Raw genomic sequence first — 288358 nt, 5'->3', positions numbered from 1 at the left:
TATTAGAGGTACTGATGTGTACAGAAATGTGGACCACCACCTCTGAAGGTCTCGTTGTATGGTGGCACAACATGCAATGTGTGGTTTTCATGAACAATGACAAAGGCGGAAATGCTGTTTATGTTGAAGTCTATTCCATTTTTCTGTACAGCTTCCGGAACTCTCGGAACCGACGTGATGCAAAACTTTTTTTGATGTGTGTATGTACTACTCTTTGGAAAGGTGAAACACTCAGAAGCAATGGTCCGCAACACGCCACCATAAGAGGGCGCGTAGAACAGCACAACCACAACAAATGATTTAAACGGCAGAGAGGTGGCGTGCACTTAGGACCAATAGCCCCCTTTTTTGTGTGGCCAGAGAGGTCACTGTTGTGCATCGCTTAGTCGGTGCGGAGCGTGGAAACGTGTAAGCAAGTGCCACGATACCTCGCTGACATCATAGGCTGGAATATCGGCCTGCATGTGCGTTCAAATGGGACAGAATGATTGGTCTCTGTGAGGTGAGCCTGTCGTTCCGTGACATTGCAGCTTGTACAGGGCATGCTGCTTCAACAGTGTGGCGTATGTAGAGCCAGCGCCGAGTGGTCGATACAATGTGACCACAGTGTGACATGAGTGTATTGTTGGGGAGCGTAGCGGACAAATGGCAAGTGTGATGGTTTGCTGCACTATTGCCTGTAACACGCGATCTTGCCTCCTATGTCTTGAGGGATATCCGAACAGCTACCGCTATTTCAGGAAGGTTTTACAGCCTGAGACACTGCCCCTTCTGCAGTCCATTCCAGATGCCATGTTTCAGCAGAACGACGTCCAGTAACATGTGGAGAGAAATGTGCAAGCCTTCTTCAAAGGACGATGGGTACCACTGCTTCCCTGGCCGCCCGTTTGCCTGACATGTCGCATATCAAGCACGTCTGGGATGTGGTCTGTCAGCAATTTGTTTGTTGAGGTCCCCTTGAAGCCTCAGTTCATACTTCGTCTACGCGCCTAAAAACTGCATGGCAGATAATTCCCCAGCAGTATATATGGGTGCCCTTTGATTCCATGCCTCGACATCTAGGGGCTCTGATTGCAGCACTTGGTGGCCCTACTCTGTACTGAATTTGCACAGTCACAAAGGATGTGCAGGTCTGTAATGCTAATCATTTGTGTAGTTTTATGTCTCTAATGGGTGGAATAAATTTCGTTGTGATCACATCTCTCGGACTTGTTGTTTCACTTTTTCTCTATAGTAGTGTATATAGAAGGAACAATGTTATATACAGTACATGTGCAGGTAGGAGACTGGTCTTTGTCATAATAGGTGTTTCATTCACAGCCTGGGCATCGTCACAGTGGATTTCACAGCTAGCGGACTGGACTTGATCATATCCATCCCCATAAGCCGAGTTGGTTCAGAAATCTTAGAAAAGATAAAGCAAAAATGTCACATAATCTATGTATCGAGTGTAGATACATACACACAAACATATATAGAGACATGTTACTTACAGATTTGATCATATGCAGCTGGAAGGCTGGAATCATTATGGCTAAAAGTATGCACAACCCGCATATGCATTTTTGCCTGCCCAATGTTATTCAACATTCCTGCAAAAAGAAAAAGCATAACAATCACTGTAAAAAATTGTTCACATGTACAAAAACGTTTGCGTATGATCACAGTCCTCATTGCTTAGGGAGGCTGGTTCAGTCATCCCAAACCAGCCACTTTCAGAGCACCAATAATTCCTCTTAGGATGTCGAAGGACTTATTTCCTGTTTGTTGCGATGGCATACTGCCGCCTGTAAGAATAAAAAACTTCTTTAGATCATCTATGAAAAAACACATGCATACGTATGTAATGTTTTAGACGTGTACTTACAATGTCTTTAACTAGATAAGGGTGTTTCCTCCCATCATCACTGAACTGATGGAAGGAGCACTTCATAGTGCTGCTGGTGGTCAGTCTAAAATTGGAATTCATTCAAATGGCACAGTCGTGCCTTAAATATACTGAGCTAGGGGTGAGGGGACAGGGACTACAGGACGCACACACAATTAGTGGGGTGACTTCCCATAACTTTTCAGCTGGTGGGAGGAGAGAAGTTTGAGATCCGGGCCAATCAAAAAAAAGACCACCAAAATTACAGGGAATTTCTTGGTAACAAGATTCATATGACAGCCAGACCCTCTGGCAATTTATAGTTGGGTGATAAATTATAGTGATATGGTACATAGTTTTGGTAGCCACAAATCATAACAAGCATCTGCCAAGCCTCAGAGTGAAAAATTGTAACAACATTCTTGGAACGACATGTGCGAGTCACGACTCTGGTAGTCAAAACTGGGTAATAAATCAAAGTGACAGGATATATGGTTCTGATGATTAATTATAACAAACATCTACCAACTGTCAGAGTAAAAAGTGGAAAAGCATCTGGTATGTATTTCAAAGCTACACTAGATGATATATCAAATGTGCTTGGCGTGACATATCTCGGGTGGAGACAGATCACAATGGTACAGAACAATGAGCTGCATGGGCGCTAGAATGGGCAATTGTATAGGTGGAGTGGTGTGTTGAATGGGAGGGCAGAGTGCTGGGGAGTGAGACATCACGGACAATGGCAACCTGCATGTGGGGGCTATCTCTCTCTCTCTCTCTCTCTCTCTCTCTCTCTCTCTCTCTCTCTCTCTCTGTAGCGATGGGTGTGTGAGGTCTGTGGAATGTGGGAGTGTTTTTTTTTTTTTTTTTGTACAAGTATGTTGCACACACACACACACACACACACACACACATATGTATGATACAGACCCAAGCTCGTACGGTTTTTTTTAAAAGTTACAGTGCAGTAATACACCAAACTGCCTTGCATTTCCAGTCATATAAAAGGAGTGAGTGAAAGCCATTCAGTATAAAATGTTGATAGACACACGTCAGGTGTGAATATAGGACATTAATGAAAAAAAGTGCAGTTGACAGATAGGGAATGTTCACACACTAATTGACTGGAAATTTTCGTATCATGCGGTACACATCAGGGCATGAAAACATGAGTGTATTCTGCAGGATGCTGGTGTTTTCAAGAAATCTACTAAGTACAATCGTCGTAGATATTCTGGACAAATTATTCCTAAATATCATCAAATTACCTTCCATTAGGAAAATCGAATGGACCTCACGACTGTGATATAACTTTCAAAACGGTAAAGAGCTGCACTCAGTCGTTTTTTCCATCCTAGATTTATTGCAGCAGATCCAGATTTCGGCTAGTAAGTATCCATTATCAATGCAGTATTTTGGGGTTGTTAAACATCCTCTAGTATATTATTAATCGCAATCATTAAAGAATACAAACATTCTTTACTTCTACATCAAATTTGCTGCAGTATTTCTGAAATAATTTTTTTCTTATGTGGCTTAAATTCACCTTGTATTGCATCCAAAGCTATAGGAATAGTAATATCTATATATATATATCCCATCTGTAAACTCTACTCCTATGGATTTAATCTTATGGGGGTGATATTAGCAGGCTTTGGTGCAGCATGAATTCGTGAATTATGCACCGTTCTAACACACTCTCATTCACTCTGCTCTCACACAAATAGCTTACAAAGTCATTGAACAGTTCTGTGGCATATGTAGCCTGCAATACAGACAGTCTGTCACAATCCGCAATGCATTGTATAAACCACACAAATTCATAGCACTCGAATGCTGTAAATAAATGCATGAGTCTCCAGATGTCACGCAGAGTGTTGCGTCCCCATACACACCAATGACAGACACCACAACGGCAAAAAAATCAGATAATAGAGGGAGACAAGATGGGAAATACTCCGTTGTCATCTGATCTTCAATTTACTCGATTTTGCCACACAGCTCATCCCACTCCATCTCCACAAACTGCACTTTCGACCATCTTAAACATTATTGATTTCTATAATAACATGTCATTAGCTACTTCTATATCTATATATGCATGTTTTTATCTGTTGGCATTCAAAATATGAGTAATGACAAATAGGTAATACACTGGAACCACATAACTGCTACAGCTCAATGGTTGTGGTGGTGGTGGTGGTGGTGGTTGTGGTGGTAGCGGTGCAGAATTGGAAAAATCGGACAGTTGTGTGTCCTGCTATGAAATTTCAAGCGTTGACCTCTGCTCGACAGCGGTGCAGATAATAGTGCTTGGACATTTGCACCTCCCTACCTGATACATTGGATGGCACTGATTTCTGCTCCAATGCTGTGGGAAAAGAAAAACACTATAAGTATTTGCGCAAAACACATTGACAACGAATGATAACGAACAATGAGGAAATGGTTAATATTTATTAGTCATCTGCATGAGTCAGTTTCTTTTTTTCTTTCTGGAGGTGGCAGTGATGGCAGATCTCTGCTGCTGACACTTTATGATGATGATACTTTTACTACAGTATACAGAACACAGGTGGGGAGTCCATGTGATGGTTAGCATTCTGGGATAAATAGTGGGGGTAAGGGACTACAGTGCTACAACTATTTTGGACAAGTGGTGGTGAAAAAACATACATTTTTGTGTTATAAATCATGGCAGGGGCATGGTTGAAAGTGACATATAATAAATGGTAAGTGAATCATTGATGGCGTGTGGCAGGTCATCAATTACGTTAATAAATTGCGTCCACCATCTTGAATAAATCTGTTTCAGCTTTCCACACCAATAGGAACAGCCAGTTTTCAATTTCTCACTGTTTTTATCTCACCCATCTGGTGTACAACAGAGGGAGGTTTGGAGGATGGGGAGGGTCAGATGACAATATTGAAGTTAGGGGTGATCTGGCAACAATGCAGACAGTCTCAGCTCATGCACAGTCCTCCTGCTGTCTCATCATAGCTTCAGAAGGTGAAAGCAGTGAGGACTATATGAACGAGGTAATACAGCTTGGCTGTTACTGGAGTGCCATGTGACAGGAAACTGTACATTTATGTGAAAGCAATGAAGATGTTAAATTGGTCTCTGGGGTTAAAAATTCTGATATATCAAGAAAAGTGTTTTCATAGTACGGTTTTTAGTCAAACCAGCTAGTGCAAAACGCATTAACTACGTCTCAGAAGGTATGATGAGCATTTTTAATTGTATGGCAATCATATCTCTCTTAGTGCAACTCAGGAGGTAACTGAGGACTACGAAACTATTATCTAACCAAGAACGATAAGAAGATTGTCTCTTTCAGTCACTGTCATATATTCAAGGAGAAAAGCCTTCAATCATCTCGGCTCTGCAATTTTGTGGGAAAATTGTTGTAAAAGTAACAGAAAAAATAGGTGAAAACAATCGCATGATTAGGAACTCATTATACTGTCTTGGTTGACTATATAGATTATGACTCTGTCTGCCTACAGGAATGACGTTAGATCCTACACGGAAGTTCAACATGTCTCATAACTTTCGTAAGTGTGAAAGTAAAATCCTATCGCATTCTAGACTCGGAAGTACCACAGGGTACATTCCGTCACAATGGAAGCTATTATAGGAAGGAACACAGTAACCAGTCTCTGTCGACTGTTGCTGTATGGATTCAAATAATTTAATCCATAGCCAGGGAGCCTACCACCTTTATCAGGACTAAAATAACTGGAAAAATTTCCTTTCTGCATACAAGTAGCCTCTTTTTCTTGAGTGATGTGTGACTGCTGTGTCGTATGTGCTACTGACTCATGTAGGTGACTTGTGATGAGTTAGTATCGCATTTAAGGGGACCACACCCTGCCTATCTAACCCATGTTAATTTAGGCAAGTATTTGACCCATTTCTGAAAAAAACTATTTGATGCAGGACCTTAATATTTTTACTGTATGCTACATGATGCTAGTAGAGTCAACTGTAGTAAAATCTACTTTATCCATCTTATAGTTTTTAAGAAATACTTTTTTATATTTATTAAGAAAAAATATTAAGTTTTTTCTGCAGAAAATATTTTTTTGTGAGCTTCCTACTGGGTGAATATTAATGAATGTAGTACCAGAGGTGGCTTTTTATGTTATACAGAGTCTCTGAAAATTTCATTCATTTATCTATGATAGTTTCTGATATAATGGGGCATGTGTACTGAAAATTTTCGTTTGCGGGAAATTGACTTTAAAGAAAAAACTTTTGAAATTTGTTACTTACAGTTAATTAAAACTGTCCTGCTGCATATGAAGGCCCTTCTTTGGCCTCTAGCAGGTCTTCCAGCTTCTTTTTCACCTTCCTGGATGTTTGTCTTGCTTTCTTGGCCATATTAGATGCAGACCTGTCTGCATCGGCTATCCTCATTTTATCGCAATGTTGCAGCCCAGTGATCATATTTTCACCAGGATTAATTCCCAGCTTTTTCAGTAACCAACACGTTCCAATATTACCACAGCTGAATGTAATAACAGCATCATGAACTGTTAGTTTGACTGTATGCATGCCTACAAATACAGTTTTAGGAAGGCGGTTCCAAATTATGCTGTTGAAACATTCATTTGGGTCCTATGTCTGCCCATGCAGACATTTCCTTAGAAGGTCAGGATGAGCCAAGTCTCTGAAAATAGGTTTAATTGCTGTAATAACAGCAGCAGGAAGAGATTGCTGGTGAGAATAAGATTCTCCAGTTGCCTGAGCCCTATTGTATTTGCACTACGAATTTTCTCTTGATGGACACAATCCATGACATGGCTTATCATCAGTAGAGGACTTATGGAAGAATGTGACCCAAACATCTTCTTCATTGCCTCCATATTTTCTTTATTTCTCCTAATTGGCTGCCCATAGTATACCTGCAAGTTTTCTATTTCAGTTTTAGTTAACCGACCCTGTCTGGTCAACAATTTTCCATCTTCTAATTTTTTTCCTCTCATATCAACAGTTAGTTTTCTCAGCCTTGTTCCCAAATGTTTTTGAACATAGCCTACACATTCTATTTTTATAATAATGACATCTCCATATGGCTTAGAGTTGACAGTGGGTGGGTTGACAGTTGGTGACAGAAAAGTGGGCGTGGAACATAAACACACGTGGTAGGAAAATGCTCTTTAAATGCTCGTAAAAAAATTTTTTCAGCAAAATCCTTTTCAGAGTACTTAAATAAAACCTTAATCTATCTAAATATGGTGAAAACCAAAAATCGATTTTTTTCGACCTGAACCACGGTGTGGTCCCCTTGAAGTGTGGATCACTATCGGAGAGAGAATCCAGGCTCAAGCAAATGGCACACCCGTGCCTGACATCACCAAGGACGCTGCCGAGCTTACGGCCTTCATCCTCAGCAGTGCCATAGGCTCTTAGTCTATGCGGAGCCACTGCGAAGAAATCTGAGATTGCACAGGAAACACTGGAACGAGATCCGGTGTTCAAGATCTTTAGTCCGTCACCTCTGCTCCAATTGCTGGCCTAGTCCTGTAGATGAAATTTTGTGTTCCACTATTATGCGCAGCAAGGAAAGTCAGATCGCGTTCGGAGTAAAGACACTTCGACTGTCAAAATTTTATCAGTAAATTGTCGAATTGTTCATAATAAAGCTCCCGAGTTTACTGCCCTCTGGGAAAGTTCTCATTCTCAAATTGTTCTTGGAACCGAGAGCTGGGAGATATCCAAAGTGGAGAGCTCAGAGATATTTAGCGAGTCATGGAACGTAAATCGAAAAGACAGATTAGAAGCCATATGAGTGAGACTGCTCATTGCAGTTGACAAAACTATTGTCTCTATTGAGGTCGGAGTTGAATGTGACAGTGAAGTTCCCTAGTCAAGCATAACACGTGTGGATGAAACCAAGTTAATTGTTTTGTTTTTACCGACCACCCGACTCCGCTGTGACGGTTCTAGTCATTCAAAGAAAAGTCTACGGCCACTAGTCCGTAAATACCCAGATCATGCGATACTGGTTGGAGTCGACTTTAACCTACCTAATATGGATTGAGATGCATATGGATTCATTGCGGGGGTACATACAGAGAGTCGTGCGAAATACTTTTGAGCACGTTTTCTGAAAACTGTCTGCAGCAGCTAGTTTGGAAGCCCACACGCAATGGAAGTATCTTACACCTTTTAGCTATAAATAGCCCGGATCTTATCGCTAGCGTCAGTACAGAGCCGGGTTGGTTCAAATGGCTCTGAGCACTATGGGACTTAACATCTTGGGGGACTGCTGACCTTCGCTGTTTAGTCCCCCTTAAACATCCTAACAACCACCACCACCACCACCACCACTTAACATCTGAGGTCATCAGTCCCCTAGAACTAAGAACTACTTAAACCTAACTAATCTAAGGACATCACACACATCCATGCCCGAGGCAGGATTCGAACCTGCCACCGTAGCGGTCGCGCGATTCCAGACTGAAGCGCCTAGAACCGTTCGGCCACTCCGGCCGGCTACAGAGCCGGGATTAGTGATCATGATTTCATCATAACGACTATGGTTAACAAAGTTAATAAATCAGTCAAGAAGGCTAGGACAGTCTAGCAAAATCAGATAAGCAGTTATTAGCATCTAACTTAGTGAACCGATATCACTTAGTTCCAGTAAGATGGACGTAGATGAATTATGGGAAAAGCTTAAGCAGATTGTAAATCGTAGTCTGGAGAGTTATCAGCCTAGTAAGTGGATTAAGGATGGAAAAGACCCACCATGGTGTAATAACGAAATTCGGAGAATATTGAAGACGTAGAGGCTGTTGCACTCTCAGTTCAAAAGAGAACGCACAAACGCCGACAAGCAAAGATTAGTAGAGATTCGTCCGTCAGTGGAAAGATCTGTACATAAAGCATATAAAAACTACTACCGCAATACCTCAGCAGAAGGTCTGACAGAGAACCCGAGAAAACTCTGATCCTACGTAAAATCTCTAAGCGGGTGTAAGGCTTCCATCCAGTCACTTGTCGACCAGTTTCGTGTGGCAGTTGAAGAAGCCGAAGTTTTAAATTTCGCGTTTAAGAAATCGTCCACGCAGAAGAACCGTACAAACTTACTGTACATCCATAGTACTATAAATTTTAACTACTGCATCTTTCCTGGTTTTATGCAGGAGCATTCTCTTAATCATAGACTCCCGTATGGACGACATACTAATAAGCATCTCTGGCATAGAGAAACAGCTGAAAGATTTGAAAGCAAATAAATCACCAGGTACGGATGGAATCCCAATTCAGTTTTACAAAGAGTACACTACGGAACTAATCCCTTACCTAGCTTCCATTTATCGCTAATCTCTCGCCTAACGCAAAGTCCCAAGCGACTGAAAAAAAGCGCAAGTGACTCCTGTATAGAAGACGGGTAAACGAACGGATCCGCATAACTATAGATTAATATCTTTTAACATCAGCTTGCTGCAAAATCCTTGTACATATTCTCACTTCTAACACAACAAATTTTATTGAGCCCGAGATGTTTATGTCCACGAATCAGCATTGTTTTAAAAATCAACACTTGTGCGAAACTCAGCTTGCCCTTTTATCACATTATATACCGCGAACTATGGGCGAAGGGTAACATACAGATTCCGTATTTCTAAATTTCAGGAAAGCATTTGACACGGTGCCCCACTGCATGTTGTTAACGCAGGTACGAGCATATGTGATAGGTTCGCAGATACGTGAGTGGCTCGAAGACTTCTGAAGTAATAGAACCCAATAAGTTCTCCTCGACGGCGAGTTTTCTTCAGAGACTAGAATATCGTCAGAGTGCCCCAGGCAAGTATGATGGGGCCGCTGTTGCTCTCTATATGCTTAAATAATTTGGCGGACAGGGTGGGCAGCAGTCTGATGATACTGTGGTCTACGCTAAGGTGTCCAAGCTGAGTGAGTGTAGAAGGGTACAAGATGTCTTAGACAAAATTTCTAGTGGATGTGATGAATGGCAACTAGACTGAAGAGCCAAAGAAACTGGTACACCTGCCTAATATCGTGCAGGGCCCCGCCAGAACGCCCAAGTGCCGCAACACGATGTGGCTTGGATTCGACAAATGTCTGAAGTAGTGCTGGAGGGAACTGACACCATGAATCCTGCAGGGTTGTCCAGATATCCGTAAGAGTACAAGGGTGGAGATCTGTTCTAAACAGCACGTTGCAAGACATCCCAGATGTGCTTAATAATGTTCATGTCTGCTGAGTTTGGCGGCCAGCGGAAGTGTTTAAACTCATAAGAGTGTTCCTGGAGCCACTCTGTAGTTTCGGGACGTGTGGCTCAAAATGGCTCTGAGCACTATGGGACTTAACATCTATGGTCATCAGTCCCCTAGAACTTAGAACTACTTGAACCTAACTAACCTAAGGACAGCACACAACACCCAGCCATCACGAGGCAGAGAAAATCCCTGACCCCGCCGGGAATCGAACCCGGGAACCCGGGCGTGGGAAGCGAGAACGCTACCGCACGACCACGAGATGCGGGCTCGGGACGTGTGGTTTGTCGCATTGTCCTGAAGGAACTGCCCAAGGCTGTTGAAGTACACAATAGACATGAATGAATGCAGGTGATCAGGCAGGATGCTTATGTACGTGTCACCTGTCAGAGTCGTATCTAGACGTACCAGGGGTCCCATATCACTCCAACTGCACGCACCCCACACCAGCAGCTTAACATTCCCCTGCTGACATATAGCGTCAATGGATTCATAACGTTGTCTCCATACCCGTACACGTCCATCCACTCGATACAATTTGGAAAAGACTCGTCCGACCAGGCAACATGTATCCAGTCATCAACAGCACAATGTCGGTGTTGATGGGCCCTGGCGAGGCGTAAAGATTTGTGTCGTGCAGTCATCACGTGTCACGAGTGGGCCTTCGGCTCACAAAGCCCATAACGATGATGTTTCGTTGAATGGTTCGCACGCTGACACTCGTTGATTGCCTGGCACTGAAACCTGCAGCAATTAGCGGAAGGGTTGCACGTCTGTCACGTTCTACGATTCTCTTCAGTCGTCGTTGGCCCCTTTCTTGCAGGATCTTTTTCCGGTCGCAGCGATGCCGGAGATTTGATGTTTTACCGGATTCCTGATATTCACGTTGCACTCGTGAAATGGTCGTACGGGAAAATCCCCACTCCGTCGCTACCCCGCGGATGCTGTGTCCCACCACTCGTGCGCCGACTATAACACCACGTTCAGGCTCACTTAAATCTTCATAATCTGCCATTGTAGCAGCAGTAACCGATCTAACAACTACGCTAGACACTTGTTGTCTTATATAGGTGTTGCCAACTGCGGCAACGTATTCTGCCCGTTTACATTTATCTGTATTTGAATACGCATGCCAATACCAGTTTCTTTGGCGTTTCATTGAAGCTCTAAATGTAGAAAAATACAAGTTAATTCGGATGAGATGAAAAAAGAAACTGGTGATTTTCGGATACAGTATTAGTATTTTCCTGATTGACAGAACCACGTCTTTTAAATATCAGGACGTAACGCTCCAAAGCGATATGAATTAAAACGGTCATGTGAGGACTGTGGTAGGGAAGGCGAATTGTCGACTTCGATTTATTGGGGGAATTTTAGGAAAGTGTGGATCATTTGTAAAGTATGCCGCATATGGGTCGCTGGTGTGACCGATTCTTGAGTACTGCTCTAGTGTTTGGGATCCAGCCAGGTTGGATTAAGGAAGGCATCGACGGAATTCAGAAGCGACTTGCTAGATTTGTACCGGTACGTCCGAACAACACACAAGTGTTCCAGAGACGCTTCGGGAGCTCAAAGGGGGATCCCTGGATGGAATACAACATCCTCTTCGAGGAACGCTGTTGAGAGAATTTAGAGAACCAGCATTTGAAGCTGACTGCAGAAAGATCCTACTGCCACGAACATACATTTCACGTAACGACCACAAAGATAAGATACGAGACATTAGGGCTCATACGGATGCATATAGACAGTAGTTTTTCCCTTACTGTATTTCCTAGTGGAGCAGGAAAGGAAATGTCTAGTAGTGGTAAAGGGTACCCTCCGCCACGCACCTTACGGTAACTTGCGAAGTATATATGTAGAAGCATTCGAATCGTCTGCTCCTTTGTCGAGGACACTGCGCTAGGCGGCATTAATGACCCCTGATACGGATATAAGTTTTATATATGTTGATTTACAGGCTTTGTTTGTTGTTGTGGTATTCAGTCCTGAGACTGGTTTGGTGCAGCTCTCCATGCTACTCTATCCTGTGCAAGCTTCTTCATCTCCCAGTACCTACTGTAACCTACATCCTTCTGAATCTGCTTAGTGTATTCATCTCTTGGTCTCCGTCTACGATTTTTACCCTCCACGCTGCCCTTCAATACTAAATTGGTGATCCCTTGATGCTTCAGAACATGTCCTACCAACCGATCCCTTCTGCTAGTCAAGTTGTGCCACAAACTTCTCTTCTCCCCAATCCTATTCAATACTTCCTCATAAGTTATGTGATCTACCTATCTAATCTTCAGCATTCTTCTGTAGCACTACATTTCGAAAGCTTCTGTTCTCTTCTTTTGAAAACTATTTATCGTCCATGTTTCACTTCCATACATGGCTACACTCCATAAAATACTTTCAGAAACGACTTCCTGTCACTTAAATATATACTCGATGTTAAAAAATTTCCCTTCTTCAGAAACGCTTTCCTTGCCATTGCTAGTCTACATTTTGTATCCTCTCTATTTCGACCATCGTCAGTTATCAATTATTTTGCTCCCCAAATAGCAAAACTCCTTTACTACTTTAAGTGTCTCGTTTCCTAATCTAATTCCCTCAGCATCACCCGACGTAATTCGATTACATTCCATTATCCTCGTTTCGCTTTTGTTGCTGTTCATCTTATACCATCCTTTGAAGACGCTATCCATTCCGTTCAACTGCTGTTCCAAGTCCTTTGCTGTCTCTGACAGAATTACAATGTCATCGGCGAACCTCAAAGTTTTTATTTCTTCTCCATGGATTTTAATACCTACTCCGAATTTTTCTTTTGTTTCCTTCACTGCTTGCTCAATATACAGATTGAATAACATCGGGGAGAGGCTACAGCCCTGTCTCACTCCCTTCCCAACCACTGCTTCCCTTTCATGCCCCTCGACTCTTATAACTGCCATCTGGTTTCTGTACAAATTGTAAATAGCCTTTCGCTCCCTGTATTTTACCCCTGCCACCTTCAGAATCTGAAAGAGAGTATTCCAGTCAACATTGTCAAAAGCTTTCTCTAAGTGTACAAATGCTAGAAACGTAGGTTTGCCTTTCCTTAATCTCGCTTCTAAGATATGCCGTACGGTCAGTATTGCCTCACGTGTTCCGATATTTCTACGGAATCCAAACTGATCTTCCCCGAGGTCGGCTTCTACTAGTTTTTCCATTCGTCTGTAAAGAGTTCGCATTAGTATTTTGCATCCGTGACTTATTAAACTGATAGTTCGGTAATTTTCACATCTGTCAACACCTCCTTTCTTTGGGATTGGAATTATTATATTCTTCTTGAAGTCTGAGGGTATTTCGCCTGTCTCATACATCTTGCTCACCAGATGGTAGAGTTTTGTCAGGACTGGCTCTCCCAAGGCTGTCAGTAGTTCTAATGGAATGTTGTCTACTCCCTTGGCCTTGTTTCGACTCAGGTCTTTCAGTGCTCTGTCAAACTCTTCACGCAGTATCATATCTCCGTTTTCATCTTCATCTACATCCTCTTCCATTTCCATAATATCGTCCTCAAGTACATCGCCCTTGTATAGACCCTCTACATAGTCCATCCACCTTTCTGCTTTCCCCTCTTTGCTTAGAACTAGGTTTCCATCTGAGCACTTGATATTCATACAAGTGGTTATCTTTTCTCCTAAGGTCTCTTTAATTTTCCTGTAGACAGTATCTATCTTACCCCTAGTAAGATAAGCCTCTATATCCTTACATTTGTCCTCTAGCCATCTCTGCTTAGCCATTTTGTACTTCCTGTCGATCTCATTTTTGAGACGTTTGTATTCCTTTTTGCCTGCTTCATTTACTGCATTTTTATATTTTCTCCTTTCATCAATTAAATTCAATATTTCTTCTGTTACCCAAGGAGTTCTACTAGCCCTCGTCTTTTTACCTACTTGATCCTCTGCTGCCTTCACTACTTCGTCCCTCAAAGTTACCCATTCTTCTTCTACTCTATTTCTTTCCCCCATTCCTGTCAATTGTTCCCTTATGCTCTCCCTGAAACTCTGTACAACCTCTGGTTCTTTCAGTTTATCCAGGTCCCATCTCCTTAAATTCCCACCTTTTTGCAGTTTCTTCAGTTTTAATCTACAGGTCATAACCAATAGATTGTGGTCAGAGTCCGCATCTGCCAATGGAAATGTCTTACAATTTAAAATCTGGTTCCTAAATCTCTGTCTTACCATTATATAATCTATCTGAAACCCGTCAGTATCTCCAGGCTTCTTCCATGTGTACAACCTTCTTTCATGATTCTTAAACCAAGTGTTAGCTATGATTAAGTTGTGCTCTGTGCAAAATTCTACCAGGCGAATTCCTCTTTCATTTCTTATTCCCAATCCATATTCACCTACTACGTTTCCTTCTCTCCCTTTTCCTACTGCCGAATTCCAGTCACCCATGACTATTAAATTTTTGTCTCCCTTCACTATCTGAATAATTTCTTTTATTTCATCATACATTTCTTCAATTTCTTCGTCATCTGCACAGCTAGTAGACACATACACTTGTACTACTGTAGTAGGCGTGGGCTTCGTGTCTATCTTGGCCACCATAATGCGTTCAGTATGCCGTTTGTAGTAGCTTACCCGCACTCCTGTTTCTTTATTCATTATTAAACCGACTCCTGTATTACCCCTACTTGGTTTTGTGTTTATAACCCTGTATATGCCTGACCAAAAGTCTAATTCCTCCTGCCACCGAACTTCACTAATTCCCACTATATCTAACTTTCACCTATCCATTTCCCTTTTTAAATTTTCTAACCTACCTGCCCGATTAAGGGACCTGACATTCCACTCTCCGACCCGTAGAATGCCAGTTTTCTTTCTCCTGATAACGACATGCTCTTGAGTAGTCCCCGCCCGGAGATGCGAATGGGGGACTATTTTACCTTCGGAATATTGTACTCAAGAGGACGCCATCATCATTTAAGCATACAGTAAAGCTGTATGCCCTCGGGAAAAATTACGGTTGTAGTTTCGCCTTGCTTTCAGCCGTTCGCAGTACCAGCACAGCAAGGCCGTTTTGGTTAGTGTTACAAGGCCAGATCAGTCAATCATCCAGACTGTTGCCCCTGTAACTACTGAAAAGGCTGCTGTCCCTCTTCAGGAACCACATGTTTGTCTGGCCTCTCAACAGATACCCCTCCGTTGTGGTTGCACCTACGGTACGGCTATCTGTATCGCTGAGACACGCAAGCCTCCCCACCAACGGCAAGGTCTATCAAGGTCTATGGTTCATGGGGGGTAGGGGGGGAGGGGGGGACAGGCTTGTATCCAAATTTTTAAAGATGAGCTATCAGTGAACCAAAACTTGGAATCAGCCGTGAAAGACAACAAGTATGCAGGTATGCCACTACTGAATTGCACTAGAATTAAAAACTTGACACTTCGGAAAGCAAGAAGACGACTTTAAATGTAATTAAAGGTAACGTTTTTCAGCAACGCGTGATCCATGAAATAATTCTTCGGCGAAACTCTCTTTGTCTGAAAATTCAAGAATCGCTTATCTGCTTTATGCTGGTTAGAAATTTTAAAAGATCAGCACACTGCTACGGAAACATGGCATCCAACGTATTTCACTCCCGCCAAAAGTGATAAAATGTCGTCTTTGTGATGTCAAAGACAATCCAGGCCTCTGAAAGCCGCAAATGTGGCATGTCTTAAGTGGGGCAGACTATGAGAACAGTCGAGGAGACGTGCATGCAACATCAGCGACACAGCCGACTAAAACAATAAAGTCAATCGGATGCCTACCTCCTCGATTATAATCATAAAATGAAATACGACGCGACAGTTATCGTGATGCAAACCCAACTTTCTGAGACAATGTAATTAAGCAGTCTATCGGAACAAAGAAGTCGGAATATCGGTGGTTAACTGATCCATCAGAGCCATAAAAAAGCTGAGGGAATATGCGTTTCATGGAATAACAGCGTGGGCTCCAAAAAACAAATTAGCTACAAACAAGCATCAAATGACATAGCATGTACTGGAAATCGAACTCGACTATAAATAGTGGCGCGACGTCAACAGTCTGTTTGGAGTCCAAGGAGAATACGTGCAGTGACACAACTCCTAGCGACTCGGTCGTTGAAATATGTTTAGATAAAAGGAACACCCGAAAGCACAACATTTATCAATCACTCCGAGAGAATGTAACTATCCGTGTATTTTTTTGATGCAGCCGCCTCGGAATTCGCCTTAATCTACTGGGAGTAAATACGGCAAAGGCGAGTGTGACAGTGTAGGCAGTGTGTTAGCGCTGAGCCTCCCACGCGGCGACACTAGAGACTGCTTGGAATGCATCTCGCGGCACGTGTACGACCTTTGTTGTCAGCATTCGTGCCCACATCACAAAGAACTGATGCTTCTTTTGTTTTCATTCAATCCGTAGCAGTGCACTAGAATTCCTACCTTTTTCTCGCCCAGTGCATCTTCTGCACAGCTACAGGCTCAGGCCAACTCAACGCAGCTAGCGAAGTGGGTCAGTGGTCATTAAATTGATTCGCATTCGGGAGAACACAGGATCAAATTCCTGTCTGGTCACCCAGATTTCGGTTTTTCGTGGTTTTACTGCTTCGCTTAATGCAATTGCTGGGATGATTCCTTCGAAAACAGGCACGGCCGACTTCGATCCTGATCCCCAATCTGTCTCTAATGAACTCGTAGGCGACAGGACTTTAGGTCCTTGTCTTCCTTTTTTTTCCAACTCAACACACTGAAAACATAACTTTCTTGATACACTCTATCAATGCCACAAGCGCCCTGGAACGTAAAATGACGAAAAGGACAACGTTTCAAGCACCTCTGCCATAATTATGGGACACATGACACACTGGTTCCTCTCAAACAATCTCAGCCTTGTGGTAATCACTCTCAGGCTACGCTCAAGATTTCCAGTCAACGCAAAATTTCGACGAACGCTGTATAGCGTATATCCTGCTACACATCGCAGCTCTCTAGAGCAATCCTGTATTTGAGATCACGGGAATGAGCTTATCGGCCGTCCAACGCAGAGGTTATAACTTCAGATAAACTGCAAATGGTGGAGGGCTCTATAATGAAGTATCATCTGATAAAGGCTGATTAAATTTCCAGCCGAATCTTGGTAAAATTTCAAAGTAATTCGAAGATTGCTAACTTGCTTTAAATGTTCATAAATGTAAAATAGTGCGTTTCACAAAATGCAAAAATGTAGTATCGTATGTTACAGTATCACTGGGTCACGATTGGAGTAAGTCAACTCTCAGAAGTATTCAAGTGTAAAAATTTTCGAGGATATGAAATGGAATGGTAAAGTAGTTTCTTTGGAAGGATTCTGGGAAACTGCAGTTAGTCTACAAAGGAGATTGCTTACCAAGCACTGGCGCATCCTAACCTAGAACATTGCTCGAGTGTGTGGTACACATACCAGATAGGACTAACAAAGGATACCGATCGTATACGTTTACAACTGCACTTATCTTCACATGACACATTGCAGTGTGTGTCGGAACGCATTTTGTGTACCACTGTAGCTTCCCCCTTTTCTATTGCAGTCGTCGATTGTATGCGGGGAAAATGATGGTTGGTATGTGCCCGGTTAGCTCGAATCTCTCTGATTTTACCTTCATTTTCTCGAGATTTACGTAGCAGGAAACATTAAGTGTATTCCTTGAACATTCTAAGAACGTATTCTCTCGGAACACAACGCTTTCCTCACAGTGTCTGCAACTGGAATCTACACTACTGGCCATTAAAATTTCTGCACCACTAAGATGAGGTGCTACAGACGCGCAATTTAACTGACAGGAAGAAGATGGCTCTGAGCACTATGGGACTCAACTGCTGTGGTCATTAGTCCCCTAGAACTTAGAACTACTTAAACCTAACTAACCTAAGGACAGCACACAACACCCAGCCATCACGAGGCAGAGAAAATCCCTGACCCCGCCGGGAATCGAACCCGGGAACTCGGGCGTGGGAAGCGAGAACGCTACCGCACGACCACGAGATGCGGGCAGGAAGAAGATGCTGTGATATGAAAATGATTAGCTTTTCGGAGCATTTACACAAGGTTGGCGCCGGTGACGACACCTACAACGTGTTGACATGAGGAAAGTTTCCAACCGATTTCTCATACACAAACAGCAGTTGACCGGCGTCGCCTGGTGAAACGTTGTTGTGATGCCTCGTAAGGAGGAGAAATGCGTACCATCACGTTTCCGACTTTGATAAAGGTCTGATCGTAGCCTATTGCGATTACAGTTTATCGTATCGCGACATTGCTGCTCGCGTTGGTCGAGAGCCAATGATTGTTAGCATAATATGGATTCGGTGGGTTCAGCAGGGTAATACGGAACGCCGTGCTGGATCCCAACGGCCTCGTATCACTAGCAGTCGAGATGACAGGCATCTTATCCGCATGGCTGTAACGGATTAACGGATCGTGCAGCCACGTCCCGATCCCTGAGTCAACAGATGGGGACGTTTGCAAGACGACAACTATCTGCACGAGCAGTTCGACGACGTTTGCAGCAGCATGGACTATAAGCTCGGAGACCATGGCTGCGGTTACCCTTGACGCTGCATCACAGACAGGAGCGCGTGCGATGGTGTGCTCAACGACGAACCTGGGTCCACCAATGGCAAAACGTCATTTTTTCGGATGAATCCAGGTTCTGTTTACAGCATCATGATGGTCGCATTCGTGTTTGGTGACATCGCGGTGAACGCACATTGGAAGCGTGTATTCGTCATCGCCATACTGGCGTACCACCCGGCGTGATGGTATGGGGTGTCATTGGTTACACGTCTCGGCCACCTCTTGTTCGCATTGATGGCACTTTGAACAGTGGACGTTATATTTCAGATGTGTTACGACCCGTGGCTCTACCCTTCATTCGATCCCTACGAAACCCCACATTTCAGCAGGATAATGCGCGACCGCATGTTGCAGGTCCTGTACGGGCCTTGCTGGATACAGAAAATGTTCGACGGCTGACCTGGCCACCACATTCTCCAGATTTATCACCAATTGAAAACGTCTGGTCAATGGTGGCCGAGCAACTGGCTCGTTACAATACGCCAGTCACTACTCTTGATGAACTGTGGTATCGTGTTGAAGCTGCATGGGCAGCTGTACCTGTACACGCCATCCAAGCTCTGTTTGACTCAATGCCCAGGCCTATCAAGGCCATTATTACGGCCAGAGGTGGTTGTTCTGGATATTGATTTCTAAGGATCTATGCACCCAAATTGCGTGAAAATGAAATCACATGTCAGTTCTAGTATAATATATTTGTCCCGTTTATCGTCTGAATTTCTTCTTGGTGTATCAATTTTAATGGCCAGTAGTGTATTTCCACCACCAACCCTATCTGGCAACAGTCCTAGTCTGACCAACAGTACTCAGGTATCTGTCGAAAGAAAGTTTTGTAAGCCACCTTCTTCGTGGAAGGTATAAACACCCTGAGAATTCTACTAATAAATCTGTGTCTGGGATTTGCCTTTCCTACGATTAGTTTATGTTGTCGTTCCACCTTAAATGGATCCGCACGCGTATTCTCAGATATTTAATTGCCTTCGAGTAAATAAAAAATAATGTAGAAAACGCGATTTCGTCTATTCAAGTGTGAATACTAGTTGCTGAACTGACCGGTCAAAATTCGTTTACTACGTAAGACTGAAGACACAAAACCAGTAGTGGTGCCTGGGTACAAAATCGTACAGGTCTTCAAAAGGTATAAATAAAGAATATAGAACTATAAAAACTGAAAACATGCAACACTATCGGATTTACTTACTTTGGAATACTTGGTTGGTGAAAATGCATCCCTGTGAATGGCGGCAATCCATTACGACGAAGGTTTTCGTCGTTAGGAAACGAAAACACATGGGCCTTAGGTCCATTTGGATAATTCCCGCTACAGCGAGGAACGCAGCACTGTGTCTAGAGGCAGCAGCAGTCTCATTCGACTCGAGGCAGCCGCACGCTACGCATCGCCATGCCGAATCGCCGTAGAAGATACATGAGGAGGAGCAGACTTCCAGTGTACAAGACAGTGGATACATTTTCAATTACACCAAATGAGACTGGTCAACAGGAGTTACTACAAGGTCGTATTACTTTTGTTGGTTGCAAGATTCAATTTTCTTGTACTACAACAGAAGTAGTTAGTGGCAATTCATGGTTAACAATTGCTCTTGTGAGAGGTACTGACAAACCACTTTTGTGCTACTTATTGTGTTATCTTCCTCTATAGCAGTTCTAGTGAGAATTTTCACCATGGTGTACAAGTGCTTCCAGTGGTTCTTCAACAATGGTATAATCACACAATAAAGGGTCTTTCAGCATATTGATGAGCAACACCTTTCATTTGTTTATGTTGAGGGTCAAATGCAAATCACTGTTCTCAGTATCGATCCTCTGCAGGCCTTTCTGCATTTCGCCCAATTTTCTACTGTTGTATACAACATTGTGACACATGAAGGGTCCGGGGACCTTCTGACGTCATCCACTAGATCATTTATATGTACTGTGAATACTCTCTTAAGACACGCCCGAAGTTATTTTTACGCCTTTAATTTTCTCTCCGTTAAGAAGCACACGCTATGTTCAGTTTACTACGAACTCTTCAATTCACCGCAAATGCTGGCCTGATGATCCTTACATTCATATTTTGTTCATCAGGCGAAAGTGCGGAACTGTATCGAACGTTTTGCGGAACTGAAGGAACACTGAAGCAACCTATGCACAGGTATCTATTGGGGTTTGTGGACGAACAGAGCGAGCTGGGTTTCACCAACACCGACTCGAAGGAAGGCCCTGGCGCTACGTCATCAGTCGTTAGTGACGTCACAACGGCTAGGCATTCCACGTGGCGTACGATCGTGAGTGTTGGTTGTGCAGTGCCGTTCCTTTTGTGCTACTTATTGTGTTTTCTTCCACTACAGCAGTTATAGTGAGAATTTTCACCATGGTGTAAAAGTGCTGCGTTCCTCGCTGTAGCGGGAATTATCCAAATGGACCTAAGGCCCATGTGTTTTCGTTTCCTAACGACGAAAACCTTCGTCGTAATGGATTGCCGCCATTCACAGGGATGCATTTTCACCAACCAAGTATTCCAAAGTAAGTAAATCCGATTGTGTTGCATGTTTTCAGTTTTTATAGTTCTATATTCTTTATTTATACCTTTTGAAGACCTGTACGAGTTTGTACCCAGGCACCACTACTGGTTTTGTGTCTTCAGTCTTACGTAGTAAACGAATTTTGACCGGTCAGTTCAGCAACTAGTATTCACACTTGAATAGACGAAATCGCGTTTTCTACATTATTTTTTATTTACTCGAAGGCACGATTTATTTGACCTGCATGGAGGCAAAGACTGCTTTTCAGAGTAAAGATCATACAGTTAGCTGTGTTGTGACAAGTCAGGTTTTAGCAAAGATTTCCATTGAAAATATAGTACGATGTGTAGATTCGAAGTTACGAGCTCTAACACAATCGAATTAGTCTTCAACTTCAGTCATTATTTTCGAAATTATTTTCAGGTATGTGAACTACATTTTCTAAAAGAGGATGCTCTGAAACATACAGAGTACTTTGATGAGAAAACTGGACGGAAAATAGTAGCTCCACTCTACACACCGCGACTTAGAGCTCAATCTGTGCCATCAATTTCTCTCAACTGTCCTCAATACCTGACAGTGATACAGAATAAACGAGAAGACCCAGAGGCAAGAAGAATAACATTGGACAACCGTACTGTGTCTGCTGCAATATCTGAATCCTTGTGTACATATAAAATGTTTGAAGAAAGGAGAAGATTCACAACATTTAGCGAATTTATGGACTGTTTGGAACGGGAAACATTTAGTGAATGTTGGACTGTGGTGAAGAAAAAGGAATGTGTATTATGTGTTTTTATTGACACTTCAAATTTTGTGCCATTTTTACCAGTGTCCGCTACTATAACTTGTGATTTAGAGATAAATGTTTTTAAAGAACAAACTGCCTTAAAAACTGCAGGGAGTCACATTTTCCCGAAAAAGATTCAGGATATTAGTCAAGTGAATGATATTTTGGAACTACTTCTGTCCATAAGTGCCAATGTTCAAAGTACACAGGACAACATTAATATAATCTGTGATGTGTTGCAAAACATTAGTAAAGTTACAGAAGGAAAAGAAAGAAATATAGAATATCCAATGGAACAAGTTAAGCTGTTGACTGTAGGCCAAGACCGGTTGAGGTATTCTCCTGAATTTGTTGTTTTCTGTGCCATATTATTTTCAATTTCCCCGCATGCTTATAGGTTTATGAGAAAGTATCATTACATGTTTGTGCCACATCCTCGTACACTTCAGATGCTCCGGCAGTGAGCAGTGATGTCGTGGGCACGCCCGGAGTTTAGAGGTTCGCTCAGCAGAGCAATGGGTGTGGCGGATCGCCGTTCGGCCGAGCCTGCTCGATCGACGGCCCCATCTGGCCCCCCAACTAAGACGACTGGAGATGTTGGTGTGGCAGACCGTCGTCCGGAGGAGCGTGCTCCCCCGGCGGCCCCGTCTGACCCGCCGCCAAGAACGACCCGGCCACCGTCCTCGGACTACGACATGGACGACGTATCTGGAGAGGACGACATCATAGTGCACGACGCACTCCCGGCCGATGAGAGGGCGCGTAGAATTAAGGCCAGCGCGCAGCAACGCCCAGCGGGCGAGCGGCGCAAGAGGTCTTATACCACTGCAGCAACCGGCGCCAAAAAGACGCCGAAGAAGAGGAGGCAGTTCGCTGTCTCTACAAACGGGGGCAGAAGACGCGCCCTACCTGATGACAGCGGTGCAGGATCGACCTGGACGACCGTCACGTCGAGACGTGCGGCCAGACCAAGGATGACACCTTCACCGCTGCCCACATCGACCGCAAACCCTTTTGGGCACTTGCGGTCGAGGAGAAGACTGAACAGCCTACTTCCGAGCAGTCGGCGCCCACGGCCGCTGCCCAAGCAGGCCGCTCGATCGATGAAGACGACGAAGAAGCCGTCCCCACCACCGGACGGTCACACCGGAGGCCGCAGCCCATAGTCTTCGAGGAGGCAGAAGACTATAAAGGGTTCCTGCAGCTCGTGAGGCAGTGGACGACTGCCGACTTCACCTTGCGAGCTGCGACAGGGAACCTTGTGCGGCTACGAGTCGCCAACACCGAAGACTACATCCGGGTGACGAGCGAGGCGTCAAACCAGGGCCTCCACTGGTACACACACGCCGCCGTCCCCGAGCGACTACTGAAGATAGTCTTCAAAGGACTACCCATGGCAGCTCAGCCAGAGCTGCTACAAGAAGAACTGACGGAGCTCGACTTCAGCGTGCGCAACGTGACGCGCGTGAAGTCTCACGTCAGTCACAAGGAGTCTCCGTCACTGCTGGTGATCGCCACCGATACACCGGAAAACAGGCGGCTCTACCAGGTTACGAGGGTGGCCAACACAAAGGTCACCGTCGAAAACCTGAAGCAGAAGAGGGACCTGGTACAATGCTTCCGCTGCCAGGGGATGGGGCACGTGGCTCGCCACTGCTCCTTCCCCGAGAAGTGCGTGAAGTGTGTCGGGGACCATGCCAGCAGACTGTGTCCGCCACCGAGGTCGCACGCACCCAAGTGTGCGAACTGCAATGGCCCACACGTGGCGAGCTACCGCGGCTGCGAAGTTTTCAAAGCCGCAATAGCTCGCCAAAACGGGCAGCAGGCCACGACGACTGCCGACCGCTCCCTCCGCCGTCCGCGCCCAGGCGCAAAACCGGCGCGGCGGCCGGCACACGCAAGACAGACGCCGGCAGCCAATGCTGCCAACTCCGGCCCCACCGAAGGGGGCAACAGCAGCTGGCGCACTCGCGTCAGAAATCGTGCGCGCGAGCGCACACCCGAAGACCAGCGCGCCTACCACGTCCAAGGGAAGGCGCGCAAAGAAGACCACGCATCGACGGGAGGCGAAAGGCGTGGTAACGCGCCAGCCGCCTCACGTCACCCTGCAGCAACCAGCCAAGGCGCCACAACAGCAGCCCTTGAAGGAGGGCTGGCTGCAGCAATTTCAGCACTCTCTGCGGCAATCGACAAGGTAACACACCTTGCCGACACGCTGCAGAGAGTTGCTGAAGTAATGATGACCGCCGCACCGGCGGCTGATCAACAGCCGCCGAAATAAGGCGCTCCCTACGCCGTCCGGGCACGGGAGCAGCGAAGACGGCCTGTCATGGGCCCACCCAGTGTCTGCAGTGCAGACGCCAAGAAGTTTTACAAACCTGAGAAGGGCCAAAAGAAGACACAAATCAAAAGAGAAGAATAAACCACACCAAATAAGAGAAGACTTGGAGGCAAAGTAGGGCAAGCCTACTAGGACTCCGCCATCCAGGGGTCGGGGAGCCCCTGCAGAAGCCCGGTTCGTTCGTTCGTAAGATATGTTTAAAGTTTGGTGCAAGCCCTCGTCGGCCTGTGTGGCCGAGCGGTTCTAGGCGCTTCAGCCTGGAACCGCGCGACCGCTACGGTCGCAGGTTCGAATCCTGCCTCGGGCTTGGATGTGTGTGATCTCCTTAGGTTAGTTAGGTTTAAGTAGTTCTAAGTTCTAGGGGACTGATGACCTCAACTGTTAAGTCTAATAGTGGTCCCATAGTGCTCAGAGCCATTTTTGCAAGCCCTCATAAGGAACAGGTGGAAGATAACTTTCTTGCCTGTGTTAAACAGAGGTTTAGTTATTTAAAGACAGAGGACCATGTTGTCTCATTAATGATGGATGAGATGGACATCAAACCATACTTGGACTATAAGGGAGGCAATATTTTAGGGACTGCATTCAATGGTGCCACTGCAGCTAGCTCTGTATATGTTTTTATGATCCAGAGCCTTTTGTCTTCATTTAAAGAAGTTGTACATATTATTCCTGTAAACACTCTTCAGGCATGTGATCTTTTTACATATATTAAAAACGTTATAACAGGCTTGCACAGTATTGGTTTTAAAGTGATTTGTGTTGTGACTGCTAATAATTCTATAAACAGAAAATGTATGGCATATTTCTCAACACCACCAAAAAAGAGTGTGGTTTATCCCCATCCTTCAGGCCCCCGTTCACCATTATATTTTATCATTGATAGTGTGCAGGTGTTGAAATGCATTCGGAATAATTGTATCAACCAGAAAGATGCCCAGCAGGTCCTCACATATCCAAATTTTGAAAACATGGACAAAACTTTGACATTAAAAGTTGCTTCATTTTCTACTCTGAAGAAACTCCATGCCTTGGAAAGTAAAACAATCATTAAGTACTCCTATGGTTTGTGTATGAAATCTCTCTGTCCATCAAATTTTGAAAGGCAGAATGTAAAATATGCTTTAAACTTTTTCAATCCATATGTTGTACAGGGGCTTCTCACTTTAGGTGAGGAACACAACCTTTATGAATATCAGAGTACTGCAGATTTCATTACTTCAATTGAAAATGGGTGGTCAGTGGTCAATGTACAAACAAAATACAAAGGTGAATGTTTGAAAAATTCACTTAAGCATCCACTGACTGTGACAGAAAAATTAGGATAATTTCTTGTTTCTGAATAAGTTTTTGAACTGGCTAGATGTTTGGGACCAGATGGGGTTAAAGTACAACTGCCTTACACGAGACACCCACTGGGCACTATCAAACACCACTCATGGTATAATTGAAATGGCCAAGTACTGTATTAATGAATTTGGCTTCAAGAACTTTTTGGCAGGTAAAATACAGACATGCTCTTGAGGCAAGGTTTGGCAATCACAGAACATATGCAGGTTCACAATACTTAGTATTGTTGAGACAAGTCTTTGAAACTGAATGTAAGGTAAGACTTAAACACCTTCTTCCATTGCAATCCAGTTTCTTTGGGAATGTAACTGTTTCTCTTACAGATACTGATGAAAAAAATCTCCCTACATTTCCAGTTAATCTAGAAACCACTACTGGATCATCTATATCTACTGTTAGTGACACAATTCACATTGAATATTCACCTACATATGTAAAGGAGGTGGAGAAACTGCTTCCTCTTCTTACATATTTATCTGGATACTGTACTCTGATAGCTCTAAAGAGACTTTAGTGTGAATTTTGTGCTTCAGACATGGTTTTGGACAGGGGAGCATTGCCTGAAGGCAGTGCTTGTAATAATACTTTAATAGCAGCCATGGACAGGGGAGGCCTGCTGTACCCACACTTGGATATGCTGTCGTGTACAACTACATAACAGTACAGAAGCTAATTGAAAGTAGCAGGGAGTCTGCATTCCTGAGACACAGCAGTCAGAGAGAGCTTGTAATTAATTTGACAACTAACAGGGTAAACACATTAGGTTTCTTCCTACCACACTTCACTTGTAGAAAAGGACATTCTAAAGATAGAGTACTAAGTGAGCTGTTACTTGTTTCTACAAATATTCTCCTCAATGATTATGTGAAGAAATTTAGTGATTGTTGTAATGCTAAAAAGAAGAGGAAAGTACAGACTTTAAGTTAAGAAATATATGAATGTAACTGTAATTGTGTTATTATTATTAAAACAAAAAGAAATTGCTTTTAGTTTTTTTCTAAACTCTTACCACTCAGGACACTGAAAATGTCATACATGGATGGAAGATTATGTTAAATATTGGTAAAATATTGGTAGGTCAAAAGTTGAAATTTATTTGAAGTACTAGGACAAACAAATTTCAGCTTCAGTTTTACAGTAATGATTATGGTCCTCCCTGACAAGAAAATGAAATTTATGCTGTACTACTCTATAAGTTTTCAACATATACTGTTCAAGTGAGTTACACAAGCGGTACAGTATGCAATTCATTATAACCTTGTCAAAGGATATATTGCCATGCTTAAATTTCATAGTCCAACACCAACAGAGCTGTTGCTGTTTATACATTATTAATACATTAATTTATAAGGACGTCAGTGTACACTGTGTTGCTTGTGCAACACACTATGGCCACAATTGGGCTCTTCTGAAGGTTTTGTGGTTGATCTATGGTATTTGGAGCTTTGGAAGTTAACGAAATAAAATTTCTTGTCTCTGTACACATTGCAGCAGAAGGAAGAAATAAAGAAACAGAGATATGTATTTTATTTCTTAAAGTTGTGTTGGCTTATAAAGTTTCTTCATTACACTGTAAGATGTGAAAATTTAATTTTTATTGTGTAATTCTGAAGTGTTATCACGTAAGATTGTTTTCTTTTCCATTACATTCATAATTGTAGTGTGTTTCTCCTCTTAAAAAGAAAACATTACACTTGAGTTGGTAAGCGAGCAACACATTTTGTATTGAGTGACTTGTGCAACCAGTGAAATCCATAATTCATCACACTTCTTAGCAAAGCATATACTGCTGTACTTGAATCTCAGTCAACTTTTAGTTTGTTGCACAGTCAGTGAATATTCTACAGTCCTTTTATCACTGAGGGATCTGAAAATGTGTTACATGCATAGCGGGTTTCATAGCTAGTCTTTCTTATTAGTGAAAGAGTTGTATGTCAAAAATTTAAATGTGGATGAAGTGTTAGCACCTGGGACTATTTTTATTATACTTATAATGGTGGTGTCTCCCTGACGCAGGAAAATGCGAAACTACTGGCGGTAGTTGACCAACACACATTGTTCTGAGAGATTTCTGCAATCAATTAATTGTGCAATTCACAATACTTCTTAGCAAACAGTGTACTCCTGAACTTAAATTTCCACTTGTTTTAAGGACTGACATACAAAAGCAACTTCATGGTCAAGCACCAACAGAATTCGTGCTTCTTTACCTTATTTGTAAATCTGAGGAAGTTACGTTTGTACTGGGTTGCTTTTACAAGAAACTGTGAACATATTGGTGCTCTTCCTTTGGTATCTTGGTTGACTATGGGGTGAGGAGCACTGAATGTTAATGAAATATCTTGTGATTGTACACGTTGAGGGAGGGGGTGGGGGACAGCAGAAGAGGCAAGAGAGAGATACTTGTTTTATCAAATAAAATTGTTTTATCCTATAAACTTTCTCCTTTCAGTTGCAAGAGGGGAATATTTATCTTTTCTAATGTGTGTGTTTAAAAATGTTTAAGCTCAGTAGTATTTTCGATGTATGAAGCTGTTTTGGTTCCTGTTTAGAATTCCTTTCGTTGAAAACGATTGTAATCTAAAGACTGGCAACAGTTGGACACTTACACATGTAAATTAGTTCACATATCCAGTGACGATGTCAAACGAAAATAAATAAATAAATAAAAGAAACGAATTCATTGTAAGGGGGTTGGGTTAAGTTTTGAAAACAAAACTGATTAAGTAAATATAGTTACTTGAATGTAAAACTTCCGAAGCTTGCACCCGGGGCAAAGCATCTTCTCATATTGATCGACGTTTGTTTCGACAGGATTCAGTAATACAGAACTATAATCTTCATTTGTAGCTTTACGATAGTAAGAAAATCTTTCATATAAGTAAAACTGCAGAATCCAAAAGAATACCAAACATTTTGTTCAAAAATAAGAGATTTATAGTGATAAGCACGCCCAGGCGTTTCTGCCTGCAACAGACCTGGCGTTTGCCGTGCCTAGCTGACGTGACGTCACCAACAAGCGCCGAGGCCTTCCTTTGAATCGGTGTTGGTTTCACACCCTCGTTGTTTGCAGGATCGAAAATTCAACAGCTTACGTCAGCGATATAGGCCTGTTCGACGACACTTCTTGAAAACCGGAATGGCTTGCACCTTTTTTTTTTTTTTTCAGTCTCAAAGAATTGCAACACGAACTGTTCGCCGGATCCGTCGCGACAGTTTCGGTGTCGCTCGTGACACAGGCCCTGAGCCGCAACAGGTGTGGCGCAGTGCATGTGCCAGTGAAGTGGTGTGCTTGATGAATTTGGTACTGTTGCGTAACTATCAGTTCCAGTCATTATTATTATCCCGGGACCCCGCAACCGTATACGGGCGATTTACATTCGCAGACAGCACGCACTACGTCACACAGCTGGCGAGGTGATCAGCCGCGATAATCCTTGTGCCCGTTATTCATCACACAGCTTGTGCCAAACGCGATACTGTTGTGTCATTGTAATCACCAATTACGCCGTCTCACTGAACTGAACTCGACACCTTGTTTGAACGTGACTTACCTAGGCTAACCATTTCGAAAATCGAGAAAATAAACAGCATTAATTTCAAACTGCCTGGCAGATTAAAACTGTGTGCCGACCTGGGACTCAAACCTAGGACCTTTGACTTTCTCGAGCGAATGCTCCGCCCACTGAGCTATCCGAGCACGACTCACGACGCACCCTCGCAACCTCACTTCCACCAGTACCTCATCTTCTACCTTTCAGACTTCAGGTATTGGCGCAAGTAAAATGTGAGGGCGGTTCTTGAATCATGCTGGGATGGCTCAGACGGGGGAGCATTTACCGAGAAAGGAAAACGTCCCAGGCTTGAGTCCCGGTCCGACACACAGTTTTAATCTGCCATGAAGCATCAAACCAGCACACACTTCGCTGCACAGTAAAAAATCATTCTGGAAAGCATTGCTTTCAGTCTGAAGACGGAGAGTAATGCTATCATATTAATAGTACAGGATAATTCCAAATATTACCTAAAAAATATAAAACGTTATGTGTGAATATTGAGTATCAATTGAAGTGGGATCAGACATATGCGGTCACAGAGATAAACGTGTGCGGCTGTAGATGTATACAACAGTCTAATTGCTGCTTGTGTGTTGGTTGACAATAAGTTGCGTTGAAGGATGAATATATCTTGTTACTGACTTCTTTGAAAGTATTTTAGTGACAGAGTTTCTTGAAAATTCAGGAAGTAAAAGTTCTGTGTTGATTCAGTTTGTCTTCAAAGCTTTGTCAGCCGAGTGTAACACAGAAAAGTTGATATCACTAATAGAGTGTTCATGATGGGTAATGTCTGCCACAAAGTTGGGCTTGTTTAAGTTTTTCAATAGGAGGGCATCCATGTGTTCTTTGTACTGGGTTGCAAAGTTTCTCCCACTTTGTACTATATAGAAGCAAGAATAAGAGCATGTAAGATCCATACAGGGTGTAAAAATTTAAAACAGGACATAGAGGATGCTCCACTGAATAATTTGAGGTAGAGCACCCGGGTCGGAGAAGCCAGCTTAAGGAGATAATATGAATAAAATCACATTACAGTGTACTTTTTTACCTGGTTTACTGGTATTAAATGAGCGTTAAGATACAAATGAGTCGACAGGGAACATTTGTTGTGAACGAGCCTTAATTTTTTTTGTTTGGTTGGTATGACATCTGTCAAAGATATTTAGTATACATCAAGTCATGGAACAAACAACATCATATGTTTTCATCGTGTTAACAATGCCGAATTTTGTACCAGAAAGTGATGATTTGCGGAAAGCATTAATTTTTTGTTTTCATTTGAAAAAAAAAAGTGCTGCAGAGTCGCATGGAATGCTTGTCGAGGCATATGGTGATCATGCTGTATCAGAGGCGACATGCAAAAGATGGTTTCAACGGTTCAGAAATAATGATTTTTATGTAAGAAATGAAGAACGTGGAAGACCACCAAAAAAGTTCGAAGACGCCGAATTGCAAGCAATATTGGATGAAGATGATACTTTGAATCAGAAGCAAATAGCAGCAATGCTAAATGTTGCACAACAAACAATTTCTGACGGTTTGAAAGCTGTGGGAAAGATCCAAAAGTGTGGAAAATGGGTGCCACATGAATTGAATGAAAGACAGATGGAAAACCGAAAAACCATTTGTCAAATTTTGCTTCAAAGACATGAAAGAAAATCAATTTGAATCGAATTATTACTGGTGATCCAAAATGGATTTTCTTTTAAGAATCCTAAACGGGAAAAATCATGGGGTAATCCGGGACAACCATCAACATCGACTGCAAAACCTGATCGATTCGGCAAGAAGACAATGCTCTGTGTTTGGTGGGATCAGAAAGGTGTGGTGTATCATGAGCTTCTAGACCCCGGTGAAACTTTGAATACTAATCGCTACAGACAACAGATGATGAATTTGAACTATGAATTGATCGAAAAAAGACCAGAATGGGCCAGAAGACACGGCAAAGTAATTTTTTTACACGACTATGCACCTGCACACAAAGCAAAACTGGTTCAGGATACAATCAAAACACTTGGCTGGGAGCTGCTACCCCACACGCAGTATTCACCAGACTTGGCCCCTTCCAGTTACCATTTGTTTTCATCAATGGGACACGCATTGGCTGAGGAACACTTCGATTCCTACGAAGAAGTCGAAAATTGGGTGTCTGATTGGTTTGCTTCAAAAGACGAACATTTCTATTGGCTTGGTGTCCACAAATTGCCAGAAAGGTGGTCAAAATGTATAGACAGCAATATTCAGTACTTTGAATAAAATGTTTTTACTTTTCAGTTCAAAATTAGAGTTTCATTTTCACAAAAAAACGCTCACTTCTTACCGGTACACCCGGTATTTACATCATTTACAGTACTGAAAATACCATCATCGACACAATCAACGCACCATTTGTACTGAAGCTTACGGAATATGCTGAAACTGACGACCATCAACGTCAATGCAAGCATGACGTCGGCGAACAAGATTGTGACGCACCCTCACAAATATTCCTGGTGTGTTTCAAATCATGGCACAGCCAGCTATGATTCTGGCAACTAATTCCACTTCCGTATGCACTGTAGTCTCATACACAAGTGACTTTAGATACCCCGTAGGAAATAATCAATGGGATTCAGGTCAGGTGACCTCGCAGGCTATGTAAGAGAACGTCCCCTTCCAATCTAGCGACCATAAAATACAGCACTGAGAATGTTGCGGACATCTGCACTGAAGTGAGACGGTGCAGCGTATGTTTGTATCCATATCCTCTCACTAACAGCCAAGGGTACGTTCTCCAACAACTCAGGTAGAGATCTTTGCATGAACCTCAAGTACAGGTAGACATCCAGACGATCAGGTAGAGAATATGGCCCAATGAGATTGTCGCCTACAACGCTGGCCCAGATATTCACAGAAAAACGTACTTGATGGTGCGACTCTACAACAGCGTGACGGTTTTCCTCATCCTACAGATGGCTATTCCTGCTGTTCGAGATAACATCGTGATCAAATGAGGCCTCGTTAGTAATCAGCACGAGGATCGTCGACCAGTGTGTTGCTTGTGGTTAGGTAATGCCTGAAATTTGGTATTTTCAGCACGCTCTTCACACTATGAATCCCGGAATATTAAATTCCCTAACTATTTCAGAAATGGAATGTCCTGTGTGTCTAGCTCCAACAACCATTTCGCGTTCAAAGTCTGTTAATTCCCGTCGTGGAGCCATAATCACATCGGAGTCATTTTCACATGAATCACCTGAGTACAAATTGCAGATCCAGTAATGCACAGTGTATCGCGTACACAAGGCATTTATGCCTTGCGCACGCGACACTAACGCCATCTGTATAAGTGCATATCGCTATGCCATAACTTTTGTCACTTAAGTGTATAATTTTATTTTCAAATTTTTGATGGGATGAGAAGAATGCACCTTCTAGTTTTTATATAAAGCAGGTGGGCAAATCGTATAAAATGAGACACAGAATGAAAAACAATTATTGAGACGGTTAACTAAAATAATATGATGAGTTCACATATTTCTGCTTTGCACAGTTAGTTAAGTTCTTCAGAGAATGTATCTTTCCAGTGGGCTTTTGTGTTGAGTTTACTATGTCAGATGAGGCAAGTTTTGCTTTGTCTGCCACTATTAGATCCTTAATGTATTGCTAAACTCACAACTATTGTTAACTGAAAATCTATTTTCGCGACTGCAATTTTTCTTCAGCAAGTCATGAAGTTTCCTAGTTATTTTGGATCCTGGACTGCTTATGGAATTGACATTGGGATGTATAGGAGAATAATTTTAGTGAATTTTAGGGCGATTCCTTAGCCAAGGACCCCGTGGTTTCGTTATTACGCAATACTTGGCTCCGTTAATGGTCACTAAGAAATAATTGCTTTCAAGTAGTTTTTTAAAATTTATCTTGATAGTTTTTAGATTAGTTAATTGCAACCTTTAGGAAATTCATGTATTTTGTTATTGTAATGTCTTTGATACATGATCACAATTATGTTACTTTCATCAGCCGTTATTATAAGGGCATCATGATTGGAAAGGTTCTTATTGAGTTTTGTAAGAATTATCTGTTCACTGTAAGTTGACTTTGAGAATTTATGTTCTTGAAGAGCTTTTATTAGTAATTTCAGTGGCTGTATGCATTATGTCATTCTATGTAGTGTGGTTCAGTTTGGCAATGGCAAAGGCCATTTTTGTGCTAATAATTTAATTCTGATATTATTCTTATCAAGCCATAAGGTTATTTTGTGTTTTTGGGTCCTTTGTTCAATAAACTGAGCTCATTACTGTTAAACGTGGTATTATTGTTCTTCACAACCTTATAGAATTTATGTGGTATAGAGGCATGATCAATGGATTTGCTCCTATTTTTAGAGATAAGGTCTGAAACTTTTTTTCTTATGCATAACCCATAATGACAGATATAGCCCCTCCCTCATAAACACTCTAGGCTAACAAATATTAAGTAAACTGAAGTAACCATCATCAATAGTGCATTCTAAAAAACAAATATCCAGTCTTTCATTCCTCAGTAAAGTGTCACACAAACATGCATATCTTTTTAGATAATATAATATAAAAAATATCCCTCCACACACACACACCAAAGTCCAAAATAAAATTATTCACAGTAATAACTCCACTGGACAGTTGCATTAGAAGTCTGGCATGTATAGACTCACCTGCTTTTGTTCTCACTTCTATATAAGATAAAACTTTCAGCAAAGAAGCTGAATTAACGTAGAACTTTTTCTTTCCGAATCTTCAAGACATTCTGGCATCTAAACACCTTGAAAAAAGACACTAACAAGATAAATTAATTTACTCATATGACTTGCTATTCTACCAACACACTACCACACACACTGACAGTTTCCAATGTTCATTTGTGTCTGCCATGTATGTTGGTAACACTTTCTTTCTTTTATTCATGTAACAATTATTTCGCTCTCTCTGTTTTCTTGTAACTGCTTTGTTCTTTAATATTTTGTATTGCCATGCTTGTAAATATTTATTCTGTAACTTAATGCATCTCAATTCAGTGGTTGCTGTGTGGCAAAGAGGGATCTCTAGTACACAGAAATCCTTTTTACTTACTTTCAGTCCTTGTTTATTGCGAAATCAAATGCAGCTAAATACTGTGTGTGTGTATGTGTGTGTGTAAGATGTCTGGAATGCAAATTATGGGAATTAATTTGTCATGGATACCACGAAGTAGTGCAATATAAGTATCATAAAACATAAAGATCTTCTCGTTTTATAAACTTTTCGATAACTTATGCCATGATTTTCGTTATGCAATGTCCCAAGAAATAGTTAATGGTACGACAAACCGTATCAAATTTAAAAAGTGGCTGGTTACCTACATACTGCCACAAAGGTACTAGCAAAGATAAAGAAGAATTCATGTTTATGTTGTTATAGCCCAAACATCAGTGAGTAGCAGCAAGTACCTCGATGTTACGTACTGTTTGTATGTAAATTCAGTCCTTACCTACAGTAGCATTATTTGGACATCAAGTACACAAAATAGTGCCACAATATTGAAACTATAGAAGAAGGTCCTTAAAAATTAAAAATAATAATCAGATCATTGCACAACTCTCTTTAATGAGAGTTGATTTCCTAATGCAGTTAAAACATGCCTCTTGAGTAATATATGTTTCACAGTAAAGGATTACTTACATTACACAATTTGACATTGGTAAAAATCTTAAGGATAATATAATTTTAAAAGTGAAGCATCTCCAGTTTACAACAATATGTTATTAGAGTATAACGCATGTTGCTGGATGGCGATATACCCAAGATCTGCAGTGGAAAACCATGACATTATTTCATCTTACTCAGCCTAACATCTCATTATCAGGGGATAATGTCTCATTTTTAGAAAGGTCATTGAGAACACGTAAACAATGTTATGTAGATTGGGAGTATCATCATGATCTTGATGCCAGGCAAAAGACCGTAAGCAGTGAGTGCATTTTGTAAAGATACTTGTGACGGATATGATTAAACAGAGTAACATTAGTTTCAGAATTAACATGACATGTAAGTGATAATACAGTTTTTGTTTGTTTACTTTTAATTATATTTTGTTGTTGCACTAGCCTTTTCCCGCAGCTTTGCTCACGTATGTGATTGACACATAAATTGAACACACCTCCTTCTCCTCCTCTCTGTGTCCACCTCTTCCTCCCTCCATCTGTTCGCCTCATTCTCTCACATCTATATATCTTCACCTCCTCACTCTCTCTCTTCATCTCTTCTTCCCATTCTCTTCGCCCATTCCTCCACTCCGTCTCTCTGACCATATCTTCCTCCCCCCGTCTGACCATATCTTCCAACCCACTAACTTTCCATTTACACCACCCCTTCTTCTTTTCACACCTGCCATTACCCCTCTACACATTCCACCTACCACATGCACTCCCCCTATTCCTCTCTCTCTATCAATTTCCCCCTCCCCTTGCTCTCTCTGTCACCTCCTCTATCTGTCTCAACCTGTACATAAGACGCCTATCATGCAGGGCAGGCTACACAGCAGCGGCTTCAAAACCATTTATTTGTCCATAATTTTTTATACTACTCCAAAATAGCATGCCTGTACATCTTGGGGACCTGGATAAACCGTTTCTTGCCCCTGACATGGAGACTGCCCTGCAAATCAGATTGACCTGGCTCACCAGAACTGTTCCCACACAACATTCCTGTTGCGCAGGGTAGCACCTGGGGCTTGAAAAAACACGTTTTTGTCCCTGCCTCTGTTCCTATTGGAGCTAGGTGGTTACAAAACACACAGTGTTGACACTTGTGAGAACTGCTGTTCCGGTCCCAAATTTGGTTGAAATCGATGGAAGGGCTCGGGAGATGATCCCAGACAAACATGCATAGACATATAAACTCTGCTATCATAACTGTAAAATGATCTATAGATAAATAAAGAACTTACTGCCAAGGAAACATTACCAACTTGACCTCGTATTTTAAAGAGAGGAAAAAGCACACTTGCAAGATATCAACCCCAAAAATCTACCTTCCGATAAAATTTGGGCCACAATTCCGACAGAATGCAGTTACGACCTTCTGAATGTAAGGCTTTTGAAATTCACGTGAGCCAATTGCCTGTCACTTGCTGCACCCGACTGCAGCCGCCAAATGGAAAAATTGTAAATCTGTGGTAAGGTCTTATGGGACCAAACTGCAGAGGTCATTGGTCCCTAAGCTTACGCACTACTTAAACTAACTTACGCTAAGGACAACACACACACCCATGCCCGAGGGAGAACTCGAACTTCCGACGGGGGAGCCTCCGCCTGATGCCTGAGCGCCAAGTACTGAAGGGAAGTAGTGGCAACCAGCAACCCCCTTTTCGTGGGATGTTGAAAGCGAGGAAATATTAGGGGGGGGGGGCAGGGAGTGAATATGTTTGCTGCACGTGTCTAGAAACCGTGTTCGAGAACACGTTGTTTTACACGAGAATAGTACTTAATATGTCAACCCCATGCACATTATACAGGGTGTTACAAAAAGGTACGGTCAAACTTTCAGGAAACATTCCTCACACACAAAGAAAGAAAATATGTTATGTGGACATGTGTCCGGAAACGCTTACTTTCCATGTTAGAGCTCATTTTATTACTTCTCTTCAAATCACAGTAATCATGGAATGGAAACACACAACAACAGAACGTACCAGCGTGACTTCAAACACTTTGTTACAGGAAATGTTCAAAATGTCCTCCGTTAGCGAGGATACATGCATCCACCCTCCGTCGCATGGAATCCCTGATGCGCTGATGCAGCCCTGGAGAATGGCGTATTGTATCACAATACGAGCACGAAGAGTCTCTACATTTGGTTCCGGGGTTGCGTAGACAAGAGCTTTCAAATGCCCCCATAAATGAAAGTCAAGAGGATTGAGGTCAGGAGAGTGTGGAGGCCATGGGATTGGTCCGCCTCTACCAATCTATCGGTCACCGAATCTGTTGTTGAGAAACGTACGAACACTTCGACTTAAATGTGCAGGAGCTCCATCGTGCATGAACCACATGTTGTGTCGTACTTGTAAAGGCACATGTTCTAGCAGCACAGGTAGAGTATCCTGTATGAAATCATGATAACGTGCTCTATTGAGCGTGGGTGGAAGAACATGGGGCCCAATCAAGACATCACCAACAATGCCTGCCCAAACGGTCACAGAAAATCTGTGTTGATGACGTGATTGCACAATTGCGTGCGGATTCTCATCAGCCCACACATGTTGATTGTGAAAATTTACAATTTGATCACGTTGTAATGAAGCCTCATCCGTAAAGAGAACTTTTGCACTGAAATGAGGATTGACACATTGTTGGATGAACCATTCGCAGAAGTGTAGCCGTGGAGGCCAATCAGCTGCTGATAGTGCCTGCACACGCTGTACATGGTACGGAAACAACTGGTTCTCCCGTAGCACTCTCCATACATTGACGTGGTCAACGTTACCTTGTACAGCAGCAACTTCTCTGACGCTGACATTAGGGTTATCGTCAATTGCACGAAAAATTGCCTCGTCCATTGCAGGTGTTCTCGTCGTTCTAGGTCTTCCCCAGTCGCGAGTCATAGGCTGGAATGTTCCGTGCTCCCTAAGACGCCGATCAATTGCTTTGGGACACCTTCGTTCTGGAAATCTGTCTCGATACAAACGTACCGCGCCACGGCTATTGCCCCGTGCTAATCCATACATCAAATGGGCATCTGCCAACTCCGCATTTGTAAACATTGCACTGACTGCAAAACCACGTTCGTGATGAACACTAACCTGTTGATGCTACGTACTGATGTGCTTGATGCTAGTACTGTAGAGTAATGAGTCGCATGTCAACACAAGCACGGAAGTCAACATTACCTTCCTTCAATTGGGCCAACTGGCGGTGAATCGAGGAAGTACAGCACATACTGACGAAACTAAAATGAGCTCTAACATGGAAATTGACCGTTTCCGGACACATGTCCACATAACATCTTTTCTTTATTTGTGTGTGAGGAATTTTTCCTGAAAGTTTGGCCGTACATTTTTGTAACACCCTCTATTCAATGTTATGACTTAAAAAGAAAATGAATAAATCTATGTAACTGAAGAATTATTATAATGTACGGAAAGTCCTGGTTGACAATAATGAATTACTTAGAAATGAAGGAGACGACTCACCGAAAGACAGAAGCGTTGCGTCGTCGACGAGTACGCAAACAAAAGGTACAGCGATTTGCTTTGCTAGCTTTCAGAATGAAATTGCTTTCTCACGCTGTAGGAGAAACACACACACACACACACACAATCACATGCACGTGCATGTCCCCCTACATTGTGTGCATGTGTGTGTGTGTGTGTGTGTGTGTGTGTGTGTGTACGTTTCTTCTAGTGCATGAGAGACTAATTTCTTTCCGAAAGCTAGCAAAGCACTATACCTTTCGTCTGTGTACTTGTCGACGACGCAGCATTTCTGCCTTTCGGTGAGTCGTCTCCTTCATTCTCGAAGAATTATTATGAAATTTTAGACTTACAGTTTAATCATACCAATCACATTCAAAATTAATGTGATTCTTTCAGTTGAAAAGCGTCAGCTTTTCAATCCAAAGTAAATAGTGCACCGCAGCGATGTTAATAACTAAGTTGCGCTAAACTAGTTCTTCAGTGACACACACATTTATTTCATTCACTTACACTACATTTGGGAATCACGACATAAAAGTGTTCAAAACAACCAGCTACAGGTTAAAAACCACACACTTTCATGCAATGAACAATCCACTATTGCTTGCTGGTTCACCGAGGTTGTGAAAACGACTCTTACTCACCCAAATGTATGGTACTTCACGCTCGGGTGTTAAGCCGCTGCAGTGGGGAAGAGCGAGTGACAAAGAACGGCGGGCGTGAGGTTTAAAAACTGTACATTCAGACGGTCATAACTGCGTACCATCAGAATTACGGCCCGAATTTTCGCCGGGGATCGATTGCTGTGGCTATCTTCACAGTGTGCTTCTTCTACCTTGAAATATTAGATCAGGTTGATGAAGTTTCCTTGTAACATAAATAAAGGACACTGCATAGCTAGAACGCACCATTAGACCCAGAAGAAGGCCGCTGCAATCGTGGCCGAAACGTTGGCTTTTCTGTAGCAGCAGTAGTTTTTACATTATGACGCGGTACCAAACCCAGAAAGTTTTTATGTCGACTGACTCTGGCCGCGGAACCCTACGCAATTATATAAATTTTCATGTCTGAACCTAATTTTGTTCAATACATTGCAAAGTACATGTTGCACGTATCCCAAAATGAAGGTGAAATTGTACTTTGTCCTCCGTTGCCAACGCAACGCTAATGGGTCACTGGATTTTTCACATATTTCAAAATAGTTAAATCACAGTTATTTGCCCTGCTAAGGGGTAACTTACTGCCAAACCCAGGAAAGTTAACTAATAAGTCAACTGCATTAGATTAAAATTTCTTACCTGGCTAGTAAATTCCTAGCAAATGTCATGATGGGCTATTATAGCTTGTAGTCCAAAGCTAAGTGTTCCACTGCCATGAAATAGTAAATCGTTATCTGATTTAACACGTTACATAAAATATAAGAGAGTTCCCACATCTTAAATTCCACAGAAAATTCAGAACTAAATAATAATTAATGAGACTACACACAACCTGAATACTCTTTCACTGGCTATAAGTGTTCTGTGGATATCGATTTCATCTAATATTTCAAAAGACAACAGCTTGTCGAAACCTGAGAACCATGCTCCACTTAACTGATTCACACATGATTTGTTTTGGTCAAGTGTTTGAGAGGAGGGAAAACGAGACTTCCTAGAATTTATAATATGGATTTTCGTTTGACATTTCATAGTCAAAACGAGAGTGGCAAATAAAAAAATAGGGTATCAGGTCGACCAGTGTGAGGTCTAGTTTTGGAAAAAAAGTTGAATTGCTTGAAGTTAATCAGATGATCAAGAAAAACTTAATAAGTGATTTGAGAGAAATTTCCTTTTTGGATTCTTGTCTGAATTTTCGTAGCCAAAAAAACAGTGATAAATGGTCAAATGAGATATCAAATTGACCAGAATGAGGTCTAGTTTTGGAAAAAACAGTTGCGTGATAGTAGTCAGGTTAATTAAGGAAAAACGTAATTAGTGAATTCATGGGAAATTACACAATGTATTTTTGTCAGAATTTTCGTAGCCAAACGAAGATTAGGAAATGAACAAATGGGGTATCAAATTGACCGGCGTGAGGTTTTTTACCAAAAAATGTTTAATAGCTTCAAAATAATCAGTCTACTTAAGAAAAAGTTAATTAGTGATTTGAGGGAACAATTTTGTCCGAATTTTCATAGCAAAACGAAGAGTGTGAAATGGAAAATTGGGATATGAAATTCATTAGCACGACGACTAGTTTTGAGAAACGGAACATCACTGCATGTGGATTTATCAAGGACACTCCTTACAGGACAAAGGTTTGAGATCTGGTAGATTCGAGACAACAGATCTACGCCGCGGTAAAGGCTTAATAGCTTAACGGCGTCCACATTGATCTGTTACCAACATGCATAAAAATGATGGAGCTCCTGTGTACAGTCTTGGATAAGTAAAGACATAAATCTTAATAGGTACTGAAATGTAAACCAATGTTTTTGTATACCTATAGCCTGGACATCAGGTATTTTGCGAACAGCTGCTGCTAGCTGTGTAAATAAAGTGTCAAAAAGTTAACGTCTTCGAGGCCTAGCTAGATTTCACACAGAAAGTTACGCTGGTGTAAAAATTGTGAAATTTCTTTCTTTCATGCTGAAAAAAATAAAATAAATGTCGAATTACAGCTTGAACTGCAATTACTCCGCCTTCTCTTGATCTATATACTCTTAATAATAACAGATTACCTATCGCTGTTTAAACATATAATATTTTATGCTTTCTGGACATAACTTGAAAATAAAAATTAATTTTGAAAATAAAAAGGATCAAGTTTTTTGCGAAATGATTTGCGTAGAAGTAAGAAATAAAACGGATTAGAGAAACATCTGACAAGCTAGATTTTCTGTACATGATTTATAGCGTCATTCAAAGGAGCGTCAAATGTTTCCCTCATCTATTTTATTTCTTGTTTTCAGACAAATCATTTCACTGAACATTTGATATTTTTATCAAAATTATTTTTTATTAGAGTGGGTGATCCTCCTCGAAATCAGTTGATAGAAAATCTCTCAGCTGCTCTTTCGTCCTCACTAACTACGACGTTTGTCACTGCTTTGTGACCTAGAATACAAACTGTGTGGTGGGAGACATTTGCTGCCCTCATTGCAATGAACATTAGAAACTTTGACAGTGGTATGTAGACGCTTGCGTAATTCTCAAAATCAGCGATCACGTACATGTCTGTAATCCCAATCATTTTCGTATTGCCATGAGCTTGTTCCCGATCTATAACACAAGTCAATTTCAACTACTTGTATCGTTGTTGGTGCTGGAGTTTTCACAAAAATAATGTTGATCAAAGTTGGAAACTGAGTAAAGTCTAAAAGGAAGTCCCTGATTTTACCTTGGCGTCAGTCTCAATTGTTTAGTTTAATTAGACGCGAATGTAACAAACTGATCTTCCAACCATGACCCCTTTACACAGCAGACAATAAAGAAATGGAAAGTTTTATTTTTTCGGATTCGAAGTGTAGATTAAATGTTTTGTCGAAAACAGAAATAATATAGGTCTCATGCCACAGGTGTATTCAAAGAAAGACAAGCCAACAATATCAGATAAGAACATTGACTGGTGCTTCCTGCAGAACACACAACATTGACAAGAAGAAGTTTATCTCATGAGGCGCTTAATTGTGATACTTTTCTACAGTTTTTAAATGAGAGTGTCTCTATGCAAACGAAACTGTCGTAAAGAAAGAGAAGATAGGATGAAGAAAAATGGAACATAATATTCACAAAATATGTTCGCCCTGATTATAAATTGCTACTATACATTAAAAGCAAGGCAAGAAATTAACCTAAATAATGGGCAACTGGTGCAGTCAGTCAGGGAAACAAGATTCAGATTCTCTTGACACCTTTATAGAATGGATGATAAGCAATGAACCAAACCTTTTTTAACTTGTGTACAACAGACCTGAAGTTTCAGAATATATACTCTGCTAACTTAGAAATAATCCACATTTACATGGTCAACCATATTCTGCAAACCACTATGAAGTGTGCTGCGGATATTAGTTCCTGTTGTACCATATACTAGGGATGCTTCCCATTACATTCACGTATGGAACGCATGAAGAATGACTGTTTAAATGCCTCTATATGCGCTGTAATTAATCTAACCGTGTCCTCACGACCCCTTCGGGAGCGATACATAGGTGTTGTAGTATATCGAGTCATCATTTCTGATTGGTTTTTTAATCTTTGTTTTCGGTATAGTTTGCGTCTGCTTTTCAGTATCTGCCAATTCGCCAATTCACTTTCTTCAGCATCTCTGTGACACTCTCGCTAGAATCAAATAAACCTGTGACCATTCGTGTTGCCCTTCTCCCACATACATTCAATATACCTTGTTAGATCTACTTGATATGTGTCCCACACACTTGACCAGTGCTCTAGGATGGGCCATACGAGTGATTAGTAAGCAATTTCTCTTGTAGATTAATTGCATTTCCCTAGTACAATAGCAGTGAACCGAAGTCTGACACATGCTTTCCTACGATAGGGCCTATGTGATCGTTCCATTTCATATCCCTACAAAGTGTCACACTCAGGTATTTGTATATGTTGACCGATTCCCGTTGTGTCTCGTTGATGCTATAGTCATAGGATAATAGGTCCCTTCGTTGTGTGAAGTGCACAGTTTTACATTTCTGAAGATTCAAAGTAAGTTACCAGTCTTTGCACCACTTTGAAATATTATCAAGATCCGACTGAATATTTGTGCTGCTGTTTTCGCACAGTATTTCATTATAAATGACTGTATCTCCTGCAAAATGTCCGAGGTTTCTGTTAATATTTTCTGCCAGATCATTAATATACAACACGAGCAGCAATGGCCCCAAAACCACTTCTGTGGGATACACCCGAAGTTACTTTCACATCTGTCGATGAATCTCCATCCATGATCACATTCGAGTCCGCAGCTCGTGGTCGTGCGGTAGCGTTCTCGCTTCCCACGCCCGGCTTCCCGGGTTCGATTCCCGCCGGGGTCAGGGATTTTCTCTGCCTCGTGATGACTAGGTGTTGTATGACGTCCTTAGGTTTAAGTAGTTCTAAGTTCTAGGGGACTGATGACCATAGATGCTAAGTCCCACAGTGCTCAGAGCCATTTTTGAACCATGATCACATTCTGCGTCCTCCCTACGAAGAAATCCTCAATACATTCACAAATTTCGTTTGACACCCCAAATGTGGTGCTACAGAAGAATGCAGAAGATTAGATGGGTAGATCACATAACTAATGAGGAAGTATTGAATAGGATTGGGGAGAAGAGAAGTTTGTGGCACAACTTGACCAGAAGAAGGGATCGGTTGGTAGGACATGTTCTGAGGCATCAAGGGATCACCAATTTAGTATTGGAGGGCAGCGTGGAGGGTAAAAATCGTAGAGGGAGACCAAGAGATGAATACACTAAGCAGATTCAGAAGGATGTAGGTTGCAGTAGGTTCTGGGAGATGAAAAAGCTTGCACAGGATAGAGTAGCATGGAGAGCTGCATCAAACCAGTCTCAGGACTGAAGACCACAACAACAACAACCCCATACAATTGTACTTTTGATAATAAGCGTGGGCGTAGTACTGAGTCAAATGTTTTTCGTAAAACAAGAAATACTACAACTACCTAACTGCCTTGATCCATGGCTTTCAGAATTTCACGTGAGAATTGTAAGAGTTGGGTTTCACGTGATCGATGTTTAAGGAATTGGTGATAGCTAACAGATTATGTTCTAAGATTCTACAACAAATACATTTCAAGGTACTTTTGTGGATCACTTCTGCTACACGTTGTTGTTGATTGGTGTGATCTACCCTTTATTACAAATATTGTGCGCCAAAATTTTTACGGTGGATCTTCGGAAGATTTTGATTAAAAGAGGTGCTAACTCAGCCGCAGATTCAGTATAGATAATAAAGGGGATTCCATCAGCCCTGGAGCTTTGTTCAGTTTTAGCTATTTCAACCGTTTCACAATGTTGCTGACACTAATATCTATATCATTCATCTTTGCAGTTCAAAACGGAGTTCAGCGTTTCTGCTTTTGCTTTGCTACTCTCAATTTCAGAAGTCGTTGCAGGTTTCACGCATTGTCTTCTTAACTTTCATTTAGCTCCTCGCTGTATATAGCCTTATGGTTTGATCACTCCTATTATGTAGCAGTCTCTGTTTCTTCAGAATTTTCTTCGCATTGAGTATTAACTATGTAGGGTCCCTTCCATCATGAACTGTTCTCCAAGGTGGATCTCTATCAAGTGCATTGCCACAGACTTCCAACAATAAGAGAGCTATTGACAGAGCGTCGCTGAATGAAATGCGTTTGTCTGTCAAAAGGGAAGTGCGAGAAGATTTCAGCGACTACCGTTCAGCTTATCGAGAGACTGCTTACAAATGCAAAGGAATTCTGGTCATATGTAAAGGCTGTCAGTGACATCAAAGTTATTGCCACGACCTTACAGAGCCTTTGGCCAAGACACTCACTGATAGCACAGGAACTCACGGATGTTATAGCCACTGAAATTGACGATAGCCCCAGTTAAATTTTGCACCACTACCGACATTAGTGATACAGTCAGCTGCATTTAGAAACACCTGAACACTAAAACTGAAAGAAGCCCCAGAACCTTAAGAAATCCTTTCTTTTATACAGAATTTCTATTAACTATAATATGTCGTAGATCCCCAAAACTGATCCAAAAGCTGAAAGAAAGCACAGGTCACATCCGTTTACAGGAGTGGTGGCAGATGTGACTGGCGCAGCCGGCCTGAGTGGCCGAGCGGTTCTAGGCGCTACAGTCTGGAGCCGCGCGACCGCTACGGTCGCAGGTTCGAATCCTGCCTCGGGCATGGATGTGTGTGATGTCCTTAGGTTAGTTAGGTTTAAGTAGTTCTAAGTTCTAGGGGACTAATGACCTCAGAAGTTAAGTGCCGTAGTGCTCAGAGCCATTTGAACCATTTTTTGAGTGGCGCATGGAGAACTAACTTTAAACGCGCACCAGGGAAGTGTGAAGAGACCTCGCAAATAATATTAACAGTTACCTCACACTTTTTACAGATGTCGCAGATATTTATAATGAGGTAGTATCTAATAAAAGCTGCAGAAAGATAAAGTCACACCTCGATAAGATTTCAACGTTGTGCGAAGATTGGCAACCTGCTTTAAATGTTCAGATATTTAAAGTTGTGCACTTTTCAAAAGGAAAAAAAAGTAGTATCCTATGACAACAATATCAGTGATTCACGACTGGATATAGTCAGAATATACCTGAGTGTAACAATTTTTGAAGACAGGAAATGGAATGATCAGTCACAGCAAAACAAGAGGTATATTTCGGTGGTAAGAGACTGGTAAACTGCAGTTGGTTTACAAGAGGACTACTTTCAGAACTCTCCTGCGTCCCAGCCCAGAATATTGTCCAAGTGAGTAGGACCCATTCCATATCCGACTAGTAGGGGATATTGAACGCATACAAGGAAGGGCAGCACGAATGCTCACAGGTTTGTCTGCTCCACGCGAGAACGTTAAGGAAACGTCGAAAAATCTGAAGTGACTGACGCCAACCATCCTGCGAAACGTGCTCCTCGCCCGATGCGGAAGATCCAAGGGATGTCGACCGGCCGCAGTCTCTTCCATACGACGTCATGCGGATGCGGTATGGAAGGGAATGTGGTCCATACCCCGCTCTCCCGCCCGTTATGCCTACTTTCCAGACGTTGGAGCCGCAACTTTTCGAACAAATAGCTCCTCAGTTCGCATCACCAGGTCGAGTACACTCCGCACCAGTCCTCCCACCAGGGAAAAGTCCTTGGCCGTACTGAGGTTCGAACCCGGGTCCTCTATATGGCAGCCATCTCCATTGACCACTCACCCTTTTTACAATGTTTCAAGAGCCAATAATAAGTGAAGAATCAAGGAATATTCAAAGCCTCCATTGTATCGAACCAATAGGGACCAGGAAGACAAGATTAGACCAAATGCAGCGTGCAAAGGGGCCATTAAGCATTCATTCCCCCCGCGCTCCAAACACGAATAGAACGAGAAGAAATCTTAATCCGTGATAAAGTGGGAAGTACCCTCTGTCATGCATTTCACAGTAGTTTGCACAGGATAGGTACAGATTTAGAAGAAGAATCCAGGGAGCTAGGAAAAGCGTGTTCAGTTCTGAGGCATCAAAGAAGACATCATATATATATATATATATATATATATATATGTATATATATATATATATATATATATATATATATATATATATATATATATATTACTTAACGTGCATTCTAATAGCCCTACGCTACAAAAACCACGGAATGGTTGTCAGGTTCACAGAAAAAGTCCCCAAAATCGATTTTTAGAGTAATACAATGAAGACTAAATTAATGCAATGGAAGACTATACAATCGCACCAAAAAATATTGGCACATTTACATTTTAGTTGTTGTTGATTAAACGAAACATATATTTCAGAACAGAACCCAGACACGTGCCACCTTACATTACATAGGTTACAAATATGTACAAATCACCTGTCCGCAAAGTAACATACAGTGTTATGAAACTAAACATCGCTTTTCTGCATCCAAAAAAGTATTGGCACACGCCCATGAATCGGACAGTGTGTTGGTTTTCTTCATTGATGTTCACCTTCTAATAGCTAGTGTGCATCCCTTTAGCATCTCTAACAGCATGTAAATGCCTAGGAATGCTTTGTATTAAATTCCGGGTGATATCAGGGGTAATTTTCGACCATTCCTCAGGGAGCACTTTCTCCAGGTCGTTTTTACCGGACGGACGCCTTTTTCTGACTTGTGTGTGAAGATGAGCCCACAGATTCTCAATCGGGTTCAAATCAGGGCTGTGACGTGGTGTTAGAACCCTTCTGGGGGCATTGTACAGTAACCGCTTCCGGGTTTTCATGGTGGTATGTTTTGGGTCGTTGTGTTGTTGTAAATGAAACACCCCAGTAAGGCCCAATGTCTGTGTACTAGCGTGTAAATTACCTCACAACACCTCGATGTATCTCATTCTACCGTCGTTTACAGCTAGATTTCCAACGCCGGACTCCGCCATACAGCCGCAGACCATGATACCGTCCCGTGTTTGACCGTGGGATGCATGTGTTTGATGTCGCGGTGCGTATTCGGTTTGCTCCAAACTTTCTTTCTTGCATCAAATCCGAGCACATTGAACTTCGATTCGCCGCTAAATATCACAGTGTTCCAAACCTCCATCGGCCTTCTGATGTGGTCCTTGGCAAACTGCAGGCGTTTCTGCCGGTTAATTTCCGATATGTATGGCTTTTTCCTTGGAGAACATCCGTGCATGTCAGCCTCATTCAACATATTTCGTATAGTTTGAACAGTAACCGCCTTGTCGGACGTTGCCTGAACAACCTCAGCAATATTTGCTGCACTTGTAGCAGGTTCCTTCCGAGCAAGTGCGATGATACGGCGACGCTCTCGGGTTGTAAGCACTTTTGTACGGCTAGGACGACTCTTATTCACTGTTGTTCCAGTCTCTTTATATTTATGAATGATGGCTCGTACTGTGGTGTAGCTAACAAACACCTCTGCTCCGATTTGTCGATAGCTTCTCCCTTGTGAATGGAGCAATACCACTCTCTCACGCAAAGCCACTGAATGTTCATCTTCGGCCCCATGCTGAGCACCATAACGCAATACAGCGACTGGGCCGTCAACGACACGCAATGTCTATTGCGTCAGCTGATGGCGTTCCGGTACCTGAAAACCCAACAATATACCGAGAAGCCATGCTCTGTGCCAATACTTTTTGTGTGCAGAGGAGATACATGTTTGCTCTTAACACTGCATTTCTTTCTTAATGGTAGGCACTGTGGGCATAATTGTAATGTCTGGTATGTGAGGTAGCACGTACATGTGCTGTGTACCGGAAGATGCGGCGTTTTTAACCAGCAACGATAAATACGTATGTCAATACTTTTTGGTGCGATTGTATTTGGTCTTGATGACTGAACAGATTCTACATCTAATCTTTGGGAGAACCACGGACCTTCTGCATACAACCAGCGACCTGGTTTTCGAGAACAGAAAACACAGGTGACTACTAAGCTACAAGGGTCGTTGGAAAGTTACACTTATCTGATTCTATTTCAGTCAAATGTAGCTTTCTCTTTCACTTTTGCACTTTCACGTCTCAAAGGTCATTTAGCGAATCAACATACCTATATGCTAACACTATATTGCTATGTGAGCGCTGCTGCGAGGCTGGGATTTGAACCCCTCTCCTCCCGAATGTGAGTCCTTCCCCTTAACCACTGTGCCACCTCGCTAGGAGGTTTTATGTGGCAAAAGGTGTGCTATATAACTGTTCCCAGAGATCTCGATTTTCGGTGGTGATAGTATGAGCAAAGTCTTTTGCGAGTTTGTTTTGCCGTTAAAATATTTTTCTGACGAGAAAACCACTGCAGCAGCTACAGGCTGAGAAACCCTGCTCGCGATCCCATTAGACTGGCGGGAGCGAGGATGCTAAAAGTGTGTGTGTGTGCGTGCGAGAGTCGTAGTCTGCTGCGGCCTTCCCCCTCCCAACCTCTTCGTCGGCAGTCACGTGACAGCGCCTAGCGTAACAGGCAGCGAAGCGGATCAGAGGTGCTGAGAAGTTGGCGTCATGCAGCTGCAGGCGCTGCTCGCTACGCTACTGGTCTGCGGTGAGGCAGGGAGGGTCAAACGTCCCGCCAAGCAGCTGGAAGGTAAATCGATTATGTTGCAACTCGTCAGATGTCAAGTCCCGTAAACACACATTTCCCGGCCCAGAAAATCCACAGTCTGGAACAAAATAAACGTTTGTTGCGTTGCATAAACGTACCTTGTTTCACAATGTGTTATTATGTGACTCAGTAGCTGTCAGTTTATACTTATTTAATCTGGCAGCTTGTTCCATTAGACAACTTTGGCCATGTTTCGCTGACATGGATGAAGTATATTCTACATAGCATTCAATTACGTCAAGACTTCCATCAGTACCATACTATTGGTGCATGGTTTTCGATCCGGTATTTGTCGATTGGTAATAAAGGGCTTAGGTTAACAGCTTGGTATAATATCTCGTCCTCGTTTTCACCATGTGAGTAACGTACAGAAACAAAAGTAATAATTTACACGTAAGCATGAATCTGTGTAATGGAAGGTATCTCGAACCCAGTTATCGGGTACCTAAGTATCTTTATGGAAGCCTCCGCAAACAACGTTACCTCTTAACTGCTCTTTGCAACCAGCATTCTTACTGATCTATTCAGTGACAAGGTACAAACACCGCCAATTTCATCTGAAGTCAATGGATCTGTGTGACTATCGAAGTATGAGAGCTACATGAAAACTTCATCAGTTATTAAAAACCATTCAACAGCCAAGATCGCATGAAATATTTAATTGTTTATGACAACATGTTTCAACAGACTTTGCTGTTATCTTCAGGTCTTAAAAATCTTTATTGTAAAACGTTTTCATTTTACGCCGAAACCTTGACATCTTGGGCGTGAAGTTCGGCGTAAAATGAACACGCTTCACAACAAAAAGATTTTTAAGCCCTGAAGATGACAGCAAAATCTGTTGAAACCGGTTGTCTTAAATAAAGAAATATTTTATGCGATCTTGGTTGTTGAATGATTTTCTACAATTAAAACAGATCGCCCTTCAGTACTCTCAAAGTCAGAAAATTCAACAGATCATCAATTTACTACGTCAGTCACTTTTATTTTAAGTTCGAGTTTGCGTTTCACCGGCCATTTCATCATCATCCGATAGGTTAACATATTTTTTCATCGAGGGATATACTTAATACTTAAACATGTGTCGTCTGTTTAGCAGACTGCAATGTGGCAAGAAGGTTATTTGATGTCTTCTTCTGGTGAAGAAATATCAGCGTTAATTTACAGCACTGAAAGGTCTGATACACATTTCTTCGTGTATGTAGAAGCAGTGCTTTTTTGAAAATATGGAATAATGTACTTATTATACAATAGTGAATCAAATGTGTTTCTCATTGCACATTTCAGTATAAAAAGCGTATAAAAACCGTATCACAACATTTTGAAAGTCGTAAAATGCAAATATTCTGGACACAGGCACTTGTTATTTGAAAGGTATTGTGAAATATTACATTCACAGAATCTTTCGCTATACCTAATGCATAGTATCATGTAATTAATTATTTAATTTTAAAACTCAATGGAAATGTAATGATCATTAATATTACGGATTTGCAGATGTTGGCAGGTTTAAATTGTTTCACAAGTTACTGTATCCAGTTACAAATATTATTTCTGTGAAAATTTGAACCAGAAGTGGACTACACAAAATACGGTTTACAATTTGCTGGTATCACATTAACATATTGGATGGACTTTCAAAGGAACTGCTTCTGTTGGGTTCAATTTTATCATTTAGGAGGTTTTGTCCTGTCCGTTTATTGTGTACGAAACTCTCAAGTTCTTCATAGAGGTCCGTCTTATGGCCTGTCTTTCAATTATTCAGTATTTTCAAGTCCTTGCTTATGTTCAAGGCCTTGTTTATGTTGTCAAATATATGTTCTGTGTCTTTGATGTATGTTGCTATTGCCGATCTATCAGATAAGCTGTATCAGAAGGCGTTGATGAATTCTTTAAACTTGACGTTGAAGTTACGACTAATTTGGCCTGTATAATGAACGCGACATTCAGTATAAATTTTTTATACATTCCAGAGTTTGAGTAATTTTAGGGTTTGTCTCGATATTGCGGGGTAAAAAGCTAAATTAATCTCCGTCCGAACACGCCTCGGAGGGCCCAAAGACACCTACCGACCACAGTGTCATCCTCGGCCGATTAACGTCACTAGTTGTGGATATGGAGGAACATGTTGTCAGCACGCTGCTGTTCCTGCCGTCGTAACTTTTTGTGACCTCTAAATCAAGAAGCTCCTAGGTTGGCCTCCCAAGGGCTGAGTGCACCCCGCTTGCCAACAGCGCTCAGCAGACTAGGACGGTAACCCATCCAAGTGGTAGCCACGTCCGACACCACTTCACCTTGGTGACCTATGGGAACCAGTACTGCCATTGCAGTAACGCCTTTTGCTGTAATAGGTTAACGTTTAGCATAACTTATTGTTAGTAGAAAGTCTAGTTCTAAATTTATGATATCCAAAACTATTGGAAAATGTTTCCTAAATATAAGGTACGTGCTGTGGGTAAGTCATTTTATTAATTATCATTTTTCTTTGGAATTTTTTCCTACTTTCTTTTTTATTTTGTTAGATAGATTGTCTAAGTGAATGCTCATATTCAATAGCTGCAGCTATTTGGCTAGTAATTCCAATTTTATTTGGTGGTCTTCATCATTCAGTGGGATCTTGTATGTCCAGTGTATCATTCATTGGTATGCTGCTAACTTACGTGAATTGAGGTTACCTGAGCAGTTGTGTATATTAGCGTCTGTAGTACTTGGTTATTTGTAAATTTTGAAGGCCGCTCTATCATTATGTCTGAAGAGAGCTAGATCAAGAAAACTGTGTTGTCCTTTTCACACTCATATGTGAGTACGACGTTCGTATGCTTACTGGTGAACAAGTAAAGGATGGGCTGGACATTATTAAATTTATAGGTCTTCTGTAACTGACTCTAAAATATAAATATTTCTCTTTCAATAATAAAATGTACCGCCAGGTCAGTGGGCTAGCGGCGTGTGTTCACACATCTGGAACAATATCTGAACTCTTTCTTAACCACCTCCAGGAAAATTTATTCAGAAAAAAATCACCAATATACACAAGAGATTAAATTTTACTAAGCGTAGGCCTATATGGATGAAGCATTCTTCATCATAAATGGCCACAATAAAAATCGTATACACGTTTCTATAATGTTTATTTCGGAATTATATTTTTCCAAAAGTTGTAGTTTAGAAACGTCTCCTTATCATTTAGATCTTTTTTGAATATACTATCTTTTACATAGGAAATTGTCTGCTAAATCACATGAATTTTGAAGAATATGTTTCCTCCTTGTGAATGTTGTAAAACTGATAGTCTTGAACTACAGTTAATAAAGGTTACTAAATTGAGTATGATAGAGTAAAGAGATACTGGTATGAAATGAATACTTGTTTGTAGCGGTATTTATTTAATATCCTGTATAATCCAAATTGATGTTGCGTGCATCTATTATAAATGGCCTTCTGGCATCTTTCCCTTCATAGATATTCAATGGGCTTGTTAGTTACTTTTCTCTTGCCTCCCGATGTCCCAGTTTTCCGTTTTGTTCATGGAAGCTTGTTTTCATTTAAGTACCGAAATGGCCTTGAATTAACATTGCAGAAGCTAACGTTTAGCTGTTGTTATGCTATCCACAGCCTCATTGCGTTCCGCATATTTCCGTTTTTGAATAATGTTATCTGTTTTTGAGCGGTCTTGCCTGTATTAACAACATACAGGGCACAGTGATGAAGACAATGAACTCATATCTGAATCTAACACCCAGCCTCATCTAGGATTACCGTGTTACCCGAAACCATTTCTGGCAAATTCTGAGGTGGGCCGATCTACTTATCTGAGCTTGCAATAGACATCGACGAGGCTTTGTCGGTCAACCTGGCACTCTTTGGCAACAGAAAAGTGGCTATTACGTTTTAGTTAGGACGTTTTCGTTCCAACTCGAAGGAATGAAATAAGTGTTTGTGGTTGCAGACATCTTTCTACCTAACAAGATATGGAGTAGTAAAATTTGCGGTGGCTTAGTAACAATATAACATTTTCCCCGCTTTATTGTTCTAGGGTTAATTTCTATTTATTCATACACATCACTCGTCGATGATAATGAATTAGTTGCTAACTTGATAATCAGATTGATTCAAGATTTCCTAATATTTAAGTGCGATTTAAAGTGGGTAAGATAAAAAATGGGACTATCCACACCGTTAGGAACTGAAAAATTTTCGGATAACTTTCCACGTCGATATCGCAATATTTAATATGCCTTCGCTGCTATGGGCAGCTTTCTGAAGTATAGAAAAGGCAGCTGCTACTGACACCACACCAAATATCGCGATTTCGATAAATCTGCTGTTGTCCACCACAACTTGATAAGGAAATGCACGATTATCTTTGATGAAACGAAAATTTTAACGCATTCATCTACCTACTGGGATTTCATCATCGAAGAAGCCGCTGAGATCAGAATGTGGATCAGCCCCTGTAATCGGGACAGCTACTGCGCCCATAAGGTTGCGCAGAAATGGCCGCTCGATGCTGAAATGCTAGAGATAAATAAGCAGAGTCATTTATCGTCTAAACTCTAAAGGGATTAGCATCGCTACCAAAGTTCCTCCGTCGTAGACACCGACATTATCTCTGATAGCTCACAGAGTATGTACACCGATGGAGTGAACACAGCCTACTGCGCATGTTGCCATCAAACCCTGCCAGTCGCGTGATTTTGGGACTATTTGCCGTAGTAGCGAAGCTTGAATATTACACGTATTCGCCTTGTTTTATATGTTTCTGCACGTTACAGTTTCAGTAATAGCTATGCTGTAGTGCTGTCGTTGCTGTGGAAGGAGGACCAGTTACTTTTCATATGTACTACAAATGTTTAATGGTGAATGTCATATTGATATGAAGCATTTTATACGTTGAAAAATATCGAGACACAGTGTTATGAAGTCCTGTATTGTTGAGATATTTTCTGCGATTTTATCGCCATCTGTTTACGAGACAAGTCCTAGATAAATTTGAAAGTGTGTTTGAGTAAACTGCCAGTCAGTGTATACATGTATGTGCTATGTTCATACGCAGAGAAAATTTGTACATGAAAAGTCTGATTAATTTCCTCAAATTTCTGCCGGTTCTCAAACCCTTGTGTGTGTGTGTGTGTGTGTGTGTGTGTGTGCATATGTTACTGTAAAAGTGAGATAATTGGTAAATCCTATAATTAACCTGTGTAACCTAAGATTTACCATCGTGGTGTGGTAAAAGTCCGAAATGTCTCATTATATGCATAGATTTCGAACTTTTCCTCACAGGCATTGGTAAATCTTAGGATTTACCAATACAAACTAGTGAAAGCTGGATTGAAGACTCCTGCCTCCATCGTGCAGGTTCAGACAAGTTTCATTGTAGCCAGTTTTGTGTTCAGATAAGTTTCTTCGTTGGCAGTTATGAGTTCTCAGTCCGCTCCCCGCTGCGTAGTTTGTCAGTGTCGAGCATCGTGTGTACGGTCATTTTTGCGACTTGTTTTAGTGGTGTTTCTTCTGCAGCTTTGCATCAGAATGAGTGATGTTATGCGTAACAGTTTTTACGAACTTTTACGTGAATCAGTGAATAAGAAGAAGGACAACAATTTTTATGTAACTGCTGAGCAATATAATATTCTGTTAAGTGACGTGAAAAATGCAAAAATCATTTTCAAAAATAAATCTGTTCGCTACAGACGTTTGAAGCGATATGATGTTCTCAACATCGGAAGTCAAGAGAAACTCATAGCACCGGTGTCTCCTGGAAAAGAAGAAATTCGTTAGTACGTTCATTTTGATGAAATGTTTAACGTATTACATGAGACCCACATTGCTATAGGCCATGGCGGCCGAACACGGATGATTGTGGAACTGAATCGTAAGTACAAGAATATGACTGTTGACTCAATCGTTTCTTATTTGAGATTATGTGAATCATGTCAGAAAAAGCAAAAAACATTGAAAAGGGGTGTTGTAGTGAAACCTATCATACACAGTGAAATGAATTCATGGTGCCAAATTGACTTAATCGACATCCAGGCAAACCCAGACCATAAGTCGGAGTTTATGCTTGTATACCATTGTCATTTGACAAAATTTGTTATCCTCCGTGCACAAACCTCGAAAAGGGCTGATGAAGCAGCATATCATCTTTTGGACATTTTTACCACCTTTGGTGCCCCAAGTATCCTTCATTCTGAAAATGGTAGAGAGTTTTGTAACCAAGTCATTCAAAGTTTATGTGGGTTGTCGAGTGATATAAATAAAGATAGTCCACGGGAAGCCGAGACACAGTCAGTCTCAGGGATCAGTCGAAAGGGCAAATCAAGATATAGAAAATATATCATCAACTGAGATGGAAACAAATGAAACTTCAAAATAGTCTGAAGACCTGAGGTTTGTGCAAGCAATGAATTGGGCTTATCATGAATGGATCAGATGTTCACCATATGAAGCCATGTTTGGTTTTCCAATGAAAATGGGCATTGCGACCTCTGTCGTTTCACGTAATTTAATAAAAAAATATAAACAGTGAAGAAGACTTGGAAACAATGCTAAACACCAGTTACACTGACTCACAGGAAACTGAAAATGACGGCCAAGGAATTGATGCCAGTGTGTCAAGTACTGGAACAGAAGGAACGGAGGCAGAAAGTGCGGTTTCAGCAGGTGAGAAAGCACCACAGACACAGGATTTGACGACAGTTAACAACGAGACACTGACACCAGCTGATGGTTGTGACGAGACGCGGACAACTTTCAACAGTGTTAATAAAGTAAAACGGATCCGAGAAGCTGCCAAAGAAGGTCTTCAATTGCATGCAAAAAATGAAAGCAGCCTCATGTAACAAAATTCCAAAACCTTCAGTTGGACAGAATGTGAGAATTCAAATACTAGATGTAGACAGGGCAAAAATTGATGCAAAATCTATAATAGCAGTAGTGATAAATATTCAAGATGACGAATTTTATCAACTTGGTACCAAAGCTGGTAAACTGAAGTGATTCTGCACTACGAATCAATTTACATTGTGCAGGAAAAATTTTATCAACGTCGAAGAAGTAGTAAGAGAAGGAATTAGTCTACGGGAAGTGGTTGCCAGACAATCTTTTGTTGGAGGACAAAGGTTCAAAAACTGCAATTGCTTTAAAAAGTGTTCAATTAAAAAATGCTTGTGTAAATCGTCTTCCATGTTAGGTAATTCGAAATGCCACATTAGTCAGCCTTGTTGTAACAAAATTTAACGTTCTCAAGGTAACATTTTTTTACAACTTTTCACTGATGTGGAATATTGCTCATTATAATCACATTGGAATGCAAGTATGTTTGAAGTACATAAATTTACAATAAAGACAAACTATTTCAATAAATTACTGAGCTGATTTTTTTAATGAATAAGGTTTGACCAGTTGATACGGGTACATCCTAAGCGCCGGCCGGTGTGGCCGTGCGGTTCTAGGCGCTTCAGTCTGGAACCGCGTGACCGCTACGGTCGCAGGTTCGAATCCTGCCTCGGGCATGGGTGTGTGTGATGTCCTTAGGTTAGTTAGGTTTAATTAGTTCTAAGTTCTAGGGGACTGATGACCACAGATGTTAAGTCCCATAGTGCTCAGAGCCATTTGAACCATTTTACATCCTAAGATTTACCAACGTCTCTAGGTAAAAGTTCGAAATCTATGCATATTATAAAAAATTTCGAACTTTTACCACGCCGTGATGGCAAGTCTTAGGTATCACAAGTTAATTCTAACATTTACCAATCATCTTACTTTTACAGTAACATGTATAAGTACTTCTGCACGAGACAGTTTCCTACATAGTGTCATTGTAACGTAATTAATTAGAACTGATTCGACAATATTAATGAGTGCAATAGAAAACCTAAAAAGAAAATAATGTTCCTGTCATTTATTTTATTACCCCTAAATTAGAACATTGATCTTGTAATTTTTTAAAATTGTGCATCGTATATTAGTGTACTTTTCTGATGAGATGGCGAAAGAAAGCTAGATATTTTACTTGTCTATACGAAGCAGGAAGGTAAATAAAGAAAAATTGAAAACAATAATGGACAAGCAGGTCGTGACACTTCGCCGCTGTCTGCAGTGTAACGTAATTAATTAGAGCAGAGATTCGACAATATGCATAAGTGGAATAGAAAACGTAAAATAAAAATATTGGCGGCCGTTACATCTTACCCCATTACCGCAAAAACGTAAGTAAAGTAGAATTTGAGCTGTGATACTGTGGCGAAAAAGCACAATATCATTGCTGTTCCCATCTATACGGTACTTCTGAAGGTAATCTATCTGTCACAGCGAAGTGTCTGCCCCCAATAGCTGAATGGTCAGTGCGACAGAATGTCAATCATAAGGGCCCGGGTGCGATTCCCGGCTGGGTCGGAGATTTTCTCCGCTCAGGGACTGGGTGTTGTGTTGTCCTAATCATCATCATTTCATCCCCATCGACGCGCAAATCGCCGAAGTGGCGTCAAATCGAAAGACTTGCACCCAGCGAACGGTCTGTCCGACTGGAGGTCCTAGTCACACGACATTTATCTAAAAGCGAAGTAATAACACTCAACATAAGCTAAGCGCTATACAGACTAAAATGATCCGTTCAAAAGTCACGTGACTTGAGCTTGAGGGGATGTTGCGGCCAGAATTCTCGTTCTGCACATCTGAATGCCGACTCCATAACTATTTACACTCTATGATTCTTGACCACTCCTAGATATAATTCAACGAACTAAATACGAAATGGCCACTCGTCCGTTTAGTACGAGATAACTCCTGACGATGTCGACAGAGGCATTCGCTGGAAGTTTGAGTTGACAAACGAATCTGATGTGGAAAGAAATCCGGGAGAAATTCATCGAAGACGGTCGACGCGAAACATTAAGTTCATATCACTTGATCCTTTTCGTCTTGATCACAACACATGTCTCTTCCTTGACGACTCGTCGCTCGTATGGAATACTGAGCGTCAAGACAAAGAATAATGTAACCGGGTTAACTGGAATTGAAGTTTACAGGCTCTTTTGTGGTCATAAAAAGCACATCAATTATCTATTGGAAAACGTCGAAAGCTCCAGGAGGCTTTTCACAGACGACGGTGTTGTCTATAAGAGTGTTACAATGCTGCAACGCCAGAAGACTGTAGGAGAAATGTAGGAACATGTACAAAGAATCGCCTGTTGATGCGGGAACAGCTAGTTGATCCTGAACGTAAATAATTAAGCAGTCCAGTAACATTGATGTGACGGCCACCTATGTTCGACGTCAACGTGCAATAACCACTAACAGGCAGCAGGTGGCAATACTAGCAGTGGAGGGTATATAAAGCGTGCTGGGGCGGGGGAGAGACACGGAAATCAGTGCAGTCTAATGCGGTAATGCGGAAACGGCGCGATGTATCTCACGTCCAAAAGGGCATGATCATTGGCTTTCGGGCCATGGGTGGAAGCATTTCCGTCGTGGTTAAAGTGTGCCGTGCATGCAAAATGAAGCTGTCCAAAACCGACGCCGAGGCAACAGTGGTGCACCACGGGCTACAGGTAACGGGGGTGAGCGACTGCTGCGGAGATGTGAAGGGGCGAAGCTGTTGAACAACACACCGCCCAGCTGAACCAAGGAGCTACCAACAGTGTCTCCTTAACGACTGTTCAGCAAAAGTTGCTGCGTGTGGGCGTCCACACCAGGCGCCTGGTTCATGAACCCATGCTAATTGCTGTCCATCGGCGACGAAGACTGGAATTTGCACTCCAGTACCGTAATTGGATGTTCACTGAGTGGCGACAGGTTGCCTTTTCAGATAAATCACATTTTATGCTCCATCGGCGTGAAAAGTCTGAAAGCAAACATCCTCCGAAAATCGTCGGAAGGTTCCAGACCGAAGGAGGGAACCTTATGGTCTGGAAAATGTTTTCTTGGGATTCGCCGGGTGATCTCGTCTTTGTGAAAGGCGCAATGGATCAACCAAGTAAACATCGATTTTGAGGACCATGTCCACCCCTACATGCAATTTGCTTTTCCTCGGCACGATAGCATCTGCCGACAGGACAATGCCACGTGTCACACAGTTCGCAATGTACATTCACCATTCGAAGAACACTAGGATTAGTCTACCGTATTTGCCTGGCCACCAAACTCCCAGGATTTAAGCCCAACGGAGAACCTGTGGGGCCATCTCGATCGGGCTGTTTGTGCCATGGATCCTCAACCGAGAAACCTGGCACAGCTGACCACCGCACTGGAGTCTGCATGGCTTCACGTCCCTGTCGGTACCTTCCAGAATCTCATTGGCTCTCTTCTTGTTCGTCTCGCAGCGGTACATGATGTGAAAAGGTTGTTAGTCAGGGTTTTGTCAGGTGGCCACATTAATGTGACTGGACAGTGTGTAACGTATTGTATGTAATTAGGTTCAAAATGGTTCAAATGGCCCTGAGCACTAAGCGACTTAACTTCTGAGGTCATCAGTCGCCTAGAACTTAGAACTAATTAAACCTAACTAACCTAAAGACATCACACACATCCGTGCCCGAGGCAGGATTCGAACCTGCGACCGCAGCGTTCGCTCGGTTACAGACTGTAGCGCCTAGATCCGCACGGCCACTCCGGCCAGCTGTAATTAGGTAAAGCGATTCATTATTGGTCGATTACGCCATTGGCGAAATATAACTGGAAAGAATACCTGGGAGTAAATGATCAGAGTGACCTAATTGTAGGTGAATATGTTGGCAGAGAGGAGATTCGTTGGAAAAATGTGTTAAGGAAATGTAATTCACCCACGAAAGCAGCAGCTTGCAAAACACTTGAAAGATCGATTCCTGAGTACTGATAATCAGTCTGGGACCCTTACTGGTTAGATTAATGGAAAAGACTGACAAGATCCAACGACAAGCGGCGGGTTTCGTCACATGATCGTTTCGGAAGTGCGGGAGCCTTAAGACGAGTGTCCTTTAGCAAGTAACTTCCGCGAATCGCTTGCAGAAGCTATTTCAGCAAGTTCTTTGAAGTTGAAACTTCTCTAGCAAGTCGACTTAGGCAGGTTTCTTCAGTTTGCAGAAGTAGCTTCCCCAAGTTAGTGGAAACAGTTTATTAAATCTTGCTGCAAGTACTTGCCGACGTTGCCGAAAGCTTTTCTCAAACCTGCAGATCTTTTGTGTGTTCAATAGCATTACGAATATGTCAGTTTCTAAAAGGATAGTGGCGGAAAGACAGACAGAGTGAAACACATGTACCATTGAAACCACTAAACATATGTATCTGGCCACGGCAGCCAAGGAAGTGCAAAACAAATTTGACGATTACTTTTTTCACTAGAAGAGGAAGCAGAAGGGCAGTAGAGACATCTTTAAATTTTAGCTGATTATTTTTAATGTTGACATAAACAGAAATTCATTACATTTGTAATAAATAATGTTTGCAAAAATGGAAGGATGATTAAAAGACCATCTCTTGGTGATGTAATTTCCTGTGTTTTTGTATCCCGTTTTCGAATATCTGCTGTACAATAGACAATAAATGTTCAGAACTAGCACATGACATTCTCAGAAAGTATTTAGTCTGAGCGATATCCTTTCATTTTATTTCATTCGGTAGTCTTTCTTGATACCTCAAGCATGTAGGTCTCTGCGGCCATTTCTTGAACCAAATATTTCTATTTTCTTAAATTTGTTTCTTCATAACGATTTTTCTTCATTAATAATAATGCAACAACTTTATTTTTGACCACGACACTGTAAACTTCCGCTTGCCTATCTCACAATGCAGCTCTAGTGGAAACATTTCTGCAAGTATTTGCAGCAAACTTATGAAATTAGCTTGCCGAACCGTCTTGCAGAAGTAAACTTGCACAAGTTTTTGTTCTAATGTAAACACCTCAGGAAGTGTTTGCAAACGTTACTTGTGGAAGTTAGTCGTTAGTGGACACACACCTTTACGGAGGTAATTAAAAAAAGTCAGTGGCGGACGGTAGAAGAGCAGTGTGTTTCACGGAGAGGTTTAGCGTTGAAATTTCGAGAGCGTACATTCAAGAGGAGTCGGGTAACGTATTATTTCCTCCCACTTACGTCCTGCGAAATGAACAGAACGAGAAAACCAGTGAAATCGGAATCACACGGAGGTTTATTGACAGCCATTCTTTCCACGCACCATATGAGAACGGAACAGGGAAGAGGGAAACTAATACTGCCACCCGATGTATCCTCCGCCACACGCCGTGCCATGGCTTGCGGGGAGTAGATGTAGATGTTATGTGGATGTGTATTTACTCAGCGCATTAGATGCGTGCGTATCGAATACCCGTGTCTGATTAATGGTGGTGGTGGTGGTGGTTGTTGGGATGTTTAAGGAGGACTAAACATCTGATTAATGGCCGTTCGTTTTGTACAGCCGCAAGCTGCAAGTGGTTTGTAGGCGATTTCTCACACCCTTCCAGAAAAATTCCACGATTTCCAGTCTTCTCCATAAAAACCGAAAACACTGATAGTTAACATACCAAACACGGAAAATAAACTTCCAGAAGTTGGGGATACTTGGCGCATACTTGTTGGTGGGGGCCCTACGCGAGTTTCTTTGGCCCTTGAGCGTATAAATAGCTCTAAAAATATATATCATTTTGCATCATAAAATGCTCTCACTGAAAAATTAACAATATGCTCAAATAGCTATACTACACTCATGCTCATAAATTAAGGATGATTGCAGAATGTGGAGTCACACAACGTGGCACTACACAAAACTGGCGCTAATTGCATAGGCACATATGGAACACACACGACACAGATATGTAAGTCTACGGTATTGGTGAAAAGTTGAGAAAACCGTCCCGAAACACATGTGCTACAATACGCCACTGTTTCCTGCGCATGTACCCCGACATCAATATGGGATATGATCACCATGCATACGTACACAGGCCGCACAACGGGTTGGCATACTATGGATCAGGTGGTCGAGCAGCTATGGGGGTATAGCCTCCCATTCTTGCACCAGTGCCTGTCGGAGCCCCTGAAGTGTCGTAGGGGTTTTGAAGACCTGCAGCGATACGTCGACCGAGAGCATCCCAGACGTGCTCGATGGGGTTTAGGTCAGGAGAACAGGCCTGCCACTCCATTCGCTTGATATCTTCTGTTTCAAGGTACTCCTCCATAATGGCAGCTCGGTGGGGTCATGCGTTATCATCCATCAGGAGGAAGGTAGGACCCACTGCACCCCTGAAAAGTTGAACGTACTGGTGCAGGATGATGTCCCGATACACCTGACCTGCTACAGTTCTTCTGTCAAAGACATGCAGGGGTGTACGTGCACCAATCATAATCCCACCCGACACCATCAAACCACGACCTCCATACAGGTCGCTTTCAAGGACATTAAGGGGTTGGTATCTAGTTCCTGGTTGACGCCAGATGAAAATCCGGTGAGAATCGCTGTTCAGACTATACCTGGAATCGTTCGTGAACATAACCTGGGACCACTTTTCCAATGACCATGTACTGTGTTCTTGACACCAGGCTTTACATGCTCTCCTGTGACCAGGGGTCAGTGGAATGCACCTTGCAGATCTCCGGGCGAATAAACCATGCCTGTTCAGTCGTCTGTAGACTGTATGTCTGGAGACAACTGTTCCAGCGGCTGCGGTATGGTCCCGAGCAAGGCTACCTGCAGTACTCCGTAGCCGTCTGCGGGCACTGATGGTGAGATATTGACCTTCTTGTGGTGTTGTACACTGTGGACGTCCCGTACTGTAGCGCCTGGACATGTTTACTGTCTGCTGGAATTGTTGCCATAATCGTGAGATCACACTTTGTGGCATACGGAGGGCCCGTGCTACGATCTGCTGTGTTTGACCAGCCTCCTGTCGCCTTAGTATTCTACCCCTCATAACGTCATCAATATGTGTTCTTTGAGCCATTTTCAACGCACAGTCACCATTAGCACGTCTGGAAGCGTGTGCACACTTACTCGCTGCACCGTACACTGACATGCACCAACATACCTCTGCGTTTGTGGGCTGCTGTCAGCGCCACCGTGCGTCGAGTGCATGTCAAATGCACTGCATGGTCATACCCCGAGGTGATTTAAACCCGCAAACCGCCCACCAGAGCGTTGTTTCACCATGTATCAGCATTATCCTTAATTTATGAGCATGAGTGTATATTATACAGTATTTAAATGTGCAAAACGCGAAATGTTTACTTATGCTGCACAAAACATAACTCCATTTCTAACAACAACATAACTGTTAAAAATAGAGGAAACTGCTTGTGGCCGTCTCTAGTGTGTATTTCATCATGTTATTCTAAAAGCAGTCAGTAGACGGAAGTACCGAACAAAATTCATCACGTGTTCCAAGGTGCGTTGTCTTCTGAGAGGTACAATATTCTCTCCTAATGAGAAACAGATTTCCCATCAAAACACCACAAACTATGCAAGGCACGAGGACGGTGTGAAACCTTTTTAGATTGGGTTATAAAGCGTTGATGACACAGATGTCCTCAAACGCCTAGAGGTAGCGGCGAAACATAGCGGGCGCACAAATTTTATGCCAGCGTGGGCACTGATCCTGAGAGCACTCCATCACTGAATCCTCGTATCCGAACGGAAGGGATACTAGCGTTTAACGTCCCGTAATCAAGGAATCATTAGAGATGGGACACAAGCTGAGATTGCGAAAGGAAATCCTTTTCAGTGGAAGTATCCCGGAATGTGAACTGGGACGGTTTACCCATATGGCACATGCTTCCGGCCCAATGCTGACAGGGGCTCCACAGCCACAACGGCCGGGTTCGTCCGGGGGAAATTAATAGTTAGCAGTTTCGAATTGAAAGTAAAAATTATGTTTAGACTTTCGTAGGCATTATTGCTTCTTAATTTTGAAGTACTGTATACAATAAACCCTCATGAAAAATTGCGTATATTTTGGAATGTTTGAAGAATACATTCGTCGTAACTTTACTTTGTCAAATTGTAGTTTCATTTTATCCGTTAGAAATAATTTGTGAAAGTCTGTGTCTGTAAAACCAATCAGTTTAAAAATAAATTTTGCTGCTCCCAATCACGATTTTCTTTTGTTTATTTCTCGCACGACGCTTTTCGGGAAATGATTCCTATTTTCAAGTGCCTCTTTTCTTGTGTTGTGCTGCTTCTGCATGATACTTTCGATATGTGCGGTGCTATATTATTCTGTTACCTTTATTATAACGTATATACACATCCAATTTTGTAATTACTGATGAATATTTATACATAATTGATGGCGAATTCCGAAAAAACAAATTTCTTACGGTTTCCTTGTGGTCAACTTACGCGTGAACTCGTACAGATTAAAACATTATTTAAAAAATTTACAATGCACAGTGCAAATAGAAAGCAGCAAATGCACAATAAAAGCAGTCACAAAGATGTTTAGAATATAATCAACAGAGATAACTGCTTTTTATTCTACTTTTGCGGTTTCCAACATGTTCTGTGCATTGTAAATTGTGTAGGTGATGATTAATATGTGCGAGTTTCTGCGTAAGTGGATTACAAGGAAGCCGTAAGCAAAGGTTTTTTCCGCATTCGGGAGGACGACGGTTCAAACCCGCTTCCGGCCGTTCTGATTTAGGTTTTTCGTGATTTCCCTAAATCGCTTCAGGCAAATGCCGCGATGGTGCCTTTGAAAGGGCAGGGCCGATTTCCTCCCCCATCCTTCCCTAATCCGATGGGACCTCGCTGTTTGGTCCCCTCCCCCAAATCAGCCAGATTTTTTTCCAAATTGGCCATTAACTACGCAGGATGAGCCGCTAGTAACTGCGGGACCCCTGTACCAGAATACTGAGAAGGTATGCCTGAACAACCTCTGAAAGTTTGCCGGTGGAGTTCTAGTTCACCCTGTATATAAAAATCCATCATTAATTACAAAATTACGAAACAACAGAACCATGCAGCAAGTCACAGATCGAAAAAATTACGCACAAATTTCACAATGCAAGAAAAACGCAATTGAAAATTGGAATCATTTCACGAAAAGCGTCGTGCGAGAAATAAATAAGGAAAATCGTGACTGACAACTTCCAACGTTATTTTATAAACAAATCCACCACATTTTAGTTATTACTAATTGGATAAAGAGTTTTATTTCCATGTTCTATCCCACCCTGCTACGTAGGTGATTACTAAGAAGTGGCGTAACAATATTGTCGACCGAGATTGCTTGCTCTATATAATAAATAACGCACATATAAAAAGGTTGTGTTGCTGTAATCTAGCACCACACGGGATAGGCCGTTAAGCAAAACACAAACTCGAGTCCTTCCGAAGTCAGACACTATTCGTTCAAGTTAAGATCACTAGTATCCTGGCTCACCTATGCTCCTGTTTCACGTTCCTTCTAGTGACTTTATGTTCACCCACGGCTTGCCTTTACAGTGGCTTTGTCTGTCATATTTCAATGCTTTCCCATAAAATTTTCACACATCGTGTAATGTTTCATCCGATCAGACACGCCAGTGTTTTCATTCTCCCCCGTCTAATGTCGCTGTGTTAGGTTAAAAAAATGGTTCAAATGGCTCTGAGCACTATGGGACTTAACTTCTGAGGTCATCAGTCCCTTAGAACTTAGAACTACTTAAACCTAACTAACCTAAGGACATCACACACATCCATGCCCAAGGCAGGATTCGAACCTGAGAACGTAGCGGTCGCGCGGTTCCAGACTGTAGCGCCTAGAACCGCGTGGCCACCCCGGCCGGCTAGGTTTACAACTTGCATCGCTTAACACAGTGTAGATAAGGTATTCTGAGCGATGTGACGAGATGTTTTATTGTGTGACATATGCTAATAAGTCATAATACTATGACGACCTCCCGCAGCGAGACTGACTGCCCCAAGCGGCGTTGTAGACGCATGGCGCGGTGAGAAATGTATATAAAACGGAGAAGAGACGAATGGCAAAACATTCCTGTGACGATACAGGCCGACAATGGAGATATAACTGACATCAGTCACTTTGGCGAAGGTCAGGTTCTTATTGCCCGGCACCTGGGGAGCGCCTCGGAAACGGCGCTGGTAGGCTGTCGCATGCTACTGTGATGAGGATCTATGGAAAGTGGTTGAAGAACTTTGAAACCACGAGTAGGGGACAAGGTGTCTGGACGTCCACGGCCCATCAGCAACTTGGAGGTCTGAGGCTTTGTCGTTCTGTAAAGCAATATAGGCGGCGAACTGGGCTGGTCTCACGGCAGTAAAATGCTATTGGAGGCATAAATGTTTCGTAGCACACTGTTCCTCGCACATTGCTGAACACCACTGCAGATGGCCCCTACCAGCCCCCATGTTGATCCGGCGATATCGTCATTTACGACAGTAGTGGATACGGGATCATAGAGAATGGACGGTGGATCAATGGATACGTGTCATCTGATCGGCTGATCACTTTTCTTGTTACACAAGTTCGATGGTCGCGTGCGGATAAGTCGCCACCCAGGGGAACGGCTCATGGGAACACGCACGCCGCTGAGGGCGTTGCACGCTCTAGGGGATATTCGCGTGGGCTTCCGTCGGACCTGTAGCGCTAATCGAAGGCACTATGACAGCTGTGGAGTATGTGAACATTATTGCGGGCCACCTGCATCCCTTCATGCTCTTACGTCTTCCCCAACGGCGGTGGCATCTTCCATTAGCATATCCGTCCGTGCCACAAGGGCAGAATCGTGCGATAGACGGTTGAGGACTGTGATATTGAACTTACGCTGATGTCTTTGTCACGAAATTTGCAATATCTAAATCCGATGGAACACAACTGCGACCCAATCGGGCGCCAACCTCACGTCTGCAAAGCAGTACCCCGTAATTTACTGGAATTGCTTGACGTATGCGTAGACATCGGATGCCGCATACTTCCGGGAACCGATCAAGGACACGAATCCACGCCACGGAGAATCGCGGTTGTAGTGCGTTCCAAAGGTGGACCAACAGGCTAATTGGTGTCACAATGTTTTGACTCATCAGTCTATCTGTGTATGTTATAATGCTGAAGCGTATTTCCTTGCTCTTGGCCGGCCGGGGTGGCCGAGCGGTTCTAGGCGCTACAGTCTGGAACCGCGCGACCGCTACGGTCGCAGGTTCGAATCCTGCCTAGGACATGGATGTCTGTGATGTCCTTAGGTTAGTTGTGTTTAAGTAGTTCTAAGTTCTAGGGGACTGATGACCTTAGAAGTTAAGTCCCATAGTGCTCAGAGCCATTTTTGAACCTTGTTCTTGTTCTTCATTAATACGTAACTGAGGCGGAAACGCTTATCCAACCCATGCGAGTGCGGATAACCGCATGAAAACCACATTGTGGTTAACAAGTAGAACCGACCGGAACGACCTGCAGTCGAATCGAGGCTGAACTCGTCTTCATGATTTCGCGGGCATTCGACGTTACTGCATAGTCACTTCAACGTGTTAACAATATTCTTGTTGGGAAGGGACGCAAAACTCAGGGTAACATATGACTATTTACATGTCTGAACACTAGTTTCTCCTTGTTATGTGGATGGAGCTACTGAAAAGTCAAATATGACGGGTAATTTTAGTGTCTTGGTGAGTGATTGTTGTGTTGGTCAGATTATGATCCAAACTCAAAGTATATTGCGTCTGTTAACACTTCTGCTAATACTTACATTAGTGAAATAACTTTTTAATAACCTTTACCTTCACATATTGTATGTAAGACAATATTTTTTCTTAATATGAGTATGAATTGCTAAGTAGAGACTCCGTAAGTGACCAGTGCTACGGGCACCACGTGATCTTAAACAGGTCCGGAATCTGAACCACTGACCTTCCCATTTTGAGTCCAGTGTGTTAGCCACGTCGCCGCCTTCATCGTAAATGTGATCGCGCTGTTAAGATTCACAAAATTCTTCGACAGCATCCTGCACTATGTTCCAACCGCAAGCACAGTTCGCTCTAGTAGCCTTTTGTGGGCTGAGAAAGTTATCTGGTTAACAGAGTTTTCCTAGCACATGGTACCATGGGACGTAATGGGATGAAATAAACAAGCTTTCGCATTTTTCTTTCAGAGTAAGTGTCGGAAACAGCAGTACTCATAAAAAAAAAAAAAACAACTTGGATAACCAAGCAATCTCACTTTAAACAGTAGCATCTCGAGTTCACCATACCTGGGTGGCCGAGTTGAATCCCCGAGCAAGGGAAGGTAAGGGGGCTTGCCCTGGTAGTAGAAGCATACACGTATGTTATGGCATTGTTGCAGACTTGTAGGCTTCATCTCTCATTTACCAAATATTTAAAACTTTCGGTAAAACAACTGCAGACTGCCGCTTCCGGGATTCGGGGTTCGAATCCTATTCGGGCTTTAACGACGAGGGCTGGTGTCCCTGCATGCCAGAATGTTGTTTTTAGGCGGTTTCCCAATCCACCTAGGTAGATATTGCCCAGGTACTGACGTACTGTCTCAGGCACACGCTATGCGAACATTTCGAAAACGTTCTTACACTTGAACATAGATTTACTCTAGACGCACCCAGCTGCAGTACACAGATGCCATTCCGGGGTAAGCGCCGGTGACAGGAAGGACATCTGCCCCTACCTGCCGGCCGGTGTGGCCGAGCGGTTCTAGGCGCTTCAGTCCGGAACCGCGCTGCTGCTACGGTCGCAGGTTCGAATCCTGCCTCGGGCATGTATGTGTGTGATGTCCTTAGGTTAGTTAGGTTTAAGTAGTTCTAAGTTCTAGGGGACTGATGACCTCAGATGTTAAGTCCCTTAGTGCTCAGAGCCACTTAAACCATGCCCCTACCTATCACTGACATTGCCTCAACGCATTTAAAAACGCCGATGCTGTGGTAGAAACAGGAAAAAGCAAAGAAGAAGAAGAACAAGAAGATTATGATGATGGTGATGATGCTGATGATGATGATGATGAAACATCAAAGAAAGCTTTACTTCTGTCTTTAGTCCTAAAAGATTAAAAATGAACACATGTTCCGTGTTAGAAACTGTATCTAGTGTGTTTCGTTGGAGTTAAGCGGCCATCCGAACTGTTGCTGATAGTCATGTGCTCTTTTGTTGTCTGCTCACTGTTAATCCTCAGCTTAGCTCCTTGCCAGTCCGCGGCTTAGTTTATTCCCACGCTGCATACAGGTACGTGCCTGCTGCTTTATTTAGCTTCCCTCCCTGCTCTGATCTTCTTGTTACGCGAATATCTCTCGCGGCCCATATGTATCGAAATCGAAAGTTGAGGCACACCTTATCAAATTGTCGCCCGTCGAAAATGAGCCATTTCGACATCTGTCAGTGTTTCGTGTGCTTCAGCAGATTGTGTCTGAGATTAGTACTCCAAGACACGGCATTCGAACTCCAATTTGTTCTAGTATTGCAATTCTGGCAATTATATTTTTTATTTACTTGGAAATGCTTTGTATATGAAAAAATACTAAATATCAGTTGCAATCTCACTTTAAACAGTAGCATCTCGAATTCACCATACCTGGGTGGCCGAGTTGAATCCCCGAGCAAGGGAAGGTAAGGGGGCTTGCCCTGGTAGTAGAAGCATACACGTATGTTATGGCATTGTTGCAGACTTGTAGGCTTCATCTCTCATTTACCAAATATTTAAAACTTTCGGTAAAACAACTTCAGACTGCCGCTTCGTTCGGACGTAAGTACGTTGGCCCTTCAATGAAGATATTCTCGCAAACTTCTAACTTCACTTATTCTGTTATTTTTCAGTTGGTCATTTTAAAATTTGACGAGCTGTTTTAATTTGGCTGCATGAATCTGTCGATATCAGATCTATTTCAATATGCTAGTTGGCACTGATCCCCTTGTATTACATTATAACAACAAATGTAATAATTCCAATCCCAAAGAAAGCAGGTGTTGACAGGTGTGAAAATTATCGAACTATCAGTCTAATAAGCCACGGCTGCAAATTACTAACACGAATTCTTTACAGACGAATGGAAAAACTGGTAGAAGCCGACATCGGGGAAGATCAGTTTGGATTCCGTAGAAATGTTGGAACACGTGAGGCAATACTGACCCTACGACTTATCTTAGAAAATTGATTAAGGAAAGGCAAACCTACGTTTTTAGCATTTGTAGACTTAGAGAAAGCTTTTGACAATGTTGACTGGAATACTCTCTTTCAAATTCTGACGGTGGCAGGGGTAAAATACAGGGAGCGAAAGGCTATTTACAATTTGTACAGAAACCAGATGGCAGTTGTAAGAGTCGAGGGACATGAAAGGGAAACAGTGGTTGGGAGGCGAGTGAGACAGGGTTGTAGCCTATCTCCGATGTTATTCAATCTGTATATTGGCAAGCAGTAAAGGAGATAAAAGACAAATTTGGAGTAGGAATTAAAATCCACGGAGAAGAAATAAAAACTTCGAGGTTCGCCGATGACATTGTAATTCTGTCAGAGACAGCTAAAGACCTGAAAGAGCAGCAGAACGGAATGGACAGCGTCTTGAAAGGAGGATATAAGATGAACATTAACAGAAGCAAAACGGCGATAATGGAATGTAGTCGAATTAAATCGGGTGATGCTGCGGGCATTAGATTAGGAAATGAGACACTTAAAGTAGTAAATGAGTTTTGCTATTTGGGGAGCAAAATAACTGATGATGGTCGAAGTAGAGAGGATATAAAATGTAGACTGGCAATGGCAAGGAAAGCGTTTCTGAAGAAGAGAAATTTATTAACATCGAGTATGGATTTAAGTGTCAGGAAGTCGTTTCTGAAAGTATTTGTATGGAGTGTAGCCATGTATGGAAGTGAAACGTGGACGATAAATAGTTTGCACAAGAAGAGAATAGAAGCTTTCGAAATGTGGCGCTACAGAAGATTGCTGAAGATTAGATGGGTAGATCACATAACTAATGAGGAGGTATTGAATAGAATTGGAGAGAAGTGAAATTTGTGGCACAACTTGACTAGAAGAAGGGATCGGTTGGTAGGGAATATTCTGAGGCATCAAGGGATCACCAGTTTAGTATTGGAGGGCAGCGTGGAGGGTAAAAATCGTAGAGGGAGACCGAGAGATGAATACACTAAACAGATTCAGAAGGATGTAGGTTGCAGTAGGTACTGAGAGATGAAGAATCTTGCACAGGATAGAGTAGCATGGAGAGCTGTATCAAACCAATCTCTGGACTGAAGACCACAACATAAACAACAAACTAATGTTGAAGGGGTTCGACAAAAACGTGGAAGCACCGCGATAAACGCATGCTTGAACATAAATGCAGAATCTAGCCAAACCTGCAGGTTGAGATGTTGTATTTGTTCCAGGAACGGACCTGTGCAAAGTCCGCCATACGTTGCAAGTGTCAGTCGTGGTCAGAGCAGTGAGTGAGTTATACCGGAGCTAAGTGATTTTGAACATGGGCAAGTCGTTGGTGCGTATTTGGTGGCTGCTTCCGTACCCAAGGCAGCCAAAGTTTTTGGTGGTTCAAGAGACACCGTATCGAAATTTTTAGCGCATAAAGGGAAAGCGGAAAAACATCATGCGCTAAGTCACAAAGCGGACGAAAGTGTGTGCCGAGTGAGCGTGGCAGACGGTCACTGAAGAGGATTGTGCCGAAAAGTAAGATGACAAAAGCTACAAAACTCACTTCAGAACTTAATGTCGGACTCGTGAATCATGTCGGCACCAAAACAAAACAAAGCGTGTTCCATTAGCAGGAAGTTACAGGGTGAGGTGAAATCCCAAAACCACTCGTCAGTGATGCCAACGCCCGTAACGGGACAACGCGATTCGGAATGCAGACGACGGGGAATTTTGTATCATAATATCTTAATAAGTTTATGGTAAAAGGAAAGCTAATTAGAGCGCAAATGAAAATAGTTAATAACGTAAAGTATGAATAAAGTATCAGAATGTTAAATATTTATTTCGGGAAAAAGTACAATTCGAAAGTGTGTTATTTGCTGATTGGTTAGTCATGAAAAGCGCGGACTAGCGCGGTAGAATAATGTTTTTCTATTGGTCGTAAAGAAAACTGACGAATCAGAGCGGAGTATTCTTCGCGCGTCTTTTTTCTTGGAGATAGAGAATGATTACAGCAGTCTAAAGTAGTGGGAACCCAGCCTTCCTATGGTACTGTCGTATGTAGTATGAGCTCCGAAGGAAGTTATAGTTCGCCGATATTGGTTGTGCTACATGTCTCAAAAGTGCTTTAAAGGAAAGGCATATTTATTCCGGTGTGTTTTTTTAGAAAGTACGGATTTTGTAAGTAATTTTGTGTATGAGAAAAGACAGCAATTCCGCGTCGCACATTGAGCAGATCAGTGATCAAAAACTTGAGTGCATTAGACACAGATAAACTTAATAGTGTGGCGAGCATTTTCATTTAAGAATAATCCGTGTTTAGTAGCTGTTCAGAATTCGGGAAATACGTTACCATAAACTTACTAACGTGAATGAAAGGGTTTGTGCTTGACTGTGTTAGGATTATCACGGGATTGACTGTGAGCTTGTATTTCTAAACTTCAGAATGTACCGAAGTTTTGCCAGTATTTCCATCTTTCATTCAAAATTAAGACCTTTTCCCGATTTTTAGAATAGTTAGGTTGTATGCAGCCTGGTGCGAGTCGCAGTACGGTAGGTTTCTGCTCGGCTTTGCTACCGGCGATCTGCTGTGACGAGTTCACAGGTAGGTGCTGGTAACAACCCAGAAAGAAACCGCGCTTCACAGGCACCAAATTTTACACTTATCTGTCACGTCATTTTTAGACATTTAACTTCTTCGGGTAAAAATATTGCTCATCAGAAATTTTCAGGAGTACAATAATGTTATAAGTTGTAAAATAATTCAAACTTCTGCTGAATAAAGTAGATTTGGTATAACGCTCTCCTTTACACAACACTATGTACTCCTGAGCTGCCATTGTACGAGAAGTTTGAACGTGATCGTGTTACTAGTGGTTAATTTAAGGACTCGGACTGATGAAAAGTCATTATTCTTCTCCAAAACATACCATAGTCAGTGTACAAAACAATGCGGAGTGCAAATGTTTTCTGTAAGTTACACAAATTTGTAACTGAATGTTGTAGCAAGGTCAAATGACGGTCGACAGTCTCATTTTGACAAATTTTTAATGAGTAAAGTAATTCATAATAATTAGACGAAAAATTTCAATTACTAATTAGCTGTCTGCGTTAACTATTTCATGAGAAAGCTACTGAACCAACGTTTACGTGTCGTATTGATAGTGTACTTTACTGTGAGACACTAGTTAATCACCGATGCTTAGCACACTGGACTCGCATTCGGGAGGACGTCAGCACAGATCACCGTCCGGTCATCCAGATTTACGGTTTTCCTTGATTTCCCTAAATCGCCCCAGGCAAATTCCAGGATGGTTCCTTAGAAAAGGGCACGGCGGATTTGTTTCTCCATCCTTTCGTAGTCCGAGCTTGTGCTCCGTCTTAAATGGCTTCGCTGTCGACAGAACATTAAACTCTTAATCTTCTTTTCTTTCACTGAATAATCAGTTTTAACCACAAGTAGGCCTAGACTAAATGAGTACTTACTTGCCACATAATGCAAACAATGGAACATGAAATATAAGGATGTAATATTTTATCTTGAATTTTTGTTGAATAATACTGTCAGAATTAATTTACTTTTAGGTTACTGATTTACTTCTCGTGGACATATGATTCTATTACAACATTAGGCAGAGGACAAATATTCATGTAGTTTTCAACGTAACACTAATTTCTGACTTCCTATGTTCAGAAAGTAGGAGAGTTTTCTCTTTAAAATTACAAGCTAAGGTAACTATTACAGGTAGCATGACTTGGGTCAATACAGTCTGCATGCACACATAAATTAAACTATACTGATTAAAGAATATACAATGAATACAGGCCACCGTGAATACAATACTAAAGAAAACTGTACAGTACATGGAGGCGTCAGTGCAAAGCAATTCGCCGTCGTCAGCGAATATTGTGCAGCTTATTCATCAGCATTTACGAGACTCATACATGGCTATCTTCTAATCAGCAGTTGGCTTGGAGCACTGATTAAACATTTCACATCTTTACTGTCGGAGCCAACGACCATCCGAGGTAACATTTCCATGGAGTTGTATAGATTGTAGCCTCGAATACGACCCCATGTGTGCTCACTGTGATGGCTGATTAATGACTGGTGCGTCTTCCACATTTTCCATTGATGCACTTTAGCTTCTTACCTCCAGATTTTCTTATCGTTTCAATTCTTTCCACCCTATGCATGGACCAGTAACCACACAATATTTCCACAGATTACACTACACGCATAGAAATAGTTCATATTTAGGACAAAAATCACAAATAAAGATAAACAGTAACAAAATATAAACGAATATAGGTAAGAGATTATCTACAACTGATTGAAAATTATGAACGACATGAAGTGTTGGTGTTACTTAAGCACAGATATACACTTATTTTAAATAACTGGTGCACGAATACCTGTGTGTTTGTCACATTTGTGTCCCATAGAGATTTGTATGTAAAAACACGTTTGCCACCTGATAATGGAGCTAAGACTCCTAAAGGCATTGGCCGGCCGAAGTGGCCGTGCGGTTAAAGGCGCTGCAGTCTGGATCCGCAAGACCGCTACGGTCGCAGGTTCGAATCCTGCCTCGGGCATGGATGTTTGTGATGTCCTTAGGTTAGTTAGGTTTAACTAGTTCTAAGTTCTAGGGAACTAATGACCTCAGAAGTTGAGTCCCATAGTGCTCAGAGCCATTTGAACCATTTTCCTAAAGGCATTGTGATATATAAATATGCTGGCCGCGGTGGTCGTGCGGTTCTAGGCGCTCCAGTCCGGAGCCGCGCTGCTGCTACGGTCGCAGGTTCGAATCCTGCCTCGGGCATGGATGTGTGTGATGTCCTTAGGCTAGTTAGGTTTAATTAGTTCTAAGTTCTAGGGGACTGATGACCCCAGCAGTTGAGTCCCATAGTGCTCAGAGTCATTTTTTTGATATATAAATATAGTTTTCATTAACAGTTTAGTTTACGACGCAGTTTGTACAAGTATGAACTGTCTATCTAAAGGTGATAAGCTAGACTTTTTTCAGTATTTATTTACATCACTGAATAATATACTGGGTAATTCAGCTGCCCCTAACGATGTCGTTTTATGCAGCTCACAATAGTATACCTGACCATGCGCGGGAGTTTCATATTCTCTCGCTCACTACACGTGAGCTATTAGACCTACAGAAAAAAATGTACACGACCTTTTTGTAGGAAATTTAATCTACTTAAATTTTGTACTGGGATACGTTTACGCTACAAGCCGTAGTTTTCGAGTTATGCAATAAAACCGTACAGAGTGGCCTTTAAACGGACCTCCACTCCCACACTCAGCCCCACCGATAAGGATTCCTAGTGTGTTGTTTATGGCACTCCCTCCTACCACTGTACAAAACTTTCCGACTGCACTAATTATTTCCCACTTTCGACATTTTTGGATCTTCATTGATTCGCCTTATTACGCCAGCGGCTTAGTCGAGCGCTTGGAAGTTGTAAAATCGACGTTTGTGTAAACTTTATCTAAGAATTTTGTGAATGTTAACAGCATAAAATAAACAATTGCAGTATTCTATTTGACAGGCCTTCTGACTAAGAAACTACTGTGCTTATGACAGTTAAGTTTGGATCGCAATGTCAACGTAATCAGTTTTAGCGTAACGTTTACAAAAATCGTTTTTCTTTTATTATCTTCGCGACACATTTGAAGAAATATTCTTAACGAAATAGCCAACTATGCTGGTGGCGTAATAGCCCAGTCAATAGAGGCCGAAAAAGGTTGAGTGCCGGGAATAGTTCGTGTGGCCGGAAATTTTTGTCCAGGGGTAGGAGGGATTGTCACCCACAAAATACGAGACATCCTGACTCTTGAGCGATGAGTGCGGGAGTGGAGAAGCGTTCGAAGGTCACGTTTTTCTTGACTGACTCGAAAACCGTGGCCTCCAACGAAAACGTATCCCAGTACAAAATCCAATTACATCAAATATACTACAGGAAGGTCCTGTTCAATTTTTCCGTATGACTAATAGTTTGCGCTTATCGAGAGATAGAATATGAAAATCTTGCACGTGATTCTGAAGGCTAGGCATATCACTATGAGTTACATAAAAGGACGTCTGTAGGGACAGCTGAATCACCCAGTATGTACACTACTGGCCATTAAAATTGCTACACCAAGGAGAAATGCAGATGATAAAGGGGTATTCATTGGACAAATATATTATACCACAACTGACATGTGATTACATTTTCACGCACTTTGGGTGCATAGATCCTGAGAAATCAGTACCCAGAACAACCACCTCTGGCCTTAATAACGGCCTTGATACTCCTGGGCATTGAGTCAAGCAGAGCTTGGATGGCGTGTACAGGTAAGCTGCCCATGCAGCTTCAACACGATACCACAGATCATCAAGAGTAGTGACTTGCCTATTGTGACGAGCCAGTTGCTCGGCCACCATTGACCAGACGTTTTAAATTGGGGAGAGTTCTCGAGAATGTGCTGGCCAGGGCAGCACTCGAACATTTTCTGTATCCAGAAAGGCCCGTAAAGGACCTGCAACATGCGGTCGTGCATTATCCTTCTGAAATGTAGGGTTTCGCAGGGATCGAATGAAGGGTAGAGCCACGGGTCGTAACGCATCTGAAATGGAACGTCCACTGTTCAAAGTGCCGTCAATGCGAACAAGACGTGTAACCAATAGCACCCCATACCATCACGCCGGGTGATACGCCAGTATGGCGATGATGAATACACGCTTCCAATGTGCGTTCACCGCGATGTCGCCAAACACGGATGCGACCATCATGATGCTGTAAACAGAACCTGGATTCATCCAAAAAATGACCTTTTGCCATTCGTGCACCCAGGTTCGTCGTTGAGTACACCATCGCAGGCGCTCCCGTCTGTGATACAGCGTCAAGGGTAACCGGAGCCGTGGTCTCCGAGCTGAAGGTCCATGCTGCTGTAAACGTCGTCGAACTGTTCGTGCAGATGGTTGTTGTCTTGCAAATATCCCCATCTGTTAAGTCAGGGATCGAGATGTGGCTGCACGATCCGTTACAACCAAGCGGTTAAGATGCCTGTCATCTCGACTGCTAGTGATACGAGGCCATTGGGATACAGCACGGCGTTCCGTATTACCCTCCTGAACCCACCGATTCCATATTCTGCTAATAGTCATTGGATCTCGACCAACGCGAGCAGCAACGTCGCCATACGATAAACCGCAATCGCGATAGGCTACAATCCGACGTTTATCAAATTCTGAAACGTGATGGTACGCATTTCTCCTCCTTACACGAGGCATCACACGAACGTTTCACCAGGCAACGCCGGTCAACTGCTGTTTGTGTACGAGAAATCGGTTGGAAACTTTCCTCATGTCAGCACGTTGTAGGTGTCGCCACCAGCGCCAACCTTGTGTGAATGCTCTGAAGAGCTAATCATTTGCATATCACAGCATCTTCTCCCTTTCGGTTAAATTTCGCGTCCGTAGCAAGTCATATTCGTGGCGTAGCAATTTTAATGGCCAGTAGCGAATAAAGGGTGTCTCTCCTAAGAGTCGTTAGGCCCATTTTCTTTGGTGTTTCCGCAGGTATTTTCAATTTCGTTTTTGCGATGTGTAGATGGAGTCGCTACAAAAAACACTGCTCGTCACATGTTTCATGCGACGCCCAATACAAACGGAAATTGTCAGTTTGTTTCCAGTTGCAAACACAATAATTTTTAAAACGGAATTTTGCGTGCCCATTTGATAGATAGGTCCCAAATTAGTCTACAGCGATATTCGTTTTATTGATCTGTATTAACAGGGACAATAAAACGCGAAGATTATTCAGTACTCCAGCACTGAGTAGCACTGTTACATGGCGACAGCAGACAGCGTCTGCCAAGGCGGCACACAAGAGGTGAAGAGGGCAAAGTCGGCAACAAAGACGTGGCGAAGTAAAGTTTTACTGTGTTTCACTGTCCTGTTATACTTATCCTTAAAGCGAATATACACCCAGAGTATAGTGTCTAGATAATGTCACATAGCAACTGGAGGTAGCTCCTATAATTACGCGACCTGAAAACAATCCCTGTTGAAATATGGGTCGTTTTACTTTTGACAAGTAGTGTATAGTATTTACAGATGAGGCAGGATCCAAAAGAGATGCAATAGTAAACTACCACAATATGCACGTATGGGCGGATGACAATCAAATAGTCAGGATATGAGGTATCAGGGTTACTTCCGTATCGGAGTAGAGGCAGTCCTGTGGGGCCATACGCTTTATCAACCATATTAACAGTTCGTGTGTACTCGCTATAGGAAAATCTTAACCTTGCAGAAAAACAGGGACTGTGGTTCATGGTTGATGGGCAGAACCCCATTTTCTACAGATCCTGCGACAGTACCATACCGCCACATTTCATAGGCGTTACATTGATTGACCAGGGCCGGTAGCATGGCTCCCTTTTCACTGGACCTGATTCCGTTGGATTTCTGAGTATGGGGACATCTAAAGGCACTGATATTTGCCCAACCCATCGACAATGTGCAAACGTTACAGGAGAATGAGATTAATGAATGGGACGCAATCTGGCTGGAGCCGGGTGTTGAACAGGAGACTTTAGTAGTTCCCACACACGTTCAAGGATTCCAACGACCGTTTCGTGCAGCTCTTACTAAGAAGAAGTTGCGAAGTACTTAATTAATATAAAATCTAAGCACACATACGAAACGTAGAAAAGAATACGAACCAAACGACTGCAAGCATACATTGATTGTGTCCATAATTAATGAGCTGATAAATCTGATAGGCAATGTTCCCAAAAAAAATGGCTGCAAATGGCTCTGAGCACTATGGGACTTAACATCTGAGGTCATCAGTCCCCTATAACTTAGAACTACTTAAACCTAATTAACCTAAGGACATAACACACATCCATTGCCGAGGCAGGATTCGAACATGCGACCGCAGCGGTCGCGCGGTTCCAGACTGAAGCGCCTAGAACCGCTCGGCCACACCGGCCGGCGCAATTTTTCCCCTCGAAAGTAATTTTCCCCGCAAACCAACAGATGTGTTGCCAAGGCAAAGGAGTTCCACCTTTTTTTTTTATTTCTGAAAATCAGTCTAGTAAAGTAGTTCCAAGATGGCGTTTCGTTAAAAAGGAAGACTGGACCCGTTGCGATCAAATTTGCTTCGTTGCCACGCTTCTGAGGAAGAAAACTTTTCCGTGGGGTTGCTGGAATGGCGCCATCGCAGGACGAGCAACGTTAGAGCCAAGGAGTCTGCCCCACCACTCCACCTGAAACGCAACGGGCGTTGTCAGTGCGTCCTCCCTGGTCAAGTTGGCTGCATGGAACTGTTTTTTTTTTCTGTGTAGTCACTCCAGTGTTTCTACCGAGGAAATAAAACTGCACACTCGTTCTCGTCTCCACTATTGCTACGGCTCAGTCAGTGACGGCTTATTTATTTGCTTCTGGTTGGTTCTCTCTCGATATATCTAGTAATTTTCCCGAAGGGCTGGAATGAACTCCCACCGTCACTTTCTTTGTGTGCTTTAAGTATAAGTTTCCCATGGATATCTTACTTGTGGCAATAGTTGTACAGAATTGTGGTTTAATGCCGTTTCCCACATTGTGATATCTGCCTGGGCATTACCCATACGTCTGAGGTCAGTATACAGATTTTGGATTCAATTGCAGCAACTCTGTTGCTCGTCTGTGGACCTTCCCTCTATCTCTAATAAACTCAAACAAGCCACTATTGAAACACCTACTGGAGGCTGCGAGCTCCAGTGCTTAACAGTTAACGGGACAGGCAGTTTTGTCAGATAACCCCTAATTTGTCTGAAAAATTCCAGGAAGGAATGACAGAGTTGTAATTACGCTTGTTGTTATCAATAGGAAACAACTATTCTATTTCCACATCAATTTAAAGTTGTCTTATGTAACGATCGTACCCCATCTTTCTTCATTCATTAATCTCGTCAGGAGTTGTGACGAAGCAATGCTGTTCCAGGGCTTCCCAGGCCTGCAGCATACACTAATACAAGAAAATACTAGTACAATAGGTTTTACAACTCATATTTGAAAAAGTGCGTGATTCACTGCGAAGAACGGCTGAAGAATGTGTCAGGATGCTTGGTAACCACATGCAGCACTGTCTATAATGTCTGCTTCTACGTAACAGACAGACGGGAGTGAGAAGACAGATTTTTCCCATGCCTCAACGGGTATCAGTTTCCAGAAATATGATTAGAGGCCTTTTCTTCTAGTTTTGATCAATATTACCTCCTGTAGGAACATACGACACTTTTTTAAACATGTATATAATTAACGGAAAAACCTATGGTGAAAGTTATACCTAAATCTTCTCACTCAAACTGCAAGTAACGCTACGTATATTAGATATGTATTACTCTCCTAACACTTTTTAGTGTGTATGTTTTTGAAAATGATTAAAGGATCAAACAATATAACATGGATTACTTAAAGTTTAGACTTTAAGCTCTGTGTGGTATCATAGATAGACCGATATAGTTTCAGAGACAATGCAGTATAATTATGGTAATGAACTCATAAATATGCACTGTAATTTTTGTCTGTGCGATACGAGACGCTAGAGTACGAATCTTGAACAAGCAGAATAGGTCATAAATATGCGAAGCAACCATAATTACTATCGTTCAACATGGTGTCTAGTTCTACAACCCACGCCCTATTACCTGCAAGTCACTGAACAGAGAACAGCAGAGGGGATCTAAGCCATTGCCTGCCCCACACAGTGCTAATACGAAACGGATTGTCTGCCTCCCTCTTAATCTTTCTTATCTTATTCTCTCAATCCTACCAGAGATATGTCACAAGCAGCAGAATTGTTGCACAACCTACCTCGAATGCCGGCTCTCTAAATTTACTCGCGAGAACAACGTCGACTTTCTTCAAATGGTTCTAAGCACTATGGGACTTAACATCTGAGGTCATCAGTCCCCTATACTTTCAACTACTTAAACCTAACTAACCTAAGGACATCACACACATCCATGCCCGAGGCAGGATTCGAACCTGCGCCCGTAGCAGCCGCGTGGTTCCGGACTGAAGCGCCTAGAACCGCTCGACCACAGCGCCCAGTGACTTTCTTCCGTTTGTCAGTTAGATTCCTTGTACATTTTGTATGCCATATGTCATCAACATACAACTCGTTTTTGCATTCCTTCCATGTATGCTGGTAGGCCCGCGGATGAGGTCTCCAAATACTGGATCAGTACTCAAGAATGGGTCTCACTAGCAACTTTTACACATTGCGATTCAGAAGTACTTCTACAAGAAAAGTTCATATAAACATACGCTCATTGACGAAACTTAATGAAATCTTATGTTAAATACATCCGTTAGGGAAGTGTATTGTACCTGTACGATAGTGTAATTCAGTTCAATTTATTGCCGCGAATTTTAGAGCTGTTATCTGGAAACTCTAAACAGGTCGTACATATTCGTTAATCGTGGTGACTTGCAATATTTTATATTATGTATGCAGTAGTAAATAGTAGTAGTAATTAGTGTTAACAGAAACTATTAGTAATATTAACGTTGAAACAAAACAGAACATTTGAAAAATAAAAATCAGCTAAAAATAACACAAAATAAAAGAAATTCCAAGTGAAGTTCCAAGTGAATAACTTCCATCTAGCATTACTTGATGTGTAACTGGCAGCCTCGAAAGAACTCGAGGTTTGCCGACTAACTGCAGCAATACCTACTTCTAAACCTATTGCTGCACTATTCTGCATCACCCACACTGGTACGTGTGTGCCTTGGCCTTGGCAGTTCTCGAGTCTACGCATACCCATGGGGCTGTCTATATTAGAAGTCTCTCTTAATTAAGTATATGTGTCTATCATTAACTATAATTGAGGAAACGGTTCTTGTGACCTATTGGCATTACCTTGATGTTCAGAGCGTCCACGTGATCTTATAGTCTGAAACTTAACCAGTTGCCTTGTAGATATCTGATGTGCTATCACATTGACTTTAGTCCACAAGTTTGGTCATTTAACGATTGTTTGCAGATAGCGGTGTAATTGTCTGCAGTCTCTCTCTACCTGAAGAAAGGAGCGTCTGAGAACGACGTGATCAGCAGAACCTTTCTCTTCACATTCACAGGTTGGTGTGTTACTACATCCCGCTCGATGCAGCTGTTTAGGATATGGACCGTGACCTGCTAATAGGTGCACCATACCTCGAGTTGGGGTAAAGCCGCGCAGTTTGATCCTGTTCCTCATGCTTGGGAATATGCTATAAACACGCCTCGCAATACACCTAGTGTCATTCATCTAATTTCCGGGCTCGTAAATGTTTTTTATCAGTACCACGTGTTCCTTTGATGTCGTACACACGATCATATTGTTCACGCCCCAACCAATACAGCGCTGCCCTGTAAAGTACCACATATCCATTGGACATATCCCGAGGATTACCAGTAAACACGCCCCAACCAATACAGCGCTGCCCTGTAAAGTACCACATATCCATTGGACATATCCCGAGGATTACCAGTAAACCCTCAACAAGTGTAGTGCGAAAGGCACCGATGAGCCTCAGAAGTACGCTCCGCTGAATTTGTCGCAATATCGTTTTGTAGCTACCTAGTCTAAGGCGATGTGCCTAGACGCTGGCAGCGAAGCCCACAATGGCTCTGTAGCTTCGTGATATGATCGCACCATGTGCAACGGTAATTTACAGTCAATAGTGCCAGCACGGGCAATCTCATGCATAATTCTGGCCGCTTTCTGAATAACAGATTTTACGTGTTCTAGAAACTTACTTTTCTCGTCTAGAAGAATGCCTAAATACCTACAAATAATGCTGTGGTTTTGCAGGTATTCCATCAAGCCTGCGCGAAGGGTTTCTGGCAAGAGCAGTTCTTCCCTTCAGAAGTATGTATGTGGTTTTATGAACAGCTATAGTCAGTTTGTTGCTCTTGCACCAAAGCTGCATATGAGCAAGCGCATCATTCCCTCTTTACTCAAGTCTCGCTCTGTAGACTGCAGACAAAACTATTAGGATGTCATCTGCGTATGCAACAACGCCTTCAATAGCATCTTCCCCGTCTAGTAGGTGTAAAAGGGCTTCAATACTAAGACCCCAGAACAATGGACGACTTATGGAGTCTTGAGGACAGCCCTTGATAACCTTTTTGATTACCTTGCCCTGCCCCGCAAGCCACTGGACGCTACGTCCTCTACGATGATGTACAAAGCTCTTATACAGACATTTTCGGACTCTGTGATGTAAAAGGTATGAGACCATCGCAGGCCATCAAAGACTGTGGAATGCGCCTGCGATGTCAATCATGAGCGCGACTGCATATTTCGTTGCCGAATTTTCTACACTCTGGAGAGCTCTATTATCCGCATCATCTACAGACTTCCCATTTCTGAATCTGGTTTAGACCCAAGAGCTCCCTGTGCGCCTGCAACTTATCACGGAGCAGACGTTCCTGAGCTTCGGTCAAGACGTTTAATAGGCAAACAGGTCAGTAGCTTTTCAGTGATGCCGGGTCCGTAACCTTCCCCTTTTTAATCACTACTGCTCTAGCTGTTTTCCATATCGCCGGGATCCTGCCTATTCGCAACGCCTCCTTTAGCAATGCTGTCAAATATGGCACCATCAGTAAACCTATCATCCTCACGACCTCAGGGTAGACGCCATCCGGACCTGGTGCCTTTCCAGTTTTGAGCTTGGGATTTGCAACAACTACTTCTTGAGCGAAATGTGTCACCAAGAAATGATTGTCGTATTCGTTACCTAGTTCACTTCTTAGTTACGCGCGTATTTCAGTGTCTGTGCTATCATCAGAAAGTAGGGTGTTTAGCACATATTCTGCTGACTCCCTCCATCCAGCTGTCATTAAGCTATCCTTCTTACGAATTGTGGATATGATAGTAGGTCCCTTAATCTTTTCAGTCAATAATTGATACGGTCTTCTGCACATGTCGAATTGCAGTTGCCTTTGTAGAAATTTTTCGCAGTGTATTGCAGAGCACGTTGACAAGCTCTTTTTCTCGATCATACCATTCGCCTCAGCATGGAAAGTACTGGGCTCAAAAAAATGGCTTGAGCACTATGGGACTTAACATCTGAGGTCATCAGTCCCCTAGAACTTAGAACTACTTAAACCTAACTAACCTGAGGACATCACACACATCCATGTCCGAGGCAGGATTCGAACCTGCGACCATAGCAGTCGCACGGTTCCGGACTGAAGCGCCTAGAACCGTCGGCCACAACGGCCGGCGTACTGGGCTCCAAGGGATGTTAGCCTGACTGTTTTTTGTTTTCCTTAGGAATATAAATGTCCTGCGCTCTTTGCAATAGTTTAGTTATCAGGTGCGCATGCAATTCTATATGTACCACAAGCAATTCTATTGGAAATATTGCAAAGTAGGCAACTAGGGCATCCGAATTCTTTTTCCTGATGCTTACTCTGCTTGTTTCCCTATGTTCTTGTCGTTTCCCCCTTCGATGACACTTTCATTATGTTCGTGGGATGTTAGGTACTGGAGTTTTTCCCAACTATTAATCTTAGCTGCTCTCATGCTTTTTGTACCTAGGAACACTTTGTTTCGTGGTTAGTGTTTCAGTCTGGTGACCGATTTTATGATCACATGAAGGCATACACATTAGAGACAGCATTGGCCGTTTCTGGCATTTTTTGCTGTTTTTGTTGTTATGAGTCATGACGTTGTGTTTTGTGCGCATTTGTAAAAATATTTAGTTCTACTCATTTAAGTGCTGCATAATATAGTAAAGTTGTGTGAAAGACATCGTAAATACTTCAGCTACAGAGTTTCATAAAGAGTAACGTTCTATATATTTTTAAAACTAGTTATATAAAGTGTGCATTGTTAAGCTATAGTCTGTGTACTTAGAAACGATGGAAGACCTTCTACCATGGAACATGTGACATTTGAAAATGGATTGAGTTTGTGTGTCTTTATTTTACCTCTCTTGTATATGAAAATTTCTGTTTTTCAGTAGCTTCTATTCCATTTAGCTTGTAATTGGTTTTGATAATATTCCTACGTAATTTGGCACCACTTACTGATTATTGGGATGTTTTAGAATAATAATGTAACAGATAGACTATTAAATACAGTATTGGCATTATTTTCCCGATAACGACACTTTTTGCAACGCATTTAATTATTTGTTCCTAAGCGCATGAGCATGTTATACCTTTGAACACTTTTTTGCACTTGGGAAAACCTTCCTTTTCCTGAGTAACTTTGGTAATGTCAGAAAAGACTGCAGCGCGTTAAAACTGAATGCTATCATTTAAAAATGGTATAAGAAAATAGATTAAACTTATATTAGAAAGCTGGCTAGAGACGGACGTCTGAAAAGTGTTCCAAAGTACGACACCATACCCTGCACATAGTGTGCTTGAAAGCGTCATCAACTCAGGAACTTGTAATAAATGTTCAAAATGTCCTCGTCTTGGATCTACACACATCCACTTTTCGAATCTTGGACTGACGCGCCCTTTCAAGTAATCCCTAACGGTGTCTAATGATCCCGCAGGCTTCAGTGCAACGTCGATCAAGAGTTTTTACATACGGGTTGTTTGTCGCATAAATCAGTTGCTTCAGGTGCCCTCGGAGATAAAAATCGAAAGGACGGTGGTAGGGAAAACGTGCGTGCGTCTTCCTCCGCCTATTCATCTGTCATGGTAGATACTAGCTAGAGCATCTTGAACAATGACACTAAAATGTGCTGGAGGCTCATCTTGCATAAACCACACCTTTCTCTTCTTTTCCTTTTGCCTTTTCTCTACGGGTTTGGGATTGTTATGCATCGGTTTTGGCAGTGGGCATTTGGTGACCGGATGCAATTCCTGAGGCCTCCCCATGTGCCACATCAGCGCTCTCAGCTATCTTCTAGTAAGCCTTGGTGAATATTCTGTTAAAGTCTCTGTGAATAGTACCTGTAAGGCGAGCTGCTAAGGGGTGTAGAGTTACCCGACACTCACCTACTATTCCAAGTCTGTTTCCGTAAGAGCGTGCAAAAATGTATCCGAACATAGAGAAATGCTCCACTGAACAATTTAAGATAGGGAACCTGGGATCGGAGAAACCAGATAAGGAGATGTGGAAATAAACTTGTCTACAACTTTGTCTAGCATTACTGTTTTCCAGCTTATTTACAACTAACATGTTTAAAGTTTATATGTACTGTGCTTTTTATTCACAGGTACAAGCCTGATTACTAGGAAGTCATGACCCAGGTTTTGTTTACTTCACTTGTCCATAAGGTTCAAATGGCTTTTACAAGGGAACCTCCCCATCGCACCCCCCTCAGATTCAGTTATAAATTGACACAGTGGATAGGCCTTGAGAAACTGAACACTGATCAATCGAGAAAACAGGAAGAAGTTATGTGGAACTATGAAAAAATAAGCAAAATATACAAACTGAGCAGTCCATGTGCAAGATAGGCAACATCAAGGACAGAATAAGCTCAGGAGCGCCGTGGTCCTGTGGTTAGAGTGAGCAGCTGCGAAACGAGAGGTCTTTGGTTCAAGTCTTCCCCAGAGTGAAAATTTTTCTTTCTTTATTTTCGCAAAGTTACGGTCTGTCCGTTCATTCATTGACGTCTCTGTTCACTGTAATAAGTTTAGTGTCTGTGTTTTGCGAACGCACCGCAAAACCGTGCGATTAGTAGACGAAAGGACGTGCCTCTCCAATAGGAACCGAAAAGATTTGATCGCAAGATCAAAGGTCGACCGATTCCTCCACAGGGAAACACGTCTGATATATTCTATACGACACTGGTGACGGCATGTGCGTCACATGGCAGGAACATGTTGTCGACCCACCAAACTTGCACACTTGGCGAATGGGTAAAAAGATTCTTCTACCTTGCCCGATTTAGGTTTTCTTGTGGATGTGACAATCACTCCCAAAAAAGTGATGAAAACATAAGAGTTTGTCACATAAACTGCAACAAATGAATGGAACAGTTTCACAGTCGCCCAGTTTTCCCTGTGCTCTGTCAAAACATGTGTTTTTTTTACGTTTTCAAATGTTTCCGTGTGTAGACCGTCAAGACCTGCATATGTCCAAGCAAATCTGAACATGTCCTGTAATTTTGGAGAGCGAAGTTGATTATGTGTGAGTGCCTGAACTTTGATAATTGTCTGAAAATAAAAAAATTAAACTTTTCAGTCGAGAGAAGACTTGAACCAAGAACCTCTCGTTCCACAGCTGCTCACGCTAACCACGAGACCACGGCACTCGTAATCTCACGCTCTCCTTGATGTTGCTTACCTTGCACATGGACTACTCAGTTTGTATCTTTTGCTTATTTTTTTCATAGTTCCACACAACTTCTTCCTGTTTTCTCGATTGATCTGTGTTCAGTTCTTCAAGGCCTATCCCTGTGCCAACTTATAACTAAATCTGAGGGGGTGCGATGGGGAGGTTCCCTTGTTAGCACCATGGGACTTAACTTCTGAGGTCATCAGTCCCCTAGAACTTAGAACTACTTAAACCTAACTAACCCAAGGACATCACACACAGCCATGCCCGAGGCAGGATTCGAACCTGCGACCGTAGCGGTCGCGCGTTTCCAGACTGTAGCGCCTAGAACCGCTCGGTCACTCCGGCCGGCTGTCCATAAGGTGGCTCTGTTGTATTTACATTGTCCCATGACAAAACGTACGATGAATCAACGACATACCCATTCATTACTCAATGTTATTCAGAGAAGTACAGTACAATACGATGTAGCAGTACCGGTAAAGTTTCGCAGAACTCACTGACATGCACCTTGCGTGTGGGGAAGTTCGTTGAAATGTCCTCGCTGCTGAAAGACTGTACAGGGAACGATTTCCTAACAGGCATCATACTTCACGACGAGTTTTTATTTCTCGCGATCGAAGAGTGCGGGAGACTGGTTCATTCCCGAGACATCTGGCAACATGAGGACCACTCTCACACCCGATTTTGAAGAGGGAACGTGTGCAGGAACGTGTTGCAGCTGACTGCACTACAAGTACTCGTCGCATTGCACATGAAATGGGCGCTACACATGCTAACGTGTGGCGAATACTCCACGAACAACAGTTACCATTTGATCGTGATAGTATTTCGAACACCAGGAATGGCCATGAGTGGGAGGAGGAATACATCACCCTGCAGTAGAGTCACACCATCAAGTACGTTTTGCTCTGAATATCTGGTCCGGCATTGTAGGCGACAGTCTCATTGGGCCATATCTTCTACCTGGCCGTCTGAATGGGTCTGAATGAGGTTCGTGCAAAGAGCTAACTCTACCTGAGTTGTTGTAGAACGTACCATGGCTGTTCGTGAGAGGCTGTTGATACAACATGACGGTGCACCACCTCACTTCAGTGTGGAAGTCCGCAACCATCTCAATGCTGTATTTCCTGGTCGCTGTGTTGGATGGGGATTTACCAGATCTTCTAGCTCGACTAGCACCAGATTTCACTAAGAAACAACAGAAGTAGCTACTTGCCATGCTTCAATCCACAGGTGAAGAGCATATTAGACAAATCGACGGTGAAGCACCAGATTAGCACTGGAGACCATCAACCAATAAGCCAGAGAGCATACCGTGTGTCAGCAACTGAACGTCGAATAATTCGCGACGAGGTAGAGAAAATGATGAAGATTGATATCATTCAGCCTTCGCAGAGCCCATGGTCATCACTAGTGGTTCTCGCCAAGAAGAAGGATGGCAGTTGGCGCTTTTTTCTTGATTACAGGAAGCTTAATAAGATAACTAAAAAGAACGTTTACCCTCTTCCATGAATTGACGATACACTATATTATATGAATGGGGCTAAGTTTCTCTAAACAATGGACATGTACTCGGTATACTGGCAAATCGAAGTACATTAGGCTGATTGTGAAGAAACTGCATCATCACTCCTGAGGGCCTGTATGAGTTTAAGGTAATGCCGTTTGGTTTGTGTAATGCACCAGCAACTTTCGAACGAATGATGCATAATCTTCTAAGGCACCTGAAGTGGACGATGTGTCTTTGTTATTTAGATGACATTTTACTGTTCTCAGAGACATTTGATGAACACATAAAAAGACTGAGGGCCGTTCTTAAGTGTCTCCAACAAGCCGGACTGAAACTTAATCCAAGAAAGTGTCTCTTTAGAGCAAAAGAAATCAAGATACTTGGGCACCTTGTGTCAAACGAAGGTGTGCGGCCAGACCCAGAAAAGATGAGAGCTGTAACAGAATTTCGTATTCCTAAAAGTATTAGAGATGTGAGAAGCTTCCTCGGATTGTGTTCTTATTACCGTCGTTTTATCAAAGACTTTTGTCTCAAAGCCAGGCCACTCCAAGATTTGTTAAAATCCGATGCTAAATTTATCTGGGGTGGTGCTCAACAAGATTCTTTCGATGTGCTGCGAAAATCTCTGACGACTGACCCTGTACTTGGTCCGTATGATGAGAGAGCACCTACAGAAATATAGACAGATGCCAGTGGGTATGGGATCGGTTGCTGTTCTGGTGCAGATTTCGGATGGAAAAGAGAAGGTTATATATAGCCTATGCTTCTAGGACACTTACAAAAGGCGAGAGAAACTACTCAACTTCAGAAAGAGAATGACTTGCTGTGATCTGGGCCATGTGCAAATTTCGACAGTGTCTCTATGGAAGGCCATTCACAGTTGTTACAGACCATCATTCACTTTGTTACAGACCATCATTCACTTTGTTGGTTGACGGATCTTAAGGATCCAACAGGACGACTCACCAGGTGGGCACTACGTCTTCAAGAGTATGACATTACCATAGTGTACAAAAGAGGAAGAAAACACCATGATCCCGACTGTCAAGAAACCCTGTGCACGACCATCAAGACTTTGATGAAGAATGTGACTGTCTCGCTGCATTCCAGGATCTCTCTGCTGAGCAGAAGAAGGACGCCAAGATATCTCAAATTATGCTTGCCTTAAATCGGTCAGAGGATGTTAAAGGACAATTTAAGGCAGTTAATGGGTTAGTTTGCAAGAAAAACTTTGATCCGTTTGGAAAGAGATGGCTACCAGTGATTCCTAAACACATGCGCTTAGATGTTCTACAGAAATTCCATGACACACCTGAGGCCGGACATTTAGGATTTATTAAGACATACGATAGGATCCGCAAGAGATTTTTCTGGCCAGGTTTATTTAGGAGTGTCCGTCACTATGTGTAGCACTGTCGAGGGTGCCAGAGGAGAAAGGCAGTTCCTCAGAAACCACCTGGCCGACTCATACCAATTCCACCAGCCGAAACGCCTTTCCAGCGTGTTGGGATTAACCTCCTCGGACGATTTCCAACGTCTGCTAGTGGCAATAGATGGATTATTGTTTGCACTGATTATCTGACACGCTATGCCATTACAAAAGCCGTGAAAACAGCTGAAGCATTCGAGGTAGCCAAATTCATCGTAGAAGACATTGTATTAAAACACGGTGCCCCAAGGTCGTTAATTACGGATCGAGAGAAAGTTTTCCAATCGAATCTTGTGACAGAGGTAAACCGTCGTTGCAACATTACTCATCACGTGTCGACTGCCTACCATCCGCAAACTAACGGGCTTACTGAACACCTTAATAAGACATGCTATCAATGTTCGTCAATGTTGAGCAGAGCTAATGGGATGAGCTGCTTCCTTTCGTGACGTTTGCCTAAAACACCGCCAAACACCACAGGACACCACAGGATTTACGCCATTTTTCCTGGTGCATGGACGTGAGGTGACGACGACGATGGACACTGTGTTTCCGTTACATCCTGACGACGTGGATGGCGACTACATCGGCCAGGTGTTAAACAGAGCTGAGGAAGCTCGGCAGGTAGCACGACTCCGCACGCTGTAAGCTCAAGAAAGCGATCGCCGAAGGTATGACGCGAGCCACCACCCTGTTGTCCACCAGCCTGGTGACCTCGTCTGGATCTTCACTCCTGTTCGGAAGGTTGGTCTCTCTGAGAAGCTCCTCAGGCACTACTTTGGACCTTATAAGGTTGTAAGACAGTTGTCTGATGTTACTTATGAAGTTGAAGATTTCGACCCCGACACAAAACGACGAAAGATCAGAGGTACGGTTCACGTCCTTCGAAAGAAGCCCTATAATGATCTGCATCTACATCTACATGATTACTGTGCTATTCACAATAAAGTGCCTGGCAGAGGGTTCAATAAACTACCTTCAAGCTGTCTTGCTTCGATCCTGCAACCCAGGGTAAATTCGAAGCTCCAGCGACAGGCAACAAGCGGAATGGTAACGAAGAACGTAGCGGCAAGGGAAGTTCTAAGATCGCCGCCGGGGCGAACATCAGTCATCTAGAGTCTGAGTATGCAGGGCCGATGAGTCGTTCCCTGACAAGGAGGACGTAATACCGGGACGCTGTTCTCTTAAGGAGGGAGCAATGTCGCAGAATCCGAGTAGCGCAGTCGCCGTAGTGTAGTGGTTATAATACTAGATTGTTGCATGGAGGGTTGTGAGCTCCAAACTCACTTCAACTGGAACATTTTAATTTCTATCTTCGGTTCGAGTACATTCTGGAAGTATCCACAGATGTCAAGAATCATTGTACTGGAATGTTCTGTAGCTGTATAAATACCGTATGTGCTCTGGCCGGAGGCAGTTCACTCCGCGCTCTTGTATGTGCTAGTGCTGAATAAACCTTCGTTAAGTGAAGTTAGTGTTCGTCATTCATCTACTTACACCTTCCTCTAAATAATGAAGTCATCGCCATTTATAATGCTTCCTGGACGTAACAGAAGGCTGGACACGTTTCTTAATAGGGTGTGTGATCACCACGAATAACAGTGCTTGGTCTGCAACGTTATCCCATGCTGCTCGCAAGGTTGGTAAGCAGTTCTTGTGGTAGGCGTTTCTATTCTTCCACCAGCGGAGTTGACAGTTGCTGCATGATCGTTGGTGTATGTGGACGTGAAGAAATACGTCTCACCATTGCGTCCCACACATGCTCGATGGGAAACGGACAGGCAAGTCCATTTGCTGAATATCCTCTCGTTCGAAGAGCTCCTTCACCTGCGCTATTCGATGCAGTCGCGCATTGTTAGCCATATAAGTGAATTAAGAGCCGAATGCACTCCTGTAAAGAGGCACATGAGAAGGAATACAGTGTCACAATAACGTGACCGGTGAGTGTACTGTGTTCAAGGATTTAGAGATCAGTATGCACAAGCAATATTCCACCTCACCACGGCTTAACACTTAAACCATCAAAATGATAATGTTCGATAATGTTTCTGGGTGCAATACGTATTCTCACATTTCTCCATATGAAGGTATTTCCGTATCACTACTTACAAGGGGAGGCCGCCAATTGTGAAATTCAGATTCGATTCATACTGCGCATAATAAAAGCTCATGGCCAGAGGTGTAATGTGGCAAAGCACCAAGATGCACTTCTCAGCCGTTGTCGAGAAAATCGACAGTTAAAAGAAACCGTTGCGGTGAAATACACTCTACGATTAGTAATTTTCTACAGCGCGGTGGTGCAGTGCTAAGCGCTCGGGTTCGTAATCCGAAGGTCGCCGGATCGAATCTCGCTCCATACAACTTTTTTTTTAGTATTTGTTTTTTGTAATTTATATATATATATATATATATATATATATATATATAATTCCCGGCAATCAGTTGCAACAATTATGCATATAATAAGTTGTTGAAAGTCGTTTGTCGTGGGAAAACTGGCGACTTCGAACATCATTATGTTTTCCGCAAACAAAGTTGTATTTCACAAATGTTATTAATTGTCTTCATAATGTTAACCACGTATAGTTAACGGAAGACGTAGAAACGAATACGTATAGCGTGAGTCAAACGTTCGAATTAGAATAGAGACCCCACGAACACAAGCTTGCTGTGGCAGGTATCAAATATAAACTCCGTTACTCGCTCGTTACACTTGATGGACAGATGTTGAATGGGCCGAAACGAGCCGCCCCATAACAGCGTAGTTGCCTGCTAACTTCGAAAGAAGGTAGATGCGGTCCCTAGCGCAACTTATAACATTGTCGAAAATCAGTGCGGACGGGACAGCTTTGGTACACCCTGTTAAACAAACGGAAAAATGGAGGCGGTACAATTGGAGAGCGATCCGCCTTCACCAACATGCATAAGCAATTCATTAATAGTTTATATATACACTCCTGGAAATGGAAAAAAGAACACATTGGCACCGGTGTGTCAGACCCACCATACTTGCTCCGGACACTGCGAGAGGGCTGTACAAGCAATGATCACACGCACGGCACAGTGGACACACCAGGAACTGCGGTGTTGGCCGTCGAATGGCGCTAGCTGCGCAGCATTTGTGCACCGCCGCCGTCAGTGTCAGCCAGTTTGCCGTGGCATACGGAGCTCCATCGCAGTCTTTAACACTGGTAGCATGCCACGACAGCGTGGACGTGAACCATATGTGCAGTTGACGGACTTTGAGCGAGGGCGTATAGTGGGCATGCGGGAGGCCGGGTGGACGTACCGCCGAATTGCTCAACACGTGGGGCGTGAGGTCTCCACAGTACATCGATGTTGTCGCCAGTGGTCGGCGGAAGGTGCACGTGCCCGTCGACCTGGGACCGGACCGCAGCGACGCACGGATGCACGCCAAGACCGTAGGATCCTACGCAGTGCCGTAGGGGACCGAACCGCCACTTCCCAGCAAATTAGGGACACTGTTGCTCCTGGGGTATCGGCGAGGACCATTCGCAACCGTCTCCATGAAGCTGGGCTACGGTCCCGCACACCGTTACGCCGTCTTCCGCTCACGCCCCAACATCGTGCAGCCCGCCTCCAGTGGTGTCGCGACAGGCGTGAATGGAGGGACGAATGGAGACGTGTCGTCTTCAGCGATGAGAGTCGCTTCTGCCTTGGTGCCAATGATGGTCGTATGCGTGTTTGGCGCCGTGCAGGTGAGCGCCACAATCAGGACTGCATACGACCGAGGCACACAGGGCCAACACCCGGCATCATGGTGTGGGGAGCGATCTCCTACACTGGCCGTACACCACTGGTGATCGTCGAGGGGACACTGAATAGTGCACGGTACATCCAAACCGTCATCGAACCCATCGTTCTACCATTCCTAGACCGGCAAGGGAACTTGCTGTTCCAACAGGACAATGCACGTCCGCATGTATCCCGTGCCACCCAACGTGCTCTAGAAGGTGTAAGTCAACTACCCTGGCCAGCAAGATCTCCGGATCTGTCCCCCATTGAGCATGTTTGGGACTGGATGAAGCGTCGTCTCACGCGGTCTGCACGTCCAGCACGAACGCTGGTCCAACTGAGGCGCCAGGTGGAAATGGCATGGCAAGCCGTTCCACAGGACTACATCCAGCATCTCTACGATCGTGTCCATGGGAGAATAGCAGCCTGCATTGCTGCGAAAGGTGGATATACACTGTACTAGTGCCGACATTGTGCATGCTCTGTTGCCTGTGTCTATGTGCCTGTGGTTCTGTCAGTGTGATCATGTGATGTATCTGACCCCAGGAATGTGTCAATAAAGTTTCCCCTTCCTGGGACAATGAATTCACGATGTTCTTATTTCAATTTCCAGGAGTATATATATATATATATAGGTTGGTTGGTTGGTTTGGGGAAGGAGACCAGACGGCGTGGTCATCGGTCTCATCGGATTAGGGAAGGATGGATATATATATATATTTGAATTGCAAAAAACTAATAATAAAAAAATATTGTATGGCGCGAGATTCGATCCGGCTATCTTCGGATTACGATCCCCAGCGCTTACCGCTGCGCTATGACGCTGTAGAAAATCAGTAATCGTAGAGAGTATTTCACCGCAACGGTTTCTTTTAACTGTCGATTTTCTCGACAACGGCTGAGAAGTGCATCCTGGTGCTTTGCCACATTACACCTCTGGCCATGAGCTTTTATTATGCGCAGTATGAATCGAATCTAAATTTCACAATTGGCGGCCTCCCCTTGTTAGACTGAATCTGCTCTCATCCGAGAAGAGCACAGGACCCCACTTCTCGTTGGTCCAGTCCCTAGGCTCTTGGCATCATTGCAAACGGTGCCGTCGATGTGCGATGTCAGTGGAATGCAACGTAGTGGTCGTCGGGCAAAGACGCCGCAGTCATGCAGTCACCGTGCCACTGTGCAGCATGAGACTGCGTTCCTTGCAGCGCTGTTAAATGCGGTTGTAATTATACACGCTGTTTGACGTGGGTCTTTTCTTGCCTGTTGCACAATGCAAATGTCATCTGCTGCTGTAGTTGGCCGTCGTCGACCCACCTCCTGTCCTTTGGGTGGCACTGCCTGTGCTTGGGAACGCTGCCCATGCACGCGAGACAATGCTGTGAGCAATGCCAAACTCCTGGGCAACACTCGCCACCCTTCTTCCAGTTTCCCGATGATCCTTCCCCGTGTGAAGTCATCTAGTTGCTGTCTCCGGACCATGTTGTAATGAAGAACACCACCACAGCGCACCTTCTCCTTGAACTACCTTGAGTTGGTGGACCAGCCCCTTTTGGCGCAACAGTGATGCCGCCTTCACGTCAGGCCTCGCCTCACGCGGGGCCCACGTAAAATATGGCCCCCGCAACGCACTTTTGACGTCACACCAGTCGCCTTGCCCGACATACATCGCGAACGGTTGCCTACATCCGAGGCCTTAACTTTGAAAAAGTAAATTGCTCCGCACTGGAGACAATCGCTGCAACTCGTAAGACCTGTAGCGTCACCTGCTGTGATCCACGCCACATGACCCGTATATCTCGTTGGTCCCGGTCCACGCCATGTGACGTCCAACTTTTTGTTTAGGACTGAGTGACCTCTGGCAACATGCTCCAGCACTTTCGTTCTATTCCACTGAGTAGTTAACGTGTTATTTTACTTTATCCCACTCCTCCTTATGTCTTGCAGAGCACTGTATATAGTACATTTTATGAGCAGCTAAGTGATAGGGCCGGCCGCAGTGACCGAGCGGTTCTAGGCGCTTCAGACTGGAACCGCGCGACCGCTACGGTCGCGGGTTCGGATCCTGCCTGGGCATGGATGTATGGATTGTCTTTAGGGTAGTTAGGTTTAAGTAGTTCTAATTCTAGGGGACTGATGACCTCAGATGTTAAGTCCCTTAGTGCTCAGAGCCATTTGAACCATTTAAGTGATAGGTCCCGTGTATTTTTCACATTTCATCGATCACAGTTTATTAGCATTACCTTCCTTATACGTGCTTTAATAATATGCTTGAAGTGCTTCGTATATGTTACTGCAGACGTCAGAAGTTATCTGAGTTATAGCAGTTATTCAAATGAGAAAAAAATCACTAAGTAACGTGAAAATCTCCACTTGCTAATAGTCAGGTGATGCTGCTCGTCAGTAATTACCGTCCTTTTTCTTAGCTTTCTTCCTAAATTGTACTGAGAAGCCAGCGACAAGAGTTAACCAACGTATATATGTAGTTTTGGAATAATGCTAAAAAAAAAGCTGTAGCTACTACTGAGTGTTAAGTATACTACTTCCACACATTTCACGTTTATTCACAAATTCAACCACTTAAATTCTTCTTTTCCTACACCATTTCGCTTACTTCCTCAAAAACAGTGCACTTGCCATGCAAAATAGTCCTTTCAGAATATGGAAGTTTTGCCTCGTTTCTGTAACTACAATAACGCAGCATTCATAGCCTACGTTTGTTATCTAGCGTTCTCATCCGTTTCCTCTAGTGTAAATGCTTATTCACAGATACAAGCGAATTATAGTGAAAACTGGCGAATTAACTGCGAATGTTCGTTGGCTTCTGTTTGCTTCCATTCGGCCCGGTGCACATCAGGCTCTAGACCAGGCTCATCCAAGGGTTCATTCTATTAGTACTGCACACGCACACTCGTCATATGTACAATGGACGTCTTCTGAAAATTATATCAGTTTCTGAAATGAAATAGAGTCATAAATATTCTATTTTAGAAATAACTTTATGTAAGGGATATAGAGTCTCATTCTTACTGTTAGCAGTTACAAGTAAATATTTTTTGTTATACTTCGGGCTACATCTCTTTGAATCCCTTTTCAGAGTTTATAAATCTGATCCTTAGTTTGCTGTTTTGTACGTAAATATTTTAACCGACCAAGTTTGAAAACTTATTAAAAAATACAATTAAGGTTATAAAGCTCTTTAATTCTTATAGTCAACGTTGTTAAAGAAGACAATTAATATTTTACACGTTTTTCTTTTTCGAGGAAACGGTTTTGTCAATGTTTGGTACAATATTCCCTGAGACTGATAACCTCAAAGAATTAGTCAAATGAACGGGTCTTAGAAAAAGCTCTCACAAATATACGTGGAACCAAACATTGAGAGAACTTAGGCCGCGTTCTTGTGCAAAAGAGGATATTTCTCTCGTGGAAGACAGCTGTAAAAGTCACCCAAAGTTTTACACATGAGAAAGCGGTACTTCAGGCGGATATCGCACTGCAGGTCAATCAGCTCTACTTGAAGCACTTGTGAGACGTCCTCTGCCCGAAGGGAAAACGGGCGAACAAATATATCTAAGGCCGATTGAAGCTCACTTATCTCCAAAAATCTGTTTTCAAACCGTTCTTGTAATTCGTAAATGTTTGCAACATAATCTGAAAACTCCACATCTTCTCTAACGCTGTCTAGTGCAGGAAAGTGTCCACAATTCTTCTCGCGCAAATGTTTTTCCCACAAAATAAGTTTTTCTTTTTAATGCTTGAATCGTCTGCACTAAATCAACGACATAGTGATTTTCGCGTTGGAGTGAAAAGTTCAAAGTATTTAAGTGACCAGTAAGGTCACTCAAAAAATGTTCAAATGTGTGTGAAATCTTATGGGACTTAACTGCTAAGGTCATCAGTCCCTAAGCTTACACACTACTTAACCTAAATTATCCTAAGGACAAACACACACACCAATGCCCGAGGGAGGACAAGAAACCCCGCTGGGACCAGCCGCACATTTCATGACTGCAGCGCCTAAGACCGCTCGGCTAATCCCGCGCGGCAAGGTCACTCAAAAAAGCCAAATTCGCCACCCGCTTAGGACGTCCTTTCATTTCCAAAAAGGTATTTATTTCGCCCCTCAAGGAGAAAAACCGATGAAGCACCTTTCCTCTGCTCAGCCATCTTACTTCGGTGTGGTAGGGGATGTCCGGGTATTCCTCTTCGATCTCAACCAGAAATTCTTTAAATTGGCGATGTGTGAGTCCATGCGAGCAAAGATAATTAACCGTTCGAAGAACTGTGTCTGTAACATTTTTTTATGTTGACAATCTTCGCACAAAGTGCCTCCTGGTGTATCAGACAATGGACTGCCGCGAGTAAGGAGCAGCCAACTTTAGCCTTTTTTGACCTCACGTAACTCAGAAATCCAGTGCGTATCCCTCGTAGCACAGGGGCTCCGTCCCTTGTTACACTGGTCAGGAGTAACAATTTTAAACCCATTGACTCTAACACGTTTTCCACGGCTAGAAAAATATCCAAACCCGTGGTTGTGTCTTTTAATGGTATAAGATCGAGAAATTCTTCGGTGACACGGAGATTGTCAGCGACAAATCGAATGAATATGACGGGCTGAGATAAGTCCGCAACGTCCGCGGACTCGTCAAGAGCGATAGAAAGTGAAATGAAGTTTGCCGATCTCTCCATTAATTGCTGCTCCATATCTGAGACCATATCTTAGACTCTGTGAGCAACGGTTTGAGGCGAAAGAGCTATTTTTTCAATTTTTTACGTGAGGTCTGGTGGACAAATACAAGCCGCTGAGTCGACCAGGCAATCCTTGATGAGATTCCCAGCAGCAAAGGGTTTCCATGCTTTCCCCATTCTCGGCGATTATTTGTAACTTGTGCACAAACTTTGCCCACCTGTTTCCTGCTCGTACCACGCCAAAAAAGAACATACAATTAATTTTGTATAATCCTGTTTTTGAAACACTTTTATCACTTTAACAATTAATTGTTTCATTCATTGAAACTCAAATAAAAAACTAACAAAAAAATTTGATTTTAGATACGTTTTCCCGCTGTTCCGCTGAAAAGGACAGCGATGTGTGGTCGCAAAATAAATTTTTATCTACTGCAATATTTGCGTACAGCGGAATGGCGAGGCTCGGCTGGCGGTCTGTACGGCCAGCTAGGCGACACGGCTCGGCTACTGCGACAACATTCGAATTCGCCCGGGGCGCTGGCCGCGGGCGATCGCGGGCGCTAGCGCCCCAGGGGCACAGTTTGGACGAGCCTGCTCTAAACCATTGATCTATGACCTACGTCGTTCGCCTGCGCTCGTCTACTGTTCACACGAAAGATAATTCTCGTCTGCTGATCCTCGTTTCCTTGTAGTCGCTCTAGTGTAAATCAGGCGTCACAGAAAGGTGTGTAGCGAAGATGGCAGTGCGTCGCGAGTCAATCGATTTTCGGTGTGGGACGGTTTATTGGTGCAAAGACCTTGGGTCATAAAATATCGGAGATGACAAATGGTTCAAATGGCTCTGAGCTCTATGGGACTTAACATCTGAGGTCGTCAGTCCCCTAGAACTTAGAAGTACTTAAACCTAACTAACCTACGGACATCACACACATCCATCACCCGAGGCAGGATTCGAACCTGCGACCGTAGCGGTCGCGCGATTCCAGACTGAAGCGTCGGAGATGACACAAGAATTTGGATTTCTGGCCTCAACAGTGTGTAACATGGACTTTGTATATTGCACAGACGATGTTTCCACACGTGTTAACCGCTGCAAAGGATGACCACAAGTGTTTGATGAATGGATGCCACGTCGCCTCTTACCGCTGCAAAGGATGACCACAAGTGTTTGATGAACGGATGCCACGTCGCCTCTGCAGAGTCATGTGTCGAACAGTCGACGGTCTACGGTGATTCAGAAGGCCACCGATTTGAATGTGGGTGTCAGAAACCCATTTCTACCAGGATTGTACGCAGAAAAATACACCACATAGACTGCAGCGGCCGACGACAGACTCGTCTCTCAGTGCCTTGACATGACTTTTGGTTCTCACTGTATGACTGCGTGCCCCAACTAAAGGGGCACTTAACTGGGTGACACTAATACAGTTCATTCGCTAAATCAGTCACGATTCATGCAAAAACCCGACAACTGTGAAGAGGGCTTGCGCTCTGAGTGTTCCATTCAAACTTAATTACGCCGGGTGATCAAAAAGTCAGTATAAATTTGAAAACTGAATAAATCACGGAATAATGTAGATAGAGAGGTACAAATTGACACACAGGCTTGGAATGACATGGGGTTTTATTAGAATCAAAAAAATACAAACGTTCAAAAAATGTCCGACAGATGGCGCTTCATCCGATCAGAATAGCAATAATTAGCATAACAAACTAAGACAAAGCAAATATGATGTTCTTTAGAGGAAATGCTCAATATGTCCACCATAATTCCTCAACAATAGCTGTAGTCGAGGAATAATGTTGTGAACAGCACTGTAAAGCATATCCGGAGTTATGGTGAGGCATTGGCGTCGGATGTTGTCTTTCTGCATCCCTAGAGATGTCGGTCGATCACGATACACTTGCGACTTCAGGTAACCCCAAAGCCAATAGTCGCACGGACTGAGATCTGGGGACCTGGGAGGTCAAGCATGACTAAAGTGGCGGCTGAGCACACGATCATCACCAAACGACGCGCGCAAGAGATCTTTCACGCGTCTAGCAATATGGCGTGGAGCGCCATCCTGCATAAACATCGTACGTTCCAGTAGGTGTTTATCAGCCAGGCTGAGGATGATGCGATTCTGTAACGTATCAGCGTACCTCTCACCCGTCACGGTAGCAGTTTTGCTGTCCAGCGCCATCTGTAGGACATTTTGTGAACCTTTTTTTTTTTGTTCTAATAAAACCCCATGTTATTCCAAGCATGTGTGTCAATTTTTACCTGTCTATCTACATTATTCCATGGTCTATTAAGTTTTCAAATTTATATTGAGTTTTTGATCACCCTGTATATACAGGGTTATTACAAATGATTGAAGCGATTTCACAGCTCTACAATAACTTTATTATTTGAGATATTTTCACAATGCTTTGCACACACATACAAAAACTCGAAAAGTTATTTTAGGCATTCACAAATGTTCGATATGTGCCCCTTTAGTGATTCGGCAGACATCAAGCCGATAATCAAGTTCCTCCCACACTCGGCGCAGCATGTCCCCATCAATGAGTTCGAAAGCATCGTTGATGCGAGCTCGCAGTTCTGGCACGTTTCTTGGTAGAGGAGGTTTAAACACTGAATCTTTCACATAACCCCAAAGAAAGAAATCGCATAGGGTTAAGTCGGGAGAGCGTGGAGGCCATGACATGAATTGCTGATCATGATCTCCACCACTACCGATCCATCGGTTTTCCAATCTCCTGTTTAAGAAATGCCGAACATCATGATGGAAGTGCAGTGGAGCACCATCCTGTTGAAAGATGAAGTCGGCGCTATCGGTCTCCAGTTGTGGCATGAGCCAATATTCCATCATTTCCAGATACACGTGTCCTGTAACGTTTTTTTCGCAGAAGAAAAAGGGGCCGTAAACTTTAAACCGTGAGATTGCACAAAACACGTTAACTTTTGGTGAATTGCGAATTTGCTGCACGAATGCATGAGGATTCTCTACCACCCAGATTCGCACATTGTGTCTGTTTACTTCACCATTAAGAAATAATGTTGCTTCATCACTGAAAACAAGTTTCGCACTGAACGCATCCTCTTCCATGAGCTGTTGCAACCGCGCCGAATATTCAAAGCGTTTGACTTTGTCATCGGGTGTCAGGGCTTGTAGCAATTGTAAACGGTAAGGCTTCTGCTTTAGCCTTTTCCGTAAGATTTTCCAAACCGTCGGCTGTGGTACGTTTAGCTCCCTGCTTGCTTTATTCGTCGACTTCCGCGGGCTACGCGTGAAACTTGCCCGCACGCGTTCAACCGTTTCTTCGCTCACTGCAGGCCGACCCGTTGATTTACCCTTACAGAGGCATCCAGAAGCTTTAAACTGCGCATACCATCGCCGAATGGAGGTAGCAGTTGGTGGATCTTTGTTGAACTTCGTCCTGAAGTGTCGTTGCACTGTTATGACTGACTGATGTGAGTGCATTTCAAGCACGACATACGCTTTCTCGGCTCCTGTCGCCATTTTGTCTCACTGCGCTCTCGAGCGCTCTGGCGGCAGAAACCTGAAGTGCGGCTTCAGCCGAACAAAACTTTATGAGTTGTTCTACGTATCTGTAGTGTGTTGTGACCATATGTCAACGAATGGAGTTACAGTGAATTTATGAAATCGCTTCAATCATTTGTAATAGCCCTGTATATATGTAAGGGGCAGTCAAATGAAAACCAAACACTCGCCACAGTGGGACCATGGAATGGTTCCATTCAAAAGTAATCGCCAGACGTGTTTAGACATTTATCCCACAGGGAGATGATACGATCAATTAGTGTTTCGTAGAACGCTGTCGGCCACTGACGGATCCACAACCTCACCCACTCTTGTAATTCCTCGCCCGACTGAAACCGAGGTCCACGCAATACTTGCTTCAAGTCTCCATAGAAATGCAAATCACACTATGAAGGATCCGGGCTGTACGGACGATGTTGCGTTGTTTCCCAACCAAATCATTAAAGAATAGCCTTCGTCTGATTGACAGTGTGGAAGCAGACGTCATAGAGCAACAGGATGGTTCCATCCGACACCATTCCGACAGCCCGAGGGCAAATGCAAATTCCAACAGTGAATACATCCCACATCTTCCCTGCCAAAGAAATCCGAAACTGTTTACACAAGTTACAGTAAGGTAATAATGACATACTTCTTCGACTGCATGGGCCCTCTGCTCGTCGAGCTCCTCGAGCGCGGAATCACATTCAATTTGCAGCGTTATGAAAACGCTTTGCAGAAATTGCGACGCGCCATCAAGTCAAAACGCCCAGGAATGCTGTCGGACGGAATCATCTCGCTGCACGATAACGCCCGTCCCCACACTGCCAGTGGGGCGAAAGCTACGCTTCAGCAATTTGGCTGGGAAACACTGTAACATTCCCGTGCAGCCCAGATCTTTCGTCGTGAGATGTTCGTATCTTTGGCGACTGAAGAAAGATATGCGTAGACGACGGTTTCAGTTGGACGAGTAAGTGGAAGAGTGGATGCGGTGGTGGATCCGTCAGCGGCCGACCGCTTGCTACGAAACAGGAATTGATCGTCTCGTCTCCCAGCGGAGTTTCTTAACACGTGTGGTAATTACTTTTGAATGGAACCATTCCATGGTGCCACTGTGGCGGATGTACGGTTTTCATTTGACTGCTCCTCATAGACATTTCATTAAACGTTTTGATGAGTGAGTTTGCGAGTATCAGTATACAGGGTGGTCCATTGATAGTGACCGGGCCAAATATCTCACGAAATAAGCGTCAAACGAAAAAACTACAAAGAACGAAACTCGTCTAGCTTGAAGGGGGAAACCAGATGGCGCTATGGTTGGCCCGCTAGATGGCGCTGTTTTTTCGCTTTGTGATAAATGGCGCTGTAATAGTCACAAATGTATAAGTACGTGGTATCACGTAAATTCCGCCAGTGCGGACGGTATTTGCTTGGTGATACATTACCCGTGTTAAAACGGACCGTTTACCAATTGCGGAAAAGGTCGATTCGTGTTGATGTATGGCTATTGTGGTCAAAACGCCAATCAGGCGTGTGCTATGTATGCTGCTCGGTATCCTGGACGACATCATCCAAGTGTCCGGACCGTTCGCCGGATAGTTACGTTATTTAAGGAAACAGGAAGTGTTCAGCCACATTTGAAACGTCAACCACGACCTGCAACAAGTGATGATGCCCAAGTAGGTGTTTTAGCTGCTGTCGCGGCTAATCCACACATCAGTAGCAGACAAACTGCGCGAGAATCGGGAATCTCAAAAACGTCGGTGTTGAGAATGCTACATCAACATCGATTGCACCCTTACCATATTTCTATGCACCAGGAAATGCATGGTGACGACTTTGAATGTCGTGTACAGTTCTGCCACTGGGCACAAGAGAAATTACGGGACGATGACAGATTTTTTGCACGCGTTCTAATTAGCGACGAAGCGTCATTCACCAATGGTCGTAACGTAAACCGGCATAATATGCACTATTGAGCAACAGAAAATCCACGATGGCTGCGACAAGTGGAACATCAGCGATCTTGGCGGGTTAATGTATGGTGCGGCATTATGGGAGGAAGGACAATTGGCCCCCATTTTATCGATGGCAATCTAAATGGTGCAATGTATGCTGTTTTCCTACGTAATGTTCTACCGACGTTACTACAAGATGTTTCACTGCATGACAGAATGGCGATGTAGACTCTTTGACATAAAACTCGACCGGCGGCCGGCCGCTTCAGAGCTAAGTCCGCGCCGATCGCGACATGGGACAAAAAAACTTGCCAACTCGCTAATTCTGTAAGTCCGGTTATCTGCACAATCTGGCAACACTGTAGACTGCGGCACTTCCTGGAGGAAAACTTGTCCCATGATAGAGAAACCCTACGATGTAAACGCCCGTGGTCTAGCGGTGTATTCCGCCGCCGGCGGCCGTGCTGTGCGGACGTGCGGAGCGGCTGTTGCAGTGTTTTTACATCGTCGCTGCGAGCGGCCGGCGCTGTGTGGTGAGTGCGCGCTTTCTGCGTTGTCATAGTCCACGATCACATTCTAGAATGACATAATGGAACAGACAACGCGACGCGATACTTTGAAGTTGATTTTCGATCCGAACTACGCCCGACCGATATCTCACGAAGTTGAGGCATTTATCGAAGAAACTTTTCAGATCAAAGTGGATGAATTGATTGGAATTCACCTGTCGATTGTCAGTCCGACTGTGTTCCTTAAGTTATCCAGTTCTGACAAGTGCGACCAAATTGTAGAAACATGTGGTGGGGTGGCAAAATTCAAACATTCAGATGGACACATAGGGCAGGTCACGGTTTCGCGTGCCGGAATGGGAATAAGAACCGTTCGAATCTTTGAGCTCCCCTTTGAAATAACGCCCGAGGAGGTGCAATATGTGTTGTAGATTCAGTTTCAGGCCAAAAAATTGACCGCCGAGTCGTTCACGTAAGGTGGACAATACAGTCGTGCTCCTCTCAGAATTCTATGTCTGGCAATACGCTCGATCTGGCAACATGTAGACTGCGGCACTTCCCAGAGGAAGTCTTGACTCCAGTCTTAGTAGATTACTCTTGACTACGACCGTAGTCTTCAGGTAAAACGCGAGACCAGCTAATATGATATTGTAGATTCGCTTGAATTAAACTCATAGCTTCAGCACCGAGAGGAAAGGGGCGATAAAAATTTTGTCGAATTGTGCTTTCGGTTGCCAGACGTCATATTAGCTGGTCTCGCGTTTTACCTCAAGACTACGGTCGTGTTCCAGCAGCGGTATGAATAAAATGATAGTAATAATGACAGTAATAATCAAATTATCCGGCAACTTCACACTTCACAGTGGAATTTCTCGAACTAAGAAATTTGCTGAATTTGTGAAACATCAAAATCTCTTCACATCCAGCCTATGATGCCTAGAAGAGTCTTTACATCTTGCTGACATGAGAATAGCATAATCCCTGCGTCAGAAGCTTGCTTCTACTTGACCATTTGATAGACCCGAATTTTTTCCACCGTGACTAATTTTGTAAGCTAAGCACATCATCCGTTACAGCACTTTCTTGGGGCTGGGAAATGTGGCCACAATGGTCTGGTGGAACGAACTATCACAGGTGCAATGCGTGGGTCAGGCATTTACTTTTAAGAGGCACAAACAGATTTATTTTACCTCTGGTAACCGCAAGAGAAAGACGTTATAATCCAGAATCCGCATTAAACATAACGTTCCTTCATTACCAACTGGGCAGAGGCGGTTTACGTTGGGAAATGACGTAGGCGGAAGTCATGGTAAACAGAAATACGAGGGCAGTTCAATAAGTAATGCAACACATTTTTTTCTGAAACAGGGATTGTTTTATTCAGCATTGAAATACACCAGGTTATTCCCCAATCTTTTAGCTACACAACACTATTTTTCAACGTAATCTCCATTCAATGCTACGGCCTTACGCCACCTTGAAATGAGGGCCTGTATGCCTGCACGGTACCATTCCACTGGTCGATGTCGGAGCCAACGTCGTACTGCATCAATAACTTCTTCATCATCCGCGTAGGGCCTCCCACGGATTGCGTCCTTCATTGGGCCAAACATATGGAAATCCGACGGTGCGAGATCGGGGCTGTAGGGTGCATGAGGAAGAACAGTCCACTGAAGTTTTGTGAGCTCCTCTCGGGTGCGAAGACTTGTGTGAGGTCTTGCGTTGTCATGAAGAAGGAGAAGTTCGTTCAGATTTTTGTGCCTACGAACACGCTGAAGTCGTTTCTTCAAATTCTGAAGAGTAGCACAATACACTTCAGAGTTGATCGTTTGACCATGGGAAGGACATCGAACAGAATAACCCCTTCAGCGTCCCAGAAGACTGTAACCATGACTTTACCGGCTGAGGGTATGGCTTTAAACTTTTTCTTGGTAGGGGAGTGGGTGTGGCGCCACTCCATTGATTGCCGTTTTGTATCAGGTTCGAAGTGATGAACCCATATTTCATCGCCTGTAACAATCTTTGACAAGAAATTGTCACCCTCAGCCACATGACGAGCAAGCAATTCCGCACAGATGGTGCTCCTTTGCTCTTTATGGTGTTCGGTTAGACAACGAGGGAGCCATCGGAAACAAACCTTTGAATATCCCAACTGGTGAACAATTGTGACAGCACTACCAACAGAGATGTCAAGTTGAGCACTGAGTTGTTTGATGGTGATCCGTCGATCATCTCGAACGAGTGTGTTCGCACGCTCCGCCATTGCAGGAGTCACAGCTGTGCACGGCCGGCTCGCACGCGGGAGATCAGACAGTCTTGCTTGACCTTGCGGCGATGATGACACACGCTTTGCCCAACGACTCACCGTGGTTTTGTCCACTGCCAGATCACCGTATACATTCTGCAAGCGCGGTTATTAATATCTGAGATGCCCTGGTTTTCCGCCGAATGAAACTCGATCACTGCCCGTTGTTTGCAACGCACATCCGTTACAGACGCCATTTTAACAGCTCCGTACAGCGCTGCCACCTGTCGGAAGTCAATGAAACTATACGAGACGAAGCGGGAATGTTTGAAAATATTCCACAAGAAATTTCCGGTTTTTCCAACCAAAATTGGCCGAGAAAAAAAATGTGTTGCATTACTTATTGAACTGCCCTCGTCCTATCGCCAGTAAACTTACTTACATTAGAAAATTTCATTTTATTTGATGAACCGATAGCCATTTAAAGGAACAGGGCTCTTATTTTACTTGTAATTCTTTGAAATATAGACGTTGAAAAATTTGGTGCTGGCCTGTGATTCAAATTCGTATCTCCTCTTTCGAGGATCTGAATCTCTCGGAACAGTATATGGCTCTGAGCACTATGGGACTCAACTGCTGAGGTCATTAGTCCCCTAGAACTTAGAACTAGTTAAACCTAACTAACCTAAGTACATCACAAACATCCATGCCCGAGGCAGGATTCGAACCTGCGACCATCGCGGTCTTGCGGTTCCAGACGGCATCGGAACAGTATAGTTCAATCATTTCGTTCCTTTTACCAAGAATGCAATCTTCTCTAGGTCTCCTCCAAAGGTAAGTATGTGAGTCTGAAACCTGATCCAGTACAAAAATATTCATAATTTCATTTCAACCTTTATCAAGTGCACACCCACCTGCTAGTGAAAATTAACGCGCATTTTTAATGCCTGTTCATGTGTTGCCAACAATCGGAACAGGTGTCGTTATTTCTGGTCAAACACGCACACGTCTTACTGTTCATGAGTAAGCAACTGATACGTAAGCTATATTCGTGGATGCACGGTAGGTGTGCAGTTCGACTGTCGCTTAGGCACAAAAGTTTGTATCCTTATTTTAGATTCAGACACCTAGCGGCTCGTAAGAAAAACCGATACGTAACATTTGATTTTTCTTAGTTAACAATCCGATTACGTGTTGAGTTCCTATTTCCGTCACAGAACTTCACATTGTGCACTTCATCTTTAAATGCATGCATACTTTGTTACTTCAGAATGGAGGTATATCAGACATCTTTCGTGGTTAGATAACAGGGACGAAAGGGTATTGATAGGAGTCACGGTTTATTACAAAAATTGTCGTCTTTTAGTTTCAAGTTTAGATTTGGTTACTGGTATTGGCAAAATTTCGGTAATTCATGACTCTTCATGGCTAGTCATCAATATGATGTGATTATATTAGATTAGGTTACATTAGATTAATTCTTGTTCCATAAATCATGAATACGACATTTCGTAATGATGTGGAACGTGTCATTTTAATGAAAGTTTTCTTTAAATACCATGATTCAATTTCTTTACAACAATTTTTTACACTCTCTTTCATTGCTTTTTATTTCTCCCTCTCCTTCTCTCTCTCTCTCTCTCTCTCTCTCTCTCTCTCTCTCTCACTCACACACACACACACACACACACACACACACACACACACACATTCTTTTTTATTTTTATTTGTTTGTTGTGCTCGACTATCGGCGAGGCACGAAAACGCCTGTGAATGAGTTTCTTAGTTTTGAGTACACTTACGAAAGAAATATAAAACCAACAATGAGAGTTACTGATTTATGATGTTTAGTTTGCAGTCAGTTCTGAGTATTATTAGTAACTACGCTCCAGTCCCTAAACCTAGTTACAGAAAGCGAATCAGACGCATTACGTATTCCAGGCCTTAGCAGCCGCGACTTGGAGACACCAGCTATGGTCACTTCCCAGCCCGCTGTAGGATCGCATCGGTTCGTCGTCTTCCTGCTGGTACTGTAACTGAGATTTGGCAACAAGGCAACGTATGTTTGGCAACTCTGTGATCGACGAGTTACTTCCTGGTGTGCACGGAATTAAGCCTCAAAGTTCACTTGATTTTACCTGTCATTTCCATTGAATAATCTGAGTTATTATCGCTTGAAGGGTAACAAAAGATTGTAAATTTACGGTTTTCAGCCCAGGAAGGTCGTTGCAGGTGGAAATCGCAACTAATCTCGACCTTTAAATAGCGGTTTACGAGTTCTAGTCACTATTGCCCTCGTAAGAGCAAGCTCAGACCCATACCTCTTCGCCAGCTCCGTGGTAACGTGCTGACCTGTGGAAAAGCGTCTGTTATGGTTCGCAGTTCTAGTCTCACTGACTGCAACGTTTTTATCCCTTCTGTGAAAGAGCTACAAGCAGTCGGATCAAACATCAATAAGGAAATTGCAAGAAAATGCTTTCGGCTCATAGTGCAATGTTGAAAAACTTACAATGCTGCACAACAGGTAACGCCTCTTTCAGCTGCTGACAAGCGAATTTTGGATTTCTAGGAATACGTAACTATATTTATGAAATGCCACATTTGCATACCTCTTGAGTATGACACAGCATACCAATTAAACACAGACCCAATCAAAATCCGAGTAGTATTTTACTACTTCGTGTCGACAGGGGCACGCTTGTGTACAGATACTCGGTTTTATTAAAACAGACTTTCGTTGTAAGGTTATCGTGGTTAGTTTTATTTCATTTCTTATAATACAGTGCACAATTTTAGTAAGGTTTCCTTTAGTGTTGTTAAAACAATAGTAAACATGAGAGAGAAATTAATCATCAACGATATATGCGAATTCTCTGATGTTACCTATGACAGTCTGACAATGCACATGCAGTTTATTGATTACATGCATGTAGAAAACTTGTTCTGAGTTAAAGCTGTCAAACAAAGATAGAAGAAGACTAAAATCTCACTACCACACGACAGCTAATGTAGAAAATACTTTTCTGACATATTATGGCACGATGCGCTCTTCCTACACATCTTCGAGATGCATCTGCTGCCTGCTGTCTATTAAACCTGAATAGAACAAAATGTCACAGTAGTTAGCCCTTTTTCCACATCCGACTACTTTGGATTGAGAAGTGAAGGGAATTATGTTCAAAGTTCCATTAGATTGATAACTTCAGCAGACAGCAGAATTGCGTTTTAAAAAATGTAGCACTGAATGTATTCGAACTCGCGTCATATTATGTACGCTACTAGCTGACACATAGCTACAACAGCTCCAGAGCTCGACAACTATTCCACCAGAACTTTTGGATTCCACAGTACTGTGAGATTATGCATATGGCCAGGTTTTGACTTCTGAGGGACAAACAGTTACAGCTTTTCTTTTGGTCTGAACGACGTTTTCTACAAACAGATAGCGCAACAGAATAGCTCAAGTGGAAAGGAACACTTCCTATTTAAACTTCTGCATCCTACACTGTTGGCAGTTCTGTGTAGGTGGCAGTTACGTGATTTTATTTCTGTGATTACAAAATAGTCGAGTGTATGTACTGGGTGGCCGACGCAGCTAGTTCATGGTAATTCGGTCAACCAAGTAAATGAATTTACTGAACATGCTGCAAATTACTACAGGGACCCTGTGTGTCAGAATTCTTATCCAGTTTGGCGAGACGGCGTTACGATAGAAAAATGAGTCGCAGAGAAGAGGATTTCGTGGTCTGTTGGACGGATGGTAGGTTGTTATACCTATGGTCTGGGTTCGATTCCCACTTCTGTCAATGATTTTAGATAAGGAGAGACAGATTCCATTCTCTCCTGGCTACACCAAGTGAAGAAGATATAATGGCAGTGTGATCTGAAAATTCACATTAAAGATGATATTCCTTCTCTACCAAGTAGACGGTAGGTTGAACCTCAATAAAGTCTGGAGTGGCGACATGTAGAAACTCTATCACCAGTAACCTTTCTTGTACTAGTTATTTATTTCAAGTGACGAAACAAACGCTATGTATGGTCACATGACATTTATTCCATCTTTTATCCGAGCTTCTGTATGTCGATAAAATTCGTTCTGAACTGCGAATGCAACTCAGACCGCCCTTAACGCGGAATTTGATCCCTTCGTGGCAATACAGCTCGGCTACAATTTGTTGTTTGTTCAAAACTGCAGATTCCTCAACATCTCCACATATTACGCGTGAATGGGATCGAATCCTGGCCCGGCACTAAAGATTTCAGTATGTATTATCAAGCTCTAGCATGAGAACACCTATCAGCTGGTGGATAATAATTTAGCTTTTAATGTACTTTCATTCGTTGTCAACACTAACGATATCTGACGTTTTTAACTCCCAGTGAGACACAGAACTATTTGCGAGATGACTAAGTTCAAGATGTTATTCTGAGCAGCTGGTGGAGAAAAATTCGGTAGCTGACGTCTCTTTGTGTGTAGTCAACAACGATATGTGTGGGACTCTATTCCCAGTGAGCGCTGAACTCTTCGTCATATTATTTCTAGTTCAAACATGCTCACATGTCACTGCTGGTGCAACAAACCCATATTTAACGTTCGTTTTCTCTAGAATATAACAGCGATAGGTTCGGGGTTGGAGTCCTGGGAAAGAAAAAATTGTTTCGTCTCGTCATTTCAGTTAAAACATCTAGCTACTGCCACGGAAATCCGATATGTCACATTTGACTGTGCTTCGATAGCAATCCGCTTACGTTCTGGGTTCGAATCCGTGTCCAACACAAAGCTTTACCTCACGGCATATCAAGTAAGTTACTTGTGAAGAAGCAATATTTAACATCTCTCGTAGTTCGTTAACAGGGACAATAGATGCTGGGTAGGAATTCGCGTCCGTTAAAAATGTTTGCGTTATGCAATTTAAAGTTGATATTTGCTAACTGATACTGTCTAAAATCGAGGTATATCACTCTCTGTATGCCTAATCAGGAATGACTGTTAGTTTCCGACAGTCACGAAATTTTTGCTTAGTCTGCATGAGCTGGGTTTGAATCCATATGCGGAGCAAGACGGTTCGTCGTGTCATTTGAAGTTCATACATATTCTCAACTAGCTGCTCGTGAATAACTTAAATTTTTAATGTCATTTTGTGTTAAATAATAAGTACGGTATGTTACTTTGAAGAGGAAATCATGAATACGACGAACTTACCACGTGCATTACCAATCTGACGTAATAATGAGAGTAGTAACATTTCAGGTATGTCATTTACTGTAGTAAATGTGAGCTTACAAGCCTTAAGGACAGTCTTATCTGTGATAAGGTGTTCCCTGATATTTGTAGTATCGTGGGATTACTTTACATCTTGAGTTATTGCGATACAGAGCAGTGTTTTCTAGTGGTGACTTATTGGAACCATTTTCAATAGTCAAACGACTGTACCAAGGAGCGATTAGAGGACCTGCTAGACAGCTGCGTTATGCCGGCTGCATACGAATCAGGCGAAATGCAATTCAGGTCGTTCGGATACTTTTGAGCACGACAGTACATCTCGAGGTGAAAACGTACGAAAATGCACACCTGCACTTTTGCGAACTTCTGTTTTATTTTCGCATCAATACTGTTGTGAACCCACCATCTGGTATCAATACATTACATTATCATCCATTATATATAATCATTTTGATAGTACACTTGATATTATAGATGAGTAGGACACAAGACAGGACATAGATAATGTCCGATTGACGTCAACAGTGTGTAACATTTTACTTTTTTTGAATAGGACAATGTTCCTCTCCAATAATTTTTAGATTAGTTACAATAAGCTTACGCTGCAAGAGAATTCGCTTGTATTTTTCAATATGTGATCTGTTGTCGGTTTGAAGGCCTTCCATTACATCGGCAACGTAGTGCAACTCCACCGAGGGCTGTCTGGAGTAGGGTGGAGATAGCAATGTGAAAGTTACGAGCTGTCGAAGACGATCTTCATATTCCTAATGCGATTAGGACATCGTATACTCTTGACGACGTTTAGCACCTGTGCGGTCAGTCACCCAATTTCAGAATTCATGTTGAGTAATCCTGCTAAATTCTCATGATATTGTCTTTTTATATTGATGAGTAATACGGATAGTCGTCACGTTCATGTGCCGTCTACAACGCAAATTTAATGTTACTATCCTAGGAACTAACCTGCAATACGTTTTGTATTTCATAATCGGAACTATCTGCATTAACCGTCATCAGAGCAATGTCAGGGAACAGAATGCAGCAGTGCCTTGGTACCTATTTGGGGACCTGCTTGAGTCGTGTTCTAAGGAAAGGATAGTTGCTGGTTCACATTATATTACACTAGCGAGAAGTACCATCTTTTCCTCTTCTCTGCAAACATTCAGAACTAAATTCAGTAACTAAATGCTAAGAATATATTTGCATTGTGCCAACTCAAAGAGCAATAGATATGGATATAGATATAAATATAGATTTTTATATTTAAAGTCATTCTCGTTCTGCGTTTGAATAATTATCATTCATTATTTGCTTGTTCTTGTTATGATTGTTATTGTCATTCTCTCACTCGCAAGAGTTTTCACATTCCTATTTGGTATCGATGCACATGAAGAGTGGCTATGAAAGAAGGGAATACTGAATGTTACGTCATGCAGAATACACTCATTTACTTGCCCGCATCTCGTGGTCGTGCGGTAGCGTTCTCGCTTCCCACGCCCGGGTTCCCGGGTTCGATTCCCGGCGGGGTCAGGGATTTTCTCTGCCTCGTGATGGCTGGGTGTTGTGTGCTGTCCTTAGGTTAGTTAGGTTTAAGTGGCTCTAAGTTCTAGGGGACTGATGACCATAGATGTTAAGTCCCATAGTGCTCAGAGCCATTTGAACACTCATTTACTTCGGCTCCTCGTGATCAACGCTACAGGAGAAGTGAGATACATAAAGTTGACAGTGTGAGGACAGACATGCTGGCACAACTCTGCAACTACACAGTGTTACCAGATAAAATGGTGCTGCGGAATCGAAAGTGTTGTACGGACTTTGCCACAGTAGCAGACAGCTGCTAATTTCGGACCGTGACCGTGGATTACACTTCGGTCAGTGCTGGTTAGTGTGTTGCAACTGTAAATGGAAGGCTTTGTTCGATAGTCTTGTGCTGATGCTGTCTGAATAAATTATGCCATTGGATAAAAAGCGGTTTAGTTTTGAGACCTAACCCACGAGGGGGGAAGGCACAGTGGTCTGCTTCAGGAATTCCAAGCAATAAAACATAAAAAACAACCCAGGAAGGGTTCGAACAGCTACTTTCATGCAGAGACATGCATTTGGAATCTGTTCATCGTTACGGGGTCAAACAAGAGGGAACATTACTGAAACAATGATCGGGCTACTTAGTATATAATAGAGCATACAGATTTCAAGGAGGAAACGTATGAAGACGCAGACTTCCTCGTTATCAATATGTGCGCAGAAGGCGTCTGATCAATTACACAACAAAAATAAACAAAAAATAAATAAAAATAAAATTCAGAAAATGGAAGATTTTGTTTGTAAGGATAGCCCTAACCTTGAGTTCCCATATTTCCCCTGGTATATAGGCAGCTCTCTGGGGGAGGTTTAGTCAGGACCCAACACCTGAAGTGGACAAGATTTTTTTTTTTTTTGTTATAGGATGAAAAGTGGCGGTGGCACTTAGTTTCTTTTTTTAGTGCCATTTTCCTAAGGGGCTTTAAAATAAGAGAAAAAAGGGGTAATCGTCAAAAAAAGTAAAAGAAAAAAAGCAAAATTGAAAAAAAGAGGTTCCCTTGTGTGTTGCGTTGCTCGTACTGTATGACATAGCAGTTCCAATCTCGGTGGAAGCCGCTGACTACAACCTTTTATTTTCCATTTTAATTAATAGAGTTGCAAACTGCTAGTAAAAATTCCTTATACGAAATCTGAATAATGCCTTTAAACATCAATCTTCGTCCGATTTCGATTTAGTAAATTAAGTTAATATCATGGATGTCTGCTTTGCAAATGCCAAGGTGCTTCACTGTAAAATAGATCCTGAAAAGATTCAAACCGACTGTCAACGATATAAATTTGAGCTTTGCTCGTCAAATAGGTCTAGCATGTCAGGAGGTTGTTTATGAAGTGCACATGTTGATTAATATAGTTCCCTTCTTCTAAATTTTTGCAATTGCTTTTAACTGTAGACGTTTTCTAACACCGGCGTTAGCAATTCCTTTCCGTTCTCTGAAACCTCCAAAACGACAAATTTTTCTGGTTTAAATCTGATGACCTTAACTATCGCTTCCGATCAACATTAAATACTTCATGAACCCATACATGGAACTCCAAATGTGCAGTGTTCCTGCACTGCTACAGAGCATGAATTGCAAGGTATTCACACAGTTTATCGCATAGACTTACCATAAGGAATGAAACAAGAACTGTAATACACTTTACACCACAGAGGCTCACTCTGGCTTGACGAAAACATCGGAACATTGACCAAAAGTTGCACAAATAATTGAGTTTGAAAGGAAAAGAAACGAGGTATGTAGCATTTATTAATTCATCGAATGTAGTGAGGTGGTTTAATTTCGTCCCAGTCTATAAAATTAATTTCGGGCCATACTCAGCTCTTGCCTATTAATGTAATATAATACCCGCCTACTAATCAGGGCGTCTGTCTCCGTTGCTTTTGAGCGTGAATGGAAATTGTAGAAATTTCCTTTGGAGCAACATTTAATAATAAAGCGTTTTAAATCATCAAAAGCTATGAGCGGTAGCAGGCGCTTTCGATAAAGAACGGGGGAGTGCAGCGCCGCTGCTGTCGCCACGGCCGCTGCCAGTAGCCAGCAAATGGATTCCGGAGCTTTGCCGCATACGGCGTCCAGAGGAGGACAGTCTGCAGGAAATCTGCCGCAAAATGGTTACTGGATAAAATTTTGATATCGGTGTGTCAGAAAGCGAAATAGATTGAATATGTGCTACCATTACATTCACGTCTTCAGCATTCAGACAGAAGAGGCTATAAAAATATTTTATGCCAGCTGCTCTCGATCTACTGACATCATGAACAGAAACAAGGCACGCTACCGCTAGACCACAGGCGTAACCATCGTAGGGTTTCTCTATCATGGGACAAGTTTTCCTCCAGGAAGTGCCGCAGTCTACAGTGTTGCCAGATTGTGCAGATAACCGGACTTAGAGAATTAGCGAGTTGGCCAGTTTTTTTGTCCCATGTCGCGATCGGCGCGGACTTAGCCTCTGAAGCGGCCGGCCGCCGGACGAGTTTTATGTCAAAGAGTGTACCTTCAACGTGGTGGATGTCCGGCACTTGAAGCGGTATTGAATATCATATTTCATGACAGGTGGATTGGTCGTCGAAGCACCATACCACAGGCCGCACCTTCACCGGATCTGACGTCCCCGGATTTCTTTCTGTGGGGAAAGTTGAAGGATATTTGCTATCGTGATCCACCGACAACGCCTGACAACATGCGTCAGCGCATTGTCAATGCGTGTGCGAGCATTACGGAAGGCGAACTACTCGCAGTTGAGAGGAATGTCGTTACACGTATTGCCAAATGCATTGAGGTTGACTCACATCATTTTGAGCATTTATTGCATTGATGTGGTATTTGCAGGTAATCACGCTGTAATAGCGGGCGTTCTCAGAAATGATAAGTTCACAAAGGTACATGTATCACATTGGAACAATAGAAATATAATGTTCAAACGTACCTACGTTCTGTATTTTAATTGCAGGCCGCTGGTGGCCGAAAGATTCTAGGCGCTTCAGTCTGGAACCGCGCGACAGCTGCGGTCACAGGTTCGTATCCTGCCTCGGGCATGGATGTGTGTGATGTCCTTAGGTTAGTTAGGTTTAAGTAGTTCTAAATTCTAGGGGACTGATGACCTGTCCCATAGTGCTCAGAGCCATTTGAACCATTTGTATTTTAATTTAAAAAACCGACCTGTTACCAACTGTTCGTCTAAAATTGTGAGCCATATGTTTGTGACTATTACAGCGCCATCTCTCACAAAGCGAAAAAAGTGGTCCAACGAAAACATTCATATTTCTTTCCGTAATACACGAATATGTAATAAAAAGTGGGGGTTCCTATTTTAAAAAACGCAGTTAATATCCGTTTAACTTATGGCAGCGCCATCTAGGGGGCCAACCATAGCGCCATCTGGTTTCCCCCTTCAAGCTAGACAACTTTCGTTCTTTGTAGTTTATTCGTTTGACGCTTATTTCGTGAGATATTTTGCCCGGTTACGATCAATGGACTACCCTGTATGTGACGTAAATGGCCGTTATCATTTAACTGCATTAACTTAGAAGCTTAAATTATTTGTAGCACTAAGGGATCTTAGACCTTAGTGTTTGACATAAATTTCAACTTCTTACCTCTACCCGTTCCTGAGAAAAGTAGGTCTGATTGGGTGAACATACAGACAATAAAGTGGTACTGTAAGGTTTCTGTTTTTACCAATTGAAGTACGGAACCGTAAAAATTAAACAAATTTTGTGTTCCCGAGACGAGAGAGAGACGGAAATTAGACAATATTATTCGTTATGCACTGTAGTACTTTTGAATTATTTTAATTTTGATGTAACTCCTTTCAATGTATAATTATTTAGTTTCCTCTGTATAAAGCAGTACGTCATGAAGTTAAGGATACTTTTAGAGTGAGGCAGTAGGTAGTTAGTGCCAAGCAGGTAATAGAAGCTTTAACAGGTGTGTAGAGTTCCCGCAGAAGTCTCTTCTAAAAGTTGTTTTGTAGGACCGTTCTCGAGACTTGAGTGCAGAAGATGGTACCACCCTAGACAGAATGTTGTTTTCTTGGTGAGACCGAGCCATAAAACAGGACACAGCAGGATCGGTAGGCTCACTTTTGTAGATTTTCTGGGGATGAACATCTAGAATCGCGTCGCGTAATCAGTGTCCACCACAATAGACCTCTTGGTAGTCTTGCTCACACTCTCAGAGGCATGCTAAGAGCCTTGAATTTTGATAGAAACATTTACCGTAAGCGACATTTAAATTACTTTCGTGATTTACGCGACTGGATGATTAACCACCGACCACAATCTGTCAACATGTTGAAATGCTACCGTCAACAGGATAGAAAACACTCCGTCTTGTTCCACTGTCACTCTTCATTGTTCACATTTCCCTATCTGTTGTTCGCCGCGGCCTTAAAATGCCTCTCGAGGTATTAGAAGACAACCATTTAATTGATGTTTGTTAACAATGAAACTTGATAGTCACCGATTTGAGTTCAAAATGTGGTTAAGCATCGTGGGTAACGGGTGGTCATAAGGTTTTAATTATTACGTCGGAAGGACGAAGCTGCGACCATGAAATCTGTTGTTAGTAATTCCTACTTTGTCACCCTTCAATGGGACACATTTGTTCCAGCGATGGATGACTTGGCGGCTGTTCAGCAAACCCCCCACATCGAATATCAGCTCATCTTGCCTATCACGCAATAGTTCATTTACCTGAGGAAAGAGGATGTTGCCATTGGGTGTCATGTGAAGGAAGTGTGGGATGGAGGCAAAACGTGATAGCCTGAAAAAGCAGCTTTTATGACTGTGTCTTGCATGGAACGAGTTGGGCCATTGTCGTAAAGCAAAACCACTCCATCGGACTGCTTCCAGAGACGTTTCGTCTATACAACGTCCCGTAACCTCTTTAGTATTTTACTGTGAGCGACTATCCCTTACGACCGTAATCTATTAGCACCACGTCATGGCAGTCCCAAAAAGCACTCAGAATCACCTTTCCCGACGATGGTTGGTCCATCGCTGTTTTCGACCTGTTTGCACTGCTTGGTCTGCTCCTTGATCCCTGGGTTGCAGTGTTATGCCCCACACTCGTCCGTGGTGCTTACGTTGCTAAGCAAGTCATGTGGATTGGCCTGATATGAGTAACATTTCCGCTGCTGCCTCGATTTGGTGAGCTTTTCGAGTGGGTGTGTGCAGTCGCGGAACGCAGCGTTCGGCAACCTTTGTCATGTTTGAAAACCCTAAACTGATTTTCATCCTCGATTGTCATACATGGGCCTTCACTTCTCTGCGGCTCTTCAAAGATAGTTGGTCTGTCACTTCGTTCTTCTTCATTTAGACATGTTTGACCACACTGGAAACATCTGCACCACCTAACCATTGTGTCATTTAATGACGCATTCTTGCCACGCATCTCCACAAACTTAGCATGGATTGTTGAAGCGTTGTTCTCCTTCCAATGCAGAATGCGAATTCCCGCTCGATCGCGACTTTATGTGGGCTGCTCCATTTTTTCTTTGCTTCTCTAGAGGCTTGCCGGGGTACTGTGGCAAGGAATGTCCTTGTGTACCAGGACTGCAGACATGTACCTGCAACATATAAAAAATTAATTACGTAACTTTACGTAACATTATTAAAATTTCAGAAGTCACATCAAATACCTCTACGAGGAGGAGATGGTTCAGGATATCAACAGACTGGATAAATTATGTGAGAAAAGAGCCAGGTTACTGCGCTTACTTTCTTATTGAAAGGGATAGATAATAATTTGATCCCAATGTTTGCTAGAGTTGTTCACTTTATTAATAGTGTTGCTGCAAATAAGATTACGCGCAGGGCAAGTATGGCCTTGGTTACAGAACGCATCCGTTTTACACGTCGAGAGTTAGAGATGATTTCCAAGGATTTAATTTATTTACATCTGAAGATTGCGCAATATACTCAATCCTTAGATGGGATTGGATTGATGTGTAACTTGGCCCAAGGCGAACTGGCCTCACAGGGATAGTAAAAATAGACAAAGTACTAAGTGTAATCGCCTCGCAACACGTAAACCGCAAGAAGCCCTTTCTGGACGATCCGTTGTGAATCTCACGGAGAAATCGTTTGACGATGCGACAATGTCAGTGCTTGTGAAAGGTTTAAACTTTGCTCCTACACCTTCTTCACCTCCTTTAATAGATTTCATCAGTTCTATTGAGTGTCCCGAGCGACTGGAAAAAGGCGCAGGTGACGCCTGTATATAAGAAGGGTAGAAGGACGGATCCTCGAAATTACAGACCAATATCCTTAACATCGGTTTGTTGCAGGATTCTCGAACATATTCTCAGTTCGAATATGATGAATTTCCTTGAGACAGAGAAGTTGCCGTCCATTCATCAGCACGGCTTTAGAAAGCATCGCTCCTGCGAAACGCAACTCTCCTTTTTTTCACATGATATCTTGCGAACCATGGATGAAGGGTATCAGACGGATGCCATATTCCTTGACTTCCGGAAAGCGTTTGACTCGGTGCCCCATTGCAGACTCCTAACTAAGGTACGAGCATATGGGATTGGTTCCGAAATATGTGAGTGGCTCGAAGACTTCTTAAGTAATAGAACCCAGTACGTTGTCCTCGATGGTGTGTGTTCATCGGAGGTGAGGGTATCATCTGGAGTGCCCCAGGGAAGTGTGATAGGTCCGCTGTTGTTTTCTATCTACATAAATGATCTTTTGGATAGGGTGGATAGCAATGTGCGGCTGTTTGCTGATGATGCTGTGGTGTACGGGAAGGTGTCGTCGTTGAGTGACTGTAGGAGGATACAAGATGACTTGGACAGGATTTGTGATTGGTGTAAAGAATGGCAGCTAACTCTAAATATAGATAAATGTAAATTAATGCAGATGAATAGGAAAAAGGATCCCGTAATGTTTGAATACTCCATTAGTAGTGTAGCGCTTGACACAGCAACGTCGATTAAATATTTGGGCGTAACCTTGCAGAGCGATATGAAGTGGGACAAGCATGTAATGGCAGTTGTGGGGAAGGCGGATAGTCGTCTTCGGTTCATTGGTAGAATTTTGGGAAGATGTGGTTCATCTGTAAAGGAGACAGCTTATAAAACTTATTCTTGAGTACTGCTCGAGCGTTTGGGATCCCTAACAGGTCGGATTGAGGGAGGACATATAAGCAATTCAGAGGCGGGCTGCTAGATTTGTTACTGGTAGGTTTGATCATCACGCGAGTGTTGCGGAAATGCATCAGTAACTCGGGTGGGAGTCTCTAGAGGAAAGGAGGCGTTCTTTTCGTGAATCGCTACTGAGGAAATTTAGAGAACCAGCATTTGAGGCTGCTGTACAATTTTACTGCCGCCAACTTACATTTCGCGGAAAGATCACAAAGATAACAGAGAATAGGGCTCGTACAAAGGCATATAGGCAGTCATTTTTCCCTCGTTCTGTTAGTGAGTGGAACAGGGAGATAAGATGCTAGTTGTGGTACGAGGTACCCTCCGCCACGCACCGTATGGTGGATTGCGGAGTATGTATGTAGATGTAGATGGCTTCTAGACCTATTTCCGCGGATTCCGCAGACGAAGTTCGACGGGAATCGTGTCGAACCTCGCTGAAATGTGCGCCGCAACGGAGTAACATCTGTCCAGCGGAAAGAGCTTCTCTTCGCAACCTCCGTGAAGATATTGGTGCGGTCGTACTCCCTGCTAATAGGGTAATGCTACCGTCCTTTTGAGAACACAATGCTGTTCCACCAAGACTGTATGGGCTGCCCAAGATTCACAAGGATGGCGTTCCACTACGATTGATAGTGAGTAATATTGGTGCTTCTACTTATTCGACTGCAAAACATCCTTACTCAAGCCGTATGTGAGTAACTGCTGCTACCAAGTACGTAATTCCAAGGATTTTATCAATCGTCTGAAGACTGTTAAGCTGAGCAGTTAGGACTTACTAGTTAGCTTCGATGTGGTCTCACTTTTTACCAAAGTGGCTTTATTTGACTCGCTACATCTTATTGGTAACTTGCTCAGATGTCTTGAGGGCTTTGTTTGAACATACTCTCTCCTCAACTTACTTTTTATTTAATAATGCATTTTTTGAACAAGTTGACAGTGTCGACATAAGGAGTCCCTTGTCTCCTGTGGTGGCCAATCTTTTTATGGAAAACTTTGAGAACTATGAGTAGGAAGCTCTTGAGTCGGCCATCTTAAAGCCTACGGTTTTCTGGCGTTACGAAGATAACACTTTCGTTGTATGGCCTCATGGCAGACAAGAACTGGAAAAATTCCTGTTGTCATTTAAACTCTTTACATGGGAACATCAAGTTTACTATGGAGATTGAGAAAGATGGGACTTTACCCTTTCTGGACGTGTTAGTACGCCGTAAGAATGATGGGTCTTCGGACATTCGGTGTATAGAAAACCCCCACATACAGATCTATATCTTCAGGCGTTCAACTGCCATCACCCCGCACGAACCGCCGGTGTTCTTAGTACTTTAATTCATCTGGTGCATGTAACATCGGATGCTGATAGCCTTCACGAAGAATTAGTGCATCTGGAGAAGATTTTTAAAGAGAATGCCTATACTTCGCGTCAAATACGGAACCCATGCAACGCTCTGAGGAGACTAATGACGACTATAAATCAACCGCGTTCCTTCCATATGCCGGGAACGTGTCTTCTAAAATAGGCAGATTGCTTAGTATGAATAATATTAGTCATCTTCCGTCCACCAGCAAAGAGCAGGGCTTTAGTCCGATCCGTTAAACACGATTTACACTTCAGGAAGGCGGGTGTTTGCAAAATTCCCTGTGAATGTGGCTCTGCGTATGTAGGTCAGACGACACGAACGGTCCAGGAAAGCTGAGTAGAAGACGAAAGACACACCCGTCTGCGGAAACCTTTGAAATCAACAGTAGTAGAACATTGCATTTTCATGGGACATTCTATGGAATACAAGAATAGCAACATTTTAGCACCGGTTTCCAGCTTCTGGGACTCTGTAATTAAAGAAAGGAAAGTCCGCTGGACCTGACGGGATACCAATTCGATTCTACACAGAGTACGCGAAAGAACTTGCCCCCCTTCTAACAGCCGTGTACCGCAAGTCTCTAGAGGAACGGAAGGTTCCAAATGATTGGAAAAGAGCACAGGTAGTCCCAGTCTTCAAGAAGGGTCGTCCAGCAGATGCGCCAAACTATAGACCTATATCTCTGACGTCGATCTGTTGTAGAATTTTAGAACATGTTTTTTGCTCGAGTATCATGTCGTTTTTGGAAACCCAGAATCTACTATGTAGGAATCAACATGAATTCCGGAAACAGCGATCGTGTGAGACCCAACTCGCTTTATTTGTTCATGAGACCCAGAAAATATTAGATACAGGCTCCCAGGTATATGCTATTTTTCTTGACTTGCGGAAGGCGTTCGATACAGTTCCGCACTGTCGCCTGATAAAGTAAGAGCCTACAGAATATCAGACCAGCTGTGTGGCTGGATTGAAGAGTTTTTAGCAAACAGAACACAGCATGTTGTTATCAATGGAGAGACGTCTACAGACGTTAAAGTAATCTCTGGCGTGCCACAGGGGAGTGTTATGGGACCATTGCTTTTCACAATATATATAAATGACCTAGTAGATAGTGTCGGAAGTTCCATGCGGCTTTTCGCGGATGATGCTGTAGTATACAGAGAGGTTGCTGCATTAGAAAATTGTAGCGAAATGCAGGAAGGTCTGCAGCGGATAGGCACTTGGTGCAGGGAGTGGCAACTGACCCTTAACATAGACAAATGTAATGTATTGCGAATACATAGAAAGAAGGATCCTTTATTGTATGATCATATGATAGCGGAACAAACACTGGTAACAGTTACTTCTGTAAAATATCTGGGAGTATGCGTGCGGAACGATTTGAAGTGGAATGATCATATAAAATCAATTGTTGGTAAGGCGGGTACCAGGTTGAGATTCATTGGAAGAGTCCTTAGAAAATGTAGTCCATCAACAAAGGTGGCGGCTTACAAAACACTCGTTCGACCTATACTTGAGTATTGCTCATCAGTGTAGGATCCGTACCAGATCGGGTTGACGGAGGAGATAGAGAAGATCCAAAGAAGAGCGGCGCGTTTCGTCACAGGGTTATTTGGTAACCGTGATAGCGTTACGGAGATGTTTAATAAACTCAAGTGGCAGACTCTGCAAGAGAGGCGCTCTGCATCGCGGTGTAGCTTGCTCGCCAGGTTTCGAGAGGGTGCGTTTCTGGATGAGGTATCGAATATATTGCTTCCCCCTACTTATACCTTCCGAGGAGATCACGAATGTAAAATTAGAGAGATTAGAGCGCGCACGGAGGCTTTCAGACAGTCGTTCTTCCCGCGAACCATACGCGACTGGAATAGGAAAGGGAGGTAATGACAGTGGCACATAAAGTGCCCTCCGCCACACACCGTTGGGTGGCTTGCGGAGTATAAATGTAGATGTAGATGAATCTGTGGAAATACGTCTTGCCTATAAATTAATGAATCGTGATAACGGCTTTCAGCTGGATAAAAATTGGAATCCAATTATTAAAATGATAGGGTCACAACGGAATCGACATGCTCAGTCGATACTCAGCGATTGGATTGTTCTTACTTCACCACTCAGGGCAGCACACACAACTTAGCTGCCTCGCGCGTGTCACCTCCTAACACATGCGCCGTGAACCGGCAGTACACTTCGCATGCGCGGAATTCGCTATAAATACCATGACTGCATCAGGTCTCTTCAGTGGTTCGTTTACTCACCTGAGGATAGCTGGACGTCTCTGGGCCGAAATATCGTGACAGAACCGGCTGCAAACCTGAAAATAACTGCAGGAAGCAATACGCCGGGGAAATTTCAGAAGTTACAGTCTTGCATCTTGTGCACCAGATCCTTTAAATTTATTGATTGTGAATACAGTACGTAAGTGAGCAATTTGCAAATAATAATTGCAATTAATATAAATTATACCACTACGCTGGGTAGCCTAATAAATACCATAATCACATGAATGGTTTTCCCACTTTGGCCCAACAACGTAGAATATATGAAACAGCTTTCCAAATTGGTACTAACAGATTTTTACAACACTCACTTCCGCTACAAAAATGGGAACCTTTTCTCGCTATATTGAGCTTCATTTGCTCTATCTAGGATAACAAGTTATTTTTTTCAGTGTGGGGAAGAAAATTGTGTTTTTGGAGTTAGGACTTCTAGATCCCGACTGTGATGTTTGTTGCATATTTTTATTATCATTTGCAGCCGGAGTCTCCCAAGAAGAAGGTTGTTATTTTGAAGCTACTTCATCACTACGAGATGGTAAGGCGGGAGCGAGGTTACGCATTACCAGAAAGCTAGCTTGTAGCCTCATACAGAGAGAGGAATCAGCAGTTTGCCTCAGGCTGATATCGATTCGCGTCTGTGGAGAATGCCTCACTCATTTCCTGTTGTGCTTCCATCTCACTTGTAATGAGTTTTAGCATGGCGTTCTCATACTGAGGATACTAAACAGTTTATGAGAAACACGTTGTAACCAATCTAGGCGATTTTGTGATTAGTGCACAAAGGAAGAGACCATGAGTTACGCGTAAAGATAATGTCTTTCCAGATTAACTTGATGTGTTTATAGGTGTACCTTAGAGCTGAATATGCTGTTATACTGTCATAGCTTCATCTGTCCAACGCGTTTATTAACCAGGGAAAGACCACACACGAAAATTCATGGTAGTGGCATATTATGCATACATCGTGTGTGAGCAACCGTTCATCGTCAATCTAATATTGTATATTGATAGATAAATGATATGTACGGTATTGCTAAAGGCAGCACAGACATTTACTGCCAAGCGCACTACAGGCTTGTACATAATATTCCACTGCATTCCTTTTTCTATCTTTTTCACAGTAACCAGAAACTTACTGTACTCTTCCCTGCAGGAAAATATGTAAATCTTTATGCATGGTCGGATCTGGCCTAACTGACACACCCAGAAGCCATTGAAAACTTGGTCACAGCCTACCGAGCACTCCCCCTCCCTCCTCCCCGCCAATTTAGCTGTTTCCTATGCCTGCAGAATATGACGTGAATGCGAATGCTGAGGAGGTTCCTGTCCAGTCCAAATCAGTGCCGCCGGCCGCTGGTGGCCGAACGGTTCTGGCGCTACAGTCTGGAACCGCGCGACCGCTACGGTCGCAGGTTCGAATCCTGCCTCGGGCATGGATGTGTGTGTTGTCCTTAGGTTAGTTAGGTTTAAGTAGTTCTAAGTTCTAGGGGACTTATGACCTCAGCAGTTGAGTCCCATAGTGCTCAGAGCCATTTGAACCAAATCAGTGCCCCATTTCACACGGCCTCAGCGTGTACGAGCAACACCGACTCAAAGGAAGGCCTCGGCGCTTGTTCGTGACGTCACGTCAGCTAGGCACGGCGAACGCCGGGTCTGTTGCAGGCATACTCATAATGGTGGTGTCTCCCTCCCTGACACAGGAAAATGTGAAACTATTGGCGGTAGTTGACCAACACACATTGTTCTGAGAGATTCCACAATCAATTAATTGTGGAATTCATTACACTTCTTAACAAATATGTACTCCTGAACTTAAATTTCCACCTGTTTTAAGAATTGACATACAAAAACAACTTCATGGTCCATCAGCAACAGAATTCGTACTTCTTTACCTTATTTGTAAATCTGGGGAAGTTACGTTTGTACTGCGTTGCTTTTAGAAGAAACTATGAACATATTGGTGCTCTTCTTTAGGTATCTTGGTTGACTATTGGGTGAGGAGCACTGAATGTTAATGAAATATCTTGCGATTGTACACGTTGGGGGAGGGAGTGGGGGACAGAAGAAGAGGCAAAAGAGAGATGCTTGTTTTATCAAATAAAATTTTTTTATCTTATAAAGTTTCTCCTTTCAGTTGCAAGAGGGGAATATTTATCTTTTCTAATGTGCATGTTTAAAAAAGTTTAAGCTCAGCAGTATTTTCGATGTATGAAGCTATTTTGTTTCCTGTTTAGAATTCCTTTCGTTGAAAACGACTGTAATCTAATGACTGGCAACAGTAGGACATTTAAACATGTAAATTAGTTCACATTTCCAGTGACGATGTCAAACGAAAATAAATAAATAAATAAGTAAAAGAAACGAGTTCATTGTAAGGGGGTTGGGGTAAGTTTCGATAACAAAATGGATCAAGTAAATATAGTTACTTAATTGTAAAATTTCCGAAGCTTTCAATGGGGCAAAGCGTCTTCTCATATTGATCTACGTTTGTTTTGACAGGATTCAGTAATATAGAACTATGATCTTCATTTGTAGCTTTACGACAATAAGAAAATCTTGCATCTAAATAAAACTGCAGAATCCAAAACAATACCAAACATTTTGTCCAAAAATAAGAGATTTATAGTGATAAGCACGCCCAGGCGTTTCTGCCTGCAACAGAGCTGGCGTCCGCCGTTCCTAGCTGATGTGACGTCACCAACAAGCGCCGAGACCTTCCTTTGAGTCGGTGTTGGTTCGAGCCGTTTCTTGTTGTTGTCGAGAACTACTGTTAGCACCAGCACCATGTGATCACACAGAGTGAGAGCTCAATGGCAGATGATTTAGAGACTGAAGAAAGGTCTGCCACAAACGAATCTACTCGACCCTTTATAGTCGTTTCATCCATTTTTATTAATGCTTCTGTGACTTTAAAGGTTCGGATGGAGAAGCTGAAGTTGCTATTCCTGTTCAAGTACCAACATCTAGAACTGCACACCGCGAGCCAACTTACGGCGTGTGGCGGAGGGTACTTATTGTATCACTGCCACTTCCCCCTTTGCTGTCGCTCTCGCAAATGGCACACGGGAAGAACGATCATCGGTCAGCCTCCGAGTAAGCTTGACTTTCACTAATTTTACCTTCATGATTTTTTTCTCTTTTCTAAGAAGAAGCAGTATATAAGTTGCCTCTTCTAGGAGCGCACGATCTCTGATTTTTAACGATCAGTCACAACTTGATACACAACGCACCTCTTGTAGTGTCTGCCACTGTAGTTGGACGAGCCCGAGACGCCTTCGCGCTTGCTGAAAGAACCTGAGCTGAAACGCGCTGCTTTTCTTTGGATCTTATCTGCTTTCTTTATCAATTCTATCTGGTAAGAGCCTCAGATTGACGAGTAATACTCAAGTAACAGTAGAAGAAGGGTTTTGTAACCTAGCTCATTTGTAGATCGCATCTCCCATTCCTACGATTAGTTTTATGTAGTCGTTTTGTTTTACACCATTCCATACACACACTCCCAGTTATTCAATAGACGTAAATTACTTACAGTGATTATGCGCTAATCTTGTAATCATACAGTAACGGGGATTTCCACCTATTTATGTACAATAAGTTACATTTGTTTTTATTGAGGATCAACTGCCAATCATTACACCAAGCGTCGATCCCCTTTAGGTCGATCTGTATTTCGCTACAGTTTTCTAGTGTTGTATTTTCTCTGTATACAGTAGTACTATCCCATAACAGCCTCATGGAGCTTCCGAATTTATCCGCTAGGTCATTTGAAGGGCCCAGGGGGAAAAATCAGGTAAGTTAGCTGCATGAAACTGGAATTAAATTAGCTTAGTCGTGGATTTATTTCCCCTTAGGGTTTTGATGTACAGGAAAAGAAACATGTAAATCAACTGATCCAGCGAAAAAACCACGTAAGTGGTTTCAGCGAAAAAACCAGGTCAACTGCAACTCACTAGATACGTTTGAATTTTTTTGTTGTAGTTGTTCTTGGTTTAATAACAGTCCTGTGTATTATCAAAAGGCGACCCTTTAAGACCGAAGAATATGCAAAGGTAGATGCTGAGTTTGCGTACGGGGTTAGATGCTGAGTTTGCGTACGGGGTTAGAGTTGCTGTAGGATCTGACAATGAGTCTCATGAAGTTTTGTGGCCAGGCAGCAGTGGAGTTTTCCCAGGGATAGTCGAATGACAGATAACGTGGAAGATAACTGAATTTGCATGTTTATGATAATAATATTAGAGAAGATAATTGTAGTATTAGAAGTGATGATGATAAAAATGTTATAAATAACAAAAATATTTGAAATGATTGTAAAAGAAGCGTACATCAAAAGAAAACCAAGAGTCGCTGACTCTCATGCTTCTTTCTCTTTCCGTTTCAGGAGGCTTCCCTGGTTTCTTCCCTGAAAAGTTGGTAGTTTGAGCGAATTTTTTGATTTAGTTTCGTACTATTGATGTTAACTACTTTGAAAACCATCTTATTTCGTCCACTAAACACAAAACTTCAATATTTCACTATTGCGTTTTGAAATTAAAAATTAGTTTCCAGAGTTTAAATGAAAAAGTGTCTCACCTGGTACTTTCCCTGGACCCTTCATTAATACGTTTGGAATGAAGTATGTATTCTGTTTTTCTTAAATTGAACAGACACCATAACTAAGGTCATAAACAGCACATTTCGTCATTCTGCCTCAAACTTATTGCTGGTTGCAAACGACGTTTTGAGCTTATCTTGAGCGACTTTCGTAACAGACGCGTCGACCCTGAAACCGACGTTTCGTGGACTCGAGAATTGGCAGTATATCACACGGCAGTTTGTCATGTTGTTTGGTATGCATCCAGACTAGTTTTCATAGTCTTCCCACGATATTCGTGTTGTCTAAAAAGTCGCAGCCAAAGCGCTGTCTCCTTATCTCTAGCGATTACCTGAAACCCGCTCACCTTTCACAGAGCTGCTTATGGTGTGCACTTGTCATTTTTCTAGGCTAAAACGAGCATCCGCAGGAACTTATCCAAGAGGGGGCAAGACTTTAAAATTGTCATTTGCTATAAACTGAGGTGCATCTGAAGAGATGTTGTGTAACAAAAACTCAGTTTTGCTGGAGACAAGCAACTCCTCTCGTATCTCTAAAGAGTGATATCACATTCAGTCTTCTAGCAATTACTCTGTTAAAAGAAAGGGAGAAAATATTCACAAAAATACATTCATTAATATGCAAAAGTTGTATTTACTCGTATACTAATAACGTCATCTTGACACTGAAAATCAAAAATCTTAATTAGAAAAAGAAATCCGAACACCTGAGAAAATCCAGTTGATTATCAACAAATATAACCAGCAAAACTGTCGTTAGTTAATCCTCGTCAATCTGAACGACCAGGAAAAAAAAACTTCATAATTGTTTATTCACCTTTGGTCCCACTTTCAACGTGTTTTTGGCTTACAGAATTTCACTTCTAATAATGTTAGTGAAACTATCTCATTATTTTCATGCTTTCTGTTCTCTCATGTCGATTGGCATCAGCCAAACAGCTGGTAGATGTGACTTCTAACAGGCTAGGACTGAACCAAGACCTTCCTTATCATTCAGTTTGACACTTCATTCTCAGTATACGCCAACAGTGTTGCAGAATTCGTTATTTTATGACTGTGTTGTACCCTGTACAGGTCGAGAAGGTGCCAACTTCTGGAGAGTAGATCTTTTCAGCCTTGAAATTTCACGCATTTTCTTCTTTTCTCTATCGCAGAACATTACATTTTCTACCAACACCCTTTGAATCAACGGCACTAAAGATGACATCAGTGAGTTGAACCAGTTATTCAACAACTCCCATGAAAACATAAAATTCACAGCTGAACACCAAACAGACGACAGTATAAATTTCTTAGATATTAACATTAGAATAACGAATAACAGACATCAGTTGAAATTTATCAGAAGCCTATCACAACACATACTACAATCCACAACTCCTCTTGTCACACCACAGCCCACAAAACGGCAGCATTCCTGTACATGATCAATAGAGCTATCCAACTACCACTCTCTGAAGACAAATGTGATCAAGAAACTGAAATAATAAAACAAAAAGCTATTACAAATGGTTATAACAGCTCCGTAGGAGACACCCTAAAACACTCAATAATGACATAGCAATCACAACACACAAAACAAAAATAAAATAACATCTTCCATACAATGCCCTTTCTAGGTAACATTTCATATCGGATTGTCAATGTCTTCAAACGAAAGGGACAAGCACATCCTGTACCACAGACAACAAGATTGGACAGAAGTTATCCTGTAATATCAGCACACGGAACCCACTTCATCACACAGGTGTGTACAGAATTGAATGTTTGGACTGTGACTGCGTCTACATAGGCAAGACAGGAAGATCCTTTGAGATTAGATTCAAAGAACACATGGCAGCACTAAAAAAAAATACCACACATCAGGAATAGCCACCCACCTGCATGAAACAAAACACAACGTTAACAACACAAGTATCAGCATCCTACCCATCCAACAAAAGGCAGAAAAGTAGACAATCGTGAAACACTCCAAATATACAAACATCAAACAAAACAACCTGAATTCATCTTAAATGACAATATTTACAATACTATCATCTCTGCTTTCAGCAACTGTCTACTTCATTAAAATAGCAAAGCACAAACACACACACTAATATATACCATAAATATTTATTTATGTCACCATGACAGCTGCCAAGTGTACAAGAGATTGACCTTATTTACAGATATATCATCACACCAACAGCTTGTACCCCTTATCAGCTTGAAACTATATGTACATCAACTACTGGTACAAATTGCACATCCATCTGCATATTTTTAACCATTAACCAATGTATTACCCCAACATTTAGAAAATTATTGCATGTAACAGATATAATCATAAGACCCCTTGCCTTGTAAAGTTTGCTCTCATACAATCACTCTTTCCACCTTCTCTCTCCCTCTCACTTTCTCTTTCTCTTCCTCCCCCTCTGCCTCCAGCCTTTCATATCTATCTATGAATCCCAACAAAACTTATTATTTGTGTGTAATTTTACCACTGTAGCCAATATGATTATCGTACCTAACGTTTGTAACACTTCACCTGATTGTATAAACGAGTATGAAGTTTAAGCTATTTTAATTTGTCAAAATCGGATTTATGTACCACCTGAAGTATTTATTCCAACAAATGTATTGGACACCTCAAAACATCACCTCCAAATCTTTTAACAAATTTTATTCTGTAATAATGTTGTTATGACATATATTCTTTGTACTTCGTGATAATGTTTTCTCTTCTGCTATACGATCCATGCACCCAATAGTTTCCGACGCCATTTTTGTTTACAAAATATTACAGTATACATGTGATGTGTAACGACAGTGAAAGGAACCTCTGACCAATGGAGGTACTTTATTTTACTTATTTTATGTTTACCATTAGATACACATTTAATATGTTGTCAAAACAAACCCAAAACCATGCTCTGAAGTAGTGTTTTGTTTCTAGAATGAAATTTTCACTCTACAGCGGAGTGTGCGCTGTATGAACCTTCCTGGCTGATTAAAACTGTGTGCTGGACCGAGACTCGAACTCGGGACCTTTGCCTTTCACGGGCAAGTGCTCTGCCAACTGAGCTACCCAAACACGACTCATGCCCCGTCCTCACAGCTTTAATTCCGCCAGTACCTCGTCTCCTACCTTCCAAACTTCACAGAAGCTCTCCTGCGAACTTTGCAGAACTAGCTCTCCTGGAAGAAAGGATATTGCGGAGACATGGCTTAGCCACAGCCTGGGGGATGTTTCTAGAATGAAATTTTCACCCCCTCTAGACAGTGGCACACGTTCCTCCAAAAAATCGTAACATAACACACACATACATACACACACACACACAAATGTCATACTAACAAATGTAAATCCACCTGATGATAGAGGTTTAAACCTTTGAAACGCGCCATGAAGATAAATAAACAGTGACCGGTAACAGTAAACTTGTTGTTGCATTTAATGTCAGTAACAGTCACGGTAAAGCCTAACCTAAATTGTTCGCATTTAGAGCCTGTGCTGTGGATGGTGCGAATGGACCGGTCTAATGCCTGTCGAATCTCTGGAACAGTTCTGAAGCGAATGCCACGAAGCCAAAACTGAAACGACAATCCAATGAATGACGTTACTATGGATCGCCGCGAAAGTCGAAAGTGCGTAAAAGCCCCATTATGGTGAAAGATACGGTGATTCTCGTGTACGACTGTGATGGTGTTAACCTAACGCATTATGTTCCTCCAACGCAGACCGTCAATTCACAGTATTACTGTTTGTTCTTGGAGCATCACTTGCTACCAGCTTTGCGAAAGAATCGGCAACATTTTCTGCACAACCTACCCATCATTTTGCACGACAATGCGCGGGCGCATACAGCGCAAGCTGTGGCTGCTCTGTTCGGTATATGGGACTGGGAAGTACTGTACCATCCACCATACTCCCCGGACTTAAGTCCTTGTGACTTTGATTTGATTCCGAAGATGAAGGAACCACTTCGTGGCATTCGCTTCAGAGCTGTTCCAGAGATTGGACAGGCAGCATGCCGCTCCATTCGCACCATCAACAGAACAGGCTCTGCCTTCCACATCGCTGGCAACGGGTTCTACATAACGCTGGTGACTACTTTGAAGGACAGTAACCGATGCAAACATGTAAGTCTTTTGTATCGGTTGTGAATAAATAGTTGCCACTATTTAAGTTCCAACCCCAGTATACAGAGTTAAAATCACCTTATATAATTTACAAATCAAACAAACAAGGTTGACATATCTTAATGCAATGGTCTTAAGATTTCATATTACCATGTCGATAGCAGTTACAACTGCTAGCACTTTCTGACGATAAGCGGCAATTGAAGCTTAACAGTTTCGCTGCATTACCCATAGATGGAGAAAGCATCTACTCCCAGGTGTTTAGCACCACTATCGTCACTCTCAGAAACTCTGTGATACGTTGACCCGTTACGCTCTGCGTCTTCATCTACATCGACTAAATACTCTGCAAGCCACCGTACGGAGCGTGGTGCAGTCTACCCTGTACCACTACTAGTCCTTCCCTTTCCCGTTCCACCAGCAAACAAAGAGAAGGAAAAACGACTGTCTATATGCCTCCGATATGAACCCTAATTCCTCGTCTCTCATCTTCTTGCTGATTACGCGAAATGTCTGTTTGTGGCAGTAGAATCATTCGGCAGTCAGCTTCAAGTGCTAAATTTTCTCAAAAGTGTTCTTCGAGAAGAACGTCACCCTCACTCCAGGGATTACCATTTGAGTTCCCGAAGCATCTCCGTAGCTCTTACGTGTTGTTCGAACCTACTGGTAACAAATCTAGCAGCCTGCCTCTGAACTGCTTCGAAGCGCAGCGTACGGATCCCAAACAGTCGAGCCGTATTAAAGAACAGATCGCACCAGCGTCCTATATGCAGTCTCCTTTACTGACCAACCACACTTTCCTAAAATACTCCCAATAAACCGAAGGCGACCATTCGCCTTCCCCACCATACCCCTCACATGCTCGTTCTATTTCATATCGCTTTGCAACGTCACGCCCAGATATTTAAACGACTTAGCTGTGTCAAGCAGGACACTAGTAATACTGTACCCGAACATAACAGGTTTGATCTTCCTACTCATGCGCATCAACTTAGATTTTTCCACATTTAGGGCTAGCTGCCATTCATCACACCAACTGGAAATCTTGTCTGAGTCGTCTTGTGTCTTCCTACAGTCACTCAACTTCGACACCTTACTGTACATCACAGTATCATCAGCAAACCACAGATTGCTGTCCACCCCGCCCGCCAAATCATTTATTTATGTAGAGAACAACAATGGTCCAATCACACATGCCTGGGGCACTCCTGATTATACCCTTGTCTCTGATGCACACTCACCGTAGAGGACAACATACTGCGTTCTACAAATTTAAGTCTTCGAGCCACTCACATATCTGTGAACTTACTCCGTATACTCGTACCTTCGTTAACATCGTGCAGTGGCGCACCGTGTCAAATGCTTTTCGGAAATCTAGAAATACTGAATTTACCTGTTGCTCTTCATTCGTACATTGCAGTATATCATGTGAGGATAAGGTGAGTTTCTCACGCGATACTTCCTAAAACAATGCTGATTCATGGACATCAGCTTCCTAGTCTGAAGAAAATTTATTACATTCGAACTGCAAATATATTCAAGGATTCTGCAACAAACTAAAGTTAGGGGTATTAGTCTGTAGTTATACGGGTCCGTTCTTATACCCTTCTTACATACAGGAGCCACCTGCGCTTTGCCGCGCGGAGTAGCCGCGTGGTCTAGGGGGTCTGGTCACGGTTTGCGGAGCCCCCCCCTCTCCCCCCCCCTCTTCCCCCACCCTCGTCGGAGGTTCGAGTCCTACCTCGGCCATGGGTGTGTGTGTGTGTGTGGTCCTGTCCTTAGCTTAGCGTAAGTTAGTTTAAGTAGTGTGTAAGCTTAGGGACCGATGAACTCAGCACTTTGGTCCCATAAGACCTAGCCACAAATTTTCACTTGCGCTTTTTACTGGAGACTTGGGCGAGAGATTCACCGTAAATGCAAACTAGGTAAGGAACGAATGCCGTAGAGTACTCTTTCTAAAACGGAATTGAGATTCCATCCGGACTTGGTGATTTATTTGGTTTCAAATCTTTCAGTTATTTCTCAATGCCAGGGATGCTTATTACTACACTACTGGCCCTTAAAATTGCTACACCACGAAGATGACGTGCTACAGACGCGAAATTTAACCGACAGGAAGAACATGCTGTCATATGCAAATGATTAGCTTTTCAGAGCATTCACACAAGGTTGGTGCCGGTGGCGACACCTACAACGTGCTGACATGAGGAAAGTTTCCAACCTATTTCTCATACACAAACAGCAGTTGACCCGCGTTGCCTGGTGAAACGTTGTTGTGATGCCTCTTGTAAGTAGGAGAAATGCGTACCATCACGTTTCCGACTTTGATAAAGGTCGGATTGTAGCCTATCGCGATTGCGGTTTGTCGTATCGCGACATTGCTGCTCGCGTTGGTCGAGATCCAATGACTGTTTGCAGAATATGGAATCGGTGGGTTCAGGAGGGTAATACGGAACGTCGTGCTGGATCCCAACGGCCTCGTATCACTAGCAGTCGAGATGACAAGCATCTTATCCGCATGGCTGAAACGGATCGTGCAGCCGCGTCTCGATCCCTGAGTCAACAGATACGGACGTTTGCAAGACAACAACCATCTGCACGAACAGTTCGACGTCGTTTGCAGCAGCATGGACTATCAGCTCGGAGGCCATGGCTGCGGTTACCCTTGACGCTGCATCACAGACAGGAGCACCTGTGATGGTGTTCTCAACGACGAACCTGGGTGCACGAATGGCAAAAGGTCATTTTTTCGGATGAATCCAGGTTCTCTTTGCAGCATCATGATGGCCGCATCCGTGTTTGGCGACATCTCGGTGAACGCACATTGGAAGCGCGTATTCGTCATCGCCATACTGGCGTATCGCCCAGCGTGATGGTACGGGGTGCAATTGGTTACACGTCTCGGTCACCTCTTGTTCTCTTGTTCGCATTGACGGCACTTTGAACAGTGGACGGTACATTTCAGATGTGTTACGACCCGTGGCTCTACCCTTCATTCGACCCCCGCGAAACCCTACATTTCAGCAGGATAATGCACGACCGCATGTTGCAGGTCCTGTACGGGCCTTTCTGGATACAAAAAATGTTAGACTGCTGCCCTGACCAGCTCATTCTCAAGATCTCTCTCCAATTGAAAAGTCTGGTCAATGGTGGCCGAGCGAAAAAATGGCTCTGAGCACTACGGGACTTAACATCTGTGGTCATCAGTCCCCTAGAACTTAGAACTACTTAAACCTAACTAACCTAAGGACATCACACACATCCATGCCCGAGGCAGGATTCGAACCTGCGACCGTAGCGGTCACGCGGTTCCAGACTGAAGCGCCTAAACCGCACGGCCACACTGGCCGGCATGGCCGAGCGACTGGCTCGTCACAATAGGCCAGTCACTACTCTTGATGAGCTGTGGTATCGTGTTGAAGCTGCATGGGCAGCTGTACCTGTACACGCCATCCAATTTCTGTTTGACTCAATGCCCAGACGTATCAAATCCGTTATTACGGCCAGAGGTGGTTGTTCTTGGTACTGATTTCTTAGGATCTATCCACCCAAATTGCGTGAAAATGTAATCACATGTCAGTTCTAGTATAATATATTTGTCCAAGGAATACCCGTTTATCATCTGCATTTCTTCTTGGTGAAGCAATTTTAATGGCCAGTAGCGTAAGTGACGTCAGTTAACTCTCTAAGTGGGATGCTAGCAACTACTTATCTGCTCTATTTAGCAGAAACAGCCTACTTGACTGATTTGTTAACTTTGATAGCCATAGTTGCTATAATGACATAATGATCGCTAATCCCCATTTCTATACTGACATTGTCAAAGAGATCGGGTCTATTTGTAGTTACAAGGTCTGAGATATTTCCATTGCGTGTGGGCTGCCGAACTAGTTGCTGAAGACAGTTTTCAGAAAACGTGTTGAAAAGTATTTCGCACGATCGTCTGTCTATAACCCCAGCAATAAATCCATAGACGTCCCAGTCGCTTCTAACTCGTATTGTATGATCTAGGTATTTACGCGCTACTGATTGTAGACTTTCTTTGAATGACTAGAACAGTCACACTGGAATCGGGTGGCCGGTAAAAACATTCAACAATTAACTTGGATTCACCTACACCTGTTATACGTGATCAGGTAACTTCAGTGTCGCATTCGACTTCGACCCCAACATTTTCGTCAAGTGCAATGAACGCACCCCCTCCTACGGCCTCTAATTTGTCTTTCCGATATACGTCCCACAACTCGCTAAGTATCTCAGAGCTTTCAAATTTGAGTGCGATAGCTTTCCTGGAGGGCAGTAAATTCGGGAAGTTTGTTACGGATACTTTAACAGTTTACTGATAAAATTTTGACAGTCGAAGTGTCTTTACTTTGGACGCGGTCTCACTCTTCAGCATTTGCGTTACTCCCCCCCCCCCCCCCCCCAAAAAAAAAAAAAAAAATCACAGGAAACAGGACCGAAGGCATTCCAAAAGATGGTGGTGGAATTTCCCAGCCGATTCACGGTGCTTCCACAGCATGCTCTGACGCTTGGAATTCGGCTAAAAGTGATGTATCAAAGTTTCATTACAAGTTAAAATCTTTTCAAAAAATGCATCATCGCCTTCGCTATTAAACCGCATTTTGAACACGATGCAAATGTGAAATATCTGTTATTTGTGATGAACGGTAAGCTCAGTGACAACCCACCTTGTAGAAATCTTCGGATTTGTCAGTCTGAATGAGAAGATGAGTTAGGCCATAATTGGCTCGACATTTTCCAGCAGTTCTTTCAGCTATAAATAGGTTTACTTTCTTGAACAGATGCATCGATATGATGTCTAATTCCATTGGGAACCGTGAGCACCACGACCCTATTACTTCCAATATATTTTGGATTAATGGCAGCTTCCGTCGTAAATATAGGAAAACTTTATTTTACATATCGATTTCGGTCACCATGTGACAATCTTCAGTGCTAAAAACACATAAGAATCATGAAGATCTTAACACAAATGTGGCCCTATCTATAATCACCATCAAAAAATGCAGAAACAGAAAAATATATACAAATATACAGACTCCCGTATATGGCAAATTATTCGAACCTTGTAGGCTCATATAACAATAATACAACATTTTCTGCAGGTACTGTGATGATTACTTCGAACAGATGTCTTCACTTTTACTGCATACAATAATTTTTAAGTTTACAGAAGAGACTATCTTGTAGGCTTAAGAAGCCATATTCCAAAGCGAACAACATGCAGACATCAAATAAAAAAAATACCATCAATAGAAAAATCGAACCTTACATGAAAAATAATCTTTGAAATCACATTACGATTTTTTACTGTCAGAAGTCATAGAAAAGCTTTAAAAACGCAGTATAGGCATAATAAAAAAATACAATGAAGTTGTGCCCTCTGACGCAAATTATAGTATAAAATTTTATAGGAATGTACCTAACGTACAGTACAAGTACATAGTAATTTCTTAAATATCAAATACAGAAAAGTTAACATCAGAAACAGCATTTTACATTTCCAAAAACATCGATTAAACGTAAAAACATTACGGCAAGCCGTTACGCCCTCCCTTATCATACTCGAAGACTTGACGAACCTAGTAGTTGACACTATGAGCGTAAATTCTTAAGTCATTTACAAAAAGTAAAAAAGAGACATTGACATAAATGCAGTAATCTCCCATATGATATACCGAACCTGTAATACTGCTATTTTTCAGGTGAGCAGCCTTTAAATTTCAGTAACGACAAAGTGGGTGGCTGTGGTAACTTCAATGAATCAACAGGTATATGCCAAATGTGCATTACAAATAGGGCTCAAAAATAAAACTAATATCCTCCACTTGCTGTTAGGAAACCTGTTGAATACCTCATCGGAAAAAAGAAAGGAAAAAGAAATTGCTCAAGGAGAGGCTTGACTAAATGCACCCCAAGTTTACGCTCATATCGTGAATCAGCATGTTGCATTGTATAAGAGTATCATACCTGCTAATCCTTGAGGCAGTCATTATAGAACGAACCACACCCTCCTTCTGCCTCCATGATTTCTACCTCACCATCTATGGCCGTCCTATCCAAGTTACCCTCACCTTGAAATACCTTGGCCTCACTCTTGACCGTCACCACACCTGGACTCCCCATCTCCTTACTATCCAACACAAAGCCCACAGTGGACTCCGCTTCCTGAATCTTTTGTCTGGCCGGACATGGGGATTACACCCATCCACCATCCTTCATACCTACAAATCCTTGATCCATCCCCTCCTTTGTTACACCAGTGTTGCATGGATCTCCACCCCTCCTAAATTCTATAACCCCCTATAAATCCTTGAACACCATGAGCTCTGCCTCGCCTTCTGAATCTATCTCCCGTCCCCAATGAAGATCGTCTATAACCTCATCCCCTTCCCACATCTCCTCCTTTCCCTTGAACACATCTGTATTCTCTACACCCACTGCAGCCTCGATCTCCATCACTCCCTTGTATCTCCATTCCTCTCCATTCCCCGCCTGCTGCTGTGCCTCTCTCCATCTCCACACCCTCCACCTCCTCTCCCTAAGGAAATTACAATGTCTCCCCACCCCAGATGATGTACTTCGCCTCGATATTTATCCTTTGTTCCAACTCTGACCCTCCTCTTCCCCTCCACTCCTCCCTTGGGCTCCCTCCCCTTCCCCCCTCATTGTTTTCTCCCTCCTCCCACCTGTCCTCACTTCTCCTTTCCCAGTCCTTGCGCTCCCTCCCCATCTCCTGCATCTTGGTGTACTTCCAAATCCACCCCCATCTCTCTTTCCTCTCTCCCTCCTCTCTGACCTCCCCTCCCTTGGCAGGTCCTTCAAATTTTAATGCAGTTACTTTGTCGGGTTTTGGTGCTCGCCGTGTATGTAACATCAGTGGAGTGAGTATTCAGTGTCGTCATCCCATACGGTGAACACTTGTTTTTATTGTGCTATTCGTGCCGCCAGTGTTTACATGATATGTCTTCATCAAAAAATGGTTCAAATGACTCTGAGCACTATGGGACTTAACATCTGAGGTCATCAGTCCCCTAGAACTTAGAACTACTTAACCTAAGGACATCACACACATCCATGCCCGAGGCAGGATTCGAACCTGCGAGCAGAGCGGTCGCGCAGCTCCAGACTGAAGCGCCTAGAACCGCTCGGCCACCCCGGCCGGCTGTCTTCGAGTGCCATTTTATCTGTATGTGGATTTTATGTAAACATGCCTCATCTAACTACCCATTTATTGGATATTTTACCTCCAATTGCTTCCCCCTTCTCATGTGAACATTTCATATTTTATCCCCTCATTTTATATATGTAATGTTGTCCTGTGGTATATTTATGTAATCTATGGGCTAAAGTCCTAAGTGCGACGAAATGTGACGCTGCCAGCCCATCCCTGCCCCCACTGGGCAGGGGAAAAAATGACAGTAAAGGGGAAAAAGCTAATCTTCCGTCTTGTTGCTGGCATCATGGATGGCTTTCTTGCCCTGCGCTAGGCAGCTTTCAGAGCGTTCCCAAAAATGGGCACTTTTCGGAACTGTCTGCCGGTTTATCGATCAAACGTGTCGCAAAGTTGGAGCTATCGACAATACCCCTCCTATCCAACGCAACATGCCCCCGATATCTTACTTCGAGTTTTCTCCCTGTCTGACCCACATACATAGCAGTACAATCAGTACACTGTAATCTTTAAACCCCTAACTCTTGCAAAAAATTAAATTTATGTATATTATTAATTAACAATTTATGGAACCTATTTTCGGCTGAAAATGGGACGCCCACACCTAATTTTTAGAAAATCATAGACATTCTAGTGCTAACCCTATAGTAAGATAAAGTAACAAAATTTTTTTTTTGTCTATTACTATTCGTAACTGGCACACATTCCTACCTATTGGTCTTTATCTTTTCATATAAATGTTTCTCACATAATCATAAAGGTAGTTATTCACTCTAGCTATGTACTATATAGTTTGAAATTGAGTTTTGAGGTCGGCTTCGGATGATGCTAATCTAAAAATTCTATTCACAGAAAAATTGAAAAACGCCTTTTTTATGCTGATCTGGATGGTTAGAATTATAATGTAAGACTGTCTCAGTGCACGTATTCTTCCTAAATATTCCGAAGGCGTGCCTACCATTTTCATTTCTTACAACAAGGTCTAAAAAGTTTATAGAGCCCTCTGTCCCTATCTCGACTGTGAATTCAACTTTCTTTTGATTAACAAAAGTGTATCGTAAACATTTCTGTAACAATAAACTATCTGCCAGATAGTTCAGAATAATCATGGAAAAACTTTTCTCCCAGGTAATTAACAAAAGATCATCCAGAAAACTTGAGATTGCGCTACCCATACTTAATCCATCCCTCTGAACATATATTTTAACGTCAAACCTGAAGTAATTGTACGAGTATTTTTAGCAGAAAGAAAGTAGGTCTCTAAATTCTGCAATTTCCATCTCAGATAAACTGCCTTGTCTTTGAAGGTTGGTAGTGACGATGTCAATAGTCTCATTCACAGGGAGATTCGTGTATAGGTTTACAATATCGAGCGAAACAAACGTTATATCATCTGTTGTCCTTAATCAATTTTGTTAGCTCTGTACTACTTTTATCGAAAAACTTCCGATTAAATGTATAATATTTGTTAAGAAATCGTAGGCATTCCTTAGCAATCTTGCATAACGGGCATTCCCTCCCATCTACGATCGGTCTTGTCGGATTTACTGTAATTCCTTGTGAACCTTAATTTGTGCCCTCCATTTGGGTGCACATGGGTTTATTGCTTTAAGAAACTGTGCCTCTTAGGTGAGAGAATTATATTATATGACTTACGTTTTTCTATTAACTCTTTTTGAATGTCATTCGTGCGATCCCTCTCGACCCTGTCAATCTCCTTTTCTCGGAAGAAACTTACAGTTTTCTCGATTTATTCATTTTTGGAAGGTACTATAGGTGTATTCCTTTTATCAACTTTCCTGATAAGAGCCGCGTTATCAGCTAGATTCTCGTTGATGCCTTTCACTAATTTTACCTCATTTATGGATGTGTCCCTTGTCTTATTAGGTTCTTGCTTAACCACTGTATCAACCGCCTCTACAATTTGATTTTGCTCAATTTTAGGAACTTTGAGCATGTCTAACGCAAACTTAACATGAGCCAACGTTTTTTTTAACCTGTTATGCTATTTTTCTCATTAATATGGTACTTGAGCCCTTTGTATAGCATTGCGTCTTCTTGTTCGTCAAACGCAATTTCAGTTACTTTTAAAACCCCAGGATAAAAGTTAAAAGTTAAAACTAGTTTTACACACCTCACTGGGAGTGCGTGACTGCCTCATTAAGTTTAAAATTTTCTTGTTGTCTCATTAAGTTTAAAATTTTCTTGTTGTGCCTTTGTCTTGTGCCGTCTGCCACTATCTCCACAATATTCTGTTCACACACTAACATTAAATCAAACACTAAAGAAGAGACTAGATTAGTAAGTTCACACTATGCATCAAAACAACTCTGCACTGATTTTTTTCTTACGACTCCCTAATTTCACTGCGTAGTAACACCACTTCACATTTTCTCCTAGCTAACCCTTCTGCATTCATCATGTAACTAAAGCGTGCCTGCACATATTTTGGAACAATTTTCTTTCTTAAACATCCTTTATTAAAATCAATATGTTGAATCTTAACGGCTAGTCTGACTTTCAGGTTCTTAAACTTGAAGTACGCTGTACATGCCTAGCTGGGAAGAATCTCGATGTCTAATTCCATTGGGAATAGTGTGCACCACGACCGTATTATTGTCAATATATTTTGGATAAATGGCAGCATCGGTCGAAAATATTGAAGTCCTTTATTTTACAGATCGATTTCGGTTACTGTGTGAACATCTTCAGTGCTAAAAATACGTAAGAGCCATCAGGCATGAGGATCTTAACACAAACAACAACAACACACAACAACAAAGGCAAGGTGGTTTATCTTATACGAAAATTATAGAATTTAGAGATTTACTTTCTTTCTGCTTAAAACAGAATTCAGATTTGGCGATAAAATATACACTCCTGGAAATGGAAAAAAGAACACATTGACACCGGTGTGTCAGACCCACCATACTTGCTCTGGACACTGCGAGAGGGCTGTACAAGCAATGATCACACGCACGGCACAGCGGACACACCAGGAACCGCGGTGTTGCCCGTCGAATGGCGCTAGCTGCGCAGCATTTGTGCACCGCCGCCGTCAGTGTCAGCCAGTTTGCCGTGGCATACGGAGCTCCATCGCAGTCTTTAACACTGGTAGCATGCCGCGACAGCGTGGACGTGAACCGTATGTGCAGTTGACGGACTTTGAGCGAGGGCGTATAGTGGGCATGCGGGAGGCCGGGTGGACGTACCGCCGATTTGCTCAACACGTGGGACGTGAAGTCTCCACAGTACATCGATGTTGTCGCCAGTGGTCGGCGGAAGGTGCACGTGCCCGTCGACCTGGGACCGGACCGCAGCGACGCACGGATGCACGCCAAGACCTAGGATCCTACGCAGTGCCGTAGGGGGCCGCACCGCCACTTCCCAGCAAATTAGGGACACTGTTGCTCCTGGGGTATCGGCGAGGACCATTCGCAACCGTCTCCATGAAGCTGGGCTACGGTCCCGCACATCCGTTAGGCCGTCTTCCGCTCACGCCCCAACATCGTGCAGCCCGCCTCCAGTGGTGTCGCGACAGGCGTGAATGGAGGGACGAATGGAGACGTGTCGTCTTCAGCGATGAGAGTCGCTTCTGCCTTGGTGCCAATGATGGTCGTATGAGTGTTTGGCGCCGTGCAGGTGAGCGCCACAATCAGGACTGCATACGACCGAGGCACACAGGGCCAACACCCGGCATCATGGTGTGGGGAGCGATCTCCTACACTGGCCGTACACCACTGGTGATCGTCGAGGGGACACTGAATAGTGCACGGTACATCCAAACCGTCATCGAACCCATCGTTCTACCATTCCTAGACCGGCAAGGGAACTTGCTGTTCCAACAGGACAATGCACGTCCGCATGTATCCCGTGCCACCCAACGTGCTCTAGGAGGTGTAAGTCAACTACCCTGGCCAGCAAGATCTCCGGATCTGTCCCCCATTGAGCATGTTTGGGACTGGATGAAGCGTCGTCTCACGCGGTCTGCACGTCCAGCACGAACGCTGGTCCAACTGAGGCGCCAGGTGGAAATGGCATGGCAAGCCGTTCCACAGGACTACATCCAGCATCTCTACGATCGTCTCCATGGGAGAATAGCAGCCTGCATTGCTGCGAAAGGTGGATATACACTGTACTAGTGCCGACATTGTGCATGCTCTGTTGCCTGTGTCTATGTGCCTGTGGTTCTGTCAGTGTGATCATGTGATGTATCTGACCCCAGGAATGTGTCAATAAAGTTTCCCCTTCCTGGGACAATGAATTCACGGTGTTCTTATTTCAATTTCCAGGAGTGTATGTTCAGAAAGATGGCTTAAGTATGGGTAGCGCAATTTCAGTTTTATGGCTGATGTTTTGTTAATTACCGTGAATAGAAATTTTTCCGTGATTGTTGTGAAGTACCTGGCAAGATAGTTTACTGCTACAGAAATGTTGACGATACACTTTTGTCAGTCAAAGGAGACAGTATTGAAACTGATGAAATAGTGACTAAGTTTAACAGCTTACATGAAAATATTGAATTTACAGTTAAGATAGGGACGGAGGTTTCTATAAATTTTTTAGACCTAGTTGTCAGAAATGAAAATGGTAGGCACGCCTTTGGAATAGTTAGGAAGAATATGTGCACTGAGACAGTCTTAGATTATAATTATAACCATCCAGATACGTATATAAAGGCGTTTTTCAATTTTGCTGTCAACAGAATTTTTAGATTACCAGTATCAGAAGTTTATTTCAAAAATGAATTTCAAACTGTATTGTACACACACTGGTGTCCAAAATTAAAGCAACAAACGGAAGTTTTGCAAAGTTGCGTTTATTTTGCCGCAAAACAGGTGATAGTAAAGTAGAAACACTGTAAAGAATACAGAACGTAAAGAACTGCAACGCATAACAGTAAACGAAAATATTCTTCGTTTTTTCCATCTTAACAGAATTTCACACACATTGCGACAATTGGTTAATGAGCTCACTATGTGGTGTGACCACCTCTGGCAGTAATACAGGCCTGACAACGACGGAGCATGCTGTGAATAACATCATCAATGTCATGTTGAGGCAATAATGCCCATCCTTCCTGTGGAGCTGCTCGCAAGTCTTGGAAAGTGGTTGGTGGATGATGCAACCCGTCTCCCTAGTGCACCCCAGACTGGCTCTGTGGGATTCAAATCGGGAGAGCGAACAGGCCACGTCATGCGTGCAGTATCTTCCATTTCCAAGAAAACATCAACCACTCGTTCTCTATGAGGTCGACCACTATCGTCCATCAATACGAAGTCTGGGCGCTCAGCACCTCGCAACAACCGTACATGAAGTCCCAAGATCTCGTTATGGTACCCGACTGCAGTTAAACCTTTCCAATTCACCCGTACAATTTTATGATGTCTTCGAGTGGTCAACATAATCTCTGCCCACACCATCAGTGATCCACCTCGATATCGGTCTCTTTCCACAATGTTCAGGTCTCGAGATCGTATTCCACATTCCCCTCAGATGTGAATTCGTCAGAATCACTCTTTACAACAAATCGGGACTCATCCGTGAAAATAACATTGGCCTAATCTTCGACTGTCCAGGTGGCATGTTGACGGCTCCACTCTAGACGTTCCCTTCTGGGAAGACCCGTCAGAGGCACACATACAGCAGGTCTCCGATAACAAAGGCCATTCTGTCGAAGCCTTCCCTACACCGTTTACTTCGATAAAACACGTACAGAGGATGCTACGAGGCCTGATGCCAGTTCCTGCTCATTGCTAATGCGGTACCTTTGTGCACTTATAGTCAAATAACGGTCCTCTCTTTCTCATGTCACACGTGGTCGGCCCCCTACCCTGGTCTTGGGGATACAGTTTCGGTCTTTATATACTGTCACCTCATCCGAGAAGCAACAGAACGATTCACGTTAAGCTACCGGGCCACATCAGTTTGCGACTGTTCTGCTTTCATTCTTCCTATGGCCCTCCACCACAGAGTCTGGTAGTCGTCTTCTCTGTGCCATACTGCACCGTCTGTGACTGGGCCCACAGCGATTGTGGGTGTGGGACTACACAGCATACACTACTCCGTTCGATATGTGCCCTGACGTCATCGTTGGCGTAGTTTTCCGTTGACCGAAATGCTACCTTGCGTGCAGAACACGATCATACGGACATCTGTTAAGAGTTTGTACGATTATATCTTGAATTAGATACAGGACCAGGAAATAGCGATTTGTTGTTTTAATTTTTGACACCAGCCTAACTAGAGTGAATGACTGCCCTGATGACCACATGAAAAATATTTATAACAAATAGATAAAGACCAATGGGTGGGAAAGTGTGCCAGTTACGAATAGTAATAGACAAGAAGAAATTTGTTACTTTACATTACTACAGAATTCTTAGCACTAGAAAGTCTATAATTTTCAAACAATTGGGTGTGGGCGTCTCTTTTTCAACTGAAGGTAGGCTCCATAAACTGTTAATTAATAATACACTACTGACCATTAAAATTGCTACACCACGAAGACGACGTCCTACATACGCGAAATTTAACCGACAGGAAGAAGATGCTGTGATACGCAAATGATTAGCTTTTCAGAGCATTCACACAAGGTTGGCGCCGGTGACGACACCTACAACTTGCTGACGTGAGGAAAATTTCCAACCGATTTCTCATACACAAACAGCAGTTGACCGGCGTTGCCTGGTGAAACGTTATTGTGATGCCTCTTGTAAGGAGGAGAAATGCGTACCATCACGTTTCCGACTTTGATAAAGGTCGGATTGTAGCCTATCGCGATTGCGGTTTATCGTATCGCGACATTACTGCTCGCGCTGGTCGAGATCCAATGACTGTTAGCAGAATATGGAATCGGTGGGTTCAGGAGGGTAATGCGGAACGCCGTGCTGGATCAAAACGGCCTCGTATCACTAGCAGTCGAGATGACAGGCATCGTATCCGCATGGCTGTAACGGATCGTGCAGCCACGTCTCGATCCCTGAGTCAACAGATAGGGACGTTTGCAAGACAACAACCATCTGCACGAACAGTTCGACGACGTTTGCAGCAGCATGGACTATTAGCTCGTAGACCATGGCTGCGGTTACCCTTGACGCTGCATCACAGACAGGAGCGCCTGCGATGGTGTACTCAACGACGAAACCTGGGTGCACGAATCGCAAAACGTCATTTTTTCGGATGAATCTAGGTTCTGTTTACAGCATCATGATGGTCGCATCCGTGTTTGGCGACATCGCGGTGAACGCACATTGGAAGCGTGTATACGTCATCAAATGTTCAAAATGTGTGTGAAATCTTATGGGACTTAACTGTTAAGGTCATTAGCCCCTAACTTACACACTACTTAACCTAAATTATCCTAAGGACAAACACATACATCCATGCCCGAGGGCGGACTCGAACCTCCGCCGGGACCAGTCGCACAGTCCATGACTGCAGCACCGTAGACCGCTCGGGTAATCCTATACGTCATCTCCATACTGGCGTATCACCCGGCGTGATGGTATGGGGTGCCATTGGTTACACGTCTCGGTCACCCCTTGTTCGCATTGACGACATTTTGAACAGTGGACGTTACATTTCAGACGTGTTACGACCCGTGGCTCTACCCTTCATTCGATCCCTGCGAAACCCTACATTTCAGCAGGATAATGCACGACCGCATGTTGCAGGTCCTGTGCGGGCCTTTCTGAATACAGAAAATGTTCGACTGCTGCCCTGGCCAGCACATTCTCCAGATCTCTCACCAATTGAAAACTTATGTTCAATGGTGGCCGAGCAACTGGCTCGTCACAATACGCGTGATGAACCCAAATTGCGTGAAAATGTAATCACATGTCAGTTCAAGTATAATATATTTGTCCAATGAATACCCGTTTATCATCTGCATTTCTTATTGGTGTAGCAATTTTAATGGCCGCAAAAGTCAGAGTTTTACAGATTACAGTGTGCTGATTGCAGTGCTATTTATGTTGTGGGGCAGACAGGAAGAAAACTCGACTTGACGTGTCGTGAGCATGTTGCGCTGGATAGGAGCGATATTGGCGATAGACCCAACTTCGTGGCACGTTTGATTGATACGGGCCATGCTCCTCCTGACTTGAAATTGCAGCTTAAATTGCTACGTGGGCAGAAAAATGCAGATATCTCGATATCCTTGAGATTTCCTGCAATCTAAAATCTCATAATTGCACGTTGCTTAAGCAGCAGACAATTACGAAACGTGCCCCTTTTTAGGAGCACTTTAAGGGCTGCGTAGCACATAGCAATAATGCCGTCCACAAGGCCAGCAATGGGACGGAAGATTAACACGCACGACGCTCTTATGCTGTGCAACAGGCTGATTCACGATATGAGCGTAAACTTGGCGTGCATTTAGAGAAGCCTGTCCTTCAGCATTTTTTTTTCTTTCTATGAGACATTTAACAGGTTTACTAACAACAAATGGTGGATATTAGTTTTATTTTTGTACTATTTGCAATGTGTATTTGGCATATGCCTGTTGATTCACTGAAGCTACCACAGTCGCCCACTTTGTCTTTATTGAAATTGAACGTCAGTTACTTACCTGAAAAATAGCAGTATTACAAGTCTGCCACAACATATGGAAGATTATTACATTTTTGTTAATGATTTTTTATTACTTTTAGTAAATGACTTAAGAATTTACGCTGATGATGTCTGTCATGAGGTTCGTCAAGTCTTAGAGTATGATAAGGGAGGGCGTGACGCCGCACCATAAAGGGTTAATGTTTTTCCGTTTAATCGATGTTTTTGAAAATGTAAAATGCTGTTTCTGTTGTTAACTATTCTGAATTTGATCTTTAAGAAATTAATATGTACTTTTACGTTGGATGCATTCATATAAAATTTTATCTTGTGATGCATGTCAGAGGGCATAACTTTATTTTGTTTTTTTATGATGCCTGTGCTTCGTTTCTTTTAAGTTTTGCAATGACTTCTGACGGTAAAAAATCATCATGTGATTTTAAAGATTATTTTTTATATAGGCTTGGCTTTTTCTATTGATGATATTTGTTGTATCTGATGTCTGCATGTTGTTCGCCTTGGAATATAGAGGGCACTACGATGCCTGATTTGCAATACTGAGCTTAACTAGTTGGATGTGTAAGCCACGAGCTCTCTGTACGTTGGATCGGCAACTGCTATGGTTAACTGATATGGTTACAAGATAGGCTCTTCTGTAAATTTAAAAATTATTGTATGCAGTAAAAGTGAAGGCATCTGTTGGAAGTAATCATCACAATAGATATTACGCCTCATAGAAAATGTTGCGTTATTATGATATGGGCCTTCAAGGTTCGCATAATTTGCTATGTACGAGAATCAGTATATTTTTATATATTTTTCTATTTCTGTATTTTTTGATGGTGGTTGTAAATAGGACCAGATTTCTGATAAGATCCCCATGTCTGATGGGTATTATGTATTTTTAGCACTGAAGATGATCACACACTGACCAAAATCGATCTGTAAAATAAGTATTTGAGTATTTACGTCAGATCCTGCCATTTATCAAATATGTATTGTCAATATGATCTTGCAACGCCGGGGTCGATACCGTTACTGTGCGCCCAGTGCAGCTCACATCGGTTACACGTTTGAAACTATTTTTAAACTTTTCCACCCACACGTAAAAACTTGCACCATTCATGCAACTACTGCTGTAGCGTTTGTTCTTCGGAAGAACAATTCTGACCATTCTACATTATCCGTAAATGAACATCGGATCACTGGACGTTACTCTTCAAAAGTACCTTCAAGTGGACACGCTATCGTAACTAAGAACTTAGACATTATGTTTACGTGAGTGTTAATCAAAAATTCTTGGCAACTAACACAAAAGTAAATTTCCTGCATCGGGCGTTGCCCTCACTGTACGCTATCTGATCAAAAGTATCCGTACACTCGTATATAATTTGGAATCGACTACTAGATGTCACGAGTGGCAGACCACTCAGCATAGTACGAGGTAGGGAGTATTGCGTTGACAGTAGAGAATTACTAACAGTAGAATGGATCAGTCAGGCGATGTTAGTGGTTCAAATGGCTCTGAGCACTGTGGAACTTAACATCTGAGGTCATCAGTCCCCTAGAACGTAGAACTACTTAAACCTAACTAACCTAAGGACATCACACACATCCATGCCCGAGGCAGGATTCGAACGTGCGACCGTAGCGGTCGCGCGTTTCCATACTGAACCGCCTAGAACCGCTCGGTCACAGCGGCCGGCCGATGTTAGTGACTTCAGACATGGGATAGACATTGGACGTCGGCTACAAGCCCGTCCACGTCGGCAGGCCTTCAAGCAAACAAGTGAAAAGTATCCAGTGTTAAACGTAGCAGATAATTTCTAGAATTATTCGCCTTCATTTTCATGCCCTTTTATTCTTCGTAACTTATTCTTGAAAGTTGGAAGTTTGTGTGTAAAAATATAAACATTTTCACTAAAATGTATTTTGAGGGAGGGGGTTTATGACCCCAACGACACCTGACCCTCCCTCCCCCCCCCCCCCCTCAACCCTGCATCCTCTCAACAGCAGAACCATTTGGCAATCTTTCAACGAAACGTGCTGAACTGTCTTAGTTATTGCGCGGTGTTGCCATTAAGCCTTTACTGACATGGAAGGGAATCTTACGTTCAATACTGGTAATGAACACCTATGTGTCAGAAAGGACACCCAAATACTTCAGCTTTGCTTTTCACCACTGACAAAAACCTTTCAATAAATCTAGCGATTCCTGCTTTCACTGCAGAAACATTTCGTTGTCCTCGTCTAGATCATAATACCCTTAAGAACTTCAGAAATTTGAGTATTGCATTGAGGGTTTTGGAGCCTCCAAACTATGTGGTGCGCGCTTCACATAGTAAATCACTAATCAAAAATTAAATTTTGACAGAAAGATTATTGTTACAATAGAGAGTCAATCGTCTGATACCCGACTGGCGGAGGCGGGGTTGCCTCAAGGATCCGTTTTACCCACATCACTATTTAATTTCTATGTCAATGGCATGCCAACTGTCACAGGGGTACAAATTGCGCAATTTGCCGATGAAACGGCTTTTTCACCAGTGGCAGACATATTCACGCCAAATTTCGACGTCTTCAATGTGAACTAGGTACCACTGCCGCTTGGTGTAAGACCAATAATGTGTAACTAAATCCCGCCAAGGCGACAGCCATCTATTTCAGCAAGAAACGCCCCTCGATGCCTGCCAACTTGAGCCTGCATGGGCGGGATATCCCCTGGAGGGGGCAACGGTCACTTACCTAGGGATCACTTTGGACAATTACTTCTTTCTTCTTAGGTTAGAGAATTGCCTCCCTAGGCCCGACAAGACGCCTCCTGAGACGCGGCAAGGAAGTAGTAGGCAAAACGCAACAGGGAATAACAATATTAATGTGGTAATAGTAAACTGCAGGAGCGTCTATAGAAAGGTCCCAGAACTGCTGTCATTAATAAATGGTCAAAATGCCCACATAGTATTAATAGTATTAGGGACAAAGAGTTGGCTGAAACCAGATGTAAACAGTAATGAAATTCTAAACTCAGATTGGAATGTATACCGCAGAGACAGGCTGAACAGTGAAAGGGGAGGCGTGTTTATAGCGATAAAAAGTGCTATAGTATCGAAGGAAATTGACGGAGATCCGAAGTGTGAAATAATTTGGGTGAAGGTCACGGTTAAAGCAGACTCACATGGTAATTGGATGTCTCTATAGGCCCCCTGGCTCAGCAGCTGTTGTGGCAGAGCACCAGAAGGAAAATTTGGAAAATATTTAGAGTAGATTTCCCCACCATGTTTTAGTTCTGGGTGGAGATTTTAATTTGCCGGATATAGACTGGGAGACTCAAACGTTCATAACGGGTGGCAGGGACAAAGAATCCAGTGAAATTTTTTTAAGTGCTTTATCTGAAAACTACCTTGAGCAGTTAAACAGAGAACCGACTCGTGGCGATAACATATTAGACCTTCTGGTGACAAACAGACCCGAACTATTTGAAACAGTTAAAGCCGAACAGGGAATCAGCGATCATAAAGCGGTTACTGCATCGATGATTTCAGCCGCAAATAGAAATATTAAAAAAGGTAGGAAGATTTTTCTGTTTAGCAAAAGTGACAAAAAGCAGATTTCAGAGTACTTGATGGCTCAGCACAAAAGTTCTGTCTCAAGTACAGATAGTGTTGAGAATCAGAGGTCAAAGTTCAAAACCATCGTACAATATGCGTTAGATGAGTATGTGCCAAGCAAGATCGTAAGAGATGGAAAAGAGCCACCGTGGTACAACAACTGAGTTAGAAAACTGCTGCGGAAGCAAAGGGAATTTCACAGCAAACATAAACATAGACAAAGCCTTGCAGACAAGGAAAAATTACTCGAAACGAAATGTATTGTGAGGAGGGCTATGCGAGAGGCGTTCAATGAATTCGAAAGTAAAGTTCTATGTACTGATTTGGCAGAAAATCCTAAGAAATTTTGGTCTTATGTCAAAGCCTCAAAACAAAATGTCCAGACACTATGTGTCCAAAGTGGTACTGAAACAGAGGATGACAGACTAAAGGCCGAAATACTAAATGTATTTTTCCAAAGCTGTTTCACAGAGGAAGATTGCACTGTAGATCCTTCTCTAGATTGTCGCAGAGATGACAAAATGGTAGATACCGAAATAGACAACAGAGGGATAGAGAAACAATTAAAATCGCTCAAAAGAGGAAAGGCCGCTGGACCTGATGGGATACCAGTTCGATTTTACACACAGTACGCGAAGGAACTTGCCCCCTTTCTTGCAGCGGTGTACCGTAGGTCTCTAGAAGAGCGTAGCGTTCGAAAGGATTGGAAAAGGGCACAGGTCATCCCCGTTTTCAAGAAGGGACGTCGAACAGATGTTCGGAACTATAGACCTATATCTCAAACGTCGATCAGTTGTAGAATTTTGGAACACGTGTTATGTTCGAGTATAATGACTTTTCTGGAGGCTAGAAATCTACTCTGTAGGAAACAGCATGGGTTTCGAAAAAGACGATCGTGTGAAACCTAGCTCTCGCTATTCGTCCACGAGACTCAGAGGGCCATAGACACGGGTTCCCAGGTAGATGCCGTGTTTGTAGACTTTCGCAAGGCGTTCGATACAGTTCCCCACACTCGTTTAATGAACAAAGTAAGAGCATATGGACTATCAGACCAATTGTGTGATTGGATTGAAGAGTTCCTAGATAACAGAACGCAGCATGTCGTTCTCAATGAAGGGAAGTCTTCCGAAGTAAGAGTGATTTCGGGTGTGCCGCAGGGGAGTGTCGTAGGACCGTTGCTATTCACAATATACATAAATGACCTTGTGGATGACATCGGAAGTTCACTGAGGCTTTTTGCGGATGATGCTGTGGTGTATCGAGAGGTTGTAACAATGGAAAATTGTACTCAAATGCAGGAGGATCTGCAGCGAATTGACGCATGGTGCAGGGAATGGCAATTGAATCTCAATGTAGACATGTGTAATGTGCTGCGAATACATAGAAAGATAGATCCCTTATCATTTAGCTACAATATAGCAGGTCAGCAACTGGAAGCAGTTAATTTCATAAATTATCTGGGAGTACGCATTAGGAGTGATTTAAAATGCAATGATCATATAAACTTGATCGTCGGTAAAGCAGATGCCAGACTGAGATTCATTGGAAGAATCCTAAGGAAATGCAATCCGAAAACAAAGGAAGTAGGTTACAGTATACTTGTTCGCCCACTGCTTGAATACTGCTCACCGGTGTGGGATCCGTACCAGATAGGGTTGATAGAAGAGATAGAGCAAATCCAACGGAGAGCAGCGCGCTTCGTTACAGGATCATTTAGTAATCGTGAAAGCGTTACGGAGATGATAGATAAACTCCAGTGGAAGACCCTGCAGGAGAGACGCTCAGTAGCTCGGTACGGGTTTTTGTTGAAGTTTCGAGAACATACCTTCACCGAGGATTGCTCCCTCTTACGTATATCTCGCGAAGAGACCATGAGGATAAAATCAGAGAGATTAGAGCCCACACAGAGGCACACCGACAATCCTTCTTTCCACGAACAATACGAGACTGGAATAGAAGGCAGAACCGATAGAGGTACTCAAGGTACCCTCCGCCACACGCCGTCAGGTGGCTTGCGGAGTATGGATGTAGATGTACGAGGGCAGTTCAATAAGTAATGCAACACATTTTTTTCTCGGATAATTTTGGTTGAAAAAACCGGAAATTTCTTGTGGAATATTTTCAAACATTCCCACTTCGTCTCGTATAGTTTCATTGACTTCCGACAGGTGGCAGCGCTGTACGGAGCTGTTAAAATGGCGTCTGTAACGGATGTGCGTTGCAAACAATTTCTTTTGGCGGAAAACCAGGGCATCTCAGATATTTATAGGCGCTCGCAGAATGTCTACGGTGATCTGACAGTTGACAAAAGCACGGTGAGTCGTTGGGCAAAGCGTGTGTCATCATCGCCGCAAGGTCAAGCAAGACTGTCTGATCTTCCGCGTGCGGGCCGGCCGTGCACAGCTGTGACTCCTGCAATGGCGGAGCGTGCGAACACACTCGTTCGAGATGATCGACGGATCACCATCAAACAACTCAGTGCTCAACTTGACATCTCTGTTGGTAGTGCTGTCACAATTGTTCACCAGTTGGGATATTCAAAGGTTTGCTCGCGCTGGGTCCCTCGTCTAACCGAACACCATAAAGAGCAAAGTAGAACCATCTGTGCGGAATTGCTTGCTCGTCATGTGGCTGAGGGTGACAATTTCTTGTCAAAGATTGTTACAGGCGATGAAACATGGGTTCATCACTTCGAACCTGAAACAAAACGGCAATCAATGGAGTGGCGCCACACCCACTCCCCTACCAAGAAAAAGTTTAAAGCCATACCCTCAGCCGGTAAAGTCATGGTTACAGTCTTCTGGGACGCTGAAGGGGTTATTCTGTTTGATGTCCTTCCCCATGGTCAAACGATCAAGTCTGAAGTGTATTGTGCTACTCTTCAGAAATTGAAGATACGACTTCAGCGTGTTCGTAGGCACAAAAATCTGAACGAACTTCTCCTTCTTCATGACAACGCAAGACCTCACACAAGTCTTCGCACCCGAGAGGAGCTCACAAAACTTCAGTGGACTGCTCTTCCTCATGCACCCTACAGCCCCGATCTCGCACCGTCGGATTTCCATATGTTTGGCCCAATGAAGGACGCAATCCGTAGGAGGCACTACGCGGATGATGAAGAAGTTATTGATGCAGTACGACGTTGGCTCCGACATCGACCAGTGGAATGGTACCGTGCAGACATACAGGCCCTCATTTCAAGGTGGCGTAAGGCCGTAGCATTGAATGGAGATTACGTTGAAAAATAGTGTTGTGTAGCTAAAAGATTGGGGAATAACCTGGTGTATTTCAATGCTGAATAAAACAACCCCTGTTTCAGAAAAAAAATGTGTTGCATTACTTATTGAACTGCCCTCGTAGATGTAGAACACGTTGAGCTTCTCAAGAACAAAGCTTTTGTTATGACCAAGAAACCCCTCCCTTTTTTAAGAGTACTGACCACAGTACCACAGCAAAGCGTCGATTATGTTAGGTGACGGTGTTCTCAAAGATACTGTATGGCAGCTCGGTCTGGGGTCTTACCACTCCAGCACAAATATACCGTCTACAAATTTACAAAATATGGTACTCAGATGAGTACTTGGTGTAGCCGCTATTCTCGCATCGTTGGCTTGCACGCTGCCCTCCACATGGATACCAGAAGCAGTTCGCAAACGGATGCCCACCTTGCACAACTAAGTAGGCACCTGCGCAACTCGGTGTACCACACAAGAACTCTGGCAGGACAATACCTCTCCCATGGCATTGGTATAAGGTACCACGTTCCTTGGTACTGTGACATCCTAACCCATTCCACTAACTGGCAGTATCTTACGGACCGATATACAGTCCCTAAGAAGTTGACCCCAAACGTTTATTCATAATAAAGTGAACCCAAGCACCTAATTACCTTCCACCATGAAGTCTGGATCGTCGTCGACGATGGCACTTCGATTTACAGCGTGAAAAGAAATGGAGCTATCAGTTCCACCGTTGAAACGTAAAAGGAGGTTGAAATCGCGTATTCCACTGAACAACGTGTTTTTCCGGTTAGGTTAGAGCGCAGTCCTATTGCAACGAGGGCTTTTTTAAAACACAGTATAATGTTCCAAAATGACTCGATGACCAATCCGTTTGCCAGCTCTTCGTTAAATTCCAACGAACGGGCAGGGTGGCTGACGATTTAGCGGGAAATGTTGGTCACAGGCAAACTGTAGTTTCTCCTGAAAATGTCGCCACGATTTTTGGGATTATTCAGAAAAATCCAAGGAAATCCGCCCGAAGAAATGCAGCAGAGACTAGTTTTAAGCGTTCCAGCATGCAGAAAATAATGAGGCAGAGCGTACACATGTTTCCATTCAAAATCCAAAGCCACTAGGTTACCCCCTTACGAGCTGTGCGACAGAAGGCTGACTTTGCTAATCAGATTCTCACAGTGCTTGATAATGCCGAGTTTGATGTTGGCTACATCTGGTTCGCAGATGAAGCACACTTCCACCTGAATAGAGTCGTGAAATTAAAAAAAAAAATTAAAAAAAAATACATGTTGATTTTGGAGTTCCAAAATTCTCCATTTGTGTGAAGCGAAACTGTCGTATTCTCTCAAAGTTACTATTTGAGTTTGCAGTATCCAGCAGAGCCATTACTGGACATTTGTTTCATGCGAGAAATGATCGCCAGTGAAGGTCGTGTTGCAGTTAAGGAACAGTTTGTTGTCACACAGCGAGTGTTGGGGGATCGAACAAGCCCCGAGTGGTTCATACAAGATGTGGCCAGACCACATCGCACCAATCAGGTATTTCACTTTCTTGATGGATACGTCGCGAACAGTCGGTGCATTGGATTATCGCACATTTACTGTTGCAAGTATGGATTGGCCGCCATATTCGTCCGATCTGACTTCTTGTGAATAATTTTTGTGGGGCACGTTTAAAGGCACTGTCTACCGAAGCCATCCCACCACGCTGGACGAGACTGAATCGGCGATCTGTGTGGAATCTGAATCCGTGCCCGTTGAGAAACTACAGGATGTAATGGCAAGTTCCATTGTTCGTTTGTGCCACCTCGAAACAGTGAGTGGTGGACGTTTCGAAAAGACTGTGACGTGACTGTGAAGACTGCTTGCAGAGATCGAGATTAATTACGCACGCTGTCACTATTTCGTGTTTACTAGAAAGCGGCAGGTAGCAGAATTAATTCGTTAACTTGAGCAGTGCAGCAAAATACGATAGTAGTGAGTAGGAAGCTGGTTCTCACAAAGGTAATGGTGACGAGTGAACCGTATCTTGCAGTAGTGAATCATGAGTATGGGGAGAGGTACACGCGCCCTGAGACCTAATCTCGCTTGGCGTTAGTTACGTATGGAAACCACAAGTGCTCTGGCGTGAAGTTCAGAATTTCCTTTATTAAATATTAGTTATTAAAGTCCAATTTTGACATTGCAAACACTAAAAGGAGCCTTCAGGTCAAGATGGCTTAATACCACAATATCACTATGCAGTAAAAGAGTTATTTCAGTAGACAGTAGTGTTAAATTACTGAAGATAGCCGGCCGGTGTGGCCGAGCGGTTCTAGGCGCTTCAGTCTGGAACCGCGAGACCGCTACGGTCGCAGGTTCGAATCCTGCCTCGGGCATGGATGTTTGTGATGTCCTTAGGTTAGTTAGGTTTAAGTAGTTCTAAGTTCTAGGGGACTGATGACCTCAGCTCTCAGCTGTTAAGTCCCATAGTGCCCAGAGCCATTTGAACTGAAGATATACGAACGGCTACGAAGTTTTTGTGCAAGAGATTTTAGCCACTCGCCATTCTCCCCAGGCGGCGGTAGGATATACTCGGGGCCTGTTCTTGTACTCGGAGCCTGTTCTTATGACATTATCGGCTTTACCATGCTCTCCATATTTATTAACTTTTTGAGATGAATCATTTCAGACTATTTTTGTTACGTTTCACAGTGTTTACTGCTAAACGCATCATAGTGACATCGTGGAACTTATTTCAAGTAAACTGTCCAAATGTCCACTTATGATCACAGGTACCCTGTTTGGATCTTCTGAAAAATCCAGTGCGCTACAAGAACTACTTCGAGGGACAACATCCACGAGAGATTCGCAGTAAACAAGTTGGAGAAAATCGTATGCGCGAATTCATTAATATAATTGGAAATTGGAAATTTGTGGTAAGGTCTTATGGGACAAAAGTGCTGAGGTCATTGGTTCCTAAGCCTACACCCAACTTAAACTAACATACGCTACGCACGACACACACACACCCATGCCCGAGAGAGGACTGGATCCTCCGACGTGGGAAGCCGCGCGAACCGTGATAAGGCGCCCTACACCGCGCGGCTACCCCGCGCGGCATTAATATAATTCATGAAAGTGTTAGCTTAACTAGCGCAGTCTCGGGTGAGATGGCACTACTAGTTATGCTGTATGTCACGTATAGCAATTTGTATGGGGTCACTGCCAAATTGAGAAACTTCTACATAGTTTCAGTACAGCAAGGAAATAGCGCATATGTCATCCCTACGCGGGGACTAACCTTGCAACGGTAAAAGCTATTCTATTGAAAAACGAGTGTTAAGGGTAGAAGATGCAATTTGAAATTAAGTGCGTCGGGAAGAGAAGCAGCAAGTGAACCGTGAATTAAATATGACTGAAATTTGTGGCTTGCGGGTAGCAACGTCGAGTTAAAATTGTGCATGTCGCAGAATACGAAAAGTGTGTCGCAAAACGTAATAAGTTAGCGTTGTGGAAAAGTTAAACCGCTTCCAAGAATTATGAACATTTCACGAAGGAAATACACTGAAGCGCGAAAGAAACTGGTATAGGCATGCGAATTCACATACAGAGATATATAAACAGCCAGAAAATGGCGCTGCGGTCGGCAACGTCTATGTAACGCGACAAGTGTCTGGTGCAATTGTTAGATACGTTACTGCTACTACAATGACAGGTTATCAAGATAAGTTTGAACGTGGTGTTATAGTCGGCGCACGAGTGATAGGACACAGCATCTCCGAGGTAGTGATGAGGTGGGGTTTTCCCGTGCAACCATTTCACGAGTGTACTATGAATATCAGAAATCCAGTAAAACATCAAATCCTCGACATCGCTGCGGCCGGAAAAAAATCCGGGAAGAACGGGCCCACGACGACTGAAGAAAATCGTTCAACATGACAGAATTGCAACCCTTCCGCAAATTGCTGCAAATTTCAATGCTGGGCCATCAACAACTTTCAGCGTGCAAACCATTCAACGAAACATCACCGATAGAGGCTTTCGGACCCAAAGGCCCACTCGTTTATCCTTGATGTTTGCACGACACGAAGCTTTACGCCTCACCTGGGCCCGTCAACACCGACATTGGACTGTTGATGACTGGAGGCATGTTGCCTGGTCGAATGAGTCTCTTTTCAAATTGTATCGAGAGGATGGACGTGTACGAATATGGAGGCGACCTCATGAATCCATGGACCCAGCATGTAAGAAGCGGACTGTTCAAGCTAGTGGAGGCTCTGTAATGATGTGGGGCGTGTGCAGTTGGAGTGATATGGGACCCCTGATACGTCTAGATACGACTCTGACAGGTGACACGTATGTAAGCACCCTGTCTGATCACCCGCATCCATTCATTTCCATTGTGAATTCCGACGGACTTCGGCAATTCCAGCAGGACTATGCAACACCTCCCACGTCCAGAATTGCTACAGAGTGGCTCCAGGAACACTCTTCTGCGTTTAAACACTTCCACTGGCCACCAAACTCCACAGACATGAACATTATTGAGCATATCTGGGATGCCTTGCAACGTCCTGTTCAGGAGAGGTCTCCGAACCCTCGTATTCTGACGGATTTGTGGACAGCCCTGCAGGGTTCATGGTGTAAATTCCGTCCAGCACTACTTCAGACATTAGCCGAGTCCACGCCACGTCGTGTTGCGGCACTTCTCCGTGCTCGTGGGGGTCCTTCACGATATTAGGCAGGTGTACCAGTTTCTTTGGCTCTTCAGAATATAATGAACGATCACCAAGAAAACATCGGGAGGAAGAGCAAGAAGACAGCGGTAGGAGACGTGGCGAGGCCAGTTACGTAGGCAGAGGCGGCGTCGCTGAGCGCAGGGAGTGTGCGGAACGCAGTTCGTCGCGACAGCAGCAGCACAGGGTGCCCCGGGGCCACGCATACAGAGGTGCGGAGTTCGATGCGCTGGCGCGGCGTCGGCACATTCTGCAAACAGCTGCATCACCAGGAGAGTGCAGAGAGTTACGTAAGTTAAGTCGAGGTTTAGGTTAACTGCAGTAGAGCCTATTAGGAATGACATATGATGGTATAAATGCCTTTTGAGTTCAGTTGGAATAATGACAGACGAGATGAGTAATTTGGGGAGAATGGAAGATCAGAAAGTGACACCAGAGATGCAGGAAATTATACTAGCCGTTCAGTTGGAATAATGACAGACGAGATGAGTAATTTGGGGAGAATGGAAGATCAGAAAGTGACACCAGAGATGCAGGAAATTATACTAGCTATGATGAATAAATTATAAAAAAATCAACAACAATATAAATGCATCTACTAGGGAAATCATCTAGAATCTTAACATCAGAATAGGTGCAACTAACAACATCTTAGAATCTTTTACTAACAATAACGTAGAAGAATTTTGTCGGGATACTGACGAAAAGTTTGGGGAACTAATGAAAACCATCTGCAATGGTCACAAAGAGGCTATGAAATTTATTGGTAATGCTATAATGAGGTAGACAAGTAGAGTGAATATTAGTGAAGTCCCTCAGTTGGAGCCTAGTGAAAAGATCAATGACAACGAAAATGCTATTAATGTTTTTCAAGCTACTTTCAGCGATGATACTGAAGAATGTAACAGGACAGTCTCTGATGTAAACATTAAGTTAGTCTCGGATGAACAGATTCAGTCCAAACAGACTTAATGTAGATTTTGATAGAAAATTCAATGTAAATAATAACTTAATCACAGATGACCAGATTCAAACCACATTATCCGTTAAAGAATTTGTTGAAAGTAATGCAAAGGAGGTGGTTACGAAATTATCTGTTATTCAGGACAAGATCAGTGATTTTATTAACTTAGGCACTGAACTTTCTGCTGAAAAGGCAAAGATCAAATTAAAACCAAAATCGAGAAATAGTGCTAACGTAAATAATAATAATAGTGGAAATGTTGACAATGAAGGCCACTATTGGAAAATAGATACTTTCCGCAAAATCGTTGCTGGAAAAAGAGTGCATCATATCTGGAACCAGTAGATAAATTGAAATGTTTCGAAGCCTTCGCGTCAGGTGGTTGCTTTGCTGGTAAAAGCAGTGGATGATGACGGCTGGAAGGGCGTAAGATGAAAGTCAAAGAAAGATGCGAAGGAAACCATAGTAACGTAAGCAACGTTCGCAGAAAAGAGAATGAAAGGTATTGTAGTGGTTAGCTCAGAAAAGGAATAGTTGGGAAATGCAGAGGTTCACGCTTTTGTGGCGGTAAACAAAGTAATGATTGTGACAAAGCAGACACTGACGAGAATTTACATTTGCATGATAAGAGACAATATAACGAGTTTAACAAAAACAACCTTGAGGGGTTTTCACGTTTTCTTTGTAATAAGTAACGTTATGGTCATGACAGAAAACGCATACGTAAAGGAAACAAATGAGCATAAAGAGCATTATCATTTTAGTGTGAGGGCTGGAGTTGGTGGTATTGAAACACTAGTGATCACTGGAATCAGTAGCATGTTAGGTGCGATTGTATAAGGGATCGAGAGACAAATGATAAGTGAAGAGAGCATACAAGTTCTACCAGCGCCGAGATTTGAGGTCAACATCTTCAGCATCTACATCTACATCATACTCCGCAAGCCACCTAATGTTGTGTGGCGGAGGGTACTTTTGGTACAACTATCTGATCCCTCCAACCCTGTTCCATTCGCAAATAGTGCGTGGGAAGAATGATTGTCGGTAAGCCTCTGTATTGGCTCTAATTTCTCGAATTTCCTCCTCGTGGTCAATACTCGAGATGTGTGTGGGGGGAAGTAATATGTTTTCCGACTCCTCCTGAAAAGTGCTGTCCCGAAATTTCAGTAGTAAATCTCTCCGTGATGCGCAACACCTCTCTTGTAACGACTGCCAGTTGAGTTTGTTTAGCATCTCCGTAACGCTCTCTCGCCAACTAAACGATTCCGTGACGAAACGCTCCGCTATTCGTTGGATCTTCTCTATCTCCTCTAGGAGTCCTACCTGATAGGGATCCCAGAGAGATGAACAATACTCAAGAATCGGGCGAACAAGCGCCTTATAAACCACTTCTTTCGTGGATGACTTACGTTCCCTTAAGATTCTTCGGATGAATGAGTCTGGTGTCTGCTTTTCCCGCTATCTGTTTTATGTGGGCATTCTACTTAAGGTCGCTCTGGATAGTTACGCCTAGATATTTTGGGGCAGACACTGTCTCCGGCTGTTTCTCATCAGTAGTGTAGCTGTACAGTAGTGGATTTTTTCCTATGTATGCGCAATAGGTTAAATTATTGACGTACAGGGTAACTTCCAGAGCCTGCACCATTCATTAATTCTCTGCAAGTCGTTCTGCAAATTCTTACTACCTTCTGGCGTTGCTACTTTGGTATAGACAACTGCATCATCTGCGAATAGCCTTAAAGAGCATCCGACGCTTTCTACTAGATCATTTATATGTATTGTAAACAGCAACGGTCGTAGCACACTGTGGTACTCCGGATATTACATTTACATCTGTAGATTTTTTTCCGTTAAGAGCGACATGTTGAGTTATATCTGCAAGAAAGTCTTGAATCCAATCGCAAGTCTGCTCCGGTATTCCGTAAGCCCGTATTTCTTTCATTAAAAGGCAATGTGGGATGCCTTACTGAAATCAAGGAACACGGCATCAGCCTGAGAGCCGTTGTCCACTACGCCGTGGATGCCGTTACAACAAAGAAATATATATTAGTAGAAATGACAAAAAAAAGAAAAATTAGTGAAACTTATTGACTTGATGGTACCAGATCAGTGTATTAGGTTTATTATAGGAATTGATCTGTGGATACACCATCCTGACCTCGTGATTTTTGAGAAGGATAGTATGACCTTTAAGGTAAATGGTATAGAGAATAAGATAAAGTTTGCAAAAATAGCAGTCTTTGCAAAAAAAAAAAAGCGCTAAATCGATACTAAATGACGATGTTCAGTGAATGTTATCAATGCAAAACCAATGAAAATGGCATTTCCGCACAGAAAGGTAGTATTGATCCAAGCAAAGTTTTTACAGAACTATCAGACTGTTAAAGCACAAAAATTAAAATGAGTAGCAAAGTTGTATAAGAAGTACAAAATAATTTCATTTTGAAATACTAGAAAGCATTTTCAAGCAATACAAACGCAATGAAAATTGAAGGGAAGGGATACAATGTTATTGACGAGATAACAGTAATTTACACTACTGGCCATTAAAATTGCTACACCAAGAAGAAATGCAGATGATAAACCGGTATTCATTGGACAAATATATTATACTATACCTGCCATGTGATTACATTTTCACGCAATTTGGGTGCATAGATCCTGAGAAATCAGTATCCAGAACAACCAATTCTGGCCGTAATTGATATGCCTGGGCATTGAGTCAAACAGAGCTTGGATGGCGTGTACAGGTACAGCTGCCCATGCAGCTTCAACACGATACCACAGTTCATCAAGAGTAGTGACTGGCGTATAGTGACGAGCCAGTTGCTCGGCCACCATTGAACATACGTTTTCAAATGGTGAGAGATCTGGAGAATGTGCTGGCCAGGGCAGCAGTCGAACATTTTCTGTATCCAGAAAGGCCCGTACAGGACCTACAACATGCGGTCGTGCATTATCCTGCTGAAATGTAGGGTTTCGCAGGATCGAATGAAGGGTAGAGCCACGGGTCGTAACACATCTGTAATGTAACGTCCACTGTTCCAAGTGCCGTCAATACGAACAAGAGGTGACCGAGACATTTAACAAATGGCACCCCATACAATCACGCCAGGTGATACGCAAGTATGGCAATGATGAATACACGCTTCCAATGTGCGTTCACCGCGATGTCGCCAAACACGGATGCGACCATCATGATGCTGTAAACAGAACCTGGATTCATCCGAAAAAATGACGTTTTGCCATTCGTGCACCCAGGTTCGTCGTTGAGTACACCATCGCAGGCGCTCCTGTCTGTGATGCAGCGTGAAGGGTAACCGCAGCCATGGTCTACGAGCTAATAGTCCATGCTGCTGCAAACGTCATCGAACTGTTCGTGCAGATGGTTGTTGTCTTGCAAACGTCCCCATCTGTTGACTCAGGGATCGAGACGTGGCTGCACGATCCGTTACAGCCATGCGGATAAGATGCCTGTCATCTCGACTGCTAGTGATACGAGGGCGTCGGAATCAAGCACGGCGTTCCGTATTACCCTCCTGAACCCACCGATTCCATATTCTGCTAACAGTCATCGGATCGCGACCAACGCGAGCAGCAATGTCGCGATACGATAAATCGCAATCGCGATAGGCTACAATCCGGCCTTTACGAAAGTCGGAAACTTGGTACGCATTTCTCCTCCTTACACGAGGCATCAGAACAACGTTTCACCAGGCAACGCCAGTCAATTGCTGTTTGTGTATGAGAAATCGGTTGGAAACTTTCCTCTTGTCAGCACGTTGTATGTGTCACCACCGGCTCCAACCTTGTGTGAATGCTCTGAAAAGCTTCTTCCTGTCGGTTAAATTTCGCGTCTGTAGCACGTCATTTTCGTGGTGTAGCAATTTTAATGGCCAGTAGTGTATATAGAGAACAGTTTATCTATGAATAGCATGAATACCAGGTACCCGAAGAAACAGATTTTTTGTGAATAGATGGAAGATGATTAAAAAACCGAGTATTAAATAGTTACATGTGTAATTACCTGACAATGTCAGAAGGTGTGGAATCTCTGTATCAGTGTAAAAAAGCTTCCAAAATATAATACTTATTGCTCAGATTTGGGCAATAAAACTTCTATTTTGGAAGCTTTTTAGAGTTAAATGTGTATCGAAGAATTGGGAGATGTTATTGGCAAGAGGCAACTAGTGTTAAAAATCATGCATAATGTGTTTTGTCAAATGTTTGCCAACATACACAAAGCCACCTGAGTTGAATGGCCGTGTAGACAAGGAAGCGAATTGAAGGCGATGTCCGGCTTAGCATTTCAGGTGAACGGACAGGTCGAAAGTCAAGTGCTAATGGGCTCTCGGAAGGTGGCGCCCAGATGGCAAGGTCGACACGCAAAGAAATGGTGAGGCGACGTAGCCAGGGACGTGTCACTGGATGAGATGTGTGTAAACAAAAATTGTAAATAGTAATATTGTTAAGAGATGTTTGTAAACATATATTCTAAGTATGAGAGCTTGTTTTGTAATGGCTTCTGCTTTATTAGGAAATAGTCTAACTGAAGAATATGATTTAATATCTAAATGGAGGAGATTCATTAATTAATTATTTGAGAAATTGAAAAACATATGTTTGCCATTTGGGCAGAGAAAGAAAATAATTAGTACTATAAAAACAGTGTGGGATATGTAAAAACTTGTTTGTAAGTGGTGTCTAAATATGTTTCTTCGTTACATGTAACTATAATAAAATGTATGGTGCCTGGAATGACGGGAAATCTGACGACATGATAACAATAAGTCTTAAGTTGAAAACCAAAGCCAAAGCCCCAGTCAGTAAGGAAGAAAGACGGTTGGAAACTGTGTAATGTCGCTGCCAACGATGAAGCATAATGGTATTATAGCGCCACGGATCGGCAGTTTCGGTAAACGAGTGAGACATGGTTGAAATAAAGATAATGTCTCAGTGATAAAAAGAATACCGTCGAGGCCTAGGTGCTTGTTAAGTGTTGTTGTGGATGACCAGGTGATGTTACAGAGTAAAAGGAGAAAAAATATCCCATGTGTAGTGTAACTGAATATCTCGAGCGATAATGAGTCGCTAATAAAGGCATCTTTCTTATATTTGTGTTTATTTAATGCTAAACTGTTAAATAATCATTTATTTCTATAGGACGATAACCAAGACGACGAAAAATGTGAGTGAAATGTTTAATTAATGATATCTCTGATGAGCACTATCAAAAACACAGTTTAAAGAGAATGTTTCAAATTTTGTGTTCATGGTCTCGAACGGTGAATGTAAAGTATATTACTTTGTATTTATTGTTTATCATATTGAAAATGGTAATGGGTATAGATATTACGAGAGCACGGAAAGTGGAATGAGAATGTTGTGTGGATACTGAGAAACTGAATAATAGTGTACTTTTGATATTTATATAAACTTTAAGATACGTTTGTGTCTGGTAAATCTCCAACGAGATCATTCAATGAAAAAAAAAATTGTTTTGAACAGATCGTGATAAGATTCTACGTCTATTTTTCAAGTTTGGAAAAAGCCTACGTTTACTACATAGGAAGAAGTAAGGAAATTGCACAGACTACTCCTATAAACCATAATACTGTGACTCTGCGATTTTCAAAATTGGGATTTTGTTTCAGTTCCTCGTGCTCTGGAATATATTTTATTTTCCTAATTTTATGTTTACTAGGGCTCGGCAGACAGCAAAAATAATTCGCTGCCTTAACCAACGCTGCAGAATATGATGGCAGCGAGTAGGAAGTTGATCCCCACAAAGCTAGAGTTGATGAGTGGACCGTATGGCACGGTACTGAATCGTGGGAGTGGGCCCTTAGAGCTAATCTTGCTTGGCTGTAGGCACACATCTGAATAGTTCACAACACCTGGCATCCCAATGGGGACAGCTGTACATATTTCTTCCTTTTTCCTAAAAATTTGTCTTTAATTTTTATATTTCCCGTCGTATTTAGATACAGCATGGATAAGCATAAAATATATCAGCTTCTGGATGATCAGCACTCTGTGCAACAGTTCTCGCAGATGTGCCAATTCCGATATAATCGACTACTTGCAGGCCACTATTAATACTTTGGTACCTGTAAGTGTGGTGCAGCTGCAGTCAGTAGCTGGAAGAAACGCAATATTTAACTACATTACCTGGGTAAGAATAAAAATACCTCATCAACTGGATCATCAGCACTCTTTGTCACTGGTTATAAACGGTTTAATCCACTGCTGAGGGTTGTATCAGGCTAAACATGACCGTTATGACGTCACTTCCGGTGTCAGGTTACACAGTTGCGCTTCTTATATTCAAGATCACCTCTCCCTTACGCCGCCCCCCCCCCCCCCTCTCTCTCTGGACCAATGAGATTAAAGCTTCCCTCCCACATTCCCCTTTTTATTACTAGAGCAGCTGCATGGAATGCTCCGTTTGAGCTCTCAGCATCATAGAGAGAGGACCATCACGTTTGTTTGAGGCCAGGGTGTTGGTATTCGTTGTAACTAATAAGACGTGAAATTTATTGCAATTACGTAAGTTTCGCCATTCGAGCTCTAGGGAGAGAATCAGGGTGTGGGTATTCGTTATAAATTAATTTTATTATTATTATAATCACGCCAATGATCGTCATTCGAAATCCAGGGAGAGGACCAGTGTTCAGATATTTGTTGATAAAAAGTTAAATTTAACATTATTACAATTACGCGAATTTCGTCATTCGATTCACCAGCGGAGACCAACGACCACTTCCAGGCAGTCATTTTTCGCATTTTTCACATTTTTCTATGTTTTCAACAATTTTACCTTTTTTATGCATTTTCCCACGTTTTTTACATTTTCCATATTTCCCATGTTTTCCACAATTTAACCATATTACGATATTTTTAATATTTTCCACGAACTATGTGTGAATGTACAAGGACATTTATGCTCTTATTGCAAACAACAAGTACGCTGTTGCAGAGACGTTAAAGGCTGAACAGATGCCACAAGTTGCGATCCAAACAAATTACCAAAACACATCATTTAACGATAAATATAATGTTCCACAGGCCTTAAAGATAAAACAATACCGCAGTGCAATGGATATTGCCGCACCATCCCTACGTCACTGTGTGTGTGTGTGTGTGTGTGTGTGAGAGAGAGAGAGAGAGAGAGAGAGAGAGAGAGAGAGAGAGATTGACGCGATAGTGTACGTGTGAAACGAGCTCGTTCCCCTATTGGTTCAAATTAAGACGTCACGGCAAAATCTCGGTAAATATAAACTAAATTTATGATGTCACAGTAAAAATTTTGAGGTTAATCAATTTCCAAGCCGCCCGTAAATACAGCATCCATAACAAATACTACACTACTACAAACGCATACCTTGGTTCAAATGGCTCTGAGCACTATGGGACTTAACATCTGAGTTCATCAGTCCCCTAGAACTTAGAACTACTTAAATCTAACTAACCTAAGAACATCACACATATCCATGCCCGAGGCAGCCGGCCGAAGTGGCCGTGCGGTTAAAGGCGCTGCAGTCTGGAACCGCAAGACCGCTACGGTCGCAGGTTCGAATCCTGCCTCGGGCATGGATGTTTGTGATGTCCTTAGGTTAGTTAGGTTTAACTAGTTCTAAGTTCTAGGGGACTAATGACCTCAGCAGTTGAGTCCCATAGTGCTCAGAGCCATTTGAACCATGCCCGAGGCAGGATTCGAACCTGCGACCGTAGCAGTTGCGCAGTTCCGGACTGAAGCGCCTAGAACCGCTCGGTCACCGTGGCCGGCACGCACACCTAGATTACGAGGGATTTGCCCCTGCATTCGCCGGATAAATGGTGGTCTAACGCGACGCCTGTAGCTCAGGCAACTCATGTTTCCAGTGCTGCCGCCGCCACGTCTGGCACGACCGAACGAACCCGAGCAGACAGTGGTAAGGAAACACATTTTCTTTAAACGTACCATGCATATGTGATCATCTTTATGCCAGGTACGGCTGTCCTGTGTGCTGCCAGAGAAGATACTGCTACGAAAGCATGCTGTCAGGGACAGATAGTCCGCCCACGGTAATGAAGGCCATACCTGACACCCTGGTGGAAACATGTGAGTGGCTTTGCAGATAAGCGCCAAGCACTCCCATTGCACCCCCCTCTTTCCACCCATAAGAAACAAGCTCCTCCAATCATCGTAGTTTTAACATTAGAGAAACTGCGTGGGCGACATAAGTCTTGGTCAGCCAGCGCTCCCAGGTGGAATAAAAAAGAGTAAGAAGACAATTAACCCTCAAAAGCACAATATTTAAAAAAAAAAAAAAAAACATGCATGCGACCCAAGAGATACGCAGCATTCGCATTCCATCTGTTGATAAACTGTCACGCCCCACAGTCCACGCAGAACCTCACAATAGTACGGCAGTGTGTGGTGTTCCCCAGGGAGGAAGGGCTGTCTCACGTACTGCAGGCCCTCCGCCACCCATCCGAGCAGACGAACGCCTCTTTACAACGGATATACAAACCATTTAGGCGGCGGAGTACAGCCATGCGAACAAAAGTCTTACACATATCTGATAAATGTAGAATAACCGGTATTTCTTCTTGATTCACGTCATCGCCAAGAGAAAAAATACTCCTGCGATCGCTAAGGTGCGTCCTCCACCGCAGGCAAAACTTACTACATGAAGTTGTTTGTGCTGTTGTTCACACACTTCAAAAATCATCTGAGCTGAGGTAAGGACTCGCTTGTGCTCCTGCTATTTAATGGTCACACACAGTAAGAGTCTAGAAGCTGTTCAGTAAGCTCGTGATAGTGGTAGGCTATAATCATGTCACAATTACCTGGTCACACCACCAGCTGGTGCTAACATTACCCGCAGACTGTAATCGTTTGATGTTTCGTTTCTTTGCACCTCTTAAAACCTGTTTTATTCATGCCCAGGACAAATGGTTGGGTGAAAATGTAGGAAAAAGTATAATGTAATTTCAGATAACTGGCCTACTGCTGAGCAGCAACAGTTGGAACAGCAGAGTGCCTTCCACTCAGCTGGAATTTAGCCTGTGAATATGAATTATTTCAGATCATCATTTTTCACTTAGATTGTTTGGACGTTGATGATAATTTCTTTGAGAATCCCACTTCTACAAACAGTGGTAGGGACGTTTAAAGTGATGACGACTGCCCGACAAATGGTTCAAATGGATCTGAGCACTATGGGACTTAAGATCTAAGGTCATCAGTCCCCTAGACTTAGAACTACTTAAACCTAATTAAGCGAAGGACATCACACATACCCATGCCCGAGGCAGGATTCGAACCTGCGACCGTAGCAGCAGCGCGATTCCGGACTGAGGCGCCTAGAACCGCTCGGGCACAACGACTGCCCGACACCTACAAAGAATTTCAAGAAGATTGTGGATTGTAAAGTCATCAGATGACCAAAACGAATTGCAAAACAATTTAGGTAAGATATCTGTATGGTGCGAAAAGTGGCAATTGACCCTGCATCAAGAAATTTGTGAAGTTATTCACATGAGCACTAAAAGAAATCCGCTAAATTTCGATTACACGATAAGTCACACAAATCTGAAGTCTGTAAATTCAACTAAATACTTAGGGATTACAATTACAAATACCCTAAATTGGAACGATCACATAGATAAAGTTGTGGGTAGAGCAAACCAAAGACTGCGATTCATCGATAGAGCACTTACAAGGTGCAACAGGTCTACTAAGGAGACTGCTTACACCACGCTTGTCCGCCCTATTCTGGAATATTGCTGTGCGGTGTGGGATCCGCATCAGGTGGGACTGACGGGTGACATCGAAAAAGTACAAAGAAGGGCAGCTCGTTTTGTATTATGGTGAAGTAGGGGAGATAGTGCCACATATATGATACGTGAATAGGAGTGGCAAGCACTAAACAAAGGCGTTTTTCATTGCGATGGGATCTTCTCATGAAATTTCAATCACCAGTTTTCTCCTCCGATTGCGAAAACATTCTGTTGGCACCCACCTACATAGGGAGAAATGATCATCACGACAAAATAAGAGAAATTAGGGCTCTCACAGAAAAATTTAAGTGCTCGTTCATCCCGCGCGCCGTTCGAGAGTGGAACAGTAGAGAGACAGCTTGAAGTTGGTTCACTGAATCCTCTGCCAGGCACTTTATTGTGAATAGCAGAGTAATCACGTAGATGTAGATGTGGACAAGGTGTCACCTCTTCCGAATTCATACAATAATCCTACTACTCGAGGTAGAGGAAAACCACAGAATGCCACTGTAATCACTGGCGGTCCTTATAAGCAACAACTACAGCACTCGAATGGTCAAGTAAAAAAGTAAAAATCCACTAAGAGGACATTATTTCCGAAAGAACAGAAAATAAAAGACACTGTTGGCTGTTGAAGCTAGTTGTGAATTTTATCTAAGAAGAAGAAAGAAGGCGGCGTGATACAGTGTATGGACTGTAAATTATGGGGTCATACATAACGTGAAGCTCAACATAAGGAAATGCTTCTGTTCAGACTGCAATTAGACTTCACCACTACGTTCCATTTCTAATCTCATTCCATAGACATGATTAACATACAGGATGACAATTATAGAACTATATGAAAAAATGTAAATTAGGTACAAACTGCGACGTGCACACCCATTATTCAACATTTTAAACGTCACTACAGATATTCGGATTTAGGTTATGACAAGTTCGAAATGCCCCCCATCATTGGCGATGATGTGGCGCAGACGAATAGCAAAATTCTGCGTGATCCACTTAAGTTCAAAAATGGTTCAAATGGCTCTGAGCACTATGGGACTTAACATCTATGGTCATGAGTCCCCTAGAACTTAGAACTACTTAAACCTAACTAACCTAAGGACATCACACAACACCCAACCATCACGAGGCAGAGAAAATCCCTGACCCCGCCGGGAATCGAACCCGGGAACCCGGGCGTGGGAAGCGAGAACGCTACCGCACGACCACGAGATGCGGGCGATCCACTTAAGTGTCGGAACATAGATGCTGTCGATGACCTCCTGATTGGCTGTTTTCAGCAATGGTTTTGGGTTATTGCTGTACACCTAGTCGTTAATATAGCCCACAAAAAGAAGTCGCACGTGTTCAGATCCGGAGAATATGGCGGCCAATCGAGGCCCCTGCCAGTGGCCTCTGGCTACCCCAGAGCCAGAGTGCGGTCTCCAAACTGCTCCTCCAGGACATCAAACACTCTCCTGCGTCATCGACTAGGCGCTACAGTCTGGAACCGCGCGACCGCTACGGTCGCAGGTTCGAATCCTGCCTCGGGCATGAATGTGTGTGATGTCCTTAGGCTAGTTAGGTTTAAGTAGTTCTAAGTTCTAGGGGACTAATGACCTCAGAAGGTAAGTCCCATAGTGCTCAGAGCCATTTGAACCATTTTTTTTGCGTCACCGTGCCATCAAGGAATATAGCACTGACTATTCCGTGCTGGACATTGCACACCACACAGTCACCCGTTGAGGATGAAGAGACTTTTCGATCGCGAAATGCAGGTTCTCAGTCCCCCAAATGTGCCAATTTTGCTTATTGACGAACACATCGAAATGAAAGTGGGCTTCATCTCTCAACCAAACCATTTTCACATACTAATTCCCATCAATCCCCACTGCCAACCGCGCAGTTTGAACGTCCTACGGTTCTAGGCGCTCAGTCCGGAACCGCGCGACTGCTACGGTCGCAGGTTCGAATCCTTCCTCGGGCATGGATGTGTGTGATGTCTTTAGGTTGGTTAGGTTTAAGTAGTTCTAAGTTCTAGGGGACTGATGACCACAGATGTTAAGTCCCATAGTGCTCAGAACCATTTGGGTTGAACGTCCTAACACAAACTGTTCAGAAGTTATAAAGATTTTATTTCATATAGTTCAATAATTGTCACCCTGTATTTCAGTGTGTCAAATTTTCTTATATTTTCCTACGTAACAAATTTCCTACTTCATTCTTTGTTTAAATTTTAAGCGCTTTATGAGAACGAAGCACTTTTCCCCTAATTTACCAGTATTAATATCTTTAAGGCAATGAATTCTCCAAGAAGATTTGTTTTGTTTAGTTAGGCCTTACTACCAAAATATCACGTATGTCTAATAAATATGTTGAAATACATCTTCTTTAAGATATTATAGTTCTTATTTACCTTTTACTTACAATCTGGTCCAACTAAGCAACTGAAGGTCAAAATTAAGCAATTGGTTTCCTAATTTGGACCATTTACATACTTCTAAATTTTAACTTATACACCTTAAAATATGTATTTACTCATAATTCAATATCACATCATGAAAGCGTATAAATTAAATACGTAATAAAGGCTTGGGGTAACAACATATAAAAGCGGTCCAATATAGGCAGCCTTCCCCAACTATGTGAACATTCATTTAATCAGCATCTCTTAAATGTTTCTTTCCTAAATGTTAAATTATTACAAAGTATTATGGCCTATTAAGAGGGGTGTAATCACAGTGAGTTTCAAACTGTCAAGTATTGTATTTACTATTTACAAACTTGAGTTGTTGGGTTTTGCATCGAAACCAGTCGAAAGTAAATTTTCGTTAATAACTCAAGAACGAATGCTTTTAGGACATATGTTTATTTTGATAGTTTTTCTATTTTGGATTGAGGAATCCCCCCTAACGTCTAAAAGTATTTCTGAAACACCTTTCATACGGTTGCTGTTAATTTTGTTTTAATTCCTGGATCGTTTGTTCTTCCGGACTTATTGTTGCTGCAGGCATATGCAACAGTGAGTTTCTAAACGGCAACATAAAATGTAATTGAAAAAAAATGTGTTAATTCTTTTCATAGAGTTGTATTTGTTTCAGATCAGACGTACTGGAATGAAGTTGCCCGGGAAGAACTGAACATAGCACTAAACGTGAAACTGAACACAAACTTGGCAAAAAATGTGATTTTATTTGTCGGCGATGGAATGTGTCCCAACACTTTGACGGCAGCAAGAATTTATAAACAGTCCGAAAGCGCGAGGCTCTCGTTTGAGAATTTCCCTCACATGGGATTGTTAAAGGTACGTCAGTGTTTTCTTTATTACTGCTATAAATTTCGGCTTAAGAACAGTATAGTGTTATTCGTTTCTGCTGGTGATGGTAATATATTTCGGGTGTCATCTCAGTTCATTGTAGTATATTATGCAGGAGTTGCTGTAAGTAATAGAAAGACACAATGTTTATTAGTAGTCTGTTGGCCTCCTTTAGCATGCATCCGACGTTGGATTGACAAAAGCAAGTTGTTCTCAATAGCCAGAGTGATATGTTTTAGTTTCGTCCAGGTCACTAACTCAGAAAGTGTCCTTTTACAGGAAAGCTACTCCTCAATTACCCCTCCGGAATACCATACAAAAGTTCAGTTATAGTCCGATCACTGGACTGAGGATATCAAACGAGGTGTTATAATTCCTTATCATCATCATTAAACGTCCGCCTAGTTTGCAGGGTGTTAACGTGCCCGCATCCCATGCAAGCGGGCCTGGGTTCGATTCCCGGCCGGGTTGGAAATTTTCTCTGCTCGGGGACCTGGGTGTTGTGTTGTCCTCATCACCATTTCATCCTAATCACGGGCGCACAAGTCGCCCAATGTGGCGTCGACTGAAAAAAGACTTGCACTTGGCGGCTGATCCCGACCAACGATGCCATACTCTCATTTCATTTCATCTTCATTAAACGAGTGTCGAACAAAATTTCAGAAATATGAATGGGGGCATTATTGTCTTCGTATTCAGGTCGTTCAGCAGGGAGTATATCCTCCAGCATTGGGTGGAGATGGTCTCCCAGAATACAAGCGTAACCGTTATTTGCAGGTACATGTCTGCAGTCGTGGTACACATTGAAATCCCTTCGCCTACAGTACTGTAGCACGCCGCTCGAGAGACAAAATGGCACAGCCAGTACATTTCGTGCAGCAGTTCACTTTATGTATGTCGAGAGGAACAAAAGTGCAACAATCTCTGATGATGTAATGGGAGTGTACAGCAACAGTGCAGTATCATTAAGAAAAATGTGACGTACTATCTCTCTGTGAAAAACTGGGAATCGCAACAGAATTGGAGGACACGATGCTGAAAGACCACCAAAAAGAGCAAAGACTCAACCAGTATTTCGTGGGAAGCCGACAGCCCCCAGTTCATTATGCACAGGGCACAGTCAAACATGCTGCTTCTTTGTTGTATCAAATTTTCCCTTATACCCTCATGTTATCCCGAAATGGCACTGATTGACTTCTTCCTCTTTCCTTGGATGAAGAAACCATTCTGTAGCAGGCACTTTCAGAATGATGACGAGCTGATTTTCGAAGTTGAATGTTTCCTGAACAGCCAAAAAGCAGACAATTACAACCTAGACCTCCACCAAGTCTTATATGGTTGAGGAAAAATATGTGACATCGAAAGGTGAATTTGTAGAGAATAACAATAGTGTCTGTCCATATGACATTCTTCCATTGTTGTGGAGAACATGAATGCCAGTGATACTAATGTAGTCCTTTAGAGGTGAAAGTACAGGTACTGAAACAGATACTCTGCCATGAATATTTGTAGCATGCAGTTTACACCAGACAGATTCTGACGGCACAGTGTCATATAGATACGTGAGTAGTGGAGGTATAGGTATTCTACCCTATTGTTCTCCTTATATAAACAAACCGGCCAGATGCCACAACCTAATTTAATGACGCACATGTAAACAAATAGTTCACTTGGGCTCTTATTTCTTTAGGGCATAATTAAAGGGCTGTACTGTAATTATAATTACAATTAATGAACTAAAAGTATCGTTTTAATTACAATAATTTATAGCCAATATGGCGGCCGAGTAGTGCACTTCCACTCACATTTACCCAGGTGTCAGTTATGTCATCATAAAGACGGTGATTTATGACCCAAACATGGCGTCCTCACTGTCCCAGTGGTATAGTGTGCTCCTATTGTCCTCCTCCCATCATTGGTCACCTTAGGGTATCTTAAATCTTGAGAGGGGATATTCGTAGTTTGTACTTTGGTCAGGGAACAGCAGCAACAGTAAAATCAGGTGATATTCGCATACACACTAAGACAAAAAAAAGGACACACCAGGAATGGATTATTCGAGTGGGATGTAAATCAGTAGATGTGACTTACATGTACGGACAAACAAATGACTACAACTTCAGAAAAACTGGTTGACTTAATAAAAAGAAAGAGCTTCAAAAATTGAGCAAGTCAATAACATGTTGGTTCACCTTTGGCCCCTATGCAAGCAGTTATTCGACTTGGCACTGATTGACAGAGTTGTTGGATGTCCTTCTGGAGGTTATCGTGCTAAATGCTGTCCAATTGACGCACTAGATCATCAAAATCTAGAGCTGGCTGGAGAACACTGCCCACAATGCCCTAAACTTTCTCAATTGTGGAGATATCCTGTGACCTTGCTGGTCAACGCAGGGTTTGGCATGCACGAAGACAACCAGTAGAAACGCGTGCTATGTGTGAATGGGCATTATCTTGCTGAAATGTAAGTCTGGAATGGCTTGCCATGGAGGGCAACCGAACGGGGCGGAGAATATCGTCGATGTACAGTTGTGTTGTAAGTGTGCCGTGGACCGTGAATTACAACCAAAGGGGTCCTGCTATGAAATGAAGTGGCACCCAAGACTATCAGTCCTCGCTGTAGGGCTGTATGGCGGGCGACAGTCGCACTGTTATCCCACTGTTGTCTGGGGTGTCTCCAGACACATCTTCCCTGGTCATCGGGGCTGATTTCGAAATGTGAATCAACAATGAAGACAATTCTACTTCAGTCAATGAGATCCCAGGCCGAATGTGCCCCAGCACCACTGCAAACGGTCTTGTTGGTGCACAGAGGTCAATGGTAGTTGGTGCAAGGCTCGCTGTGAGCTCAGTCGCCGATTAATGGTCCTTGTGGTCACTGAAGCACCATTTGCACGTCGGACTGATGATAATGATGAATCTGTGGCTCTGAGTGCCTCTATGATGATTGCTTGGTCCTCCTGTTTGTTGTCTCTCTACATCGACAGGTTCCTTCTTGACACTGTGTTCAGCCATAGTTCATCCATTATTGCCAACGTCATCAAATAGTGGCATCGCTCCTATTCAAATGTCGGATGATTCAACGATTACTCCAGCTGGCTTCTTTGAGCCAAACTACTCGTCCTCTCTCAGATAATGACATCTGTGTATATTGTTCACGCCCCTGTCTGTAAGGCTCAGTTACTGTCCAGCTGAGTGTACGGGCTGAAATTCGTGAAGATTTTATGCCCTGGTATGGACAAGTCCCATGTTTACTGTTCTTCCCAGCTGCGTGGTGAAACTGTGATTGCAGCATCACACATTCATTCATCAGCCGCCAAAGCTTACAGTTTTGCATTTTCCGCCGATACGTATATGAATACCAATTTGTGATCAATTTGCATAACTCTATCGTGGTGCGCCTTTTTTTTTCTTGGTGTATTCCCAACAGAGTGTGGCACCCCTGAGATTTTTCTGGCAGAGTATCGTGCCCAATGCTAATTTCTGCAACATAAGACGCTCCTTACTATTTCGGAATTATTTTACCAATTTTTCAAGAAGACACATCTAAATATGGCCTTTACGATAATTTTACCGATTTTTCAAGAATACACACGTGTTTATTGGACTGTGAAGGCTAAGAATGCATTATTTAGCAACAAATACACTGAGGTGACGAAAGTCATGGTGTAACGATATGCACATATACAAATAATGGTAGTATCGCGTAAACAAGGTATAAAAGTGCAGTGCTTTGGCGGACCTGTCTTTTGTACGCAGGTGATTCCTGTGGAAGAGATTCCGACGTGATTATGGCCGCACGACGGCAATTAACAGACCTTGAATGCGGAATAGTAGTTGGAACTAGACGCATAGGACATTCCGTTTCTGAAATCGTTAGGTAATTTAATATTCCGAAATCCACAGTGTCAAGAGTGTGCCGAGAATACCAAATTTCAGGCATTACCTCTCACCACGAACTACGCAGTGACCGGCGGCCTTCATTTAACCACCGCGATCAGCGGCGTTTTGCGTAGAGGTTGGTTGGTTTGTGGATTAAAGGGACTAGACCACGTGGTTATCAGTCACTTATGCGTTGTCAATGCTAAAATACAAGCAATAGTGCGTGAAATAACCACAGAAATCAATGTGGAATATGACGGATGTACGAGGGCTATTCGGAAAGTAAGGAACGATAGGTCGCGAATTGGAAACCACAGTGAAAATCAAAACTGTTTTATTTGCAACGGTTAGCTACACCTTCCACCTACTTCTCTACACAATCGCCTCTCAGACTTAGACATCTGTCATAGCGTTGTACCAACTTTTCAATTCCATCGTTATAGAAGACAGCCGCCAGTGCTTTTCGACAATTTTCTACTCTGGAATGCAGCTCGTTGTCTGTGTCAAAATATTGTCTTCATAACCAGCGGTTCATTTGAGCAGAGATGAACCTCAGGGGTAGCCAATTACAGGCTGTATTGTGAGTAATCAGACGCTTCCAATCGAAAACGCTACTGGAGCATCTTCATTGCCCCTGCAGAGTGCGGCCGAGAATTATCGTGTAGAACGAAACGTATGACAGTTATGTTATGTGACTTGCATAGCTTCAGGCGAAATCTTTCGCCAGGCCCTCATACTTGGCGGGAGACGCTAATTTCTAGCCATCTTTACGTTCTCACTGTGAGCTCAAAACTGAAAAGAGCAACATGATGCGATCGACAGGTGTACTAGACACAGTGCCCAAACCATCTGTGCAAAGCTTCATCAGATTTTCACTGTATTTTCCATTTCGCGGCCGATCGTTCCTTACTTTCCTAATAACCCTAGTATCCGCTAGGACAGTGTGGCGAAATTAGGCGTTACATAGCTATGGCAGCAGATGACCCACACGAGTTCCTTTGCTAACAGCACGACATCACCTACAGCTTCTCTCCTGGGCTTATGACCATATTGGCTGGACCCTAGACGATTAGAAAACCGTGACCAGGTCAGATGAGCCCCGATTTCAGTTGGTAGGAGCTGATGGTAGGGTTTGTGTGTGGTGCAGACCCCACGAAGCCATGAACCCAAGTTGTCAATAAGGCAGTATGGAAGCTGGTGGTGGCTCTCTAATGAAGTGGTTACATGGAATGGACTGGGTCGTCTGGATGTTTGGGTGCTTTTAGACCATTTCCAGACATTCACGTACGTCATGTTCCCAAACAACGATGAAATTTTTATGGATGACAATACTCTCTGTTACTGTGTAACAGTTGTTCGCAATCGGCTTGAAACACGTTGTAGACAATTCGAGCTAATGGTTTGGTTACCCAGATTGTCCAGCATGAATCCCATTGAACATTTATGGAACATAATCGAGAGGTCAGTCGTGCACAAAATTCTGCACCGGCAACTCTTTCGCAACTGTGGACGGCTATAGGGGCAGCGTGGCTCAATATTTCTGCAGGGGACTACCAACGCCTTGTTGAGTGCCATATCAAGTTGCTGAACTACGCTGGGTAAAAGGAGGTCCGACACGATATTAGCAGGTAACCCATGACTTTTGCCACTTCAGTGTAGTCACCTGCTACATCCCCTTTGTAACCACACTACAGCTATTTACGGTTTTTCTGCTATTTTATCCTTTTTTCCAGTGTGCCGTAAACACACTTTTTCCAAGAAAACACACACAAAAATATGGGACAAGCAATCACCACTATGCAGTAATTTGACAAATTACACGATTCTTCAGCATTATACGATTTTTATTTAACAACAAATATGCACAAGGCCTACCGTTTCACTTAAACGAACTTATCCCCTAGCACTATTAGTGTGTGACGTCACTGTCAGGTCTCTTAACACAATACGATTACACTGGAATTGTAAAAATAATGGCGGCAACACTTGTACAGAGAAAAGTTCATACATCGTGAATACCTCGCACTTGTGATGCTCGCACTTCGCTGGAGAAGTCTTCGTCTGTGTGACTGCAAGACTCATCACCTGTGCCTAGCAGATAGCCCTCACTTCCAGCTCGTCACAGCCTCTGCTGCCGCTGAGCGTTCCTACCACAGCTACACATTTCAGGGGCGCAGACTGCTGTGATGGTCGGCATAGTATACAAATAATTACATCTTTATTTAAACAAACACCACAATGTGTACTGCTCCACCCCCTCCCCCCCCCCCCCCACATTCCTAGGGCGCCGAAGAGTACCTCATTGCCTATCATCACTTGCTTCCGCTGGCACTGACACCACGCTCGTTACCCAAAGTAATAATCCCTTTCTGCGCCACTACTACTAACAATAGGAGATCAATGCATTGTTCATAAAAAATATACCTTCTGTAGTCTGTACGGTGTGTTCCTATCGCACTGCAGTACTCCCTGTTTTAGCGGGAGTCGCTCGTTATCTTCACCCCTTCACTTGCTCCAGAGTACTTCTGTGTTGATACCTCAACGGTTGCCTCCTCGCTTCTGAGTAAGACTTCGTCTCAGCAAATGGCAGCCAGCGGCAGCCCCACCGTAAATAACATAAGCAATACCCTCCAACCTCTTCCCAGACTCAGGGCTACTATAGGTATACAGTGGGTCATCGTGTAATCCACTGAGACCTTTCGCGATCGAGGACATGCCAGCTCTTGCTGAATGACCACGGGCGTAACACTCAGAGAGAGTGTTTAACAAGACTGATTCAAGAATTTTCTCCCATTTTATTGATGTGCAATCTGATCAAAAGTATCCGGACACTTACTAGCAGACATTAATACGAGATCTGTCTACTGTTCAACTCACATGCCGTATTTAGAAAGAGAAATCGAGCTAGGCAAGTCGTGTAGTCTGCTACGCGCTGTAAGTGCTTCGTCGTTTTTGAAGTACTGTGGCGTATTACCCTCTACAAATCAACAGTAACATTTCGACATTGCTTAACGTGTTTCGTCTTATAATTAGACAGTAACGGAGAAGAAATAATGTGATTACAGCACGTGGAAGGGTGCAGCGAAGATGGTTTTATTTCTACAACACTTCCAAGATACAGCAAACCCACACAAGCAGAATATTTGTAATTTCCGTACACCACGCTTGTTCACTCCTCCTCTCGAAGGCTGTAGTTTTTAATGATTCATTTATGAAGGTGAGAGTAGATGGAGAGGTGGATTAATAGTGTCCCCAGACCAATGAACAAATAAGATTTGATGTTTGATGCTGCATCAGTATCGTAATCGAATAGTAATGTATCTTTCCCTCTATTTATACGCAAGAAGTTACATTATGTTCAGGGTCAACTACACTACTGGCTATTAAAATTGCTACACCACGAAGATGACGTGCTACAGACGCGAAATTTAACCGACAGGAAGAAGATGCTGTGATATGCAAATGATTAGCTTTTCAGAGCATTCACACAAGGTTGGCGCCGGTGGCGACACCTACTACGTGCTGAGATGAGGAAAGTTTCCAACCGATTTCTCATACACAAACAGCAGTTGGCCGGCGTTGCCTGGTGAAACGTTGTTGTGATGCCTCGTGTAAAGAGGAGAAATGCGAACCATCACGTTTCCGACTTTGATAAAGGTCAGATTGTAGCCTATCAGTCGAGATGACAGGCATCTTATCCGCATGGCTGTAACGGATCGTGCAGCCACGTCTCGATCCGTGAGTCAACAGATGGGGACGTTTGTAAGACAACAACCATCTGCACGAACAATTCGACGACGTTTGCAGCAGCATGGACTATCAGCTCGGAGACCATGGCTGCATCGCAGACAGGAGCGCCTGCGATGGTGTATTCAACGACGAACCTGGGTGCACGAATGGCAAAACGTCATTTTTTCGGATGAATCCAGGTTCTGTTTACAGCATCATGATGGTCGCATCCGTGTTTGGCGACATCGTGGTGACCGCACATTGGAAGCGTGTACTCGTCATCGCCGTACTGGCGTATCACCCGGCGTGATGGTATGGGGTGCCATTGGTTACACTTCTCGGTCACCTCTTGTTCGCATTGACGGTGTGGTGTCACCGCCAGACACCACACTTGCTAGGTGGTAGCTTAAATCGGCCGCGGTCCATTTAGTACATGTCGGACCCGCGTGTCGCCACTGTGTGATCGCAGACCGAGCGCCACCACAAGGCAGGTCTCGAGATACGGGATAGCTCTCGCCCCAGTTGTACGACGACTTTGCTAGCGACTACACTGACGAAGCCTTTCTCTCATTTGCCGAGAGACTGTTAGAATAGCCTTCAGCTAAGTCCATGGCTACGACCTAGCAAGGCGCCATTAACCATATCTGAAGAGAGTCTTATTTGTATTATCAACAGCGATGTACCACAACATGGAATAAAGTTAAGTACTTGAGGAGCTCCATACTTTTCTTATTAGAATTCACTATTTATCCTGTTCCAGAATTCACGCCCGTCTGCGTTAGATAGCTTCCATTTCGGCCTCCTCTATCTACAAGGTGTTGGCACATTTACCAACACATCAGACGGCACTTCGAACAGTGGACGTTACATCTCAGATGTGTTACGACCCGTGGCTCTACCCCTCATTCTATCCTTGCGAAACCCTACATTTCAGCAGGATAATGCACGACCGCATGTTGCAGGTCCTGTACGGGCCTTTGTGGATACAGAAAATGGTAGACTGCTGCCCTGGCCAGCACATTCTCCAGATCTCTCACCAATTGAAAACGTCTGGTCAATGGTGGCCGAGCAACTGGATCGTCACAATACGCCAGTCACTACTCTTGATGAACTGTGGTATCATGTTGAAGCTGCATGGGCAGCTGTACCTGTACACGCCATCCAAGCTCTGTTTGACTCAATGCCCAGTCGTATCAAGGCCGTTATTACGGCCAGAGGTGGTTGTTGTGTGTATTGATTTCTCAGGATCTATGCACCCAAATTGCGTGAAAATGTAATCACATGTCAGTTCTAGTATAATATATTTGTCCAATGAATACCCGTTTATCATCTGCATTTCTTCTTGCTGTAGAAATTTTAATGGCCAGTAGTGTACCAGTTTCTACACTTTTTTACAGAAGACAATGTTTCTGGGGGCTGTGTAGAGGATATGTGGTCTTATTTAGGTGCAATATTTGCATTTATGTATTGTAGTGAATTGAAAATTCTTCTCTGCTGTCAGACACGAAATGACGAGTGGATGATTAATGGGATTGCCCCACACTAGTAGCCAACAATTAATTGCTGTCAATAATTAAATAAAATCAACCACAAAGGGTCGAAACTAAGGGGCTGATATATGAAGGTAAAAGGATTCCTCAGATGATTAAAACATGAAAGAAATGTATTTATATCGGCGCTGTTGACACAAACCAAAACAAAATTACAAATCTCATGGCCGATTTGATAAGGCGTGGACACAACTCATTATCAATGGGAAGGAGGGGGGTGGGGGGAGTCCTCTTACCATTATTCGGTATCGTTCGTCGTGTATTGCTGTCGGTGGCAGGCGCTGTTCGGAGCTGTGCGGCGCGACTCAGCTGCCCTTATCATCTCCGCGTTGTCTGCCCCTTGTTGGTTGCTTGGCTGAGGCTGCGATATCACGGTGTCGGAACGAGGATCTTAGCGGTGAATGGACGCTTCCACACCGTCTCGCCGAGCCCCTTTCCTTCTCCTCCATTTATCAGCTCAATTCTTCCTTTTGGCGTTCTCACTGGCGGACAAAATTTCCAATACAGTCCAATGACAGATCGCCGTTTCAAGGCCACGCCTCCTCGTGCAGGGTGGAAATTTCCTATCTGACGTGGGCTGGTGTGAATTGGCATCTTTCTCACGATTTCATTTCCTTACGATGGTTTTTTTTAATTCCAGGGCTGTTGTGAGAGCAGCTACACAGCACTTTTTTGTAACCATTCTCTCTCTCTGCGTGAGGCTTGGACAGACTCATGTTTGGTCTTCATCTCAGAGTCTGCTGGCGTCCGTGATTTGTAAGGAACGTTCTTACTGTCGAGAAAAACATCTTCTTAAGAACGCTGACTTCTTTCACACGTCTCCCTGTGTCGATTCTCCGCGCTTTGTGTACGCTCCTCCCTGTACCCGTGGGATGTTGGACTTGTCGACACATTCCTGCTCTGTAAGGCAGGTAAAATGACTGTGGCCAGGCCAGATGGACTCACATGCTTTCGCACGTGCATTCTTGACGTACCATCGTAATGACTGCAAGTGTCCATCAGTTCTCAGCACCCTTCTCGGGCAGGCCCTTTGCAACGTGTCCTTTCTTGGGTGAGGCGGGGGCGACTTTCCGACTTCCCGCTGTGTGCTTGCAGAATGGCGGCAGTGTCTTCTTCTAGGATGCTCACCTTAGGGTGTCCATCTCCTTCCTCCTTCTCAGCCGCTGGCGTTGCGAGTTGGCGAAAGTGGGCTCAGGTGAAGGTACCACAGTACTTTAATGTCAACTACCAGTCCTTGCACGAGCCACTCACAGGTTCAAAATGGTTCAAATGGCTCGGAGCACTATGGGACTTAACATCTGAGGTCATCAGTCCCCTAGAACTTAGAACTACTTAAACCTAACTAACCTAAGAACATCACACACATCCATGCCCGATGCAGGATTCGAACCTGCGACCGTAGCGGTCGCGCGGTTCCAGAGTGAAGCACCTAGAACCGCTCTGCCACCACCACTCACAGGTCTTCTTGCAATTCGCTACTACGTTCTTATAGACAAATGCATCACCCTACATCAACATCAAAACAAATACCCTGGAAACCGCTATACAGTGCATACCAGTGGGTACAAAGTGGCGGTACTGTCACTTTTAATTTATATCAAAACAAAAAATTGTATGCTGAAATACTATTCCAACCTATGTAGAGCTAATCGCACACACTTTGCAGGGAAAATTTAAGAACACAAAACTACTGTTCATTAAAGACATAGGGACTGCGCCACCCACCACCAACGTTACGGTCGCAGGTTCGAATCCTGCCTCGGGCATGGATGTGTGTGATGTCCTTAGGTTAGTTAGGTTTAACTAGTTCTAAGTTCTAGGGGACTAATGACCTCAGCAGTTGAGTCCCATAGTGCTCAGAGCCATTTTGAACCTACCACCAAGGTCATGGGTCTCTGACAAGGACGTTTGCTGGGCTTTCCCTTGCTCTTTAAACATAACTTTTATTAACTCTCCCCCGAACGTTGGAAAATGTTATTGCATCGTGGAAGAAAGCCTTTGTATTTGCTCCAGTTCCAAGCTTCAGTCATGTCACGAGACATATGTGGTAGGAAGTAATATATTCCTCACAACAGAAGAAGAACTAGTCCCTACACCAATCAGCCATCCTATGCAGGTCTTCCTGTGAATGGCTATTGGTATTGCTACCCTCGTACATACATAAGAGCCTGTACCTACACACACATTCCTCGAACCGCTGTGCAGTGTATGATATTTGCCTGGTTTACACGTCAGACACCCAAGAAATGTTAGAAGATTCATATATCTAATTCCTAGGATGTTTTCTCATGACTCTACAATAAAAATATTATTGTGTGGTTCATGATACTGCCCTGTGATTTCTATTATGAACAATACCACCACCATTTCATTAGGGGCAAAGTCTTCTCAACCCACAACATGTCGCTGGGTATTTTAGACTGATACCACAGCGAGGAAAAAATAAACCGCTAAAACCTTTACAAATGGCTCCACCCTACTGCTGTTACAGTCCTGATATATTGCACACGCCACTGTAAACTGCTTGGTGGGAGTCACGTCGTATTTAACATGACATATAACGCAATTGCCAATGCATTGTACATACCGCACCCAGAACGTAACTTCTGCTACTACTATCCTTCCGCCGGCCGCGGTGGTCTCGCGGTTCTAGGCGCGCAGTCCGGAACCGCGCGACTGCTACGGTCGCAGGTTCGAATCCTGCCTCGGGCATGGATGTGTGTGATGTCCTTAGGTTAGTTAGGTTTAAGTAGTTCTAAGTTCTAGGGGACTGATGACCACAGCTGTTAAGTCCCATAGTGCTCAGAGCCATTTGAACCATTTTACTATCCTTCCCTGCTCCATTTTTGAATGACGTGTTGAAAGAATGTCTTTCTCATTATCATTTCCTGATACATTTGTGGGATGCTGCGATCAGTTAAAAACGTGTTTTGCAAGTTGCTCCTTCGTGAATGATACAGTTTTTCCACATACTCTCTCCTTTAACAATTCTTCCATTAAAACTTGAGTCACCGATATAAATTCTCAATACCTGTCTTTCTGATTTCAGTCTTAAAAAACGAAATGAGTGCCAATTGGCGATGTGGAGTCTGTATTCTACATACTCTATCTGCTCAAAAACGTCTCGGCTCTCCCTCGTAATAGTGTTATCAACATACTTTTTTCTGTAGCAAAATCAGTACAGTAGACATTTTTACTGACTGGGACATCACATACGGATCGCTGAAGTCCACAGCGTGAGAAAATGCATTTGCCCATAGATACATTACATTCCTCTCCCCCCTCTCCCACCGCAGTCTGTAACAGTCTCCAAGCATCTTCCTCTCACCCTCCACTATGTCGGACGAACCGAGACATTTCCCTGCACACACCAGTACGATATATTGTATTGTTAGCGTTCCTGCCTCCCAACATACTACTCTGAACTGTATAAAGCTATACACTCGCTTTGGGCGCAAACTTTGAGAGGACGAAACTCATGTAAAGAGATATTTTTCCCTTATTCTGAAAGAATGATCGTCTACGAATGTCACTCATGAACTGGTGCTCGAATTACAATAGATGATTCTCCATTCGTTTAAGTTTCGGTATCATAGTAATCAGGGAGATACAGTACCATTCCTAGGAGTCGTCAGGCAATTGTTTTCTCCTCTGTAGCTACTGCCATCTGTCCTTCACCAGGACAAATGCATCGTTTTGTATCAACATTTAAACAAATATCCTGCAAGCCGCTGTGGAATGCGTGACGGATGGTTCACTACGATAGTGTCAATTGGTTTTCCTTCCTATTCCGCTCTAACATACTGATCAAGACAAAAATTACAGAAAAAAATGATTGTCATCATGCCTCTGTATGCATCACAATCTCCTTTAAGGTATCTCTGTGAGTGCCTGCTGCACGTAAGTCGACCTGTCAGTTCTTAGTGGGTGGATTACATTCCTTTGTGGGTGGATTACATTCCTTTAAAATTCATGCAAATGAAGCTGAACCCGACATATGCTTCTGCTTTAACTCAATCGTAGGTAGCTGTACGGCAGTTGACGTTTCTCGTGATAATAAAGATTATTTCTGGTTGTGTTTATGTGCAACAGTTAGATTTATTCACGTTCAGTTCAACTACTAGGCCCTGCACCACAACCAATCACCGCTTCTTCTTCTTCTTCTTCTTCTTCTTCTTCTTCCATTGGCACTACATCCCGGGGTGGGACTTGGCCTCCTCAATAATGTTCTGCCATTCCTCTCTGGACTTCGCCGTGGACCTCCAGTTACGGCAGCCGGCTCTGGCAGCGTCCTCTCCAACCTCGTCGCTCCATCTCAACCTAGGTCGTCCTCTTGCTGCTCTTCTTCCTCCAGGTTCACTGCAGCAGGCTTTCCTTGCGGGATCTGTCTCATCCAGTCGCATTACATGTGCAGCCCATCTCAGTCTACACAGCTTTATGAAGTTGACCATCCTCCTTATAGCAGTCATTACGTTCGTCATTCCTTCGCCTTCTCCAGGTCCCATTTTCATATACAGGTCCGAAAACCCTCCTCAGTTTACTTCTTTCATGTGATCTCAGTCTGTTTTCACTCTGCTTTGTAATTGTCCATGTTTCTGAGCCCTATGTAATTACTGGGCATATCACTGTTTTGTAAAGTGGGCAATTAGTCCCTCATGATAGAAGTTTGGATTTAAAATGTCGCAACATTCCAAAGTAGCATCGGTTAGGAGCACTGTCTTTCCACCAAGGGCTATTGTGGGCTGTAAGTGTGGGTTAGTACCATTATACATATACTTCGTCTTTCCTTCATTAATTCTCAGGCCCATCTCCTCTGCACTCAGTTTAGAGCTGAAAATGCACTTTGTAGATCTCTAAGTGTTCTGCTTATTAAATCCAAGTCTTCTGCATATCCCAACAGTTGTACAGACTTATTGTAGACAGCACCTCTTGTCTGAATACCCGATTCGCGTACCACTTCTTCAAGTGCCAGGTTGAAAAGTAGGCAGAAAAGCCCCTCTCCATGCCTTGGCCCAATGTTAGTGTGCACCATCTTTTCAGTGACTTTAACTCTGCATGTGATACATTAAACCAGGCCAAACCTTATAAGGCAATGCGGGAATTTCGAATGCCTGGAAAATTGGTGCGTTTAATAGAGGTCACCCATAATTACTCCCAGTGTACCGTGCGACTGCAGACCAGGCTATCGCCTCAGTTTCGCACTCGAATCACCGATTCACATACAGGTTTTCCTGCTGTTCGCTAGTGCCTTCTTGTAGAAAACTCCACTACCTACGAACATCCTTCATCTGAACAAATTCCATACAAGCCGTTGTGTGGTGCATGGTGGAGGGTACCTCGTGCCAGTACTATCAATTACCCATCCACCCTACTCTAACGCACTGATCGAGTAAAATAACTGATTTTCTGATTGCACCCATACATACCCTCATCCATCCTTACGTTTTGAAAGAAAATGCATCGTCTTGCCCACTGTTTTTTTTTTTTTCTTGTTATGTTGGGTTGTCACTATATTAGAGCATTGTCTGTGCATGTTTGTGTAATATATAAAACTAAAAAAAAATGTAATAAACTGATATTTTTACAAGTCAAAATACGGATTTAAGAGATGCCCAGCCATCCAGCAACGCAATGGAATCGGATATGTGTAACATAGATATTCCACACAGTTCCCAAATGTCTGTCAGATCTATTTGAGTACAGCAACACAGTGTGTGTTACTCCTTCTCATCATTAACGCATGTTCCGTTAAAACTGCAGTCTTCTATGGCATATACACCTCCAGCTTCCATCCCTATGCATTTTGAAATGCAATTTACTTTCAAAGAAATAGTCCCTTGTCTGATTACCTGAAAAATGCGTTAAGTGTAGGAACTTTATATATATATATATATATATATATATATATATATATATATATATATATATATATATATATATATATATATATATATATATATATAAGAAACTGGTACACCTGCCTAATAACGTGTAGGGCCCCTGCGAGCACGCAGAACTGCCGCAAACAACGTGGCATGGTCTCGACTAATGTCCGAATGAGTGCTGGAGGAAATTTACACAATGAATCCTGCAGGGCTGTACATAAATCCGTAAGCGTACGCGAGGATGCAGATCTCTTCTGAAGAGCACGTTGGAAGGCATCTCAGATATGCTCAATATTGTTCATGTCTGTGGAGTCCGGTGCCCAGCGGAAGTGTTTAAATTCAGAAAAGTGTTCCTGGTGCCACTCTATAGCAATTCTGGACGTGTGGGGTGTCGCATTGTCCTGCTTGCATTGCCCAAGTCCGTCGGAATGCACAATGGACATGAATGGATGCAGGTGATCAGACAGGATGCTTACGTACGTGTCACCTGTCAGAGTCGTATCTAGGCGTATCAGGGGTCCCATATACTCCAACTGCACGCACCCCACACCATTACAGAGCCTCCACCAGCTTCAGCAGTCTCCTGCTGATATGCAGGGTGCATGGATTCATGAGGTTGTTTCCATGTTTCCATACCCTTACACGTCCATCCGCTCAGTACAATTTGAAACGAGACTCGTCCGACCAGGCAAAATCTTTTCAGTCATCAACAGTCCAATGTCGGTGTAGACAGGCCCAGGCAAGGAGCAAAGCTGTGTGTCGTGCAGTTATCAAGAGTACAAGAAAGAGCCTTCGGCTCCGAAAGCCCATATCGATTATGTTTTGTTGAATGATTCGCACGCTGACACTTGTTGACGGCCCAGCATTGAACTCTGGAGCAATTTGCGGAAGTGTTGCACTTCTGTCACGTTGAACGATTCTCTTCGGTCGTCGTTGGTCCAGTTCTTGCAGGATATTCTTCTGGCCGCAGTGATGTCGCAGATTTGATGTTTTACCGGATTGTTGATATTTACGGTACACTCGTGAAATTATCGTATGGGAAAATCCCCACTTCATGGCTACCTCGGAGATGCTGTGTCCCATTACTCGTGCGCCGACTATAACACCACGTTCAGACTCACTTAAATCTTGATAACCTGCCATTGTAGCAGCAATAACCGATCTAAAAACGACGCCAAACACTTATTGTCTTATCGTCTTCTGCCTTTTTACGTATCTCTGTATTTGAATGCGCGTGCCTATACCAGTTACTTTGGCGGGGGAAGGGGGCTTATATTATACAGGGTGTTACAAAAAGGTACGGCCAAACTTTCAGGAAACATTCCTCACATACAAAGAAAGAAAATATGTTATGTGGAAATGTGTCCGGAAACGCTTACTTTCCATGTTAGAGTTCATTTTATTACTTCTCTTCAAATCACATTAATCATGGAATGGAAACACACAGCAGCAGAACGTACCAGCGTGACTTCAAACACTTTGTTACAGGAAATGTTCAAAATGTCCTCCGTTAGCGAGGATACAAGCATCCACCCTCCGTCGCATGGAATCCCTGATGCTCTGATGCAGCCCTGGAGAATGGCGTACTGTATCACAGCCGTCCACAATACGAGCACGAAGAGTCCCTACATTTGGTACCGGGGTTGCGTAGACAAGAGCTTTCAAATGCACCCATAAATGAAAGTCAAGAGGGTTGAGGTCAGGAGAGCGTGGAGGCCATGGAATAGGTCCGCCTCTACCAATCTATCGGTCACCGAATTTGTTGTTGAGAAGCGTACGAACACTTCGACTGAAATGTGCAGGAGCTCCATCGTGCATGAAACACATGTTGTGTCGTACTTGTAAAGGCACATGTTCTAGCAGCACAGGTAGAGTATCCCGTATGAAATCATGACAATGTGCTCCATTGAGCGTAGGTGGAAGAACATGGGGCCCAATCAAGACATCACCAACAATGCCTGCCCAAACGTTCACAGAAAATCTGTGTTGATAACTTCATTGCACAATTGCCTTCTTCTTGTCAAGTTGTGCCACAAACTCCTCTTCTCCCCAATTCTATTCAATACCTCCTCATTAGTCATGTGATCTAGCCGGCCGAAGTGGCCGTGCGGTTAAAGGCGCTGCAGTCTGGAACCGCAAGACCGCTACGATCGCAGGTTCGAATCCTGCCTCGGGCATGGATGTTTGTAATGTCCTTAGGTTAGTTAGGTTTAACTAGTTCTAAGTTCTAGGGGACTAATGACCTGAGAAGTTGAGTCCCATAGTGCTCAGAGCCATTTGAACCATTTTCATGTGATCTACCCATCTAATCTTCAGCATTCTTCTGTAGCACCACATTTCGAAAGCTTCTATTCTCTCCTTGTCCAAACTATTTATCGTCCATGTTTCACTTCCATACATGGCTACACTCCATATAAACACTTCCAGGAACGACTTCCTGACACAGAAATCTATCCTCTTCTTCAGAAACGCTTTCCCCTCCATTGCCAGTCTACATTTTATATCTTCTCTACTTCGACCATCATCAGTTATTTTGCTCCCCAAATTGCAAAACTCCTTTACTACTTTAAGTGTCTCATTTCCTAATGTAATTCCCTCAGCATCACCCGACTTAATTCGACTACATTCCATTATCCTCGTTTTGCTTTTGTTGATGTTCATCTTATATCCCCCTTTCAAGACACTGTCCATTCCTTTCAGCTGCTCCTCCAAGTCCTTTGCTGTCTCTGGCAGAAATACAATGTCATCGGCGAAACTCAAAGTTTTATTTCTTCTCCGTGGATTTTAATACCTACTCCGAATTTTTCTTTTGTTTCCTTTACTGCTTGCTCAATATACAGATCGCATAACATCGGGGGTAGGCTACAACCCTGTCTCACTCCCTTCCCCACCCCTGCTTCCCTTTCATGCCCCTTCGACTCTTATAACTGCCATCTGATTTCTGTACAAATTGTAAATAGCCTTTCGCTCCCTGTATTTTACCCCTGCAAGTTTCATAATTTGAAAGAGAGTATTCCAGTCAACATTGTCAAAAGCTTTCTCTAAGTCTACAAATGCTAGAAACGTAAGTTTGCCTTTCCTTAATCTTTCTTCTAAGATAAGTCGTAAGGTCAGTATTGCCTCACGTGTTCCAACATTTCTACTGATCTTCCCCGAGGTCGGCTTCTACCAGTTTTTCCATTCGTCTGTAAAGAATTCGCGTTAGTATTTTGCAGCTGTGACTTATTAAACTGATAGTTTGGTAATTTTCACATTTGTCAACACCTGCTTTCTTTGGAATTGGAATTATTATATTCTTCTTGACGTCTGGGGTATTTCGCCTGTCTAATACATCTTGCTCACCATATGGTAGAGTTTTGTCGGGAATGGCTCTCCCAAGGCCATCAGTAGTTCTAATGGAATGTTGTCTACTCCCGGGGCCTTGCTTCGACTCGTCTTTCAGTGCTCTGTCAAACTCTTCACGCAGTATCGTATCTCCCATTTCATCTTCATCCTCTTACATTTCCATAATATTGTCCTCAAGTACATCGCCCTTGTATAGATCCTCTATATACTCCTTCCACCTTTCTGCTTTCCCTTCTTTACTTAGAACTGGGTTTCCATCTGAGCTCTTGATATTCATACAAGTGGCTCTCTTTTCTCTAAAGGTCTCTTTAATTTTCCTGTAGGCAGTATTTATTTTACCCCTAGTGAGATAAGCGTCTGCATCCTTACATTTGTCCTCTAGCCATCCCTGCTGTTTGTAGTAGCTTACCCGTACTCCTATTTTTTTATTCATTATTAAACTTACTCCTGCATTACCCCTATTTGATTTTGTATTTATGACCTGGTATTCACCTGACCAAAAGTCTTGTTCCTCCTGCCACCGAACTTCACTAATCCCCACTATATCTGACTTTAACCTATCCATTTCCCTTTTTAAATTTTCTAACCTACGTGCCCGATTAAGGGATTTGACATTCCACGCTCAGATCCGTAGAACGCCAGTTTTCTTTCTCCTGATAACGACATCCTCTTGAGTAGTCCCCGCCCGGAGTTCCGAATGGGGGACTATTTTACCTCCGGAATATTTTACCCAAGAGGACGCCATCATCATTGGCTAGTGTTACAAGGCCAGATCAGTCAGTCATCCAGACTGTTGCCCCTGCAACTACTGAAAAGGCTGCTGCCCCTCTTCAGGAACCACACGTTTGTCTGGCCTCTCAACAGATACCCCTCCGTTGTGGTAGCACCTACGGTACGGCCATCTGTATCGCTGAGGTACGGAAGCCTCCCCAGCAACGGCAAGGTCTATGGTTCATGGGGGTAGGGAACACAACAAACAAACTAAAATACTACGCCGGCCACCTAGCACAAGCACAGCCAGCAGTAAATGCACGGAACATAACAACATGCTGTGTTACGCAGTATAGTACACCATGCTGCAAACAAACCTGTTTCCTGACTCAAGATATTTGATGTGACTGCACAATCCCGCATGGCTGGGTGAAAATGTCTCTCCACCTATGTGGTAATCGTGCAGAGCCACTAAGATCCTCCATGGCATGCCCCTCCATGAAGCCAATGATTACATATTCACTTTACAGTCAACGGATCCTCACTAAACAAAGCAGCAACATCGTGGAATGATTAACAATGAGACTAGCAAGGATAGATTCAATTTAGAAGAGAGAAAAGTACCCTTAAGTTGTTACATGCTGATGGCACAACAGTATGTCACTGACATATTGCGTCCTCATATGTTACCTCTCATACAAAAGTATTTTGGTGCCATAGTTCAACAGGAAAATGCTTGTCCGCGCATGGCACGTGTCTCTACAAAGTGTCTGCGTAATGTTGAGGTACTCCTGGTGGTCAGCTTGATCCCCACATATGTTCCTGATAGAACATCTATGGGACCATCTTAGATGTCATCTCTTTCTGAGTGTCAGTATCTAGGATATCAAAGAAAATTTATGACAAGCGTGGGACATCTTGCCTCAGGAGAGGATATGACATCCTTATCAAACAAATCAGTGCATGCATGCGGGTCAGAGGGGATGTAATGTCACGATAAGTGGGCTCATACTGCCATGTTTTTTTGTAAATTTAACTCAGTTTTGTTATCACTGAAATAACATCACATACCCTCTCAACCCATGAAGTTTCATTTCGTTCCCCCCTTCTATTATGTGTGCCTCACTTTATTTGTCAGGCAGTGTAGATGGCATTACACTTACCTACTTTTTTGATGAAATGATATTCATTTGCATATCTAAGCATGTAGTACACGTCATGTCAGTTTTACAATTGTTGCATTCTGCCTTCATGATGTTACAACTTTAGTGAGTACTGGAAGAAATTTTTATTTAAAGAAACCAATGTATCATGTTTAATTTTTTTATATCCAGAATCCTGTAAAATCTGATGCTCGTATGGGGTCAGGATACAAATAGCGGTATACAGAATAAACTGTCCCCACTAATATCTGCACATACATATATTTCGACACTTATCATACACGTGCACACAGTACAAGGTATAAGAACGGACTGAATTAACATGGTGGCTTGGATAAGCGTCCTGAGTCCCAAAGATAAATGTTGTCTAAGGTCGATGTGACCTATCGATAGAATGCATCTGTGCCCCACCGACGGTGGAAGAGGATGGGTAAGATCGATATGTACATGACGAAATCGTCCTGGAGGGATGTCAAACTTGCTCAGTGGTGGGGTGGGGTGGTGGCCGATTTTGTTGCATTGGCAGGGGATGCAGCTGCGTGCCTAGGTCTGACAGTCCCGTTTTATATTTTTCCAAACGAAACGCTCAGAGATGAGCCGTGTAGTGGCATGGTCGCCAGGGTGAGTGAGGTTATGCAGAACGTCGAAGGCTTGCCGGCACAGGGGGGTTGGGGGGGGGGGGGGGGGAGTAATATGCATAGGGTACCAGTAGAAGAGTCGCACCACATCTCATCCACAACGCTGGGGAATTTAGCTTTAGTAAACACAAAGGATGTTTGAGTGCCCGTGAGGAGAGCTTGAGATTCCTCGATGGAGGCTTGTAGGGCGGCCAGGTTGGATAAGTCAATGATCAGTGAAATAGTATTGATCCACGAAAAAAATCTGCAGCAGTGTTGTTCGTGACTTTGATGTAGTGAATATCGGTTTTGAATTGGGAGCCTAGATCAAAGTGATGGAAAGGCCGTGGGGGTGGGTCCTCGGGGGAGGGGGGGGGGGGGTTTCAGAAAGCATCTGGGAGTGGTTTGTGATCCGTGAGGATGAAGAACGAGCGACCCTCCACGTTGGGGCAGAAGTATTTGATGGCCTTGTAGACCGCAAGGAGTCCTCTATCGAAAGCGGAGTATTTCCTCTGAGCTGTTGATATTTTCTTAGAGAAGAAATGAAGGCGGGTGACTGTGTCTGCCTTGCGTTGCTGTAGTACTGCTGCAACTGCGATGCCACTGGCGCCCGTATAGATGAGCAACTCGGCCGAGGGATCGGGGTGGACGAGTGTCACAGCATGAGCTAAAGAAGTCGTTAATGCATTGAAAGCCTCCAGCATAGGTGCAGTCCAGCGAACGGGTTTGAATCCTGAAGTTAGTTTACCCGACAGTGAGTCTGTCAGCAGGGCCTGCACGGCGGCGGCAGAAGGCAGGTGACGATATTAGTAATTTATTGTGCCCAGGAAACATCTGAGTTCTTTGTAAACAGCCGGGAACGGCAGTGAAGTGATGGCGTGCACAAGAGATTTGGGAGGCTGTATTCCGTCGCTGAACCCAGTGTAACCCAAGAATGTGACGGAAGGCTGACGCAACTGGAATTTTTCTTTGTTGACCTCGACTCCGTTGGAGTTGAAGGTCTGGAGGACCATGGATAAATGATTTTGGTGTTCCTCAGCTGACTTGCTGAAAATGAGTATGTCATTCAGAAATGCAAAGCAAAACTCGCACTGTCATAAGATGGAGTCAATGAAATGCAGCCACGTTTATGCTGTGTTTTTAGGCCGAATGGCATGAAGTTGTATTGGAACAAATCAAGCAGCGTGCTAATAGCTGTTTTATGGACGCCATCCAGCGCTATGGGAATCTGGTGGTAGGCTCGTTTACACTAGAGGTGTACATGTCCCGCTTTTAACCCGCCCATGCTTGCCCGGTGGCCAGGCGGGCAGGCCGCCGCTCGTTGTCAACAGAACGGGCAGGCTGCTTCACTCCCAGCCAAGCCAAGCAGAACCCAACCCGGGCAGGCTGCGGGAAACTTGCTTGCCTGCCCATATTACTGCTGAGCTGCGCTACGCAGCCGTTTAGTCTGCGTGTGTCATTGTCGTATTATGAACGTTAATCAAAAGTTTTTATTTTACCTGAGCACCAAAAGACAAACCCCAACATTATATATATATGTATTAATTTCAGGTAAAAAAAATATTGGTTTTATTTGTATATTCTTCCTTTACGCGTATATTTCGGGCTTCTTATCTATATAAATAAAAATTAATTGCCAAATGTGTTGATAAGCGTAAAACTCGAGAACGCCTGGACCAGTTCGGCTAAATTTTTTTTGCTGTGTTCGTAATTCTCAGGACAAGGTTTTTATAAAATAAAATTTTTCGAAAATCGACCGAAAAATTGGAAAATTTGACAAAAACTGAAAGTGCGTTTTCATTGTGTCCGTGTGTTTGTATTGCATACAATCTTGATGAAATTTTGCACACTATACCTTGAAACCAAGAGGAAGGTCACAGTCTACATAAAATTTCATATGGTGCCTGGCAGAGGTTCCTTTACATAACGGAACTCGACAAATTGTACGTATTTATTCCGATCTTGATGAAATTTGGCACACTTGATATTCAAAGCAGGGTGAAGGGCGCTGCCTGCTTAAAATTCTGAATGGTGCATGGCGGAGGGTACTTTACGTACACACTTCTACACCAACCTACAATTTTATTCCGATCTTGAAGAAATTTTGCACACTTGACCATCAAGAGGAACATCACTGTCTACATAATATTTCGGACAGTACATTGAAGAGAGTACCTTACAAAAGATTTTGACATCGTTTGCGGGTTACCATGAAAGTTCACTATGTACGCATGTTTCCATGGAGAAGGTTTTTGAATATTTACATGTGCATGTATATATATATATATATATATATATATATATATGTTTATGTATATATATGTTTATGTATATATATGTTTATGTATATATGTATATGTATATGCGTGTATATATGTATGTATGTATGTATATGTATATATATATATGTATTTGTCTATGAGTATGTATGTATATATATATATATATACGTTTCCCATGCGGCACTTGTGCTCTGTTTCGTTACCAGCATGTATTCGCCAGTTGTCAATTTGTTTTCAATCTCACTAAAGTTCGACCTATTCATTGTGCTGCCTCCACCGTTGCGATAAATGAACTGCAGGCTAACTACCTGGCTACTCTAGTCACGGTAGCTTGACAGCGCAACCTGTTGTCAGGCGCAGCAAGCTGAGCGGGTCCCGTGAAGCTTGGCAGGCTTGCGGGAACCCAGGTAGCCCGGGCTTGCGGGAGCCCGTATCGCCCGCATTGCCCACTATGCCTCAGTACACGCGCACTCTTGTGTTTACATCGCGGCAGGCTGACCTGCATGAATGGTTGCAGAGGTGCTAGGGGCAAGCAGGCTGCAAGGGGAATTTGTACACCTCTGGTTTACACTCAATAACACTGAAGATTGTAGCGCCTGATAACACACGAGTGAAATCATTTATGTTAGGCACGGGGTAATTGTCCATGACAGTATGAGCATTTAAGCATCTGCAGTCGCCGCACATTCGGAAAGAACCATCGTGTTTGAGGTCGAGGTGGATCGGTGAAGACCAGTTGTTGTCTGACGGTTGCAGGATACCTGCCTCCAAAAGTTTGTTAATTTGCTGCCGGACTGCACGCAACTTAATAGGGTTGAGACATCTAATGTTGTGCCTAATAGGAAGGCCGGCAGTGGTAACTATCTTGTGTGTCATTCCGTCAGTGATGGAAGAAACTGATAACTGCACACGGGACTGATCAATGTCCTGACGTGAAGTTTTTGATGGGTAGGGCCCGACGAGGCATAGCTGTTAGTACAAGTGGGAAAAGGCAGCACGAAAGTCACATGTCTAGTATGTGGCCGCGGCGTGTGCTTGTTTGGAGAGGGCGGCTGCGCGCGCGCAGCACGGAGGAGGTCGGAACGCACGGCGACTGTCTGCTGTCAACCTTGCACTTGGGACCCGGCATGGGCAAGAGTGGTGTTGGCGTCACGCGTGGAACAGCGATGGCCGCCGAGTCACATGGTTGGCGCCCGAGAGATGGGGAATGTTTATCAACACGCGGGGCAGCTGCCCGCGCAGTGGGTGTGGTCGTATCGTGCGCGCAACTGTCGTTAGCACTGTCTGACAATATGGCAGTGAACGTGGCGAGTGTGTCGGGGATGCGTAGTCTACCATACGCGAATCATCAGAGGCAATTATTGTTTTTGGACTAACCTGATGAGTGTCCGGGCTGGTGTCTGCTGGAGAAACATGATTAGGTGGCGGGACTGTGGACTTTAGTTTCAGCAGCAAGGTACGAGCCGCAGCGAGCTCATTGTAAGTGTGCGCTATTCGTTGTTTCAGCTCGTCGTTTTCCTGGCAGAATTGTGCTGCCGAGTCATATCCTGACAGTAGGTTTGTGACGCAGCTCACAATGTCGCCCGTGAAGGCAGAGCACTCACGTACCAACTCACATGTCACGAGAGAAACAAAATGTGGAACATAAGTGTGGGAGCACAGAATCTGAGTGTTAGTGGGATGGTGTAGCACTGATCCCTGAACTACGTTCGGAGAGATTTGTGACATTGACGTGTCGTGAAAAGACGGGGGAGCCACCAATGTAGGTATGATAGACATGTCAGCACCCGTGTTGACTAGGAAAGCAAGCTGTGACGAAATGTCAGTCACATACAAAGGCCACTAGGCCGGGCAGACAAGTGGACGGAGTGAAATGTATGAGGACACCTGTGAGTTTCCCCGCAGGACTTGGTGTCTTTTAGGTCCAGCAGTCGGCGTTTGGGTGCTGGCAAGGTAATCGGCACTTCTTGGCATTATCGCCGAAAATCTTGTGGTACCAGCAGTATGGATGAGCCAGATGCTGTGGTGGTGGTGACTGTGGCAGCAGAGGATGCTTGTCCTCGTTGATTTGTTCTGGCATGTATACCAGCACATATGGTGCATGGGCAATCCTGGAGTGCTCGGACAGTGGAGAGAGCGAGCAGATACTGCCAGGCGATGTAGAAGGCGCGGAGGTGGAGCGAGCCCTGCCTCTGCCAGCAGACTGCTGGTAAGCAGGAGCAGTTGTGCCAATTAGTGGTGAGTGGTGTGCTGGTTGGTGTTGTCGTAGCAATGAATACAGTTGGTCTGTGATGCGGAGATGAGAGCCAATTGTCTCGAAGGAGTGCAGTAGCAGGTGGATCTGTAGATCGGTAGGCAATATGGCACACCACACCACACCACCCACAGAGTGATACCCAGCACGGTATGCGGTGCCAGAGTTGTGATGGAGTTCGGTCCCCCAGGTGTTCCTTGTACAAGACCTTGATGATTATTCTTGTGGTGAGCAGGTGAGTCATTCCATGATAATTTTCTTCATGAACTCATACTTCAGTGGAGGTGGTGGTGAGAGGAGTAGATCGCAAATTAAGTCCGAGTGATCATGGAGGTGCGTGATGAGACACAGGAACTTAGAGTTGTCGTCGTACACGTGATGCAACTCAAAAAGTTGCTCGACAAGTGCAAACTATGATACAGGATTGTCTTCGTATAAAGGTGGCAGCTTTGGCAGACGACCTGGGGGATGGTACAAAGGTGACTTCGGTGTCCCTTGGAAAACCAGCTGGTCCATGGCAGGAGAGGCCATACAGCAGGCCGGCACAGTAGGCGTGGGTCCACTACTGGCAAGAACATCCGTAGCAATGGCGGGTCGCATTGTCCTTGATGTGTCGCGAAAACACGACACGGCTAGCACGGTCAGTACCGTGGGAACAAGCGGTTGCGTGATGCGTGTATGGGTCCTGTAAAGTGGATCGTAGGTTACAGGTACTGATTCGAATTCGCCCACCTCAGAAATAACGCAGAAAGCCGGCGTGGCAGACACAGGTGGATCTGAGAGGCGAGTGGCTGAGTGGTCAGAACTGGAGCCCCCTACAAGTGTGGGGGGTGGCGGGGGGGGGGGGGAGGGGGGGGGGTGGCAGGCCAGGGGTTGTGTTGGTAACTCGTGTGACAAAAGTGTGAGCTCTCTGTGCACATTGAAAACACGCCCTGTAAGGTCAGACTATAAATTACCAGTGGAACTTGCGGAAGAGCACTGTGGTGTGGTAACCTGCCCCTGAAAGACGAAATGCCGAAAGATGTTCTCCTGAATATTATCCACTTCACACCTCATATGTTGGCGAGCACAGTCCGGCGACACAAAACCCAAGTCCATTGTTTGAGTTAACGGTGTAGCACTCGACCATTGTAGAACAACAAAGTTTGAAGTTAATGTGGTTGGAGATCGCGAATCACTATGGAGTAATGGGGAGCCAGCTGTTGGTGAAGGATTGAAGGGGCCTGGCAGTCATAGTTGGGCTTCCAAATCTTCGAACAAAGCATTGGGTGAGGTGGCCATGGTGGCATCTGCATAACCTGTTGATTTACAACACATGGCGTGTAAACTGTCCCCACTAATATCTGTGTATACATATATTTCGACAACTACCATACACGTGCACACAGTACAAGGTCTAAGAACAGACTGAATTAACATGGCAGCTCGGATAAGCGACCTGAGTCCCAAAGATTAATGTTGTCTAAGGTCAATACGACCTATCAATGCCACACTCATATACTGACGAGTCATAAAATTAAAACTCCCCACCATGAGAGTAAAAGCTGCCTGGTGGCAGCAAACAACCCTCATGTGTTCCTATTTTGACCCGATCACATCTTCAATTATCATTCTAGTGGGCACTGAATCATTGAGATGGTACTCTGGATCACTGTAAATAGATTTCCTTGTCAGATAAATTACATTTTTTGTTACAACAGGTCAATGGCCATGTCCAGATACACAATCATCCAAATGAACAGCTATTCGAAACATGCAGGCCATTGGGTGCTCTATTATGCTGTGGGGGATACTCAGCTGGGCTTCCACGGGACCTGTAGAAGTAATCAAAAGACCACAACAGTTGTGGAGCGTGTGAACATTATTGCAAACCACCTACTTCCCTTCAGGGTTGATGTCTCCTCTGGAAGTGATAGTTTCAACAGGATAACTATACATGTCACTAGACCAGAATAATGCTAGAGTGATTTGAGGAGCATGAGAGTGAACTCACATTGATGTCGTGGCCACAAAATTCAAGTGATCTGTGTCCAAAGTAACACATCTAGAGAACTATCAGGCTCCAGCTCAGTGCTCACAAACCACTGGCTTGTGATTTACAGTAACTGCCCGATCTGTACATAGACATCTGTTGCTCCTTATCTCCAGAAACCTACCACAGTAACCCCTCTTTAACAACTGTCCACACGACACACCTATTCTCTCCCAAAGTACGTGACACTGAAGAATGCCTTTAATGTGTCTCATTTACTGCTGATCTAGTGACTTACCTATTAAATTAGTAATACTTTTCTACAATGTTGAAATCATCCATTGAAGCAGCCATGAAGTTTATTTCATAAAATTAAAACTTTTGTAAACGGTTAGGTACAAATATGAACTTCTTCAAAATATGGTATATTACTATTTAGTGGAAATGTTCATTCATTAATTGCATATTAACATCTCCTATTACTGTGCTTTTGTTTCTAGACTTATAATGCTGATAGAATGGTCCCAGACTCTGCGAGCACTGCAACAGCTCTCTTCAGTGGTGTGAAGACCAATTTTAAAGTAGTTGGCGTTGATCAACATGTAAACTATACTGATTGTGCTGCATCACTGGACAAGACTCGCTGGCTGCATTCTGTTCTGAAATGGGCACAAGATGCTGGGAAAGATACAGGTTTGTGTTATTTAGATGGAAGATATGCCAAATGACTGATCTGCATCATTATTCAAGAGTAGATAGAATATTTGCTTTTCTGCCACTATAGGCTTTGTTACTACAACCAGAGTAACGCATGCAACACCAAGTGCTCTCTATGCTCACACTGCCAGCAGGGACTGGGAATGTGAAAGCAAGATGCCAGCATCAGCAAGTCACTGCAAAGACATAGCACGACAGCTTGTGGAAGATGAACCTGGGAAAAATATTAAGGTTAGCTGCAAGAGGTTTAGTTTAGTAATTTCACACTGCAAAGGTGTTAGATTGTTACATGACAAACAGAAAATGTGAAAGAAGTTGAAATTAATTCTCTGGCCAGTACCCAATGAAAACTGATGATAACAGGTGGGCATATCAAACCAGTACCCAGCATTATGCTACAAACATAAATATGTAACTTCTGAATGCCGCATCAAAAGGTGAGTTTGGAAAGACTTGAAATCTATTTTATGAATATAAAAAAAATATTTCATAATTGACTGGTCATAGTTGTTATTCTATTTTGTTAATGTTTACAATCATGGTATTGTAAAGTACCTGTTACTGATAACCTAAAGCTTAAAGAGACACAGTTGTTCCAGCAGGCAGAAACCGCACAACTGCACAACTATAGCAAGCCTTTGCAGTTTGTAAACTGGCTCCACAAAGTATAGAAACCTTGTAAGTGAAACACGTACATCCTCACATGAAATACCACAGAAAAAAATTGTATCTAATTTCATTTCTGTTCTCATGACTCTCTAGAGAGAAAATATGCAGGCAGATAGGTGAAATGTCAATAAAATGGGGCCTTGTATATGGCCACAAACAAAGCCCAACATTATGATGATTAAAACAGCAACTGTGTAGAATACCACATAAATGGATGCATTGTGTCTCCATCTCAAGCCACACTACATTATACAAAAAATGAAATGAATGTAGGTAAATGAAAATTTGTATTAATAAATTATGCTCCACTATGTCAGAGAAGAAAACACCTTTAACAGGTGATAATAGCTCAGAAATGGAGGTCAACACATGAATTGAGGAACCAAGATGCCTTATGAGACTCTGTTATCTTGGACTCATCATCAATTCAAAAGGGTGAAAATGCATCTCTTTGCTAGATCATAAGCATTTCTAATCAAAATGTGTGTTTTGTTGAAGGTTAATGATTTGCATTTTAGTGACCCAACTTGAAAGAGCAGTTCCCAAAAGGAAGTCGAAGATACACTCCTGGAAATGGAAAAAAGAACACATTGACCCCGGGTGTCAGACCCACCATACTTGCTCCGGACACTGCGAGAGGGCTGTACAAGCAATGATCACACGCACGGCACAGCGGACACACCAGGAACCGCGGTGTTGGCCGTCGAATGGCGCTAGCTGCGCAGCATTTGTGCACCGCCGCCGTCAGTGTCAGCCAGTTTGCCGTGGCATACGGAGCTCCATCGCAGTCTTTAACACTGGTAGCATGCCGCGACAGCATGGACGTGAACCGTATGTGCAGTTGATGGACTTTGAGCGAGGGCGTATAGTGGGCATGCGGGAGGCCGGGTGGACGTACCGCCAAATTGCTCAACACGTGGGGCTTGAGGTCTCCACAGTACATCGATGTTGTTGCCAGTGGTCGGCGGAAGGTGCACGTGCCCGTCGACCTGGGACCAGACCGCAGCGACGCACGGATGCACGCCAAGACCGTAGGATCCTACACAGTGCCGTAGGGGACCGCACCGCCACTTCCCAGCAAATGAGGGACACTGTTGCTCCTGGGGTATCGGCGAGGACCATTCGCAACCGTCTCCATGAATCTGGGCTACGGTCCCGCACACCGTTAGGCCGTCTTCCGCTCACGCCCCAACATCGTGCAGCCTGCCTCCAGTGGTGTCGCGACAGGCGTGAATGGAGGGACGAATGGAGATGTGTCGTCTTCAGCGATGAGAGTCGCTTCTGCCTTGGTGCCAATGATGGTCGTATGCGTGTTTGGCGCCGTGCAGGTGAGCGCCACAATCAGGACTGCATGCGACCGAGGCACACAGGGCCAACACCCGGCATCATGGTGTGGGGAGCGATCTCCTACACTGGCCGTACACCACTGGTGATCATCGAGGGGACACTGAATAGTGAACGGTACATCCAAACCGTCATCGAACCCATCGTTCTACCATTCCTAGACCGGCAAGGGAACTTGTTGTTCCAACAGGACAATGCACGTCCGCATGTATCCCGTGCCACCCAACGTGCTCTAGAAAGTGTAAGTCAACTACCCTGGCCAGCAAGATCTCCGGATCTGTCCCCCATTGAGCATGTTTGGGACTGGATGAAGCGTCGTCTCACGCGGTCTGCACGTCCAGCACGAACGCTGGTCCAACTGAGGCGCCAGGTGGAAATGGCATGGCAAGCCGTTCCACAGGACTACATCCAGCATCTCTACGATCGTCTCCATGGGAGAATAGCAGCCTGCATTGCTGCGAAAGGTGGATATACACTGTACTAGTGCCGACATTGTGCATGCTCTGTTGCCTGTGTCTATGTGCCTGTGGTTCTGTCAGTGTGATCATGTGATGTATCTGACCCCAGGAATGTGTCAATAAAGTTTCCCCTTCCTGGGACAATGAATGCACGGTGTTCTTATTTCAATTTCCAGGAGTGTATATCTGCTCAGTAAGATAAAAGGAACTGTGGACACTGGAATGTGGAAAAAAGTTAGGAAATAGTTCCTGGGTGCAGTCAGGGCAAATCAAACAACTTCAGAAGCACATCTTGCATTGGAGAATATGGATAGGTCGTTAATAGGTGCCAACCAAACACAACTGTCCTTTCTCTATATGGAAATGACTAACTGCCTTATCAGTTGCTAGTGATAGAATGCCAGGTACAGGTATCATTATGTATATAATTTTGCAACACTAAACTGAAAGTTATCCTTCACAATACTTTAAATAACATTTATCTTAGGAAAATTAAACAGATTCATGTTGTGGGGGTTGGGGGGGGGGGGGGGGGGCTGTGATGCCTCTCTTAAAACTTGGAATGCTTTCTATATCTCCAAGTAATTATTGCAGTGTTACTTTATATCGAGGGAAAGCCTGCAGTGAAAGTTGAAATATTTTTTCTCTTATTCAGTACAATTAAAGCAGTATTAATTTCATCCCAGTGGTTTCTACTGTATTCCCTGTGCCACTGAACCACAATTTACCATGTGTGAGCAATGGAAAATGTACAAAAAAAAAATGTCACCTTTATGAGAAGTAGTTTAATGTTGTGACTAATCATGCTGTTCTGAAATAGTTGTTAGGATTGAAGGGCCATCCAGCAGACTAAAGAGATGGGCATTAACACTTGTTGAATTTGACTAAGAAGTTGTTCATGTTCCAGGAAAGAAAGATGAAAATTCAGACAGATTAAGCAGGAAAGCAGCAGTGGTACAAGTACTGGGTCAGTGCTTTAAGGAATGGCAAGCAGTCACTGAAAGTGACTGCAAGCAATACAGGATTTAACAGAAGTTCAGGATATGTGACAGTCTGCTGTGCAAGGTAACAAGGCTAGGATCATGAGTAGCAGTATAGGCTAAGCTGAAGGAAGAAGTTCTAAGGGAAGTGAATGATCATGTGTTGTCTAGCCATGGAGAATGCAGAGCAATGAACCAAAGGGTAGCAGAGAAGTATCGGTTGAAAGGAAGAACAAGAGATGTGGATCATTATGTGAAGAATTGTCTACAGTGTGCACCGAACTTCGACTTGTATTGTGAGTACCATTACAGAGACTACCAGAAGCTTCAAAACTGTTTCAGATGATTGGGTTGGGTTGGATGTGTTAGCACCATTCAACCAGTCTTCAGTGGGGAATTGTTTTGTGCTGAGTTATTGATCATTTCTCTCAGTATGTCTAGCTAGTACATGCTGAATCAGCAGACAGTTACAGATGATGGTCAATAGGTGGATACTGAAGTCTGCAGTACCAGGAATGATGATTACAAATCAGGGTCCAAACTTCATGTTGGGCTTGATGAAGATATTATATCATTTATTAAGTGTGAAGATATCAAGAACTAGTCCACTTCATCCTAAGTCAAATGAAAGTTTGGAATGACTGCATTGGATGATTGGGAGGATGCTGAGTTACTATGTGAATGACTGGGACATGTCTCTTTTGTTTGTAGTGTGTGCATACAGTTCAAAGGTCCACACCAGTACAGTATTGTCACCATAAGAAGTGGTATATGGAAGAAGAATTACATCATAATTTTGTATGATTAAGGTAAAAAGAAGCAAGGACAGAGAGACAGCCGGTGAATTCATGGGAACAATGAGAGAGGTATGGAAGGGAGTACAGAGGGTGGGCACCATGGCTTTGGAGAGACATGAGGAAGCATACAAATGCAAGGGAAGCTTACTGTAGTATAGAGTTTGTAGTGGGTGATGTTTTCTAGCCCTTATACACTGAAAGGCAAGATGAAAAAAATTGTGATGAGATACCAAGGTCCTTATCAAGTTATAGAAACCACATCACCATCAACAGTGAGCTAAAGTTGCTGACAAGGTTGAAAATAGTGTGTGTTGGACAGCTACAATCGTTCAGAGATGCCCTGGAGTCGATCCCAGGGATAGTAAGAGTGGAAGCAGAGGAAAAAGCAGGATGGAGGAAGCAGAAGGGTACACAGGAAAGTGTGAGTCAACCCTTGCACATTATGATCAAGGAAGTAGCATATGTATTTCTATTGTGTTTATTAATGTTCATTTAGAATATTATGTGCAGGACACTGGGAGTGGTATGTTAAAAGTAATGTCATGAATTTTGTATCAGAATAAGGAATCTTTAGTTTTACTTTTGTGAGTGATTCTGACCAGTGGCAGCAAACTTCTTAATGGGAAGTGAGAATGAATCAGGCATGATTACATGTGTTGGTTAGTGGTTATGTGCTGGTGGGAACAGTGTGTTGGTTGGTTGGTTGGTTGATTTGGGGGAGGGGACCAAACAGAAAGGTCATTGGTCCCTTAGGATTAGGGAAGGATGGGGAAGGAAATTGGCCATGCCCTTTCAAAGGAACCATCCCAGAATGTCCCTGAAGTGATTTAGGGAAACCATGAAAAACCTAAATCAGGATGGCCGGACATTGGTTTGAACCGTCATCCTCCTGAATGTGAGTCCAGTGCCCTAACAACTGTGGCACCTCACTAAGTTGTTGGTTAAGATACTGGTGTTTGGAAGACATGTAAATTTTAAGTGCTACACCACACATTCCTACTTGGTGAAATTAGGAACCATAGGAAAATTTGTGTAGGTGAGAACAGGTGGTGTGTTGCTGATGTCTGAAGGAGGAGACAGTTATGGAGTGATAACAGAGAAAGAGTCATGACAATGCCAGAGGCGGAAAGTTGCAGTATATCCAGCTTGTGTGATTCAGATGAGCTTAAACACATGCACAGTACAGTTTTTCATGGGCAGACAGGGGGTCAGCATTGTATGATGGATATTGTGGAACCTAGGCCATATTTCCATGAAGAATGTCTGCATTGGATTTATTCTGTATATTACAGTGTAGTAGCAGTAGTGAGTTGCTATGAGCAAGGAAGGCTCACGGGGTTGTGGTTGTTGGAACTGAAAGATAGTGGGTTACTGGTTAACGGTGCAGCATGCGACATAGCAGGGCCAACTTTCCATTTACCAGTCACGGTGACAAGAGTTACTCATGTGAGCATAACACAGCTCCAGCTGTACTGGTTGAGCAAGCCACTAAAGATGCTCTCCAAGCAGAACTGAACTTTTCTGAACTACACTCCTGGAAATTGAAATAAGAACACCGTGAATTCATTGTCCCAGGAAGGGGAAACTTTATTGACACATTCCTGGGGTCAGATACATCACATGATCACACTGACAGAACCACAGCCACATAAACACAGGCAACAGAGCATGCACAATGTCGGCACTAGTACAGTATATATCCACCTTTCGCAGCAATGCAGGCTGCTATTCTCCCATGGAGACGATCGTAGAGATGCTGGATGTAGTCCTGTGGAATGGCTTGCCATGCCATTTCCACCTGGCGCCTCAGTTGGACCAGCGTTCGTGCTGGACGTGCAGACCGCGTGAGACGACGCTTCATCCAGTCCCAAACATGCTCAATGGGGGACAGATTCGGGGATCTTGCTGGCCAGGGTAGTTGACTTACACCTTCTAGAGCACGTTGGGTGGCACGGGATACATGCGGACGTGCATTGTCCTGTTGGAACATCAAGTTCCCTTGCCGGTCTAGGAATGGTAGAACGATGGGTTCGATGACGGTTTGGATGTACCGTGCACTATTCAGTGTCCCCTCGATGATCACCAGTGGTGTACGGCCAGTGTAGGAGATCGCTCCCCACACCATGATGCCGGGTGTTGGCCCTGTGTGCCTCGGTCGTATGCAGTCCTGATTGTGGCGCTCACCTGCACGGCGCCAAACACGCATACGACCATCATTGGCACCAAGGCAGAAGCGACTCTCATCGCTGAAGACGACACGCCTCCATTCGTCCCTCCATTCACGCCTGTCGCGACACCACTGGAGGCGGGCTGCATGATGTTGGGGCGTGAGCGGAAGACGGCCTAACGGTGTGCGGGACCGTAGCCCAGCTTCATGGAGACGGTTGCGAATGGTCCTCGCCGATTCCCCAGGAGCAACAGTGTCCCTAATTTGCTGGGAAGTGGCGGTGCGGTTCCCTACGGCACTGCGTAGGATCCTACGGTCTTGGCGTGCATCCGTGCGTCGCTGCGGTCCGGTCCCAGGTCGACGGGCACGTGTACCTTCCGTCGACCACTGGCGACAACATCGATGTACTGTGGAGACCTCATGCCCCACGTGTTGAGCAATTCGGCGGTACGTCCACCCGGCCTCCCGCATGCCCACTATACGCCCTCGCTCAAAGTCCGTCAACTGCACATACGGTTCACGTCCACACTGTTGCGGCATGCTACCAGTGTTAAAGACTGCGATGGAGCTCCGTATGCCACGGCAAACTGGCTGACACTGACGGCAGCGGTGCACAAATGCTGCACAGCTAGCGCCATTCGACGGCCAACACCGCGGTTCCTGGTGTGTCCACTGTGCCGTGCGTGTGATCATTGCTTGTACAGCCCTCTCGCAGTGTCTGGAGCAAGTATGGTGGGTCTGACACACCAGTGTCAATGTGTTCTTTTTTCCATTTCCAGGAGTGTATAGGTGGAATCCATGCCTGATCCATTCCCTGAACCAATTAATACCCACCCAAGATGGGTGAATCTCTGGGTGGCAGTTAATACGTCACTTTAAACAGTATTTGGAAGGGCAATGATGACCATGTCATGACACCTAGTGCTCTAGCGACTAACTGTGCTTTGCACAGCATTCATTTATTTAAGATGGGGAGCTGCCCACCAGACTGATCTACCAGTAAAATAGATCCCAGTAGATTGGATTCCTACAGTGTGAAATTCCACCCCCAGACTTGGTGCCACGGTGCAGTGGGCCTGCTAGTCCATTCCAGCAGCAGTTGAATTCCTGCTAGGAAGCAGCAGGTTGTGCCCTGGGCACAGCAGCCACCCACTGACAATGCAATAGGTGCTTCTCTTGCTGTTTCCCTTGGCTGCCTGGGTGCAGTAATTCATCAAAGAGGGGCTATCTCCACAAGATTCCAGTATTCATCACTGGTGTCAGTGCCCACCCAACATAGCTGCAGGCCCAGCACCGAGTGCAGATGTCAACACAGCAGGGTGTTGTAGCCAGCTGGGCAGACACTAGCCACCAGCTGGCAACTACTGGTCCACTCCTGTGTGGCAGGGGCATGATTGCCTCCCCACCATGCTGCAGAATCAATGTTACCATAGGAAATTAAGTTTTAAATTTGACGGACACTTCTTCCTGGGCCTCATCAGCCTGCCATCCTGTTTCATCCCACAGCCACTCGGCCTTCTGCCAACAAATCTGCCTCATGCCACTCATGGGTCATGTATAATGCAATTTTGACTCATCACTCATCCCAGAAAGTTAGTCGTTTTGTAACATTTTATTTTGCTGTATTATGGTAGTATATTTTGGAGCATTTCAACCAACCTCATTGCTCAGAATTTTATACAAGGGCACTGTAGACCAAATTTTTAAAAATCCATATACTTAAAGTGATCTGGTAACTGTTTTTAAACATAAGCTATTGCAAACTGATAAATCAGTAAAGTTGATTTTGCTTTTGAATTACTTTATCAATAGCATTCAAAGTGGTACAACCATATGAATCTTATAGTGAGAAAGGCAGATGACATACAAAGATTTAGTGGGACAGTTCTGGTGCACCATAGTATATATGCAGATACTCATGAGGGAACTAAAGTGAAACATATCATGCAATTCTGTATATGAGTACTGCTCATCTATGTGCTTCTATATCAGTTTGATGTGACTAAAGAAATTAATAATTTCCACTGAAAAGCAGTGAAGTTTATGGAAGGCTTATCTGATTACTATGAGCATGATGCACAAATCATCAGTAAATTTCAGTAGAATACTCTACAAGTAAGGCATTTTTCAACATATGAAATCCATTATTCATCAAAGAGTCTTCCCCCCTACAGATTTTCGTGTTCAGAAGTTGTAATTATAGATTTAGAAAAATTTAGTCATTAAAGAAGAATAAAAGCAATTGTTATTGTCGTGCAATGAATGGACTGAGAGCAGACAGTTACTATTATTGTGACTGATCTGTCTGACTCTTAATAAAATTAATATTAAAACATAGCTATGTGAAAAACACATTCCAACAATAAGGAAGGTGTTGACACAGTTGCTTCATTAGTGAACATTTTTCTGAATCATCACAGTTGAAAATAAAAGTATAAGTATTCCTAAAATTGACAGCTGTTCACTTCTTTACCTACGTAAAGTGAACCAACAAAAGAGAATTTAAGAAAGTATTCATAAGTACAAATGTTTCATAAGATTAATTATCTGAATCAAACTGATTGAAGTCACTCCATTACTTTTGATTAATTAGTTTGCAGGTTCAGGCCAGTACCATTTTAATTTATTTATGTTTTTTTTAAATAAAAAGACACACACACACACACAGTGTAGGTCTTACATAATTACTAGTATCTGAGTGTTGCAGCAACAATAAAGAAAGAATTCAATTTCATGGTATATGTGCACCTGACGACTGATTTTTATTCTGAAATTTTCGTTCTATTTGTAGTGATTTCATGGTACCCCATCCTTGATGTTCTTCTTTTATTTTTCTCTGGTTGCTTGAGGTTAAGTTATCCAAAGCTACTCTTTGTGGAACAAGACACTATGTAGTTCACAGATTACTGATAAGTAAAATAAGAAAAAAATTAGATAATTTAAAACAAATTACAAAAACAAACAAGATGTCTAGTATTGTATGCAGGGTGACCCAGAAATAGCATGACAAACTTAAAAGGGTTGTAGAGTGTGTTTCGAGGAACAAATCAAGGGTAGGTACTCATTTCCAGAAAGCTCATCCAATGATGCTATGGAGCATCGAAGTTATAGGCTCCAGTGTCTGCCACTAGGCTACCTCTTCAGCAGCTAACATGACTTTATACACTGATAGGTTGTAGATGGAACGTCTCACAATGTTGTTTGTTATTCAGTGATCACAATTTTTTGCTATTGTGATCAGTAGAGAAGATGGAGCTAGCTGTTGCAAAGAAATGCCTTGTCTTCTATGAATGTGATGATCTCTTGCCTCGGTGGGTGACGGTTTTGGACACATCCACAGTTTTTTTTCTCTTGGAATCCTCTAAAATCTTCAGTGTCTTTTGGTATACAGGGGAAAAATAAACTTCAGATGGAAACCCATTTCTGAAACCATCATCCACCAAGGCAACAGAGCATCACAAGGCCTGTCTATGCAACAGCTAGCTCCATCTTCTCCACTAACAACCATGGCAATCAGATGAAATCAATGAATAACAAACAACATTGCAAGATGTTCCACCTGTGGTCCATCAGTGTACAAAGTCACATTTTTTACTGAAGGGATGGCCTAGTGGCAGGTGCCAGCATCTATAACTTTGATGCTCTGTAGCGTCACTGGATGATATTTCCAGACATGGGTTCCTACCCTTTATTTGTTCCTCAAGACACCCCCTCCAACTTCTCAAAGTTTGTTGTAACGTTTTCAGACACACTGTATACAGCTAATAAACAAACTGCAGAAAAAGACTTTAGCCTGCTGTGAGGAACCATTGGACAGGATAAACAGAGTATATACAAGGAAGTTTTTCAACTTAGATTGGAAAATCTGGGGTTTTACAATCTCACATTTCATTCCAGTGGTAATATGCAGAATATGGCACCCCTTTCCGCACAGTGGTTGGGAGGTGTTGTCCAAGTGAAAATCAGTTTTCTGTGTAGCATTCTTCTCAGTTTTTCTGCTGGATCTAAAGATCAATGTAACAAACTAATTAGGTGGTCCAAATGGCCACTTTCTACAGATGAAACGTCATTGTTTTGTCATCTCAAACTGATGTAAACATCAGAGAATGCCACCTTGTATGAGCTACAGAAAATCATGTGCCAAAAGATGTCAGTGGTACTGCCAATGTAACACATAAATAGTCACCACAGTAGTTGTTGGCAAGACTATACTGTGTGGGAAGGGGCCATTGTGCACAGAGGAGAAACAAACTATTTCAATTAATTGGCTGAAAACCCTTTGGGGTTGTCCAGCCAAGGATACTATACAAGACTTTCTTTAGCTGCTGGCAAAAATGATTTGCCATTACCAAAAGTGCCATCAAAATCTTGTGGCATATTGTCCAAAGTACACTGTGTTCTGACACAGATTAGTGAAGGACCTTGCTTAAATTTTAAAACTAGTCTCTTCAGTGCCTTCTGAAAATCTCTGTGCAATGCATGGCAAAGGATACTTTTCACTGTACCCTAATTAGGATTTTGTTCCATTTCATTTGAATATGGAGTTCAGGATGAAAGATTGCTTAAAAGCCTCTATGCATACTGTAATTAATCTAATCTCTTCTTTGCAGCTTTATTTTCATTTATTTATTTGTTTATTTTCTGATATATATGAGTCAAACAAATATGTGGCCATTCATGCTGCCATTCTTTGTACATGGTAAATATTCTGATGGGAAAAATAATCTGCAAAACTTATTTGTATCCTACAATTTGATCTCAGGAAGTAACTTTCGAAGACTGGTGGATAAATACGGTAGGTCTCTACTTGATAATGTTTGCTTTAATGAAGCTCAAAGCAAGAGAATAATGATATACCCAGTAGCAAATGCCCTTCCTGATTATAATTCACAGTTATTAAGGATAAATAGGATAGTGCCTTACAGCATAGATTCTAATCAGTGGATATTGATTATAGTAATTAAAGGCCTTAGGACAAACATTTCTAAACATAGTTTACAAGAGATGGCCTGGGACAATATTTATAATGAGCCAAATGCTGACTTAAAATTTAATGTATCCCATGATAAATTCATATCATTTGTGAAGCTATCTTTCCACATAAACTAATCAGAAATGACATTAAACAGCCGCAAAAAACTCCATGGATCACTAGAGGGATTAAAGTACCTTGTGAAAGGAAAAGTTAAATGAATCTGTTGGAAAGAACAAGTACAGAGCCTGCAGTAGTTGTACACTACAAAAACTACTAAACATTACTAAGAAAAACTTTTAAAATATTAAGAAATGCAGATATAATGTCAGAAATCAGTAATTCCCCAACATACTTAAGTCTTTATAGAATCTAATTTATTTATTTATTTATTTTATTTATCCATCCATTGACAATAAATATTGTATGGATGTTGTCAAGGGTACATGTAAGCCATTTCAAAGAAATGGGACACAAACAATATATACGTAAAAAAGTACAAAACAAAATAATAAAATGAAGTTAATAATAATACAATGAAATTATTATAGCCTATATACATCCCTGCTTGTTATTTTAAATGCAAAGTCTGTTTTTCATAAGGCTTTAGTTTTGTCCTCCCTAAACAGCAAGTCCTTATATACACAACACTGCTTAAGTATATATTTACATCACACAACAGCTGTCCTTTAAGTATGTAAATGGAATGAATGATTCGGAATGAATGATTAGGTACAGATAGAGTATTTTCCATTTGCCTTTATAAATATCATCAGAAAAAATTTATTGACCTACATAGTCATTTACAGAATAAAAACATTGTTCTACTAGAAATTTTTTAAGTTCTGTTTTAAATTTGTTATCATCTTCTAACTGCCTGATGTTGACCGGCAGTGCGTTGTATAGTTTTGCACTGATATGGCTCACATGCCTTTTTGTTCGCTGAGTATGGAGTGCTGCGCTATTACGGGTATTGTAGTTATGAAAGTCGGCATTTGTCTGAATATCTGCAATGTGGGTCCTGACATACAATACAAATTTGTATATGTATAAGTATTCTAAGCTTTTTGAATATGGGTTTGCAGTGTGTCTGTGGATGACTGTGAGTTATTATTCGGATGGCCCTCTTCTGCTACAAAAAAATTTGTTTTAGGTGCCCTGTTGTGGAACCCCAAAATATTATTCCGTATGTGGCAAGAGATTGAAAATAGCCGATACAGGACAACAGGCCACAAAAAAGGATAACGTCATTATTGATGTAAACAAAAGAGCTGTAAATGATTAATTTAATAACAATTTCTTAAATATAGTAGAAAATGCAGAGGCATGTAGTACAAGAGAAAAATCAGAGCAATATATTGAAAAAGGAACTCACATTAATTTCCATCATGCCGATGTTTCACCCGCTCCTCCTTCAAAAGTTATGAAAATTATATATTCTGTCAAAAGTAAAAACACATCAAGATTTGATGGTGTTTCCAACATTATGCTAAAGACTTTTTGATGCACCACTAACTCATGGTACTTTTTCAGAGATTAAAATATTCCATTGTTAAATCCCTATACAAGAAAGGTTTTAGGAGAGATATCAACAAATACCAGCCTGGTTCAGTGCAAACATCACTTTCCAAAAGCTTCCAGATGGCGATGTATTCTATAACAGTAACCCACCTGAGCAACCGTAATATCCTCATAAAATAACAGTTTGAATTTCGGAAGAGTTGTTCAACTGAGAATGCCATTTACACATTCACCCACCAAATTTTACAGGCACTAAATAACAAAACAACACTAGTGGGTAATTTCTGTGACCTATTCAAGGCATCTGACTTGTGAATCACGTTACTCTCATAGATCAGATGTGGGCAACCTTTGGTGACCCACACGCCTGATTCACATACTTATTTAAAATCGCAGACTGCCTCAACTTGTGACATGATAGCAGCGCTCCTGGCACGTGAAGCCAAAGCTACAGTGTCTGTGGCATTAATGTTTATGGGATAATGGACAAATGTGAATGGCATTTCTTTTCTAATATGCCTTGTGAACAAATTATGCCATAAAACATATATTTTGAAAGAATATTTATTTCATATTCACCCATGTTCAGATGTTTACATTTATTACATCATTCCTTTACTTACAATGTTTTACAATAGCTGTCTCAAAAACTTCAGTTGCAAAATCCTGCAACACCATCAGTAAGGAAACAATCTTCATGGCTCATAAATAAATGTAAACATCTGAAGATGGAATGCCAGACATCTTGGAATGTTATCATGGAAGAATAAACACCCATAAAGTAACTGGTTGTGGCAAATTCTTCATAATTTACCGCCATTATCACTGATTGTAGTGTTCTAATATGTCCACAGTGGACAAGATTTGTTCACTAATGTTAATACAAGGAAGAATAGGAAAGCAAAATATGGCAATGAGACAGGCAAATCCAGTCAACAAACAATTAGTAGTTCCTTTGTGATTTTTGACCACAAGTAGGCAATTCGGTGTTTGAAATCTAATATGTTAATATCCACAAGCATTATTACCAGGTATTTTTTAAATATTTGTCCAAAAATACTTTTGATGACTGACCACAGAAATATCTGAAAATACACTCTGAGAGGAAAGGGGGGGGCGGGGGGGGGGGGGGGTGTAACAATGTGAACTGTGAACACCTCACACTCTGTCTCCAAGATTCAGGCCTGATCCAATTGGTGGATCACTGGTTGACCACCCATTTCCTAGATAAACCGAACCAAAGGATTATGTCATATCTAACTAAAGGAATGCAGAATGTTATATTTAATAACACAATATGATCATTTATGGAATTCCACAACTACTGCTTCTCACATATGTAAACCATCTTCCATCTTAAATCAAATAAGCAGTATTAGTTCTTTTTACAGATGACACTGGTTTTAAAATTGATCAAAACATATACAGGGTGGTCCATTGATCATGACCGGGTCAAATATCTCATGAAATAACTGTCAAATGAAAAAACTACAAAGAACGAAATTTGTCTAGCTTGAAAGGGGAAACCAGATGGCACTGTGGTTGGCCCACTAGATGGCGCTGCCATAGGTCTAAGGGTATATCAACTGCATTTTTTTAAATAGGAACCCCCATTTTTATTACATATTCGTGTAGTACATGAAGAAATATGAATGTTTTAGTGGGACCACTTTTTTCACTTTGTGATAGATGGCACTGTAATAGTCACCAACATAGGGCTCACAATTTTAGACAAACAGTTGGCAACAGGTATGTTTATTAAACTAAAATGCAGAACGTAGGTACATTTGAACATTTTATTTCGGTTGTTCCAATGTGATGCATGTACCTTTGTGAACTTACAATTTCTGAGAACACATGCTGTTACAGCGTGATTACCTGTTACTACCACATTAATGCAATAAATGCTCAAAATGATGTCCGTCAACCTCAATGCATTTGGTAATACATGAATGACATTCCTCTCAACAGCGAGTAGTTCGCCTTCCATAATGTTCACACATGCATTGACAATGCGCCGATGCATGTTGTCAGGTGTTGTCGGTGGATCACGATAGCAAATATCCTTCAACTTTCCCCACAGAAAGAAATCTGGGGACGTCAGATCCAGTGAACGTGTGGGCCATGATATGGTGCTTCAATGACCAATCCACCTGTCATGAAATATGCTATTCAATAGCGCTTCAACCGCACACAAGCTATGTGCCGGACATCCATCATGTTGGAAGTACATCGCCATTCTGTCACACAGTGAAACATCATGTAGTAACATCTGTAGAACATTACATAGGAAATCAGCATACATTGCACCATTTAGATTACCATCGATAAAATGGGGGCCAATTATACTTCCTCCCAGAATGCCGCACCATACATTAACCCACCAAGGTCACTGATATTCCACTTGTCGCAGCCATCATGGATTTTCCGTTGCCCAATGCCGGTTTACGTTACTGCTGTTGGTGAATGACGCTTCGTCACTAAATAGAATGCGCGCAAAAAATCTGTTATCATCCCGGAATTTCTCTTGTGTGCAGTGGCAGAATTGTACACAATGTTAAAAGTTGTCACCATGCAATTACTGGTGCATAAAAATATGGTACAGGTGCAATCAATGTTGATGTAGCGTTCTCAACACTGACGTTTTTGAGATTCTCGTGCAATTTGTCTGCTACTGATGTGCGGATTAGCCGTGACAGCAGCTAAGACAGCTACTTGGGCATCATCATTTGTTGCAGGCAGTGGTTGACGTTTCACATGTGGCTGAACACTTCCTGTTTCCTCCCGTTGGGCATTTTGATCACAATAGCCATACATGAACACAATATCGACCTTTTCCACGATTGGTAAACGGTCCATTTTAACATGGGTAATGTATCATGAAGCAGATACTGTCCACACTGGCAGAATGTTACGTGATACCGTATGGACACCTAAAAATTTTCTGATTCCCACCCTACCTATTATTTCCTCACCATCTGCTACACTTATTATTGATGTAGTACCTCTCAATGTGCAGAAATGAGTATATTGCCTCAAGACGTGTTACATCAGGCAGAAATTAAAATGTTCTCCTTCATGTGCTTGAGGAATTCCATCTCTACTAACATTCTGAAAATATTAAGAAGTCAGTATTTTCCATTAATTGACCAAATGAGTGTGGTGGTATTGAGCTACAAGATTTAAGGTATCAAAGATCTCTTTTACTCTAAGTCATAAACAGTTTTATCTCCTAATGCCTGCCTACCAGTCCTTGCTATATCTGCAGTTAGGGAACATTCCCATACAACATGATCTGGTGTACCGATGTTGCCATAATCACAACTGGCTGTTGCTCTCTTACAAATTCTATTAAGGTATGTGGGGTATGACCCATGTCCAAAAAGGTAATTGACCAGTGCCTTGCTCGCCTCAAGATGTGTTATCTGAAGCCTTTCAATTACATCAGGAAGAAATTAAAATGTTCTCCGTCATGTGTTTGAGGAATTCCATCTCTACTAACGTTCTGAAAATATTAAATTCTTTATTGCTAGCAAATTTTCTGCCAGTTTTCCAAGAATATTGTGTATTTTTTCATGTTTTTTCTTCTTCAAACAATATATGGCAGCCTTTTCCTTATTTGTACATCCAGGGAACATGGAGTTATTAATACAGTTAGGACATCTGTAACTGTGGCACTGATGTCGTCACAGGATTGTAGCAGAATTTCTAACAGTATTTCTCGCCAAGGGCATCCATACCTACAAATATGGGATGGGGGAAGAGGGTTCATGACCTCCCCCTAGTTCTCAAGAAACAGGAAAAAATGTGGTATATTCACGTGTTTTTCTTTCAAAAAAATGATTTAAAAGTTAGTGTTACGCATGTTTTCAACATGGTGAAATGTAAAAAACTTTATGGTACTTACAAGTCACCATTCATCTTCCAAAATATTAAAATTCACCATACACCCAGGTCCAACCTCCCCCCCCTCCCCCTCAAACACTAGCACTATAGCCCACAGTTGCAGTGTTAATATAGTCTCATGGTACAGTCTAATTACATTCAAGGGCAAATAAAGCCTACTGTATTCCATATTGATGATTTTATTCATTATATAACTTCCTTTTCTTGTTACAAATTCTATGTGAACCTTGAACGTCCAGTGTTCATCCAGCAGCTTGCCTAAATACCTGTTGGTGGTATGCTTTGGCATTATCTTTCTGATTTACTGTAATTGGTGGGTTCCCAATAAGTCTTCCTTTAAGTAAAAAATATGTCAAATTTTAACTTCCATCTGCTAGTGCCATTCATGCACAATTCCAAAGAGTTTGCTACAGTTATTTTCTAGCAAATCTCACGCCTGATATGCACTGAAAGTAACAAGTCACGAGCATATGATACAACTACCAACAACTCTAGACTGTTAATCTATCCAGAATTGGTTCTAAGTTAGCATCCCAGAAGTGGGGACTGTAAACTGAGTTCTGAGAGCATCCTTTCATAGTATGTTTGCTAATTGTTGATGTAGGACTTGTAACATCATTTATTGGCCTCTGCAGTAGTCCAACAGACAGTAGTCCGGCATTCTTCCATATTAGGGTTGTCTTTAACACAAAAAGGGGTGCATAATGCTGTCACAAAAATTTGGATTTCTTACCCAAAGATATAAAATGTCTGACAGAGATATAAGTTAAATTTGAAAACAAACTGAAAAAGTTTCTCATTGACAACTTCTATTCCATGGAAGAATTTCCATTTTTGTAATCTATAAAAGGTGATGAGTAGGAATTATAATTTACATCTGTTTTTTAAAAAAAATCTAAGTACACTTCTGGAAAATGAAAAGCGAACACCATGAATTCATTGCCCCAGCAGGGGGAAATTTTATTGACCCGTTCTTAACGGCATATATAACACACATTCGTACAGACAGAGCCATATGCATGAGAGTACTGTCAACAGAGTATGCACAATGTCAGCACTAGCACCGATTATACCTTCCTTTTGCAGCAATGCAGGCTGCAATTCTCCCATGGAGACGATCATAGAGGTGCTGAATGTAGCCTTGCGGAATGGCCTGCCACGCGATTTCCACCTGGTGCCTCAGGTGGGCCAGAGTTCATGCCGGATGTGCAGTCCACGCAAGATGACGTTTCATCCTGTCCCAAATATGCTCAGTGGGGGACAGATCCAGGGACCGTGCTGGCCAAGGTAGTTCACGTACACCTTCAAGAGTGCATTGGGTGGCACGGGATACATGTGGACATGCATTTTCCTGTTGGAAAACAACATAACCTTGCTGGTCCATGAATGGTAGCATGATGGGTTGGATGATGGTCTGAATGTACCGTGCACTGTTCAATGTTTCCTCGACAATCACCAGCGAAGTACGGCCACCGTAGGATATTGCTCCCCACACCATGATGCTGGGTGTTGGCCCTTTGTGCCTCTGTCATATACACTCCTGATTTTGTTGCTCACCTGCATGATGGCACTCACATGTATGACCATCATTGGCACCAAGGCAGAAGCAACTCTCATCACTGAAGATGATGTGTCTCCATTCGTCCTTCCATAAATGCCTAACGTGACACCACTGGAGGTTGGCTAAATGATGTTGAGGCGTGAGCGGAAGATGCCCTCACAGTATGCAGGCCATAGCCCTGCTTCATGGAGACGGCTGTGGTTGGTTCTTGCTGGTACCCGTGGAGCAATGGTGTCCCTAAGTTGTCAAGTGATGGTGCGTTCCAGTATGGCACTTTGTAGGATGTGACGGTCTTGGCGTGCGTTTGTGTGTCACTGCTTTCCAGACTCAGGTGGATGGGCATGTGCACCTTCTACTGACCACTGGCGACAACATCGATGCACTGTGGGGACCTCACGCCGCATGTGTTGTGCAATTCTGCAGTACGTCCACCAGGCCACCCACAGGCCCACTATAAGCCCTCGCTCAGACTCCATCAGTTGCACGAACGATTCACGTACACGCTGTAGTGGCATGCTAAAAATGTTGCAGACACAGGTAGAGCTCTGTATGCCATGACAAACTAGCTAACGCTGTCTCTGGCAGTGACCAACTGCTGCGCATCTATCAACATTCCAGGCCGATAACGCAGTTCCTGGTGTGTCCGCAGAGCTGTGCATTTGATCATTGCATGCACCACTCTCATATAGTGTCCAGTGCAGGTATGGTGGGTCTTATTCACTTGCGTCAATGTGTTCATTTTTCATTTTCCAGGAGTGTAGATAGGGCATACTATGTTTGCAGAAAAATGGATGCCTCAAAAGATGTATCAAAGAATATCAAACTATGACACACTAGTCAGACTGTTAGTCCTCTATTTATCAGAGTGCTTATCCCTAATCAAGAAGAATCCAATAAGAATCCTCTAATTACAATAAAAGAAATTCCTGTGAAAAATAGTGGGACCAGGGATCCTACTAGTTGGGAGGGGATGGTACAAACCTAATCGTGAACTCTACCAACAACAAAAAAACCTCACTGATGCCTGCTTCATATTAGGCAAGACTTAATAACCAACAGAGGTGACCACCATTTAGCTGTTGAAAGCAGACCTTTCCTAACATCCATTACAAAAGTTAACTCCAATAAGACCAGGAAATGGTCTGAGGAATGCGGGATAGAATTCAACAAGAAAATGAGGAAATACTGGGCTAATAGAAAAAATTAAACTTCAACAAGAACACCAGAATGGTACAAATCAGTGCAGCAGTACACAAGCATTCTGAAGCAAAGGTGAACCAAAAAAGTTAAAAAAGTAAACTAGTAAATTGTCAGCAAGTAACCATGTTTACAAATAAATGTGTCCTGTAAATATAAAATGATGTGTTCCACATCATTATAATTAATCAACCAAAAATTCCATAATTCATGAAACTATCTCCTTTTTTCTCCATTTGGCACAGGTCTTATACATTTGTGCGATATTCATGGATGGACTGGACAAATATTTTTTATGCAATCTCCTTTGTATACTGACTGCATTTTCCCAGTATGTCACCTATTTTTCATACAACTGATCATGTATGATCAGTTCATTTCAAATCCCCACAAATTTTTGCACACAGTCATTTGTATCAGTTGATTGTTTCTTGGGCATACCAGGTGGGGGAGGGAGCGGGAAGGCAGCTGAGTTCCCCCCCCCTCCCCCTCCCGCCCTTCAAAAAAGTTATCTTCATAAGCTGAACACACATCTCGTCCTGCTACAAAAAACATACATATTACTTCAGCATCAGTTTGAAGAAAGGCAAAATGTGTCATGAATGTTGATTAGGCAAGTGTACCCAAAATGGTTTGTTTTCAGTTCTCAATATTTTTCCCTATTTACCAAGAAACTAATATCAGTCCCACTCCCCTTTTTTCCATTACCCAGATCCTGGGTACATTCTTGGACTGATTCCAGTTGTGAGCCATTGATACTGCAACCATAAGATACAACATTTTTTTGATTATGTGAAGTGAATAATTTTACATTTCAGAACACAAATAGCAAAGAAAGAAACTCAGATCCCAGTTCTTTATTTCTGCACAGTTGGTTAAGATGACACTTCTGTAACTACTGATGCGCTTTTTGTCCTTTCCTAGTCGAAGGGGAGGGCTCAGAATTACCACCCTCTATGGGATGAGATATTTTTCAGTCTGCCATATTGTATTATATATCTCTAAAAGATATGTCGTCAGGTTGCTTCTACATGCTGTATAGGACTTGATCATAACCAGGCACAGTGTTACAAATCTCACTCAATATAAGATCTAGCTCCCATGTTCTAAAGTTGAGCATTATTTGACCTAAAATCCAGCCCAACCCTCTCTACAATCACGTAAGGCTGATGGTATGCTGGCTGTAGGAGCAGATTGGGCTATTGTGTGGTCCATGTTTCCAGTTGCTGTTTGGTGATATCTCTCCAATACAGCTATTGTAGGTGGCCAACTATTTTACAAGAAGTTTTCTGATGGTTTCTCATATTTCTCTTAACATAGTGGAAGAGTCAATTCAGATCAGTTCAAATGGCTCTGAGAACTATGGGACCTAACATCTGAGGTCATCAGTCCCCTAGAACTCAGAACTACCAAAAACTGACTAACCTAAGGACTTCACACACATCCATGCCCGAGGCAGGATTTGAACCTGCGACCGTAGCGGTCGCGCGGTTCCAGGCTGAAGCGCCTAGAACCGCTTGGCCACAGTGGCTAGCTAAAATCAGTATTATTCATTACAAACTCTTCACACTTACGCTCCTTTCACTATTTTGTCCTGCCTTTGCTCTTTTGAGGTGGAAAACTGTGGGGTTATCTGTATTTGTCATTCATTTGACTGTTTTCAGAGGTATGTGTCTGCCTCTGGGTTCTGAGCAGCACTCCCAACTCCACCAGGAAACGGGCTGTATATGTAGCATACCCAAAGACTGTAAAATTAATGGATCATTTGTATTACAGATCATATTCATAAAGGGGCCCACCCATTCAGGATGCTGTCACAGCAGGTTGGCTGTACGGTTTCCAGTTAGCATTCCTGAGCAGTCAGTTTGGTAGCTTTCTTGCAGACACTACTTGAACCACTAAGTGTATCCAGAATAAGAAGTTTTTCACTTGAGTGCTGATTCTGTCTGGATTGGCTTTTATATCCTCAATCACTTTTCAAAACAGCAAAAAGTTTACTTTGGGTCATGTGAATTACTGACTGAAATTTCCATAGAATCACTTTTGTATACTTCATATGTTATTTCTCCATACCAATCAAATTTGTCAACAGTAAGGGGTACATCTTTATTAAAGAGAATTTACTATGTTTAAAATGGGAGAAAGGATGTTCAACAAGGTGCTACCTTTACATGTCCAGAAGACGTCAGAATCAGTCATAATATACTTAATATCTGCAATAAAAGTTCAAAATGGAGCACTGCATACTGGAACAACAATTGAGAAACATGCAGAATGGTTTCAGAAATGCCTTGGGAGAATATGCAGTTGTAGTTGGAAACCATAATTCCTGCAACTCAAATCCCCTAGTAGGATACCATGAATACTGACATAAAATAACTATAAAAAGAAGTAGTCAAATGAGATAAACTGGTGTAAGAATCATCATTAAGCTAAATTTTGACGGGCTTGAAAAATTGCTGACATTACTATAGTTTTCAAGTCACTAAACTTAATGGCATACATTAAGGAAGGTTTCGTGCATCTAAAAATGTGGCAATATGATTCAGGTCCATTGTTAAAGCAATGTGATACTTGCATGTAATGTATGGGTAATCTGTGAAAAAATGTGGGAAAGCAGTATACACTCATGTATTTTCTCCTGGAATTCTGCAGCAGTTGCTCTGATGATCCAGAACAAATAATCTAAAACTGTTCGCTGTTTCAAAAGGACAGAAACTACAGGAGAAAGAGGTCACAAAGTGAATATCATATGCAAAAACAAAGTTGCATCTGAATAATTTAGGAGTGAAGGAAATAACATACTGAAAAGCAGATCAAAAGTCATCAGATCATCTGACACTCCTCCTGTCTGGTTAGGCTGAAGGGGACCCATCAACTGAAGTAATGGAGTACAAAGTCCACCAGTCAGACTCAGTTGGTTACTCCTCAGAAAACCTGAGCTGTCATATGTTTGAAACCTCATCAGCAAGAAAAAAGTGAGATGTAGGCAGACCTCTCTGGCAAAATAGTTCCACTACAGTGGAACCTAAATGGGTTCCAGAAACATATTGAGGGACTGAAACTTCCTCCATGAGAAAGATCAATGTCACTAACAGGCATATTTTAAAGGTATTGACATACATTGTGCAAAAAAGCTATAGGATAACTACATGCATTTTACACCTACCACTAATGTCAATGTAGACAAAGAGACTCTTTCACAACTCATGGAAGAGCTCCCCCATCTGTTCCTCTTCTCCTATTTCAGGAATATGAATGTAATATGCTGTTGGTCTTTGTTACCATTGATTCACATGGTGAGCAGTAGAGATCCTCATGCCTTCACCCCAGACAAAGCCTGCAGTTTAGCATCGCTGCCAGGTAATTATACGCCAAAGATCTCTCGGTGCACTCAGAAGCCCTCACAGACACTCTACAGTAGAAGAGTTAGTATGATGTATGAAGTGATGAATTTCTTCCTTCCTGCTTACGAAACTGACAGTGATGGCACATCAGCAAGGTGTGCTGGCACTGTCTGTACCCGAAGCCGGAAAGAGGGGATTCATCAGCTTGTATACAGATTTGGTTGTCTCCTCTATTAGAGTGTATTATGGTGGCTATCTACATGGCTACCTTGTTTATCATGTAGAGCCCTGAAGATTGGGCACTGTAGCACCAAAATCGACTACCTGGTTTATCACAGAGAGCCCTTAAGATGGTGCATTGTAACATTAAAAAGCATAGAAAATAAAGTTAGATCTGTAAGTACAACTGAAAGATTCATTCACACTAAATAAAAAATTAGAAAAAATAGATGAAGTTACTGAATGAACTCTACCGTAGCTTGGTGGTGACTGACTGTGGCATTGTCCATTGTGCCTGAGTTGGGCATTCTGACTTCTCCTTCACAGAATATTTCTGGGCTCATAAGGTCTGTTGTAAATATTCCACTACAGTTCAAAAGGAACAATAATGTACATGTGATTCTTCAGGTTCTCCTAGCGTATTTCTTGCTCAAACAGTCCACGGGTGTACTGCCGGTACATAGTGTCCAAAGGGCGCAATACTTCAGCAATCAGACATGTTGCCATCGTCATGTGTGCTGACGATCTGAGCTCCTGACAGCAGGTGGCCATATTAAATCCCCTCCCCTCATGAAGCGTTCTCTCCACAGTCCGCACCTGCGTGTCAGCGACATTGGCGTCTGTGGTGGTGTCAGTGTAATTGCCTTGTACGACCTAGTCACACATTCGTTTCCTTTGCTGAGAGGATAGCTGCCACCACCCTGTGCAGAGGAATGGGGTGCTAAAAACACTGGTGCACAGGGTGCACACCATCTCTGATGCAGAGAGTCTGCCCCAAGAGCTGGAACACATCAAAACTATATTCCAGAAAAACGGGTACTCGAAATGGCAGATCTGCCCCACCTCTACAGTACAGCATGTAGAGACAGAAGAAGCCACGGAGAAACAGGTAACCAATGCGTATATACCATATACTGGCGCACTACCGGGTAAAATAGGACGAATATTGAGGAAACACTGAGTAGGAACTGTCTTTTGCCCACCAAATGGAACACGAGCATTCTTGGGAAGTGTCAAATACAATCTCAGTTTGCAGAAGGTCAGCATATACCAGATTCAGTGTCAATGTGGGAAGACATATTGGACAGACAGAGCGCACCATCGAAGATCATTGCCAAGAACATCAGAGGCACACTCGACTTGGGTACCCCAACAAGTTGGCAGTCACAGAGCACTGTTTGTCCAAAAATCAGGACACGGACTCCCAACATATCAGGGTCTTGGCACAGATGTCTAAATACTGGGACAGTGTCATAAGAGAGGCTATCGAAATTCGTAACAGGGATGTACTCATCAACTGTGATTGTGGCTACAACCTCAGCAGGGCATGGGAACCATCACTGAGACTAATTAAAAAGACACTCAGCAAAGGAAACGAACAGGCAACTAGAGTGGATGAGGCAATTACACCGATGCCACCACAGATGCCAACGCTAGCATCTCAGCGACCGCTGACACATGAGCGTGTACCACGGAGAGAACGCCTCGTGAGGGGAGGGGATTTAATACGGCCTCCCGCCCTCAGGAGCTCAGTTCTTCAGTGCACCTGATGATGGCAACATGCCTGAACACCGAAATATTGTGCCGATTGGACACCATGGAGCAGCAGTACACCCATGGACTGTTCGAGCAAGAAATATGCCTGGACAAACTGAAGAACCACCTCATATTCCTCTACGGGGAGGAGATGTATCGCAGCATGAAGAAATTTGACAAGATGCGCCACGAAAGGAGCCAGTTGCTGAGTGCTCTTGCTTTTCTGAAGAGATGTGGTGCCAATCAGGTTGTGCCAAACTTTGCTAAGGTCATGCATCACATCCATTCTGCAGCAGCTAAGAGAATTATGAAGCGTGCTAGCCTCGCCTTGGTTCGTGAGAGCATACACTTTACCAGATGCAGCCTTGAGTACAACTCCCAGGAACTACTTAAACTACATCTACAACTAGCCAATCATTTTAATTCCGGGATCTGGGACTGGACTGATGGTGCTACCTGGGTGACCGCTGATTCCGCACATAAGAAGACCTCGGGGCATCAGATATCTAAATTCTCTTGTCTCTCTGACAAACCATTGCTGGAGGCCCCACCGTCTTATCAATCTCATGGACATTGAGCTGGCTGGGAAGGGGGGGGGCAGTTTCTGTTCTGGAGAAGTGAATTAATTTTGCTCCCACACCTGGGTTCACACCAGCAGCAGACATTGTCAGTGCAGTTGAACAGGTTGCTGCGCGACTACCACCTGAAGCAGCTGAAGAAGTTACGCCGGGAAACCTGCTGTGCTCTGACGAGAGCTAAACTGATCAAGTCGAGTATTACCAGCAGAGAGAGGGCAGCCATTCGAGACCTGAGACAGAGCCCTGAGATTGTTGTCTTACTGGCTGACAAAGGAAATGTCATGGTTGTTCTTTCCCATAAGGACTACATTCAGAAGATGCAGAGCCTGCTAAATGACGAATCTTTCAGGAAGATCAATGTTGATCCCACAAAGAAGGTGGAGAACAAGACTAGAGCTCTTCTCAAGGACACAGATATAGCAGAAGGTGTCGCCAAGAAATTGACACCTCAAGGACCTGTACCGCCAAGACTTTATGGACTACCTAAAGTCCACAAAGAAGGGGTACCATTATGCCCAATTGTCAGCAACATTAGGGCACCTACATATTTGCTGGCCAAATACCTGGCAGAATTACTAAACGCTTATTTGAGTAAATACCCTTATCACGTTCGTAATTCTGTGGATTTCGTAAAACGTCTCTACAACTTCAACATTAAAGACTGAGATATCCTGGTGAGTTTTGACGTTGTTTCATTATTCACTAGGGTGCCTCTTCGAGAGCCAGTTGAGCCCATTGCACAGAAATTTGACGAGAAGAGGACCAATCTTTTCAAACACGTTCTGACCCCCACATATTTTCTCTTTAATAGAGAATACTATGAACAAACAGAAGGAGTCGCAAGGGGTAGCCCACTCTCGCCTGTGGTCGAGGATTTCTATATGGAGTGCTTCGAGGTGGAAGCTGTGGTGTCATCCAAATGGAAACGTACTTGTTTTCTACGTTATGTGGATAACACGTTTGTGATCTGGCCCCATCGAAGGGACAAGCTCCTGGATGTCCTTATATACCTGAACTCCATACATCCCAACATCAAATTCACTATGGAGACTGAAGCAGAAGGAAGATTACCATTCCTGGACGTCATGGTCAAAAGAAGGGCGGATGGCACCCTGGGCCACAGGGTATGCAGGATTTGCATGTGAATAGCTGCCACCACCCTGTGCAGAGGAATGGGGTGCTAAAAACACTGGAGCACAGGGCGCGCACCATCTCTGACGCAGAGTGTCTGCCCCAAGAGATGGAACACATCAAAACTGTATTCTGGAAAAATGGGTACTCGGAATGGCATATCAGACGCTCTCTCTGCCCCACCTCTACAGTACAGTATGTGGAGACAGAAGAGGCCATGGAGAAAGAGATAGACAATGCCTATATATCGTATACTGGCGCACTATCAGGTAAAATAGGACGAATATTGAGGAAACACCGAGTAGGAACTGTCTTTTGCCCACCAAATAACACGAGCATTCTTGGGAAGTGTCAAATACAATCTCAGTTTCCAGAAGATCAGCATATACCAGATTCAGTGTCAATGTGGGAAGACTTATATTGGACAGATAGTGCGCACCATCGAAGATCATTGCCGAGAACATCAGAGGCACACCCGGCTTGGGTTCCCCAACAAGTTGGTGGTCACAGAGCACTGTTTGTCCGAAAATCACGAAATGGACTCCCAACATACCAAGGTCTTGGCACAGACGTCTAAATACTGGGACAGCATCGTAAGAGAGGCTATCGAAATTCATAACAGGGATGCACTCATCAACTATGATTGCAGGCACAACCTCAGCAGGGCATAGGAATCATCACTGAGTCTAATTAAAAAGACACTCAGCAAAGGTAACGAACGGGTGACTAGGATGGACAAGGCAATTACACCAACGACACCACAGATGCCGACGCCAGCGTCTCAGCAACCACTGACATGCAGGCACGGACTGCGGAGAGAACATGCTGAAAGGGGAAGGGATTTAATACAGCCGCCCACCCTCAAGAGTTCAGTTTGTCAGCACACCTGATGATGGCAACATGTCTGATCACCGAAATAATGTGCCCGTTGGACACTATGGAGTGGCAGAACACCCGTGGACTGTTTGAGCAACAATGTACATAATTACAGTACCAGAAGAAAAAATAACATTCAATACTCCACATTTAAGTTGTCTTTAGTACAATAAGGGGTGCAGAATGCTGTAACAAAAAGTTTTGATTACTTACCCAGCAATATAAAATGTCTGACAGACAGCAAAGTTAAAACAAATACAGGGCTATTACAAATGATTGAAGCGATTTCATAAATTCACTGTAGCTCCATTGATTGACATATGGTCACGACACACTACAGATACGTAGAAAAACTCATAAAGTTTTGCTCGGCTGAAGCCGCACTTCAGCTTTCTGCCGCCAGAGCGCTCGAGAGCGCAGTGAGACAAAATGGTGACAGGAGCCGAGAAAGCGTATGTCGTGCTTGAAATGCACTCACATCAGTCAGTCATAACAGTGCAACGACACTTCAGGACGAAGTTCAACAAATATCCACCAACTGCTAACTCCATTCGGCGATGGTATGCGCAGAGTAAAGCTTTTGGATGCTTCTGTAAGGGGAAATCAACAGGTTGGCCTGCAGTAAGTGAAGAAACGGTTGAACGTGTGCGGGCAAGTTTCACGCGCAGCCCGCGGAAGTCAACGAATAAAGCAAGCAGGGAGCTAAACGTACCACAGCCGACGGTTTGGAAAATCTTACGGAAAAGGCTAAAGCAGAAGCCTTACCGTTTACAATTGCTACAAGCCCTGACACCTGATGACAAAGTCAAATGCTTTGAATTTTCGGCACGGTTGCAACAGCTCATGGAAGAGGATGCGTTCAGTGCGAAACTTGTTTTCAGTGATGAAGCAACATTTTTTCTTAATGGTGAAGTGAACAGACACAATGTGTGAATCTGGGTGGTAGAGAATCCTCACGCATTCATGCAGCAAATTCGCAATTCACCAAAAGTTAATGTGTTTTGTGCAATCTCACGGTTTAAAGTTTACGGCCCCTTTTTCTTCTGCGAAAAAAACGTTACAGGACACGTGTATCTGGACATGCTGGAAAATTGGCTCATGCCACAACTGGAGACCGACAGCGCCGACTTCATCTTTCAACAGGATGGTGCTCCACCACGCTTCCATCGTGATGTTCGGCATTTCTCAAACAGGAGATTGGAAAACCAATGGATCGGTCGTGGTGGAGATCATGATCAGCAATTCATCTCATGGCCTCCACGCTCTCCCGACTTAACCCCATGCGATTTCTTTCTGTGGGGTTATGTGAAAGATTCAGTGTTTAAATCTCTTCTACCAAGAAACATGCCACAACTGCGAGCTCGCATCAACGATGCTTTCGAACTCATTGATGGGGACATGCTGCGCCGAGTGTGGGAGGAACTTGATTATCGGCTTGATGTCTGCCGAATCACTAAAGGGGCACATATCGAACATTTGTGAATGCCTAAAAAACTTTTCCAGTTTTTGTATGTGTGTGCAAAGCATTGTGAAAATATCTCAAATAATAAAGTTATTGTAGAGCTGTGAAATCGCTTCAATCATTTGTAATAACCCTGTAGAAAGTTTCTCCTTGACAACTCCTTCTAGTCCGTAAAAAAATTTATAGTTCTGTAATGTGTAAAACTCACATCTCAGTATCTTTTTTTCTTTTTGTAATTAAAAAATTAAAAATACTTAGAAGTGTTCAGAATGTAACTATATGTACAGATTAATTTGCGATGTAAATGTAAAATGACTCATTTCACATCATTACGATCTATCGTTCAAAATGATCTGTGGAACTTGCAACAGTAACTAACTAACTACATTTTTTGACACTGAAAAATTTGGGCTATGAAACAGTAATATTGGCTTTGTGAAAAGTTTGATTTCTAAAATTATAAAAGTTAGAAGTTCTTTACATAGTATAGAAATAGGACTTTCAAAATGAAGTGGGTAAATCGTACAATAATCAACTACTTGTGGGGTCAGACTTTTAAGTACTCATGTTTTTATGAATTTTTGTATATAGCACTAGTTCTCTTAAACTCACAAACTCATAAGATATCACCATATGCCACTCTTACTCTGAACATGTTTCAGATTACATCTGTGTCTTAAACTGCTTGTAGAACATTTCTTGTAGATACATTGTGACAGGCTATTTGTCCTCAGAATTCATGTGTATTTATCTTAAAAATTGACATTTTCTGCTGCAGGTAATAATGGGTGGTGGATATCAAACTCTAGTGTCAAATGCTTCAACACTCCCAGGAGATCCTATAGACACATGGGCATGCTATCGACAAGATGGACGTAATCTCATAGAAGACTGGAAACTGGACAAAATCTCTAGAAATGCTACCTATAGTGTGCTTCGGAATGTAACTGATTTGAGAAATCTTGATATTTCTGAGACAGATTATGTGTTAGGTATCGTCAGTTTAAGTACTCTGTTTCAAATGTTGCAGTTACTGTTTATGTTGTGAGATATAATAATTTTATTAGAAGAATTATTTTAAATGTTTGCAGAATTCTGTTCAATAAGACCACAGAGACCAGCCCTCATCTGCTAATCAGTTTAAAGGCCATCTAGGTAAAAACTTCCTAGTGTCCCAAAACCCTTTTCCCTTTGTGCAATTCAAATTCATAACAATATCTTCCTGATCTGGACCCAAGGTCAAGACACCCTATCCTAGTCACCAAAGAAATTTCCTACATCATATCTTCACACACCTGTAATCTGCCCATCACCTCTCAAGAACCAGTTGCAACAGAAAAAACCTCCTCATCACACAATATCATGTTATCATCTCAGACTGTAGCAATTGGACAGTGTCATTTACCAGGGCTTCAAGTATCTATCAACGTGCTTGGAAATGAGGGACATCCTACCAGTGCTCCTCCTCACTTCTCATAAAGTGTTATTCCACAACCCACCCAACCTAAACAACATCCTTGTCCTTCACTATGCCACTCCCGCTCCCTCCCTCCTGCCACAGGGATCATAGCCCCTTGGAAGATCCAGGTGTGAGACCTGCGAAATTCACCCACTCAGCAAATCCTACTCGTCCTGTCACAGGGTTATCATATCCAGTTTTTGTCCACCATCTATGTTGAGTCCAAACTAACAATTATGCTCTAATTACATTAATGTTAGTGACACACTAAACTCTGACTTACTTTTCTTTATTCGACATGTAGAAATGAATCAACATGATAAATGATGTAATCTTCACTGCATATTGTGATTGAGGGGTTTAAGATAAATTTCATGTTATGTGTGATTACATTACAAATATATCACTATGATACACACCTATACTACCTTCTCTCTGTCATTCTCTATGAAATAGTGAAACACATTTTTTAAGAGAGGAATGTTTATGGCTCTACCATTAATCAGTTTGTCAAATAAGCAACATTTAAACAACAAAACTTTTTCAAATGGGCATTTCATATTATATTGCTAATTGCATGAAATGACACCTTTAGTGATTGCTGTTATCTGCATGGGAGAACAGTGACATTACCATTACTGGCCAGAGAAGTGTCGTCATTGAAGCTAGTTCATGGTATAAAATGTATCACCACAGCACTATAAAGAGATTGTTCTTGGAGGAGACATATCAGTAAAACTAACTCACTCGCTCAGTTACAGCAAACAGTGAATTAGAATGTAATTGTGTGGCAAGAATTATGCACTATTATAGCTGATATCATTCAACACATTTTGACCTCAGGGAATTTCTTATCGACTAGAAAAGTTACCACCAGACTTGGAGGAAATCCAATACAATTAGAACCTCTTCATAAGAAAAGTTAGTTGTGAAACTAAGTTGTATTGTAACAATGCTTCACTGCAGTATTGAACACATTTTGCAACAAAAATGTACTCATTTTAAAAATATATATATTTGTTGATATTGCATATTAAGGCAGCTGTAAGTTTAGGAAACATTGCTCTTACAATTTGCCTGTTATTGTTATGTAATCTAGATAATTAACACAATAAGGAATCCATGCTTTCAGTTGTTCCAGGTATCTTTAAAATATTACCTATGTGCTGGTTGCTCCTAACAGTAGTCATTCCTAATGATGTAACCTGAAGTGTGTATTTGTTACAATTATCTGCTATGATTCCAAGTCATAATAGCAACTGTAAATATGCACAAGTAATCACAATTTTGAAAAATATCTTCCACTTATTAATTTTAACACAAACTCAACCTTGTGAGGTTCGCAGGAGAGTTTCTGTAAAGTTTGGAAGGTAGGAGACGAGATACTGGCAGAAGTAAAGCTGTGAGGACCGGGCGTGAGTCGTGCTTCGGTAGCTCAGATGGTAGAGCACTTGCCCACGAAAGGCAATGGTCCCGAGTTCGAGTCTCGGTCGGGCACACAGTTTTAATCTGCCAGGAAGTTTCATATCAGTACACACTCCGCTGCAGAGTGAAAATCTCATTCTGAAAATATTTTTGCTTTTGCAGAAGGAATTTGGTGACTGATGTTTTGTGAAGGATGCCTTTTTTTTAATGATTGACATCTCAGCCCACATATTGGACCCTATACACTCTCTTCACTATTTTGTGATAATACAAAACAAGCTGTTCTTTGAACCTTTTTGATGTCCTCCGTCATTTCTATCTGGTAAGGATCCCATGCTGCACTGTGATGCTGTGGAAGAGGATGGACAAACCTAATGGAGGCAGCCTCTTTAGTAGATCTGTTGCATCTCCGAAGTGTTCTGTCAATAAAATGCAGTCTTTGGTCCATCTTCCCCACAACATTTTCTATGTGATACTCCCAGTTTAAGTTGTTCCATTGTAATCCCTAGGTATTTAGTTGAACTGACATCCTTTCGATTTGTGTGATTTATCATGCAACCAAAATTTAATTGATACCTGTTAGTACTCATGTGGATGACACCACAGTATTCGTTGTTTAGAGTCAATTCCCATTTTTCGCTCCATACTGATATCTTGTCTCATTGTATAAAGTAATTTGCAGTTGGTTTTCATCTAATGACTTCACTAGACAGTAAATGAGAGCTTCATCTACAAGCAATCTAAGAAGGCTGCTCAAAATTACTCCTAAATTGTTTATGTATATTGAGAACAGAAAAGTGCCTATAGCACATCCTTGGAGAATGCCAGATATTGCTTCTGTCTTATTCAATGTGTATCCATCAAGTACTATAAACTGTGACCTTTCTGACAAGAAATAACAAATAGCAGTCACACAACTGAGACTCCATAGTCATGTAGACTGATTAGAAGCAGCTTGTAAGAAGTTGTGTCAAAAGCCTTCTGGCATGTAAAAATTTGGAATCCATTTGAAATCCCCTGCCAGTACCACTCATTACCTCATGTGAATAGAGAGCTAGTTGTGATTTGCATTATGATCGTTTCTGAATCTGTGCTGACTATATATCATAAGATCATTTTCTTCAAGGTAATACATAATGTTCCAAAACTCTACCACAAATTATTGTCAGCAATATGGGTCTGCAATTCAATGGATTACTTGTATTACATTTCCTGAATACTTGTGTGACCTGTGCAACTTTTCAGTCGTTAGGTATGGATATTTTGTTGAGTGAATGGTTGTATATGATTGCTAATTATGGAACTATTATATCAGCATACTCTGAAAGGAACTGAATTGGTATACAATTTGGACCAGAAAACATGCCTTTATTGAGTGATTTAAGTTGCTTTCCTACACCAAGTTACTCATGTTGGCAGCCATTCTTGATGTGAACCAGGAATATTTACTTCATCTTCTTTCATGAAGGAATGTCAGAAGACCATTTTTAGTAACTCTGCTTTAGTGGCGTTGTCATTCATAAAATTACCATTGCTACCTTGCAGTGAGAGTATTGTTTGTGTCTTTTGCCTGGAACAATTTACATACAAACAGAATTTCTTTGGATTTTTCTGTCAGATTTCAAGACAGTTTTGTTATATAAGCTATAAAAAACATCTCACATTGAAGTCTGCAATAAATTTTTAGCTTCTGTGAAACATCGCCTATTCTTGGAAATTTTGTTTTTTTTTCTAAAATTTTTTTGTTGCTTCTGCAACAGTGTTCTGACCTGTTTTGTGTATTTTTGACAAGATCTGTTCCATCTCTTATTACTTTATTTGGTCTCCATCTTTCAATTGCCATCAATACTCTTTCTTTGAATCTAAGCCACATCTGGTCTGTGCATACATGGTCAGGTTGGAAGGACTGGAGATTGTCTCTTAGGAAGGCATCATGCAAATTTTATCTGATTTTGCATTTATTTTTGGTGAATTTGGATGTTATGGTATTCAGCCTCACTACAGTAACCTTATAGCCACTAATTCCTGTATCTGTCATGATGCCCCCTGTTTGCTCAGGAGCATTTGTTGATAAGAGGTCAAGTATGTTTTCGTAACCATTTACACTTCAAGTGGGCTCCTGAACTAAGTGCCCAAAATAAATTTTAGAGAATGCATTTAGTACAATGTTGTACAATATTCATCCAAACCAGTGAATTTAAAAAATGTATTTTTGCCAACATATAGAGAGTAGATTGAAGTCACCTCCAACTATAATTGTGTAAGTAGTGTAGTGTCTATCTGAAGTGAGACTCAAGTTTTCCTCTAACCTCTCAGCAACTGCATCATCTGTGCTGTGGGGTCAGTAAAAGGAACCAATTATTAGTTTATTCCTGTTAAGTATAACCTCTACTCATACTAGCTCACAGGAACTATCTACTTCAGTTTCATTTCATTTTCATTTCATTGCATTTCATTTTATTATCTTCCTGTATATCATTTACATGATGTAGGAATTGTCACAACAAAGTTGTTATACTAGTACAAGTACTACAGACATAATAATAGAATATCACTTTCAAGGCATTTTTTAAAAGTACAAGTTTAGACATACAAATTAAAATTTTTGGCAATAAATTTACACACAATCAAAGTACTCATCTACGTCATAGAAAGTTTTGCTTAAAAGGTAATTTTTAAGTTAAGTCTTAAATTTTACTTAATCTATTATTGCCTTCATGTACACTGGCAGAGCATTGTAGAGTTTTATTCCAAAATAACTTACATGCTTTTGGGTTTGTGTTGTCCTTACCCTTTCTACATACAAATTCTTAAGAGTTCTAGTATTATAATTATGGCAGTCCTCATTTGTACGTAGATTTTTCATATGTGCTCTTGTACACAGAATGCTTTTAAAAATATACAGTGATGGTATTATGAGTATTTGCAGTTCTTTGAAAAGGGGCCTACAATGAGTTCTTGGAGAGTTATGTGTTATGATTCGTACAGCTCTTTTCTGAAATTTGAAGATATCTGTTAAGCTTGATTTACTTTTACCCCAGAACACTATGCCATAAGACACGATGGACTGAAAGTAAGCAAAATACACTAGTCTAGTACAGTCTGTACTGCATACTCTAGATAATATCCTCAATGCAAAACATGCCAAATTGAGCCTGTGGGATAAGTACTTGAGATGGTCTTTCCAGCTTAAGTTTTGATCAATGTGCATGCCCAAAAACTTTGTGGATTGTACACTATCTTCTTATCCATTAGTTTTAACTGGAGGTCCACAATTTGAGTTGCTTTGCCATACTGTATATAATTTGTTTTACTTAGATTAAGTGTTAACTCATAGGCATTAAACCAATGTTGAATATATTTCAGGACTATATTAGTTGTGGTGGTTAACGATTTTTTATCATCACTTATAATTATGCTAGTGTCATCTGCGAACAACATTATTTTGGTAGAAATATTAGGATTTTTTATGTCATTTATACACTCCTGGAAATTGAAATAAGAACACCGTGAATTCATTGTCCCAGGAAGGGGAAACTTTATTGACACATTCCTGGGGTCAGATACATCACATGATCACACTGACAGAACCACAGGCACATAGACACAGGCAACAGAGCATGCACAATGTCGGCACTAGTACAGTGTATATCCACCTTTCGCAGCAATGCAGGCTGCTACTCTCCCATGGAGACGATCGTAGAGATGCTGGATGTAGTCCTGTGGAACAGCTTGCCATGCCATTTCCACCTGGCGCCTCAGTTGGACCAGCGTTCGTGCTGGACGTGCAGACCGCGTGAGACGACGCGTCATCAAGTCCCAAACATGCTCAATGGGGGACAGATCCGGAGATCTTGCTGGCCAGGGTAGTTGACTTACACCTTCTAGAGCACGTTGGGTGGCACGGGATACATGCGGACATGCATTGTCCTGTTGGAACAGCAGATATCTTACGTCTATTACGTGTATACAAGGAAAAGGGTGAGGGTGACATGTATGTTGATTTGCCAAAGTCTTTATTTGCATTTTCACATGTGTGGAATGTGCGGTAGGCTATGACGTCACGGTCGATGAAGCTTTCCAGTCCCGATACATTGGGTACGCCTGTACCACCTCGTACAATTGCAACGGTTAGCCAGCCGTTGCCATGAGAAAATGTATCATTCAGATCAATACTGAAATTCAGTCTACATCCACAGAAGACAGCAGGTCCATCTAGTAGAGAATGTGCAGCGACAGATTAATAGTATTTTTCTTCTTGTCAGCGGCAGATGTTGTCATTTCGACGTCTTCAATTGTACAGCGTCCGCTGTACGATGCATTACATCGTATGACATCTCTGAGCGCTCTCTGAGCACGTGACCTTTAACCCCCCCGATAAGGCGGCTCAAGTCCATCTTGGCAGCGCGCCAGCCGCCGAAGACTGGCATGCAGCGACAGATTTTATAGTATTTTTCTTCTTGTCAGCGGCAGATGTTGTCATTTCGACGTCTTCAATTGTTTTATATATTGTCTGTCTTGGACGGCGACGATATCTTCTGTATGGGTTCGATGACGGTTTGGATGTACCGTGCACTATTCAGTGTCCCCTCGACGATCACCAGTGGTGTACGGCCAGTGTAGGAGATCACTCCCCACACCATGATGCCGGGTGTTGGCCCTGTGTGCCTCGGTCGTATGCAGTCCTGATTGTGGCGCTCACCTGCACGGCGCCAAACACGCATACAACCATCATTGGCACCAAGGCAGAAGCGACTCTCATCGCTGAAGATGACACGTCTCCATTCGTCCCTCCATTCACGCCTGTCGCGACACCACTGGAGGCGGGCTGCACAATGTTGGGGCGTGAGCGGAAGACGGCCTAACGGTGTGCGGGACCGTAGCCCAGCTTCATGGAGACGGTTGCGAATAGTCCTCGCCGATACCCCAGGAGCAACAGTGTCCCTAATTTGCTGGGAAGTGGCGGTGCGGTCCCCTACGGCACTGCGTAGGATCCTACGGTCTTGGCGTGCATCCGTGCGTCGCTGCGGTCCGGTCCCAGGTCAACGGGCACGTGCACCGTCCGCCGACCACTGGCGACAACATCGATGTACTGTGGAGACCTCACGCCCCACATGTGGAGCAATTCGGCGGTACGTCCACCCGGCCTCCCGCATGCCCACTATACGCCCTCGCTCAAAGTCCGTCAACTGCACATACGGTTCACGTCCACGCTGTCGCGGCATGCTACCAGTGTTAAAGACTGCGATGGAGCTCCGTATGCCACGGCAAACTGGCTGACACTGACGGCGGCGGTGCACAAATGCTGCGCAGCTAGCGCCATTCGACGGCCAACACCGCGGTTCCTGGTGTGTCCGCTGTGCCGTGCGTGTGATCATTGCTTGTACAGCCCTCTCGCAGTGTCCGGAGCAAGTGTGGTGGGTCTGACACACCGGTGTCAATGTGTTCTTTTTTCCATTTCCAGGAGTGTATAAAGCAAGAATAATAAGGGACCGAGAACACTGCCCTGTGGGACACCTATTTCCAATTTCTTAGCATCTGAGACCCACTTGATTTTCTGATTTTTATGCTCTGCGATGATTTCTACCACCTGAGTTGTATCTTGAAGGTAAGATTCAAACCACTGCTTCACAACTCCCCTTACACCTATTGCCTCCATCTTGTTTAACAGAATTTTGTGATTTACTGTATCAAAAGCTTTAGATAAATCTAAGTTAATTCCCACTACACGTTTTTTAGTGTCGAGACTCCTGACAATCTCTTTGGTATAGGCATGGATAGCTGATTCTGTGCTGTGGCCTGAGCGAAAGCCATGTTGATTGCAGTTTAGAAGTTTGTGAGCATCTAAGTAATTTATGAGTCTGGTTTTCATTAATTTCTCTAGAATTTTTGAAAATAATTGGAAAGGGATATTGGTCTATAATTTTCTACCTTGTATGGATCTCCTTTTTTAAACAGAGGTCTAACCTTAGAGATTTTCAACCTCTCAGGAAACACACCTTCGCTGAAAGACAAATTGGCAATATGTACCAGGGGCTTTATAATTTGTTGGGCAACTTTTTTTATTATTGACACAGGCACTTCATCCACACCTGCAGACATTTTTGATTTTAGGCTCTTTATCACCTTTCATATTTCATTATCATTTGTGGGAGTTAACAACATACTACTGTCTACTTTTGGGGCTGTTAATTTCTCATGTTTAGTAAAGTTTTTACTTAATGACACTGGTACACTTAAAAAGTAATTATTAATGTAATTTGCCAGAGTTTCATCTTTTAATTCAATATTTTCACTATTTTTGAGTACTATTTCCTGATCCTTGAGGCCCTTACCTGTTTCCCTTTTCACAATTTCCCAAATAGTTTTTGATTTATTGCCTGATTTTCTAATTAATTTATCATTACTTAGTAATTTTGCTTTTGTAATTACTTTCCTATATATTTTTTTGTAATTTGTTACATATTCTTTAAACTTGGGGTCAGTCCAACTTTTCAGTCTATAGTTAAGCATTTTCATGGTCCTGGAGGAATTTCTAATACCTGTTGTGATCCAGGAGTTAGCATGTGTATGCCCATATGTGTTTGTTTTGACAAGTTTCTTAGGAAAACACATTTCAAAATTCAACATAAACAGGGAAGAAAAAACATTATATGCAGTGTTTGTGCTAGTTTGTAACGGTACTTCTGCCCATGATTGGTTAGTCAGTGTATTTATGAAGTGACTGCAACTATTTGTGGAGAAGGTTCTTTTGTACATTTGGTATGAACTATTTTTGGTCACAGGGGCTATGGGAAATTTAAGGATAAGTGCATTGTGATCAGATATTCCTAGGTCAACATTTATTACATCTATATCTATGGCATCTATATTTGTGAAGATATTATCTATGAGACTTTTTGAAGAGTTTGTTATTCTTGTAGGGTTAGTTATATGTGGATACCAATTGAAGCTATGTAAAACATTCAGGAACTGATCTATGGATGCACCTTCAGTCAATAAGTTGACATTAAAATCTCCACTTATAATTATTGTTGGTTTTTTTATGATGTAATATTTTGAGCAATGCCTCTAACTTATTTCTAAAAATTTCAGGATCACCACATGGTGATCTGTACACTGACATTATTATTAATTTACTCTTTTGCATATTCAGCTGTATTGCTGCAGCCTCAAAATATTTTTCTTCGTTCAAGGATTCAGTTACAGTCATATTTTTAACCTTTACTCCAGGTTTTACATAAATGCAAACACTGCCATGTCTTGTTTCCTTCCTGCAAAAATGGCTTACTAATTTGTATTGGGAAATGCAAATATTTTCTAGTTCATAACTCATGCACCAATGTTCTTGAATGCAAATACAATCTATACTAGCTTCACTGGCTGCAATTTCAAGTTCTAATATTTTATTTTTAGTGCATTGTATGTTAAGGCTCATTATTTTTAAATTATTGAAATTAGATTGAGAGGAGTTTGTACTCATGTTCCCCAATGTTACCGGCCGTTCCTTGCCAAGGCTGGGTACCAAAAATCCTTAAGAATTACATGTTTCCTGCTCCTTGTATTTCTTACCCCTGGACGTGCCACCATACGTCTTGTATCTGTAGTTGTAGCTGCTGTTTCAGTGGATGCTGGAGGTGTTTCTGAAGCTGATGATTCAGTGGATGTTAGAGATGCTGACAGTTTTGATGCTGAGTCTGGTTTTGTAAGTGATGTTCCAATTGATACTGGAAGTGATGTTCCAATTGATATTGGAACTTTTGCTGAAACTGTATTTTCATTTAAATCTTGAACTACAGTTGGCACTGACGTTACTGTGGACGTTGAAGCTGTGTATGAAGCTGATAAATGAAGCTGCGATGGTGTTGATTTTTCTTCTGTTGATGATATCTGAGTGGCATTTTGTACCACTGTTCTTGCCTCTGTTCTTCTGATTGATGGACTAGTCACAGATTCTGGACTTGATTTTGAACCTGCTGTGGAGGGTGGTAGATCTGCTGCTGATGATAATGGTTCAGCTGTTTCTGATGATTTCGACACTACTGACAATTTGGCTGATGTGGCTGCTGTACTGGACGACACTTCAGATTTTTTTACTTCTTCTAACGTCAAAGAATCTTCTGTTGCTACCAATGATTGTGGGACATCAGCTCTTCCTATTTCCACTAATGTTGATACTTTAATAAGGCTGTTTTCAGACAGTGTAATAGTGTTTCGTTCTACTTCAGAGTCTTTAATAGCATTCGATATTTCAGCACTCATGGCTTCTTTCCCTTTCATGTTTCTGTGAAGTCCATGCTCTGTAAAATGCTCTCTGCAATCACTATTTATCCCAACATATGTAGCATTAGGATAACCTCGACATATCTTAGCGAAAAGTCTGTTGGCGGTAATAATCTCAGTATTCACGCATGAGTTTTCCATGAGATCATACCTATGAGGGATACTGACAACAAAAAATTTCACTTCAGGCATTTTACAAATTACTTGCTTTAAAACTGTTGTAGCACATCTAGTTTCATTGTGGTATACATCGTTGGCGCCTCCAATTATCACACATGTGCTGCCATTCGTCATAGATTGATTACAGCTATTTAAAACTTCACATAGTGGGGCTCCTGGTTTGATTACGTCAGTTACCTTGAATCCTGTTTTCTTAGAACTCATAATTTCAGCTACACCTCTTCCATGGCTGTCTGCTAGAATAAGGATTTCATGTCTATTTTCCAACGTGTGTTTTTTGTTTTGTTTACAAATAGCAGGCTGATTTGTTTTGCTTTGTGAGCGCATTTTAGCGTTGATCACTGAACTGTCCGTGTGGATGATGGTACAATTTGGTTGTTCTTTCTCCTCTGTGCTATTTTCAAGCACACTAAACCTATTACTTAGTTTTAAAGTAAGTTCCGCTGTTTTTGTTTTTGGTCGTGTGCTGCTTATTTGACTGGTATTTGAGAACTCTTGTAGGCTAGATTTTGAGGAATTTCTCACACTTATTACCAAGTTTTCAAGCGTTTTTGCGTATTTTATAATATAATCGAGTTTTTCCTAAGTTCATTCTCTACATTCACTTGCACTTGCAAACCTGCCCTGTGCATTTCACTGGCTTTGTCCTGCCTGTTGCATTCTATACCGCAGTCGCACTTATTTAGAACTTCCGATCGTGAGAAACAATGGGTATGGCACCACTTATGATTGAACGTGCAAATTCTTAATCCATTTAACACAATTTTACGGCATATGGTACACTTCACTGACGAAATACGATCACAAATTACCGAGCGATTTGAAACTGCGTGTGTTTCACTGCAAGAGACACTGCTTTTAACATCAACAAATGCTCCACCACCAACTATATTTAATCCATGCTTTCTAGACACCATTAGGTTCTTTGTAAAAATTTCAATTGAACTTATCCCTGGCCTTGGCCAGCTTTCAGTACCTGTAATGATTTGAGCTTCAGTGTTTTCTGCTACTGCTTGGAGCTCCACTTCTTTCGCAAGACAGCTATGGTAATTTACAACTATAACACTGATTGCTCCTGGACCTAACCTCATCCTGTGTTTGACCTGCACCCTTTGAGACTGAAGTCCTTTTTGTATCTTCATGAGACCCTCTAACATTAAAATCCAACCAGTCCACTCCACACCAATGTAGCCATGGAACCCAATACTCCATTATCCTATGACAGAAATCAAAGAATCTGTAGTCTTCATGTTCATAGAACTGATGCAGACACTCCACTCAGCCTTGTACCAAAGGTCTGCAATTGGTCCTGTTGATGATGCTACAGATAGTGATCTGCTAGTATTTATAACTTCAGATAGCCATCAGAAACCAGTGACAATGTTTTCTGATCCAAAGTGACAAACATTGTTAGTACTGAGAATGAGATTTTCACTCTGCAGCAGAGTGTGCACTGATATGAAACTTCCTGGCAGATTAAAACTGTGTGCCAGACCGAGACTCGAACTCGGGACCTTTGACTTTTACAGGCAAGTGCTCTACCAACTGAGCTACCCAAGCATGACTCACAGCCCATCCTCACAGCTTTACTTTTGCCAGTACCTCGTCTCCTACCTCCCAAACTTTTCAGAAGCAGAATTTAGCTGCATTGAAGGCACGCATTGTGCAACACATTCTGAACATGACGCTGGAAACACTTTGATCAGCTGTGGAACATGCTGATTCTTGAATTCAACTTGTTGCAGAACACAGTGGACACAGCATACTGAACATGTTTTGTGCCAGTCACACAGAAATTAATAATCAGATTTCATTTTGATTGATGCTTTTTATGCAGTTTTTGGCCTCAGGACAATTAAAAACCAATGTGATTGATCCTTTTTATGCAGTTTTTGGCCTATTTTTGTTTTCTGTTTTTGAGATAAGATGTGAACCAACTTAGATTTTTCATGGAAGTCATAAGAAGCTAATTTGAGGAGCAGCTGCTTATGGTTTACTATATCAAATGCCTTACTAATGTCACAGAAGTTACCAGATATGCTCTCCTTGTTATCAAGGCTTCGCTTATTTTAGTAATTAGTTCATTAATAGCATGTACAGTGCTTTGGTCCTTCCTAAATCCATACTGACTGTGATGAGTAGTGTTATGTTTTTTATTATATTTTTCTAGTTGGTTACACACTATTCACTCAAATATTTTACAAATAATTGGTAGTATTGATACTGGCCAAAAACTTCCTATCTGCTCTTGTCTGCCCTTTTTGTAGATAGGTCAAACTTCCACATACTTCAGCCTGTCTGGAAAGCAGCCCTCATCAAATGATTGATTTATTATGTGACGGGGTTGGGATGCTGGGATGCAATATTATCGCATCCTGCCTTTATTATTTTTATTGGAACTTCATCCCAGCCCACAGATTTGAGATTTTTTCATAGCACAATACATGAGTAAATTTGAATTCTCCTGATCTGTGCCACATTATATTGGGACTTATGTGTGGAGGAGGGAGATCTTCAATTTTGCTATAATTTACAAAATACCTGGTGAATTCTTATTTCTAATTTATGATTAAAACTTCTTGTTTATTCAGTATCTATTTCAATCTTGACAATCTGCCATACAGCTTTTGATTTATTTGTCACATCTGATATGTATTTACTGTTAGCAGTTTGTTTTTCTTGTTTAACTACTCTGCCAAATATTCTCTTGTATTTGTTTGCATAGCTGACAAATTCTGCATCACAGTTGTTCTCTGTTTCCATGTGCAGTTTCCTCTTTCTAATACTAGAGATCCTGATACCTTCAGTTATCCATGAGTTTTTTTACAGTTCTTGTCACATGCTGTTATGAAGGGGAAACATTCATAGAAAACACTCATGAATTGTGATACAAAAGCATTGTAGTTTGTGTTTACTGAGTACCACTCACTGAATCTCCAGGAAATTTTATTTAGTCTTGAGACAAATGTATTCACATTTTGTTGGCTGAAGTTCCTGACTCGTTTCACTGTTACAGTTTCATCTAAATTTTCCAATGAGATAAAAAAGGGCTGAAAGGTCAGATATACCTAATTCTAAGATGAACCTTTCCGTAGCACCATAGTTGATATTGCTCACTACATAATCTATACATGTTTCAGAAGATGCTGTTATTCTAGTGTACTCACTAAAATTTAATGTTAAGCCATTTTTAGATGACATGTCCTTCAGAGAAACAGCAAATGTGTCATCAGCTCTTACATTTATGTTGAAGTCAGCACAAATTATGACTTTTTACATAATTTTTCTATCTGCAACCTACACAGCAAGGTTTCAAATTTGTCTAGAAATTTAGCTAAATACTCAAGGATACAATATATGCGAATAATTAATGCATATTCCAAAAGTTAAATGCAGCTGCTTTCAAATCATAGCTTCTTGTTCAAGCAATGAAAAGTCTGCCTGACTTCAAAGCATGCTGGGTCCTCCAAAACTGTTTTTCTACAAAAACTCACTGCTAAATTGTAACCTGAAAGTGAGTTTTATCAAATTTATATTTTCACTTTTAAGCCAGTGTTCATTTAAGCCTATAACTTTACATAACTTGTGTTCTCCAGAACAACTTCTAGTTCACACAATTTATTCATCATTCCTACTGGTAGACTGCCTCTATTAACATGCATTACGAAATTATTACAAATTGAATCAAACAGAGAATCATTTAACTGGGCATCGAATATGGCACCTGCATGGGTCTTTAATTCTAACTTGCATTCCATTATTTTGTTTCTCATAGACCAAATTCCATGGGAATTGGTCCAATCTGTTAGATTCCCTGTAAAGGATCACCCAGCACAATAACAGACTTATTTCTACTTTTGCTGATGAGAGAGATCTCTTCAAGAGCATTGCTTATGTTAGACACTTGCATCCTTTTACCGTATTTGTTGACATGCATTCCATGGTGTCAAACAGTTTCTTTGATAGTTACTAATGTCTATCACCTTATTTATAATCTGGATGCATTTCAGGTATATTTGCCAATGGACACATGAATTATGATGATCTGCATGTTAGTGCAGGTTCTAGTATGCCATCTCTTCATGAAATGACTACTACAGCAATTAGAGTTCTTCAGAAGAATCAAAAAGGATATGTGCTGGTGGTGAGTTATTTTCTATAGTTGTATACTAAAAAATGGAATATTGTAAATTATTTTCTTTTCTGCTATTCTTGGTTGTAGGTGGAAGGTGGTCTAATTGATGTGGCTCACCATAGGGGTTATGCTCGAAGGGCACTGCAGGAGACATTGGCACTAGACACTGCAGTAGAAGAGACCTTAAATACAATTAAGTATGATCCATTGAAGCTGAAAACAAATGAAGCATTGTCTGATACACTGGTTATTGTTACTAGTGATCACACCCACTCTTTATCCATAAATGGTTATCCTGCACGTGGTAGTAATATATTGGGTAAGTACATGAACATCGGTTCTTTCTTGTTGGTTTCAGGTGCTTAATAGAATGCTTATTAGTGCCCTTACATATATGTCTATATTTTCACTTTCTATTATCAAATTTAGATAGGCAGCAGACACAAACAGTACTTAAAAACCAATACCATATTTATTTCATTGTCACATAAGATAATGAGCAAATCAGCACTTAAACTGGTTACTGTCCTCTCATCTTGATTCCGGTATAACACGCGTACTATGAAAACATGGTACTGCAATTTGGACACCACTCACTGCTGGTTTCTTTTGCCGAAGAACAATTCTATGTGTTGTAAGACAGTACTCAGTCTGGAGTGAGCTCAGAATAGTTGGCAACAGTATGCCCATGAAATCACAGTGAATTTTGCTGTTCAAAACAGTTTAATAAGTAAGAGATCAGAAGTATTTTTACACATTTCTTGCTCATATAAATATTATTTACTGTAGTCACATTATCATACATGTTAGTGTTGGATTAAATAAGGCAAATATGGTGTGAAAAGTGCATTTCCATTCTTCTGTCAGCAGATTTATATGTATGCATATGAGAAACATTCACAAAGCCTCTTGTATATCTACTGTTTTTGTTTAACTTAATCTTCAATAAAAGTTTTATAAAACTAATTAGCTGCATGTGACTAGTGTGGATGTTGCCATATCTCTGTAAATGGGGAGTTTTTTGTGAAAAAGTATACATTATGGTTTCATTGGACCAAATACAGCATGCTGCAGTGAAGAGACTGGAGTACTCAGGGAGGCTCTTCTTTCAACTTTTAGGTTATGCCAGTAAAATCAGAAAATCACAGAACAAGAAGAAAAGATTTGTGTGCTTCAAGTAAAATTTAACATGTGAAATTTGAATTATAACAGTCAGGGGCAAGAAGCAAAGGAGGGGGTGAAAGGGTACTGGAGAAAGCTGGAAATCAAAGGGTAGGCAGGCAAAACTTTTGTTAGTGAATTTAAAATTTAATAAAAGCAAGATTGCAACTGATAACATAATTAGAGAAAGTAATCATAAATGCATCATAAAAATATGGTGTGAGGAACAACAGCTGGTCGAACTTTTGTAGAAATTCAAACTTTATTTAAGCTTCTAGTTTCAATGCCTCAGTAACATTGTCTTCAGGCCCCAATACATTGAGTGGCCAGGGTATTCCTGTCATATGTGCACAAAGTACAAGACCCACTGTAGTACCTGGATTCTGTAGAAGTCTTTCTAACAGTGTGCCCTCCACACATCCAGCAGCACCAATTGTCAATTCGTGTTCTATTGAATTCCTTCCCCTTCTTGCTGTCAATTGTTGCCTAATTTTCCTTCTGAATTTTCTATATCTGTTTCCTTCAATTTATCCAGTTCTCATCTATTTAATTTCCTCACTTTTGTAATTTCTTCACTTTTAATGACCAGTTCATAACCAATAAATTAGCATATGGTCAGAGACCATATCTGCCCCTGAACTGTCTTACAGTTTAAAATCTAATTTCAAAATCTCATTCTTACCATTATATAGTCAGTCTGAAACCTCTCAGTGTATTCAGGCAGTGTATTCAGGTGTCTTGAATGTATACAGCATTCTCACACAATTCTTTAACCAAATGGTAGCTATGATTAAACTATAGCTGTGCAAAAGTCTTCCAGGCTACCTGTTTCATTCAATTCCCCCATTACATGTTCTTCAGTTATTTTCCCTTCTGTTCCTTTCACTACTGTTGAATTCCAGTCCCTACACCATTAAATTTTGTCTCCATGAATTCTCTGAATAAAGCTTTCTTTCAATCTCTTCAACGTCTGCAGAGCTAATTGGCATATAAACTTCCACTACAGTGGTGTATGTTGCCTCCATGTCCACCTTGGCTATGATAAAGTGTTCACCATGGTGTTCACAATAGCTTACCCTCATTTCTATTTTCTTAATCATTATTAGACCTACTCCTGTATTACCCCTACTTGATTTTGTGTTTATAACCCTGTATTCATCTGACCAGAAGTCATATTCTTCCTGCCACCACACTCCACAAATTCCCACTATAACTTCAACATATCCATTTCCATTTTTAAATTTTCTAACACACCTACTTGATTAACATCTCACTCTTCAACTGGTAGAATGCCAGTTTCCTGATGATGACAACCTCTGAGTAGTCCCCACCCAAATATCTGAATGGCGGGCTATTTTACTTCCAGAATATTTTAACTAGGAAGATGCCATCATCGTTTGACGATACACTAGAGCTTCATGCCCTTGGGGAAAATATTGGTTGTAGTTTCTCCTGCTTTGTCATTCCCAGTACCACCACAGCAAGGCCATGATGGCTAATGTTACAAGACCAAATTAGTCAATCAACCAGATGTTGCCCCTGCAACTATCAAAAAGGCTGTTATACCTCTTCAGGAACCATAGGTTTTCCAGCCTCTCCACAGAAACTTCTCCATTGTGGCTGTACGTAGTGTAAAGCTATCTGTATTGTTGAGGTGTGAAAGCCCTCTGACCACAGTAAGGTCCATGGTTAATGGGGAAAGCCGTAAGTTAACTCTGCTGTAAAGCTAGTGAAAATAAATCCAGGCAGGCACTGTGGGACAGCTGTGTGATCTCATATTATTGCTATTCCAGTGGATTCTGCAGGAATATGATGATATATTTCTTATCGCTTAAACCTGAGTAGGAAGAGTGAAGTCAAGTTTGGAGATCTGTTAGTGAAAAAATAAGGGGTTCACCACCACACAAAAGGAAATTCATGTAGCTCTTGAGCAATAGAAGACAATTATTTTGTATTAAATTTAGAATTCATCACTTCATCACATAAGAATAAGCTAGGCTGCAGCTTTGTAGACTTATGTCATGGGAGGGACCCTCTAAATGAGCCAGGGATGCTCTACACACCAGAGACTGCTACCCATGTAGCTGACTGTGTGCGAGATACAAACAAGATTAATTCTTTCTATATTATTATTATTATTATTATTATTTATTATTATTAGCCAATTCTCCATCCACTCCAAGAAATGATAGCTGTAGGAGACACTGCCATATTAGTGTAAGATCCAAAGAAGTGCTCCACATAGATGAGACTGTTAAAATAATAGTGATCAGCTGCTGAAATATTTGGAACAAGGTGCAAGAATTTAAAGCATTCCAAAAAAGCACTACAGCTCATGGTATACAGAACCTGGTATAGCCCAAAACTGACAGCAGTGAGATTTTTGGGGTGAATCTGGCTGTAGACATTAGACAATAAACTAAAATCCATTGAGATGGAAACTGAATTTGCATGCAAGATCATTTGGACTAGAGTTAGTATCAAGGGTGGACATCAACTTATAATTTGGTCCTTCTGTCAACCACCAGACTCACCCTAAACAGACTGATAACTGAAAACTTTAGAAAAAACCTCAGTTGTTAGTATATGTTTCCCTATCATGCTGTCATCATTAGATGACACTTTAATCATTCACAGATCGAGTGGAGAAATTCCAGTTTCCAAGTGGGGATGTAATGAGAGATCCTGCAAAACAATACTAAATGTATTCTCTAAAAATTATTTAGAACAGATAGTTTGGAAACCAACTCATGATAGAAATATATTTTCTATCTCTCTAGCACGAAATCCTCAAACCTGTCACAAATTTTCACAACTTTTCAGAGGTAAATTAAAATTCCACTTTGTTAAAATATGTACATACAGTGTTAAAGAATATCTTGAAGCTAAAAGCTAAAGTAGAGTGCTTATATGTAACCATACAAATATATGCAGTCTTTTCAGATAGCATACATTTATTTTCATGTATGCTATATACTCTGATTAGCCAGAACAATAAAAACTATGACTATCTACCTAGTAGCTGGTATGTTCTCCTTTAACATGGATGACAGTGATGACACACCATGGCATGGAAGCAATGAGGCCTTAGTAGGTCGCTGGAGGGGACTGGCAACACATCTGCACTCACACATAACCTAATTCCCATTAGTTTTGGGGAAGGGGCAATGACTTCTGAGGCCTAATTCAGTCGCATCCCAGATGTGTTCTATCAGGTTCAGATCTGGTAAGTTGGGGGGTGGGGGGGGGGCCAAACATCAACTGGAACTCACCACTGTGTTCCTCAAACCACTCTATCACATGCCTGGCCTTGTGACATGGCACATTATCTTGTTAAAAAATGCCACTCATTATCTTGTTAAAAAATGCCACTGCCATCGGGAAACGTGATAGTCACGAAGCAGTTTATGTGCGCTGCAACCAGTGTATGATACTCTTTGGCCATCATGGTGCCTTACACAAGCTCCACTGGACCCATGGATGCCTACATGAATATTCCCCAGGGAATAATGGATCTGCTCCAGCTTGTCTCCGTCCCACAGTACAGGTGCCAAGGAGCTGTTCCCCGGGAAGCCCTCCCATCAGCATCACGAAAAAGGTATTGGGATTTATTAGACCATGCAACACTCTGTTACTGCGTCACCATCCAATGCTGATGGTCATGTGCCCATTTTAGACATAGCTGCCAATGCCGTGGTGTTAACACTGGCACATACGTGGTTCATCGGCTGTGGAGGCCCATCATGAGGAGTGTGTTCAGACACTCTTCTACTCTGCCCAGCATTAACGTTTGATGTTGTTTGCTGCCTGTCCTGTTTTACCAGTCTGCCCAACACTGACTCAAAGGAAGGCCTCGGTGCTTGTTAGTGACATCACTTCAGCTAGGCACGACGAACGCCAGGTCTGTTGCAGGCAGAAACGCCTGGCCGTACTTATCACTATAAATCTCTTATTTTTGGACAAAATGTTTGGTATTGTTTTGGATTCTGCAGTTTTATTTAGATGAAAGATTTTCTTGCTATCGTAAAGCTACAAATGAAGATCATAATTCTGTATTACTGAATCCTGTCGAAACAAACGTAGATCAATATGAGAAGATGCTTTGCCCCATTGCAAGCTTCGGAAATTTTACATTCAAGTAACTATATTTGCTTGATCCATTTTGTTGTCGAAATTTACCCCAACCCCCTTACAATTAACTCATTTCTTTTATTTATTTATTTCTTTTCGGTTGACATCGTCACTGGAAATGTGAACTAATTTACATGTTAAATGTCCAACTGTTGCCAGTCATTAGATTAGTCGTTTTCAATGAAAGGAATTCTAAACAGGAAACAAAATAGCTTCATACATCGAAAATACTGCTGAGCTTAAACTTTCTCAAACATGCACATTTGGAAAGATAAATATTTCCCTCTTGTAACTGAAAGGAGAAACTTTATAAGATAAAAAAATTTTATTTGATAAAACAAGTATCTCTCTTTCGCTTCTTCTGTCCCCCACCCCCTCCCCCAACGTGTACCATCGCAAGATATTTCATTAACATTCAGTGCTCCTCACTCCATAATCAACCAAGATACCTAAAGAAGAGCACCAATATTTTCACAGTTTCTTGTAAAAGCAACCCAGTACAAATGTAACTTCCTCAGATTTACAAGTAAGGTAAAGAAGCACGAATTCTGTTGCTGCTGGACCATGAAGTTGTTTTTGTATGTCAATCCTTAAAACAGGTGGAAATTTAAGTTCAGGAGTACACTATTTGTTAAGAAGTGTAATGAATTGCACAATTAATTGATTACAGAAATCTCTCAGAACAATGTGTGTTGGTCAACTACCACCAATAGTTTCACATTTACCTGTGTCAGAGAGGGAGACACCACCATTATGAGTATGCCTGCAACAGACCTGACGTTCGCCGTGCCTAGCTGACGTGACGTCACGAACAAGCGCCGAGGCCTTCCTTTGAGTTGGTGTTGGTCTGCCCAGCCTATGACATTTGACATCTTTAATGAGGGGTGGCTGCCCAACCCCACAACGTCTGGATGTGGCATGACGTTGGTTTCGCCACATGTTAAAGACACTCACCACAGCACTCCTCGAATACCTGACAATTTGTGCAGTTTCCAAAATGCTCATCCTGAGCCTCCAGGCCATCACGGACTGCCCTCGGTCAAACTCAGTTAGATAGCACATGGACAGCACACTCACTGCTACTACATGCACCGTGCATTTGTCCAACTAGCAGTCATTCCTCACCAGATGATTCTAAGGCCTGGATGGGTTTATATTGATGGTAGGTCAATTGGACATAATTTTATGGCTGATGAGTGTACATCTGTATGTATTCATTGTTTTTAAGTAGCTATTTTAAGATAAACAAGCAAGCTATCTATTAATATATATTTCTGTAATTCCATGTAATATGCTAAAAAACATCTGTGTGTATAACAATGTTTTTATGTACCTATATTAAGATAATTATTGACTTTGTGGTGACCAGCACCAGTCAAGGGGAGAGGATTGACCAGAGAGGTATAGCAGTTCTTTGAGATTGATTGTGTTTGGTACTCCTGTTCAAGTGGCAGTGATGCGAGCTCTATAGCTCTATTGTTTGGTACTACCACTGGTTTTTTTTTTTTTTTTTTTTTTTTTTTTTTTTTTTTTTTTTTTTTTAATTAAAGTGTGTTTATTTGCAAGTGTTGGAGTATTCCTTCTGGCTATTGATGGCCAGGAATCTGAATATATCCACAGTTATGATCCTGTTTTGTGTTTGTGTCTTCATCTAACGTGTGCAGTTACCATGGGAACCAGCACTGTGGATCGTATGGCCAACCACATGACAGACTACAAGTGGACAGTTCAGCCAAGGAGCACAGCAGCACGCAATCCCTGCTACCACTCTCGCGAGTGACATGTCTCATCTGGATGATGGTTTTACCCGAGAAACAGACATAACATGCAACATCCTATTTAGGTGGAAAGACTATGACACACCTCATTCAAGCACATCTGAGCATCCACATCAGAGAACATCACCAGTCACGGGAATTAGTGATGTCTGCCTTACAATCCCTGAAGAGCACTTTCCACAGTCCATGAACATACCTTGGCTTCTGCTTGCAGGTCAATATTCACAAGCCCAGCCTGAATTTTTACACACATCTGTTTTGCACAAGTTCACATTTAAACTGTTTTAACAAAATGCATTCCATTTTCTCCAATGATGCTGATTGTTGCTGCTGTGCCAGATGCCCAAACATCTGCATCTTCCACATTATGTGATATGTGTGGCCAGCATTTTTCCAATGCCATGATAACCTCAGGCTACATGATGGTGTAAGACAGATTGACTTCTACCCTTCTCAGTTGAGACTGCATTTAACTGCACGTGAATCTGCCTCACACACAGCAGTCGAGACTACCAGTTCAACCAGTTACTATCCAACACATCCCATTGGGTTGATGCTGTAAGCTGCCCTCAGTACACAAAGACAACCCAACAATGTGGTTCATTTTAGTGGGTAGCCTATTAGATGCCCACAGTACTGCGTTTTATTGGCAGGACACTTAGAAAATGTAACAGATCTACTAAGGAGACTGCCTACATTACGCTTGTCCGTCCTTTTTTAGAATAATGCTGTGCAGTGTAGGATCCTTACCAGATTGGACTGACGGAGTACATCAAAAAAGTTCAAAGAAGGGCAGCATGTTTTGTATTATCACAAAATATGAGAGAGAGTGTCACAGAAATGATACAGGGTTTGGGGTGGACACCATTAAAAGAAAGGCATTGTTTGTTGTGACGGAATCTTCTCACGAAACTCCAATCACCAACTTTCTCCTCAGAATGCGAAAATATTTTGTGGACACCAACCTACATCGGGATAAAAGATCACCATGATAAAATAAGGAAATCAGAGCTTGTACAGAAAGATGTAGGTGTTCGTTCTTTCTGCACACTATACGAGATTGGAATAATAGATAATTGAGAAGTATTTGCCTCATTAGTCATCTTCACAATAACGCTGCTCTAATGTGTGACTTGTCGTTCCACAAATATGAAATGGTTAAAGCTATTGTTATTGACCATCTTTCTCATCCTATGGCAAATGCCATGCAATTAATTATCTATGAGGACAGATGCCCATTGCAGCTGTGGTGATGTTTACATGCTATGGTTACTCCAGAATATGTGCCAGACATTGCTCTGTACATACTATGGTTAGGAAAATTGCCTGCAGAACTAAAATTACAACTTTTGTCCCGTATGAGAGATCCATTGGATGTCACACTCTGTCTGACTGACCAAGCACTCCAAGTTAAGAAGCATCACCATCTCATGGCAGCATCTAACACACCAGGGAGCAGGGCAGGTAGCAACACTGCAACAGTAGCCCCGTTCATAACTGACAGAGGCAGAGGTAGAATGAGCGTCACAGGCACATGTGATGTTCAGCGGCCAAGAGGAGGCACCCACACCTCCCACTAACCACTACCTGAGTGGGCCCAACTGCAGACAGGTCTACAGCTGAACACCCGAGGACCTTCCAGCAGGTGAATACAGATAGCACGACTGGTGCTAGTCATGCATCTCACGCAGTTTACCCCTCTGCTGGCTTCGCAACACATTCAGTGATGTGGCACAGAACTGCAGATCTCTCTGTGCATGTCTGTGGTGTACTGACTAATGAGATCCATGTGCTGAAAATGGTAGAGCAGCAGACCTGCAACTGGGTTACAGATGGCATCTGTGACATGCAGGTCAAATTAGGCACCACGACCCATAGCAATAAGGATGGGCATCAAGCTATTTTCAATTTCATCAGTTCTACAGATGGAGAATGTTGGTTATTCATCCAGGACATCTCAACAAATCTCTCGTATTTAATTGGCACAGGAGCAGACTTGAGTGTGATATCCATTTCATATGACACTGGCCATACCTTGCTGGTGAAACTATCTTTACGAGTGGCTAACAAGATGGATATAAGGCTCCATGGTGCAATCAAACTGCAAAGTCAGCTCATACCAGATGTATACTTTCCATGGACCTTTCACATGGCTGACGTAGATGACACAATTATGGAAATAGATCTCCTCTGATTTCATGTGTCCTCCATTGATCTGCATTTTCAAACCTTAATTCACCATCAAACCAAGACAGACATACTCTGTTTGCAATTCACAATTGACTCAGTCACATCTGTACTCACTGAACAAGCATCTCTATAAGAGCAGTTGGTTGTCTCGCGCACATGCTTTGTGATGGAACACACTGAAGTCAACACTATCTTTGTAAGAAATGCCAAGACACAACAACTAATCAACACTGCTTCAAGAGATCTGCTTTGAGCTCACCACACTCCTCAACTGCTTTGATTCCCTTCCATGGATAACTCAATGCTTTCTACTATGGATACCTCATACAAGGCAATCCCAGTGACATGGGTAAACAGGTTAGTGACAGCATGTTCTATTCTCCTGTTAATTCAGTAGTGACCCCCCACCCCCCTCCCTGCCCACCCCACTAAAAGATGGTAAACTAGCATCAATTTCAAATGGAACATGCCACAAGACAAATATCACTGACAGTCTACCTGTGTGCCACATGGCATGTTGGCTAACACCACATAAGCTTCACCATGCAATGGAGGTGGACCAGTAACTTCTCCAAAACAGAACTATATGCCCTTTAGAGAGTAACTGGCTGTCCCCCAGTCATCTTGTACTCAATAAAGACAGTTCTTAGCGACTGAATGGTGACTACAGGTGATTTAATGCTAGAACTATCATTGACAATTATCATATTCAAGATATACACGACTTTGCACAACTTCTTAACAGTGCATGGGTCTTTAGTGTGACTGACTGTCATAAAGCATACTTGTAGATAACCCATGTTTCCAAGAGACATTCCTAAAATGGCACTGATCACCTGTTTCAGCTTGTTTGAGTTCTGTTTCATGATTTAGGGACTCAGGGATGTGGAACACATGGAAATGGTTCATTGACTCAGTCTTGTACAAGATGCCTTTTTGCTATGCCAATCTGGATGATATTTTAATCTTTTCCACCTCGATAAAGGATCATAAATCACACCTCCAGCAAGTCGTACAAGCTTTGAAGGGCAATGGGGTGGAAATCAATCATGAAAAATCTCGATTACACCAATGACATTCCTGGGACAGACGGTAGATGCTGATGGCGTCCAGCTGCCATTCAAGTGGATTTATGTCTTCCATAACCTATCTAGTCCTACAACATTCAAAGAATTGAGTTGTTTCCTAGGAACCATAAACGTTTATAGATGACACCTACCCATGGGCATGTTAATTCAGGCTGTACTAATGGATGCCTTAGCAGGTAAGCAAACGCCTTACTCATGAAAGGTTCAGTGGACAGACAACGTGATTCAAGCCTTCAAGGTGCTCAGAGTCACTTTAGTATATGGCATTACACTCACACACACACACCCAGACACGTGCATCTCTATTACCACAGATGCTAGTGATTCTGCGGTCAGCACTGTTTTACAATGAGTTAGTGATTCCAACCACCTTTTATGATTCTTTTCTAAGAAACCACTTAGTTTGCAATTTAAGTGGTCTGCATTCAAACAGGAGCTGTTCACAATATATGAGGCTGTGAAGTACTTCTGGGATAACATTGAAGGCAGAGAAGTCACCATATACACCAGTCACATGCCCCTCACAGATGCCATCCATAACCCACAGCAGATCTGCCTGCCCCGCCATTCTCAGCACACAGATCTCATTAGTCAGTACACCACAGACATCAGACACGTTAAAGAAACAGAAAATATGGTGGTGCATTACTTATCCAAGGTTTCAGCAATTACTTACAAATGGAATTACAAAGAGTTGGCTTGCTTACAGCAAGAGGACAGGACAGTGCAGGCGTTGTTACATGTCACATCCACAAATCTTACCATAGTTACATAATGGTCACCCAGGGCTGCCAGTCCCATAATTTGTGACATCTCTGTGGGTAATTGCACCCCATTGTCTCAGATGCTATGTGAAGAGGAATCTTCTCATTAGTACATGATCTGGCACTCCCTGGTATTAAAACAGCAACACATTTGATTACAGAACATTTTGTCTGGTTGGGCATTAGGAGGTACTGCCAGGCATGGTCACACACAGCACCTTATGCCAAAAAATGTTGGGCATCATAATCAGCCAACAATAGCAAACTCTGATGTTCAAAAAGGATGCACAAGACACATCTTGACATTATTGGCCCTCTACCACCGCCCGAGAGCTACAGATATGCAATGTTGGCTATTGATAGAAGTATGCACATGTGGACCATGAGATTTGGTATCCATATTCATTCACAGCCAGCTAGGGTCAGCAGTTCAAGTCCCAGCTGTATGAAAAACTATACTCCTTGTGCAGCATGGCTAAATTCCATACCACCACTTATGACCCACAGAGCAACAGCCTTGTAGAATGATGGTACTATATGTTAAAGGCAACACTCATGTATCACGAGGAGCTGTGGACTTGAGCTAAACTGGATACTACTAGGAATCTGTGTCATGCATAAGAATGATCTTAAGGCTTTACTGGCAGAAGTACTTTGTAGGGAACAATTCGCTCTCCCAGTCGAGTTTGTCAGGGACTCATCAGCCACGCCTTCAGCCAAATTACCGGCATTGGTTGGAAAGTTTTAATGCCATATTTCCAGACTGCGCATGCCTCTACCCTACCTACATTCAGCTCCCCAAACATTCATCCACAACACACTTGCTAACTGCAAATTCATTATGCTCAGAGTTTACTTCATCCGCCCAGCTGTGTAGCCAACTTACTTTGGTCCATGACATGTCCTGGCCAGGTCCAACAACACAGTGGACATCATACTGAACAATAAATGCCAGACTATTTCTATAAACAGGGTGAAGCCTGCATGGACATTAAATGATGTCTGTCCAGCAGATATACCTTTTACACAGTCAGCGAAATGTGAAGCTCTCTCAGACTCATGTGATTCCATCCCTCTTCTCAATGCAACCTCCTTTCTAGTACAAACCTCACCCACTACAGCACAAACTACCATCAAACCTTGGATTGTTGGCAGCTCAACAGGAAAGCATGTGGCCTATTCACCACAGTAAGCACCAGATGTGATGTTTAGCATCAACATCTTCCATCATTGTGCAGCGCACCGACCATTCACCTACATGACAACACTCTCCCCATGTTCTCTAGGCCTATGCATGACTGACAATGGTGCGACATCACATGTAATGTTCCTATGCTTATTTGAGATCCCACTGAATGTGGGTGATGCCAACATCAATGCCAGGATCAAGGGCAATGGACCTCAATGGGATCCCTTCCATCTCCTTGCCCCTGTGTCTGCATTACAGGAGAAGGGGGTGGGGGTGTTGTCCTCTGTGGCACCCACCACCAATTGAGATGAGAGGATCAGCCAGGGAGGTGTAGAAGGTCTTTGAGACTGATTGTTTTTGGTACTCTTGTTCCAGTGGCAGTGATGTAAGATCTATTGTTCTGTACCGACAGTGATTATTTTGTAATTAAAGTGTGTTTATTCACAAGTACTGGAGTATTCCTCCTGGGTATTGATGGCCAGGAACCTGGATATACTGACAGCTTTATTGATATATTTATGTAATTGTGTGATTTTTAAACTTTTCACTGTGAAATTTTTAAACTCCATGTAAACGTGACATGTCTGATACTATTGTACTGAATGATTGACTGACAAATTAAACTGTTACTATTAATACTAGAGAACTCCACATATTATCTTGAATGGAGAGTCATCAACAGATGCAGAAGTAATTTCAAGTGTGCCTCAGTTTATGTGCTGAGACTTCTGCTATATGTCATATGCTAATGAACTGGCACATAATAATACCAGTAAATTCAGACTTGTTGTTCATGTTGTGTTTATCTGCAATGAAGTACTGCCCCAAAAATATGCACAGATATTCTGCCAGATCTTGAAAAGATTTCAAAAATGTGCAAAGATCGTCAGCTTGCTTTAAATGTTTAGAAATGTAAAATTGTGCACTTAACAAAATCTAAAAATGTTGTAGTCCATTAGCAGATGCTAGTCAAAAGTGTAATATAAAGAATTTAATGAGTAAAGCTAACAACTCGCCTAATAGTACAGGAGCTCAGACATCAAAAGATACAGAAACAAGACTGAGAAGTTTGCTAGATTTTGGCTGAATCTTTTTTCAAGAGCTATAGAGTACACATACATACACACAAACACATACCTGTATCACTACATTGTCCCAGGAGACTTCATTGTGCCAGTACTGCAGCCTGTCTCTGAAGGCTTCAGCAAGACCCTCAACAAACTGGCTGAGCAATTGGACTGCCACTGCAGATGTGACATCCACGGGTGGCCACACTAAATGGAAGTGACTTTTTTGGTGTGAAACAGATAGCAGCTATCAAAATGCAGGTAATTTTGATAGGGAACAGGCTTGGTTTGGAGAGAGATTTGAATGGAGCCATTAGAGGGGTGGAGTTTTATGTCAAACCAATTGCCTGCAGCCTAGCTTCCCATATTAATGACACAAACCAGTTCCTTGACTATCAAGCATCCAATATTATTACCACCTGGATTCCTACTCATCACTATTGAATCCATTTTCCTACACATCACCCTCTCTCGTGCCAATGGCATTGCCACAATAGAACAGTAACTCAGCCAATGTCCTACCATCTCCAAACTCACCATCTCATTCCTTATGAACCGGACTATATTGCTGACCACTAAATTGCATCACCATGAAGACAGCATGAAACAAATGCCAAATTTTTATGAACTGCTGTACATGCTTGGTTATGCAAATGATTAGTGTTTTAAAACAACTACACAAAATAGGTAGGTGTAATACCACATGTTTTCAGTATATGAGGAAATATTAGACAGCAAAGAAAGGTGCACCAACTGTGATGCCCTCTGTGTCAACACAGGACAAAGGAGTGTCTCCATTTTGTCTTTTCAAATGAGTCCCAGTTTTGCATAGAACATCGCAATAGATGTATCCGTGTGTAGAAGTTCGAAGGAGAGTGAACGTTGCTATGTGCACTGCATGCATCATCATCATACAGATCCAGCACCTGGTTTGATGGTATGGGATGCCACTGGGTACAGAACACTGTCACACCTTGTTCTCACAGTTGGTAATTTGGACATCTGATATTACACTTCAGATGTGTTCATTCTGTGTCAGTTTCTTATTGCTTCATTTGATGTCCTGACCTATTTCAAAACAGAGGGTATTCAGTCATTGCCCTGGCCAGCATGTTCTCTAGATCTCTCACCTCTGGAGACATCTGGTCATGGGTTGCCATCATTCACCAACCACTCTGATTGATAAACACTGCTACAGAGTAGAATCAGTGAGAATGCCATACCTGTATCTGCCATCCCAGCTTAGTGGAACTCAGTGCCTGCCAGGTTAGAACTATTGTTACTGCCATATTTGGTAGCTCTGTGTACCTACAAATCACCTACAAACTTTACAATGTGACCTTTCTACTATACTGTATTTGCACAAAATTAAAATTTTGTTTTTTGCCGTCCACCCTGATGTTGCAGTTTTAAATGTTCACTTACATTAACCTATAGCTGGAAAGGCTATGTACACACATCAATAAAAGTTTTGCATCAGCTCAGTTCTGAGAGCTCCAGAACCTGTACAAAAAATTGGAATAGAGATCAACATAAACATCATATCTGCCATTTTTGTTCCTCATGAGAACCACACATTGCATGTTGTACCACCATACAGTGCGACCTTCAGAGGTGGTGGTCCAGATTGTTGTACACACTGGTACCTCTAATATCCAGTAGCACATCCTCTTGCATTGATGCATGCCTGTATTCATCATGGCACATTATCCACAAGTTCATCAAGGCACTGTTGGTCCAGATTGTTCCACTCCTCAATGGCGACTCAGCGTAGATCCCTCAGAGTGGTTGGTGGGTCATGTTGTCCATAAACAGCCCTTTTCAGTCTATCCCAGGCATGTTTAAAAGGGTTCGTGCCTGGAGAACATGCTGTCCACTCTAATCGAGCGATGTCACTATCCTGAAGGAAGTCATTCACAAGATGTGCATCATGGGTGTATGAATTGTCATCCATGAAGACGAATGTCTCACCAATATGCCGCGGATATGGTTGCATTATCAGTCAGAGGATGGCATTCATGTATCATACAGCCGTTATGGCTCCTTCCATGACCACGAGCGGCATATGTCAGCCCCACATAATGGCACCCCAAAACAGCAGGGAACCTCCACTTTGCTGCACTCTCTGGACAGTGTGTCTAAGGCATTCAGCCTGACTGGGTTGCTTCCAAACACGTCTCCAACGGTTGTCTGGTTGAAGGCATATACGACACTCATTGGTGAAGAGAACATGATGCCAATCCTGAGCAGTCCATTTAGCATGTTGTTGGGCCCATCTGTACCGCACTGCATGGTGTCGTTGTTGCAAAGATGGACCTCACCATGGACGTAGGGAGTGAAGTTGAGCATCATGCAGCCTATTGGGCACAGTTTGAGTTGTAACACGACGTCCTGTGGCTGAACCAAAAGCATTATTCAACATGGTGGCATTGCTGTCAGGGTTCCTCCTTGCCATAATCCATAGGTAGTGTTCATCCACTGCAGTAGTAGCCCTCAGGCAGCCTGAGCGTGGCATGTCATTGAGAGTTTCTGTCTCTCTGTATCTCCTTGGTGTCCGAACAACATCGTTTTGGTTCATTCCGAGGCACCTCAACACTTCCCTTGTTGAGAGTGCTTCATGGCACAAAGTAACAATGCAGACACAATCAAACCGCAGTATTGACTGACTAGGCATGGTTGAACAACAGACAACACAAGTTGTGTACCTCCTGCCTAGTGGGATGACAGGAACTGATTGGCTGTCGAACCCCCTCCGTCTAATAGGCACTACTCATGCATGGTTTTTTACATCTTTGTGCAGGTTTAGTGACATCTCTGAAAAGTAAAAGGGATTGTCTGTGATACAATATCCACAACCAATGTCTATCTTCCAGTCTGGGAACAGGGGTGATGCAAAACTTTTTTTGGTGTGTGTGTATTTGTAAAAAAACATTTTCAAAGTTCAAGATGGTTTGTTTCCCTTAAAACTGCTATTGTGAAACCTCTTCAAACACTCCAAAAATTTGGTCATATGTTGATGCTGTCAGTGGCACATACCTTTGTGTGGAGGAAATTCCTGTTGACAAGATAGTGGTCAAAATAAGAGACAGTGAAAGAAAATGTTAAGTGGTGAATGTTGCCACCATTCAAGTGACATGCATCTGCTAAAAATTGGTGTAGTAATTGGTTTTAGAGGTGTTAAACAGCAATTTAAATCACTAATATTCAGCACAGTCTCAAGAGTGTACATTTACATACATCACATATACATCTGTGCTCTACAAACTGCCGTGAAGGGCATAGCAAAGGGTAATTCCCACTGTATCATTTATTAGGAGTTTTTCCTCTTCCATTCATGTTTGGACCATAGGTCGAATGGAATCATGTCAGGCTCTGTACAGCATCTGTGAGTTTATTAGCTCCACTGTTAATGATAATCTAGTGCATTAATCTTGAACAGAGAATTGTTCTCAATAGCACATGTCACTTACATCTACAAAATAGGTTTATCATCCTGTATAACTCACTAAAATTCTAAGATCAAACACAATATAACATTACAAAATTAAATGTGAAATTATGGAATGGAAATAAGTTGAGCATGACAGCGTTATTTATTTTTATGTGACCTATGTCCAACAGGATCCATAATGCACATAATATAAGGGCAATCAAATTAAAATGAGACAGATGGAAGAAAAGTAAACTGTTTATTATTTCAAAGGTAATAACTGTAATGTAATACATTTATCCCACTGTGATGCAAGACAGTCACTGCCTCATGGAAAAATATTTACAGTTGCACATGATTGTACCCAGGCATGTACCTCTTCATCAGAAGCAAATAGACAGCCATTAATGTCTTTCTTCAGGGCTCCATGTGATCCCACACATTACCAACCACTTCTAGCTCTGCACCCTTATATCTGAAGCATATGCTAGGCAGAAATCACTTATAAGCTTTGAACTGCATACTATAAATACATTGAGATTGTTTTCAGAGTTTAATGACAATGAGTTGGTTAAGGATCATTTATTAATTTTCATGAAAACTTCGTTATCAGTCTTTTCTAAAACTGCACTAGAAATGCCATCTATAAAATCGACCAGTAACAAGCTGGGTAAGTCATTTCAAAGGTGAGAGGAAGGTAACAGCATAATATCTCTGATAGCACCATGCCTAGTAAAGCACTGTGGTGTTCAAACCAATCTTCAGGTGATGACAACTTTGTTTACTTTCGCCAAAAGACCCTCAGCATTAGGCAAACTAATCATTTCTTTGAGTGTCTAGTATTTACTTATTTAATTGTAATTTATTTTATGTGAAATTTTATTGCACCATTATTAATTGATCATAGACAGTCATAGAATATGTGCAGAAAGAATCACAGGGCTATTTTACAATATATCTTCCCATACTTTTGCTCCTTTAACAAGTTACATCTCTTCTTCTCAGACAATTCCTTCGTAACTCAATACACAGGAGTTAGCAAATAAAGGTATAAGAGGAATTGCAAACAAATGGTTAGAATCTTACCTGTCAAACAGATTTCAAAAAGTTGAAATTAATTTTGATAAAAAGAATACAACCACCCATCGATCTACTGTCCACTCCTCTGACACAATGCCCATTAGATATGGTGTGCCACAAGGCTCAATCCTGGGACCCATACTGTTTCTGCTATACATTGATGATATAATCACGAAGCTTGCTACAGGACATACCACACTATTTGCCGATGACACAAGTATACTAATAATGGGTACTGATACAGAGGACCACTACCAAAAAATTAAACCGCTTATGTCGTCACTCAGCAAATGGTTCAACAAGAACAAACTGATTATAAACATACAGAAAACAACGTACATCAACTTCAGACTCTCATCCCAAAAACAAGAAATGCCTGATGTGATTCTAAATAACCAAGAGCTTATGTGTGTGGACTCTGTCAAGTTTCTTGGCATATAGGTTGAAGGAAATCTTAAGTGGGAGACTCACACAAATTATATCTCAAAAAAGCTCTCAACTGTGTGTTACATTTTAAGGATATTCAAAAAATCAGTCACAAAATCTGTTCTCATACATGTATATTATGCTTACTTCCATTCTACATTACAGTATGGAATCATATTTTGGGGGAACTCACCTGGAGGTAGATATATTTTCAAAATACAAAAACAGGCAATACGCATAATATGTAATCATGCAGACAACATTTCAAAACAAATGGCATTATGACACTGCCCTCTGCTTACATTTATAATATTGTCTCATTTGTCAAGTCATACCTGTTAAACAATGACTGCACACTAAAATTCAATGGAGATATTCATAACTATGCAACAAGGCAGCAATATGACCTACATATGATTCAGTCCAGAACTACCTGCTACCAAAAAAGTGTTTTAAATGTTGGGATACAAATGTATAATAATTTACCCAATGAAATCAAAGCAACAAAGAACCCAAGAGCCTTCTCACATAAGTTAAAAAAATTTCTTGGACCATTGTTTTTATGCAGTTGATCATTTTTTTGAAAGGGGTTAAAAATGTAAACAATATGATAAATGTTCAATTAGGTCTGAAAATTATATACTGTGCATGTCTACGAAATATACTGGATTATTATATACTGTGCATGTCTATGAAATACACTGGACTACTTTACTATTACATTTGTATTGGCTGTTTGTATTTTACCATACAACATTTGTATTTACTGTTTTGTTAAAGATAACTAACTTCCTCATTGCAAAATAATGCAAAATCAATTATTAAATATTACTTGTAAATATGTTCCCTTGACCTGTCCAATATCGTATGTACAACCTTACAATTCTATGATTTTTATTAACTGTTTTGTTTAAGATAGATAATTTCCTTGCTACAAAATAATGTAAAAATCAATTTGTAAAAATTACTTGTAAATAGCTCTCTTGACCTATCCAATATCATTTGTACAGCTGTACAATACTATGATTGCCTGGATCAATAAAAATACAATACAATACAATACACACATATGAATGGGGCTACAATAATGTAATTACACTGACCAGCATATTTAAAGTAGTATATCACATGATTTGAATCTGTTTAGGGTGTTTTATTGTGGGTAAATGAAATGTACATATTTTATAATTACACAATTAGTAAGAAACGACTTGCACAAAATTTTCATTTTTAGGTATAGCTAAGAAGTCAGTGGTTGACAATATTCCATATACAATACTAACATATTCAACTGGAAGCAATCTTGCATTTAATTATACTGTTGTAAATGGAACTGAAATAATTCGTGACAACCCTGAAAACTATGATTACACAAGTTTTGATTACCACCAGCAGGCAGCAATTTTAACAGATGAAGCATCACATGGAGGAGGAGATGTTACTGTATATGCAGCTGGTAAGTTAATCATTATCATGAATTAACCACACCTTTTTGTCTTTTTGTTTGTTTTTTCCAGTGTTCAAAGTCACATGCTGGTCACGGTCATTTTGGAAATTGAATTATTTTTCTATTCTCTGCAAGTCCCAGCTACTGTTGTTCAATGACACCCTATCATAAGCAAGAGAATATTTTGTTGTGTATAAAAGCAGTTTTAGATAACTTGCTTAACAGTCTTGATTATTATTATTATTATTATTTGTCATTTCCTTCAATAGAACAAAAATAGTTGACACCTTTATGACTACATTTTGTTATTCTGGAAAACAAATGTTAGGTAACTAAAGGTACAATATATTCCAAATTAGGGCTTTCAGAATCAGCTTCACTCATATTATTAAAGCACATTCAGCAAAAGAAGTAAAATATTATTTATAAAATGGCCATAGATCCCTGCAGCAAAGCATGATATAAGATAACTATATAAAATATACGAATGATATAAGATAACTACCAAATACAACACCAAAAGACAGTCTTCCCCTCCTATCCACTTTAGGCTCAGGAGAAACTCTGCAAAGATCATCTTTTACAACACCTGATGCATCAGGTACATTAAGTCAAACAAAAATGACTGTTTGATTCCAGTTTCTCAAGAATTTAATTTCATCTTCACTGCTCAGTAGTCCAACAAAATATTTTATACTTTTCTTCCCAGCAAACAGAAGAACATATTTCCCTTTATGCACAGTTTTGTACATCATATAAGTGCCTGTCAGCTTGTTGCTCTGCTTCATGTCCTTCAGTTAAGTACTGTGAATAACTCTCTTGCTCTCCACTGTCACCACTAGTGCTTAGTTTATACAGGATGTCATCATTCAGCTGATTATCATTTAGGTATTATCCTGAAATTCTCTGATTCTTTCTTTTTTCCATCTTATGAAGAGCAAGGTATATGCAGCTGTTTTGATAGATGACCGTCTCCCATAACAAAACTAGATGTTGGCATGAGGAAGCTAGTGTCTGATCAGTGAAATAGATCAGTAGTAGATTGGCACAGTTTTTCAGGTAGTTTCCTTGTAATATGCAGCTTGTCCAGGAGAAGAATACCACTATCCAGAATCCAGAAATCTAATTTGCAGAAGATGTGACTTCAACTAGAGTCAATGTTTGTCTTAATAAGGGAGGGAAAAAATTTTTTGGTAAATTATTTATCCCTGATTTTGTTCTCCATTTTGCTAATGACTTTCAAAGTCTTAGTGCAATTAAGAGATAAGCAGACAAAGCAAATATTATTACCATTAGCAGCTTTTATGACTTTAACAGAAAAATACTTGAGAGATTAGCTCTGATAATCACCCCTGGACCAGTAAGTCCTTTAGCATGAGGCAAGTGCACAGTCAAGAACTGCCCATCAAACCAACCGTTTGAAGGACCACATATTTTTTGACTTATGGACAACATATACCAGCAGTAAAGTACCTGTAGCTGTGCAACAGAATGTGACAGAGATTGCAGTTTTGGAGTGTTTCATTACCTTATCAGGATAATTATTGATACATTTAATAAGTGCAGTCTTACATTCTGAGTCATCAGACAAGTTCGTTTCATCAACATCTGTAATGCGTTCTGTTGGTACACCATCCATTGACGTTTTAGGTTTTCAAAATATTCATCAACAAATTCTCTAGTAAGAGACCCTCTGTCTGGATTTATGTTGCCATGTTGCCTCATTGATAACAATGCCTTGTGACTATTACCAATGAATTACCCCACTCCTTGCCAAGAATATTGATAGGCCTAAAGGTTGCTCCTATCCATCTCATTCTGTCCACCATCATTTCAATTGTTAACCTTATGTCCAACAAGACTAATGGGAAACCACAGGCACCTATTTGAATCACACAATCACAAAACTGCTTTTCTTCATCAGCAGTAAAAATTGTTTGTCTGCCAGTTTTATGTTTATTTTTCATTTTTCTAGATTGAGCTCCTTCAAGTATTTTAAAAATTTGTGAAGTCTTGTTTAGTGGCATCTTATTTTCATGAATTTACTTAAAACTTTCTCAAGATTAGTTATTGCGTAGTTTCCATAAGTTCAAGAACCAGAAACACTCACACATGCTCTCACCATATCTGCAAAAATGAAAACAACAATTGTAATCAATTACAAGGTACTGATATGTGCTGTAATTACATAGAACTTCATAAATAGATAACTCAGAATAACATTGCGTGCCATGTGTAATAATCTACTACCACCAATCAGCTGATCTGACAGAGAGCATAGATACCAGCAGGACGTCAGTATTCAAAGTCATCTCGTGAAAGACAAACCTCTTAATTTTTATTCAGCTGCAACACCAAGGAATAAAGTAAACTTCTTAGGCTTTCACTACAATTAAATTTAGGTGGCCACTTTGTCATTAAAGGCTCATTAATTATTTTAGGTACTGAATTGCTTCGTAGGTTCAAGGTTAGATTTTTTTAATGTCATTTTGACACTTACATAATTTGAAAGAATTGATTATTTGCTATTTTAAAAGCTTATGTTGTAAATTTGTTATTCCATTAACTGAGGGCAACAATGAATTTAAAAAGATGCTAAATTACTGTTAGGGGAAAAAACACTTGATGGAATTTTCTGCACCCCATAAAAAGGCCTCTACTTCTGATAAAGGAACAGCCAATTTGATAAGTTGAAGATTAGTATGTAGTTCATTGTTGCTTCCAGGTTTGGCATATGATAAGAAGACATTTCTCACATGACTCTTGTGCTTTAAATCTTGCTGAACTTAGAATGTACATTTTTGATTATTTTCCATGGATCACCGACAAAAAAAACATTAATTTTTTTCCTGTTTTCCTCTTAGGGCCAATGGCTCACCTCTTCCATACTTCCCATGAACAACACTACGTTGCACACGTCATGGGTTATGCAGCACGAATTGGACCATATGCTGACATTCCACACAACCGTGGTGTATCAAATTTGAAATTAAATGCAGCACTGATGGTTGTCACATACCTAATTCAATCTAGATTCTGTTTAATGTTGATAAATTGTAATTCTGAATGAAATTAATAAATAAGATTTTAAATTGTTCATATGTTCCAGTTCTCTACTTTTTTATTTTATGAACAATAATTTTTATAAACAGTTCCTGAGCAAACATTAAGCATCTTCTGTTAATAAACATTTCCTATTACTAATGGTATGTTGTTTCTTCTGGTACTTGGTAATGAATGTGTACAGCACAAACTTTCATTCCTGTATTTTTATTTCCAAACTGTAAAGTCTATCTCCTATGAACCTTAAGAAAACCCTCACCATTACTTCCCTTCATATGAAACATTTTGTATTGTAGGTTACAGTGTAGCTACAGTAACCTTTTGCAGAAAAAACAATTGGGAGATATCAGACAGGCTTTACATCTGGCAAATCAATTAATGACCAAATATTCACATAAAAACCAAAGGAATACAATATACACACATCAAAAAAAGTTTTGCATCACCCCGGTTCCCAGAAGTCCTGAAGATAGACGTTGACTGTGGACATTGTATTACAGACACAGTTCAGAGATGTCACTAAACCCACCCAAAGATGTAAACTAGCACGCATGAGCAGCGCCTATTAGATGGAGGGGGTCCGTAGTCAGTAGTTCAATCATGCCTAGATGGTGAATACCTCAGTTCGATCAATCTGCATTATTACTTTGTGCCAGGAAGGGCTCTCAACAAGGGAAGTGTCCAGGTGTCTCAGGGTGAACCGAAGCAATGTTGTTCGGACATGGAGGAGATACAGAGAGACAGGAAATATCAATGACATGCCTCGCTTAGGCCACCCAAGAGCTACTACTGCAATGGATGACCGCTACCTATGGATTATGGCTCGGAGGAACGCTGACAGCAACACCACCATGTTGAACAATGCTTTTCGTGCAGCCACAGGACGTCGTGTTATGACTCAAACTGTGTGCAGTAGGCTGCATGATGCCCAAATTCACTCCCAATGTCCATGGCAAGGTCCATCCTTGCAAACATGACACCCTGCAGTATGGTTCAGATGGGCCCAACAACATGCTGAATGGACTGCTCAGGATTGGTATCACATTCTCTTCCCTAATGAGTGTCGCATATGCCTTCAACCAGACAATTGTGTTTGGACGCAACCCAGTCAGCCTGAACGCCTTAGACACGCTCTCCAGTGAGTGCAGCAACTGCTGCTTTGGGGTGGCATTATGTGGGGTCGACGTATGCCACTGGTGGTCATGGAAGGCGCCATAGTGGCTGTACAATACATGCATGCCATCCTCCAATGGATAGTGCGACCATATTGGCAGCATATCAGCGAGGCATTCATCTTCATGGATGACAATTTGCTCTCCCATCATGCACATCTTGAGAATAACTTCCTTCAGGATAACGACACCGCTAGACTAGAGTGGACAGCATGTTCTCCAGACATGAACCCAATGGAACATGCCTGGGATAAATTGAAAAGGGCTGTTTATGGATCACGTGACCCATCAACCACTGAGGGATCTATGCCAAACCACTGTTGAGGAGAGGGACAATCTGGACCAACAGTGCATTGATGAACTTGTGGATAGTATGTCACGATGAATACAGGCACGTGACAATCCAATAGGACGTGCTATTACGCATTAGAGGTACCAGTGTGTACAGCAATCTGGACCACCACCTCTGAAGATCTCGCTGTATGGCGGTAGAACATGTGTGATTTTCATGAGCAACAAAACGGACAGAAATGATGTTTATGTTGATCTCGAATCCAATTTTCTGTACAGGTTCCGGAACTCTTGGAAATGAGGCAATGCAAACCTTTTTTAGATGTGTGTAGAAACACATCAAATATTTGTTAACTCTGAAGCAGCATATGACACCATAAAAATAAATAAGCTTATTGAAGCCATGAATGAATTGGGCATATCACAGCAGATAATGTAAATAGCACATTATTGCAATAAATGCTCAAAATGATGTCCGTCAACCTCAGTGCATTTGGCAATATGTGTAACGACATTCCTCTTAACAGCGAGTAGTTCGCCTTCTGTAATGTTCGCACATGCATTGACAATGCGCTGACACATATTGTCAGGCGTTGTCAGTGGATCACGATGGCAAATATCCTTCAACTTTCCCCACAGAAAGAAATCAGGTGACGTCAGATCCAGTAACCGTGTGGGCCATGGTATGGTGTTTCGATGACCAAACCACCTGCCATGAAATATGCTATTCAATACCGCTTCAACCGCACGCGAGCTATGAGCTGGACATCTATCATGTTGGAAGTACATCGCCATTCTGTCATGCAGTGAAACATCTTGTAGTAACATTGGTAGAACATTATGTAGGAAATCAGCATACATTGCACCATTTAGACTGCCATCGATAAAATGGGGACCAATTACCCTTCCTCCCATAATGCCGCACCATACATTAACCCGACAAGCCACTTCAGTCTGGAACCGCGCGACCGCTACAGTCGCAGGTTCGAATTCTGCCTTGGGCATGGATGTGTGTGATGTCCTTAGGTCAGTTAGGTTTAAGTAGTTCTAAGTTGAAGGGGACTGATGACCTCAGCAGTTAAGTCCCATAGTGCTCAGAGCCATTTGAACCATTTGATGTTCCACTTGTCGCAGCCATTGTGGATTTTCCGTTGCCCAATAGTGCATATTATGCCAGTTTATGTTACCGCTGTTGGTGAATGATACTTCGTCGCTAAATAGAACGCGTGCAGGAAACCTGTCATCGTCCCGTAGTTTCTCTTGTGCCAAGTGGCAGAACTGTACACGACATTCAAAGTCATCGCCATGCAATTCCTGGTGCATAGAAATATGGTACGGGTGCAATCGATTTGATGTAGCATTCTCAACATCGATGTTTTTGAGATTCCCAATTGTCATGCAATTTGTCTGCTACTGATGTGCGGATTAGCCACGACAGCAGCTAAAACACCTACTTGGGCATCATCATTTGTTGCAAGTCGTGGTTGGCGTTTCACATGTGGCTGAACAATTCCCGTTTCCTTAAATAACGTAACTACCCGGCGAATGGTCCGGACACTTAGATGATGTCATCCAGGTTACCGAGCGGAATACATAGCACACGCCCGTTGGGCATTTTGATCACAATCGCCATACGTCAACACGATATTGACCTTATCCGCAATTGGTAAACACTCCATTTTAACACGATTAATGTATCACGAAGCAAATAGCGTCCACACTGGCGGAATGTTACGTGATACCACCTACTTATACGTGTGTGACTATTACAGCGCCCTCTATCACAAAGAGAAAAAAGTGGTCCAACTAAAACATTCATACTTCTTTGCGTAGTACACGAATATGTAATAAAAAATTGGGGTTCCTATTTAAAAAAAACGCAGTTGATATCCGTTTGACCTATGGCAGCGCCATCTAGCGGGCCAACCATAGCGCCATCTGGTTTCCCACTTCAAGCTAGACGAGTTTCATGCTTTGTAGTTTTTTCGTTTGATGCTTATTTCGTGACATATTTGGCCCGTCACTATCAATGGACTACCCTGTATACATTCTTCACTGTCATTTCTTGTTAACAATATTAGCTTATTCACAAGAATAAGCAGCTTTCACTCAGTTAATACACGGCAGAAATCAAACCTGCATTTGGATCAGACTTCCTTAACTCTTGTGGAGGAAGGTGTGCAGTACCAGCTCCTTAACCTCCAACTTAGTTCCCATCGCTCCGCTATCTTTGTTTCCCTTGATCTCCAGAACGCCTATGACCATGCCTGGCATCCCGGGCTCCTCTTCAAATTTCAGACCTATGCTCTCCCCATCAACTTCGTCCGTCTCGTTGCTTCCTTCCTCTCCCATCGTCCCTTCTATGTGACTATCCACCATTCCAACTCCCGTACTTTCTACCCCTCTGCCGGCGTGCCCCACAGTTCTGTCCTTTCCCCTCTCCTCTATCTCCTGTACACTGCTGATATGCCCAAACCTCTCCCTCCTGTTCATCTTCTCCAGTTCACTGATGACACCGCCTTCCTAGCCCTTTATCCTACCGTTCAACGGTCCCAATATACCCTCCAAACCCACCTTGACCAATTAACCCCTTGGTGCAACCAGTGGTTCCTCCGTGTTAATCCCTCCAAGACCCAGGCGATCATCATAGGCCGCACCACCCTCTCCTTCCGCCTCCATGATTTCTACCTCACCATTTATGGCCGTCCTATCCACCTCACTCCTACCCTTAAATACCTTGGCCTCAAACTCGACCGCCACCTCACCTGGACTCCCCATCTCCTTACCATCCAAAACAAAGCTCACAACCACCTCTGCCTCCTGAAACTCCTGTCCGGCCGGACGTGGGGTCTCATCCTTCCACCATCCTTCACACCTACAAATCCTTGATCCGCCCCATCCTCTGTTATGCCAGCGTCGCTTGGATTTCCGCCCCTCCCCGGTTCTATAAAGCCCTCCAAATCCTCGAACGCCATGCGCTGCGCCTCCCCTTCCGCATCCGCCTTCCGTCCCCCACGCGCATCCTCTACGACCACATCCCCTTCCCCCACCTTCTCCTTTTCCTTGAACACATCCGCACACTATATATTGTGCGCCGCCTTGATCCCCCTCACCCTCTGGTTTCTCCCATCCTCTCCAACCCCAACCAGTTGCCGTGCCTTTACCGTTGTGTCCCACCCTCTCTCCATCTCCACACCCTCCATCTCCTTTCCCAACACAACTTCCACCGTCTACCCCTCCCGGATGATGAGCTTCGCCCTGACATCTACCCTTCCTACCAACTCTAACCCCATCTTCCTGCCTCCTCCTCAGGGCTCCCTCCCCTCCCCCTCCCTCCTCCTGAGCAGCTTCCCCCTCCTACTCCCCCACCATCTCTTGTGCCTCCTTTCAGTGTCTCTGCACTCCCTCCTGCCTTGTCTTCCCTCTTCATCTCCTGCCCCACGTGTCTCCTGCCTCTTTGTGAACCCACTGATGCCCCTCCTCTCTTCATCACGCCAATTCCCCAGCTGCCCCATGCTCTCCCCTCCTTTTCCATCCTCTCTGACCTTTTCCCTCGGCACGTCCCACCTGGCAGTTTTATTCTTCGTCGTGTGTGCTCCAAGTGGGTTTTAAATGTGTTGTTCCGGAGTGTTTTTACTACTGTGGCCGACTTTTAACCTGTGCCTGCGCATTCAGTGTCTTCTCTGTATTTTAAGAATCGCCAACTGTGTTTTTTTTTTTAACTTTCTGGTGACATTTTTAACTGTCCCCCATGAACGTCTCCACGTCAGTGTATATTTTACCTCCATTTTCTCCCCTTACTCTGTTTTATGTTCCCCTTTTTTATCTCCTTATGTATGTATCATTTTATTCTTGTTTTAGTTGTAGTGTCACTCGGCTGAAGAGCGGCGGATTGTGCCGCTCACAGACCTCCCCTGCCCATATGGGGCAGGGGAATGAAATCACAATAAAGAAAAAAAAAGTGTGCAGTATACTGCTGCATCCATTTTCAATAAGCTACCACTCGAATTCAAAAATTTTAACAATAATCCACGCACCTTCAAATCGAAACTGAAGATTTTCCTCATGGGTTACTTCTTCTATTCTATCGAGGAGTTCCTTGAAAAATTAAGCTGATTCTTTCAGTATTGTTGATTGCGTTTACTTAAACTTATGGCTTGACTTTTTTCGGGTTCATAAACATTTTATTTTTATTTTTTATTACTTTTATGTTGTAATTTCATGTACTGACACGTTCCATAACCTTGGAGATTTGCTTCTCAATTTGGTCCTACGGAACTTGATGTGTAAATGAAATAAAATAAAATAAAACGACTGACCTTTTCCTTCTGCAGTGGAAGCAAGCCAACTTATAGCAGTCCCAAGCCATCAAACAATCCTTCAGTCCCTACCAACAACAGGCCCATCCCCCTCTTGAATACCATGGCGAAGTTCCTGCAAGCTTTGATCCTCACCACATTTCCCAGCTTCTAGCAGCTGCTGGGAGAATCCGTCCTGAACAGTTCAGATTCATTTCACACCTGGATACCAAATACCTAGGAGTCCAGATGTATGAAAAACTGCTCTTCCACTAAGATGTGGCGTACATCACCCAAAAGGGCCTAAAGTTGGCAAATGCATGCATTGTACCTGCTGTTCATCAGCAAGGATCTGAACATAGATACCAGATATCAACTATATCTTGCAGTTGTCCACACTTCCCTCACCTACAGCTTTACTGTTTAACTGACCTCTTCCTTCCTAAAGCTGCACAGTCTATAAGTTAAATCATATCCAAGTCCTACTCCTTTGTCCACATGGTAAATTTAGGATGTACAGGAGGCTCAAATTTAAAGCTAGACAGAGGTCATTAACAAGTACGAACAGTGTTGGTTGAAAATGGTTCAAATGGTTCTGAGCACTATGGGACTTAACTTCTGTGGTCATCAGTCCCCTAGAACTTAGAACTACTTAAACCTAACTAACCTAAGGACATCACACACATCCATGACCGAGGCAGGATTCAAACCTGCGACCATAGCGGTTGTGCGGTTCCAGACTGTAGTGCCTAGAACCGCTTGGCCACTCTTGCCGGCCCACATGGTAAATTTAGGATGTACAAGAGGTTCAAATTTAAAGTTAGACAGAGGTCGTTAAGAAGTACAAACTGTGTTGGTACTTAGCTTTTACGATGATGGCTTCGTTATTGTCTTCATAGTATATATTGGCTTCGTTGAGTCTAGGAGTGATTCCGCTGAGAGGTTCCCATTGTTTTCTTTATGTTAGGATGAGACTAACTGGTTTGTATGGTAACATGTGGTATTTTGTCTTTCAGAGAAAAAGAGTTATTTTAGTTTATGAGCCGGCTGCGGTGGCCGTGCGGTTCTAGGCGCTCCAGTCTGGAGCCGCACTGTTGCTACGGTTGCAGGTTCGAATCCTGCCTCGGGCATGGGTGTATGTGATGTCCTTAGGTTAGTTAGGTTTAAGTAGTTCTAAGTTCTATGGGACTGATGACCACAGCAGTTGAGTCCCATAGTGCTCAGAGCCATTTGAACCATTTTGAACCATTTTAGTTTATGCACATCACTGTTCAACCAATCTTCTCACATTTAACAACACTTCTACACAAATCTAAAATGAAACTTATTGTCTTTCACCAAATTTACAATCAAGCATCTTCCGCCATATCTATATCACAACCTTACCCAACCAACGCTAGTGATAAAAGACCCTGAACCTCGTGTTCCCAAGATCCATCTCGTACCCACCAGACTAAAGATAACAGTCTTTTCGAGTTGTTAAACTCGAAGCCAAAGACAATATTTATACAAAATATTATATGTAAAGAAATTACATAAATAAATAATTTTACGTTTCTCATAATTACCAATTTGTTTTGGGCCATTAGTTTAAATATGGAGGAATGCACAGAAAAGGCTAGCTAATGTTTTCTGCACGCTTCAAGGTTACACTAAATGGTATATTCAATGTGCTTTTGGAAACTATTGTATGCGACTCAATAGTCATAAGTTGTAGACGCCATTGCCACGTAAACAAGGTTAAGTGTATAAAGATAAATATATGGAATCTGACAGACTTCAAATCGGACATTGGAGTGTAGGTTACTTCCAAACTATTTACTGTATCGAGTATTACTATACTAGTTTAGGGTTTAAGGTGATGTTCTGCTATAACTGCATGGACCACAGTTAGTGCTTCCAAGATGCAGACCCTCCAGAGCCTGCAGAATAAGGTACATTGGTGAAGCCTGCATGCCCCTCCACTCACCAGTATTCTTACCGTGCATAAGGAGACAAATATGTTCATTCTAAAAATGACCATTTAAGACACGGTGAGGCCACTATAGGACAAAGTGGATGCCCTCAGAGATGTGGTCAATGGCTTGCAACAAACTGGCATCATGGCTCCCCAGCACTGGCACTGCCCCTCTCTTCCTCTTACCATCATCCTCGACCATGGCTAATGATATCCCTGGTATAGCCACACATAATGTGACAGTTTCAGTACTGTCACTCATAATGTGAAATCCTTGGTATAGCCACTACAATAACTACCAGTGTAGTTGTGTAACTTCTTAGCAACAGAATTGAGCTCCTACAGTTGAAGAGTAGTATGGGACTTCAAGTCCCACCGCCACACCTTCAACATGCAATATAATGATATCATTGTAATACAGGGTGAGTCAAAAGTCCTTGGACATCTTCATAAGTTGGAAGATTAAAGGGAAAATTGAAATGTGATGATGGGAACATATGTTTGATGTGGGGCTGCAACTTTTGAAGTGATTGTCATTCATGGCCGCCATCTTGAAATCCGCCATTTTTGATTCAAGTCATTTTTTTTAAATGGGAAGGGGGTGTATGACACATCAAAATACACTCGCTTGAGCTCTGGAATTTAGTGGTGTAATTTTTTTGTCTATCTTGTACAGTTTAGAGGTTATTAATGTTCAAAGTTGGGAAATTTACCTTCATACCGACTGCTACAACACATGTTCTACGTGTTGTCCATCCCATGCAATGCACAACTGTAGTCGCCGCAACCACATTAATAACCTCTAAACTGTACAAGATAGACAAAAACAAATTACACCACTCAATTCCAGAGCTCAAACGAGTGTTATTTGATGTGTCATACACCCCCCTTCCCATTAAAAAAAATGGCTTGAATCCAAAATGGTGGATTTCAAGATGGCGGCCATGAATGGCATTCACTCCAAAAGTAGCGCCCCCACGTCAAACCTATGTTCCAATCATCACATTTCAATTTTCCCTTTAATCTTCCAACTTACGAAGGTGTCCAAGGACTTGTGACTCACCCTGTATAGGAAAGTCTTACTACTACATCACGACAGTTAGACTGATGACATTGTACTTCAACCCTAAGAAAATAAAAGTTCATGACAGTCAGTTTCAGTCACTGATGATGTCTATCGTTGAAAGCTTGGAATTTTATCCGAATCTGATGCAGCAAAAAAAACCGAAAATTCTTTATGCAAGGACTCTGTTGTGAAAAATTTCCTAGCCAGAATACACGTCGAGCCAAACTGTTCAACCAAGACATGCCCCAAAAGGCCCTGCAGCCAAACAGAGGGAGAAATCAGAATGTGGCAGAGGTCTTCATTCGAGACCCACAACAGAACACTTGGTTTAAGTGTGGTGATGTCGTCATTGCCAGTAGGGATGAAATTTGGAGATAGAAGACATATCTGGCTAACATGAGGCAGACAGCGTAACGTCAGGTTGTTGTGGGTGGTAATCGTGACATTTGGCGATTTTAAGCAATGGCTGAAACAGCTGAATCCAGATCTGAATCAAGCTGGAAACACACCTATTCATGTTGGTTGAACGCTGCATCAGGGCCCCCACATGGAATGGGAACAGCATGACCACATTTACATCTACACTTCACATGGACGGAAGTTTGTGTATCAGGGGGAGGGGGGACGGAACCGGAGCCCGTACTTACGGGCAGCAAGGAGAAAGCCTGGAATTAACTGAACATGCGTGTGACTTGTTGTGTTATGCCTCGTTATTTCTTTTTTTTGTCAGAATTTACGGTAAATGTACTGTACAATAAAAAGTGACGTCGTTTATCGTTTCGTGATTACGTAGCAGATAACTGAGCTATTGTGTAAGTTTTACCCGCTATCTTTTACTTTGCAAAATTTATAAATTTCTACGGCTGCAAACATTCTGATATTTTTGGTAAATATTTAATCTCTCTTGATCCTTTTCCTACTTAGTAAGAAATAGCGCTGCCATAAGTTACTACTATTCGAAGCTACACTTTTCGATTTTGCATCATCGTCAGACTTCTTACAGTCAATACATTTGTTGTTCCATGCGCCCTCACATTTCGCCAAAGTCCTCTTGTTGGCAAATCCTTGTGGCGTTTGACGTTTTTAACAGGAACCAGCGTATTTCAGTCATGATACAGCACATCACTTGTTGAAAGGCACAGTGAGTAATCCATAAGGTACCAATATTACAAATGTGGAAGTAACTCTGTCTGTCACCTTTTCACTGCAGAACCACTGAATCGAATTTTATGGAGTTTGGTGTGGAGATAGCTTGAACTCTGAAAAATAACATGGGATATTTGAAACAATTAAAACAGCTTGTAAAGGCGATAGCTGTCGATAATAGTGAATCACGGTAGCAAAATCTTTGTTGGCAATGAACTCTTTTACAATACATTGGGCAGGCGATAAGAGCTATGCCAAATTGGAAAGTACGAAACTGTTGGTCTCAAAACGCGCCACACAAAAGTCCACAAGAGCACATGCTTAGCTTTTACAGTTCATCCATAATATTTTTTCTTTTGATTGCATCTGCCGCAAGCAATCCGAAGTACATCACGAAAATCGTAATTATAGGTGAACCAAAAAAGATAAACATGTGTTATCGCGGAATTTTTTTGTAGAGATTTTGAGATCTGTATTGTAATACGACAAACTACGAGGGTAATCCCAAAAGCAAGGCCTCCTATTTTTTTATAAGTACATAGATCTGTTTATTTCTACAATGGTTTACATCAGTTTACAGCTTGAACATTTAGCTATATTTCGACATAATCACCATTTCTGTCGATGCATTTTTGTAGACGCTGTGGCAGTTTTAGTATGCCCATGTCTACCGGCTCGCCACCATGCTGTTCAGAAAGTTATGAACCTCTTCTTTCACCTCGTCGTCGGGGCTGAATCGCTTTCCGGACAAATGTTCTTTTAACTTAGGGAACAGGTGATAGTCACTGGGCCCCAAATCAGGACTACAGGACAGGTGGGTGATTATGTTCCACTGAAAATGTTGCAGGAGAGCAACGGTTTGTCGAGCGCTATGTGGGCGAGCGTTGGGCATGGAGAATGTGTACGCCCTTGCTCAACATTCCTCTTGTCCGGTTCTGAATTGCCCGTTTGAGTTTTTTCAGTGTCTCACAGTACCAATCAACGTTAATTGTGGTCCCAGTGGGCATAGAGTCGACCAACAATACCCCTTTCCGATCCCAAAAAACGGTTGTCATGACTTTACCGGCGGACTGTGTTTGTTTGAATTACCGCGGCTTTGGGGAAGAAGGATGCCGCCACTGGCGTGATTGTTGCTTGGTCTCAGGTGTAAAGTGGTATGCCCAGGTTTCGTCACCCGTGACAATTGAGTCCAGAAAGTTGTCCTGTTTGGCTGCAAGGTGGTGAAAAAATGCGCGGAAAGCATAAACTCGTTGCCGCATGTGGTCCTCAATCAGCATGCGTGGCACCCATCTTGCGCACACCTTCCGGTAGTTCAATGTTTCCTTTAAAATTCTGTGAGCGGTGCTTCGGGAAGAAATTGACTGTTTCCCGCTCCTTTGGTCGTCGCGAATTTCGGTCCGACCAGCTGCAAACTCTCAACACCATTTACGAACATTTTTGACATCCACGCACGACTCACCATACACTTCCGTCAATTGGCGATGGATTTCAATCGGCGCAGTGCCCTTTGCGTTCAAAAACCGAATAACCGCGCGCAGTTCGCACTTGGCGGTAACATCCAACATGAGCTCCATTCTCAACGGCTGCCAAGCCAAGACTGAGCGCCTCAGCGCGGCGTGCGCATGTTTACACACAGCGCGTGAAGCACTCTTCATAACAGTGTGACCAACTGCCACACAAACAGAGTTCTGTACTTATAAAAAAATAGGAGACCTTACTTTTGGGACTACCCTCGCATGTACCTACCACATATTGACAGAGCAGCGAGTTGTTGCCGGCAACTGCAGGTAACTTTTAAACGGCTGAAGAACCTTTCATCGAATATATGTCATGACAGTCCTGATTAAACTAGGATTTCGATAAATAAAAAATCGCATTGAAATCGATGCATTTGTGTCGGTGCTGTGATGCCATAGACATACAAAGACCCACAGCAGCCTCAGGGAAGCTAGCCGCCAAATTTGAAAAATGTTGAATTTCATTTGTTGCTCTGGTTTGCTTTGAGGAGGCTCTACGTTCCTCCAGAAGCACACGTCTGTAAATTTGAAAACAAGCGGACAATGGAACAGATACAAAATTTTCCATCAGCCCCATTTTTTGAAAATGTTTGTTTCCTCTGGGTTGCTCTAGTTGCTCTGAACGTTGTTCCAGAACAACAGTGCGTCAGACAAATAATTTTCAAATGGGAAGCAAAAACAATTTTCCATCAGAATCCAATTTTTGAAAAATCAGATTTCTTAGTCTAGCTCTCAGTTGCTCTGAACGTTGCTTCAAAACAACAGTACTTCCAGACATATAGTGTTCAAATGGGAACCAAAACTATATTTTGCGCCAGCCCTCAATTTTTGAAAAAATAGCCTTTTTCAGTGGGAGACATCATAAGCTTTAATTCAACTGACATTGGTAACTATTCATTGACGTGGGGAAGTTTACCAATGTAAGAGCATGCAAGAAAGACCACTTGCCTTTTTCAGAGCTGCTTCAATTTCTGTGAACAAAAACGTCAGCAAATAAATACTGAACTGGAGGTAACAAAAGTAAGAGATTTTAGTGTAAGATTTAAAAGGAAAAGTATTTTACAAAGCTACAATACTGGTTTCGATTATTCCAAAACGGAAGCCTTCTGAAGTAAATGGTTACCAAAAATTAAGCGGCAGATTCATGAGCTTTCATTCAACTGACATTGGCTACTATGTCATTGACGTGAGAAAATTATCAATGTAAGAGCATGCAGGAAAGACCACTTGCAGGTTGTCAATTATCTTCCCCTCTTTTTAACTTTTTACCTTTTTATGTCATTTTTAATATACTTGTTTTTAAATTTTTATGTTTGTTTTAGTTTTTATAGGTATACATATTTTTTCATTTTTTTTGCATGCTTTAATCAATTACGTGTGTCTGTGGTGTTTACGTGATAATTATCCTCTCCTTCATTGCACATTTTTGTTTGTTTTCTTGCTTTAACTTTTTTACATTTTTTCACATGTTGACCATTTTCAACTTTGGTATGTCTGTAGGGATACATATTTCACTTGAATAGAATAATCGTATCTTTCATGTTAAACTAAAAGTAAAGTGTTTCCAGTTTATGTCTTTTATCTTTTTGAAAATTATTCAGATGAGTTCCAGAAAAATGTATTGACTGACTTCAGTTGTGTGCTGTGTACGGCGCTATGGGTTTAGGTTGGCAGAAGCTGCCTAGATTGGTCACGCTTCCTCTCGGCGGTGAGGCGACCTCTCGTGGGGTCGCGGGATATTAGCGGGAGAAAGAGGTCTGGCGATAGCGCAAGGGGAGTCAGCGGCGGACGCAGCGGAGTGCTGGCTTTGTGTTGTGGACGAGCAAGTGGCGTACCGGAACGTTGGACATGAGTATAAACCGCCGGCTGAACGTGAAGATTGCTCCTCGATGATCCAGTGTCACTGAGGTACTGTGTTGAGGCAACTTACCACCCGGTCTGTTTTCTGTTCACCCATCTGCAGCGCGCCGATTATGGATGACTGATTTGCTTCTCGTGGAACTTGAATTACACTACTGGCCATTAAAATTGCTACACCAAGAAGAAATGCAGATGATAAACGGGTATTCATTGGACAAATACATTATACTAGAACTGACATATGATTTCATTTTCACGCAATTTGGGTGCATAGATCCCGAGAAATTAGTACCCAGAACAGCCACCTCTGGCAGTAATGACGGCCTTGATACGTCTGGGCATTGCGTCAAACAGAGCTTGGAGGGCGTGTACAGGTACAATTGCCCATGCAGCTTCAACACGATACCACAGTTCATCAAGAGTAGTGACTGACGTATTGTGATGAGCCAGTTGCTCGGTCACCATTGACTAGACGTTTTCAGTTGGTGAGAGGTCTGGAGAATGTACTGGACAGGACAGCAGTCGAACATTTTCTGTATCCAGAAAGCCCCGTACAGGACCTGCAACATGCGGTCGTGCATTATCCTGCTGCAGTGTAGGGTTTCGCAGGGATCGAATGAAGGGTAGAGCCACGGGTCGTAACACACCTGAAATGTAACGTCCACAGTTCAAAGTGCCGTCAATGCGAACAAGAGGTGACCGAGGCGTGTAACCAATGGCACCCCATACCATCACGCCGAGTGATACGCTAGTATGGCGATTACGAATACACGATTCCAATGTGCGTTCACCGCGATGTCGCTAAACACGGAAGCGACCATCTTGATGCTGTAAACAGAACCTGGATTCATCCGAAAAAATGACGTTTCGCCATACGTGCACCCAGGTTCGACTTTGAGTACACCATCGCAAGCGCTCCTGTCTGCGATGCAGCGTCAAGGGTAACCGCAGCCATGGTCTCAGAGCTGATAGTCCATGCTGCTGCAAACGTCGTCGAACTGTTCGTGCAGATAGTTGTTGTCTTGCAAACGTCCCCATCTGTTGACTCAGGGATCCAGATGTGGCTGCACGATCCGTTACAGCCATGCGGATAAGATGCCTGTCATCTCGACTGCTAGTGATACGAGGCCGTTGGGAACCAACACGGCGTTCCGAATTACCCTCCTGAACCCACCGATTCCATATTCTGCTAACAGTCATTGGATCTCGACCAACGCGAGCAGCAACGTCGCCATACGATAAACCGCAATCGCGATAGGCTACAATCCGACGTTTATCAAATTCTGAAACGTGATGGTACGCATTTCTCCTCCTTACACGAGGCATCACACGAACGTTTCACCAGGCAACGCCGGTCAACTGCTGTTTGTGTATGAGAAATCGGTTGGAAACTTTCCTCATGTCAGCACGTTGTAGGTGTCGCCACCGGCTCGAACCTTGTGTGAATGCTCTGAAAAGCTAATCATTTGCATATCACAGCATCTTCTTCCTGTCGGTTAAATTTCGCGTCTATAGCACGTCATCTTCATGGTGTAGCAATTTTAATGGCCAGTAGTGTATATGCCCCACGGCAAACTAGTTCTGGGGTGCATATTAACGAACAGGAATAATCCGTGTATGAGCAGGTCGCGTGTGGGTATTGATCCTAACTATTATGCGCAAACTAGCTTCGTGCCCTGTCATTGCTTATAGAAGCGCCTGTGTTTATGAGTTGTGCGTCGCTGGTCTCTTATTCTGCGCTGGTGCACGTGCGACCAGGGATGTTGTTGTTGTTGTTGGTGCCTGTTTATATATATAAGACGACAAATGTCCCGCGCAATTGTTAGATTGGGTTGGGCTGGGTTGGGTTGTTTTGGGGGAGGAGACCAGACAGCGAGGTCATCGGTCTCATTGGATTACGGAAGGATGGGGAAGGAAGTCGCACGTGCCCTTTCAAAGGAACCATCTCGGCATTTGCCTGGAGCGATTTAGGGAAATCATAGAAAACCTAAATCAGGATGGCCAGACGCGGGATTGAACCGTCGTGCTCCCGAATGCGAGTCCAGTATGCTAGCCACTGCGCCACCTCGCTCGGTGTGTTAGATTGGTTACTGCTGCTACAATGGCGGGTTATCCGCATTTAAGTGAGTTTGAACGTGATCTTACAGTAGGCCCACGAGTGATGGGACACAGCATCTGCGAGGTAGCAATGAAGTAGGGATTTTTCTATACAACCATTTCGCAAGTGTACTGTGAATACCAGGAATCTAGTAAAACATCAAATCTCCAACATCGCTGCAGCCGGAAAAAGATCCTGCAACAACAGGACCAACGACAACTGAAGACAATCGTTCAACGTGACAGAAGTGCAAACCTTCCGCAGGTTGCTGCAGATTTCCATGCTGAGCCATCAACAAGTGTCAACGTGAGAACCATTCAACGAAACGTCATCGATATGGGCTTTCGGAGTTGAAGGCCCACTCGGGTTGTAGCCTCCCCCTCACTTATCGACCTTAATGACAGTAAAAATTAAACCACCTGTACCTAATGGAAATTTGGAAAAAGCAATCGTCACCGAAGTTAATCTGTCGGTAAAGAGGGAGGAAAGGGTTACATCTAAATGAAAGGAAATATGCAAATGAAACTGCTGGAAATTAATTTTGAAAAGGGGTAAAGTTAATAAAGAAAGTAAATGTGCGGTCGTTACGTTAACAATTAACTGGTGTTAATTAGATATTAGAGATTTGGGGAAAACTACGGTCGCCAGTCCTATGGACAACTACTATAATAACTGAAAAAGAAAGGTTATTGCACATATAATTAGCACTAAAAGGGTGGCAGCTGAAGGTTGACACGTGTTGTGTGAAAACTGAATGTTTGTCAGAAGTAATAAATTTCGCTACACTCTTGACTTAATTTAGCAAAAGAATTAATAAAACCGAAAAATTGAGAGTTAATTTAGTGACTGAAATTAATAGTGAACTTTGTTTCTGAAGCACTACGAAATTCAATAAATTAAGGTTAGCCTTCGGCTACCTCAACAATCATTTCAAAAGTTACTTGAATCTACCCAATTTAGAAATAACAGATTTAACTTTGAACTTGAATTAAATGATTCTCAACAATTAAGAATAGTAAAATTTAGTACGTACCAAGTTGAGCTGCAGTTACAGTTAAGCTAAAATATGGTAACAAAACTCGCACTCTTAATTTGTGCTTGTGTAATCTAAATATTGTAGCCAGCTATGAATACCTTAACTGAACTTTGAAACAGTGAAATCGAATGATATTACTTTAATGCTGGCGTTTGAATTTCAACGACACTCGAGTTCATTTCGGAAAAGGAAGGGACCCTGCTTGGTAATGCAATTGGGACAATGAGCAACAAAGGTCCATGCTAAGTTGCTGTATTTTAGTGATGCTAATGGAATAGTTTGAAAAGCTGAGATCTGCCACACAGTTCTAAAACTTTACGTGCTTTCAGTCTTCCTTGTTGGTTGATTGAAGGTTTGAAGTCGTCGATTGAGGAGGTGGCGACAGTCACTCATTGTCGGCCGTAGCTGTTGCAGAAGCTGGATGTTGGCGCACCTTCTTCTCGACACGGTCACCAGGCGAAACGGGCTCTTGATGTGTGCCTGCTAATGTTTCCCGTACGCGGCACCGTGCCAGAAACTGTCATAGCAAGTCGAGCGCAATTACATGCTGCCAAACCACGGAAGTGCGGCAACTCGCGGGAGCGTCACTCAACACACCTGTTCCCACGCCCTACTCAGCCAGACTCCCCCCTGCCCGCGCTCCACTCGGCGGAGTTAACACTACCAAAGATCCTAAACATTTTGGTTCTCCACACGACCTATCGAAGTAATCGTTCGATAGCATAGTTTTTCCTAGGCAAGACCCAGCGTGAAAATACAAATAATATTTACAAAACAAACCAATTATACATCGGCATATATATATATATATATATATATATATATATATATATATATATATATATATATATATAGTAAATCAATTACAATATGTAAAGACACAGAAATGTCATATCTTCAGGTAACAAAATAAGGAAAAAATTTAAAGTACAAAAGATGGAAATAGGAGGATATGCATTTCCGACGTTACACGTGCCTTACATTGTCTGAGGATGTTCGTGTAACCTAAACAGACTCAGAAAATGTACCAAAAAGGAAAAAAAACAGCGGAAATGCATATGCTCAAAACATCAAGAAAATTTAGCATGAGGATATTTAACTATAAACCAATTTTTAGACCATAATAATTGCGTGGAGACACTCCTAACCTTATTCCACTCTGTCATCTTACACAAAAGAAAACAGGTTGACAACATATTAAAATTCATAGAAAACATAGAAAATGGTTTAGCTGTTCTAAAATCAGCGAAATTCCTAACATTATCAAGAAATGGAATACTATTTACAAAATTAATCAGAGTACATGGTCATAAAAACGGGTAGATCAAAATACGCAAATTAATACTTAATTACATAGAATACACATTTTTATATAACCTTTTCATATTTAGCATTCTCGCCATGAGAGTCCACTTAACTCTAAACAAGGAAATAATATACAGCAAATCGAAAAAAAAACATAAATATTGACAGCAGAATTATTTCACATCAACTGTCCGCGAAGAAAAACAACTCCGCCTTACGTACTCGCAAGTACAAAGAATGCCGACAGCGGCACAAGAGCCGACTGCGGCTCCGTCTCGCCAGTATTGTTGCGCCCGCCTGTGCGGCACGCTTGATCTCGCTCGCCTGTGTAACGGCATTTCCAGAACGTCCGTTTCACTGAATTCTTTCGTAAGAACTCACTCCCGAGTAATCTCAAGGAGTCCATTAACACTATCACAGTGGATAACTCAACACTGTCCATCATCACACGCATGTACTAGCCTGAAACTTAAAACAGCGTCTAACAAGGGGAGGCCGCCAATTGTGAAATTCAGATTCGATTCATACTGTGCATAATAAAAGCTCATGGCCAGAGGTGTAATGTGGCAAAGCACCAAGATGCACTTCTCAG

At 42.5% G+C, this 288358-nt stretch overlaps 1 protein-coding gene across 2 annotated transcripts; it reads left to right on the top strand.

Moving 5' to 3' along the window:
- Positions 1-49141: 49141 nt before the first annotated feature.
- Positions 49142-270058, top strand: LOC124555349 (alkaline phosphatase-like). 2 transcript variants are annotated; one of them, XM_047129229.1, is made up of 9 exons: positions 49142-49253; positions 174682-174884; positions 202787-202979; positions 203071-203234; positions 232503-232716; positions 247082-247215; positions 247294-247525; positions 266745-266966; positions 269822-270058. In XM_047129229.1, the coding sequence occupies exons 1-9, from the start codon at positions 49172-49174 to the stop codon at positions 270025-270027; spliced, it is 1650 nt and encodes a 549-aa protein (XP_046985185.1). In that variant the 5' UTR covers positions 49142-49171; the 3' UTR covers positions 270028-270058. The 2 variants fall into 2 exon arrangements, with proteins under 2 accessions (XP_046985185.1, XP_046985186.1); XM_047129230.1 differs by lacking the exons at positions 266745-266966; positions 269822-270058 and adding an exon at positions 260667-260801.
- The last annotated feature ends 18300 nt before the right edge of the window (positions 270059-288358 follow it).

This window comes from Schistocerca americana, chromosome X, assembly GCF_021461395.2.
Source record: "Schistocerca americana isolate TAMUIC-IGC-003095 chromosome X, iqSchAmer2.1, whole genome shotgun sequence".
NCBI classification, from domain to species: Eukaryota; Metazoa; Arthropoda; class Insecta; order Orthoptera; family Acrididae; genus Schistocerca; species Schistocerca americana.
Note: the sequence above shows the minus strand (reverse complement) of the source record. Positions and strands in the feature narration are given on the sequence as shown.

What these genes read in the sequence shown, in the direction of transcription:
- LOC124555349 (XM_047129229.1), top strand. Translation starts at nt 49,172, where the DNA reads ATGCAGCTGCAGGCGCTGCTCGCTACGCTACTGGTCTGCGGTGAGGCA. An exon ending in TGAGACAGATTATGTGTTAG is followed by an intron (nt 232,717 to 247,081) that starts GTATCGTCAGTT and finishes GATGCATTTCAG; the next exon opens with GTATATTTGCCAATGGACAC. An exon ending in TGTTACTGTATATGCAGCTG is followed by an intron (nt 266,967 to 269,821) that starts GTAAGTTAATCA and finishes TTTTCCTCTTAG; the next exon opens with GGCCAATGGCTCACCTCTTC.